Below are 288358 nucleotides of genomic sequence, written 5' to 3'. Positions count from 1 at the left end.
CTCAAAACTCTGGATTCTGATAGAGGGCCATGAGACTTAGACCTGAGTGCAACAATGGAGGCTCTAGACCCTTCCAGAGCTGAGATATAGAAAATTAAAATTTCGACCCGAAAAAAAAAACGACAGTGTTACCCCTTACGTTTTTTTTTTTTGGGCGAAAAATTAAGTATCCCCAATCTTCTCAAAACTCTGGATTCTGATAGAGGGCCATGAGACTTAGACCTGAGTGCAACAATGGAGGCTCTAAACCCTTCCAGAGCTGAGATATTGAAAATCAAAATTTCGACCCGTAAAAAAAACGACAGTGTTACCCCTTACGTTTTTTTTTTTTTGGGCGAAAAATTAAGTATCCCCAATCTTCTCAAAACTCTGGATTCTGATAGAAGGCCATGAGACATAGACCTGAGTGCAACAATGGAGGCTCTAGACCCTTCCAGTGCTGAGATATTGAAATTCAAAATTTCGACCAGAAAAAAAAACGACAGTGTTACCCCTTACGTTTTTTTTTTTGGGGTGAAAAATTAAGTGTCCTCAATCTTCCCAAAACTCTGGATTCTGATAGAGGGCCATGAGACATACACCTGAGTGCAACAATGGAGGCTCTAGACCCTTCCAGAGCTGAGATATCGAAAATCAAAATTTCGACCCGAAAAAAAAAACGACAGTGTTACCCCTTACGTTTTTTTTTTGGGCGAAAAATTAAGTATCCCCAATCTTCTCAAAACTCTGGATTCTGATAGAGGGCCATGAGACTTAGACCTGAGTGCAACAATGGAGGCTCTAGACCCTTCCAGAGCTGAGATATAGAAAATTAAAATTTCGACCCGAAAAAAAAGAGACAGTGTTACCCCTTACGTTTTTTTTTTTTGGGCGAAAAATTAAGTATCCCCAATCTTCTCAAAACTCTGGATTCTGATAGAGGGCCATGAGACTTAGACCTGAGTGCAACAATGGAGGCTCTAAACCCTTCCAGAGCTGAGATATTGAAAATCAAAATTTCGACCCGTAAAAAAAACGACAGTGTTACCCCTTACGTTTTTTTTTTTGGGCGAAAAATTAAGTATCCCCAATCTTCTCAAAACTCTGGATTCTGATAGAAGGCCATGAGACATAGACCTGAGTGCAACAATGGAGGCTCTAGACCCTTCCAGTGCTGAGATATTGAAATTCAAAATTTCGACCAGAAAAAAAAACGACAGTGTTACCCCTTACGTTTTTTTTTTTTGGGGTGAAAAATTAAGTGTCCTCAATCTTCCCAAAACTCTGGATTCTGATAGAGGGCCATGAGACATACACCTGAGTGCAACAATGGAGGCTCTAGACCCTTCCAGAGCTGAGATATCGAAAATCAAAATTTCGACCCGAAAAAAAAACGACAGTGTTACCCCTTACGTTTTTTTTTTTGGGCGAAAAATTAAGTATCCCCAATCTTCTCAAAACTCTGGATTCTGATAGAGGGACATGAGACATAGACCTGAGTGCAACAATGGAGGCTCTAGACCCTTCCAGAGCTGAGATATCGAAAATCTAAATTTCGACCCGTAAAAAAAACGACAGTGTTACCCCTTACGTTTTTTTTTTTTGGGCGAAAAATTAAGTATCCCCAATCTTCTCAAAACTCTGGATTCTGATAGAGGGCCATGAGACATAGACCTGAGTGCAACAATGGAGGCTCTAGACCCTTCCAGTGCTGAGATATCTAAACTCAAAATTTCGACCCGAAAAAAAAACGACAGTGTTACCCCTTACGGTTTTTTTTTTGGGGTGAAAAATTAAGTATCCCCAATCTTCTCAAAACTCTGGATTCTGATAGAGGGACATGAGACATAGACCTGAGTGCAACAATGGAGGCTCTAGACCCTTCCAGAGCTGAGATATCGAAAATCAAAATTTCGACCCGAAAAAAAAAACGACAGTGTTACCCCTTACGTTATTTTTTGGGCGAAAAATTTAGTATCCCCAATCTTCTCAAAACTCTGGATTCTGATAGAGGGCCATGAGACATAGACCTGAGTGCAACAATGGAGGCTCTAGACCCTTCCAGAGCTGAGATATCGAAAATCAAAATTTCGACCCGAAAAAAAAAACGACAGTGTTACCCCTTACGTTATTTTTTGGGCGAAAAATTTAGTATCCCCAATCTTCTCAAAACTCTGGATTCTGATAGAGGGCCATGAGACTTAGACCTGAGTGCAACAATGGAGGCTCTAGACCCTTCCAGAGCTGAGATATCGAAATTCAAAAATTCGACCAGAAAAACAAACGACAGTGTTACCCCTTACGGGTTTTTTTTTTGGGCGAAAAATTTAGTATCCCCAATCTTCTCAAAACTCTGGATTCTGATAGAGGGCCATGAGACTTAGACCTGAGTGCAACAATGGAGGCTCTAGACCCTTCCAGAGCTGAGATATCGAAAATCAAAAATTCGACCCGAAAAAAAAACGACAGTGTTACCCCTTACGTTTTTTTTTTTTTTTGGGCGAAAAATTAAGTATCCCCAATCTTCTCAAAACTCTGGATTCTGATAGAGGGCCATGAGACTTAGACCTGAGTGCAACAATGGAGGCTCTAGACCCTTCGAAAACTGAGATATCGAAAATCAAAATTTCGACCCGTAAAAAAAACGACAGTGTTACCCCTTACGTTTTTTTTTTTTTGGGCGAAAAATTAAGTATCCCCAATCTTCTCAAAACTCTGGATTCTGATAGAGGGCCATGAGACATAGACCTGAGTGCAACAATGGAGGCTCTAGACCCTTCCAGTGCTGAGATATCTAAACTCAAAATTTCGACCCGAAAAAAAAACGACAGTGTTACCCCTTACGTTTTTTTTTGGAGTGAAAAATTAAGTATCCCCAATCTTCTCAAAACTCTGGATTCTGATAGAGGGCCATGAGACATAGACCTGAGTGCAACAATGGAGGCTCTAGACCCTTCCAGAGCTGAGATATCGAAAATCAAAATTTTGACCTGAAAAAAAAAACGACAGTGTTACCCCTTACGTCTTTTTTTTTTTTGGGCGAAAAATTTAGTATCCCCAATCTTCTCAAAACTCTGGATTCTGATAGAGGGCAATGAGACTTAGACCTGAGTGCAACAATGGAGGCTCTAGACCCTTCCAGAGCTGAGATATCGAAATTCAAAATTTCGACCAGAAAAAAAACGACAGTGTTACCCCTTACGGGTTTTTTTTGGGGGGTGAAAAATTAAGTATCCCCAATCTTCTCAAAACTCTGGATTCTGATAGAGGGCCATGAGACATAGACCTGAGTGCAACAATGAAGGCTCTAGACCCTTCCAGAGCTGAGATATCGAAAATCAAAATTTCGACCCGAAAAAAAAACGACAGTGTTACCCCTTACGTTTTTTTGGGGGGGCGAAAAATTAAGTATCCCCAATCTTCTCAAAACTCTGGATTCTGATAGAGGGCCATGAGACTTAGACCTGAGTGCAACAATGGAGGCTCTAGACCCTTCCAGAGCTGAGATATAGAAAATCAAAATTTCGACCCGAAAAAAAAACGACAGTGTTACCCCTTACGTTTTTTTTTTTGGGCGAAAAATTAAGTATCCCCAATCTTCTCAAAACTCTGGATTCTGATAGAGGGCCATGAGACTTAGACCTGAGTGCAACAATGGAGGCTCTAAACCCTTCCAGAGCTGAGATATCGAAAATCAAAATTTCGACCCGTAAAAAAACGACAGTGTTACCCCTTACGTTTTTTTTTTGGGGCGAAAAATTAAGTATCCCCAATCTTCTCAAAACTCTGGATTCTGATAGAGGGCCATGAGACATAGACCTGAGTGCAACAATGGAGGCTCTAGACCCTTCCAGTGCTGAGATATTGAAATTCAAAATTTCGACCCGAAAAAAAAACGACAGTGTTACCCCTTACGTTTTTTTGGGGGGGCGAAAAATTAAGTATCCCCAATCTTCTCAAAACTCTGGATTCTGATAGAGGGCCATGAGACTTAGACCTGAGTGCAACAATGGAGGCTCTAGACCCTTCCAGAGCTGAGATATAGAAAATCAAAATTTCGACCCGAAAAAAAAACGACAGTGTTACCCCTTACGTTTTTTTTTTTGGGCGAAAAATTAAGTATCCCCAATCTTCTCAAAACTCTGGATTCTGATAGAGGGCCATGAGACTTAGACCTGAGTGCAACAATGGAGGCTCTAAACCCTTCCAGAGCTGAGATATCGAAAATCAAAATTTCGACCCGTAAAAAAACGACAGTGTTACCCCTTACGTTTTTTTTTTGGGGCGAAAAATTAAGTATCCCCAATCTTCTCAAAACTCTGGATTCTGATAGAGGGCCATGAGACATAGACCTGAGTGCAACAATGGAGGCTCTAGACCCTTCCAGTGCTGAGATATTGAAATTCAAAATTTCGACCAGAAAAAAAAACGACAGTGTTACCCCTTACGGTTTTTTTTTTGGGGTGAAAAATTAAGTATCCCCAATCTTCTCAAAACTCTGGATTCTGATAGAGTGCCATGAGACATACACCTGAGTGCAACAATGGAGGCTCTAGACCCTTCCAGAGCTGAGATATCGAAAATCAAAATTTCGACCAGAAAAAAAAACGACAGTGTTACCCCTTACGTTTTTTTTTTGGGCGAAAAATTTAGTATCCCCAATCTTCTCAAAACTCTGGATTCTGATAGAGGGCCATGAGACTTAGACCTGAGTGCAACAATGGAGGCTCTAGACCCTTCCAGAGCTGAGATATCGAAAATCAAAATTTCGACCCGAAAAAAAAAAAACGACAGTGTTACCCCTCACGTTTTTTTTTGGGGGCGAAAAATTAAGTATCCCCAATCTTCTCAAAACTCTGGATTCTGATAGAGGGCCACGAGACTTAGACCTGAGTGCAACAATGGAGGCTCTAGACCCTTCCAGAGCTGAGATATAGAAAATCAAAATTTCGACCCGAAAAAAAAACGACAGTGTTACCCCTTACGTTTTTTTTTTTTGGGCGAAAAATTAAGTATCCCCAATCTTCTCAAAACTCTGGATTCTGATAGAAGGCCATGCGACATAGACCTGAGTGCAACAATGGAGGCTCTAGACCCTTCCAGTGCTGAGATATTGAAATTCAAAATTTCGACCAGAAAAAAAAACGACAGTGTTACCCCTTACGTTTTTTTTTTTTGGGCGAAAAATTTAGTATCCCCAATCTTCTCAAAACTCTGGATTCTGATAGAGGGCCATGACACTTAGACCTGAGTGCAACAATGGAGGCTCTAGACCCTTCCAGAGCTGAGATATCGAAAATCAAAATTTCGACCCGAAAAAAAAAACGACAGTGTTACCCCTTACGTTTTTTTTTTTGGGCGAAAAATTAAGTATCCCCAATCTTCTCAAAACTCTGGATTCTGATAGAGGGCCATGAGACTTAGACCTGAGTGCAACAATGGAGGCTCTAGACCCTTCCAGAGCTGAGATATAGAAAATTAAAATTTCGACCCGAAAAAAAAACGACAGTGTTACCCCTTACGTTTTTTTTTTTTTTGGGCGAAAAATTAAGTATCCCCAATCTTCTCAAAACTCTGGATTCTGATAGAGGGCCATGAGACATAGACCTGAGTGCAACAATGGAGGCTCTAAACCCTTCCAGAGCTGAGATATTGAAAATCAAAATTTCGACCCGTAAAAAAAACGACAGTGTTACCCCTTACGTTTTTTTTTTTTTTGGGCGAAAAATTAAGTATCCCCAATCTTCTCAAAACTCTGGATTCTGATAGAAGGCCATGAGACATAGACCTGAGTGCAACAATGGAGGCTCTAGACCCTTCCAGTGCTGAGATATTGAAATTCAAAATTTCGACCAGAAAAAAAAACGACAGTGTTACCCCTTACGTTTTTTTTTTTTGGGGTGAAAAATTAAGTGTCCTCAATCTTCCCAAAACTCTGGATTCTGATAGAGGGCCATGAAACATACACCTGAGTGCAACAATGGAGGCTCTAGACCCTTCCAGAGCTGAGATATCGAAAATCAAAATTTCGACCCGAAAAAAAAACGACAGTGTTACCCCTTACGTTTTTTTTTTGGGCGAAAAATTAAGTATCCCCAATCTTCTCAAAACTCTGGATTCTGATAGAGGGCCATGAGACTTAGACCTGAGTGCAACAATGGAGGCTCTAGACCCTTCCAGAGCTGAGATATAGAAAATTAAAATTTCGACCCGAAAAAAAAACGACAGTGTTACCCCTTACGTTTTTTTTTTTTGGGCGAAAAATTAAGTATCCCCAATCTTCTCAAAACTCTGGATTCTGATAGAGGGCCATGAGACTTAGACCTGAGTGCAACAATGGAGGCTCTAAACCCTTCCAGAGCTGAGATATTGAAAATCAAAATTTCGACCCGTAAAAAAAACGACAGTGTTACCCCTTACGTTTTTTTTTTTGGGCGAAAAATTAAGTATCCCCAATCTTCTCAAAACTCTGGATTCTGATAGAAGGCCATGAGACATAGACCTGAGTGCAACAATGGAGGCTCTAGACCCTTCCAGAGCTGAGATATCGAAAATCAAAAGTTCGACCCGAAAAAAAAACGACAGTGTTACCCCTTACGTTTTTTTTTTTTGGGGCGAAAAATTAAGTATCCCCAATCTTCTCGAAACTCTGGATTCTGATAGAGGGCCATGAGACTTAGACCTGAGTGCAACAATGGAGGCTCTAGACCCTTCCAGAGCTGAGATATCGAAAATCAAAATTTCGACCCGTAAAAAAAAACGACAGTGTTACCCCTTATGTTTTTTTTTTTGGGGCGAAAAATTAAGCATCCCCAATCTTCTCAAAACTCTGGATTCTGGTAGAGGGCCATGAGACTTAGACCTGAGTGCAACAATGGAGGCTCTAGACCCTTCCAGAGCTGAGATATCGAAAATCTAAATTTCGACCCGTAAAAAAAACGACAGTGTTACCCCTTACGTTTTTTTTTTTTTGGGCGAAAAATTAAGTATCCCCAATCTTCTCAAAACTCTGGATTCTGATAGAGGGCCATGAGACATAGACCTGAGTGCAACAATGGAGGCTCTAGACCCTTCCAGTGCTGAGATATCTAAACTCAAAATTTCGACCCGAAAAAAAAACGACAGTGTTACCCCTTACGTTTTTTTTTTGGAGTGAAAAATTAAGTATCCCCAATCTTCTCAAAACTCTGGATTCTGATAGAGGGCCATGAGACTTAGACCTGAGTGCAACAATGGAGGCTCTAGACCCTTCCAGAGCTGAGATATCGAAAATCAAAATTTCGACCCGTAAAAAAAAACGACAGTGTTACCCCTTATGTTTTTTTTTTTGGGGCGAAAAATTAAGCATCCCCAATCTTCTCAAAACTCTGGATTCTGGTAGAGGGCCATGAGACTTAGACCTGAGTGCAACAATGGAGGCTCTAGACCCTTCCAGAGCTGAGATATCGAAAATCAAAATTTTGACCTGAAAAAAAAAACGACAGTGTTACCCCTTATGTTTTTTTTTTTGGGGCGAAAAATTAAGTATCCCCAATCTTCTCGAAACTCTGGATTCTGATAGAGGGCCATGAGACTTAGACCTGAGTGCAACAATGGAGGCTCTAGACCCTTCCAGAGCTGAGATATCGAAAATCAAAATTTCGACCCGTAAAAAAAAACGACAGTGTTACCCCTTATGTTTTTTTTTTTGGGGCGAAAAATTAAGCATCCCCAATCTTCTCAAAACTCTGGATTCTGGTAGAGGGCCATGAGACTTAGACCTGAGTGCAACAATGGAGGCTCTAGACCCTTCCAGAGCTGAGATATCGAAAATCTAAATTTCGACCCGTAAAAAAAACGACAGTGTTACCCCTTACGTTTTTTTTTTTTTTGGGCGAAAAATTAAGTATCCCCAATCTTCTCAAAACTCTGGATTCTGATAGAGGGCCATGAGACATAGACCTGAGTGCAACAATGGAGGCTCTAGACCCTTCCAGTGCTGAGATATCTAAACTCAAAATTTCGACCCGAAAAAAAAAACGACAGTGTTACCCCTTACGTTTTTTTTTTGGAGTGAAAAATTAAGTATCCCCAATCTTCTCAAAACTCTGGATTCTGATAGAGGGCCATGAGACTTAGACCTGAGTGCAACAATGGAGGCTCTAGACCCTTCCAGAGCTGAGATATCGAAAATCAAAATTTCGACCCGTAAAAAAAAACGACAGTGTTACCCCTTATGTTTTTTTTTTTGGGGCGAAAAATTAAGCATCCCCAATCTTCTCAAAACTCTGGATTCTGGTAGAGGGCCATGAGACTTAGACCTGAGTGCAACAATGGAGGCTCTAGACCCTTCCAGAGCTGAGATATCGAAAATCAAAATTTTGACCTGAAAAAAAAAACGACAGTGTTACCCCTTACGTCTTTTTTTTTTGGGCGAAAAATTAAGTATCCCCAATCTTCTCGAAACTCTGGATTCTGATAGAGGGCCATGAGACTTAGACCTGAGTGCAACAATGGAGGCTCTAGACCCTTCCAGAGCGGAGATATCGAAAATCAAAATTTCGACCCGAAAAAAAAAACGACAGTGTTACCCCTTACGTTTTTTTGGGGGGGCGAAAAATTAAGTATCCCCAATCTTCTCAAAACTCTGGATTCTGATAGAGGGCCATGAGACTTAGACCTGAGTGCAACAATGGAGGCTCTAGACCCTTCCAGAGCTGAGATATAGAAAATCAAAATTCCGACCCGAAAAAAAAACGACAGTGTTACCCCTTATGTTTTTTTTTTTGGGGCGAAAAATTAAGCATCCCCAATCTTCTCAAAACTCTGGATTCTGGTAGAGGGCCATGAGACTTAGACCTGAGTGCAACAATGGAGGCTCTAGACCCTTCCAGAGCTGAGATATCGAAAATCTAAATTTCGACCCGTAAAAAAAACGACAGTGTTACCCCTTACGTTTTTTTTTTTTTTGGGCGAAAAATTAAGTATCCCCAATCTTCTCAAAACTCTGGATTCTGATAGAGGGCCATGAGACATAGACCTGAGTGCAACAATGAAGGCTCTAGACCCTTCCAGAGCTGAGATATCGAAAATCAAAATTTCGACCCGAAAAAAAAACGACAGTGTTACCCCTTACGTGTTTTTTTTTTTGGGCGAAAAATTTAGTATCCCCAATCTTCTCAAAACTCTGGATTCTGATAGAGGGCCATGAGACTTAGACCTGAGTGCAACAATGGAGGCTCTAGACCCTTCCAGATCTGAGATATCGAAAATCAAAAGTTCGACCCGAAAAAAAAAACGACAGTGTTACCCCTTACGTTTTTTTGGGGGGGCGAAAAATTAAGTATCCCCAATCTTCTCAAAACTCTGGATTCTGATAGAGGGCCATGAGACTTAGACCTGAGTGCAACAATGGAGGCTCTAGACCCTTCCAGAGCTGAGATATAGAAAATCAAAATTTCGACCCGAAAAAAAAACGACAGTGTTACCCCTTACGTTTTTTTTTTTGGGCGAAAAATTAAGTATCCCCAATCTTCTCAAAACTCTGGATTCTGATAGAGGGCCATGAGACTTAGACCTGAGTGCAACAATGGAGGCTCTAAACCCTTCCAGAGCTGAGATATCGAAAATCAAAATTTCGACCCGTAAAAAAACGACAGTGTTACCCCTTACGTTTTTTTTTGGGGGCAAAAAATTAAGTATCCCCAATCTTCTCAAAACTCTGGATTCTGATAGAGGGCCATGAGACATAGACCTGAGTGCAACAATGGAGGCTCTAGACCCTTCCAGTGCTGAGATATTGAAATTCAAAATTTCGACCAGAAAAAAAAACGACAGTGTTACCCCTTACGGTTTTTTTTTTGGGGTGAAAAATTAAGTATCCCCAATCTTCTCAAAACTCTGGATTCTGATAGAGGGCCATGAGACATACACCTGAGTGCAACAATGGAGGCTCTAGACCCTTCCAGAGCTGAGATATCGAAAATCAAAATTTTGACCAGAAAAAAAAACGACAGTGTTACCCCTTACGTTTTTTTTTTGGGCGAAAAATTTAGTATCCCCAATCTTCTCAAAACTCTGGATTCTGATAGAGGGCCATGAGACTTAGACCTGAGTGCAACAATGGAGGCTCTAGACCCTTCCAGAGCTGAGATATCGAAAATCAAAATTTCGACCCGAAAAAAAAAAACGACAGTGTTACCCCTCACGTTTTTTTTTGGGGGCGAAAAATTAAGTATCCCCAATCTTCTCAAAACTCTGGATTCTGATAGAGGGCCACGAGACTTAGACCTGAGTGCAACAATGGAGGCTCTAGACCCTTCCAGAGCTGAGATATAGAAAATCAAAATTTCGACCCGAAAAAAAAACGACAGTGTTACCCCTTACGTTTTTTTTTTTGGGCGAAAAATTAAGTATCCCCAATCTTCTCAAAACTCTGGATTCTGATAGAAGGCCATGCGACATAGACCTGAGTGCAACAATGGAGGCTCTAGACCCTTCCAGTGCTGAGATATTGAAATTCAAAATTTCGACCAGAAAAAAAAACGACAGTGTTACCCCTTACGTTTTTTTTTTTTGGGCGAAAAATTTAGTATCCCCAATCTTCTCAAAACTCTGGATTCTGATAGAGGGCCATGACACTTAGACCTGAGTGCAACAATGGAGGCTCTAGACCCTTCCAGAGCTGAGATATCGAAAATCAAAATTTCGACCCGAAAAAAAAAACGACAGTGTTACCCCTTACGTTTTTTTTTTTGGGCGAAAAATTAAGTATCCCCAATCTTCTCAAAACTCTGGATTCTGATAGAGGGCCATGAGACTTAGACCTGAGTGCAACAATGGAGGCTCTAGACCCTTCCAGAGCTGAGATATAGAAAATTAAAATTTCGACCCGAAAAAAAAAACGACAGTGTTACCCCTTACGTTTTTTTTTTTTGGGCGAAAAATTAAGTATCCCCAATCTTCTCAAAACTCTGGATTCTGATAGAGGGCCATGAGACTTAGACCTGAGTGCAACAATGGAGGCTCTAAACCCTTCCAGAGCTGAGATATTGAAAATCAAAATTTCGACCCGTAAAAAAAACGACAGTGTTACCCCTTACGTTTTTTTTTTTTGGGCGAAAAATTAAGTATCCCCAATCTTCTCAAAACTCTGGATTCTGATAGAAGGCCATGAGACATAGACCTGAGTGCAACAATGGAGGCTCTAGACCCTTCCAGTGCTGAGATATTGAAATTCAAAATTTCGACCAGAAAAAAAAACGACAGTGTTACCCCTTACGTTTTTTTTTTTGGGGTGAAAAATTAAGTGTCCTCAATCTTCCCAAAACTCTGGATTCTGATAGAGGGCCATGAAACATACACCTGAGTGCAACAATGGAGGCTCTAGACCCTTCCAGAGCTGAGATATCGAAAATCAAAATTTCGACCCGAAAAAAAAACGACAGTGTTACCCCTTACGTTTTTTTTTTGGGCGAAAAATTAAGTATCCCCGATCTTCTCAAAACTCTGGATTCTGATAGAGGGCCATGAGACTTAGACCTGAGTGCAACAATGGAGGCTCTAAACCCTTCCAGAGCTGAGATATTGAAAATCAAAATTTCGACCCGTAAAAAAAACGACAGTGTTACCCCTTACGTTTTTTTTTTTTTGGGCGAAAAATTAAGTATCCCCAATCTTCTCAAAACTCTGGATTCTGATAGAAGGCCATGAGACATAGACCTGAGTGCAACAATGGAGGCTCTAGACCCTTCCAGAGCTGAGATATCGAAAATCAAAAGTTCGACCCGAAAAAAAAACGACAGTGTTACCCCTTACGTTTTTTTTTTTTGGGGCGAAAAATTAAGTATCCCCAATCTTCTCGAAACTCTGGATTCTGATAGAGGGCCATGAGACTTAGACCTGAGTGCAACAATGGAGGCTCTAGACCCTTCCAGAGCTGAGATATCGAAAATCAAAATTTCGACCCGTAAAAAAAAACGACAGTGTTACCCCTTATGTTTTTTTTTTGGGGCGAAAAATTAAGCATCCCCAATCTTCTCAAAACTCTGGATTCTGGTAGAGGGCCATGAGACTTAGACCTGAGTGCAACAATGGAGGCTCTAGACCCTTCCAGAGCTGAGATATCGAAAATCTAAATTTCGACCCGTAAAAAAAACGACAGTGTTACCCCTTACGTTTTTTTTTTTGGGCGAAAAATTAAGTATCCCCAATCTTCTCAAAACTCTGGATTCTGATAGAGGGCCATGAGACATAGACCTGAGTGCAACAATGGAGGCTCTAGACCCTTCCAGTGCTGAGATATCTAAACTCAAAATTTCGACCCGAAAAAAAAACGACAGTGTTACCCCTTACGGTTTTTTTTTTGGGGTGAAAAATTAAGTATCCCCAATCTTCTCAAAACTCTGGATTCTGATAGAGGGACATGAGACATAGACCTGAGTGCAACAATGGAGGCTCTAGACCCTTCCAGAGCTGAGATATCGAAAATCAAAATTTCGACCCGAAAAAAAAAAACGACAGTGTTACCCCTTACGTTTTTTTTGGGGCGAAAAATTTAGTATCCCCAATCTTCTCAAAACTCTGGATTCTGATAGAGGGCCATGAGACTTAGACCTGAGTGCAACAATGGAGGCTCTAGACCCTTCCAGAGCTGAGATATCGAAAATCAAAAATTCGACCCGAAAAAAAAACGACAGTGTTACCCCTTACGTTTTTTTTTTTTTTGGGCGAAAAATTAAGTATCCCCAATCTTCTCAAAACTCTGGATTCTGATAGAGGGCCATGAGACTTAGACCTGAGTGCAACAATGGAGGCTCTAGACCCTTCGAAAACTGAGATATCGAAAATCAAAATTTCGACCCGTAAAAAAAACGACAGTGTTACACCTTACGTTTTTTTTTTTTTTGGGCGAAAAATTAAGTATCCCCAATCTTCTCAAAACTCTGGATTCTGATAGAGGGCCATGAGACATAGACCTGAGTGCAACAATGGAGGCTCTAGACCCTTCCAGTGCTGAGATATCTAAACTCAAAATTTCGACCCGAAAAAAAAACGACAGTGTTACCCCTTACGTTTTTTTTTTGGGGTGAAAAATTAAGTATCCCCAATCTTCTCAAAACTCTGGATTCTGATAGAGGGCCATGAGACATAGACCTGAGTGCAACAATGGAGGCTCTAGACCCTTCCAGAGCTGAGATATCGAAAATCAAAATTTTGACCTGAAAAAAAAAACGACAGTGTTACCCCTTACGTCTTTTTTTTTTGGGCGAAAAATTTAGTATCCCCAATCTTCTCAAAACTCTGGATTCTGATAGAGGGCAATGAGACTTAGACCTGAGTGCAACAATGGAGGCTCTAGACCCTTCCAGAGCTGAGATATCGAAATTCAAAATTTCGACCAGAAAAAAACGACAGTGTTACCCCTTACGGGTTTTTTTTGGGGGGTGAAAAATTAAGTATCCCCAATCTTCTCAAAACTCTGGATTCTGATAGAGGGCCATGAGACATAGACCTGAGTGCAACAATGAAGGCTCTAGACCCTTCCAGAGCTGAGATATCGAAAATCAAAATTTCGACCCGAAAAAAAACGACAGTGTTACCCCTTACGTGTTTTTTTTTTGGGCGAAAAATTTAGTATCCCCAATCTTCTCAAAACTCTGGATTCTGATAGAGGGCCATGAGACTTAGACCTGAGTGCAACAATGGAGGCTCTAGACCCTTCCAGATCTGAGATATCGAAAATCAAAAGTTCGACCCGAAAAAAAAAACGACAGTGTTACCCCTTACGTTTTTTTGGGGGGGCGAAAAATTAAGTATCCCCAATCTTCTCAAAACTCTGGATTCTGATAGAGGGCCATGACACTTAGACCTGAGTGCAACAATGGAGGCTCTAGACCCTTCCAGAGCTGAGATATAGAAAATCAAAATTTCCACCCGAAAAAAAAACGACAGTGTTACCCCTTACGTTTTTTTTTTTGGGCGAAAAATTAAGTATCCCCAATCTTCTCAAAACTCTGGATTCTGATAGAGGGCCATGAGACTTAGACCTGAGTGCAACAATGGAGGCTCTAAACCCTTCCAGAGCTGAGATATCGAAAATCAAAATTTCGACCCGTAAAAAAACGACAGTGTTACCCCTTACGTTTTTTTTGGGGGGCGAAAAATTAAGTATCCCCAATCTTCTCAAAACTCTGGATTCTGATAGAGGGCCATGAGACATAGACCTGAGTGCAACAATGGAGGCTCTAGACCCTTCCAGTGCTGAGATATTGAAATTCAAAATTTCGACCAGAAAAAAAAACGACAGTGTTACCCCTTACGGTTTTTTTTTTGGGGTGAAAAATTAAGTATCCCCAATCTTCTCAAAACTCTGGATTCTGATAGAGGGCCATGAGACTTAGACCTGAGTGCAACAATGGAGGCTCTAGACCCTTCCAGAGCTGAGATATCGAAAATCAAAATTTCGACCCGAAAAAAAAAAAACGACAGTGTTACCCCTCACGTTTTTTTTTGGGGGCGAAAAATTAAGTATCCCCAATCTTCTCAAAACTCTGGATTCTGATAGAGGGCCACGAGACTTAGACCTGAGTGCAACAATGGAGACTCTAGACCCTTCCAGAGCTGAGATATAGAAAATCAAAATTTCGACCCGAAAAAAAAACGACAGTGTTACCCCTTACGTTTTTTTTTTTGGGGCGAAAAATTAAGTATCCCCAATCTTCTCAAAACTCTGGATTCTGATAGAGGGCCATGAGACATAGACCTGAGTGCAACAATGGAGGCTCTAGACCCTTCCAGTGCTGAGATATCTAAACTCAAAATTTCGACCCGAAAAAAAAACGACAGTGTTACCCCTTACGGTTTTTTTTTTTTGGGGTGAAAAATTAAGTATGCCCAATCTTCTCAAAACTCTGGATTCTGATAGAGGGACATGAGACATAGACCTGAGTGCAACAATGGAGGCTCTAGACCCTTCCAGAGCTGAGATGTCGAAAATCAAAATTTCGACCCGAAAAAAAAAACGACAGTGTTACCCCTTACGTTTTTTTTTTTGGGGCGAAAAATTAAGTATCCCCAATCTTCTCAAAACTCTGGATTCTGATAGAGGGCCATGAGACATACACCTGAGTGCAACAATGGAGGCTCTAGACCCTTCCAGAGCTGAGATATCGAAAATCAAAATTTCGACCCGAAAAAAAAACGACAGTGTTACCCCTTACGGTTTTTTTTTTGGGCGAAAAATTTAGTATCCCCAATCTTCTCAAAACTCTGGATTCTGATAGAGGGCCATGACACTTAGACCTGAGTGCAACAATGGAGGCTCTAGACCCTTCCAGAGCTGAGATATCGAAAATCAAAATTTCGACCCGAAAAAAAAAACGACAGTGTTACCCCTTACATTTTTTTTTTTGGGGCGAAAAATTAAGTATCCCCAATCTTCTCAAAACTCTGGATTCTGATAGAGGGCCATGAGACTTAGACCTGAGTGCAACAATGGAGGCTCTAGACCCTTCCAGAGCTGAGATATAGAAAATTAAAATTTCGACCCGTAAAAAAAACGACAGTGTTACCCCTTACGTTTTTTTTTTTGGGCGAAAAATTAAGTATCCCCAATCTTCTCAAAACTCTGGATTCTGATAGAAGGCCATGAGACATAGACCTGAGTGCAACAATGGAGGCTCTAGACCCTTCCAGTGCTGAGATATCGAAATTCAAAATTTCGACCAGAAAAAAAAACGACAGTGTTACCCCTTACGTTTTTTTTTTTGGGCGAAAAATTTAGTATCCCCAATCTTCTCAAAACTCTGGATTCTGATAGAGGGCCATGACACTTAGACCTGAGTGCAACAATGGAGGCTCTAGACCCTTCCAGAGCTGAGATATCGAAAATCAAAATTTCGACCCGAAAAAAAAAACGACAGTGTTACCCCTTACGTTTTTTTTTTGGGCGAAAAATTAAGTATCCCCAATCTTCTCAAAACTCTGGATTCTGATAGAGGGCCATGAGACTTAGACCTGAGTGCAACAATGGAGGCTCTAGACCCTTCCAGAGCTGAGATATAGAAAATTAAAATTTCGACCCGAAAAAAAAACGACAGTGTTACCCCTTACGTTTTTTTTTGGGGGCGAAAAATTAAGTATCCCCAATCTTCTCAAAATTCTGGATTCTGATAGAGGGCCATGAGACATAGACCTGAGTGCAACAATGGAGGCTCTAGACCCTTCCAGAGCTGAGATATCGAAAATCAAAATTTCGACCCGAAAAAAAAACGACAGTGTTACCCCTTACGTTTTTTTTTGGGCGAAAAATTTAGTATCCCCAATCTTCTCAAAACTCTGGATTCTGATATAGGGCCATGAGACTTAGACCTGAGTGCAACAATGGAGGCTCTAAACCCTTCCAGAGCTGAGATATCGAAAATCAAAATTTCGACCCGTAAAAAAAAACGACAGTGTTACCCCTTATGTTTTTTTTTTTGGGGCGAAAAATTAAGTATCCCCAATCTTCTCAAAACCCTGGATTCTGATAGAGGGCCATGAGACTTAGACCTGAGTGCAACAATGGAGGCTCTAGACCCTTCCAGAGCTGAGATATCGAAAATCTAAATTTCGACCCGTAAAAAAAACGACAGTGTTACCCCTTACGTTTTTTTTTTTTGGGCGAAAAATTAAGTATCCCCAATCTTCTCAAAACTCTGGATTCTGATAGAGGGCCATGAGACATAGACCTGAGTGCAACAATGGATGCTCTAGACCCTTCCAGAGCTGAGATATCGAAAATAAAAATTTCGACCCGAAAAAAAAAAACGACAGTGTTACCCCTTACGTTTTTTTTTTGGGTGAAAAATTTAGTATCCCCAATCTTCTCAAAACTCTGGATTCTTATAGAGGGCCATGAGACTTAGACCTGAGTGCAACAATGGAGGGTCTAGACCCTTCCAGAGCTGAGATATCGAAAATCAAAAGTTCGACACGAAAAATAAACGACAGTGTTACCCCTTACGTTTTTTTTTTTTTTTTTGGGGCGAAAAATTAAGTATCCCCAATCTTCTCGAAACTCTGGATTCTGATAGAGGGCCATGAGACTTAGACCTGAGTGCAACAATGGAGGCTCTAGACCCTTCCAGAGCTGAGATATCGAAAATCAAAATTTCGACCCGTAAAAAAAAACGACAGTGTTACCCCTTATGTTTTTTTTTTGGGGCGAAAAATTAAGTATCCCCAATCTTCTCAAAACTCTGGATTCTGGTAGAGGGCCATGAGACTTAGACCTGAGTGCAACAATGGAGGCTCTAGACCCTTCCAGAGCTGAGATATAGAAAATTAAAATTTCGACCCGAAAAAAAAACGACAGTGTTACCCCTTACGTTTTTTTTTGGGGCGAAAAATTAAGTATCCCCAATCTTCTCAAAATTCTGGATTCTGATAGAGGGCCATGAGACATAGACCTGAGTGCAACAATGGAGGCTCTAGACCCTTCCAGAGCTGAGATATCGAAAATCAAAATTTCGACCCGAAAAAAAAAACGACAGTGTTACCCCTTACGTTTTTTTTTGGGCGAAAAATTTAGTATCCCCAATCTTCTCAAAACTCTGGATTCTGATAGAGGGCCATGAGACTTAGACCTGAGTGCAACAATGGAGGCTCTAAACCCTTCCAGAGCTGAGATATCGAAAATCAAAATTTCGACCCGTAAAAAAAAACGACAGTGTTACCCCTTATGTTTTTTTTTTTGGGGGCGAAAAATTAAGTATCCCCAATCTTCTCAAAACTCTGGATTCTGATAGAGGGCCATGAGACTTAGACCTGAGTGCAACAATGGAGGCTCTAGACCCTTCCAGAGCTGAGATATCGAAAATCAAAATTTCGACCCGAAAAAAAAAAAACGACAGTGTTACCCCTTACGTTTTTTTTGGGGCGAAAAATTAAGTATCCCCAATCTTCTCAAAATTCTGGATTCTGATAGAGGGCCATGAGACATAGACCTGAGTGCAACAATGGAGGCTCTAGACCCTTCCAGAGCTGAGATATCGAAAATCAAAATTTCGACCCGAAAAAAAAAAACGACAGTGTTACCCCTTACGTTTTTTTTTTTGGGTGAAAAATTTAGTATCCCCAATCTTCTCAAAACTCTGGATTCTGATAGAGGGCCATGAGACTTAGACCTGAGTGCAACAATGGAGGGTCTAGACCCTTCCAGAGCTGAGATATCGAAAATCAAAAGTTCGACCCGAAAAAAAAACGACAGTGTTACCCCTTACGTTTTTTTTTTTTGGGGGCGAAAAATTAAGTATCCCCAATCTTCTCGAAACTCTGGATTCTGATAGAGGGCCATGAGACTTAGACCTGAGTGCAACAATGGAGGCTCTAGACCCTTCCAGAGCTGAGATATCGAAAATCAAAATTTCGACCCGTAAAAAAAAACGACAGTGTTACCCCTTATGTTTTTTTTTTGGGGCGAAAAATTAAGTATCCCCAATCTTCTCAAAACTCTGGATTCTGGTAGAGGGCCATGAGACTTAGACCTGAGTGCAACAATGGAGGCTCTAGACCCTTCCAGAGCTGAGATATCGAAAATCTAAATTTCGACCCGTAAAAAAAACGACAGTGTTACCCCTTACGTTTTTTTTTTTTGGGCGAAAAATTAAGTATCCCCAATCTTCTCAAAACTCTGGATTCTGATAGAGGGCCATGAGACATAGACCTGAGTGCAACAATGGAGGCTCTAGACCCTTCCAGTGCTGAGATATCTAAACTCAAAATTTCGACCCGAAAAAAAAACGACAGTGTTACCCCTTACGGTTTTTTTTTTGGGGTGAAAAATTAAGTATCCCCAATCTTCTCAAAACTCTGGATTCTGATAGAGGGCCATGAGACATACACCTGAGTGCAACAATGGAGGCTCTAGACCCTTCCAGAGCTGAGATATCGAAAATCAAAATTTCGACCAGAAAAAAAAACGACAGTGTTACCCCTTACGTTTTTTTTTTTGGGCGAAAAATTTAGTATCCCCAATCTTCTCAAAACTCTGGATTCTGATAGAGGGCCATGAGACTTAGACCTGAGTGCAACAATGGAGGCTCTAGACCCTTCCAGAGCTGAGATATAGAAAATCAAAATTTCGACCCGAAAAAAAAAAACGACAGTGTTACCCCTTACGTTTTTTTTTTGGGGCGAAAAATTAAGTATCCCCAATCTTCTCAAAACTCTGGATTCTGATAGAGGGCCATGAGACTTAGACCTGAGTGCAACAATGGAGGCTCTAGACCCTTCCAGAGCTGAGATATAGAAAATCAAAATTTCGACCCGAAAAAAAAACGACAGTGTTACCCCTTACGTTTTTTTTTTGGGGCGAAAAATTAAGTATCCCCAATCTTCTCAAAACTCTGGATTCTGATAGAGGGCCATGAGACATAGACCTGAGTGCAACAATGGAGGCTCTAGACCCTTCCAGTGCTGAGATATTGAAATTCAAAATTTCGACCAGAAAAAAAAACGACAGTGTTACCCCTTACGCTTTTTTTTTTTGGGGTGAAAAATTAAGTATCCCCAATCTTCTCAAAACTCTGGATTCTGATAGAGGGCCATGAGACATACACCTGAGTGCAACAATGGAGGCTCTAGACCCTTCCAGAGCTGAGATATCGAAAATCAAAAATTCGACCCGAAAAAAAAACGACAGTGTTACCCCTTACGTTTTTTTTTTTTTGGGCGAAAAATTAAGTATCCCCAATCTTCTCAAAACTCTGGATTCTGATAGAGGGCCATGAGACTTAGACCTGAGTGCAACAATGGAGGCTCTAGACCCTTCGAAAACTGAGATATCGACAATCAAAATTTCGACCCGTAAAAAAAACGACAGTGTTACCCCTTACGTTTTTTTTTTTTTGGGCGAAAAATTAAGTATCCCCAATCTTCTCAAAACTCTGGATTCTGATAGAGGGCCATGAGACATACACCTGAGTGCAACAATGGAGGCTCTAGACCCTTCCAGAGCTGAGATATCGAAAATCAAAATTTCGACCCGAAAAAAAAACGACAGTGTTACCCCTTACGGTTTTTTTTTTGGGCGAAAAATTTAGTATCCCCAATCTTCTCAAAACTCTGGATTCTGATAGAGGGCCATGACACTTAGACCTGAGTGCAACAATGGAGGCTCTAGACCCTTCCAGAGCTGAGATATCGAAAATCAAAATTTCGACCCGAAAAAAAAAACGACAGTGTTACCCCTTACGTTTTTTTTTTTGGGGCGAAAAATTAAGTATCCCCAATCTTCTCAAAACTCTGGATTCTGATAGAGGGCCATGAGACTTAGACCTGAGTGCAACAATGGAGGCTCTAGACCCTTCCAGAGCTGAGATATAGAAAATTAAAATTTCGACCCGTAAAAAAAACGACAGTGTTACCCCTTACGTTTTTTTTTTTGGGCGAAAAATTAAGTATCCCCAATCTTCTCAAAACTCTGGATTCTGATAGAAGGCCATGAGACATAGACCTGAGTGCAACAATGGAGGCTCTAGACCCTTCCAGTGCTGAGATATCGAAATTCAAAATTTCGACCAGAAAAAAAAACGACAGTGTTACCCCTTACGTTTTTTTTTTTTGGGCGAAAAATTTAGTATCCCCAATCTTCTCAAAACTCTGGATTCTGATAGAGGGCCATGACACTTAGACCTGAGTGCAACAATGGAGGCTCTAGACCCTTCCAGAGCTGAGATATCGAAAATCAAAATTTCGACCCGAAAAAAAAAACGACAGTGTTACCCCTTACGTTTTTTTTTTGGGCGAAAAATTAAGTATCCCCAATCTTCTCAAAACTCTGGATTCTGATAGAGGGCCATGAGACTTAGACCTGAGTGCAACAATGGAGGCTCTAGACCCTTCCAGAGCTGAGATATAGAAAATTAAAATTTCGACCCGAAAAAAAAAACGACAGTGTTACCCCTTACGTTTTTTTTTTTTTTGGGGGCGAAAAATTAAGTATCCCCAATCTTCTCAAAATTCTGGATTCTGATAGAGGGCCATGAGACATAGACCTGAGTGCAACAATGGAGGCTCTAGACCCTTCCAGAGCTGAGATATCGAAAATCAAAATTTCGACCCGAAAAAAAAACGACAGTGTTACCCCTTACGTTTTTTTTTGGGCGAAAAATTTAGTATCCCCAATCTTCTCAAAACTCTGGATTCTGATATAGGGCCATGAGACTTAGACCTGAGTGCAACAATGGAGGCTCTAAACCCTTCCAGAGCTGAGATATCGAAAATCAAAATTTCGACCCGTAAAAAAAAACGACAGTGTTACCCCTTATGTTTTTTTTTTTGGGGCGAAAAATTAAGTATCCCCAATCTTCTCAAAACCCTGGATTCTGATAGAGGGCCATGAGACTTAGACCTGAGTGCAACAATGGAGGCTCTAGACCCTTCCAGAGCTGAGATATCGAAAATCTAAATTTCGACCCGTAAAAAAAACGACAGTGTTACCCCTTACGTTTTTTTTTTTTGGGGCGAAAAATTAAGTATCCCCAATCTTCTCAAAACTCTGGATTCTGATAGAGGGCCATGAGACATAGACCTGAGTGCAACAATGGAGGCTCTAGACCCTTCCAGAGCTGAGATATCGAAAATCAAAATTTCGACCCGAAAAAAAAAACGACAGTGTTACCCCTTACGTTTTTTTTTTTGGGTGAAAAATTTAGTATCCCCAATCTTCTCAAAACTCTGGATTCTTATAGAGGGCCATGAGACTTAGACCTGAGTGCAACAATGGAGGGTCTAGACCCTTCCAGAGCTGAGATATCGAAAATCAAAAGTTCGACACGAAAAATAAACGACAGTGTTACCCCTTACGTTTTTTTTTTTTTTTTGGGGCGAAAAATTAAGTATCCCCAATCTTCTCGAAACTCTGGATTCTGATAGAGGGCCATGAGACTTAGACCTGAGTGCAACAATGGAGGCTCTAGACCCTTCCAGAGCTGAGATATCGAAAATCAAAATTTCGACCCGTAAAAAAAAACGACAGTGTTACCCCTTATGTTTTTTTTTTTGGGGCGAAAAATTAAGTATCCCCAATCTTCTCAAAACTCTGGATTCTGGTAGAGGGCCATGAGACTTAGACCTGAGTGCAACAATGGAGGCTCTAGACCCTTCCAGAGCTGAGATATAGAAAATTAAAATTTCGACCCGAAAAAAAAACGACAGTGTTACCCCTTACGTTTTTTTTTGGGGCGAAAAATTAAGTATCCCCAATCTTCTCAAAATTCTGGATTCTGATAGAGGGCCATGAGACATAGACCTGAGTGCAACAATGGAGGCTCTAGACCCTTCCAGAGCTGAGATATCGAAAATCAAAATTTCGACCCGAAAAAAAAAACGACAGTGTTACCCCTTACGTTTTTTTTTGGGCGAAAAATTTAGTATCCCCAATCTTCTCAAAACTCTGGATTCTGATAGAGGGCCATGAGACTTAGACCTGAGTGCAACAATGGAGGCTCTAAACCCTTCCAGAGCTGAGATATCGAAAATCAAAATTTCGACCCGTAAAAAAAAACGACAGTGTTACCCCTTATGTTTTTTTTTTTTGGGGGCGAAAAATTAAGTATCCCCAATCTTCTCAAAACTCTGGATTCTGATAGAGGGCCATGAGACTTAGACCTGAGTGCAACAATGGAGGCTCTAGACCCTTCCAGAGCTGAGATATCGAAAATCAAAATTTCGACCCGAAAAAAAAAAAACGACAGTGTTACCCCTTACGTTTTTTTTTGGGGCGAAAAATTAAGTATCCCCAATCTTCTCAAAATTCTGGATTCTGATAGAGGGCCATGAGACATAGACCTGAGTGCAACAATGGAGGCTCTAGACCCTTCCAGAGCTGAGATATCGAAAATCAAAATTTCGACCCGAAAAAAAAAAACGACAGTGTTACCCCTTACGTTTTTTTTTTTGGGTGAAAAATTTAGTATCCCCAATCTTCTCAAAACTCTGGATTCTGATAGAGGGCCATGAGACTTAGACCTGAGTGCAACAATGGAGGGTCTAGACCCTTCCAGAGCTGAGATATCGAAAATCAAAAGTTCGACCCGAAAAAAAAACGACAGTGTTACCCCTTACGTTTTTTTTTTTTTGGGGCGAAAAATTAAGTATCCCCAATCTTCTCGAAACTCTGGATTCTGATAGAGGGCCATGAGACTTAGACCTGAGTGCAACAATGGAGGCTCTAGACCCTTCCAGAGCTGAGATATCGAAAATCAAAATTTCGACCCGTAAAAAAAAACGACAGTGTTACCCCTTATGTTTTTTTTTGGGGCGAAAAATTAAGTATCCCCAATCTTCTCAAAACTCTGGATTCTGGTAGAGGGCCATGAGACTTAGACCTGAGTGCAACAATGGAGGCTCTAGACCCTTCCAGAGCTGAGATATCGAAAATCTAAATTTCGACCCGTAAAAAAAACGACAGTGTTACCCCTTACGTTTTTTTTTTTTGGGCGAAAAATTAAGTATCCCCAATCTTCTCAAAACTCTGGATTCTGATAGAGGGCCATGAGACATAGACCTGAGTGCAACAATGGAGGCTCTAGACCCTTCCAGTGCTGAGATATCTAAACTCAAAATTTCGACCCGAAAAAAAAACGACAGTGTTACCCCTTACGGTTTTTTTTTTGGGGTGAAAAATTAAGTATCCCCAATCTTCTCAAAACTCTGGATTCTGATAGAGGGCCATGAGACATACACCTGAGTGCAACAATGGAGGCTCTAGACCCTTCCAGAGCTGAGATATCGAAAATCAAAATTTCGACCAGAAAAAAAAACGACAGTGTTACCCCTTACGTTTTTTTTTTTGGGCGAAAAATTTAGTATCCCCAATCTTCTCAAAACTCTGGATTCTGATAGAGGGCCATGAGACTTAGACCTGAGTGCAACAATGGAGGCTCTAGACCCTTCCAGAGCTGAGATATAGAAAATCAAAATTTCGACCCGAAAAAAAAAAACGACAGTGTTACCCCTTACGTTTTTTTTTTGGGGCGAAAAATTAAGTATCCCCAATCTTCTCAAAACTCTGGATTCTGATAGAGGGCCATGAGACTTAGACCTGAGTGCAACAATGGAGGCTCTAGACCCTTCCAGAGCTGAGATATAGAAAATCAAAATTTCGACCCGAAAAAAAAACGACAGTGTTACCCCTTACGTTTTTTTTTTGGGGCGAAAAATTAAGTATCCCCAATCTTCTCAAAACTCTGGATTCTGATAGAGGGCCATGAGACATAGACCTGAGTGCAACAATGGAGGCTCTAGACCCTTCCAGTGCTGAGATATTGAAATTCAAAATTTCGACCAGAAAAAAAAACGACAGTGTTACCCCTTACGCTTTTTTTTTTTGGGGTGAAAAATTAAGTATCCCCAATCTTCTCAAAACTCTGGATTCTGATAGAGGGCCATGAGACATACACCTGAGTGCAACAATGGAGGCTCTAGACCCTTCCAGAGCTGAGATATCGAAAATCAAAAATTCGACCCGAAAAAAAAACGACAGTGTTACCCCTTACGTTTTTTTTTTTTTGGGCGAAAAATTAAGTATCCCCAATCTTCTCAAAACTCTGGATTCTGATAGAGGGCCATGAGACTTAGACCTGAGTGCAACAATGGAGGCTCTAGACCCTTCGAAAACTGAGATATCGACAATCAAAATTTCGACCCGTAAAAAAAACGACAGTGTTACCCCTTACGTTTTTTTTTTTTTGGGCGAAAAATTAAGTATCCCCAATCTTCTCAAAACTCTGGATTCTGATAGAGGGCCATGAGACATACACCTGAGTGCAACAATGGAGGCTCTAGACCCTTCCAGAGCTGAGATATCGAAAATCAAAATTTCGACCCGAAAAAAAAACGACAGTGTTACCCCTTACGGTTTTTTTTTGGGCGAAAAATTTAGTATCCCCAATCTTCTCAAAACTCTGGATTCTGATAGAGGGCCATGACACTTAGACCTGAGTGCAACAATGGAGGCTCTAGACCCTTCCAGAGCTGAGATATCGAAAATCAAAATTTCGACCCGAAAAAAAAAACGACAGTGTTACCCCTTACGTTTTTTTTTTTGGGGCGAAAAATTAAGTATCCCCAATCTTCTCAAAACTCTGGATTCTGATAGAGGGCCATGAGACTTAGACCTGAGTGCAACAATGGAGGCTCTAGACCCTTCCAGAGCTGAGATATAGAAAATTAAAATTTCGACCCGTAAAAAAAACGACAGTGTTACCCCTTACGTTTTTTTTTTTGGGCGAAAAATTAAGTATCCCCAATCTTCTCAAAACTCTGGATTCTGATAGAAGGCCATGAGACATAGACCTGAGTGCAACAATGGAGGCTCTAGACCCTTCCAGTGCTGAGATATCGAAATTCAAAATTTCGACCAGAAAAAAAAACGACAGTGTTACCCCTTACGTTTTTTTTTTTTGGGCGAAAAATTTAGTATCCCCAATCTTCTCAAAACTCTGGATTCTGATAGAGGGCCATGACACTTAGACCTGAGTGCAACAATGGAGGCTCTAGACCCTTCCAGAGCTGAGATATCGAAAATCAAAATTTCGACCCGAAAAAAAAAACGACAGTGTTACCCCTTACGTTTTTTTTTTGGGCGAAAAATTAAGTATCCCCAATCTTCTCAAAACTCTGGATTCTGATAGAGGGCCATGAGACTTAGACCTGAGTGCAACAATGGAGGCTCTAGACCCTTCCAGAGCTGAGATATAGAAAATTAAAATTTCGACCCGAAAAAAAAAACGACAGTGTTACCCCTTACGTTTTTTTTTTTTTTGGGGGCGAAAAATTAAGTATCCCCAATCTTCTCAAAATTCTGGATTCTGATAGAGGGCCATGAGACATAGACCTGAGTGCAACAATGGAGGCTCTAGACCCTTCCAGAGCTGAGATATCGAAAATCAAAATTTCGACCCGAAAAAAAAACGACAGTGTTACCCCTTACGTTTTTTTTTGGGCGAAAAATTTAGTATCCCCAATCTTCTCAAAACTCTGGATTCTGATAGAGGGCCATGAGACTTAGACCTGAGTGCAACAATGGAGGCTCTAAACCCTTCCAGAGCTGAGATATCGAAAATCAAAATTTCGACCCGTAAAAAAAAACGACAGTGTTACCCCTTATGTTTTTTTTTTTTGGGCGAAAAATTAAGTATCCCCAATCTTCTCAAAACCCTGGATTCTGATAGAGGGCCATGAGACTTAGACCTGAGTGCAACAATGGAGGCTCTAGACCCTTCCAGAGCTGAGATATCGAAAATCAAAATTTCGACCCGAAAAAAAAAAAAAACGACAGTGTTACCCCTTACGTTTTTTTTGGGGGCGAAAAATTAAGTATCCCCAATCTTCTCAAAATTCTGGATTCTGATAGAGGGCCATGAGACATAGACCTGAGTGCAACAATGGAGGCTCTAGACCCTTCCAGAGCTGAGATATCGAAAATCAAAATTTCGACCCGAAAAAAAAAAACGACAGTGTTACCCCTTACGTTTTTTTTTTGGGTGAAAAATTTAGTATCCCCAATCTTCTCAAAACTCTGGATTCTTATAGAGGGCCATGAGACTTAGACCTGAGTGCAACAATGGAGGGTCTAGACCCTTCCAGAGCTGAGATATCGAAAATCAAAAGTTCGACCCGAAAAAAAAAACGACAGTGTTACCCCTTACGTTTTTTGTTTTTTTTTGGGGCGAAAAATTAAGTATCCCCAATCTTCTCGAAACTCTGGATTCTGATAGAGGGCCATGAGACTTAGACCTGAGTGCAACAATGGAGGCTCTAGACCCTTCCAGAGCTGAGATATCGAAAATCAAAATTTCGACCTGTAAAAAAAAACGACAGTGTTACCCCTTATGTTTTTTTTTTTGGGGCGAAAAATTAAGTATCCCCAATCTTCTCAAAACTCTGGATTCTGGTAGAGGGCCATGAGACTTAGACCTGAGTGCAACAATGGAGGCTCTAGACCCTTCCAGAGCTGAGATATAGAAAATTAAAATTTCGACCCGAAAAAAAAACGACAGTGTTACCCCTTACGTTTTTTTTGGGGCGAAAAATTAAGTATCCCCAATCTTCTCAAAATTCTGGATTCTGATAGAGGGCCATGAGACATAGACCTGAGTGCAACAATGGAGGCTCTAGACCCTTCCAGAGCTGAGATATCGAAAATCAAAATTTTGACCTGAAAAAAAAAACGACAGTGTTACCCCTTACGTCTTTTTTTTTTGGGCGAAAAATTAAGTATCCCCAATCTTCTCGAAACTCTGGATTCTGATAGAGGGCCATGAGACTTAGACCTGAGTGCAACAATGGAGGCTCTAGACCCTTCCAGAGCGGAGATATCGAAAATCAAAATTTCGACCCGAAAAAAAAAACGACAGTGTTACCCCTTACGTTTTTTTGGGGGGGCGAAAAATTAAGTATCCCCAATCTTCTCAAAACTCTGGATTCTGATAGAGGGCCATGAGACTTAGACCTGAGTGCAACAATGGAGGCTCTAGACCCTTCCAGAGCTGAGATATAGAAAATCAAAATTCCGACCCGAAAAAAAAACGACAGTGTTACCCCTTATGTTTTTTTTTTTGGGGCGAAAAATTAAGCATCCCCAATCTTCTCAAAACTCTGGATTCTGGTAGAGGGCCATGAGACTTAGACCTGAGTGCAACAATGGAGGCTCTAGACCCTTCCAGAGCTGAGATATCGAAAATCTAAATTTCGACCCGTAAAAAAAACGACAGTGTTACCCCTTACGTTTTTTTTTTTTTTGGGCGAAAAATTAAGTATCCCCAATCTTCTCAAAACTCTGGATTCTGATAGAGGGCCATGAGACATAGACCTGAGTGCAACAATGAAGGCTCTAGACCCTTCCAGAGCTGAGATATCGAAAATCAAAATTTCGACCCGAAAAAAAAACGACAGTGTTACCCCTTACGTGTTTTTTTTTTTGGGCGAAAAATTTAGTATCCCCAATCTTCTCAAAACTCTGGATTCTGATAGAGGGCCATGAGACTTAGACCTGAGTGCAACAATGGAGGCTCTAGACCCTTCCAGATCTGAGATATCGAAAATCAAAAGTTCGACCCGAAAAAAAAAACGACAGTGTTACCCCTTACGTTTTTTTGGGGGGGCGAAAAATTAAGTATCCCCAATCTTCTCAAAACTCTGGATTCTGATAGAGGGCCATGAGACTTAGACCTGAGTGCAACAATGGAGGCTCTAGACCCTTCCAGAGCTGAGATATAGAAAATCAAAATTTCGACCCGAAAAAAAAACGACAGTGTTACCCCTTACGTTTTTTTTTTTGGGCGAAAAATTAAGTATCCCCAATCTTCTCAAAACTCTGGATTCTGATAGAGGGCCATGAGACTTAGACCTGAGTGCAACAATGGAGGCTCTAAACCCTTCCAGAGCTGAGATATCGAAAATCAAAATTTCGACCCGTAAAAAAACGACAGTGTTACCCCTTACGTTTTTTTTTGGGGGCAAAAAATTAAGTATCCCCAATCTTCTCAAAACTCTGGATTCTGATAGAGGGCCATGAGACATAGACCTGAGTGCAACAATGGAGGCTCTAGACCCTTCCAGTGCTGAGATATTGAAATTCAAAATTTCGACCAGAAAAAAAAACGACAGTGTTACCCCTTACGGTTTTTTTTTTGGGGTGAAAAATTAAGTATCCCCAATCTTCTCAAAACTCTGGATTCTGATAGAGGGCCATGAGACATACACCTGAGTGCAACAATGGAGGCTCTAGACCCTTCCAGAGCTGAGATATCGAAAATCAAAATTTTGACCAGAAAAAAAAACGACAGTGTTACCCCTTACGTTTTTTTTTTGGGCGAAAAATTTAGTATCCCCAATCTTCTCAAAACTCTGGATTCTGATAGAGGGCCATGAGACTTAGACCTGAGTGCAACAATGGAGGCTCTAGACCCTTCCAGAGCTGAGATATCGAAAATCAAAATTTCGACCCGAAAAAAAAAAACGACAGTGTTACCCCTCACGTTTTTTTTTGGGGGCGAAAAATTAAGTATCCCCAATCTTCTCAAAACTCTGGATTCTGATAGAGGGCCACGAGACTTAGACCTGAGTGCAACAATGGAGGCTCTAGACCCTTCCAGAGCTGAGATATAGAAAATCAAAATTTCGACCCGAAAAAAAAACGACAGTGTTACCCCTTACGTTTTTTTTTTTGGGCGAAAAATTAAGTATCCCCAATCTTCTCAAAACTCTGGATTCTGATAGAAGGCCATGCGACATAGACCTGAGTGCAACAATGGAGGCTCTAGACCCTTCCAGTGCTGAGATATTGAAATTCAAAATTTCGACCAGAAAAAAAAACGACAGTGTTACCCCTTACGTTTTTTTTTTTTGGGCGAAAAATTTAGTATCCCCAATCTTCTCAAAACTCTGGATTCTGATAGAGGGCCATGACACTTAGACCTGAGTGCAACAATGGAGGCTCTAGACCCTTCCAGAGCTGAGATATCGAAAATCAAAATTTCGACCCGAAAAAAAAAACGACAGTGTTACCCCTTACGTTTTTTTTTTTGGGCGAAAAATTAAGTATCCCCAATCTTCTCAAAACTCTGGATTCTGATAGAGGGCCATGAGACTTAGACCTGAGTGCAACAATGGAGGCTCTAGACCCTTCCAGAGCTGAGATATAGAAAATTAAAATTTCGACCCGAAAAAAAAAACGACAGTGTTACCCCTTACGTTTTTTTTTTTTGGGCGAAAAATTAAGTATCCCCAATCTTCTCAAAACTCTGGATTCTGATAGAGGGCCATGAGACTTAGACCTGAGTGCAACAATGGAGGCTCTAAACCCTTCCAGAGCTGAGATATTGAAAATCAAAATTTCGACCCGTAAAAAAAACGACAGTGTTACCCCTTACGTTTTTTTTTTTTGGGCGAAAAATTAAGTATCCCCAATCTTCTCAAAACTCTGGATTCTGATAGAAGGCCATGAGACATAGACCTGAGTGCAACAATGGAGGCTCTAGACCCTTCCAGTGCTGAGATATTGAAATTCAAAATTTCGACCAGAAAAAAAAACGACAGTGTTACCCCTTACGTTTTTTTTTTTGGGGTGAAAAATTAAGTGTCCTCAATCTTCCCAAAACTCTGGATTCTGATAGAGGGCCATGAAACATACACCTGAGTGCAACAATGGAGGCTCTAGACCCTTCCAGAGCTGAGATATCGAAAATCAAAATTTCGACCCGAAAAAAAAACGACAGTGTTACCCCTTACGTTTTTTTTTTGGGCGAAAAATTAAGTATCCCCGATCTTCTCAAAACTCTGGATTCTGATAGAGGGCCATGAGACTTAGACCTGAGTGCAACAATGGAGGCTCTAAACCCTTCCAGAGCTGAGATATTGAAAATCAAAATTTCGACCCGTAAAAAAAACGACAGTGTTACCCCTTACGTTTTTTTTTTTTTGGGCGAAAAATTAAGTATCCCCAATCTTCTCAAAACTCTGGATTCTGATAGAAGGCCATGAGACATAGACCTGAGTGCAACAATGGAGGCTCTAGACCCTTCCAGAGCTGAGATATCGAAAATCAAAAGTTCGACCCGAAAAAAAAACGACAGTGTTACCCCTTACGTTTTTTTTTTTTGGGGCGAAAAATTAAGTATCCCCAATCTTCTCGAAACTCTGGATTCTGATAGAGGGCCATGAGACTTAGACCTGAGTGCAACAATGGAGGCTCTAGACCCTTCCAGAGCTGAGATATCGAAAATCAAAATTTCGACCCGTAAAAAAAAACGACAGTGTTACCCCTTATGTTTTTTTTTTGGGGCGAAAAATTAAGCATCCCCAATCTTCTCAAAACTCTGGATTCTGGTAGAGGGCCATGAGACTTAGACCTGAGTGCAACAATGGAGGCTCTAGACCCTTCCAGAGCTGAGATATCGAAAATCTAAATTTCGACCCGTAAAAAAAACGACAGTGTTACCCCTTACGTTTTTTTTTTTGGGCGAAAAATTAAGTATCCCCAATCTTCTCAAAACTCTGGATTCTGATAGAGGGCCATGAGACATAGACCTGAGTGCAACAATGGAGGCTCTAGACCCTTCCAGTGCTGAGATATCTAAACTCAAAATTTCGACCCGAAAAAAAAACGACAGTGTTACCCCTTACGGTTTTTTTTTTGGGGTGAAAAATTAAGTATCCCCAATCTTCTCAAAACTCTGGATTCTGATAGAGGGACATGAGACATAGACCTGAGTGCAACAATGGAGGCTCTAGACCCTTCCAGAGCTGAGATATCGAAAATCAAAATTTCGACCCGAAAAAAAAAAACGACAGTGTTACCCCTTACGTTTTTTTTGGGGCGAAAAATTTAGTATCCCCAATCTTCTCAAAACTCTGGATTCTGATAGAGGGCCATGAGACTTAGACCTGAGTGCAACAATGGAGGCTCTAGACCCTTCCAGAGCTGAGATATCGAAAATCAAAAATTCGACCCGAAAAAAAAACGACAGTGTTACCCCTTACGTTTTTTTTTTTTTTGGGCGAAAAATTAAGTATCCCCAATCTTCTCAAAACTCTGGATTCTGATAGAGGGCCATGAGACTTAGACCTGAGTGCAACAATGGAGGCTCTAGACCCTTCGAAAACTGAGATATCGAAAATCAAAATTTCGACCCGTAAAAAAAACGACAGTGTTACACCTTACGTTTTTTTTTTTTTTGGGCGAAAAATTAAGTATCCCCAATCTTCTCAAAACTCTGGATTCTGATAGAGGGCCATGAGACATAGACCTGAGTGCAACAATGGAGGCTCTAGACCCTTCCAGTGCTGAGATATCTAAACTCAAAATTTCGACCCGAAAAAAAAACGACAGTGTTACCCCTTACGTTTTTTTTTTGGGGTGAAAAATTAAGTATCCCCAATCTTCTCAAAACTCTGGATTCTGATAGAGGGCCATGAGACATAGACCTGAGTGCAACAATGGAGGCTCTAGACCCTTCCAGAGCTGAGATATCGAAAATCAAAATTTTGACCTGAAAAAAAAAACGACAGTGTTACCCCTTACGTCTTTTTTTTTTGGGCGAAAAATTTAGTATCCCCAATCTTCTCAAAACTCTGGATTCTGATAGAGGGCAATGAGACTTAGACCTGAGTGCAACAATGGAGGCTCTAGACCCTTCCAGAGCTGAGATATCGAAATTCAAAATTTCGACCAGAAAAAAACGACAGTGTTACCCCTTACGGGTTTTTTTTGGGGGGTGAAAAATTAAGTATCCCCAATCTTCTCAAAACTCTGGATTCTGATAGAGGGCCATGAGACATAGACCTGAGTGCAACAATGAAGGCTCTAGACCCTTCCAGAGCTGAGATATCGAAAATCAAAATTTCGACCCGAAAAAAAACGACAGTGTTACCCCTTACGTGTTTTTTTTTTGGGCGAAAAATTTAGTATCCCCAATCTTCTCAAAACTCTGGATTCTGATAGAGGGCCATGAGACTTAGACCTGAGTGCAACAATGGAGGCTCTAGACCCTTCCAGATCTGAGATATCGAAAATCAAAAGTTCGACCCGAAAAAAAAAACGACAGTGTTACCCCTTACGTTTTTTTGGGGGGGCGAAAAATTAAGTATCCCCAATCTTCTCAAAACTCTGGATTCTGATAGAGGGCCATGACACTTAGACCTGAGTGCAACAATGGAGGCTCTAGACCCTTCCAGAGCTGAGATATAGAAAATCAAAATTTCCACCCGAAAAAAAAACGACAGTGTTACCCCTTACGTTTTTTTTTTTGGGCGAAAAATTAAGTATCCCCAATCTTCTCAAAACTCTGGATTCTGATAGAGGGCCATGAGACTTAGACCTGAGTGCAACAATGGAGGCTCTAAACCCTTCCAGAGCTGAGATATCGAAAATCAAAATTTCGACCCGTAAAAAAACGACAGTGTTACCCCTTACGTTTTTTTTGGGGGGCGAAAAATTAAGTATCCCCAATCTTCTCAAAACTCTGGATTCTGATAGAGGGCCATGAGACATAGACCTGAGTGCAACAATGGAGGCTCTAGACCCTTCCAGTGCTGAGATATTGAAATTCAAAATTTCGACCAGAAAAAAAAACGACAGTGTTACCCCTTACGGTTTTTTTTTTGGGGTGAAAAATTAAGTATCCCCAATCTTCTCAAAACTCTGGATTCTGATAGAGGGCCATGAGACTTAGACCTGAGTGCAACAATGGAGGCTCTAGACCCTTCCAGAGCTGAGATATCGAAAATCAAAATTTCGACCCGAAAAAAAAAAAACGACAGTGTTACCCCTCACGTTTTTTTTTGGGGGCGAAAAATTAAGTATCCCCAATCTTCTCAAAACTCTGGATTCTGATAGAGGGCCACGAGACTTAGACCTGAGTGCAACAATGGAGACTCTAGACCCTTCCAGAGCTGAGATATAGAAAATCAAAATTTCGACCCGAAAAAAAAACGACAGTGTTACCCCTTACGTTTTTTTTTTTGGGGCGAAAAATTAAGTATCCCCAATCTTCTCAAAACTCTGGATTCTGATAGAGGGCCATGAGACATAGACCTGAGTGCAACAATGGAGGCTCTAGACCCTTCCAGTGCTGAGATATCTAAACTCAAAATTTCGACCCGAAAAAAAAACGACAGTGTTACCCCTTACGGTTTTTTTTTTTTGGGGTGAAAAATTAAGTATGCCCAATCTTCTCAAAACTCTGGATTCTGATAGAGGGACATGAGACATAGACCTGAGTGCAACAATGGAGGCTCTAGACCCTTCCAGAGCTGAGATGTCGAAAATCAAAATTTCGACCCGAAAAAAAAAACGACAGTGTTACCCCTTACGTTTTTTTTTTTGGGGCGAAAAATTAAGTATCCCCAATCTTCTCAAAACTCTGGATTCTGATAGAGGGCCATGAGACATACACCTGAGTGCAACAATGGAGGCTCTAGACCCTTCCAGAGCTGAGATATCGAAAATCAAAATTTCGACCCGAAAAAAAAACGACAGTGTTACCCCTTACGGTTTTTTTTTTGGGCGAAAAATTTAGTATCCCCAATCTTCTCAAAACTCTGGATTCTGATAGAGGGCCATGACACTTAGACCTGAGTGCAACAATGGAGGCTCTAGACCCTTCCAGAGCTGAGATATCGAAAATCAAAATTTCGACCCGAAAAAAAAAACGACAGTGTTACCCCTTACATTTTTTTTTTTGGGGCGAAAAATTAAGTATCCCCAATCTTCTCAAAACTCTGGATTCTGATAGAGGGCCATGAGACTTAGACCTGAGTGCAACAATGGAGGCTCTAGACCCTTCCAGAGCTGAGATATAGAAAATTAAAATTTCGACCCGTAAAAAAAACGACAGTGTTACCCCTTACGTTTTTTTTTTTGGGCGAAAAATTAAGTATCCCCAATCTTCTCAAAACTCTGGATTCTGATAGAAGGCCATGAGACATAGACCTGAGTGCAACAATGGAGGCTCTAGACCCTTCCAGTGCTGAGATATCGAAATTCAAAATTTCGACCAGAAAAAAAAACGACAGTGTTACCCCTTACGTTTTTTTTTTTGGGCGAAAAATTTAGTATCCCCAATCTTCTCAAAACTCTGGATTCTGATAGAGGGCCATGACACTTAGACCTGAGTGCAACAATGGAGGCTCTAGACCCTTCCAGAGCTGAGATATCGAAAATCAAAATTTCGACCCGAAAAAAAAAACGACAGTGTTACCCCTTACGTTTTTTTTTTGGGCGAAAAATTAAGTATCCCCAATCTTCTCAAAACTCTGGATTCTGATAGAGGGCCATGAGACTTAGACCTGAGTGCAACAATGGAGGCTCTAGACCCTTCCAGAGCTGAGATATAGAAAATTAAAATTTCGACCCGAAAAAAAAACGACAGTGTTACCCCTTACGTTTTTTTTTGGGGGCGAAAAATTAAGTATCCCCAATCTTCTCAAAATTCTGGATTCTGATAGAGGGCCATGAGACATAGACCTGAGTGCAACAATGGAGGCTCTAGACCCTTCCAGAGCTGAGATATCGAAAATCAAAATTTCGACCCGAAAAAAAAACGACAGTGTTACCCCTTACGTTTTTTTTTGGGCGAAAAATTTAGTATCCCCAATCTTCTCAAAACTCTGGATTCTGATATAGGGCCATGAGACTTAGACCTGAGTGCAACAATGGAGGCTCTAAACCCTTCCAGAGCTGAGATATCGAAAATCAAAATTTCGACCCGTAAAAAAAAACGACAGTGTTACCCCTTATGTTTTTTTTTTTGGGGCGAAAAATTAAGTATCCCCAATCTTCTCAAAACCCTGGATTCTGATAGAGGGCCATGAGACTTAGACCTGAGTGCAACAATGGAGGCTCTAGACCCTTCCAGAGCTGAGATATCGAAAATCTAAATTTCGACCCGTAAAAAAAACGACAGTGTTACCCCTTACGTTTTTTTTTTTTGGGCGAAAAATTAAGTATCCCCAATCTTCTCAAAACTCTGGATTCTGATAGAGGGCCATGAGACATAGACCTGAGTGCAACAATGGATGCTCTAGACCCTTCCAGAGCTGAGATATCGAAAATAAAAATTTCGACCCGAAAAAAAAAAACGACAGTGTTACCCCTTACGTTTTTTTTTTGGGTGAAAAATTTAGTATCCCCAATCTTCTCAAAACTCTGGATTCTTATAGAGGGCCATGAGACTTAGACCTGAGTGCAACAATGGAGGGTCTAGACCCTTCCAGAGCTGAGATATCGAAAATCAAAAGTTCGACACGAAAAATAAACGACAGTGTTACCCCTTACGTTTTTTTTTTTTTTTTTGGGGCGAAAAATTAAGTATCCCCAATCTTCTCGAAACTCTGGATTCTGATAGAGGGCCATGAGACTTAGACCTGAGTGCAACAATGGAGGCTCTAGACCCTTCCAGAGCTGAGATATCGAAAATCAAAATTTCGACCCGTAAAAAAAAACGACAGTGTTACCCCTTATGTTTTTTTTTTGGGGCGAAAAATTAAGTATCCCCAATCTTCTCAAAACTCTGGATTCTGGTAGAGGGCCATGAGACTTAGACCTGAGTGCAACAATGGAGGCTCTAGACCCTTCCAGAGCTGAGATATAGAAAATTAAAATTTCGACCCGAAAAAAAAACGACAGTGTTACCCCTTACGTTTTTTTTTGGGGCGAAAAATTAAGTATCCCCAATCTTCTCAAAATTCTGGATTCTGATAGAGGGCCATGAGACATAGACCTGAGTGCAACAATGGAGGCTCTAGACCCTTCCAGAGCTGAGATATCGAAAATCAAAATTTCGACCCGAAAAAAAAAACGACAGTGTTACCCCTTACGTTTTTTTTTGGGCGAAAAATTTAGTATCCCCAATCTTCTCAAAACTCTGGATTCTGATAGAGGGCCATGAGACTTAGACCTGAGTGCAACAATGGAGGCTCTAAACCCTTCCAGAGCTGAGATATCGAAAATCAAAATTTCGACCCGTAAAAAAAAACGACAGTGTTACCCCTTATGTTTTTTTTTTTGGGGGCGAAAAATTAAGTATCCCCAATCTTCTCAAAACTCTGGATTCTGATAGAGGGCCATGAGACTTAGACCTGAGTGCAACAATGGAGGCTCTAGACCCTTCCAGAGCTGAGATATCGAAAATCAAAATTTCGACCCGAAAAAAAAAAAACGACAGTGTTACCCCTTACGTTTTTTTTGGGGCGAAAAATTAAGTATCCCCAATCTTCTCAAAATTCTGGATTCTGATAGAGGGCCATGAGACATAGACCTGAGTGCAACAATGGAGGCTCTAGACCCTTCCAGAGCTGAGATATCGAAAATCAAAATTTCGACCCGAAAAAAAAAAACGACAGTGTTACCCCTTACGTTTTTTTTTTTGGGTGAAAAATTTAGTATCCCCAATCTTCTCAAAACTCTGGATTCTGATAGAGGGCCATGAGACTTAGACCTGAGTGCAACAATGGAGGGTCTAGACCCTTCCAGAGCTGAGATATCGAAAATCAAAAGTTCGACCCGAAAAAAAAACGACAGTGTTACCCCTTACGTTTTTTTTTTTTGGGGGCGAAAAATTAAGTATCCCCAATCTTCTCGAAACTCTGGATTCTGATAGAGGGCCATGAGACTTAGACCTGAGTGCAACAATGGAGGCTCTAGACCCTTCCAGAGCTGAGATATCGAAAATCAAAATTTCGACCCGTAAAAAAAAACGACAGTGTTACCCCTTATGTTTTTTTTTTGGGGCGAAAAATTAAGTATCCCCAATCTTCTCAAAACTCTGGATTCTGGTAGAGGGCCATGAGACTTAGACCTGAGTGCAACAATGGAGGCTCTAGACCCTTCCAGAGCTGAGATATCGAAAATCTAAATTTCGACCCGTAAAAAAAACGACAGTGTTACCCCTTACGTTTTTTTTTTTTGGGCGAAAAATTAAGTATCCCCAATCTTCTCAAAACTCTGGATTCTGATAGAGGGCCATGAGACATAGACCTGAGTGCAACAATGGAGGCTCTAGACCCTTCCAGTGCTGAGATATCTAAACTCAAAATTTCGACCCGAAAAAAAAACGACAGTGTTACCCCTTACGGTTTTTTTTTTGGGGTGAAAAATTAAGTATCCCCAATCTTCTCAAAACTCTGGATTCTGATAGAGGGCCATGAGACATACACCTGAGTGCAACAATGGAGGCTCTAGACCCTTCCAGAGCTGAGATATCGAAAATCAAAATTTCGACCAGAAAAAAAAACGACAGTGTTACCCCTTACGTTTTTTTTTTTGGGCGAAAAATTTAGTATCCCCAATCTTCTCAAAACTCTGGATTCTGATAGAGGGCCATGAGACTTAGACCTGAGTGCAACAATGGAGGCTCTAGACCCTTCCAGAGCTGAGATATAGAAAATCAAAATTTCGACCCGAAAAAAAAAAACGACAGTGTTACCCCTTACGTTTTTTTTTTGGGGCGAAAAATTAAGTATCCCCAATCTTCTCAAAACTCTGGATTCTGATAGAGGGCCATGAGACTTAGACCTGAGTGCAACAATGGAGGCTCTAGACCCTTCCAGAGCTGAGATATAGAAAATCAAAATTTCGACCCGAAAAAAAAACGACAGTGTTACCCCTTACGTTTTTTTTTTGGGGCGAAAAATTAAGTATCCCCAATCTTCTCAAAACTCTGGATTCTGATAGAGGGCCATGAGACATAGACCTGAGTGCAACAATGGAGGCTCTAGACCCTTCCAGTGCTGAGATATTGAAATTCAAAATTTCGACCAGAAAAAAAAACGACAGTGTTACCCCTTACGCTTTTTTTTTTTGGGGTGAAAAATTAAGTATCCCCAATCTTCTCAAAACTCTGGATTCTGATAGAGGGCCATGAGACATACACCTGAGTGCAACAATGGAGGCTCTAGACCCTTCCAGAGCTGAGATATCGAAAATCAAAAATTCGACCCGAAAAAAAAACGACAGTGTTACCCCTTACGTTTTTTTTTTTTTGGGCGAAAAATTAAGTATCCCCAATCTTCTCAAAACTCTGGATTCTGATAGAGGGCCATGAGACTTAGACCTGAGTGCAACAATGGAGGCTCTAGACCCTTCGAAAACTGAGATATCGACAATCAAAATTTCGACCCGTAAAAAAAACGACAGTGTTACCCCTTACGTTTTTTTTTTTTTGGGCGAAAAATTAAGTATCCCCAATCTTCTCAAAACTCTGGATTCTGATAGAGGGCCATGAGACATACACCTGAGTGCAACAATGGAGGCTCTAGACCCTTCCAGAGCTGAGATATCGAAAATCAAAATTTCGACCCGAAAAAAAAACGACAGTGTTACCCCTTACGGTTTTTTTTTTGGGCGAAAAATTTAGTATCCCCAATCTTCTCAAAACTCTGGATTCTGATAGAGGGCCATGACACTTAGACCTGAGTGCAACAATGGAGGCTCTAGACCCTTCCAGAGCTGAGATATCGAAAATCAAAATTTCGACCCGAAAAAAAAAACGACAGTGTTACCCCTTACGTTTTTTTTTTTGGGGCGAAAAATTAAGTATCCCCAATCTTCTCAAAACTCTGGATTCTGATAGAGGGCCATGAGACTTAGACCTGAGTGCAACAATGGAGGCTCTAGACCCTTCCAGAGCTGAGATATAGAAAATTAAAATTTCGACCCGTAAAAAAAACGACAGTGTTACCCCTTACGTTTTTTTTTTTGGGCGAAAAATTAAGTATCCCCAATCTTCTCAAAACTCTGGATTCTGATAGAAGGCCATGAGACATAGACCTGAGTGCAACAATGGAGGCTCTAGACCCTTCCAGTGCTGAGATATCGAAATTCAAAATTTCGACCAGAAAAAAAAACGACAGTGTTACCCCTTACGTTTTTTTTTTTTGGGCGAAAAATTTAGTATCCCCGATCTTCTCAAAACTCTGGATTCTGATAGAGGGCCATGACACTTAGACCTGAGTGCAACAATGGAGGCTCTAGACCCTTCCAGAGCTGAGATATCGAAAATCAAAATTTCGACCCGAAAAAAAAAACGACAGTGTTACCCCTTACGTTTTTTTTTTGGGCGAAAAATTAAGTATCCCCAATCTTCTCAAAACTCTGGATTCTGATAGAGGGCCATGAGACTTAGACCTGAGTGCAACAATGGAGGCTCTAGACCCTTCCAGAGCTGAGATATAGAAAATTAAAATTTCGACCCGAAAAAAAAAACGACAGTGTTACCCCTTACGTTTTTTTTTTTTTTGGGGGCGAAAAATTAAGTATCCCCAATCTTCTCAAAATTCTGGATTCTGATAGAGGGCCATGAGACATAGACCTGAGTGCAACAATGGAGGCTCTAGACCCTTCCAGAGCTGAGATATCGAAAATCAAAATTTCGACCCGAAAAAAAAACGACAGTGTTACCCCTTACGTTTTTTTTTGGGCGAAAAATTTAGTATCCCCAATCTTCTCAAAACTCTGGATTCTGATATAGGGCCATGAGACTTAGACCTGAGTGCAACAATGGAGGCTCTAAACCCTTCCAGAGCTGAGATATCGAAAATCAAAATTTCGACCCGTAAAAAAAAACGACAGTGTTACCCCTTATGTTTTTTTTTTTGGGGCGAAAAATTAAGTATCCCCAATCTTCTCAAAACCCTGGATTCTGATAGAGGGCCATGAGACTTAGACCTGAGTGCAACAATGGAGGCTCTAGACCCTTCCAGAGCTGAGATATCGAAAATCTAAATTTCGACCCGTAAAAAAAACGACAGTGTTACCCCTTACGTTTTTTTTTTTTGGGGCGAAAAATTAAGTATCCCCAATCTTCTCAAAACTCTGGATTCTGATAGAGGGCCATGAGACATAGACCTGAGTGCAACAATGGAGGCTCTAGACCCTTCCAGAGCTGAGATATCGAAAATCAAAATTTCGACCCGAAAAAAAAAACGACAGTGTTACCCCTTACGTTTTTTTTTTTGGGTGAAAAATTTAGTATCCCCAATCTTCTCAAAACTCTGGATTCTTATAGAGGGCCATGAGACTTAGACCTGAGTGCAACAATGGAGGGTCTAGACCCTTCCAGAGCTGAGATATCGAAAATCAAAAGTTCGACACGAAAAATAAACGACAGTGTTACCCCTTACGTTTTTTTTTTTTTTTTTGGGGCGAAAAATTAAGTATCCCCAATCTTCTCGAAACTCTGGATTCTGATAGAGGGCCATGAGACTTAGACCTGAGTGCAACAATGGAGGCTCTAGACCCTTCCAGAGCTGAGATATCGAAAATCAAAATTTCGACCCGTAAAAAAAAACGACAGTGTTACCCCTTATGTTTTTTTTTTTGGGGCGAAAAATTAAGTATCCCCAATCTTCTCAAAACTCTGGATTCTGGTAGAGGGCCATGAGACTTAGACCTGAGTGCAACAATGGAGGCTCTAGACCCTTCCAGAGCTGAGATATAGAAAATTAAAATTTCGACCCGAAAAAAAAACGACAGTGTTACCCCTTACGTTTTTTTTTGGGGCGAAAAATTAAGTATCCCCAATCTTCTCAAAATTCTGGATTCTGATAGAGGGCCATGAGACATAGACCTGAGTGCAACAATGGAGGCTCTAGACCCTTCCAGAGCTGAGATATCGAAAATCAAAATTTCGACCCGAAAAAAAAAACGACAGTGTTACCCCTTACGTTTTTTTTTGGGCGAAAAATTTAGTATCCCCAATCTTCTCAAAACTCTGGATTCTGATAGAGGGCCATGAGACTTAGACCTGAGTGCAACAATGGAGGCTCTAAACCCTTCCAGAGCTGAGATATCGAAAATCAAAATTTCGACCCGTAAAAAAAAACGACAGTGTTACCCCTTATGTTTTTTTTTTTTGGGGGCGAAAAATTAAGTATCCCCAATCTTCTCAAAACTCTGGATTCTGATAGAGGGCCATGAGACTTAGACCTGAGTGCAACAATGGAGGCTCTAGACCCTTCCAGAGCTGAGATATCGAAAATCAAAATTTCGACCCGAAAAAAAAAAAACGACAGTGTTACCCCTTACGTTTTTTTTTGGGGCGAAAAATTAAGTATCCCCAATCTTCTCAAAATTCTGGATTCTGATAGAGGGCCATGAGACATAGACCTGAGTGCAACAATGGAGGCTCTAGACCCTTCCAGAGCTGAGATATCGAAAATCAAAATTTCGACCCGAAAAAAAAAAACGACAGTGTTACCCCTTACGTTTTTTTTTTTGGGTGAAAAATTTAGTATCCCCAATCTTCTCAAAACTCTGGATTCTGATAGAGGGCCATGAGACTTAGACCTGAGTGCAACAATGGAGGGTCTAGACCCTTCCAGAGCTGAGATATCGAAAATCAAAAGTTCGACCCGAAAAAAAAACGACAGTGTTACCCCTTACGTTTTTTTTTTTTTGGGGCGAAAAATTAAGTATCCCCAATCTTCTCGAAACTCTGGATTCTGATAGAGGGCCATGAGACTTAGACCTGAGTGCAACAATGGAGGCTCTAGACCCTTCCAGAGCTGAGATATCGAAAATCAAAATTTCGACCCGTAAAAAAAAACGACAGTGTTACCCCTTATGTTTTTTTTTGGGGCGAAAAATTAAGTATCCCCAATCTTCTCAAAACTCTGGATTCTGGTAGAGGGCCATGAGACTTAGACCTGAGTGCAACAATGGAGGCTCTAGACCCTTCCAGAGCTGAGATATCGAAAATCTAAATTTCGACCCGTAAAAAAAACGACAGTGTTACCCCTTACGTTTTTTTTTTTTGGGCGAAAAATTAAGTATCCCCAATCTTCTCAAAACTCTGGATTCTGATAGAGGGCCATGAGACATAGACCTGAGTGCAACAATGGAGGCTCTAGACCCTTCCAGTGCTGAGATATCTAAACTCAAAATTTCGACCCGAAAAAAAAACGACAGTGTTACCCCTTACGGTTTTTTTTTTGGGGTGAAAAATTAAGTATCCCCAATCTTCTCAAAACTCTGGATTCTGATAGAGGGCCATGAGACATACACCTGAGTGCAACAATGGAGGCTCTAGACCCTTCCAGAGCTGAGATATCGAAAATCAAAATTTCGACCAGAAAAAAAAACGACAGTGTTACCCCTTACGTTTTTTTTTTTGGGCGAAAAATTTAGTATCCCCAATCTTCTCAAAACTCTGGATTCTGATAGAGGGCCATGAGACTTAGACCTGAGTGCAACAATGGAGGCTCTAGACCCTTCCAGAGCTGAGATATAGAAAATCAAAATTTCGACCCGAAAAAAAAAAACGACAGTGTTACCCCTTACGTTTTTTTTTTGGGGCGAAAAATTAAGTATCCCCAATCTTCTCAAAACTCTGGATTCTGATAGAGGGCCATGAGACTTAGACCTGAGTGCAACAATGGAGGCTCTAGACCCTTCCAGAGCTGAGATATAGAAAATCAAAATTTCGACCCGAAAAAAAAACGACAGTGTTACCCCTTACGTTTTTTTTTTGGGGCGAAAAATTAAGTATCCCCAATCTTCTCAAAACTCTGGATTCTGATAGAGGGCCATGAGACATAGACCTGAGTGCAACAATGGAGGCTCTAGACCCTTCCAGTGCTGAGATATTGAAATTCAAAATTTCGACCAGAAAAAAAAACGACAGTGTTACCCCTTACGCTTTTTTTTTTTGGGGTGAAAAATTAAGTATCCCCAATCTTCTCAAAACTCTGGATTCTGATAGAGGGCCATGAGACATACACCTGAGTGCAACAATGGAGGCTCTAGACCCTTCCAGAGCTGAGATATCGAAAATCAAAAATTCGACCCGAAAAAAAAACGACAGTGTTACCCCTTACGTTTTTTTTTTTTTTGGGCGAAAAATTAAGTATCCCCAATCTTCTCAAAACTCTGGATTCTGATAGAGGGCCATGAGACTTAGACCTGAGTGCAACAATGGAGGCTCTAGACCCTTCGAAAACTGAGATATCGACAATCAAAATTTCGACCCGTAAAAAAAACGACAGTGTTACCCCTTACGTTTTTTTTTTTTTGGGCGAAAAATTAAGTATCCCCAATCTTCTCAAAACTCTGGATTCTGATAGAGGGCCATGAGACATACACCTGAGTGCAACAATGGAGGCTCTAGACCCTTCCAGAGCTGAGATATCGAAAATCAAAATTTCGACCCGAAAAAAAAACGACAGTGTTACCCCTTACGGTTTTTTTTTGGGCGAAAAATTTAGTATCCCCAATCTTCTCAAAACTCTGGATTCTGATAGAGGGCCATGACACTTAGACCTGAGTGCAACAATGGAGGCTCTAGACCCTTCCAGAGCTGAGATATCGAAAATCAAAATTTCGACCCGAAAAAAAAAACGACAGTGTTACCCCTTACGTTTTTTTTTTTGGGGCGAAAAATTAAGTATCCCCAATCTTCTCAAAACTCTGGATTCTGATAGAGGGCCATGAGACTTAGACCTGAGTGCAACAATGGAGGCTCTAGACCCTTCCAGAGCTGAGATATAGAAAATTAAAATTTCGACCCGTAAAAAAAACGACAGTGTTACCCCTTACGTTTTTTTTTTTGGGCGAAAAATTAAGTATCCCCAATCTTCTCAAAACTCTGGATTCTGATAGAAGGCCATGAGACATAGACCTGAGTGCAACAATGGAGGCTCTAGACCCTTCCAGTGCTGAGATATCGAAATTCAAAATTTCGACCAGAAAAAAAAACGACAGTGTTACCCCTTACGTTTTTTTTTTTTGGGCGAAAAATTTAGTATCCCCAATCTTCTCAAAACTCTGGATTCTGATAGAGGGCCATGACACTTAGACCTGAGTGCAACAATGGAGGCTCTAGACCCTTCCAGAGCTGAGATATCGAAAATCAAAATTTCGACCCGAAAAAAAAAACGACAGTGTTACCCCTTACGTTTTTTTTTTGGGCGAAAAATTAAGTATCCCCAATCTTCTCAAAACTCTGGATTCTGATAGAGGGCCATGAGACTTAGACCTGAGTGCAACAATGGAGGCTCTAGACCCTTCCAGAGCTGAGATATAGAAAATTAAAATTTCGACCCGAAAAAAAAAACGACAGTGTTACCCCTTACGTTTTTTTTTTTTTTGGGGGCGAAAAATTAAGTATCCCCAATCTTCTCAAAATTCTGGATTCTGATAGAGGGCCATGAGACATAGACCTGAGTGCAACAATGGAGGCTCTAGACCCTTCCAGAGCTGAGATATCGAAAATCAAAATTTCGACCCGAAAAAAAAACGACAGTGTTACCCCTTACGTTTTTTTTTGGGCGAAAAATTTAGTATCCCCAATCTTCTCAAAACTCTGGATTCTGATAGAGGGCCATGAGACTTAGACCTGAGTGCAACAATGGAGGCTCTAAACCCTTCCAGAGCTGAGATATCGAAAATCAAAATTTCGACCCGTAAAAAAAAACGACAGTGTTACCCCTTATGTTTTTTTTTTTTGGGCGAAAAATTAAGTATCCCCAATCTTCTCAAAACCCTGGATTCTGATAGAGGGCCATGAGACTTAGACCTGAGTGCAACAATGGAGGCTCTAGACCCTTCCAGAGCTGAGATATCGAAAATCAAAATTTCGACCCGAAAAAAAAAAAAACGACAGTGTTACCCCTTACGTTTTTTTTGGGGGCGAAAAATTAAGTATCCCCAATCTTCTCAAAATTCTGGATTCTGATAGAGGGCCATGAGACATAGACCTGAGTGCAACAATGGAGGCTCTAGACCCTTCCAGAGCTGAGATATCGAAAATCAAAATTTCGACCCGAAAAAAAAAAACGACAGTGTTACCCCTTACGTTTTTTTTTTGGGTGAAAAATTTAGTATCCCCAATCTTCTCAAAACTCTGGATTCTTATAGAGGGCCATGAGACTTAGACCTGAGTGCAACAATGGAGGGTCTAGACCCTTCCAGAGCTGAGATATCGAAAATCAAAAGTTCGACCCGAAAAAAAAAACGACAGTGTTACCCCTTACGTTTTTTGTTTTTTTTTGGGGCGAAAAATTAAGTATCCCCAATCTTCTCGAAACTCTGGATTCTGATAGAGGGCCATGAGACTTAGACCTGAGTGCAACAATGGAGGCTCTAGACCCTTCCAGAGCTGAGATATCGAAAATCAAAATTTCGACCTGTAAAAAAAAACGACAGTGTTACCCCTTATGTTTTTTTTTTTGGGGCGAAAAATTAAGTATCCCCAATCTTCTCAAAACTCTGGATTCTGGTAGAGGGCCATGAGACTTAGACCTGAGTGCAACAATGGAGGCTCTAGACCCTTCCAGAGCTGAGATATAGAAAATTAAAATTTCGACCCGAAAAAAAAACGACAGTGTTACCCCTTACGTTTTTTTTGGGGCGAAAAATTAAGTATCCCCAATCTTCTCAAAATTCTGGATTCTGATAGAGGGCCATGAGACATAGACCTGAGTGCAACAATGGAGGCTCTAGACCCTTCCAGAGCTGAGATATCGAAAATCAAAATTTCGACCCGAAAAAAAAAACGACAGTGTTACCCCTTACGTTTTTTTTTGGGCGAAAAATTTAGTATCCCCAATCTTCTCAAAACTCTGGATTCTGATAGAGGGCCATGAGACTTAGACCTGAGTGCAACAATGGAGGCTCTAAACCCTTCCAGAGCTGAGATATCGAAAATCAAAATTTCGACCCGTAAAAAAAAACGACAGTGTTACCCCTTATGTTTTTTTTTTGGGGGGCGAAAAATTAAGTATCCCCAATCTTCTCAAAACTCTGGATTCTGATAGAGGGCCATGAGACTTAGACCTGAGTGCAACAATGGAGGCTCTAGACCCTTCCAGAGCTGAGATATCGAAAATCAAAATTTCGACCCGAAAAAAAAAAACGACAGTGTTACCCCTTACGTTTTTTTTTGGGGCGAAAAATTAAGTATCCCCAATCTTCTCAAAATTCTGGATTCTGATAGAGGGCCATGAGACATAGACCTGAGTGCAACAATGGAGGCTCTAGACCCTTCCAGAGCTGAGATATCGAAAATCAAAATTTCGACCCGAAAAAAAAAAACGACAGTGTTACCCCTTACGTTTTTTTTTTGGGTGAAAAATTTAGTATCCCCAATCTTCTCAAAACTCTGGATTCTGATAGAGGGCCATGAGACTTAGACCTGAGTGCAACAATGGAGGGTCTAGACCCTTCCAGAGCTGAGATATCGAAAATCAAAAGTTCGACCCGAAAAAAAACGACAGTGTTACCCCTTACGTTTTTTTTTTTTGGGGCGAAAAATTAAGTATCCCCAATCTTCTCGGAACTCTGGATTCTGATAGAGGGCCATGAGACTTAGACCTGAGTGCAACAATGGAGGCTCTAGACCCTTCCAGAGCTGAGATATCGAAAATCAAAATTTCGACCCGTAAAAAAAAACGACAGTGTTACCCCTTATGTTTTTTTTTTGGGGCGAAAAATTAAGTATCCCCAATCTTCTCAAAACTCTGGATTCTGGTAGAGGGCCATGAGACTTAGACCTGAGTGCAACAATGGAGGCTCTAGACCCGTCCAGAGCTGAGATATCGAAAATCTAAATTTCGACCCGTAAAAAAAACGACAGTGTTACCCCTTACGTTTTTTTTTTTTGGGCGAAAAATTAAGTATCCCCAATCTTCTCAAAACTCTGGATTCTGATAGAGGGCCATGAGACATAGACCTGAGTGCAACAATGGAGGCTCTAGACCCTTCCAGTGCTGAGATATCTAAACTCAAAATTTCGACCCGAAAAAAAAACGACAGTGTTACCCCTTACGGTTTTTTTTTTGGGGTGAAAAATTAAGTATCCCCAATCTTCTCAAAACTCTGGATTCTGATAGAGGGCCATGAGACATACACCTGAGTGCAACAATGGAGGCTCTAGACCCTTCCAGAGCTGAGATATCGAAAATCAAAATTTCGACCAGAAAAAAAAACGACAGTGTTACCCCTTACGTTTTTTTTTTTGGGCGAAAAATTTAGTATCCCCAATCTTCTCAAAACTCTGGATTCTGATAGAGGGCCATGAGACTTAGACCTGAGTGCAACAATGGAGGCTCTAGACCCTTCCAGAGCTGAGATATAGAAAATCAAAATTTCGACCCGAAAAAAAAAAAACGACAGTGTTACCCCTTACGTTTTTTTTTTGGGGCGAAAAATTAAGTATCCCCAATCTTCTCAAAACTCTGGATTCTGATAGAGGGCCATGAGACTTAGACCTGAGTGCAACAATGGAGGCTCTAGACCCTTCCAGAGCTGAGATATAGAAAATCAAAATTTCGACCCGAAAAAAAAAACGACAGTGTTACCCCTTACGTTTTTTTTTTGGGGCGAAAAATTAAGTATCCCCAATCTTCTCAAAACTCTGGATTCTGATAGAGGGCCATGAGACATAGACCTGAGTGCAACAATGGAGGCTCTAGACCCTTCCAGTGCTGAGATATTGAAATTCAAAATTTCGACCAGAAAAAAAAACGACAGTGTTACCCCTTACGGTTTTTTTTTTGGGGTGAAAAATTAAGTATCCCCAATCTTCTCAAAACTCTGGATTCTGATAGAGGGCCATGAGACATACACCTGAGTGCAACAATGGAGGCTCTAGACCCTTCCAGAGCTGAGATATCGAAAATCAAAAATTCGACCCGAAAAAAAAACGACAGTGTTACCCCTTACGTTTTTTTTTTTTGGGCGAAAAATTAAGTATCCCCAATCTTCTCAAAACTCTGGATTCTGATAGAGGGCCATGAGACTTAGACCTGAGTGCAACAATGGAGGCTCTAGACCCTTCCAGTGCTGAGATATCTAAACTCAAAAATTCGACCCGAAAAAAAAACGACAGTGTTACCCCTTACGTTTTTTTTTTGGGGTGAAAAATTAAGTATCCCCAATCTTCTCAAAACTATGGATTCTGATAGAGGGCCATGAGACATAGACCTGAGTGCAACAATGGAGGCTCTAGACCCTTCCAGAGCTGAGATATCGAAAATCAAAATTTCGACCTGAAAAAAAAAAACGACAGTGTTGCCCCTTACGTCTTTTTTTTTGGGCGAAAAATTTAGTATCCCCAATCTTCTCAAAACTCTGGATTCTGATAGAGGCCAATGAGACTTAGACCTGAGTGCAACAATGGAGGCTCTAGACCCTTCCAGAGCTGAGATATCGAAATTCAAAATTTCGACCAGAAAAAAAACGACAGTGTTACCCCTTACGGGTTTTTTTGGGGGGTGAAAAATTAAGTATCCCCAATCTTCTCAAAACTCTGGATTCTGATAGAGGGCCATGAGACATAGACCTGAGTGCAACAATGAAGGCTCTAGACCCTTCCAGAGCTGAGATATCGAAAATCAAAATTTCGACCCGAAAAAAAACGACAGTGTTACCCCTTACGTGTTTTTTTTTTTTGGGCGAAAAATTTAGTACCCCCAATCTTCTCAAAACTCTGGATTCTGATAGAGGGCCATGAGACTTAGACCTGAGTGCAACAATGGAGGCTCTAGACCCTTCTAGAGCTGAGATATAGAAAATCAAAATTTCGACCCGAAAAAAAAACGACAGTGTTACCCCTAACGTTTTTTTTTTTTTGGGCGAAAAATTAAGTATCCCCAATCTTCTCAAAACTCTGGATTCTGATAGAGGGCCATGAGACTTAGACCTGAGTGCAACAATGGAGGCTCTAAACCCTTCCAGAGCTGAGATATCGAAAATCAAAATTTCGACCCGTAAAAAAACGACAGTGTTACCCCTTACGTTTTTTTTTTTGGGGCGAAAAATTAAGTATCCCCAATCTTCTCAAAACTCTGGATTCTGATAGAGGGCCATGAGACATAGACCTGAGTGCAACAATGGAGGCTCTAGACCCTTCCAGTGCTGAGATATTGAAATTCAAAATTTCGACCAGAAAAAAAAACGAGTGTTACCCCTTACGGTTTTTTTTTTTGGGGTGAAAAATTAAGTATCCCCAATCTTCTCAAAACTCTGGATTCTGATAGAGGGCCATGAGACATACACCTGAGTGCAACAATGGAGGCTCTAGACCCTTCCAGAGCTGAGATATCGAAAATCAAAATTTCGACCAGAAAAAAAAACGACAGTGTTACCCCTTACGTTTTTTTTTTGGGCGAAAAATTTAGTATCCCCAATCTTCTCAAAACTCTGGATTCTGATAGAGGGCCATGAGACTTAGACCTGAGTGCAACAATGGAGGCTCTAGACCCTTCCAGAGCTGAGATATCGAAAATCAAAATTTCGACCCGAAAAAAAAAAACGACAGTGTTACCCCTTACGTTTTTTTTTTGGGGCGAAAAATTAAGTATCCCCAATCTTCTCAAAACTCTGGATTCTGGTAGAGGGCCATGAGACTTAGACCTGAGTGCAACAATGGAGGCTCTAGACCCTTCCAGAGCTTTGATATAGAAAATCAAAATTTCGACCCGAAAAAAAAACGACAGTGTTACCCCTTACGTTTTTTTTTTTTGGGGCGAAAAATTAAGTATCCCCAATCTTCTCAAAACTCTGGATTCTGATAGAGGGCCATGAGACATACACCTGAGTGCAACAATGGAGGCTCTAGACCCTTCCAGAGCTGAGATATCGAAAATCAAAATTTCGACCCGAAAAAAAAACGACAGTGTTACCCCTTACGTTTTTTTTTTTGGGGCGAAAAATTTAGTATCCCCAATCTTCTCAAAACTCTGGATTCTGATAGAGGGCCATGACACTTAGACCTGAGTGCAACAATGGAGGCTCTAGACCCTTCCAGTGCTGAGATATTGAAATTCAAAATTTCGACCAGAAAAAAAAACGAGTGTTACCCCTTACGGTTTTTTTTTTGGGGTGAAAAATTAAGTATCCCCAATCTTCTCAAAACTCTGGATTCTGATAGAGGGCCATGAGACATACACCTGAGTGCAACAATGGAGGCTCTAGACCCTTCCAGAGCTGAGATATCGAAAATCAAAATTTCGACCAGAAAAAAAAACGACAGTGTTACCCCTTACGTTTTTTTTTTGGGCGAAAAATTTAGTATCCCCAATCTTCTCAAAACTCTGGATTCTGATAGAGGGCCATGAGACTTAGACCTGAGTGCAACAATGGAGGCTCTAGACCCTTCCAGAGCTGAGATATCGAAAATCAAAATTTCGACCCGAAAAAAAAAAACGACAGTGTTACCCCTTACGTTTTTTTTTTTGGGGCGAAAAATTAAGTATCCCCAATCTTCTCAAAACTCTGGATTCTGGTAGAGGGCCATGAGACTTAGACCTGAGTGCAACAATGGAGGCTCTAGACCCTTCCAGAGCTTTGATATAGAAAATCAAAATTTCGACCCGAAAAAAAAACGACAGTGTTACCCCTTACGGTTTTTTTTTTTTGGGGCGAAAAATTAAGTATCCCCAATCTTCTCAAAACTCTGGATTCTGATAGAGGGCCATGAGACATACACCTGAGTGCAACAATGGAGGCTCTAGACCCTTCCAGAGCTGAGATATCGAAAATCAAAATTTCGACCCGAAAAAAAAACGACAGTGTTACCCCTCACGTTTTTTTTTTTTGGGCGAAAAATTTAGTATCCCCAATCTTCTCAAAACTCTGGATTCTGATAGAGGGCCATGACACTTAGACCTGAGTGCAACAATGGAGGCTCTAGACCCTTCCAGAGCTGAGATATCGAAAATCAAAATTTCGACCCGAAAAAAAAAACGACAGTGTGACCCCTTACGTTTTTTTTTTTTTGGGGCGAAAAATTAAGTATCCCCAATCTTCTCAAAACTCTGGATTCTGATAGAGGGACATGAGACATAGACCTGAGTGCAACAATGGAGGCTCTAGACCCTTCCAGAGCTGAGATATCGAAATTCAAAATTTCGACCAGAAAAAAAAACGACAGTGTTACCCCTTACGTTTTTTTTTTTTTGGGGTGAAAAATTAAGTGTCCTCAATCTTCCCAAAACTCTGGATTCTGATAGAGGGCCATGAGACATACACCTGAGTGCAACAATGGAGACTCTAGACCCTTCCAGAGCTGAGATATCGAAAATCAAAATTTCGACCCGAAAAAAAAAACGACAGTGTTACCCCTTACGTTTTTTTTTTTGGGCGAAAAATTAAGTATCCCCAATCTTCTCAAAACTCTGGATTCTGATAGAGGGACATGAGACATAGACCTGAGTGCAACAATGGAGGCTCTAGACCCTTCCAGAGCTGAGATATCGAAAATCAAAATTTCGACCCGAAAAAAAAAACGACAGTGTTACCCCTTACGTTTTTTTTTTTTTTGGTCGAAAAATTAAGTATCCCCAATCTTCTCAAAACTCTGGATTCTGATAGAGGGCCATGAGACTTAGACCTGAGTGCAACAATGGAGGCTCTAAACCCTTCCAGAGCTGAGATATCGAAAATCAAAATTTCGACCCGTAAAAAAAACGACAGTGTTACCCCTTATGTTTTTTTTTGGGGGGGCGAAAAATTAAGTATCCCCAATCTTCTCAAAACTCTGGATTCTGATAGAGGGCAATGAGACTTAGACCTGAGTGCAACAATGGAGGCTCTAGACCCTTCCAGAGCTGAGATATCGAAAATCTAAATTTCGACCCGTAAAAAAAAACGACAGTGTTACCCCTTACGTTTTTTTTTTTGGGCGAAAAATTAAGTATCCCCAATCTTCTCAAAACTCTGGATTCTGATAGAGGGCCATGAGACATAGACCTGAGTGCAACAATGGAGGCTCTAGACCCTTCCAGTGCTGAGATATCTAAACTCAAAATTTCGACCCGAAAAAAAAAATGACAGTGTTACCCCTTACGGTTTTTTTTTTGAGGTGAAAAATTAAGTCTCCCCAATCTTCTCAAAACTCTGGATTCTGATAGAGGGACATGAGACATAGACCTGAGTGCAACAATGTAGGCTCTAGACCCTTCCAGAGCTGAGATATCGAAAATCAAAAGTTCGACCCGAAAAAAAAAACGACAGTGTTACCCCTTACGTTTTTTTTTGGGGGCGAAAAATTAAGTATCCCCAATCTTCTCAAAACTCTGGATTCTGATAGAGGGCCATGAGACTTAGACCTGAGTGCAACAATGGAGGCTCTAGACCCTTCCAGAGCTGAGATATCGAAAATCAAAAATTCGACCCGAAAAAAAAACGACAGTGTTACCCCTTACGTTTTTTTTTGGGGGGGGCGAAAAATTAAGTATCCCCAATCTTCTCAAAACTCTGGATTCTGATAGAGGGCCATGAGACTTAGACCTGAGTGCAACAATGGAGGCTCTAGACCCTTCGAGAACTGAGATATCGAAAATCAAAATTTCGACCCGTAAAAAAAACGACAGTGTTACCCCTTATGTTTTTTTTTTGGGCGAAAAATTAAGTATCCCCAATCTTCTCAAAACTCTGGATTCTGATAGAGGGCCATGAGACATAGACCTGAGTGCAACAATGGAGGCTCTAGACCCTTCCAGTGCTGAGATATCTAAACTCAAAATTTCGACCCGAAAAAAAAAACGACAGTGTTACCCCTTACGGTTTTTTTTTTGGGGTGAAAAATTAAGTATCCCCAATCTTCTCAAAACTCTGGATTCTGATAGAGGGCCATGAGACATAGACCTGAGTGCAACAATGGAGGCTCTAGACCCTTCCAGAGCTGAGATATCGAAACTCAAAATTTCGACCCGAAAAAAAATGACAGTGTTACCCCTTACGTTTTTTTTTTTGGGCGAAAAATTTAGTATCCCCAATCTTCTCAAAACTCTGGATTCTGATAGAGGGCAATGAGACTTAGACCTGAGTGCAACAATGGAGGCTCTAGACCCTTCCAGAGCTGAGATATCGAAACTCAAAATTTCGACCCGAAAAAAAATGACAGTGTTACCCCTTACGTTTTTTTTTTTGGGCGAAAAATTTAGTATCCCCAATCTTCTCAAAACTCTGGATTCTGATAGAGGGCCATGAGACTTAGACCTGAGTGCAACAATGGAGGCTCTAGACCCTTCCAGATCTGAGATATCGAAAATCAAAAGTTCGACCCGAAAAAAAAAACGACAGTGTTACCCCTTACGTTTTTTTGGGGGCGAAAAATTAAGTATCCCTAATCTTCTCAAAACTCTGGATTCTGATAGAGGGCCATGAGACTTAGACCTGAGTGCAACAATGGAGGCTCTAGACCCTTCCAGAGCTGAGATATAGAAAATCAAAATTTCGACCCGAAAAAAAAACGACAGTGTTACCCCTTACGTTTTTTTTTTTTTTGGGCGAAAAATTTAGTATCCCCAATCTTCTCAAAACTCTGGATTCTGATAGAGGGCCATGAGACTTAGACCTGAGTGCAACAATGGAGGCTCTAGACCCTTCCAGATCTGAGATATCGAAAATCAAAAGTTCGACCCGAAAAAAAAAACGACAGTGTTACCCCTTACGTTTTTTTGGGGGCGAAAAATTAAGTATCCCTAATCTTCTCAAAACTCTGGATTCTGATAGAGGGCCATGAGACTTAGACCTGAGTGCAACAATGGAGGCTCTAGACCCTTCCAGAGCTGAGATATCGAAAATCAAAATTTCGACCCGAAAAAAAACCGACAGTGTTACCCCTTATGTTTTTTTTTTTTGGGGCGAAAAATTAAGTATCCCCAATCTTCTCAAAACTCTGGATTCTGATAGAGGGCCATGACACTTAGACCTGAGTGCAACAATGGAGGCTCTAGACCCTTCCAGAGCTGAGATATCGAAAATCAAAATTTCGACCCGAAAAAAAAAAACGACAGAGTTACCCCTTACGTTTTTTTTTGGGGGCGAAAAATTAAGTATCCCCAATCTTCTCAAAACTCTGGATTCTGATAGAGGCCCATGAGACTTAGACCTGAGTGCAACAATGGAGGCTCTAGACCCTTCCAGTGCTGAGATATTGAAATTCAAAATTTCGACCCGAAAAAAAAACGACAGTGTTACCCCTTACGTTTTTTTTTTTTGGGGTGAAAAATTAAGTATCCCCAATCTTCTCAAAACTCTGGATTCTGATAGAGGGCCATGAGACATACACCTGAGTGCAACAATGGAGGCTCTAGACCCTTCCAGAGCTGAGATATCGAAAATCAAAATTTCGACCCGAAAAAAAAAAACGACAGTGTTACCCCTTACGTTTTTTTTTTGGGTGAAAAATTTAGTATCCCCAATCTTCTCAAAACTCTGGATTCTGATAGAGGGCCATGAGACTTAGACCTGAGTGCAACAATGGAGGCTCTAGACCCTTCCAGAGCTGAGATATCGAAAATCAAAAATTCGACCAGAAAAACAAACGACAGTGTTACCCCTTACGTTTTTTTTTGGGGTGAAAAATTAAGTATCCCCAATCTTCTCAAAACTCTGGATTCTGATAGAGGGCCATGAGACTTAGACCTGAGTGCAACAATGGAGGCTCTAGACCCTTCCAGAGCTGAGATATAGAAAATTAAAATTTCGACCCGAAAAAAAAAGCGACAGTGTTACCCCTTACGTTTTTTTTTTTGGGCGAAAAATTAAGTATCCCCAATCTTCTCAAAACTCTGGATTCTGATAGAGGGCCATGAGACTTAGACCTGAGTGCAACAATGGAGGCTCTAAACCCTTCCAGAGCTGAGATATCGAAAATCAAAATTTCGACCCGTAAAAAAAACGACAGTGTTACCCCTTACGTTTTTTTTTTTGGGGGGCGAAAAATTAAGTATCCCCAATCTTCTCAAAACTCTGGATTCTGATAGAGGGCCATGACACTTAGACCTGAGTGCAACAATGGAGGCTCTAGACCCTTCCAGAGCTGAGATATCGAAAATCAAAATTTCGACCCGAAAAAAAAAAAACGACAGTGTTACCCCTTACGTTTTTTTTGGGGCGAAAAATTAAGTATCCCCAATCTTCTCAAAACTCTGGATTCTGATAGAGGGCCATGAGACTTAGACCTGAGTGCAACAATGGAGGCTCTAGACCCTTCCAGAGCTGAGATATAGAAAATCAAAATTTCGACCCGAAAAAAAAAAACGACAGTGTTACCCCTTACGTTTTTTTTTTTTTGGGCGAAAAATTAAGTATCCCCAATCTTCTCAAAACTCTGGATTCTGATAGAGGATCATGAGACTTAGACCTGAGTGCAACAATGGAGGCTCTAGACCCTTCCAGTGCTGAGATATTGAAATTCAAAATTTCGACCCGAAAAAAAAACGACAGTGTTACCCCTTACGTTTTTTTTTTTTGGGGTGAAAAGTTAAGTATCCCCAATCTTCTCAAAACTCTGGATTCTGATAGAGGGCCATGAGACATACACCTGAGTGCAACAATGGAGGCTCTAGACCCTTCCAGAGCTGAGATATCGAAAATCAAAATTTCGACCCGAAAAAAAAAAAACGACAGTGTTACCCCTTACGTTTTTTTTTTGGGTGAAAAATTTAGTATCCCCAATCTTCTCAAAACTCTGGATTCTGATAGAGGGCCATGAGACTTAGACCTGAGTGCAACAATGGAGGCTCTAGACCCTTCCAGAGCTGAGATATCGAAAATCAAAAATTCGACCAGAAAAACAAACGACAGTGTTACCCCTTACGTTTTTTTTTGGGGTGAAAAATTAAGTATCCCCAATCTTCTCAAAACTCTGGATTCTGATAGAGGGCCATGAGACTTAGACCTGAGTGCAACAATGGAGGCTCTAGACCCTTCCAGAGCTGAGATATAGAAAATTAAAATTTCGACCCGAAAAAAAAAACGACAGTGTTACCCCTTACGTTTTTTTTTTTTGGGCGAAAAATTAAGTATCCCCAATCTTCTCAAAACTCTGGATTCTGATAGAGGGCCATGAGACTTAGACCTGAGTGCAACAATGGAGGCTCTAAACCCTTCCAGAGCTGAGATATCGAAAATCAAAATTTCGACCCGTAAAAAAAACGACAGTGTTACCCCTTACGTTTTTTTTTTTGGGGGGCGAAAAATTAAGTATCCCCAATCTTCTCAAAACTCTGGATTCTGATAGAGGGCCATGACACTTAGACCTGAGTGCAACAATGGAGGCTCTAGACCCTTCCAGAGCTGAGATATCGAAAATCAAAATTTCGACCCGAAAAAAAAAAACGACAGTGTTACCCCTTACGTTTTTTTTGGGGCGAAAAATTAAGTATCCCCAATCTTCTCAAAACTCTGGATTCTGATAGAGGGCCATGAGACTTAGACCTGAGTGCAACAATGGAGGCTCTAAACCCTTCCAGAGCTGAGATATTGAAAATCAAAATTTCGACCCGAAAAAAAAAAACGACAGTGTTACCCCTTACGTTTTTTTTTTTTGGGCGAAAAATTAAGTATCCCCAATCTTCTCAAAACTCTGGATTCTGATAGAGGGCCATGAGACTTAGACCTGAGTGCAACAATGGAGGCTCTAAACCCTTCCAGAGCTGAGATATCGAAAATCAAAATTTCGACCCGTAAAAAAAACGACAGTGTTACCCCTTACGTTTTTTTTGGGGGGCAAAAAATTAAGTATCCCCAATCTTCTCAAAACTCTGGATTCTGATAGAGGGCCATGAGACATAGACCTGAGTGCAACAATGGAGGCTCTAGACCCTTCCAGTGCTGAGATATTGAAATTCAAAATTTCGACCCGAAAAAAAAAACGACAGTGTTACCCCTTACGTTTTTTTTTTTTGGGGTGAAAAATTAAGTATCCCCAATCTTCTCAAAACTCTGGATTCTGATAGAGGGCCATGAGACATAGACCTGAGTGCAACAATGGAGGCTCTAGACCCTTCCAGTGCTGAGATATTGAAATTCAAAATTTCGACCCGAAAAAAAAAACGACAGTGTTACCCCTTACGTTTTTTTTTGGGGGGGTGAAAAATTAAGTATCCCCAATCTTCTCAAAACTCTGGATTCTGATAGAGGGCCATGAGACATACACCTGAGTGCAACAATGGAGGCTCTAGACCCTTCCAGAGCTGAGATATCGAAAATCAAAATTTCGACCCGAAAAAAAAAAAACGACAGTGTTACCCCTTACGTTTTTTTTTTTGGGTGAAAAATTTAGTATCCCCAATCTTCTCAAAACTCTGGATTCTGATAGAGGGCCATGAGACTTAGACCTGAGTGCAACAATGGAGGCTCTAGACCCTTCCAGAGCTGAGATATCGAAAATCAAAAATTCGACCAGAAAAACAAACGACAGTGTTACCCCTTACGGTTTTTTTTGGGGTGAAAAATTAAGTATCCCCAATCTTCTCAAAACTCTGGATTCTGATAGAGGGCCATGAGACTTAGACCTGAGTGCAACAATGGAGGCTCTAGACCCTTCCAGAGCTGAGATATAGAAAATTAAAATTTCGATCCGAAAAAAAAAACGACAGTGTTACCCCTTACGTTTTTTTTTTTGGGCGAAAAATTAAGTATCCCCAATCTTCTCAAAACTCTGGATTCTGATAGAGGGCCATGAGACTTAGACCTGAGTGCAACAATGGAGGCTCTAAACCCTTCCAGAGCTGAGATATCGAAAATCAAAATTTCGACCCGTAAAAAAAACGACAGTGTTACCCCTTACGTTTTTTTTTTTGGGGGTGAAAATTAAGTGTCCCCAATCTTCCCAAAACTCTGGATTCTGATAGAGGGCCATGAGACATACACCTGAGTGCAACAATGGAGGCTCTAGACCCTTCCAGAGCTGAGATATCGAAAATCAAAATTTCGACCCGAAAAAAAAAACGACAGTGTTACCCCTTACGTTTTTTTTTTTCAACAATGGAGGCTCTAGACCCTTCCAGAGCTGAGATATCGAGATATCGCAAAGGGACATTTAGCGAAAGCAAAACGTAATTATGTAAAAATAGCCTACATTTTAAATAGAATATAGCTTTAACTAGAATAGAAACTTTTAGGCTATAGGAGAACATTTTATTAATCAAAAGTTAAAATAGGCCTATCTCGCAGTCAGCGAAAATAAAGTACTGCTTTCAATGACGCTATTGAGGAATGCGAAGACTGAAGAGCGCGTCTCTCGCGTGCGCACACTGACTGCTGAACAAATGAACTTCTGGGCTTTTGCCAGTGAGAAAAGTCGTGGTCGAGTGGTAGAACATTGCGACAATTATTTTGATGACACTGTTTCGAATCCTGCATAAACATGTATTAAAATTACCTTGCATTTCTATTTTACATTAAGGAACAAATCTCTTCCAACAGATTGACTTAATTTACATCTTCAAAAGCAGTTATGATAAAAAAAATTCCTTGTAGATAAAAAAAAAAAAAAAACATAAGCAAGTTGCGATTTGCCGGTGGGGTATTTCCCCCTCCACAATAATCAATGCTATAATTCACCTAAATAGACAATATCAAATATGTGTATATATATTTTTAAATATGCAACACGCACGTTTAAACAACAAATAGCCTAATAAAATCTGAACCAGCTGCGCCTGTATTGACAGATAACATGCAGCGCGCGTTTTAGTTTCAGTGGCCTTAATAGCCTATTGTTCGACAAACGCGGCGGTGGTGACTTGAATTTATTTATTACTCATTAGACCGAACACATGGCTGAGTGGTAGAGCATAGGCCCACGGTTTTACCATTACAAAAACATGGGTTCGAAGCTTGCTCAAACATGGATTAATATAGTTATATTTTATATTTAGGCTATTAATGCAGAAAGATTTGTTCTAAAACTCTGTTACACCATTTAGTTTTTTTGCTTATATTTATAAAATAAAATGACCATGCATTTCTATTTTAAATTAAGGAACAAATCTCTTCCAACAGATTGACTGAATTTACATCTTCAAAAGCAGTTATGCAAAAAATATAGAAAATAAAACTTATTGGGGTTCCATGTAGAATTAAAAAAACACCCCCCCCCCTCCACAGTAATCAATGTTATAATTAGCCTAGACCATATCAAATATATTTATTTATTTATTTTTAAATATGCAACACGCATGTTTAAACAACAAATAATAAAATCTGAACCAGCGCTTCTGCTCCTGTATTTGAGAGATGTCAGTTTCAGTTTCAGTGGCCTTAATACATTGATTCACGGCTTTTTAAAATGTCTCGAATTGTTTTGAGGTGGTTTTGAACGAATTATTGAAATATTGAAGTTTATAATTGAGTATTTTTTTTGACACACCACGCCCAGTGTAGGCCTATTCTAAAATCAGGTTTTATTCTGGCATTAATTGTGTTCGACAAACGCGGCGGTGTTCACTTGAATTTATTTTTCTCATAACAGCTAAAATAAAATCATCTTTTAAACTGTAAAAGGTGTACGTTTTCGTGTAAAGTAGGCTTACACTAATAGGTTAACGACAAAACGTTGTCCTGCTCTTGAGCGAACACTCACTGGGGAAACATATGTTTGGGCATTTCCCCCTATGTCATTGTCAACACATAGCCGAGTGGTAGAACTTACGGTTAGAACATGATAATGACATGGGTTCGAAGCCCGATTCGTCGTGGATTATTGTAGTTATATTTTTTTTTTTATTTAGGTATTTATGCAGAAAGATTTGTCTAGCTCTAAAACTGTTACACCATTTAGTTGTGTTTTTTTTGCTTGTATTTATAAAAAAATATATATATATATTTCCATTTTACACTAAGGAAGGAACAAAATAGTATCCAACAGAATGACTTCTTTACATCTATAATAATACCAATCGTAATTTCAAAAGCAGTTCCGTAAAAACAAAAAAATGAGTTCTTTTCCAAAACGCTATAAATCCATTTCAATAGTTTTCAGGAAAACTAAATTTTTTACCTAGACCCACACATTTTGTGAATATTCAAATTAAATGTTTTATTGGTTCAGTCTGAACATGTTGAACAATGATTATTAAATCAAACAAAAATATTGTTAATGATAAATTAAAATGATAAATAAATGATAAATAAAATGTTTTTTTCCAAAACGCTATATAAATCCATCACTTTTTTTTGTAAAAATAAGGTTTGTCTTTAAAAGAAAAGAAGAAAAAAAAAACAAGAGAACATGCAACATAATCAGGGGCTCATGCTATAAATTAATATAAATTAAATTTAGTAAAACAACCTGAAAAAAGTAATGATATAATGTTATGTAAAGTTATTTAGTAATAGCCTATATTCAGAGTCATTTTTAGTAAAGTGTCAAACCTAAAAAAAAATAGTATAATTTCTGCATGAAAAAAACTAATTATTACAAATGATCAATAATGATAATGATATTCAAAAGTAGGGATGGGCCCCCCTCCAGCACATGCACATGCATGTATAGGCTATAGAATGTGAGCAAAGCGGAGCGGCGTGACGCTTAAATATAAGTAAAAAAAAAAAAAAAAAAAAAAACATAGGCTACGTATGTTTAATAATATTATGTTACTTATTTTTATTATTTCGTCTATGTTGAGGCTATATAAAAAGTGAACCGCATGAGATGAGTAAGATAGGATCAAAAGCTACCCAATATATCGGAAAATATTTGAGTGGGTCAGACATGATTTTGACCACCAATTAAGTTTTGTTTTGTAGAAAGCTTGTAAATTTCGTTTCGGATAAATTCTATCTTCATTGTAATAAATGTTTCATCAACAAATTGACTGGATTAACACATTAGAAGTAAATATCAGACAATATAATCAGGACACAAAGGCGCGATATGAACTAAAGCTTTAAATGTGTACTTTTAAACAAAACATTTAAAAACGAAAATAAATTGGCAACTCTCTGCGTAAGTAGGCTAATTCGAAGTAGCCTATGGGTTTAGGCCTATGCGCGTTCACTGCGAAGGCGAGTCAGCATCATCAACTTTATCTTTGCTGCTGACACAGACAGATAACAGTTTACTAGAGTTTAGAGCAGCATGTTTGCAACAATAACACAATCAAACAGAATGTAAGCCCTGTGTGTGTGCATGTGCAGTTGTGTGTGTGCGTCACGCGTTAAATGTTTTAGAATGTAACACAACATTCAAATGCAAATATGCGCCCTCCCCCACTTGAAAGCCCGTGTGTCCACCAAAGCGTTTTTCCACACGCCTGGCGTGTTTTCAATTGTTTTCAATGGGAGCGCCGCGTTTTTTTAAACGCCATGAGCGTAGCTCCTGAGATTAAGCTGGCGTTTTTAGTATGTCCTTTTTTTCTTCGAACAATTCAAGAACAATATAGGCTATAGGCTACAAATTGAACATGGCTTATTTTTTGTAAAACTTTAAAACTGGCCTTTACTTTTCTTGACGATTCCTTTTGTTTGAAGGCATTCAGTTGCTCCAAAAACACTAACGTTAGAAACATAACTGCACTTTATCACAACGGATTAATAAACCGTACCCACGAGTTCCTAATCCGTGCTCTTAGATTTGTAAACCGTGCCCACGCTTTCGCAATCACGGGTTTGTGGCTCGTCCCCCAGAGTGTGCCGCATGATTCAACTATAGGCCTCCTGTTTTGATGCGGGATGCATTGCATTGTTTTTAAAATCCTTTTTTAAAATTGATAATTTCTTGCATTTAAAAAAAATAAATACATTTAGGATACTTTTATCTTTAAAGTAATTTTTTAGAGGAAAAAGCTCAGTACTATAATAAGCGAAAAAAAAAAAATAATAATAATAATAATAATAACACAGTTCAAAAACTGTAAACGGTTTGGTTATAAGTTATAAATTATTTTATGTTAAATATATTACTGTCGTCGGTGAACTCATTCATATAGTAATGCAAATAAAAATGCATTTAGGCTACAGGCCTATTTAGAAGACGCTTTTATCCACAAAAAAAGAACAAAGCAAATCGTCAAATGCCAGTCTTAGACAATAATAATAGGCTACGATTCTAACAAACAAACACAGGTTTTTTCGTATATCCAACTGTTTGTGTGCATGTCACTGCCGCGGCCGCAAACACTTGCATGTTCCTATCAACAGTGGAACAATTTAAAACAATCTAGCATTTCTGGTCATACGGAAAAAAATAGCCTACATAATACATAATACATTATTTGCAATACTTTTATTTGTGTAAACTCACAATAACAAGAAAAGGTCGTTATTTTTCAGACACAAGCCTATAAATCACCTAAATCACATGCTCTTCTCATTTAGCACTGCGGGCAAAATATAGTTTTTAGAAAGCAAAAAGCAAAAAAAAAAAAAAAAATTCATATTAATTTGCGAATATTTTAAATGTTTAATAAAGGCAAAAAGTCAGCCTATGCGTCAAAATCTTGTGTTTAGGCCTATTTGTGATAATCTCAGCCCTGTTTTATTATTGTCTAACCAGTAGGCCTATTATGACTGACGTTTGACGAATTGCTTTGTTTCTTTTTTTTTATAACGTCTTATATCTAAATATGTAGCCTAAGTGTAATGATAATAGCATATTATTGTTAGGCCTATTATTTGCGTTTATAACTTTAAATGAGTTCACTTAAGACAGGAATATGTAAAACAATTTGTGAATGTTTAATTTTTATAGACCTATAACTTTGTGTTTGTCTTAGGCTATATTTTTTTATTTATTTTTTTGTAAGTGAAGTCCTTTTAAAAACAATGCATCCCGCATCTAAACAGGAGGCCTGGTTGAATCATGCGGCACATTCTCGGGGACGAGCCACAAATCCGCGAGTCCGGATTACACACCCGTGAGTAGCCTACGGATTGCGAAAGCGTGGGCACGGTTTATGAATTTGTGGGTACATATTTCAAAAACTGAGGGCACGGTTTACAAATCTGAGAGCAGGGATTAGGAACTCGTGGCTACGGTTTATTAATCCGTGGGCACGAATTGTTAAACCGAGGGAACAGTTTCAGAATCCGTGAGTAGCCTACAGTTTATAAATTGAGGGGACGGATTGCAAAAGCTATATTTAAGCTTCAAGAACGGTAGGATAAACATAAAAGCTGTCGGCCAAGAGCATGTAAGGAGGTTCGATCTTGCGTCGTTTGGAGATATATGAGGTTGAGTATGATGCGTTAACCACACAGCTTGCTGGACTTCTAATGCGCTGTCGTCTTATACGATTGTAAAGCCTCATTGATGTAGCCTAATATGTTTTGACTGCAATGTTTTAAGGTTTCATTATTTTTTCAATTTAATTTTAGTATTGTGATTAATTAATTAATTTAACTACGTTTCACTTGAATTAATCTGCTACCATCTTTCAATCGCTCTGAAAGAGCCGCGGCGCAGTTGAAGATTACACAAAAAACGGACACTTTTCAAAGTCTGTGATTGTTGCGTCTCTTAGCGGCCAAAGGCAGAAAAAATACACCTCAACTTTTACCACCGCAGTAAAAAAAAAAAAAAACATTCTGGTTGTCTACCTACTGTAAACTCAAAATTTCGACCCGAAAAAAAAAACGACAGTGTTACCCCTTACGGTTTTTTTTTTTTGGGGGGTGAAAAATTAAGTATCCCCAATCTTCTCAAAACTCTGGATTCTGATAGAGGGCCATGAGACATAGACCTGAGTGCAACAATGGAGGCTCTAGACCCTTCCAGAGCTGAGATATCGAAAATTAAAATTTCGACCCGAAAAAAAACCGACAGTGTTACCCCTTACGTTTTTTTTTTGGGGCGAAAAATTAAGTATCCCCAATCTTCTCAAAACTCTGGATTCTGATAGAGGGCCATGAGACATATACCTGAGTGCAACAATGGAGGCTCTAGACCCTTCCAGTGCTGAGATATCTAAAATAAAAATTTCGACCCGAAAAAAAAGACAGTGTTACCCCTTACGTGTTTTTTTTGGGCGAAAAATTAAGTATCCCCAATCTTCTCAAAACTCTGGATTCTGATAGAGGGCCATGAGACATAGACCTGAGTGCAACAATGGAGGCTCTAGACCCTTCCAGAGCTGAGATATCGAAATTCAAAATTTCGACCAGAAAAAAAAACGACAGTGTTACCCCTTACGTTTTTTTTTTTGGGCGAAAAATTTAGTATCCCCAATTTTCTCAAAACTCTGGATTCTGATAGAGGGCCATGAGACTTAGACCTGAGTGCAACAATGGAGGCTCTAGACCCTTCCAGAGCTGAGATATCGAAAATCGAAAGTTCCACCCGAAAAAAAAAACGACAGTGTTACCCCTTATGTTTTTTTTTTTGGGGGGGCGAAAAATTAAGTATCCCCAATCTTCTCAAAACTCTGGATTCTGATAGAGGGCCACGAGACTTAGACCTGAGTGCAACAATGGAGGCTCTAGACCTTTCCAGAGCTGAGATATCGAAAAATCAAAAATTTCGACCCGAAAAAAAAAAACGACAGTTTTACCCCTTACGTTTTTTTTTTGGGCGAAAAATTAAGTATCCCCAATCTTCTCAAAACTCTGGATTCTGATAGAGGGCCATGAGACTTAGACCTGAGTGCAACAATGGAGGCTCTAGACCCTTCCAGAGCTGAGATATCGAAAATCAAAATTTCGACCCGTAAAAAAAACGACAGTGTTACCCCTTACGTTTTTTTTTTGGGCGAAAAATTAAGTATCCTTAATTTTCTAAAAACTCTGGATTTTGATAGAGGGCCATGAGACTTAGACCTGAGTGCAACAATGGAGGCTCTAGACCCTTCCAGAGCTGAGATGTCGAAATTCAAAATTTCGATCAGAAAAAAAACGACAGTTTTACCCCTTACGTTTTTTTTTTTGAGCGAAAAATAAAGTATCCCCAATCTTCTCAAAACTCTGGATTCTGATAGAGGGCCATGAGACATAGACCTAAGTGCAACAATGGAGGCTCTAGACCCTTCCAGAGCTGAGATGTCGAAACTCAAAATTTCGACCCGAAAAAAAAAACGACAGTGTTACCCCTTACGTTTTTTTTTTTTTGGGCGAAAAATTAAGTATCCCCAATCTTCTCAAAACTCTGGATTCTGATAGAGGGCCATGAGACATAGACCTGAGTGCAACAATGGAGGCTCTAGACCCTTCCAGAGCTGAGATATCGAAATTCAAAATTTCGACCAGAAAAAAAAAACGACAGTGTTACCCCTTACGTTTTTTTTTTTTGGGGTGAAAAATTAAGTATCCCCAATCTTCTCAAAACTCTGGATTCTGATAGAGGGCCATGAGACATAGGCTGCGTCCGAAACCGCATACTTCCCTACTATATAGTATGGAAAAAGCAGTAGGCGAGCGAATAAGTATGTCCAAATCCTTAGTATCCATAAAAGAGTAGGCGAGAATTACCAGAGTGACGTACTAATTATCGCGAGATTCGGGCATACGTATACTTATAGTACGTCCGAATATTCCTACTTTCGTACTATATAGTAGGGGGAAACAGTATTTGAAAGGAGTAGTATGTCCGAAACCTCAGTACTCATAAAAGAGTAGGCGAGAAGTTCCCGGATGATCTCCTGCTTTCGCCCCGATTTTTGAGTGTTCATCCGATGGATACTCTTCTATCCCAGGAGGCCACGGGAGAGCATACGTCATTATCAACATCGGAGATCAGCAGGGGTTTTCAAATGTGAGTAAACACGGTTTCTTGTGTTTAAATCGTATGTGTTAAACTACTATAGAGTAAACGTTTTAACTGTTGAAGGTCTAAAGGACTTAGACAGTATAGTATAGTTGTGATTTTGCTGTAAACACATGTTTTATTAGTTAGTTAAACTGGGGAGCTCCAGTAAGTACGCTACACGTAAGTTTCTGAAATGGATTTACATAACCATATAACGTTACATCTTAAATACACTCATTTAAAATGTCTATTTACATCTGAAATGAAAATATTGTTTAAGTATTGCAGATGAGCACATCCCAACATGAAAAATACATCTGAGTGATGTAACGTTATGTGTGCTATTAATATGAAGGATAATTCACTGTTGTCAACACTACTTACATTAGACAAATGTACTGTAAATAAGGTAAATGAACAAATCTATAAAGTAACTAAATATGTTATATTTAATTTGTCCCTTATTAGTGTTGATACATTGAGGAACATTTAAGTTGGATTAAAAGTGAGTTAACACATCAACCTCAGCATGTAAATTCAGTGTTGAACTCGTAATGTGAATCTTGTCTGTATGTTACAGGGACAGAAGAACACGCGTGTGTTTATCTGCTGGAGAGAGGCTCATGATGCTGAATGCTGTCATGAAAGGCTCTGAGTGAGTATACTACAGAAATGGATAACAAAATCTATTCAATCTTAAATTGTAGTTTATTTGAATTATTGTACAAATTTCAAGTAGAGAAATTACAACACTTTTCTGATTCTTGATTTCGGTGCATTTGCTGCATAGCTTTTGTGGTGGAGCAAGACCTGCAAGGAAAGATGATGGCAGCATTTGTTTTAGGGATTTTACTCAAATATAAAGTAAGGTTATTTTTAATACATAAATCAAATGACATTGTGTTAAAATGACTGCTTTTGTATAATGTTTGTGCATTTTTGTAGGATCTGAAATGTCTGCAGACTGGTGTGAGCACTGAGGATGAGGAGCCTAGAGCTGCATCCTGGAAGTGGTGCCATGGATGAGTCCCTCCATCTCTCCACCTGCCCTTACAAGACCCTCTATCTCTCCACCTGCCCTTATTGCCTCAGATTGTGAAGCGCAGCGCAGCAACAAGCTCCGGGAAGAAGGCACAGTCCCCTCTGGTGAATTCATCAGAATAAAGCCGCAGAATGGGAACCGCTGTGTTGAGACGGCATTAGGATGTGGTGTTCAGCCCTGTAAATACATGTTTGTAGTTTGAATAAAGCTTTGTTTCATGTGTTGTTGACTTGTATAATGCATTTGTTTATTGTGATGGTTACTTTTATTTGTTCTTTTACTCATTTATTCATTTTTATTATTGTTGTCAGTATATAAAATTGAATTATTTAATTAATGTATCCATTAATTCATCGATTGACTGATAATTGAGATGTTTCACTGCATTTATGAATATAAATTTATTCATGCATAACTGTCATATGACAAAACAAATTACATTTTGCTTGTTATATTAAATTATATTTTTAGTATATAAAAAAGTTATATAATTAAGTATTGGTCAGCATTTAATATTATTATTTTGTTTAAGTTTTGGGGTGGGCTAACAATGCAATTCATTCTGAGGTAATATTAATTTTTAAGGAGTGATACTTACATTTTTCGAGTATAAAATCAACAGTTTTCTCCAAAAGAGATCTTCGAGCAGCTGCCCGTCTCCTTTGTGCAGACATTACAAACGCAGAGGAAAACTGTTCTAGGTTGTGCTGTCGAGTCACTGATGTTATGAAGTGTTAGTACACCTGTCACTCATAATTTAAACTTATAAACGTATTACATACAAGATCATGGAAAGATACCATAATAGTCATAATGACAAAACAGAAAACATAAAGATCATTGGTTTGTTTACATCATAATACAGGAAAAAGGAACAATAACAAGGCTAAATATCTTTAAATAGTTCTTCATAATACATGAAAAATGTTGTTGTTTTGTTGTTATAGGTCTGAGGGATGAAACGAGGTAAATTCATCAAGAAAAGGAGGAAAACTTAAAGGAGAAACGTTTTGGGTATAAAATAAAGAAATTAACAACATATATTCAAGAGGTGACGATTTGGGGGTTTCTTAATAAAAAAAATATCAGCTGTTTCTTCAACAATACCACAACAAAATGAGAAAGTTTCATCAATGTCAAGATATTTATAGATAGAAGAATTAAACGTGTCGCTGTTCATTTCTTTGCGCTTGTGATATGACGATAACACGTCGTAGTAGGTCACATGATAACGTCAACATGGCAGATGTCCGGTTCTCATTCATACTCAACGAGATTTGGCTATAAAGTACCTACTCTTTTAGCGCTCGTTGAGTAAGTACTTATTGAAATTAAGTACCTACTCATTGAGTATGCGGTTTTGGACGCAGCCATAGACCTGAGTGCAACAATGGAGGCTCTAGACCCTTCCAGAGCTGAGATATCGAAAATCAAAATTTCGACCCGAAAAAAAAAACGACAGTGTTACCCCTTACGTTTTTTTTTTTTGGGCGAAAAATTTAGTATCCCCAATCTTCTCAAAACTCTGGATTCTGATAGAGGGCCATGAGACTTAGACCTGAGTGCAACAATGGAGGCTCTAGACCCTTCCAGAGCTGAGATATCGAAAATCGAAAGTTCGACCCGAAAAAAAAAACGACAGTGTTACCCCTTATGTTTTTTTTTGGGGGGCGAAAAATTAAGTATCCCCAATCTTCTCAAAACTCTGGATTCTGATAGAGGGCCATGAGACTTAGACCTGAGTGCAACAATGGAGGCTCTAGACCCTTCCAGAGCTGAGATATCGAAAATCGAAAGTTCGACCCGAAAAAAAAAACGACAGTGTTACCCCTTATGTTTTTTTTGGGGGGGCGAAAAATTAAGTATCCCCAATCTTCTCAAAACTCTGGATTCTGATAGAGGGCCACGAGACTTAGACCTGAGTGCAACAATGGAGGCTCTAGACCTTTCCAGAGCTGAGATATCGAAAAATCAAAATTTCGACCCGAAAAAAAAAACGACAGTGTTACCCCTTACGTTTTTTTTTTGGGCGAAAAATTAAGTATCCCCAATCTTCTCAAAACTCTGGATTCTGATAGAGGGCCATGAGACTTAGACCTGAGTGCAACAATGGAGGCTCTAAACCCTTCCAGAGCTGAGATATCGAAAATCAAAATTTCGACCCGTAAAAAAAACGACAGTGTTACCCCTTACGTTTTTTTTTGGGCGAAAAATTAAGTATCCCCAATCTTCTCAAAACTCTGGATTCTGTTAGAGGGCCATGAGGACTTAGACCGGAGTGCAACAATGGAGGCACTAGACCCTTCCAGAGCTGAGATATCGAAAATCAAAAGTTCGACCGGAAAAAAAAAACGACAGTGTTACCCCTTACGTTTTTTTTTTTGGGGCGAAAAATTAAGTATCCCCAATCTTCTCAAAACTCTGGATTCTGATAGAGGGCTATGAGACTTAGACCTGAGTGCAACAATGGAGGCTCTAGACCCTTCCACAGCTGAGAAAACGAAAATCAAAATTTCGACCCGAAAAAAAACGACAGTGTTACCCCTTACGTTTTTTTTTTTGAGCGAAAAATTAAGTATCCCCAATCTTCTCAAAACTCTGGATTCTGATAGAGGGCCATGAGACTTAAACCTGAGTGCAAAAATGGAGGCTCTAGACCCTTCCAGAGCTGAGATATCGAAAATCAAAATTTCGACCCGTAAAAAAAACGACAGTGTTACCCCTTACGTTTTTTTTTTTTGGGGCGAAAAATTAAGTATCCCCAATCTTCTCAAAACTCTGGATTCTGATAGAGGGCCATGAGACATAGACCTGAGTGCAACAATGGAGGCTCTAGACCCTTCCAGAGCTGAGATATCGAAATTCAAAATTTCGACCAGAAAAAAAAAACGACAGTGTTACCCCTTACGTTTTTTTTTTTTGGGGTGAAAAATTAAGTATCCCCAATCTTCTCAAAACTCTGGATTCTGATAGAGGGCCATGAGACATAGACCTGAGTGCAACAATGGAGGCTCTAGACCCTTCCAGAGCTGAGATATCGAAAATCAAAATTTCGACCCGAAAAAAAAACAACAGTGTTACCCCTTACGTTTTTTTTTTTGGGCGAAAAATTTAGTATCCCCAATCTTCTCAAAACTCTGGATTCTGATAGAGGGCCATGAGACTTAGACCTGAGTGCAACAATGGAGGCTCTAGACCCTTCCAGAGCTGAGATATCGAAAATCGAAAGTTCGACCCGAAAAAAAAAACGACAGTGTTACCCCTAATGTTTTTTTTTGGGGGGCGAAAAATTAAGTATCCCCAATCTTCTCAAAACTCTGGATTCTGATAGAGGGCCACGAGACTTAGACCTGAGTGCAACAATGGAGGCTCTAGACCTTTCCAGAGCTGAGATATCGAAAAATCAAAAATTTCGACCCGAAAAAAAAAACGACAGTGTTACCCCTTACGTTTTTTTTTTGGGCGAAAAATTAAGTATCCCCAATCTTCTCAAAACTCTGGATTCTGATAGAGGGCCATGAGACTTAGACCTGAGTGCAACAATGGAGGCTCTAAACCCTTCCAGAGCTGAGATATCGAAAATCAAAATTTCGACCCGTAAAAAAAACGACAGTGTTACCCCTTACGGTTTTTTTTTTTGGGGGGGGGGGGTGAAAAATTAAGTATCCCCAATCTTCTCAAAACTCTGGATTCTGATAGAGGGCCATGAGACTTAGACCTGAGTGCAACAATGGAGGCTCTAGACCCTTCCAGAGCTGAGATATCGAAAATCAAAATTTCAACCCGTAAAAAAAACGACAGTGTTACCCCTTACGTTTTTTTTTTTGGGCGAAAAATTAGGTATCCTTAATCTTCTAAAAACTCTGGATTTTGATAGAGGGCCATGAGACTTAGACCTGAGTGCAACAATGGAGGCTCTAGACCCTTCCAGAGCTGAGATGTCGAAATTCAAAATTTCGATCAGAAAAAAAACGACAGTTTTACCCCTTACGTTTTTTTTTTTGAGCGAAAAATAAAGTATCCCCAATCTTCTCAAAACTCTGGATTCTGATAGAGGGCCATGAGACATAGACCTAAGTGCAACAATGGAGGCTCTAGACCCTTCCAGAGCTGAGATGTCGAAACTCAAAATTTCGACCCGTAAAAAAAAAACGACAGTGTTACCCCTTACGTTTTTTTTTTTGGGCGAAAAATTAAGTATCCCCAATCTTCTCAAAACTCTGGATTCTGATAGAGGGCCATGAGACTTAGACCTGAGTGCAACAATGGAGGCTCTAGACCCTTCCAGAGCTGAGATATCGAAAATCTAAATTTCGACCCGAAAAAAAAAAACGACAGTGTTACCCCTTACGGTTTTTTTTGGGCGAAAAATTAAGTATCCACAATCTTCTCAAAACTCTGGATTCTGTTAAAGGGCCATGAGACTTAGACCTGAGTGCAACAATGGAGGCTGTAGACCCTTCCAGAGCTGAGATATCGAAAATCAAAATTTTGACCCGAAAAAAAAACCGACAGTGTTACCCCTTACGTTTTTTTTTGGGCGAAAAATTAAGTATCCCCAATCTTCTCAAAACTCTGGATTCTGTTAGAGGGCCATGAGGACTTAGACCGGAGTGCAACAATGGAGGCTCTAGACCCTTCCAGAGCTGAGATATCGAAAATCAAAAGTTCGACCGGAAAAAAAACGACAGTGTTACCCCTTACGTTTTTTTTTTTGGGGCGAAAAATTAAGTATCCCCAATCTTCTCAAAACTCTGGATTCTGATAGAGGGCCATGAGACTTAGACCTGAGTGCAACAATGGAGGCTCTAAACCCTTCCAGAGCTGAGATATCGAAAATCAAAAGTTCGACCCGTAAAAAAAACGACAGTGTTACCCCTTACGTTTTTTTTGGGGGGGCGAAAAATTAAGTATCCCCAATCTTCTCAAAACTCTGGATTCTGATAGAGGGCCATGAGACTTAGACCTGAGTGCAACAATGGAGGCTCTAGACCCTTCTAGAGCTGAGATATCGAAAATCAAAATTTCGACCCGTAAAAAAACGACAGTGTTACCCCTTACGTTTTTTTTTTGGGCGAAAAATTAAGTATCCTTAATCTTCTCAAAACTCTGGATTCTGATAGAGGGCCACAAGACTTAGACCTGAGTGCAACAATGGAGGCTCTAGACCCTTCCAGAGCTGAGATATCGAAAATCAAAATTTCGACCTGAAGAAAAAAATGACAGTGTTACCCCTTACGTTTTTTTATTTTGGGCGACAAATTAAGTATCCCCAATCTTCTCAAAACTCTGGATTCTGATAGAGGGCCATGAGACTTAGACCTGAGTGCAACAATGGAGGCTCTAAACCCTTCCAGAGCTGAGATATCGAAAATCAAAATTTCGACCCATAAAAAAAACGACAGTGTTACCCCTTACGTTTTTTTTTTTGGGCGAAAAATTAAGTATCCTTAATCTTCTAAAAACTCTGGATTTTGATAGAGGGCCATGAGACTTAGACCTGAGTGCAACAATGGAGGCTCTAGACCCTTCCAGAGCTGAGATATCGAAAATCAAAATTTTGACCCGAAAAAAAAAACGACAGTGTTACCCCTTACGTTTTTTTTTGGGCGAAAAATTAAGTATCCCCAATCTTCTCAAAACTCTGGATTCTGTTAGAGGGCCATGAGACTTAGACCGGAGTGCAACAATGGAGGCTCTAGACCCTTCCAGAGCTGAGATATCGAAAATCAAAAGTTCGACCCGAAAAAAAAAACGACAGTGTTACCCCTTACGTTTTTTTTTGGGGGGCGAAAAATTAAGTATCCCCAATCTTCTGAAAACTCTGGATTCTGATAGAGGGCCATGAGACTTAGACCTGAGTGCAACAATGGAGGCTCTAGACCCTTCCAGAGCTGAGATATCGAAAATCAAAATTTCGACCCGTAAAAAAAACGACAGTGTTACCCCTTACGTTTTTTTTTTTTGGGCGAAAAATAAAGTATCCCCAATCTTCTCAAAACTCTGGATTCTGATAGAGGCACTGGTGATTCTAGGGGGTCAGGGCCACCCCTGAAAGCTCATTGGCCACCCCTGTGGCCACCCCAGATCTGATAGGTAGTCAACACAAGAAACAACAGAAATGCTGTCAATCAATGGTGACAGCTGATCAACCGATTTAGGTCCAGTTTTACCTTTTTTAATAACACAGTAATAGTCATACTGAGGCTCTGAGAGCTGATTTCTGCTCAGCAGACGTTTGGCCATGCAGGTCAGGTTACTAATGAGATGCGCGTGCTGGCTGCTGCTCCGTGAAACAGGTGGACAGTCTTGCAACAGCAACAAATACAACGATAAAAACGCGGGAATCTGTAGATTGAGAGGTATGGTAATTTAATGTTTAGTTATATTGTAGTTCCCTGTGAATGTGTAGGAAAATTGAAAAAGTCGAACTACACTGTACTAGCTAGATTAGCATCCTGAGAGAGTGCAGACGGTAAAGAGGACGCGTGCAGCTCTTAAAGGGGCCACACCTTATTTCCACTCATACATCGCCATGAAATATAAAACGCTATTTTCTGGAAGACAGATGGTGGTTTTTGCAGATGTGTGTGTTCAATTATAGCTAATGTTATATTTTTCGCCAACCAGTGTGTTAAATATAGTGTGACAGTAGATTTAAGTTAAAACACAAAAAAAACAAGCTGTGACTTATTTATTTGCTCTGTGGTTTAAGGGGAGTTTAAAAAGGACTTTTTGTTTGTGTCAATTAGCTCATCTTCACAGTCCACTTATATTTTTAGAAGTTTAAATAGGCAGAGTAAATTGCATTAAAATGGCACAAATGTCATAAGTTCAATTATGAAGAAGCATCTTAACTATTTATAATTTTGAGTCTTAACTTTTTGATTTTAAAAACGTATTAATGTATGCTGAATCAAAGCCAACGTTTCAATTTATACTTTCATCAAGGCCTTGGACATGAATACTGTCTGGGTTGAAAAACACTTTTTGCACATTTTCATACATCACAAGGCATCCTAATATAATTATTCAGTCATCAGGCCACTCTCTGTGTTACCTGTGTTTGCTTTACTTATTTAAGTCCCCTCTTGTGGTTAAATAAAAACACTCCTGGCAAAGAACAAACTAAGAAATTCAAATTCCAGTATCTCTAACAAATTATATCTAAGCTAAATAATAACATAAACTAAACATGTAAAGAACAACAAATATTTTGTTTTTTTCCTCACAAACTTAGTTTTTTCTTTTGCTTTTACAGATACACTTTTGAATAAGGTCCTATCTTTAAGCATGTTGGTGTGTCCTGTTGGATTTCTGTGTTTTCATGTAACCACAAGATGGTGCCTCAATTAGTAAAGCAAACTCAGGTAACAATACAGGTGACACAGATGATGAGCTGACGACTGATACATGTTATTGTATAGGATGAGTTAAGAGCAGTTTAATTTTGCTAATCTAATCTAACTTGTGAGGTGACAAGGACTTAAATCCACTACAAGAAAATAGCTCTTAGAAAATATTTACCCTATCCTGACCATAATTACTGATTAAAAATAGACATGTTAAAATAACCAGAGATACTTGAGGACTGTCTGTGATTGGTGGTTAGGACTGTTTTTAACAGGATAGACACTTTTATTTGACAGTTATGAGAAAGGAAATCATGGGAGAGAGAGAGGATGTGACATGCAGCAAAGGACCGGGATTTGATCCATGGTCGGCTGCGTATCGCATTTAACTTCGCTATACCATGGCCACCCCACTCTAGCTTTGTGTCCCATCTTGGCCACCCCCCAAAAAATGTCCTGGATACGCCACTGCTCTCCACTGGAGCGTGTTAACGCAAACGTGTAAGTTTCACGTTTGAGGGGGTTAAACCGTGACATCTACACATTTTCCAAAGTGGACTATTTAGGCTGCTTCATTAAAAATGTGACATTTAGACGTTTTTTTCGCCGTGGATCGAGGCAAATGAATCCTTTTCACCTTGAAAATAATAAATGTTTTTTGCATTTTAAATAATAGACCATTTCTCAGTGATCGTCAATAAAACAAAATTCCATTTTTCTCGGTTTAATGAAAACCAATAGGTCGTGATGGTAAGTTTCAGTTTAAGTGTAAGTTTCACGTTTGAGGGGGTTTAAACCGTGACATCTACACGTTTTCAAAAGTGGACCAACGTTCACGTCTTGTCGTGATACCGGAGGGGTATTCCAGAAAGCAGGTTATGAGTACAGTACTTAAGTACAATTTTGAAGGATCTGTACTTTACTCGAGTATCATTTTTGGGGAGTACTCATGACTTTACTCAAGTATATTTGAGAGTGAAATATTGTACTCTTTACTCCAATACATTTCTATCCATAACCATGAGTAAAAAGTAACTACTTCTAAAAAAAAAAAAAAAATGGAAATAAGAAAAATCTCGGAAACCCTCAAATTGTTGTTTCCCTCTCAAACGTGATTGGATTGTGCAGGATCCACTGATTGGGACAACCTATCAGCAATCACCTTCAGCTTACCGGCAAAGTCAACTCCATGGTCAGATTTGTATAAGAGACCAAACCATGGACGGACGAAACCAATGGATGAAGATGCAGCAGGTCCATCCCGGGAATGTGCCAGCCCGTGGCCCCACCTCGCCAGACTATTTAAATTTTCTGAAATTTTCTTAAATGTTAAATAAAGCAACATGGTAAAAAGATGAATACGACTTGATTTTACTTTCAATTCCTTTTACATTCTCCAAGGTATTGACTTTAACATTTTTCATAACTCCATGTAGGACGTTTCTGTCCATAAATGTAAGCACTGTGGCAGTTGTAATGCAATATTTAGAAAATGTACTTTTGTACTCTTGATACTCTAGTACTTTTAAAAACAAGTACTTCAGTACTTTTACTTAAGTAGACATCTGACTGTAGTACTTTTACTTGTACTTGAGTCAAATTTAGCAAGGGGTATACTCAAGTAATAAAGCTGTGTACTCTGTCCGCCTCTGCGGAAAAATAGACATTACTCATTAGGCTGCTTCATTAAAAACGTGACATTTAGACGTTTTCTTCGGCGCGGATCAAGGCAAATGAATCCTTTTCACCTTGAAAATAATAAATGTTTTTTGCATTTTAAATAATAGAACATTTCTCAGTGATCGTAGGCTACATAAAACAAAATTCCATTTTTCTCGGTTTAATGAAAACCAATAGGTCGTTATGGCAGAGGCGATTGCGTGTAGAATAGGTCAACACGGGTATCTCTCCACTGGAGCGTGTTAACGCAAACGTGTAAGTTTCACGTTTGAGGGGGTTAAACCGTGACATCTACACGTTTTCCAAAGTGGACCATTTAGGCTGCTTCATTAAAAACGTGACATTTAGACGTTTTGTTTCGGCGTGGATCGAGGCAAATAAATCCTTTTCACCTTGAAAATAATAAATGTTTTTTACATTTTTAACAATAGACCATTTTTCAGTGATCGTCAATAAAACAAAATCCCATTTTTCTCGGTTTGATGAAAACCAATATGGTATAAGTTTAAGTTTCAGTTTAAGTGCAAATTTCACGTTTGAGGGAGTGAAACCGTGACATCTACACATTTTCCAAAGTGAACCAAGTGATTATTTTACGTCTTGTCGGCTGGAGAAATGTTGTTTTGGCCACTTTGTTTGATAAAATCACAACAATTTAATGTAAGCAAGAATGGGATTTGAACTCAGGTTTTCTTGATTGAAGCCCAATGCTTTATCAACTGCACCAATGAGTCTGTTAAGTTCAAGGGTTTATTGGATGGGTTTTTATTATAGGTTTGGTTTTATTTGTTGGAAAAATAAATATAAAAATATAATTTGACACAAGAGGGCAGTATAGCCCTATTTATGGTTTTGTTAAACCGTGACATCTACACGTTTTCCAAAGTGGACCAACGTGATTATTTCATGTCGTGATACCGGGTGCGGCTGGCTTGACCGTGTATTTTCCACGTGCGGCCCACTTGACAGCAGTCTCAGAACAGCGCATCAGCAGTGAACGCAAACATGTTTAACCGGCAAGGCTTTAAGCACATGCAAATTAACTTTTGTGAACTCGCTGAACTGATGTAACGTTAGCCGTTCCTCTGCGTTAATATTGCGAGTATTTGTCGCGTTGTAAGTTACACTAATGGCAGTGCTGTTGAGACGGAGGTGTCAGAACAGCAACTGACAGAATGCACGATATTTCTACAAAAGCAGTCAGCAGCTTGATTGGAGCAAGAATCATAGCGCAAATTTGAACTATATCGATATATCGCCCAGCCCTGGTGACCTGTGATGTTCTTGTCAACTGACGACGATACTCAGCGCGAGAGCGACTGATACGAAATTGAGCAGGTGAACAAGCTGAACCAATTAGACATTCTCTCTATAGACATTTCACAAGACGTAAACAACACTGGTCCAGAAGCACTTCCTGTTTCAGTTTGTAACTGCTTTCTTTATTTCACATGTAAAGAAAACATCTTAAAAATGTTTGTTTAACTTTTTGATTCAGTTTTACATGTTCTGCTGGTTGTATTTTATCCCAGCTTTTATGTAGTGTTAAAAAACTGAAACAGGAGTGCTTCTGGACCAGTGTTGTTTACATCTTGTGAAATGGTCTATATATGTCCTTGTTGATACTTTGAAAGGAACTTTCTGTACGTCAGCCAGTTATGGGTTATGTGCTCTTATTCTCTCCTTTTCAGTCCGGCTACCGACACCAGTCCCCCTCTTCTTCTTTTTTTTTTTTTTTAACAGATCTGCATGATTCACGTAGGTCACATTTTCAGGTTGGAAAATCCGGAATTCCGGATTAATCCGGAAAAATCACATCCCTGATCAATAAAATAGTAAATTAAAATCCTCTGGGGGTGGATGGGACTAAACGTGATAAACCAATCAGCCAAGGTCCAATATTCAAGCAATGTCTGCCTGTGCGTTGACTGCCTCGGAGAATGGAAAATTAGAATAACTTGTGCAAAGTGTCCATAGCAAAGGATGGGGCTGGTGATTGATTTCTGGTAATTAAAGGGATAGTTTACTTTGAAATTAATTTTTGATATGTTTTAGCTTACCTCAAGGGCATCCAAGATGTAGGTGTCTTTGTTTCCACTGTATTTTCAATTTTGACATTTTGCCATCATCATTCTGCCAGTCATATAATGGAGGTCTATGGTCACCACCTCAAAGAGCATGCACAGAGAAGTCCAAATTAAACATGATTTAATGACTCGTAAATGTAAGTACACATTGATGGCCTAAGACACGAAATGAGCGGTTTGTGAGAGAAAACAAACAGTATTTATTTCGTTTTTACCTCGTGTAGCCACAGCCATGTCCAACTGAACCGAACTGAACCGTGTCCAACGTCCCGCCGGAAGTGATTGCTTTCGTTTGTACGTCACTCATTGTTTACACAGAGATTTCGGAAGTTTTACCTTTCACTGTGAAGATCTAAACATATTTAGATGTACAGAAAATCGCAATGGAAGACGATTTTGATATATCTAAATATGTTTAGTGAAAGGTAAAACTCCTGAAATCTCTGTGTAAACAATGAGTGACATACACACGCAAACGATCACTTCTGGCGGGACGTTGGACACGGTTCAGTTCAGTTCAGTTGGACATGGCTGTATTATATGACTAATAGACAACAACGGTTTGACCGAAAAATATTAAAATTTAAACTACTGTGGAAACAAAGACACCTACATCTCGGATGCCCTTGAGGTAAGCTAAAACATATCAAAAATTAATTTTAAAGTGAAATATCCCTTTAACAATTACAAAATAACAGGACAGAGATGGGAGTGAGGGAATGGTTAATTTATTTGTATGCACTGCAAGTTGTACTCACATCAGACATAAGCATCCAGAACCTTCCCCACTCCTGGTGTCTTCTGCTGTTTGAAGTACTATGATGTTCTGACTCCTGTTGTCTACGGCATCTGGCAGCTTCTCCTGGATAGGAATTCGGTCAGCTCACTGAAATGCGAGAACAGGCCCATGACGCGCTTTACGTCAATAACAGGACAAATACATACAAAGAGCCATAACTACTTGTATAGGTAGTTTATTTAAGTTCAAACCTATTTGACAAATAAGTAAATCAACAGACCACAGAGCAGACCTCGCTCGCTCGCTCGCACTCACTCTTTTTCTCTCGTGTTCACCCTCATCACTCTCTGCATAACGGTTTAAACAAACAACAACAATAAATAAATGTTGTGTGCTGATCAAGAGTTTTGTGCAAGCAATTTAAGGTCGCGACGCTTGTCCCATAACGTTAGCTGGCTTCATTCGGTGATTGAAATAAATATTATTAACATTAATTCAAGTTTTGCAGTATAGAGAAACGATATTGAACGCTCCGAGCGAGCTTGTAACTTTTTCTAGGCATGAAACAGTAAATAACCAAACCAGTGGAAGCCTGCAGTGCATGAAACTGTTGTAACTAACTTAATCAAACCTATCATGCAATAACTAGGTTATACCCAGTCTATGGTTATACCAGGCAACAGCGCGCCGCGCCCAGTCGGAAAGCAGACAGCCGCGCTACCGCGGGGGTGTTTTTCCACATTCGAATATTCATTTTCAGTTTTTAAAACTTTTTGAATATATATTCGAATTTAGAATATTCTTTGACAGCCCTAAATGAGATTCGAGCTAGCTAGCCAATCCATCCAAACAGTGAAAGAACCATATTGACGTTAACGTTACTTCAGGCATCAATTTGTGAAGAACAAGGTTGCAAATGTTAGCAATTACCAGTAACGTTACGTACCCGATTTCAATGGACTGATGGAAGAATAAATGTTATCTAATCAAAGCAGACGAAACCGTCACCATCCACTCAGATAACGAGAACTAATAACGTTTTATTTACGCTATAAAAATACATGTGTAACGGTAACAGTAAATTACATAACGTGAAGATAACTTACCTTCGTCCCAGAATTGCATCTTTTCCGTCTTTTTGAATGACGGCTTACTCCCAGAATGTACGTTTAGAACTAACCGCCTAAAAATTCAAAATTCAGACCGCGAAGATCCCATGATGCAACGCGGTGGCTGTAAAACCATTGTAAAACTCCGTGAATACAGTGAAATTACAATAATAATACAGGACTGTCCATTAATTTCCCATGGTGCATTGCCTTTTACAGGTAAAACGCAAATACAATACATTGTTGTAAAATTTCCTGTAAAAAATTGCATCAATTGCTAACAGTGTGCATTGTGTAGTATTTAGGAGGATCTGTTGACAGAAATGCAATATCATATACATAACTGTTTTTTTTCAGTGGTGTAGCCTATAAAGACCTTACTTACTGACCATTATGTTTTTATTACCTTAGAATGAGCCATTTCTATCTACAAACACCGCAAGTCCCCTTGAAATGCGCTGACATGTTTCTACAGTGGTCCAGTTGCAGTTGTTCTTCGTGCAAAAAAAGCAAGCGAAAGTCAGCGAATAAGACACTGACACAATGATGAACAAGTAACAATAGTATTCGCAATAACATCGTTTTACTAAATGAATAAACCTAATTTCTTAATTTATCTTTGTAAAGAAACCTCATTGCTCTGCTGTCTCAGACGACGACATCTTTTCCTATAGGCCACCGTAACTTCTGTTGGTTCCAATTTGCATGCTCACCTCTAGATGGCACTAAAAATTACTCAGTGCACCTTTAAATTTACATCTGCTCATGTTGCATCATACTTTGTAGGGCTGCAACTAACGATTATTTTGATAATCGATTAATCGGACGATTATTTTTTCGATTAATCGATTAATCGGATAAAAAAAATTATTTCATTTTTTTGTTTATTATAACTAAATAAAACCCTAAAACCCTAAAAACCACACTCTTTTGTGTGTTAAACAATCTTCTTAATACAGACAACTTCATTATATAGAAAAACAACAAATAAAAAATATATATATGACCATAACCTATGACAAAAATGCTATTGTAAACTAGATTAGTGGATAACTCAGAAAAACTTAGCCTAGAAAAATCGCACAATAATTTTATAAAATCTGAACATTTAGTGAAAAAAACATTCCTTAGTGGGGAAAAAATAAGAGACAATAAGTGTAGCACTAACTCTGGTAAAACGTTACACATTGCTCTTTGTATTGTTGTTATACATTCATGAAAAACATCGTAAAAATCAGATGCACAGCTGTCTAGTGAGAAAGCAATATTGACTGTGTATTATACAGTATCTTTGCAATAGTTTAAGCCTTTTCTTTTAGCAGTTTTAAATTTCAGTTAGGCTACTGTGCACGTGAAGAACAATTATAGTGCGCCGAGTCTGTGTTGTGATCTAACAGACACTCAGTAGAAAGTGATTAACTTACAGCAATAAAAGTCTAGCAAGATAGTCATTATATTACGAAACCATAGACCTTTATCTACGGCTCAATTATAATAATAACATTGAATCATCTTGGAAAGAGTTTCATCATGTTAACTGTTGTAACGCGACGCGCTGTTTGAACACCGAATAGAGAATGACTGACAGCCGCAGTGGAGGGAAAAGCTTACGTTAACTTGAATTTAATGACTTAAATATACATTTCTATCTCACATTATACTACAGTATGGCTTCATAAAGTATACACGATTAACGCAGGTCACCTATTTTGGTTTCAAAACGGCGAATTTGCCGAAAGGTGAATGATTTTCGTGCATGCTGCATATTGATAGCGGTTTCCTGATGCCCGCAAATTAGTTCAAACTCACGGAATCAAGAGTGCGCATGCGAGACAGAAGATAATGTGCTCCAAACCGTCCGTGTTGCGCACAGACCGGCGAGGGAGAGAGACTGCGTGTGTGCCTCATGAAGCGCACGTAAGAAGCGCATGTAGCATGTAAACAATCCCCGTGACGTAATCAGACCAACTAATCGATAATGACATTCGTTGACAACGATTTTCATAATCGATTATAATCGATTTTATCGATTAGTTGTTGCAGCCATTACGCATGATAAAGATGTTTTTCAATTTAACGTATTTTGCCACATTGAGCAATCACAAACATATCTGATGATTTCATGAATGCACTCGCCAATCAGACGTGTTAAAGTTGGAATCCCCTCACCACTCAAAACGCCAGAGTTTTTGTTCATTGCTGAGATCTGCAAAAACAAATCCACTCATTATAATTTAAGTCGTAACAAAAAAAGTGTAGTCATTATGTAGGCTAAATATAGTCAGTAAATAGTAAATATAGATATAGTCAGCTTAATCGATTAGCAAAACTTTGTGAAATCGCGATGAATTAAGATGAGTGACATGGTGATTATAGGCTAAAGGGAGCGTTATTATGCATATTGGTGATGATCCATTCAGAATTTGAAGAAAACATATTTATTGCTGCATTAGGTAATGCATTAGTCTATTTTCGAACTGGCTGCCATGCCAAACCACGCCAGATAGCACACGTACGCTATATCTGAACAATGTCAGATAAAGATCACTTGATCTTGAAAGTATATATCTGCTGTTTACAAACATCCCATAGACATATTTAACATGTCAGTTTTACTATAAATAATAAACATCTTTCCAAAAGTCTATTTGACATCTGACAAAGAACATCCTAGACGTATTGCAAACACTAAAAAAATATGTCTTCCAGATGTAAACAAGCACTTCAAATATAGACGTCTCTGTGATGTACGTGAGCTATCAGGTTTGCCTGTTCAAATTATAGTGGTTTGTGAACAACTTTAATAAGAAGATTGTTTATGCTGTGATGTAAAGGTTGTTGATAGACAGCATGTAACTATTTCATGAAATTATATTTCAATGTGTTCACATCTAGCCTTATCCAACAGCTGGTTCACCCTCTGCCTAAGAGGCTGCTGTATCTCATTAGGGTGGTATGTGGCTATATTATTAGCTTGTTCCTTTTGTTTTTACCCTTGCTCTGTCCTTTTCTGGTCCTGCATGTCTTTGAGTAGGCTATATGTAGTTCTGCTGATCCGAGTGTTGTAAAATCGTTTGGTCAGGAGATTGTGGGAGCTAACAGTGCATTCCTGTGAGATTTCAGATACTGGAGGATACGGTTTCACACTCGAGGGGGGAAGGGAGGGGAAGGGAAAGGGAGGCTCGTTCCATTAGCAGGACAATTGATAGGCCACACAGGCATTCAGCAGATCCCCCTCCCCCGGCTTTATGCTGTATGTCGGACAGATGTGCGGATGTGTGAAGGGTGCTGTCCTTCCTCTATAGGCCTACCTCCTTCCGCTCACTAGCACATTCCGGCTCTCGCGCCTGCCCCACTTCCTGCTCCCTTACCCCATGATCATAATCCAACATGGGGTATGATTTTGTTGGCTCAATAAATAAACACGACTCACATGCAGATCTATCTTTTACACCTATCTACACACATATTTAGCTTACCCAGAGAAGCCTATTTATGTCAGTGTTAACATGGCCACAAAATGAATCAGGTTTTGCAACATTTACAAGATTGTTGACTATGTTATAAACTACTATCTTATTATATTGTTTCAAATAAGTGTAGGCAACGTTCCAGTCGGCGAGTGCTAAAAATAGAAATCGTGTGTTGCAAAGACAGCAACGATGTCGCCCAAACGCGGTAGCAAAAATTGCCATAGCCTACTCAGATCAAAATAGCCTAATATGGAAATAATAGGCGATTTATGAGTTGGATAACTGTAACTAAAGGCACCAAAGATAAATTTGGGTGCGCGCAAAGACCTTCGACAGATTGCCGCCGAAAAGTATTCCTGAAAAGTCCCTTTGCAGTTTGGATGGTAGCTGTGATGAAATAAGGTGTGTGTGTGTGTGTGTGTGTGTGTGTGTGTGTGTGAATGCATGTCTAAAAAACTTGTATAGCTTTAACGTAGACTTTATATAGTATTCAGAATAAGGGCAACAACCGACTAATAAAAAGAAGTGTTAAGTTTGGGTTTAAAAGCACGTGCTAATGGGCCAGCCTAATTGTAAACGACTTTTACGTTTTACAGCTTCTCGTCTTTTATTCGCCATATGAGCCGGTTATGGGGGTTGGGAGTGTGAAAAGAGAAGACAGCAGCGATTATCCGGCCTGATGTGCTCACGCACGGCCTCACCGCTTCCTGCCTTCAGCGAACATAAAACAGCTCCCTGCCCGCGAGCCATCCGCACCTCCGGTCACGTGACCGCGGAGCGCATGCAACTACACAAGCCTAGCTGACTGAGTCCCTCAGCTCATTTCCTAGATTAACCGGTCTCAAGATAATGCGTCACAGTCAAACACAGAAATTATATACCAAAGAATAATTTATTGTACAAAACTGAGGTAGATATAACTTTACAATGCCTGTTTATCTTATGTCATGTTGACCTGCTGGAAAATCCTTGGCTACAATGTTTCAACTTGTTACAGCAAGAAACCAGCTACATTGTTCCAAAACACAGCTTATTTGTGTTTTCCAGCAAGGAGACCACAAAAATCCCAGTCAGTGTCAACTGGACAATCGTGACAGCAGCACCATACACAGTTAGGCTATAAACAAAACATGATATAGCCAGATGGCCAATAAATAAATAAATAGATAAAGTTCATGTGAATGTCCGTGGAAGTTCCCTCAGTAACACTTCTCGTTGAAGTCGAGACACCGCCGCGTCATATCCTGATCTCTGAATCAGAGAAACGAGACAGTTTAAACAAGACCTTTTCCCCCAAAACAACCCGCTCTCCGATGAGCTGTCACATTGTTAGACTGTGAATAATCACCCACTGACTTCTCCACGTCAAGTGCCCTCAATATCACAGCAGTTTTGCGCCTCATACGCTGCCCTCTGTAGTGGGCAAAGTTCACGTCACTGTCATTGTGTTGTACAGTACCATTGCTGTTTGTCTTTTCAAAATGTCACAATTGTTCTTGGCATAGGTACAATTGACAGTGAGTCTAGCGCTCTACCGCAGTTGGCGGAATTATTCTGAAGAATTCCTCTGGCCTCCACAAACTCCAGTTTGGCTTTTTTGCACGGAATGAAGTCAGGATCTGTGGCTGTTTTGCTTCGTCTCTTTCTGGAGTGACGGTCCGGTCTGGTTGGGTTGCAGTTTTCTTTGTCCACCGTGGGTCCTGCGGGGTTGTGTAGATGCACATGACCCTCGAGTCCGGACCTTTGCTCATCCTCGGTGGACTGTGTCGCTGTCGCGCGCAGAGGTGTTGTCGTGGAGCTCGTTGTGTCCATGGGCTCCTCTGTTTGCGATGTGTTCTCTGTGACACTGAGCGTGTCGGATTGCTCCATTTTCTCGTTTGTCAGTCGAGCAGAGTGGTATATGTCCCTTGCAGATTTCATGACGAGCGTCAGCAACAGGCTCCGGTGGAGTCGGAGTCCACCGCGCTGAGTGCGCGAGCTGTAGATTTTGCTTAACGCATGGACCATAATCTGCTTGGCCTCTGCTGTGACATCCATCGTGTTTAGTTATTTAAGTAACTTCTATCCTCTTTTCAAATATACAAACAATATGTAAGCAATTTCCCCTGAGCTCAGTTTACTTTTACTGTCGTTTCATTCACCGAAGTAAACCCCAGCGTTAAGACAGCGGGCTTTATATAGTTTTGGTGACGTGTTCGCTTGTGATTGACACTCGGGCTCCTCCCATGAATTGCTGCTTTGAGGAAATAAGTCAGAACGTGTATCATTCTGCTTCTGATGTAATCAGTCCTTCTTTTTTGTTGTTGTTGTCGACTAAGTACTAAATTAATCACCAATACATCTAGACTATCAATGACCTTTAAAAAATGTGTAAAAAAATCATCCTGACTGTTTTATTGTAGACTGCATTTTATCTGTTTTAAATAATTGCATTTTTTACTAAAATTATATATTACATTATATAATTACTCGACATTACAGCACAATGACAAACGCTTTATTAGTCTTTGCATGTTCCTAGCATGGGTTAATAGATAGACTACATTTATTATTCCCATGGATATTGTTAGCTTCCTCGTTATCTTATGCCCATAAAAGGAACATCCGCTTGTCGGTCCGCTCTATGGAAAACCCATGATGCGTGGGCATGTTCATGCTACTTCCTGTTGCCTTATTTGCTTCAAGAGGTTTCGTCATGGCCAATAACCCCACACAACACGAGCGCGTCAAGCTTCCTCTCTGCCCATTTACGGGTGGATCCAGCTGTTTTCGCGTAAAACGTATAAACACCACCATTTTATCGAACGTTAGATCCCCAGATGTTGTTTAACCAAATATACATTTTCTAAATTCAGTTCACATTCGATTTACTTTCAGGATGAAGCAACTGTAAAATTACAGAGGCTATGGTAAACCCTAACAAAATGTTTTGTTTGGCTATCAAAAAGGCAGTTGATCTATCGATGGGAAATAAGAACAATGAAATGTGAAATTGCATTCTCAAACTGGATTGCAGACATGATCAGGTTGTGTTAAGAAAGGTTGCACAACCCAAGTAATTCTCTGAGATCGGGTAAAGCTATACAGTTTATGGATTACCTCTCAATAACCTCCCAATGTCAAATCGTAGGCTACATTGAGTTATTTCAGAGTTCATTGAAATATATACATCGACTGAAGTATTCCACTAAATATAAGTGTGGTTGGCTAAAGTATATCTATAAAAGTTGTGTGCCTTAAAGACAGTCAAAAGTTTTTTTTTTTCCCCTCCCCAACAACTTAAATTATTAGCTTCAATTTTACATAACATTGACTGCTTTCAGTGAAGACCTCCATGTTTAGTCAAGGTGTATTCACTCCTAAAGGACTGCAATTAGATTGCATATTAAACATACTATGTGCATTTTCAACTCAGTGGTTTGAGTCACACACACTTCCACGGGGACTGCAAGATTACTTTTTGTAAATAATTAAAACACTTAAAAAACGATCAGTACATTTATCTTTTTTCCAATACAAATATCTATAATTTTTAAATCAAATTACATTTATTTATGAAGTAAATATATTCAGATAAGATATTATGTCTTATTTTCTTTAAAAAAAAAGAAAGGAAGTCTTGTTTAAACCTGGAAAAGAGATCTGCAAATGGGTAATACATATATATATATATATAGAAAGAAAGAATAGTAAATCAAATAAGGCACCAAAGAGACAAAAATCTTTGTTACAAACTTTTATTAAGATATTCAGCTGTATCCTTTGACTTTTCTCTTACTCATTTTTACAGTAGTTAATGTGCAATTACTTTTGATAATATTGGGTCACAGTTAGGGATTCACAAAGTTATTGGCACTTTGAACACAGACAGAATGGAGTGGATGAGCACTGGCGTTACAGGGTCAGTGCATGAGCACAGCTGGGTATGGGTTACAACTCATGCTGAGAGTGCACGACTAACAATCAAACTTCATTAGTGCTTCTATGTAATATACAGTATATAGATTTGTATAGGGATGTAGTCATAGAAAGTGAGACACTGCATCGTAAAAAAAGAAGTTCACAACCTGTTTGTTGTTTTGAGTGTTCAAGCGAGCTGATGTCATCACCCATCCTGTCTGTATTTCTCTGTAATTCGTGATACCATGTCCGGACATCAATTTGCCGAGCTGTCACACGTTACTTTACCAAAACATTTGCAAAGTTGGGTTATAATCCATCTCATTTCAGGGAAAAGACTGAAAGCAGAGTGTTGGGGTGTGCTGGAAGAGAACGCAACACGCAGAGAAAGAGGTGAGCATCTTTTTGTGGTATGTCTGTTATTTAGAGTGGAATATAGCAATGCTGCATTCTGGGTAAAGAGGCTTAGACTGACCAAAAAAAAAAAAAAAAAAAAAAAAAAACCCTGCAAGCTAAAGGAAAACCTGCAAAATGCAGCGAGTCCATTGCTTCAAAACAGACGGGTCCGGTTTCTGCCTTTGCAGAGAAGACAGTCACTATTTATAAAAGAGTTCAATTTTTAATACACCACTCCATACTCTCTCTTGCAAGCTGTCAGCGATCCACCAGGTTACAAATTCACAATGATCTACAATGTACAGTACTCCAACAAACTGTGTTACAAGGAAGAATGACAAGACTTATGGGCAGTTAAACTTTCACGCTCTTTCTCCACCTTCACAGGCGTCTGCCATCGAACTGCTCTGTGCTCCGTGACACAGTCAGACTGAATTGCAAGGTGCTGAGGAGCACGTCAATGAACGCGAACCCCAGAAAAAGGTGCTTTACTCGGGCACAGAGAGCAGACAGATAGGCAACGTGATATGGACATCCTGGCCTTTTTTTTGATTAACACTGGTCCCTTCATTCCCTCTATATACTTGCCTTAAGAAACCTTTCATACCAGGCGAGACGTACGATTTTCCTAAATAAAAATAAATCTTTAAAGGTGAAATGTGTAACTTGAAACTAATTCACAAAAACAATGATTTCAGCCTCTTCCGGGCTGGTTGTGATGCTCAAACAAACAGAGCAACTTTTTGATAGCGCCACAGTGTTACACCTTTCGCGAAAGATCAACCATCAAATGGCTTACTTTTAGCATTTTAACATTGAAAAAAATTACACACGTCACCTTCAACTTCCCAGAAGGAGAAAAGCCATCTTTCGTGGCCACTAAAAGTCATCTTTCTCAGTTATGACACCCCCTGGTGTTGACTAAGTAGTAAATTCAAGCCGCAGTAACAACACACAGACAGCAGGTGGCGCATGGACACAGCGGTTCCTCTCCAGCGACGCATGCAGCATATGTGATCTGTGCCATCAAAATGGAGGACGCATAAACACTGGCACAGTCATAGCCGGCGAGAGGAGAGAGAGGAGCGCCGCCACTCCATGCCCTACCCAGATACACACGCAGTCCGTCTCTCGCAGTCCTCCTGAAAAGGCACCAGTGACCCAGCAGGCCTTTAACATCTAAAGAATAGCACACATAGCACCAGTTCATCCCTCACCGTGCCCCCACCCACCCAGCACTTTAGTCGATAAAAAGAAAAAAAAAAATACTCAGTACTCTATCTTCAGTCAAACAACTCTATATTGTATCCTTAAAAAACTTGGCAAGTCAACTCTTCACCTTGAATTAGTAGTAGTTGAAAAGTAAATACAGTACACGTGGTCTGCTAAAAGAATGGAGAAATGAACACATGCACATTCCCAGGTGTTGATTTCGCAGGATGTTATACATTTCTACACTAGAGTCATTATTGTCTTCTGGTCCAAAAGAAAAAGAAAAAAATAGGTCACCGGTCAGACCAGAACCAGACTCCATTTAAGACATAAACTTACCAGGAGTTCACTTTATTTGCTATGACTCTAAAGCATGAAAACAAAACAAGAATTTCCAGATATACAAACAGCAGGTAAGCCAGACTTGGTTATGCAAATAAAAGAAAACATTTTTAGCTAAAACAAGAGGGGTGAAAGACCTAATGTAAGCCTTCCATTAAAACGACCTGTTAAAAACGCGGTCAAAATCTGTTCAACAGTCTCTTCGATATTTACATCAGTATTCAACATGGCCGGCCGCAGACACAGGGGTGCATCCTGTTATGGGCCAGATACCGACACATACACATCCATGAAGTTTAGTCCAAAAACCATCGATTACGCTCTACAAAAAAAGGTGCACAATCCACCACTCTCCTCTACAAAAAGGTGCAAAAGGCTCTAGTTCAGTCTACGAAAAGGTGCAAAGAGTTCCATTTCTTCAGAAAGGGGGCGGCTACTGTATGTGTCCCAGGAGATAAACACATCACTTATTACAAACACGCACGGCCTACCAATTCGGGCGTGAAAGATTAAAATCGCCTAAAGTATCGTATTTCTGTTTATGCGCGGCATGTGCATATAAAACCCATGCCTGAGTGCACATTAAGACATCACATGCAATCCCATTCAAATCCTGATGGAAATCTGGATTATGCAAAAGTTCATGGGTTACGGCTAGCCTTCAGACATCCGAAGAAGCCTCCGATGCATAAACGCGGAAACAAACACCCTAAATCCCAGAATCAACACATCACCCACATGCAAATACACAGTGCCAACTATGTGCAAGGAATGTATACAGATGGTGACTTGTGTGGACACACACATGCTTGCCTAAGCGAGCACACACACACACACACACACACACAGCTGCCCAAACAGGGACATGGGCAACATGGAGAGACTTAATCATTCTGCTCCTCCTCTCCTGGGACACAGGCAATGTAAACCCTCCTCCACTCCCAAACACACACAAAGTCAGGCCCAAACCTTAAGACAGTAAAGTGACTAACAATAAGACGCACAACCTCCTTCCCCCTGGGCTGTAAAAGCATGTTTGTGTGCGATAATGGGGGAAGAAAGCTAAAAGGTTTACACGCAGTTTTTATGTCCTACACAATTTTTCTCTTCTGTTCAGGGGATAGTTCATCCATTTCTGTCATCATTTACTCACCCTCATGTTGTTCTTAAGAAGATATTTTAAAGAATGCTTCAACTGTTGTTGTGCAAACGCAACGTCAGCGGGGTTGAAATTACCGTATTAATTGCGTCACTGTTCAAAACAGCCAAACGAATTCTGCTACAGAAACGATGGTAATCCAGATAAAAGCCAAGCACCATTCTTTAAAATGTAAGATAATCCTTATGCAAAAATATTCCTCATTATTCTCAATATTCCCATTTAAAGCCCAATAACAAGGTGTCTCTTGAGGGGGAAAAAATAAAAAATAAAGATTTTAAAACAATCCCTCTCTCTCAAGCTCAAATGGTGTGAGCAGATAAATATATTTTCATCCTTTACAGTCCTTAATCAACTCTGAATTCATATAAATCACACACAGTGGAACAAGTACAAGGGGAAAGGAGAAAATGGCGACATAAAAAAAAAACAAAGAACGTGGCAGACTAATATCCCACATATATTTTGGGAGGAATGGAAGGAGAGGAGGATATCAGATTCTTTCCATTTTAGACAGAGCGAGAGACAGAATATGCCACCTACTTCTCCTCTCCTCTCCTCCCTCACTACTTTCTCCATCTGCTGTTCCTTTAGATCTTATGACAAGCATTTTTCCTGTCTCTCTCCTGGGCCAAATACAATCGGCTAGTCCGACATAGCCAGGTAGCTACAAACTAATACATTCAAATTCAGTAGAGTGAGATCAGGGAACATCGGGCCTCCAGTCGCAATAACTTTTCCTGCTCCTAATTATGTATTCCTATAGCATCGGTGACTAGATTTACTTGCTGAGCATGGAGGCAAAGGGGATCTTCTGTGCAAAAGAGGGTTATTCAGCAAAAACAAAAATGATTGAAAAGAAAATAGCGCCCCTGGTAAAAACCCCACCGAGTTCCTCCCGACACTAGACCGTGCTATCTCCAATCTCCTACCCGACTCTCCCTTTCCCATCCCAGGCAAAAGCAGCAGAGCCCAGAGTCACGCAGCGGGGTGGGAGGCAGTAAGGAGGTGGGGCGGCAGAGGGGATGGGGCAGGGCTTTCCTCGCCAGGTCGCTCACTGAAACAAAGTGCCGTTGTCTCCGCCCACACCCTGCAGAGACTCGCCCGAGGATCCTCCGGTCTCCACCGAAGCGCCGCCCTCCAGGCTTGCGGTCTCAAAGGTAGGCTCGCCGCTGAGGCCGTCCGCTTCCATCTTGATGCTGTCGGGAAGGAAATTGGCATAGGCGTCGCCCTCCGCCATCAGTAGCTTCAGCTTGGGGATCCAGCTCTTCCTCACCACACGCCGAGCGTTAGTGCACATGTCCGCCGCAATGGCGTTCATCTCGCTCTCTTTAAAGCTGGTGGCGAAGTTCTGGCAGTAAACTGTTGACATACGGGAGGGAGTCAATTCTAAAAGGCACGCTCACACCAAAAATAACTAAAACGACAATTATATCAGCATCCACAACCATAGATGATAACGTTCTAGTGGCATCATGATTCGCTTCAATACACAAAACTGAGCTCACAATACTTTAAACAAAGCTTTTTTTGGTTTACTTCTAAGACACGATGAACAGTAAACAAAATGTACGGTGGCTGGTTACATTAACTGCTAAAACTAGTCTTACAACTTAGTCATCTAGTTTTTTTTCTTCAAGGTAGGTCAAAAAACGTCTAAGTTACATAAAAAGGTAGATTGGTCTAATTTGAATCCAAAAAGCAAGACTGATTAGCCCTAAGGATGAAGAGATGTTGGTAACACTTTACAATAAGGTTCATTAGTTTACATTAGTTAATGTATTTACTAACATGCACTAACCATGAGCAATGCATTTGTTACTGCATTTGTTCATCTTTGTTAATGTTAGTTCATGAAAATACAGCTGTTCATTGTTTGTTCATGTTAGTTCACGGTGCATTAACTAATGTTAACAAGATTTTAATCAAGTATTAGTAAATGTTGAAAATAACATTAACAAAGATTAACAAATGCTGTATATGTGCTATTCATTATTAGTTCATATTAACTAATGTATTTAACTAATGTTAACTAACGAACCTTATTGTAAAGTGTTACCGAAATGTTTATAACTGTATCCATCTTATTTTGATAGCATTTACTTTTATCATGAAAATGTTTCATGACACCTCTTAAGTCTAATTTCGCGAGAATCACCCAACTGCTGGTTGGTCAGACTAGTTCAGTGGGGTGTATAAAAACTTTATCTTTACAGTTATTGTACTTCGTGTAACAGGCCTTCATAGGTACGCAAATGAGTGCAAAAGATCAGGAACTCACACTTGACAGCGTGCAACACACGGCTGTCCAGCGGCTTACGGCTGGGGTCATTGGTGGAGGAACGGATGCCAGTTCCACAACTGTTGGCCAGAGTGCTCCTGTGGCAAAAAGAAACAGGAAAGTTAGAGGCCTTACACTTTCACTATTATGGAAGACATCTTTAACGTTTCTCAGACTTACCTATCGAAGAAAGCAGCCAGCAGCCTCCTCAGAAGGACTTTGTGCCTGGTCCCTGCACTGACGTGACAGTTCATCAGCTGAGCTCGTGAAATGTACACACTGGTGCCTGTGGACCAAATACATGACAAGTGACTACAGTGGCTCAATCTTAAGTTTATCAAGTGTCCAAAAAACTTTTTGTGCAAAAAAACAAAACAAAAAATAACTACTTCATTCAGGTTACACTACGTGAAGTCACTTGAGACCATAGAGAATAAAATGAATAGTTGAAGGTCGTTATTTTTGTTTTGTTTTTAACAAAAAGAACTAAATAATCGATCGGCTCCAAATAAAGAGCAAATTGGCAATATTAAACGTGCATGAAACAATTTCTCTCGTGTTATAATATACACATATGCTGCTGTTTTGGTGATTGTTGAAACAAAACGCTCACCAAAGCTGCATTAATTAATTCATTTTAAAATTAAATATACTTTTAAATGAGATGTATTATTTAATGTCTTTGTAATTCATTAGAAATGTCTTTCGTCACTTTTGATCAATTCAAAGTGTCCTTGCTGAAAATAAGAATTAATTTCTTACATAAGAAAAAAAAAAATCGATTTTACAGTGGGGTCTAAAGTTTCAAAAAAATACCATTCACATTTAAAACCTGGAAATAAGTTTATTAATGTAATTACATTTACATTATACTGGATCATGTTTCTAGACGTTACACTGTATATACACACACTTATAAGATTGCCAGATTGACTGGCTGTTTGTGTCTAGATCTTCAAGATTTCCAGGACTATAGATGAAAAGTCAACCGTCGTCAGTCATTATAATTCAAAATATTGGATTGGGGGGCTTTACTAAAACAACATTTGAAAATCATTCAAGCTTTTTTTTTTTTCCCCATCATGCTCTTAATTAAACATTTTTGTCTTATTTCCATTTTTCCTTTTCACTCTGCCAGAGCTTCATATTTGTTCATCATTTAATGACTTTCTGTCTGACGACATTTTTTTCCCAAAGACCTTTTTATCGTTTGTCTGCTCGTCTTGTTTCAATTCCTCATTTCATTTTCAACTTTATATATTGCTTCATGTCTGGTCTTGTTCGAACGATTTCGTATTTGTAAAGCACTTTGAGCAGCATGTTTATATATGTGACTGGTGTTTAAATAAAGTTTCAGTGATTACTGGAATTCCTCTGTTATGTGTACTGAACAGTTCCAGTCGGACAGCTCAGAGTCACTTAAGGCCACGCATTAAAGCTCATAAAAGCCTCCATTACCTTACAGTCCCTCAACAAAACCTGTTCTACACCACAATACCAAAACACGGCTTCTCCAAACATGGTTGACCTATCAATCACCTCGAGAGATCATTTGCTTTTCATGGGCATTGAACATGACTCAGTTGTATGATGCCAGTTTTACTCCCTATTTGTCTCTTCTATAGATGAATATTATTTTCTCGGCAGATGTTTTTCTTACAGTGCATACAGGGTGATATGACGACTGATTGAGCAACAAAAGAACGATTTATCCCACTATAATACACCTTTCCCTCAAGATGTTTTGGTTTATCGGTTGCGTTTTCTTAAGGACCAGGGTACAATGATCTGACTCAGACCTGAAACTAGCTCCAGTTTCTCTGCAGGGTCACCTTCCTCATAAAGTTTGGGATGACAGCGGTTGCCGATCTGAGCGATGAGCTCGGCAGGGAGAGAGGCGAGATCCTGTCGGCCGCGCATCCTCGGCCGCGTCTCTGAGTGGTCCGGGAGGGCCTCCACACGCTCCCCCGCTGAAGATGAGAGAAAAAAAAAAGAAGAGAAAGGAAGTTTATGGAGAGTAGAGAAAGTGTGAAGACAAAAACGTGATCTTGCCACGCGCTGTCTAGACAGTTGTGAAGATTAAACCAGCACTCAGGTCTTTTGACTCTTGAGAAACAGATAGATAATAAAGACCTCTTGGGACTGAGACTAATAAAAGACCTGTGAAATCCAAAGGCATCAGAACACATTCAGTTTTCATGCTGTCTGAGAGAAGATAAGACCTTCTGATCAAATATTCATGAGCTTCAAACAGTTGAAGCATTTTAACAAAAAGTGTGAATTTAACCATGATGATATTCCTACTTAAGAAACACAACAGAGAGTAGACAATAGTTAACTTGTTAAAATGGAAGCCAAAAAAAAAAAAAAAAGCAAGAGCCTGTATAGATTACAACACGTACAGGATCAAAGGAAGTGCTGGTGTGGGAAGTGCTATTTTAAAACTTAAATGAAAATTCTGTCATCATCAAACCTCCATGACTACTTTTTTTCTTCAGTGGAACATTTTCTTTCGAACCGGACTGGACTGGAACTGGCTTTTTGTGTCATTATTCAATGAAAAACATTGATGAGATGACTTGATGAGAGAATTTGTAAATTATTTTTGAGTCAATCTTTTCAAAGAATCGGTTGACACAGTTCACAAAACTGGTTTGAATTTAAGTGAACAAAAGTGAAAGCGAGGCCGGGTATGGTAACCCATTCTAGGATATATCTGTCCTCTGCATTTAACCCATCCAAGTTAGACTGACCCAATGAACTCAACTGTAAGCAGCTCACGAGAGGGAAAGTCTGAATAAATAAGAGTTGCGGAAAAAACAACAACTTTTAAACCTTATTGTGATGTACATCGGAGTGTAACAGATTAGTGAAAAAAAAAGACATGTATGGCAAGAATTTGGTCCTATCCATTGGTTGTTGATTGAACTGAACTCAGATGTGGGATTTGCAATCAACTACATAAGTCACCAAAGACAAGCCTGTCGTTTCACCGGAAGAATAGGTTGAAATTTTGATTACAAGGTAAATGAAATATGCATGGATAAATTGTAATAAATAATTGTATTTAACAAAGGATTTCTCGCACAAAGCTATTGTATGGCTTCAGAAGACTTGAAATACAGTGCAAGAGTCATAGTGACAACTTTTAAAGTGCATTTTTAAGTCTGAAAGCTCCATTTCAGATTCATTGTAATTGCATGGAAAAGACTACGAGTACATTATTAAAACTTCACCTGTTCTTTTCCATGGAAGAAAAAGTCATCATACAGGTTTGGAACAGCATGAGGTAGAGTAAATGATTATAAATAATGACTCAATTATATAAATAACTTTAAGTGTTTCCATTTCATGCAGAAGGGCTGTGGACTCACCTGTAGCTCCCACGTTTAACATGCTGTACATGGTGTACATGTTGCAGATCTGCCTGTACTGCTCTTCAGTGCCATCATCCACCACCTCTTCCTCTTCCTCGTCGTCATGGTAAGAGATGGGGGAATCGCTGGCATAGGCACTCAATGTACCGGGGCTGGTGCCTTCAGGAGTGGCACTGCTCGTGCCGTTGCCGTTGGTGCTGCCGCCGCTACTGTGACCCCCCTGACCCATTCCTAGACCCATACCAAGTCCCATGCTACTTTGCTGCTGGATGGCGCTTCCACGTGCCATCTCTTGGGAAAAGCGGGCGGCCTTCCTCATCCCTCCTCCTCCGGCTGTTCCCGAGCCTCCGCCACCTTCCCGATTGCTTCCTTCCCAGAGCCGCTTGGCCACCGGCGCGCACACCACAGAATAGGGCGAAGCCTCCGGTTGCTCCGTCTTCACCCGAGACACCAGGGGCAACGGGGTCAAGCAGGAAGTGGGCCGACTGGCTGAGCCGCCTCCGTTTGCCGAGGCCCCTGCTGCCGTCTGGGTGACGGGACTCTGAGGCTCCGATGGAGGAGTTTCTTCGGTGTGGAGGCCCTGCGAGTCGCAGCTGGGCGAGCTGACCTTCAAGAAGAACTCTGTGCCCTTCTCCATGATCTGCTGGATCTGGAGAAAGCCAGCCGTGTACATGAGCAGAAACTGGTCTCCGACGTTCATGCTGAGACGGCCGGTGTAGCAGAAAGCCAGGATCTGCTGAAAGCTCTGCGGCTGTACGGCCGGGGGCAACTCCACCACCGTAGGGGTTTTGCTGCCCGCGCTGCTGTTGAAAAGGTCACGGAAGTAGGAGCTGCTGGCTGCCAGCACGGCGCGGTGAGCTTTAAAGGTGTGTCCTTTCACCACCACGGACACGTCGCAGTACAGGCCCTGTAGCCGCTGCTCGTTCAAACACTCCAGGACATTGTTGCCGAAGTTTGGGATCGCCATCTGAAGGGTCTGAGCCATGGCGCTATGGCCAGCACCACCAGAGAAATCTGAGCGGCACCAGAGGAACAGAAGGAGGGAAAGACAGATGGAAGAGAAAGAAAGAGATCTTTGTCAGCAGCATTCTCTCAGCAGCACAGTAGTTCATCCCTCAAGACTCATTGCAACCGTCATACGCCTTTAAAGCAGCAAAATCCACTAAATCTAACATCATTTACTGCAGAGACACAAACGGTCATTGGCAACAGGCTGATGCATTAAAAGGTGGTGAAATGTATAATACCCCAGGGATGAGCTATAGGCACCTTCAGCAGACTGGCCTAAAACATGCGAACTAATAGGGTGGTTGGCGAGCCGCCTCTAAAATCCTGTGAGCAGGATGTGACTGCTAATCTGAATGAGATGGTGATTCAGCTGAGACAGAGATAAAATGGCACTCTTTACAGTACTACATCAGGGGAGGGAGAGAGGGGGAGAGTGCGAGAGAGATACTAAACCAGTGATTGAGGTCATAGTTGAGGAAGAGGGTGGAAAACAATGGGCTCTGACTAACACTGCAGTCAGTCTTATTACTGCTAAATGTGACTCTATGAGCAAAGCCATGATTACAGCTCACAGCCGTGCTGCTGGGGAAATTCATTATAACCTTAACTTTCTACTTTAAAATAGGCTGTTCAAACATTTTACAAGTATGAAGAGTTATAACTGTGGTCTGTTACATTTTAAGCAACAAATACACTTTGGGGCTTTGGGGGGTGTTTTTGCAAGTCAGCAGAACTTTCTGAGGGGGGACAGATTGACATTTTTCCATCAAAAGAAAAATGGTTGCTTATTGTTCAGCAATCGTTAGGTGAAGTAAAAACAGCCCTCAAATCATGACAGCTAAACCAACACGGCAGAAGAACACTGCGATGTGATATACTTCACACATTAAGATTAGACAGTGGTAGGCAACACATCTGGCCGGGCACATGTTTCCCACACAAGCCATCACATTAAAAATCACTGAATCTGATCTGATCACACAGAACTAACAGGACGTTCGTGGTAAAAGAAGTACCCTCTTTGTCTGACTTCAGGCTCACTCCCCCCTCCCTTGCATGCACACACACAAGCCATAGACATCAGACAAAACGGCTTGTTTACAGTTGGCCAGAGAGCTGTGGCACACATACACACTGAGAGGCCCAGGGTTTATTTAAGAAGCTTTCCCTTGGGGTGGGGGAGGAGAGGGACACCTTAGGTACAGTTATTATGGTGTGTGTGTGTGAGAGAGGGGGGCACAACATTTGAAAGACTGTCCTCACAACTCAAACTGTCTGTTTGAAACTTTCAACATGCAACCAATTGAGTATTGGAGTCTAAAAACACCTAGGCCTAAATAAAATAAAGTAATCTTAGAACTTCAATCTTAATTTATTTCATGCACTTTTTCTCAATGGCAAATACCTTAACTATTATGTACATTTAGGTAAACCGGGACCTTTTTAGGCAGTCAACATGAAAAAGTGATTTACTTATTTTCAAAAGTAATTTCAAACTAAATGTCAGTCAGTGGTTCTCAACCCTTCTAACTTCAAGATTAACAAATAAAAAAACTATTTTTGTAGATAATGTTATTGATAAAGTTATTCAAGGAAAAAAAAATTAATACAAAAAGCTGTTTCTTTGGTGCTGAAGAACATCTCTGTTCAACTAACCTAGAACTTTGTGAAATGTAAAATAACAGAAAAATATCACCAAAAATTGAGAGAAAAAAATGCCACTACAGATATTTTAAATACAATTGTTGACAAGAGACAAATGATAAAAGTACATTTTGTTCAACAAGGTTGTATGCTGCACACACACCAAACATGACTGAGTGACAGCTCAGCAAAATATCCCTGATTTTCCATTACAGTAATTTGAAGCATGTTACACTATTTATATTACATTTACATGTATATTACATGTTATTAGCAGATTTTGCTTTTTTATTGTTAAAATAACACTCAAATATAATGTGACTGGGGGCCCCCCTTAGCAAGTTTACTAAGTGCCCTTGTGGGACCCGGGATCCCAGTCGAGAACGAAAAAATACAGCACAGCTTTAGAATCTGTCTCATACTGTCATGTCAAGCCTGTGTGATGGAGTGCAGACGCAGCCACTGAATATACGACGGTGCATAAACTAACACTAATTCAACAATGCTGAACAGTTAAGTAGAATATAAGTAACTAATGAGCAAACCTTTGGCCGCCAGCCCTGCCAGTACAGCAGTGTTATGAGGCTGTGTCGGCGGCAGGCTTACCGTGTGTCACTCAATCTGCCCGTCCGTCCGGAGTTCTCCACTGGCACGGGCCGTGAAGGGGGGTGAAGAACGATGGCAAAAGCGCCCACTATGAGCCACTCTGTGAGAAATGCAGCACCTACATGCGAACGAGCGAGCGAGCAATAACGCAGTGGGGGGGAACGCCGCGACGCACTGAGGGCCGCGCGAAACGAGCAAGTTTGCCGCTCTTGTCCCGTCTTTGCCAATGCACCGAACCGAGAGCGAGCGTGCCTACATCCTCGGGCCTAGACGGGTCCGTCTCGTGCGCGGTACCGCTGAAATGAGGGTTCGCCCCGTTCTCCACCCCACTCAATTACAACGGCAACACTCAACAATCTCTAACGACTGAATGAGCAGGCGGTTGTTAGCATCCTTAAATACCCAAGTGCATACTTTTCAGTCAACGGAATTTCAAAGTTAATGTTCCATGGCGATTTGCGCGCTAGTTCGGATACCCCACCTTATCTTATTTCACAGACATCAACAGGTCATCCCGGGACAAATGCACGAACTGGGGGCGAGCCAGACTGAACCAGCGCTGACAGCAGGGGGGGTCAGCTAGACTCCGCCAATAAGAAAATGACTGAACTACTCGCCGTCGCCACAACAACATCAATCACGCTCAAAGTGGTCTCTTCAAACTACATGCACAAATATGAGCCTTTCGGTTAACAGATTAAAGCGATCCCGGAAATCAGGTTTTTAAATTAGCCAGATCTGACTCCGGAACATCTGCCAGCGCGAGCGTTCAGCCATGTCAGTGAGGTCGGTGAAGTGGTTAAACTTTTTGTTGGTACCATTAGTCTGTGCCCATCCCCCACCGCACACCTTCCCCAAAACAATGCCCCCCAAACACTTCAGCGCCATCGGATTTCAGCCAAAATGCCAGGACAGCCGCTCGCGCGCCGTCCTCGCGTGTCACGCAGCCTCACATGACCTGCTGCGGGGATTCGAAGGCAGGATACTCACCCCTAGCTGGAGGCCGTTTCAAAGTGTTTCAATGGAGTCCGCCGCGCTCGCTCTCCTTCACTCTCTCGCCTCGTCTGTCTCGCGCTGGAAACAGCCATTCATTGTGGGCATAGGCGCGAAGTCGATCGCAGAGCCATCGAGCGCGAACTCTTTTTCCAGCGGGATCCGGAGCGCAGAGCCACTGATCATGCATAGACTAGACATGACTCCCCATCGTCACTCAATCGCATGATCATCACAGGCGCAGCCTCAATGCCAGGAGACCTATCCAGCGTCGAGATGTATTTGCGCATAGGCTGGCACAGCAACAGCTAGAGCCACCGCCTCGTTTCCATACGTGCGCAAAAAGTAGGCCATGCCTCTACGTCTCGCCACACAGATCTCCAATGTAGAGCACGCAGAGAACGCCATGAACTCGGAACAGCACACCGCGAGGGAACGTTAACATCAAGTTTGCTTATTTGGAAACAACGTTTAGTGTTTGGGGGGGTTTACTGCGTCCTGAAATGCGTAGCATCTGGACATTTTCTTTTAATATTTATCGCATATTTAATTAGAGTAAGATCTAAAATTCCTGTATATTGCATTTTAACAGCCCCATATAAAATAATCTCTAAAAATATTCAAATGAGTCTTGTGGGCGATTCTTCATTGGAAATGCTCGTCAAGAAATTTTATGGGAACCATAAAATACTCACTGTTGGCTCGAATAGTCCATGTAAAATTGCCCGCATAGCCTATCTATGAGCGCGTGACGTCACATGCTGACCCTATAGATGTCCTTACATTACCCCGGTGAGCTACATTTCCAATTGCATTTTTGTGTCTGAAAACGTGCGCTCGGGCTTCCGTAGTCACGAATTATTGAAAGTGAAAACACTGGGTTGCCAGATTGGTGTATGTTTATTATAATTCCACTGCAAAATTTGTTTATACCCTTCTGTCCATCTCAACAGGAGCACTAAACCAGGCCAGTAGAACTAGAACTAATGTAATTTGACTCCTATGTCTTTATAGTAAGCCTACATTCATTTTTGTGTGTATAATTTATGATATTTACACATTATCCATAATGTCTAAATTTCACATTACTGGTAGCCTACATAAAAAATAAAATATAAAACATTACTGGCTGGCACATAAACGGAATAAACGTGTTGAATTAAGATTAAATTAATTTGTATGATAACAATTATAAAACTAATGAGGTGTTGAATGTATCAATAACTTAAACATTTGGTTGTAAACTAGTTTGCAAAACTACAATTTGCAAAAATGTAATTATAAATAGGCCTATACTGTTCTATTTAATCAAACTGGCCTGGCCTTTTTTGGACATATAGTCATGTCCAAAGTGTATCTGAAAATTTATAAATAAATAAGATTTTCATTTTCAGGCACCATGTTGTACCTTTTGTGGAAAGTCCCGGTGTGAAATGTATACATTGGAATTTTCAAACAAAAAGGAACACTGCCCTCTAGTGGCATTATTATAGTACCCCCGGCGGTTGCAGAACGTTTTATTTTTTCATTTGAGAAGCTCATCTACTTACCACTTTTATATTAGTCTCTGAATCCTCTGCATTTCAATATTTGACCATATAAGGGTCCAATTATTACTTTTCATTTACTAGATGTGCACGGCTTGTTGTTACAGAGATAGGCAGGTGTCTAACTCAAGTTGTTAGTTGTTATTTATTTCAGGCTGCAATGCTTCCTACTGCACATCAGAAGCATTTAGCCATAATCATGTACTATAATCATACTTGCTGAGCAACATGGACGTTTTTGTTGCCTACAATGTGTTAATGTAGACAGTAGGCCTTGATTTAGGCTACTCACTGCATTAGTTTTGTGCATTTATGTTACTATTAATATTTCACCTATTAATTAGGCTACTTTAGTAGTTTGGTCATATGTTATGCGTCTGCTACATTTGGATGTGAGAATCAACCTACTAACTACAAAATTTTGATGTGTTCAGCATCTGCATAAAAAAACACTTAGACCTAGGCTACAGTAAATTTGTCACCACTGACGGCAGCTGCCGTACGGCTGTGTTTGCCTGCTGAAAATGACATCCATAGTTTATTCACAGCTTGAGCACAGATTGTCTGGAGAAAAGAGTCGTCCACTGACAGATGGCAAGGGCAGAGATGGGAATCGCTTCAGTTTAGGGAAACCATATCATGTAAGACCGATTGATTGACTTCTGCTCACCACTTGATGGCAGCACGTGTCCATTGAAACTTGACGCTGAAGAAACATCCAGTGGAATGAGGAACAAATTAACCTTATGGGTCACACACGTAACGTAAGGACCCTGATAATCTCTAGAAATCTGCTAACTACAGATCTATTTGTAGAATGAAATGCTGTTTTGAAAATGGTTGCCAGCAATTAGACTGTGGTATAGGCTACAACATGTTCTCTAGAACAGGTTTCAGGTTTCAATCCATGAGATGCCATACCCCAAATATGATCACACTGATGCAAGAGCCATCCTCCTTAAATTTCAAAGGTTTTTTTTTCTTCTCTTTTCCACAGACTGTACACTCCCATGTGGGCATAAACAAACACATTCAGCTTCCGCTTACTTTTTATTATCCAAAACATCTGAAACAATTCTTCTGATTCTCCCGTTCTCAGATATTCATACATCAGACGCCTTAGCTTGTTCTCTTCTTTTTTGAGATGTCCTAGCTCGTCTTGTGTGTCTTTGGTCATTGCTAATTATGTCTTCCCATTCTGCTGACAACTAACAGCATTCATAAAGACCAAACTTAGCATAGCTATTAAATTTAATAATGAAACATTAGTGTGAATTTAAGATGGAATGTGCTACTGAGCATCCTACAATAAACAAGTAGACCTATAGCTAAATCATTTTCATCCCTTCCTAGGACTCTCGTGGATGAGTTTCTTGTCTACTTATGGAGTTGTCAGGTTTTCTATGTCCTATACCCGAACGGTCCTCTGTACTATGTTTCTTAAAGAGACAAACAAAAATTCGCAAGTGTGCTGAATCTGAGAAGGACATGCTTGTTGAATGGATGATAACAGAATGAACAAGTGATCGAGTGAGTTTTCCACCACAGCAGAAGTCTATCAACAGCCTTTGCTATCTCAGCATGGGTTCATTTATTCATGCCATCATTTATTCATCTTTTCTCCTCTACCCATGGTCTCTATTTTCAAAGTGAATTTCAAAGTTCCTCTGTGAGAGGCAGAAACATGATGTTCTTTCTCCAAGAGAGTCTCTTGTCACTTCTCGCTCAACACAAATATAACCTCCATACATAACGTCAGTATCAGGCGTTTTTTAAGTAGCTACTTTGTGGGCCCGTTTTACACATAGTCTGACTGTTATGAAAAAAAAAAAAAATGTGTCTGAGCCTCCGTTGCTCCGACAGATGGACGTGAGAGACTAGAGAGTGATAGGAGAGATGGAAGGGAGTGTGAGATAAGAAGAAAGATCTGCCTTTTTTAAGCAGTGTCACACACTGTATCTTTTTGATACCTTGGCTCATTGCTTCTCACTTCTGCGGCACGTTGCCATGGGAACACAGCTGCAGCACTTGAGTCGTGAGTTGGGGAGGCTGGGGGTTGCTATTTAGTAAACACGTTCACATTTCTTCATTTGATTTAGCAAGTTGGATGGGAAAAATGTGTCTTATACAGAACAGTCATAGCTCTGCCAACGGTGTGATCAGATGTGTTATTTTGTACTTAGAAGCTTGAAATGTTCTCATCTTGGATGGTTTTTACAAGTCAGCTCTCTCAAGGATCACTTTATAGTGCATCCAACTCTCTCTATATTTTTCTATTCATCCCATGATGTTGTACATTTGGGCACCAACATGCAAAGGCAGGGTGGGTGATTTGTTCCAGTATTTATTATTAGTTATGCTGGTTAAAAGCCTCTTCACATCCTGATAGCAATCACTAAGTTAAGTGGTCTAATGCATTTATATATATATATATATATATATATATATATATATATATATATATATATATATATAGTCAGTGGAAGGTGTAGGACCATAAAATATTTGTCTAATCATTGCATTCAGTAAATGTTTAGCATTTCAAAGGCAACACTGTCAACGCTGAAATGAATCTGCAGCAGGTACAGGTTAGTTCTCTTTAAGTCGTTTATGTTAATTATTATTGTAACATACTGTATGTGCTTTGAGACATGAGGTAGTTTAACGCCATTTCTCGTGGCACTTATGATTGCTCCCAGCTGCTTTGAAGACACTCTGAAGAGAGGGTTGGATGGATCTCATTCTTTCAAAGTTAGTTCGCTATTGCTAGCCACTCTGAAAATTGCTTATTTAGCATTTCTTACACTGACTCAAGGCACAAGTTTTAAAGGCATAGTTCACCCCAAAATAATTTCCTCACCCTCATGTCGGTCAAAACCTGTAAGATTTTTTTGTTTGTTTGTTTTGTTTGTTTGTCTATTTAATAATAATAACAACAATTCATTACATTTATGTAGCACTTTTCTTTGCACTCAAAGCGCTTTAGAAGCATAGAAGGGGGAATCTCCTCAACCACCACCAATGTGCAGCATCCACCTGGATGATGCAAATGGCAGCCATAGTGCACTAGGACGCCCTCCACACACCAGCTACCAGAGAGAGAATGATGAAGCCAATTGGCATATGGGCAAATTTGGCCAGGGTGCCGGGGTTACACCCCTACTATTTTTTTGTAACCACAGAGTTAGGACCTCAGTTTAACGTATCATTCGAAGGACAGTGCTCTTTTGACAGTATAGTGTCACGGTTACTTTACTCGGGCATTAGGACCCACACAGACAACAGGGTGAGCACCCCCTGCTGGCTTCACTAACACCTCTTCCAGCAGCAACCTGGTTTTCTCAGGAGGTCTCCTATCCAGGTACTAACTAGGCCCAGCCCTGCTTAGCTTCAGTGGGCAACCAGTCTTGGGCTACAGGGTGATATGGCAGCTGGTCATATCAGCCTGTACATTTTTTTTTTTTATTATTATTATTTATTTTATTGTTTGGACATAAGCATCTTATTCATTCTTTAGAGTTTGTGTTTCACAGAAGGACGTAACTCATACAAGTTGGGAATAAGAAGAGATCTTGTAAAATAAATAAATAAATAAATAAAGGTTGTTCATTTTTGGTTCACTGAAAAACATCTAACATCCATCCATGAAACCTTTTCATCCTGCATTGCACAAAAGGTTCTTTAAAGTAAAAAGAGGTCCTTGAGATTATTAAAATGTTTTCTCACTAAAGGCTGGAGGAATACACTAGACAATTTTTGAAATCTGAAAATATTTTAAAACACTATACACTTGCTGACTTTGTAAATAGTTACAGAGGAAAACCTGGGCAGGAGAGTCATGACAAATAAAACCAATATTTTTTTTTTTTAAATCGGCTCAAAATGTCAAACAGTTTGATATCCTCAGAATGGATGGAATCAAACTTTGAAGCTAAAAAAATGGGAGTCAGTGACCATTACACACTACACAATTTTCTGTATAATCTGTAAACTCAAAGCTGCAGACTGGCTCTGACTTTCAGCAACTGGTGTCAATTTGTCTAGTCTGTAAATTGGGGTAAACATCTGAGCAAAAGTCAGGTTGTCCAAATATCTCTTTTTTTGAGAGTGTGGGTGGGTGAACTATCATACAACTGCATTCTTCTCCATATCCTTCACGCTTTTATTAAGAGTCCAGCCCTCAGCAGACCTGTTACACATTGCTCATGGCATAATGCCAATATTTTCTACCAGAATATTTTGTCAACCATTTTTGAAGCTGTGATGGACATAGTAAAGAATGCTTGAAGGCTATGCTCAAAATAAGCATATTAGCATCTGGTATTAAGAGTGGTGTATTAGATTTTTCCCTACGTAATTACCTGCTTCTCCAATTGACACCCAAGTGCCAAGACACATAATAAATAAATGAATCTGGGGCGTCTACAATCAACACCCAAGCATCTACAGAATCGTAACTTAATAATCAAACTTAATAATATCTTTATACTTTAGCTCTGCGTCTAGTCGACAACTGGCTTCGAGTTCGCAATCCCTAACTTATTTCCCTAACTATAACTTGCTGTGCAGCAATAATAAACAGACCGATTTCAGCAAATACCTCACAGCCGGAGAATCTCAGACAAATTTCTGAGAGAATCCCACCAGAAAAAATGAATACAAAAACATGCTATATGTGCTATATGTGACGTTCATTCTCGTATGTTACGCGGCAAGTTTGAGCTTGCAAATACCAATAAGATTTGTTCTTATGCGTCAAGCACGTATGATTCAGCTGCTTATATTTAAATAAAAATATTTAAAAACTGTTCATCATCGTAGGAAGCTATCGAGTTTCTCCAGAAAATTCAGCTCGAGGATGTCTTTGTGAACTTCTTGAAGCGACAAAGTGGTTTACGGACTGTCAGTTGAGAGACAGAAATCTGTCAGATTCAAAACAATTTTTATTAAATGTTAAAATTTTAGTTAAACGGAAGACTTATGATTTGGATCAATGTGATGTTTTTTTTTTGTTTGTTTGTTTGTTTGTTTTTTTTGGATGAACTAACCCTTTAAGTAACTATTGAGTTCCTGTGAGAACCAACACAGTCTCATGAAGATGCGTATCTATACCACGAGTGTCATTTCTCGTGGCATTTATACGCCAAAAGTGTTTTTTTCGTTTATATGGTACGCATTAAAAAACCCTGGGTTAGGTTTAGGGGGGAGGGGGGTGGGGAGTTCGTGCGTATTATACGCAAAAAAGTGCGTATATGTACGCGAAAATCGCGTGCCAAATACACGCAAAAACTGTTTTTGGCGTATAAATGCCACGAGAAATGACATTCGTGCCATAGACACGACCTTTCATGAGGGATTCTTCAGAGGTTTCACCAGTCATGGAATTTGAGGAACCTCAAATGGCAGCCTACCTCAAGCAAAATTTATATATATATATATATAAGCACATCAACAGACAAGATTTTAACAGAAAACAATTTAGAGCAGCTCCTACAAGATGATATAGGCTATATTGTATAACACACAGGCTAGGTGAGAGGGTTGATGGTTGGGGGGTGGGGGCTTTAAATAAAAAGTGATGGCATCTTCGTCGGGACGTGGCTGCATATTGCGGTTGGGATCACGCAGGAGTGGCATCATCCCACTGTAGAGAGGTCTACCCCGATCTTCACTCTCTCACTCCCCCTCCCATCCTCATTCTGTATCTCTCCCTGATCCCACAGTGTAGTAAAGCGGATGGGCAGCTAAACAAACAGCGGAATCTTTTCAGAGAAGACACTGACAGAGGTAAGAAACTTTTCTCTATTTATATCACCCAAATTTGCAATAGTCGATGGCAGACATGCCTGGACAGAAAATTTGGACCACCTCTTCTCACCACTGAAGCATCGTAGTTGCCCAGACTGCGCATTGCTCTGAAGAGAAGCCACCTGCACGCGTCGAGACTCACGCTCTGATGAGATCTAGCCTAGAACCCGTCAACGCATTCATGCGTTTCTGGCAGAATGTATGTGCCTCAAAGCGTGTATTTCAGGGCAGTCGTTGAAGCGAAAATATGCAGGTTTGAGGAGATTTTTCTCGTGAGTGTTACTTGTGTGGTGCCATGTATGATCCTGCGTCTCCTCACATAGGATGTAGTTCACTGGAAGCTGGTCTTAATCTATAGCCATGTAAAAAAAACACGGAGAGCGACTGCAGGAGGTGCACTTAGATCGCCACTAACAGATGTGCGGAGAGGATTTGGTATTAATATAGGCTACCATGGCGGGGTTTTGTTGGCGAACTGCGTGACACGGTTTCGGTTCACAGCAGCATTAAGACGATGGAAGGGGCGTTCTCCTTTAGTATTTCATAACTTTGACATGATTTCTTTCATCTCATGTATTATTCATCAGTATGTATGAAAGAATGTCGGTTAGCATTGCGTCTCCATGAACTGTGTGCTGGAATTGCATTCACAGCAGATGATGTGCGTGTCTGTAGGGTGAGACCGAGACATAGCCTATATAAAAGAGGAGAAATATAGCTTGAACATTGAATAGCATGCGTCGACATCAAGTAATTAATGGTGTGACACTGCCTTTGATTTGTCTCTAAGTTTCAGTAGCCTATAAAGTCCAACGAAAAAACCTGTTGGACACGTGTTTTACCTTTATATTTTCTCTTTATATTGTTTCATTTTCTAAAAGTATTCTATTATAAATACAGGCTATATAACATTGAACATTTTTGCTCTTACATTTTATACAGTCGTTATAATGCGTGTGTCCTGGTAAAGAAACAAAGATGGCAATATCCGAAATCCTTGTCCTTTTGGGGATTTTTGTTTTGGTCACCATGAGGAAAACAGCTTATAAATCATAATTGAAATGCAAAAATGCAGAAGGTTTTCTGTGATTTGGTTTATAAGGAGACAGAATACAGTCTGTACAGTATAAAATCATTATGCTTATGGAAAGTCCCCATAAAACATGAAAATGTAATGTGTGTTTGTGCACGTGTGTGTGTGCATTAAATACTAACCATATTTATGCAATAAAGATATGGGTCACTAAGCAATGCTCAAATTGTAATCCGGTCTGGAGCAGCAGGTGTAATCATTTTTACAGTGTATCAGTCAATTCTTATCACAGTGTATTCCTTCTCAATATAGTGAAATAAGTTTTAAAATGGCTAATGAATGGCAATAAATGACTTGTGGAGGTGCTAGCAGAGTTTAGGAGGATTACTATCCCATTGGTTTGCACAGGTGGTTGCCACAGTTTTCGACTCTATCAGTCATTGATACTCAGAGTAATTAGCTCAGTTCCTCAGCCACAGGAGCGCTGTGTTTTCACAGACTGTCCAACAGCTGGACACAAAGGTCAAGCCACCAGCGTTGTGAAGTAGAGGACATTTTCACCATCACCCCGCAAGCTGCATGGTTTGAGGGTGCACAATCTGGTGTTTAAATGTTTAAATGTGGTTGATGCAGCTTGGTGTGTGGTGAAACCAGCGTAAGGAAGGGAATAGGCACTATAGATGATGTTGTTCTTATGCACTTAATGCATCTTTCTCCTCTCTGCATTGAGAGGCAGTAATTATGATGCCAAGCTCAACTGCCCCTTTGTTCCAAATACGTCCCTAAAGATCGAATCCCTGCAGGCTTTCAATGTGCCTTTTAATTAGAGCCTTATAATGATATAAGAGAGACGGAGACTGAGGGACAAAGTATGTGTGTTAAGGGGGAGGGGTGTCTTATATTCTGCTTCGCATTAATGAATAATCGCTTTGATTTAGTAATGAAGACTGTGGCTATTGGACCACAATAATGTTTTGTGTGAAGTGAGAAATGTTCCTGTTTTGTAGGGCAATAGATAATTTTAATCACGTCAATCACACATTTTTAATCATGCTGTTAGTGTGAAAAGAGAGAAGTGCTATTAAGTAACAACGCATTCTCACCCCAAGGCGTCACCTTTGACCATGCTTCAATATTTGACGTTTTAGGCGCCCTTTAGCGTCACTTGCATGACGCGATCCTACGGCGTCATCTAACTGACGCTAAAGGAAAGCGTCAGTAAGAGGACGCGGTTAGGTTTAGGCAATATTATGAAGCTGCAGACTCGGAGCCTGCATCTACAGTCCCCCAACGAGAGTCCCGCATTCTCAGACCCCTCGTTTTTCGAACACAGCGCCTCCTGCTGTTCAAAAGATCGAATAACACCCGCACACAGAGTACAGCGCATTATCCAAATGCAATTAAAAACAATAGGATGCAATATTACGGTCTTCAAATAAATTATCCAATATATATTTGTGTTCCCTGCTTAATGCATGTGTCAAAAAAACAATAACAACCTAATTGTTACTGATGGAAGGGATACAATTAGCAGATTGAACTATCTTCAGAAAAATAGTAGGCTATATTATATTGCTACAATGCTTTTTTTTCCTATATTTTTTTATTCAAATTCCAATTTTTCTTTCAGTTAAACCTATAATGGTCTAATTTAACATTACCATGCTAACATTAGGCTACAATATCTGTTTTTTGATATTTTGAATGCGAAGCAAAACAAATCAGAATAGACAAAACACCAATAATAAACAATCCTGTACTTTATTTAATGATCACCTAAACATCATCTTGCTGTAAAGAAAAAAGGAAGAAAAAACAGTGTTTTGACTTTACTTTTCGTCTTCAATTGCATTAAAAAAAACTCATTAATAAGTCCCTTTGCATAATCATAAAATGATATGTTGCTGGATTCGTCAGGGGCAACTCCATAGGACCGATAGCACATGTCTTATGATGTTTCAAAAAGAAAGAAAGAAAAAAAAGAAAAAATGTTTGCAAATGTTAGTTACTATGTTGCACTGCTCTGTTGAAGTGTCCCTTGAGATGTTTTTGAACTTTGGACAACTTTGTGGGTTTGAAATATATGGGGGCACAAAATGGGCAGTGAAAATAACTGCAGCATTTAAGACATTTCTACAAAAAGTCCAAGGTTAAAGGCTAACGTAAACATACATCTAAATATTTTCGGGGAGAAGAGGGCGAAAAAACATACATTAACGGCTCAAATCTTGTTTCAAACTATCTTTACAAATATTAAATGGACTATTCATATGTTGTATCGATGAGCTAAATTAGTTTTATTAACAAAAAAAATCAAACGAGTAGTCTACTACGAATCGCTAAATAAAATTGAAGATTTTATTTATCTACTACTCATGTTTTGGCTTAAGTTCTTCACATGTTTATCCGATACAATTTGATAGGAGGCGCTGTCTCAAAAAACGAGGGGTCTGAGAATGCGGGACTCTGGGTGCAGGGGGACTGTAAATGCAGGTCTCCGAGTCTGCAGCTTCATACTACTCGGTTTAGGTGTGGGGTGGGGGTAGGGTACACGCGATCCTAGGGCGTCATCTAACTGACGCTAAAGGGCGCCTAAAGCGTCAGATATTGAAGCATGTCCAAATGCTTCCCAAGGCGTCAGTTAGGTGACGCCTTGGGAGTGAGAATGGGCTGTAAGTAATCATATGTCATGCTGCCTAAGCAAGCCACATAATCAATAAAACATAAAAGTTGAGAAGTGATCACTTATTATTATGGTAACAGAATCGATGAAAGACAATATCAGTGCAACTGTGAGTTTAAACATTTGTTATACATATATACTGTATATATATATATATATATATATATATATATATATGAAGAGTTCAGATGCAAAAGCCTCATAAATGCCATTTGAAATTTTCTTTTTTAATGATGATTTTTATCAAACTTATATATTTAAGTTCAGTAATTTCACTTAAATAACAATTGCAATTTAAGTGAAATTACTGAACTTAAATATACAAGTTTGATAAAAATCATCATTAAAGAAGAAAATTTCAAATGGCATTTAGAGGCTTTTGCATCTGGACTCTTCATATATACAGTATATATATATATATATTGTAACTCCTTGAAAAGAATGAAGTGTGTTTGCCCTTTGGCAAATGAGGAACCTGTTTCATAGCAACGCATTCTCACCCCAAGGCGTCACCTTTGACCATGCTTCAATATTTGACGTTTTAGGCGCCCTTTAGCGTCACTTACATGACGCGATCCTACGGCGTCATCTAACTGACGCTAAAGGAAAGCGTCTGTTAGAGGACGCGGTTAGGTTTAGGTGTGGGGTGGGGTAGGGTACACGCGATCCTAGGGCGTCATCTTACTGACGCTAAAGGGCGCCTAAAGCGTCAGATATTAAAGCATGTCCAAATGCTTCCCAAGGCGTCAGTTAAGTGACGCCTTGGGGGTGAGAATGGGCTGTTCATAGTCAGTCTGTCTTGCATTTAAGCCAATGCTGTAGTAATGAGGCTTTGGATAATGAATAAGTAATTTGATTTATGTAACATATGTGTCTTTTTTAATAGATTGTATAGACTTTTAAAAAAAAATGGTAACACTTTACAATAAGGTTCTTTAATTAAACATTAGTTAATGTATTAACTAACATGAACTAACCATGAGCAATACATTTGTTACTGTTTTTGTTAAACTTTGTTAACATTAGTTAATAATACAAATCCAGCTGTTCATTGTTTGTTCATGTCAGTTCACAGTGCATTAACTAATGTTAACAAGATTTTAATAAAGTATTAGTAAATGTTGAAATTAACATTAACAAAGATTAACAAATGCTGAAGTAGTTTTGTAGTTAATGTTAACTGATGTAGTTAACTTGAACCTTATTGTAAAGGGTTACCGATTAAACTCAAAGCGTGACCAAGCTTATGTCTATAAACATTGTGTCAACATTTTAGCTCAGACAGTACTACACATATTCTTACATCTTTAAATATTTTAGACTCTTTAATTGTCTGCAACAAAGACATAGCCTATATTTATAGCAATTGTAAGTCTCTTTGGCGTCAGCTAAATGATTAATGTTAAATGTTATATTGTTTTGTAACAATGTAATTGTTTGTTTTTACTGTCACTTTTGATCAATTTAATGCATCTTTGCTGAATAAAATAATATATTAAAAGAAAACTTACTGACCAGATACAAATAATGATAGATAAATAAATAAATAAAAAAACCTTAAAACATAATGGACAACATCAGCGTGGTTGGGGCTTAATTTTGTCATGATGCTTCTGCTTTTAACATAAAATGCTTATGTGGATGTCATTTGTACTTTTACAATAAGAATGTTCATTTGAATGATACCAGTTTTGTCATTTAACATGATCCCAAATCAAAGTCCTTGATATATTAAATGCAATACAACTTCTACTTTCACCTCAGGAGGATGTGCCTCATGCATCACTTTATTCCTGTAGTTCATTTGTAATGGGCGTACCTGCTGTGTTACAACTCAAATCATGTGACAACTCTCCCCTAATGCAGTAAATGTAGTCAGATGTTAGGAGACACAGAAATGCATAAATGCTTTTTTGGCACACTACTCTGATACCCTGAAACACAGTCAGCTGTCTCACATGTATTGTATGTGTCAATCTAGATTGACCCACACAGATTCACTCATAGTATGCATTCATTTGTATGAATTTGCACTTGAGTGTGTGAAAGCAGATATTTTTTTTTTCTAGTGAATGTGTTGCCTGCCTAAACATCTTCACACGTTTGCCCAGCAAACAGCAAACTCGTCTCTCCAGATGATATACTACTTCATGCCAGTGTGTGTGTGATGATGTGCTGATTGTAATTGTGGTGTGTGTATCCTCATTACGAGTCTCATGATGATGGGTTAATGAGGCTTGCCTGTTTACCTACTGTCACTTCCTATTGGCTGGCTCAGGGGGCTAATTACACTCCCAGTAACATGGGAGGGGGGCCCTAAATTACCTTAAGCACTGCTATTACAACGTGGATCTGTTAGACATTGTATGCTGACAGTCTACATGTTTGTTCTGTCTGTGTAAGTTCATATATTCAAAATAATACATTAAACAGTATAGGCCTACTACATATGAAATGTTGCCTAAAGTTGTCATGTGGAAGTGATAGCATTCATTTTTTACATTTCCAAGAGTGGTACTAACCTGTGTAAGTGTGATGGGTGGCTGCCAGGTTTTTGCTATGCAATTGTTTGTTTGTTTGTTGCTATGTGGTTACTAGGGTGTTTTGCGAGTGGTTGTTAGATTGTTGTTTACAAGACCAGTTCAAAAAAGAGTCCACCCTCAAGCCTGTTCAAACCACAGTGAGAGTGTGGTGAAAAAATGATTAACATTCTCTCTGTATTTAAGTAAACTCATATCCTGAGACCAGGCCTCTCATCCTCTTTCTCTGTCTTATTCCTTCACTCGTACATTAGCACATCTGACATTTAAAAGAGTGATGTTTACAATGTCCATCTTTGTACTTTGGCATTTCTCTCAGAACGACACTTAAAAGTGGACAATTTAGCAAAGGTTTGACTTATTACACAGCGCTCTGGAATACTTGATTCAGATTGTTTAATTGTGATTGGTTGTCCATGGCATCCGAGGATTTTGATTGGCTGTCAAGAGTTTTATCATTTATCAGATGAAAATAAAAAAAAATAGTTCTGAAAGTGATTCCAATGATAGAATCAGGTGTGGTGGCAACTCTGCTATTCTTTTACAATTAGAACAATTTTTTATCTTTATCAAAATTGTTCTTGGAATAGCAGAGATTTAAAGCGGCAGACCAGCACTTTTTTAGAATAGAACAATATCGTCCGCTGTTGACGCAATTAGTAATCTTTATAGTGACCTTGTATCACCCAAAGGGGGTAATTTTGTGATAGTGACAGTTTGACTTGTACATTATCCCTTACGTAGAAGAACAGTACACATGTTTGTCTAAGATCATCATTTTATTTTACAGAGTATTGCATCTCAAGAAAGAAAAGAGAGAGAGAAAAGAAAAAAATTGGTCCATCACTCTCTCAGCCTCAAACTGACGATCAATGTGGAGATAATGTCCGAAGAACAGTTGTTCTACACAGGCAGCAACATTACCACACAGCCCTGATAAGAAAACCAGGGACAGAGAGGGAGAGAAAGAGATTATGGGAATTACCATAGATATTCCAATGTGTCAAATATGCTAATGTGCCAAATGCACATTCAATTTAAGGTCACTGTGCAGTTTGCCCCTATTCAAGCATTTGGTTAAAATATTTTGTGATGGAGCTTGGAACTTGCATTTTTTTGCTTTGTTTATTGTTTTTGAAGAGATATTAGTGATTTGACCTGAAACTAGCTGACTTGCTGATCATTTCTACTTGTATACTTCTGAAAGAGATAATTATTTACCTTTTTAGCTTTAGAGATGCAGTCCATTTGCAATAAAGGAGAGATTTCTGTGGAAACCAATATCCCAATTAATTGATCTGATCTTTAATCACAAGCATTTGATATTTGCATTGCATGTAGTTCATCATAAATGTTGTATTTCTGTATATCCTGCTCTGGTTTTGTAATATGATAGATCTGCATATCAGTGCCTGGATAGGTAGAGCTGTTCAGCTGATTGACTCAGTGTGTGTAGAGACCTTGATCACGTCCATATTTGTGAGACAGGCACACAGAAGGGGTTAGTGCACTGTTCACATATGTTCATATATGAGCAAGAGAGGGCATACGTGGTTAGAGACTCCTGTGTGTGTGTGTGTGTGTGTGTGTGTGTGTGTGTGTGTGTGTGTGTGTGTGGGTTACCATCTGCCATCTGCAGCACTCCAGATCCGTAACCCCCTATCACACTAGTGAGTGTGAAGCATACAAACCTGGGAGACAGAGAAAGAGATAGCTGAGAAATAGGAGGATTTGTAGCAATAAGTAACCAAGAATGTCTTAGCGATCCTTTCCCCCCCCTCTCTTTCCTGCTTTAGATAGAAGAACCACTGTTCAGAGAGGAGCTCTGTATCACAGATACTAGTGTTTTTTCTGCCTGTCCCAATTCAGTGTTTTGGCAATAACATTCTTCTGACTTTCTGCCCACATCTCAACTCCCACCTTCTCTCTCTCTCTCTTAGTGTTGTGAATGCCAAGATCTGTGTGTTTTGCTGGTTAATCTGATATTTTGTACTCTTATTTTCATTTGATGGTGTTCGAGGTTAGAGCAGGACTGATTCTGAACGAACAGGTTTCAGCAGAAAACTCCAGCGGCCGATTTCACCAGCTTTGCATAAGTTGTAACTTTGTCTGTTTGGAAATTAAATGAGCGCTAAGCTACAACTTGTGCAGTCATAAATATCTGAGCGTTGCACTATTAAACCCGATTAAATCGCAACACTACATATAATTTAAATACAGAATCCTACCAGGAGTGATGGCTGAAACAAAATAGCAAGGTGATTGGATTACATGAAAGAGATCATGTTTGACAGACTTAAATCCTTTAGACATGTACAACGACATTTACACTCGTTTACCTTTTGAAGGGATTACATTAAATTAATAAATTACTTCTAAGTGGCTACACTAAACTACACACTTTCCTACGTGTGTCACCTGATTGCAGGGTTTGATAAAATTGCAGTCAATTTGGTATTTTAGTATTTTTTATTGAGCTATCTATCTTTGTTAGTTTCTGAAAAATTAACATTGATAGTTTAATCACAAAAGTAAATTATTTATATGAATTATATAACTATGACAGATTTCATGATTATTTATGTATCATATTTTACTGGAAATTTAATGTATTAATGTTGACAGTTATGTGAGACAAAAGACAAACTAATGAGTACAGCTGGTATTGTCTGGGTGTGTGTTACTTCAAGACCCGTGTTTGGGGTTTCCCTGAGCCTTGCATTCTGATGGAGGCGAATATGTGCTGGCCATTCTGTTGTTGTTTGAGCATTTCTTTACATTCACAATATTTAGCTGACACTTTCATCCAAAGCAGCTTACAAATGAGAACAACTGTAGCAGTCAAACTAACAGTAGAACAACAATATTTAAGTGCTATGACCCCTCTCAGTTTATTCTAATGCAGTCCATGCAAATTATTTATTATATATTTTTTTAATAATATATATATAGAAGAGAAAGTGTTATTACTGGATCAAGTGCTGCCGAAAAAGATGCATCTTCAGCAGTTTCTTGAAAGTGGCTACTGACTCTGGTAGAGTTAGGTAGATCATTCCACCAGCAGGGAACTGTCATGGTAAAGGTCTGAGAAAGAGATTTTGTGCCTTTTTGAGATGGTACCACAAGACGACATTCACTCGCAGAGCGCAAGTTTCTGGATGGCACATAAGTCTGAAGGAATGAATGTAAAAGGGACCAGAGCCAGGGGCTGTTCTGTAGGCAAACGTCAGTGAAGCGGCAAATGGCAACCAGTGCTATTTTGCGAGGGGAGGAGTGACGTGTGCTCTCTTTGGCTCATTAAAGACCACTCTGGCTGCAGCATTCTGGATCAGTTGTAGAGGTTTGACAGAGCAAACTGGAAGACCAGCCAGGAGAGCATTACATAGTCCAAGTGCTTGGACAAGGAGATGTGTAGCATGCTCTGATAGGAAGGGTCTGATCTTCCTGATGTTGTGCAAGGCTAATCAGCAGGACCGGGCAGTTCTAGCAATGTGGTCTGTGAAGTTCAATTGATCATCAATTACAAACCCAAGATTCCTGGCTGACCTTGATGGAGTTATGGATGACGAGCCTAGCTGAATGGAGAAGTTGTGATGAAGTGTTGAGTTGGACAGGACCATAAGCAGCTCTGTCTTTGCAAGGTGTAGTTGGAGGTGGTGGTCCTTTATCCAGACAGAATTGTCAGTCAGGCAGGCTGAGATGCGAGCAGCTACCGTGGGATCATCAGGCTGGAATGAGAGGTAGAGTTGTGTGTCATCAGCGAAGCAGTGACATGAAAAACCATGTTTCTCAATCACAGATCCTAGTGATGTCATGTAGATGGAGAAGAGGAGAGGTCCAAGCACTGAGCCCTGAGGCACCCCAGTAGCTAGAAGTTAGGTCTTAGACACACCCTAAAGGACTTACCTGAGAGGTAAGACTTGAACCATTGGAGTGTGGTTCATCTTTAGGAGTGACAGAAGGATCTGGTGGTTAACTGTGTCAAAAGCAACCAACAGGATGAGTGCTGAGGATTTGGAAGCTGCTCTTGCCAGTCTCAGAGCGTCAATTGCAGGGAGCAGGGCAGTCTAGTGTCCGCTTTTGAAACCAGACTGGTTGTTGTCCAGGAGGTTGTTCTGTGTAAGAAAGGAAGAGATCTGGTTGAAAACAACTCATTCAAGTGTTTTCACGATGAATGGAAGAAGGGATACCGATCTGTAGAGTGGGTTTCTGAAGCAGTGGGGTTATCTGAGCCTGCTTAAAACTTCTTTAAACAAAATGCAAAATTTAACAATAACCTGAGTCTTGTGAATAATTTACAATTCAGTATAGAGTACAACATGTCATATTCTGCTACTATATATTACTTTATGGAGAGCTTATGACCTACTAGCTAAGTTCTGCCTTAAGGGATAGTTCCTCCAAAAATGAAAATTCTGATGTTAATCCTAACTTTTATGACTTTCTTTTGATTATCTCTATAAGAACAAATTAGTAAAAAAACCCTACTGAAAAAAAGCTATAGCAAAATGTATTTAAAATACATTTATTTTACTTAGAACTAAGCCATTAATATATTTATTGACATCGCTTGAGACTTTCTGATATAAATATTATAATTAAACTTTATTTGGAGCACTTCTTTATTGCACAATACAAATTTCTTTATAGGAAAATAATGTACTGTGTTTCCGCTTTATTCATGTACGATTTCAGGACATAGCGAGAACACAGTCAAATTTCACTGAATTATACTGTATGCATATATGTACTAATAATCAGTACTGTACTGTCGAACTTGAAATTTTGCCACTTGTTGAACCACTCAGTTCAGAAGGAAAGTTATGTTGTTTGCCTGCCATTGTTGCTCTGTCTGCACAGAGTACGTGAACGCGCACATAACGTATGATGTCTGCGTGAACAGTTGTATGAAAAAAACACACTGGGAGTGGGAACACATGCCGTTTCATTCAGACCGAAAGAAAATGTTATGGTGCTGTGCCTTCCACAGATTATATGTATTTATAAGAATACATTTAGACCGCTTAACCTAGTGATCAGGATATGAGAAGACTTTCAATCAGCAAAACAAAACAAACAAAAAAAATCTGTAGAGTACCACCCATTGCACCTTTAAGTGCAAAATTAGTTTTAATTTAGCAGACTTTAAAGGGATGGTTCACCCAAAAATGGAAATTCTGTCAGTATTTACTCACCCTCAAGTTGTGTTTATTTGTTCTGCTGGACACAAAGGAATTATTTGGAAGAATGTTTTAATCAAACAGATCTCAATCCCCATGTCACAGTCTGCGTCTGCACCATCCTGTCTGCGTCTCCTGCACTACACTTCCCATGATCCTCTCGTCTGCACACCTGAACTCACTCCCTCATCAGCCTCCCGTTCAGTGTCCTGTTTCATCTGTTTCACCTGTTTGCACCTCATTAGCCCTGATTCCTCTGTGTACTTAGTTCCCTCTGTTTCATTCTGTCTTTGTCGGCCAATGTTGAATGTTACCCGGTGTACCCCGTCTTCCTGCCTGTATTTCTGAATTAAATATATCTTCATTGTGACTCTGGAGTCCTCCAGTTCCTTCTGCCTGCGCTACACCCGTGACACCCCATTGACTACCATAGTATGTATTTTTTTTTATTTTTACTAAGGAAGTCAATTGGGATTGAGATCTGTTTGATTAAAACATTCTTCCAAATATCTTCCTTTGTGTTCAGCAGAACAAATAAACACATAGAGGTTTGGAACAACATGAGGGTGAGTAAATACTGACAGAATTTTCATTTTTGGGTGAACTAACCCTTTAAGTCAATTTAGTATACCAGGTTTTTTTTTATTAAGTACACAAATATGTAAATATATTTAGTATACTTTGCATTATATTAATGTATTTCAAATAGATTTTGGTGTATTTATTTTTCCCTAGCGACAGAATTCACACATTAGGGGGTTACAATCTAAAAAGTTGTCTGTCACTTACTCAATTAATATAATTATTTGTGACTAGAGTTAGTGACAGACAATTTTTTAAATTGTAGCCCCCTAGTGTGAATTCTGTTTCGCTAAGCCCTTACATACGGCTCATGCAGGTCATTTCTGTCTTTAAAATGTAGTAATGCTTTAATAAGGTATAAGCAAGAAACAGACAAAAAAAAAAAAAAATCAGAATATGCAGCTTCCTGCTCAGCACAGTATACTGTTTTAATTACCATAATGAATTTCCCAGCCCAGTGCTGGATTTGTGCATAGGATGTCTCTGAATTGGTATTAGACCCTTTAATAAACCGAGTATCGTGAAGTGAGAATTAATTCGCCACCCAATTCACTGCCTTTTTTTGGTTGGGGAATCGTTGAGCTTGTTTTGTGCTTTCTGGTTTGATGTGATTCCTCCCCATACATACTGTTTTTGCATGTAAATGCGTGCTGGAGTAACGTCTTTAGTGTGTTAAATGAGAATGCAAATGGTTTTAATGCTTGTTTTGATTGAATTTGATTGTAGTTGACGATGGTAATGAGATTCATATCCTTTATTTTTAATAGTGTGAACGATAAAAGAAGACACACCTAGGAAAGGTCTCATTTTTAGAATAGTCCTCCAGAGAGCAACTTCAAACTTGATAACCTTCTAAAGCACATAATCCGTGAAACTGTGAGGATTCCACAACTCCCACTGGAATTGTTGCTTCTTTTCAGTCTTTCGTCAGTGCAACAACTCTACATGAAGGGTTTTCGGCTTTGTGTGTACTTTTTCCGCAGAATTATTCTGTTAGGGTTTGAAAAGTTGAGACAAACAAGATCCAGACTCTCTTGTCCTGTTCAGAGCTGAAGCCAGGGAAAGACAATTGACACATGTGCTGCAAAAAAAGATCAGAATATGTGTTACAAGTCTGGCTTAGACTATCAAACTGACTTTTCATAATAATCTTTTCTAAATCAATACACTTCAGTGGTGACAGAGGAACATGGTGCAAGCAACGCCATGGCCAAGGGTTTGTTTCCTTGGAATGAATGAACTGAAAATGTTTATGTTTTGAATGCAATCCAAGTTGCTAAGGATAAAAGGGTGTGCTTTTATTTAAACACATAATTTCATGTACATGCAATCATGTTTCGGACATGTGACCACATGAAGGACAGCACACTTACAGGCACTCATTTATTTGCCTTCACTAAAGAGTGAATAAGTGTTAGATTTGTTATGCCTGCTGTTGCTCAGAAAATATAGTTTTTTTTAAATTAAGAAGTTGACTGTGTACAGTAATTTTAATAAACTGAATACAGTATTAGGTAAACTACCTAATGATCTATAAAAACCCCCTTCTTATGGATGTTAAATAGCGCCAATATTTTCCTGAACAATTACAGTAAGTAAATGTCCATTTACCCAATGTGATGCTTAATATATATATATATATATATATATATATATATATATACCCTTATAAAGTACCCTTATATATCTGTAAAAGTGTTCATTTTGAAGTGTTACTTGATGAGTGATGGTGTTTAGGGGGCAGACGCTGCAGCACACAACACTGAGTGTGTGAATGTGTGTATACAGAGGAGGTCACTTTACGGGTCTGTACTCAGGCCTTCATCAGACTGACATGTCCACTCAAGCACAACATGTTTGCAAGGTCAGCAGTCACCAATGGGACTTTCATTTCTAACTTTTCTCCCTGTGAACCCACAGTAGTATTATACAGCTACTGAGGCACATAAACAGAGACACAGCCGCTAGACCAGGGCTAAATGTGTCCGCTGAGACTTAAAAGGACTCTTCTGTTAACAAAATTACAAAAATTCTATACTTGTTTGTTTATTATAGCGTTCAAAAGTTTGGGGTCAGAACGATTCTAAAAACAACAACAACAACAAAAAAAAACCCCACTAAATTTTAATCAGAAAGGATGCATTAAATTTGTAAAAAGAGAAATGACAGTGAAGACGTTTTCAATGTTCACAGTTTCCACAAAAATTATTATTTTATTTTAAATTGTATTAATATTTCATCCTTTGTTGTTTTTAAATTGATGCAATCCACACACACATGGAGCTAGAACTTGTAAATGGCTGTAAATAGTTCAAATTGATGATACAAATCTACTTTTACATTGTGGGTGAGGGCACAATGAGGAAAACTGATCTCATCTATTAATTCCTATTAATTCTCTGTCACTATTTCTCTGTCTATGAGTCATGAGTCATGACTGACTTCTATTTTCAGAACCATGGACAGCTCAGTTGCTTCTGTGCCCAATCATGAAAACATCACATGCTGCAGACATTCTCCCATCACGCAGATATATGCTGCATTCCCATTCACAGGGTTCCTAGTGCAGCTTTCACTGCTCACAATAGGCAGGGCATATATGTAGATGTTCACTTTGCAGAATTCATTCACTTCACACCTGAATTGTGCAGATTAGGTGCTTTAAATATGTTGACATACTATATGTGTGAATAAATAGAATTTAAATTGCCATACTTAAATTGTATAGAGTTTATCATTAAATATCATTCAAGTATACATATACTGCCAGAATGGGGGGAGAGGGTTGTGTTAAATTACGGTTACATGGTTTACTGTTGTGGGATGGCACAGATTTCACTAACCATGGAATCTGGTTTCCACATCTTTGATATGATACATAATTCATATCAAAATTTATAACAGGACAGAGCTGATATGGTTGGATGAACATACTCTCTATTGCAATTCATATTGCTGAACAAATTGACTAAAATTCATTGATGCTTTGTGCCATGCAAATCTCGGTAACTAGAAAATCAAAGACATGCATTTTCAAATATAGAGGAAAGCCAGAAGCTTTCACTTTACTTACTATTTTACTGCAGAATGTAACATTTAGGCCTCCTATTGAGCCAAATGTCTTACAAGACATGGCCTATAATGAATTAAGACTTTTATTTCCTTCCGAACTCTAATGTTCCCTTTAAATTTTTATGAAATAATCTTGCTAATGGAAAGAGTCAGAGTTGTTAGAATCCTATTGAAGATTTTTTATTCACACAGTACGGCGTGAACAATGTGATTTGTTACGATTCACTTTCCATGTGGCTTTACTGTGCACTCCAACTGTTAACCAACAATTTTAGCACAAACTGATTAGCACAAACCATAAGTGTTTTACTGATTTTGCACAGTTTCTCTGTCAGTAGCCCGCCCCTCAATAAGCTGCTCTTTGTGCGATCTCTAAATCTGATCCATTTCATGATTCAGCATTAGTGGATTAGTAATGATGCATTGCCCAATGGGATTCCCTCTCGCATGTGATTGGGTCAGAGGATAAGGAATCAGGTCAACTCGTGTCGGTTTTCTTTACTTCAGCATTTCCCACAAATCTCAACAGCATTTGTATTTCAGGGTAAATGTTGATTTCCATTTGCCAAAGCAGGGGGGCTTTATTCCCCTTCTCTCACACACACACAAATTGTTTATCTCTGCCTGACAACCAAACATAATGCTTCATGCTACTTGTGCAACATGCATACCTAATGTGTTCTGAGTGAGTTATGTCACCCTGGCATGTCTGTTGACTTGAATTACTGCTTTTTGTGTGTGTTTCCATGCACACATGAGTGATGTTAAACCTTCTTCCTTTTGATATGCTCACGAATAAAACTCCAGTCCCACTGATTATCATAAAGCAGTATCAGTAGTTTTTTTTTTTCTTTTTTTTTTTCTGGTGAATACAGTGTTTTTCTATACTTATGTTTCTGAGCGAATTGCTTGTGTGATTCAATGACTCACACTTAAAGGGACGATAGTTAATTAATATTAAATAACTTTGCCCAAACTAAATTTGGCCAGTTTGTTTCTATATATTTTTTCACTACCAAAAACCTTCGCCAAAACACCAAACAATTGTGGGCTATCGCCAAGCTGTAAATTAAAATTTCAAGGGAAAGACTGATTTTAATAGCTATAGAGCCACACTCCTCACTCTCTTCTCACCCCGTTCACAGTCTGGTCATCCTTCCACATTCCCACATGACCTCCCTGCCCGCAGCCGTATTCGGGCTGGTAGAGGGAGATTGAGTGTTGAACGGTGTTTATAAGCGCATGCTGTCATGCTCTGCTGCTCACGGGGGTTAGAGTAGCAACAGTTGTGATGACTGTGCAAAATGAAATTATTGCAGTGTTGAGATTGTAACACACTGTGGTCCTAAACAATACAAATTCAGAAGGAGGGAGTAAGGGGAGGCAGTGCACGGATTGATATGCTCGGCGCTCCTGTTCAGTGTGATGCATTGATCTGGCTTACCTTTTTTGAGGTTTATGAAGGATGAGGAAATACAGCATTTGTTTTAGTAATGTTTCTAGATTGATAGTATTTTCTCAAAGGCTAGCATACAAAGCTGTTAAGTCAAGAAGCTTTCAATTGAAATGATGGTTTGTAAATGTTACAACTGGTGTACAGTAGTCTAATTAGCAAGACTATGGCCTGGTTATGTAAAGCTCATTAATTCCTAATGGATGGTTAGCGTGAGGCTTTAAAAACAGATGGCAGAAATGGACAAGAAAGGGAGAGAAAGAGATTAACTGAGATGGAGGGAGATGCGCACAGTTTCAGAGTTGAGTGAAATCATCAGGAAAGAGGGATGGAGGGCGGGAGAGAGAGAGGCAGCCTGTTCAAAGCAGTTCACGCCCTACTGACTCACTAACACCCCAGAGTGCCACATGACCACATGCATGGAGGCGTCAGAGCGCCTGGCGACAATGAAAGTGAGGGAAACACACAGAGTAGAGATAGGATAAGAAAACAATGAAGTCGAGTTTCCTTTGAATAATTAAAATTAACAAATCATTATGAAAACCAACAGGGAACCTAACCAGTCAGTCACTTAAAAAAAATAACTAAGGTATGTGTTTCTCTATTTTTCCACTAATGGAGAGAAATCTCCATTAGCATTACCATTCATTTCTAAAGCGACTGTCACCTTGACCCATTGATTTTAACCCACTAAAACTTGAACGGTCACTGTTGAACTTGAACGGTCACTTGACGTGAGTTTGAAAATCAATCTATCTATCTATCTATCTATCTATCTATCTATCTATCTATCTATCTATCTATCTATCTATCTATCTATCTATCTATCTATCTATCTATCTATCTGTCTATCTGTCTGTCTGTCTGTCTGTCTGTCTGTCTGTCTGTCTGTCTGTCTGTCTGTCTGTCTGTCTGTCTGTCTGTCTGTCTGTTGAAGTGAAGACTGTAATGAGGCTAAAAAATTAAGGTTCGACTTCACAGAATAATTTTTACACAATAATTACCTTTTCCCTGTATTTTTGATGAAAATCTTGTTCCAAAAACATCTTACTAACCCTAAACTTTATATCAGATATCGTCTAGGCTACTTTGCTGTTTAGGGTGTACATTTTATGTCTGTGATATAAAATATGTATGTAAATGGAACAATTTGTCATCAAGTTTTAAGACTTCTGAAAACTTTAAAATGTCCCTTGATGATAGAGTATTAAGTTTCATAGCCCCAAAGGCACTGAATTGCAGGAAAGACCCAAGCAATAAAACTTCAGGTGACTTTCCTCGTAAAACTTTGCATAATTGGTCTATGCAGTGACACTTTTTAGAGTTTAAATGATGAGAGTTTGGTAACACTTCATTTTGATGGGCTCTTAACTGAGCAAACATGACAACTAACTCTCATTAGAGTCATAGATTCTCTGCTTACTGTATATCTGCTAACACTTTATTGTGATGCTCCTCCAACAAACATTCTACTGACTATAAGTAACTTTGCAAGTACATGTCAACTTATTCTAACCCTACCAGTCTACTAATACTCTATTAAGACGCTATGTGACCATTAAAATAAAGTGAAACCAAGAGTTCTTGGTTGATTAAAACCACTGATACACAAGATCATTTAGTGTGAGATCCAGTGTGTTCAGCCATTTGATGCTCTGTCTGAACTTTGTATGACAATTACTTATAAACAGTTATGTACATTCGTATTATGGTCTGTCTTGAAGTGTTGAAGAGTCTTGACACATAGTGTCATGAGTCCAGAGTAAGAGTTGGGAATCTCAGCAGAGTTGGGAATCGAGGAATCCACTTTAAAAAAACAAGTTGGAATTGCTGCTACACATTTCTCCGGCCGATGGGGATGGTGGACCCATCTCCAAGCTTTATGTCCTGAGCCCCTCAATGCACAGGCCAAAGACATTGAAGAAAGCTAGAAATGTAGACTTTGAAACAAATACTGTAAAAAAAAATGCATTATAAATACTTTGCAGTCAGGGTGAAACTCACATGGTGGACTTTCAGCATATGGTGGATGATCGAACTAATCTGTTTCCTCGTGGTTTACATGATGGAGTGGCGGGGAGATGATTATTGTTCCCAAACGTCCTTGGCAGGGAATCCTGAAAGCTGCCTGTGCCCATAGAGTAATTTGAATAGGGTCAAACTGATGGATTCCTGGCCAATTTTTTAATGCAAAAGAAGATGTATGGGATCATGAGTCTCTGTCTAAGTATTGAGAATATCTGAGTGCCAATTTTCCTTGCTTCACTTGTGTGCCATGTGCTTCTATTTATTCACTGGCCAGGATGTTGAGTCATCTTCCCAGTGTAATCAGTGCAATGATTTGCACACACGCAGGATACTCGAATTCATACATGCCGTTGCACCATTTTCTGCATTTATTTGAATTTAGTGGCCTATGTTAATTCAAGGTAAATGTTAATGTGTCCTTCCAATATAGAGATGCTTATTACTTTTTAATAATAAATGTTTTCATTTATAATGATTCAACACTAATTCTGTAACGAGGTGTGGCTAAAGCAGAGATGAGGCAGGATCCAAATGCAGGCAGCACACGCTTTATTTAACAGACAACAAACTATACAAATTAGACTGGATACTAGGTACTCAGGGCCAGGATAGAAGAACTGGAACAACCAACATCAACGTTAACGTGCTACAGCAAACTGTAAGACATACAAGAACTCACCAAGACAAGACTGACAAGGTTGGGTCAGAACCCTCTTGGATTTCATCAAAAATATCGAAAATACCGAAAGTTACACTGTAAATCACTTTAATTGCACAGTATTTTCCTTACACTATTCCTTATAGTACATCCGTATGTTGTGGCCATGTAATGTAAATTCGTCATATGAGGGATTGAGATCTATTTCTCATGGCTAATTAAATGAGTGTTCACATACTATGCTGTTTTTAGATTAATCGATTGGTTTGAATACTATTTTGAGTACCAGTCAATGAAAATAAAAAATAAATAAACATTTGAAGCGGGGCAATTTTTAATAGACTTTACTCTCTTTTCCTCCACTTCTGCAGTTATTTTTCAATGTTTGCAACTACTGATTTCCCCAAAGTCATCTTAAATGTTAAATTGCCAATACAACTGAAAGATTTTAGAGAACATCACAATGAAAATAACAACTCGAAACAACTTGTTATTGAAAGCACAATGTGTTGACCATCAAGTCTTCATCAGGCACCCGGTTGAGCCTGGTGAACGAACGTTACCCATGCGTGTGGGATGTACACACCTTCTTTGTGGTTTAGATTGTCCAGTGTGATACACATCCTTGTGGTCAAAAAGGGAGTACATTCCTTTGGAGTCATGTTGTCTTTCACTTTTTCTCTCACTTACTCTGTTTTTCCATAGCCTACGTCTCCCCCTTGTAATGTGCATGTCAAATGCAGGGTTAATTCTGCAGGTAGTTAATGATGAGTCACCCTCAAAGCAGAAGGCTTGAGTCCGGGGTGCAAAACTGGATGAATAAACAATGACTAAAAACATTTGGCACATCGGCCTGTGTATTGGAACAGTTTCAAATGTGATAAGTGTAGTTTGTGAAGTCATGTGTGCCTAGCCTATGTGTGTGATTTTAAGACACCTGATGACTCGGGTGCTCCGTTGGGAAAATACTGCTTTTCTCTGCAGGCCTCAGTTTGACTGCTGCTAAAACCCACCCTGCTGCTTTCCCTAAGCATTTCAACACTTTCACTTTCTTTCTCTCTTTCTTTTAACTGCAGTCTGTCCTCACCTACTGCGAAACAGCCATACAAGCCCATAGCATAATGTCTATAATAATCAAACAGACATAAAAAGTGTTTTAGTTTCTAATTAAAATGTTGTTTTATTACAGTTGATTCACATTGGTCAGCACTGAGCAGTCAAATACAATGATACTAAACTAAATAACTGATGCACATTTATGTGCAAATTCCAAGTATCTTGTATCTGTCACAATCCTTGAGGTCGTTTTGGGGAGAATTGGGTTGTAGCAGATTGTCTAGGAGGTGATTGTAAATAGGTGTTGTTTTTACTAACTTTTAGCTCAAGAATATTGATCAGGTGTTCTGACGATTGATGCTACCCATCGAGATTTGCTACTTACTGGTTATGCGCATGTGCAGACTCACAGTTTTTTAAACAAAAGGTAAATTTTCATGTGTTGTAATGTAATTAACTAACTTAGTTTCTCTGGGAACTCAAAAGTTTTGTGAGGGAAAAAATGTTTCCACCACCACGTCCCTTTAGGGGCTCCATAGTTTTTGATGCTTGTTTTGGGCAAAATCAGGGATGGACTGGCCATCTGTGTTTATCTGGAGAATCACAGAACTTACTCCAGAACGGCTGGCGGGTCGAAAAAAATGGACACCCCCCTCCAACCTCTCTGGGAAACGTGTATCTGTGTTACAAATGTACGAGGCACAACGTTTAACCGTATTTTGGATAAAACTACGACGGTAATAGCCCGCCGAGACCAAAAATATGAGACGCCTGTGTTGAAAGTCAATGGAGCGATGTAAAAAAGTGTCTGAGTCTGTGTGGGAGCTCGTTCTTTGGCTGCGCTGTGATTGGTCAATCTACATTCTAGGGCGTGGCTTAGCCAAAGGTGAATTGTTCAAGTTTCTGCACGCCGATTGCTTTGGGCCGGGCCTAGTCAGGGCCGTTTTTTTAGTCCCAGTCCATTCATGGGCAAAAAAGAAGGACATTTGTCATTTATAGCTCATAGTATTTTACAATTGCTGCTTACTTCAATATTGTGTCTGGTTGCTGAATCGTTTGCCGCAGCCTGCTGGTTTTTGTGTTTGTGAGCAGGGTGAACAAGTTATAATAACAGCTGTGTTGTTACTCGTCTAAATATACAGAGGGCACATCAATCACTTTAACTGCAGCTGCGAGCGATGCTAACAGGAGGCAGTAGTCATTAGCTGAAGTATGAACATAGTGACTTATTGCAATTTCGTTTTGTTCTGCTGAGAATTAGGACAATAATAGCCAATTAACGTTGGGTCTTCTGAGTCAGAAACTCCGTTCCTCATTTTACCAAGAAAGAGAAATTGTCTGGAAACCACAGAGAAGCTATTCTGTGAGATCAACCACCATTAGGCTTGTTTCACCATACATAAGTGGTGAGTATTATATTTTTTGCACTAAAATTAAAAAGTATCGTAATTAATAAGTACCCTATTGGATATTGAAAGAGATAGTACATCCAAAAATGTTCCAAACCTGTATGACTCATTTTACACAAATACGATTCATTTTGTTTTTAATTTATTTAGTCAACATAGAATACAATGTAATATTGGTGTAGTTGGGCATAACATGACAATAATCATCAGCTCATGGGGGCATCCCTTGGTCTGTTCTGTGTAAATTAATTACTTTTGGGATGTAAGTGTGATCCTCCTCATTTAAAAAAAAATAATAATTTATTAATTAATAATCAATTTTGTAAAAATTAATGTAATCTCATTCGCCCACCCCCGGTCATCACTTTATAATTTAACCTAAAAAATAAAGGAAAGTTATCCCATTTATTACTGTAACATATAGGAACTAAATTTTTTACTAATTTTGGTTGAATAGCAGAAACATCAACAGGAGGTTAATTTAAAATTGAGTCGAAGTCACATGAGTAACATTAAGAACAGCTTAACAGTCTTGTTTGAGACAGCAGAAGGTGGTGTAATGATACTGATGCCTTGGGCAGACTGAGACCTTATCGATAGTCATTGATCTGCGATGAGGCTGATTAGATTAATGACATAATTAATATGAATAATGAGTTCCTTTCAAGGGAATTTGGACCATCTGAGTCTTTCAGCATGCAGGTCATGTTTCTTCTGAGACCCTGACAAAGGGTCCAAACACACTTAGGTCTATATATCTCTCATCTGGACCATGTGTAAAATCACAACTTCAGGCTCACAAAGAGCTCAATGTACATTCTCAACCTGACCATTTGTATAAAGAGCTCTTTGATCGGTTCATCGTCCAGGCCAACAGCAGTACCTAACACAGCACCGTCCGCATATAAACTCTGTGTGGTCATTTTAACACCAAGATCCTTTAAAGCACAGTGAGCTGTGGTTGAAATACGTATATGCCCTGTTGCTGTAAATTCAACACTTCGCTCTCAAAGAGGACAGAGAGAACAAAATAAAGAACGCAACAGAGACTGAAGGGGGCCGCAGGGTACCAGAGCCAAAACAAATTTCACAACGTTGAAAATAAACATACCTGTGCAGCGGTCCGAGATTTGATTTCTGGAAAGCACAGTGCGACTGAAGTTATTTTGCTTGTGGCTAGAGGGCCAAAATACAGATCAGGACTCAGACAAGAAGTCAAAATCCCTGTAATAACAGACACCTTTAGCACTGTGACGGATTCCTAGAGCTCTTGCCAGGCTGTTATTGTCAACATTTTGCCAAATATATTATGTTTCCCACTGAATCTACAGTGTCAGCGGCAGTATAGTGGGTGTGCAGGTCGAATATGCGTGTGTATGAGTGTGTGTGTGAGAGAGAGAGCATGGTATGGTGTGTCAGTACACATGTCTGCGCAGATAAATTCAGGGATTAGTGTGTTAGAGATGCACAGACTGACTGACAATCTCTCCTCCCTTCAGTACCAGTGTGAGACAACTGAGAACTCATTAACTCACTGCACTCTCGGACCGAGAGTGAGAGAGAGAATTGAGACAAAAAATTAACATGATGGCGTAGAAATAGAAAAGGCAAATATGGCGTATTAGCAGCAAGGCCGTGAGCGATGGAGGCAGAAAGTATGAGGGAGGTTGAGGCCAAAAACTGAAAAGGCAAACGGTGAACAGCAGAAGCTGGAGGAAGAGGAGGTGTGGAAGAGAAGGATGAAGAAAGGAGCGAAAGAGACAGAGAAAAAAGCTGTTGCCAGGGACAACAGCATAATAGAGAGCGATCCTCCTACACAACCTCTGCCTTATTTTACTCCTCCTCCACTGTGGATTGATTCTCTCTCCTTCCGTTTACCTGCCTCAAGTCATGTCTGCCGTGGACCTTGTCAGAGTCAACAATGCTTTATTGGCGTCATTGTTAAAGGGACAGCTCACCCAAAATATAACTCATCTTGTTGTAGACATGATGTTCTCTCTTTTGTTACCAACAGAACATGTTTGGCAGGATGAATGTGCTTCTCTATTTCCATTCAATTAAAAGTACTGGTGACTAGTGACAGTCAAGTTTTATAAAAAAAAATAAAAATAAAATAAAAGCACTGTAAAGTATTATAAAATAAGTTTATTCTTCGATTCTTGGCATTGTTGTGTATTTTAGAGCTGTTCAAACAAAACTAGGAGACCTTGTGAAAAAGATGTACACTTTAGCAAACTTTTGAGAATTTATTAAAGGAATGATATACTTGAAAAGAATATGTGAAGTGTGGACTGAATGTAATGACACTTAAATGCATGTTAATTGCAAATACATGAAAATACATTCATTTACACAAATATTAAAGGCAATTTGATGAATTTTAGCGTGTGTTTTGTATGTGATTTCATAATTGTTGTCTTTGAAATACATGTTTAAAGTGGTTACGGTTAAATTATTAATTTTATTTCTGACATGTATTTCATAATGTCGGGTAAAGGATTTTCCTCTTTGTTCTAGAACATTTGATGGTTTGCATTGATTATCTTTCAAATGACTACAAAAGTGTAATAATACATTTACTTGACATAATAAATTGTTATATTTTATTATTCTAACAGACTTTGATTTTATTTTCATTAGAATAATAAGGAATAGTCAAACATTCACGTAGACGTAATGATGCACAGATATCATTGAAAAACCTTTTCATTTATGGAGTCAGATGAAATAACGAGTTAATACAAGTTATAGTTAATAGTATTAATAGTTAATACATATTAATTTATTATTTTTAACAGAAATTTGTTAGTGATCAAACAATTGTTGGACCCCTGTTGAAGACCCTTAGTCTAGTTCAAAGTACAAAATAAAAGAGTGATAAAGTCTATGTTCAATTTCTCCATTTAACTTCATACTCCCCATACTCTTTCATTCTTATGGCTTTGGCTGTCAACAGCTCCTTAATGTCAAGTCTGTCACCTTATTTAGATTCAGGCTAATTAAGAAAACCAAGTGGGTTTTGCAGCACTGCAAACAACATTTTTCAGAAGTTGCGCAAGCTCTTTAACTGTCTCTCTTTCTCCCATCATCTTTTATAGCTCAGAGCTCATCGTTTCCCAGCCCCTGTTCCCCGAGACAAGTGGATTTCAACCAAGTTTTAAATACTGCAGCATCAGGACCGCTTATACTTGACGTCTGCAGCCAGACCTGGCAAGGTGATCACACCTGATCTGCTGCACAAGAGGAAGACACTGCCACAGTCTTGTTTAACAGAAGTAGCAGAGAAAGCAGGTGAGTGTTAACTGGCATAGTCACACTATAATGGTACTGTTTTAGGCTCTTTTTTGTGTATAGATTGTTTAACAGGCTCCAGATAACCTTGTGAAATGGTGCATATGAAAAACTATGTACAAATTATCTGCAAAAGTATTTGTTCCATCCTTTTGCCCTTGTTTCAACAAGCGTCAGACCTGCTCAGGCTGACTGGCACTGTGGTTTGTGTTTTTCTAAATAACGATGGACCTGTCATGTCATTCCCACTCTCTTACACACATACACTCCATACACACTCAGTATTTAGAGAGATATCTACTCTCTTCTGTTTTAAAATACAGGCACACAAGAAAGAAAAGTATTTTCATTTGACTTGGTCATCAGTATACAGTGGCTTTAAGAGTCCCACATTTGATTTCTGCTCTCTTTCAAGGGGTCATGAATTTTCAATATAATATTTTCATGAATTATTTGACATGTAAGAAGCTATATATAAATATTCTGTAAGTTTCAGAACTTAAAACTTCCTTGGTAGTCCAAAAACAGCTTTAATTGAAACCAAGCTCAGAAAACGACTCATTTTGAATTTTGTTGCATTATTACATCATTAGGGGTGTAACGATATTTGAACCGAACCGAAAAACCGCGATACAGAACACACGATTCAAATCGCGATACTCTCATTGCGTACCGAACATGCTCTACCCCGGCCCCTGCTACCCCAGCCCCGCCTAGCCCGGCTCAATGGACCTCATGTGACCTTATGACGAATTCAGTTTTGTAGCCTAAACATTATAGTGTGCTGAAAGATCACCTCTGCAGAAGAAGACGCCGACTTCTAATTCATTACCTCTTAAGCTCCCACCCACTGATTCATTCATGTCATCTAGTGGTAAATACGAGAGAGACGCAAACACAGGATTTCTCCAGCACCAAAGCGATAGAGATGCCTCTGAGGATTACAATACGTTTTGAAGTGCCAAGTTGAGTCTTTAAATTGCCATCCTAATGAACAGAAAAGCATGGATGAACTTTATTTTTAACGACGTTCCAGTCAGATTTGACGTCTTCGGTGGATTCTTTTTTAAACTAGTTTGACACTGTTCGACAGGCTTTTCAGAGAGACTTAATATAAAAGATAATGCATTGCAGACTATATTGGATCTGACGGTAATGTGGCAACACAAAACCACACAAAATTTGGTATGTATGGGGTTAATGCATTGGCTTATCGGAAGAAAGCATGTAGAGAACGCCACTTTTTTGTTGTTGTTTTAATCTAAGCCATTCACTCTAATCCTGAATAAAAGCTTCAGCGTCATCTTCTGTTTTGTCATCAGTAAGACAACATGTTTCATTTTATTTTAAAACACAGCACTCCAAATGACAATGTAGGCCTATGTTTTTCTTTATCGAAACTTTATCGAAAAGGATGATAAACCAAAACCAAGACTAATAAAGCATATGTAATACTCATACATGTTTTATATTGTTGGCAAATGATAGGACTGTAAATAGCCTATTGCAACTAAATTATGATATTTTGTTGATGTAAAAATCGTAACATTATAAGTGGACCTCAGAGAACATTGTAAAAGAAAAGAAAGATGAAGTTCATGACCCATTTAACGGTAAAATGAAATGAAATGACCTTGCTTGCTCCCTCGAATGGTCCTGCTCACTAATGCTTACGGCAGTCAGCTCAATAGCATTGTGAGGCCTTAATGAGTCTGGACCACTGGAGCTCACCTTTGACCCTCTTTACCCCCTCAGTCCTAATGAAGACCATCATGCTCAAGTCCCCAAATCACGCACTTTGCTTTCTCATGTCTTTCTTAACCAATACTTGTATAAATATAATGTATATCTTTAACTTTTTTCCTCATTTAGGTTTTATTTCATAATAAATTGATGAAAAGTTTTCCGAAAGCTATATATAGTGCACCAACATTTTGGCTATCGAAAACACCGAAATGGTTTTGGAGGGCCAAAATCAGTGACCGAAACACGTTTAATTAGCGCTTCATCGTCGATGGCATGTTTTGACTGTGTTCTGTGTCTATTTTGTGCACACAGTGTGGATAAGCTACAACATTTCAGCTGTGTGGACACTATCTCTGGATTGACAATATTAATATATCGATTTTACTAGGTAATGATAAGGTTTCTTAAATGTAACTTCTTTTATTCTGTGCTGTTTTCTGTTGATGTGCAACTAAATTTCACTAAACATTTGTTGTGCACCTGCCATCAAATAATCACAAAAAAGCTTTATTACTTTTAAAGTCCCCCTGTAGTCAATAATTGATTGTAACTCTACACCCTTGCTTCATTTAGTATACGCTTTTGCAAGTTAGTCCTCATACAGGGCCGTCCACAAGTTTATGCATTGACAGTTCAAGCGATCAAGCACATGTCAAACGATCTTCTCATCTCCTCTTTACTACAGACAAACATGGCTGAACACCAGAAGAAATGTTGCCTTATGTGCACTTTAAATGTTTGTTTAATTCAGTTTGAGTTATTTGAATGTTTACTATTAAATAAGTTTGGATAATTCATTGATTTACTTACTATTTAGTTTTGGTTTTCTGCCAAGTGCATCCTGAATTTGGGCCCAGCATTTTCATCTCAGTGCATCCCTACAGAGAGCACAAGGCGATCACTGAAAGAGAGACAGATAGAGAGTGAGGTTGTGTAGTTAGTGTGTAGATGGTGTGTGTTTAGAGAAACATGTGACCTTCCATGTTTTTTAAGGGGCTGTGAGGGCTCATCTGCTGATCTTCCCTCAGGCTGGATCACTGCAGGGGGAAAACTCATATTGCGTGAGGTGTCTCTCCTTGCATGGCACTTGAGAGGTGAATGTGTGTGTGTATGTATGTGTGAAATGGCTATTCTGTAATGACTGCTGTGGCACTCTGTTGACAGTAAAGGTCGGTCATGTAGAGCACATTAAGCCAGGACCTTTAGGGAAGGTATACAAACGCACAGTGAGTGAGAATGTGTGTGTGTGTGTGGTTCTGTGTGTTATGTGAGTAGCGACTATACTGTTCAGAAGAACATAATGGCTGCCTCTCCACCCACAGCAATTAACACAGGAACTATGTTATTACTGCCTGACAACAATGCTTAAGTGTGCCGTTTCCATCCCTGCCCTGCCCGACTCTTCTCACAAGGACAAGAGCTATCATTACATCCCTCTATCCATCCCTTCCTATTGGAACACAGCCGGAGACAGGTTCCCGTCAGGGGAAATTCAGACAGCAAGCTTTATTTTCATATACCATTTAAAGTCTCTTATGCTCAAAAATACCTCATTTGATCAAAAATACAGTTAAACAGTTGTGAAATAATATTGCAATTTAGAATAACTGTAGCAACACTGAAATTACAGCATCATTACTCCAGCCTTCAGTGTTAAATAATCACTCTAATATGCTGATTTTCTGCTCAAGAAGTGTTTATTATTATCTATATTGAAGAATTTTTTGTGAAAACTATAACACTTTTTTCAAGATTCTTTGGTGAATAGAAAGTTCAGAAGAACAGCATTTATTTGAAATGTGTGTGTATATATATATATATATATATATATGCGTTTTGGTTGTAAAAAGGGTCTAAAACATTTTAAGGTTGTCCACTTTCCACCACTTCCAGAGGTAGTCGAAAACTCATGTGATCGAATGCGTTTGAACAGACACAAAAGATCACCTACTCTCTGCTTACATTATAGGAAGCCAGACAGGATTTAAACTTTGTCGGCTGGAGACAACACAAGTTTGTCTGTTTTGCTCTGCCAAAGAAAATAAGCAGAAAGGAAGTTGTGTTTCATTCCTGCATGAATCAGTGTATTTGAATGATTTGTTTGAACAATGATTGACTAAATCACTTGATTTGTTTCTGAACGAATCAGTGTTTTTGAATGAATTTATTTAATGATTCACTGACTCAGTCATTAAGTGACAAGAGTCACTTGCATAATGATGTAACCTGCAGAAAAGTTCCCCTGTTGTTTGGATCAGAACTGACAGTTGTATAAAATTCATTATAATAATAACTTGTATAGAGATAAGGAGGCCTGTGGTGTTGAAAAGAATAATTATTTAATTTAATTACTCAGAGGGCAGCACTATTTCAGCACAAGCAACAACCTATTAAACTGGTTAATGGTTGGTAAGTGGGGAAAAAAACAGGTTATTTGCACTCAACTTAATCAATGAGGCAGAAGTTGAATGAAGTAAATCTGACCCTCTGTGTTTCTCTTCGATTTTGATGTTCGGACAGCATGACTTTTTATTTATTCAAGAGGCTATATGCATGCGTGTAGATGAGTCATTTAGATGTGGATATGAGCAACATCTAAGATATTGTCTCTCAGTGGGGATTAATGAGTGACACTGCGTATGGTGAAATGGTGTCTGCTAAATCATGTTATGTCTCTATCTGTGACCTGATCTGGTGTGCTCTATTATAGCAGAACAGAACATTATGGTGCACTTTGACCATCTCCAATATTTGTTTGATCCTTCTGCTCTACAGGATGTTCTCTGTAAAGTCTGATGTGTGTGTGTGTGTGTGTGTGTGTGTGTGTGTGTGTGTGTGTGTGTGTGTGTGTGTAAATCAGCCGCTGTAAAATGAGCTATACAGCACTAATGAAGAACGTTAGACTAGGGTTTAGTAAACTCATGTCTATTTTTAAAACGTGGGCTCTGGATCAGCAACTATGGCAGACAACTCCTCATAACGCTGCATAAAATACACATTGTTCATTATGTGCTCCATTACAAGAAATCGCAGTAGCTGTTTTAGGCTATTCTCATATAAAAGCACAATATGGTTGTCAATTTGAAATATAATCATACACAGTTGAGTGATGTAAAAATTGACAAACGCATTCTATAACAGAAGTCACTTACCTTGTGATCAATCAAAATTGCATTTTAAGAGTGAATTTAGTTAAATGTGTGCCGTATGAATATCTACAGGTTTTGTCTAACGAATATCTAACAATTTCCAAACATTCACACACTATCATTATATACCATTTACAACATGGCAGAAAAATTGGTGTTTTTTGACCACAAATTGTTCATGAGTGGGTCAAATGATAAAAAACCTTAGAAAAAAAAAAACTTAAAGATGCAATTCAGAGTCTTGATGTTTACTATTATTATCAGTGACTATAGTTACAACCATTACTGGAGGCTATTGAGAGATGAGGATTGACTTTGGTTACACATTATCACAGACTGCGTTCGATCTGCACCAGTCTGCTATTGTATATGTGCAGGGCAATTTCAGAGACACCTGTTAGTAAATACAACCGTCAATCTCAAACACTGACACATCCTTTCAAAACACTTCTCTCACAATCATTTACTCCAGAATCTTACACAGGCCTTCAGGTCCTTTCAACCTTCTCTTTTCCAGCAATCTGTCATTTCGATTCAATTACAAAACCCTCCCTCTTTGGCAGACTGTCACCTACCACAAGGAACAGCTGAGAGTGTGAACAGCTCAGTTTAGATGTGCCTCAAAAGATATGTGTGTGTTTGCACATTTTATTTGTCATACAGTCTCTAAGGACTTGTTGATTTGACAAAATAAGTGTCTATAAGGACATGTTCAGTGGCTTTTGGCCCTACAATCTACAACATGTGTACCAGTGTGTCTAACATCTTTCACAACAGCATCAATCACAGCGGAAACTGCTGTTTATCGTTTCTATCACACAGATTCGCGTATCTCGGGAGAGCTTTTACACTAGTATTTCCGTCACTGGGCCATGTGTATAAAAACGTCCTCCCCCCACCATCAAAATCTGTCTTAAATGCAAGGCCATCTGCTTGTGGATTCAATATGGAACAAGGGTACACATGTGAAGGATAAAGAATTAATGTTATTCTTCTGACAGTTCTTTGTAGCTCAAACCAAAGCCTCAGATTAATCTTATGAGGTTCGACACAGAGAGACGTCACATGCTGCAACACTTCACATCAGTAGATGGAGATGAACACACATCAAAGCAACACACACAGGCACCACATCAGAATTTAACAAAAGTACTTTTAATAAATACACACACTCTAATCAAAAGATAAAATACAATAAAAACAGTAATATTGTGAAATATTATATAAAGTAACTATTTTTTTTGATAAAGCTGAATTTCCAGCATCATTACTCCAGTCTGCAGTGTCACATGATCCTTCAGAAATCATTCTGATATGAAGATTTGATGCTCGAGAAACATTTATTGTTCAAATCAATGTTGAAAACAGCTGTGCTGCTTGATATTCTTGTTAAAACTGTGATACATTTCTTTGATACACAGATTTCAAAAGAGGGGCATTTATTTGAAATATAAATCTTTTGTAATGCTATAAATGTTATTTTTCATCAATTGAATATATCCTTGGTGAATAAAAGTATTAATTTCTTTCAAAACAAAGCTGACCCTGAACTGTAATGTATTAAAAAAAAAATAATGTATTTTTTTTTGCCAAATTATGAGATGATCTAAAAAAAGTATAACAATATATAACAGTAATATATATAATATAATATAACAGTATTGTTATAGGCAACAGAATACAATGAATAATTCTCTTAACTACAGCAAATAACACCACACAGACTCACGGTTCAACAACATGTACTTTAATGTCATCAGCCCAACAGCAACACCAGCTAAACCCACCCCTCACTCACTATTAAATATGAATGGCACACAGGCGCATATACATTTCTATACCAGTCAGACTAAACAGCTGCAAGAGGTTAAGCAAACCAAAAAATGTGATAAGATATTTTATTCATTAACATTTATAAAATACTATTGTCAAAATGTACAATGTGTAGTTTTAATTACACTAATGTCATATGAACAGCTAGTGAGTTGTACAACAACACTGATTGGCTTCATCATTCTCTCCTCTCCACCAGTAAGCTGGTGTGTGGAGGGCCCATACATGCAAAACGAAGCATTGAGAACTTTGTAAGAGTACAGACCGTTTAATAAAAAGACAGTGCACTTTGGACAGGAGCCATCTTAGAAAATAGTCTTGATAAGTCGATCCCAGAACGCCGTTCATACAGTTCAGAAGTTCGCTGAACTTCATACAGTTCAGATCACTCAGCACGACGTTCATGGTTCAACTTGTCGTGACTGTTTTCCAAGATGGCTCCTGCCTACACGAAGTGCACTGTCTTTATAAAGTATCTTCTTATTAAACGATCTGGACACTTACAAGGTTCTCAATGCTTCGTTTTGTATGTATGGAGCCTCATTATGTTACTGTGTTAGTGTGGGGCTATTTTGAGCCTTGTTAGTGGTATAAACTAGCGATTTCTTTTTACTTAGTAAATGCCCCCATTACTAGTGTTATACGCTAAACAGTTTTTAGAGATAAAACTCTTTACATTTAATCATCATGAAAACAAATCTCAGAGAACGGTCGACTAGGTACCGATGTTTTATTAGACCAAAGGTTAGTTTTGCGCCGGAGTTCTCCTTTAAATGCTTGAGTTTGATTGGTTGAAAAAAGTTATAAGAAGTGTAATTATTTTCAGGGAAACGCACGGCTAAAGTAGTACCAGGCAGGTCTTTACCGCATTTAAGTTCCTTATCACTTCACCAAATGATTTCAGTCATTTCAAAGTCTCCTCTGAGGAGACACTTAACAGAGCGATTCAAGTCTTGCTTTCAGTACTCACAGCTCATTTCTGTGTGACCGGTTGGCCATTATGCCACCAGGATAAGATTCTCTGGGTATGATCTAGCTCAGTCACACATGTCGAATAGCCACAGACGGCCACACATCAACAGTCTGACTGTGACTGATTCTGTGACAGTGTAAGAAAGCTATATTCTCACACATCCAACTGGCTCAAGCTAGATAGCAAACTGGTCTGTCTTCTTTATTACATAAAGACTGGTGACCCAAATTCATTTTTGTTTTATGCAACGTAAACCTAAATATATTTGAGCAGTATTAAAACAAAAATCCAATGTTTTCAAATCCAATTTCCTGTCCATTTTCACATATGGCCCTACAGCTAGATGTCTAACCCATGGTCGCGTGACTCGACTGTGAACCGCCAGACTGAAGCACAAAGTAGAAACTACTAGTTTAAAGAATACTTTAGTTTAGCGTCCAATTCTCACGATTAAAGTTGCTTGTTATTAGGATGCATATTACTAGGATATTGTCTGTTTATTAGTACTTATAAAGCACACATTAATGCCTTATTCTGCATGACCATTTGACATCCCTTAATCCTAGCCAATTCCTAAACTTAACAACTGCCTTATTAACTATTAATAAGCTGAACTTAGGCAAAGTTGATAGTTAGTTAATAGTGAGAATTGGACCTTAATCTAAAGTGTGTCCCAAAAATGTGAATCACTTTGGATCTACATTAAATACACAATTTTAAATTTCACAATTTCCAATTCTGTCCCAACTAACCCAACTGTCTGATTTTTTTTTTTATAAATATTTGCCTTGTTTTATTTCTCACCAATAATATTTGTACTTTTAATTAACTGGAGGGAAGGGAAATGAACAATAGATTGACAGAAAGATTGTAAATAGATGAACTAGCCTGAAATAAACTGACAGCAGACTTGAAAATTGCCAGATATAGAACGAGTACCGATATCAGCCGAGAACAATCATGGGTCAGTTTTCGACATGACTACAGAATGCAGCCATTAAGACAGTCTGAAATGAGAAACCAAGAGCTGGAACTATGTGCCAAACAAACTCCATATACCTCAATGGCGATGGCTTGAGATGGGCCTCTGATCAATACTTTCATTAGAACTCTCTATTTCTGTCTTTTGTCTTTGAAGAGAGAGAGCACAGAATGACTCAAACTGGTCCATCCTTCCTCTAGAAATCTTTAAATACATCTGGTAAAAACAGAAATGCAATTTGACCAAAAACTACTTGCAATTTTGTTTCATTTATTTTATTGTCAGGCATCTTTCAACCAAAGCAACTCACCAGAATGAGATTAAATGATGTTTCTAAAGCATTGTGTAATTAAAGAATTAACTGTCAATCATGAACAAGAAAGATTAATTGAAAATGTGTCTTTGAGAGTCATTCAACACAATACATCGTTCTGTTCTGTTAAACCAGAGCTGATTGACAATAGAATTTAAATACAATTTAAAGTAACCGTTTCCTATTTGAATATATTTAAAAATGTAATGTATACCTGTCATGTCAAAGCTGAATATACAACATCAGTATAGTCTTCAGTGTCACATGATCCTTCAGAAATCATTCAAATATGATGATTTGCTGCTCGAGACATTTCTGATTATTTTCTATGTTTGAACAGTTGTGCTGCTTAATATTTTTGTGGAAACCAAGTTCTTTTTTACATTACAAAAAAATATCTGTCACTTTAATTCAATTTAATATATCCTTACTGAATAAATAAATCCTTACATTCACGACATTTCGGTGCTCCTAATGGGACAAAATATCAACCTGATCTGTAAATAATATGGTGTCTATCACCATACATTACAATATAATCAACAGCATGTCCTACATGTCAAAAGAAACTACTTTAAAAGTGAAATTTGACAGACTCTGGTCTCTGGATGAGAATATAATCTCTCATCACGAAGCCAGAGTGAGTCAGGTGAGCTGAGATTGCAGTGAGCACTCTGAGTAGTGCTGTAGCTGCACACTGAGACTGATATTGAGGTGAGAGCACTTGTGAGATAGAGAAACACAGACTGTCTTCCCATAGCTGAGGTGGTAATTAATATCAGGGTCTGGGAAGTGTGTTCTGGTGTTTCATTAAGAGCTCCAAACTCTGTCATGATTTCTGTCTGCCCCCTCTGACTTAAGGTCCCTTCATGAAGCGAAGGAGCAGAGAGCTTTTCAGCTTATTAATGGAGAGGATCTGGGGCTTGAAGGAGGTTGGTGGCTGTGTTGAGCTGTTGTTTCCATGAGGACTGCTGCACTACACACGAGAGCATTTCTGTGCCTCCTGTAGCTCACAGTCATCGACAAATCACTGTGCTGACTGATGGCTTCAGTGAGAAAGATTTTAGGATATTAAAAATATTAATTGCCATTAATTCATGGATCATTCGATCACTAATTCATGAAATTTTTTAAAATTAAAATTTTGATTAAGTGTTTCTGTCGTTGATCATAATGTACACCAGTGACTATCACTTAAAAAGATTTGTGGCTAAGAGTCATAATTTGACCTCTGCCCTTTTCACACTCACTTTTACAATGATGTATGACATCAAACAGCATGAGTCATACAGTTCGAAACCCTGCCTGCTGTGACAACCTCACGCTGTGATTCAGAGAAAGTTACGTTACGGAGGTTTGTGGATGCTGTATGTGTACTATGTTATTATGTGAATAGTATTATCATTATGCCAGTCGTTTTTGTTAAATGCAAGGCAAGGGATGCATAGCTGAATCCTGTGAGATGGTCTATAACAAATAAGTAGATCAAGTCACTTAGCACCCATTGAACTCCAGAAATGTTGTGCCGTGACTACAACACTATAATAAATCAACGGCATGAATTTAAATGTACACTGACTTGCAGAGTGAAAACATAATTTGCCTTTTTCTATGCAAAAGTCTGTTAAAAATCATTTATAAGCATAGTTTTGAAAATCAAGGATGTGCTGCATTCAAAAATGAAAAAAAAAGCATCCTCTGATTCATACACAGACACACACACACACACACAAGCTTTTCAGGTCATGGTACACCTCCACATCCTCTGTCTTTCCTGCGTATCTGCAAATACTCTAAGCTGTCAGCTCATTTTCAGAGCTTTATGCAGCACAATTTAATACAGTCAACAAATGTCATTTGTTTGTCACAGAACCTCACAGTTTTGTAGTACTGCTTAAATATGTGTGGTTGGTATGTTTCTGTAAACTGCGATACAATGAAAGCTAAGATATTTATTTACATTTGTCCCTCATGCCCTCATTAAGGAAGAATAAGGCTGATTTCAGAATCGAGAGCGCAGAGAGAGAGAGAGATAAAGACAGAGATGGAAAGGAAAGTGAGCCACAAGCAGCCATAAACAGCTTGACAAAGCATGAAATATTCATCCCAGATGAACATAGACATCCTAAGGCATGAACTTTAGTACCCTCTCATCTTCAGCACATTTCCACGAGAGGGTTTGGTGATTTTTCTGCTTTGTTTTTGGCTGAGTGAATTCGGCATTGTTTTTCAGTTGTTTCTGGATTATTTTGTACGCGCTCTGATCTGATTATAGCAAAGATAGGTCAGCTTACATAATCGCACAGTTCACTACATAAAAACCTCTCCTCCGCGTATCACAAACACGACATACAGCTTACGCCATAAACATCCATAATAAAGACTGTTAGTATTTCCAGTCTTGTGTGACTGATAGCAAATATAGGATTTGATGTGAATAGTCCACTAATGTATGATATTCATAAATCTCCTTTGAAAACCAGACGCGTATGGTCACTCCAGATTCAGAACCACTTAATGCATTAGAAGTCGTAAAGCTGACAGTCTCTCTGAGATCTCTCACTCCCCCACTCTCTCAGATCTGTCTTTTCACTGGCATATCTGTGCCATGTCCTTGCAGTCAGATGCATGCGAGAGACCCCCTGCAGATCTCTCGCTCACACCAACCAGATCCTTCAATTCCTGTCATTCCACAACTATTCACTCGATCTGTCTTCGTAGCTAGAAGAGATAGCTCAGTTTCTCTATTCTGCAATGTCAATAATGGAAATAAGGCTGATATTGGCTCACTTTTTTTAGTCTTTCCGTCTTCATCTCTTTTACTTTTTCTTACGATGTTTTCCAAGCGTTTTTTCATCTAAAGCAGTATTTGCTCTCTTTTTTTTTTATTATGTACTCCTGTAAGCGCCATCCGTGAGGTCCATGCTTTAAACAAATAATATTCTAGATATCATTTTCTATTAATAATAATATAGCTTTGTCTCTGTTTAATGAGACACCAGATCTCATTTGTCTGAGCGTTCAAGTTTTGACATTTCTTGGGGGCAACCATGCAGAAAACATTTCTCTGAGAAAGACCTGAAGGCGAATTTATTTACACATCTAATCCAGATGAGACATTTAACAAAAGCCATTTGCAGTCTTTGTAAATACCATAGAAATATTAAATGTCACCCAATTACGCTGTCAATTGAACCACATTTTAACATAAACATGAAACTATATGCATGCAGCTTTTGGAAAATAAAAGCATCTACTAATATGCCCTTGTGGAAAAGAAGCCTGTCTGTTCTTGCATACTTCAAATTTTGAAAAACTGTCCTTCCAAATAATGTAACATTAATGAAATAAAAGGCCACTTACTTTAAGAGAGTCGTTTACTGTAAGTTCACATTTAAAAGGTCAAATTAAAAGTCTTACATTTAGTTTAAATTGAAATAATGTTTTAATAAACTTTTGTTGTGCTCTAAAGAAGACTTACACACGCTTACAAGTATATTTCAAAGCATGACATACAAGTTTTATTAGAAATTACATTAAAGTATATTTTAGTTTACCATAAATTCAGTACATTCAACAGTACAGTTTAAAGGCATACTTCACATTTTTTGGAAATAGGCTCAACTCCCCCAGAGTTAAACTGTTGAGTTTTACCATTTTCAAATCCATTCAGCCGATTTTCGGATATTTCGAAGAATATCAGTAAACAGACAGTTTCTGGTCTCATTGACTTCAATAGTATGAAAAAATATACTATGGAAGTCAATGAGACCAGAAACTGTCTGGTTACTGATATTCTTCAAAAATCGGCTGAATACGTTCGAAAACAGTAAAACCCAACTGTTTAACTCTGGGGGAGTGGTAAAATGAGCCTATTTTCCCCAAAAAAAGTGGAGTATCCCTTTTAACCATATTTCAAAGACAATGGCAATTTTGAAATGACATATCGTGAGCTTAGAATTATAGGGTTATATCAGTTTTTGACATAATCTGATCCATTAGGTGTTTATTAATGCCTGTGTGGTGTTATTTTTGTAAAAAAAAAAAAAAAAAAAAGATTAATAGATAAAGCTATAATAGAGGATTATACTACATAACAGTTTTGCCGGCTGGGATGTAAAAACTTTGATGCTCAACATCTCAGAACTACCCTAAACGGAGATAGAACCTTATAATTCTAAGCTCACGATATACGTATAGGATGTATTTAAGTCCTACTTAAGTGTTTCAAAAATCACTCTCAAGTAAGCTAATTGTATTGATACATTCAATGTAATTGCTGTTAAAATGCAATTAAATGTCTAAGCCATACAGTTTTCACTTAAGTGTGTGCTTTTAAACTACACTATTCCACAATAAGTTTTTAAAAGTATGCTAAAGTGTAAATCTTTTTCACAAAGAATGGTATAGGCTAAAATTTAGCTTGGTCCCCATGTTTTAGTAAAACAGGGAGCATCCTGGTCCTCCTCAGTCCAGCTTTTTACAGAGGTGGAGGCCAAATGCAGCCATAATTTGACAAACATGACCTTGTGACCGTCAGCTCAGTCATACAGTCAGATTAGCTTCTCTGGGAACAACTGCACAGCTGCAGGGAGCTCGTGCCGTCACTACAACAACAAGAGAGCTGTACCTTACGCAAGGGCTTGACACACAGAGACCTGAAAGCAGGAAATTCATGATGTCACTCTGACCCGTTTGAGCTCGCGCACACACTTATTCTCTCTCTCTCTCTTTCTCTCTCTCTCTCACACACACACAAACAACATGCAGCAGTCTGGGGACTTTGAGTTTGAGTTATACATACCTAATTAAAACAAGAGACAGCCAATTAGGCAGGAGACCTGGTGACATAATTAACATATCAAAGAGCAGAGGAATGAGGGAATGAGGAGAGGGAGAGAAAGAGAGATGCGGCAATTAAAAGGTCAAAAGAGGGAAGCAAAGAAATATTTTGTGAGAGGTATAGAGAAATGCATAAGGGTTTAGGCACCACAAATGTCGAATATGACTTCCTCTTTGCTCTGATCTTGTGTCTCATGCGGTGCCGAACCCAGCAGGGTCTCAGCACCATTATTTAAAGAAGAGTGCTCAACACACTCCACTTCTGAAGTGCGGAGGACGGCCGCATCTTCAGCCGCATACTAAAACATCAGTTCACAGAGACGCACTTGAGAGGCTGCGGCTGGGACTGTTTGAAATGTAGCGAGAGCTTCCAGAGATTTCTGAGGCAGAAAATGAATCAGATGGCATTCTTTTCTCAAGTCTTAAAGGTGCAATGTGTAAATATTTCAATGAGTATCTATTAACAGAAATCCAATAACTATGTTTTCAGTGGTGTATAAAGAACTGACTTAATAAACTGTAATGTTTTTATTACCTTAGAATGAGACATTAATATCTACATAATAATCGAAATAATCTTATCACTATTCCGCACACAGCAATTTTTAATAAACGAGCCCAATCGAGTAAAGAGTTCATGCGTCAAATCTTAAAGGTACAATATGTAGGGGTTTTGTAATAAAATATCCAAAAATCACTTGCACAGTGTGATATATTACCTGGAGTTGTGTGACGGCACCAATGTGTCCCTGAGCAAGACACTTGACCCCTAGTTGCTCCATTGATTGATCACAGTATCAAAATAAATGAACTACAAATGAATTAATGTGGTGTTATGAAATCTGCACCCCTTACAAATGGAGTGCACATAAAACGTATGCAGAAGAAAAAAATGGGGGAGGGGGAAGAAGATGAGAAGACAAGGGAATGGAGGAAGAAAGCTAGAAAGTGTCTCTTGTCCTGTGATCAGAGGCAGCTTGTCAAAGACTCCCTTGCCGACACTTTAATGATTCCTCACACGTCAGAAACAAACTCCGAAGATGATGATCATCTTTTCATCTGCTGTCTCTGGCCTCATTACTGCCACAGCGCTCTTGGTCATGAGTGGGGACCAGGAGTAAGAGAAAGAAAGAGACCGAGTCACAGAGAAGAGTAAAAAGCAAAACATTTTGATCTATAATTTATTTCCAATGCAATGCCTTTACTCAGCTTCTAAAACATCTTAGGAACATGATGACTGGTTTATGATCATTATTTCAGCAAGTCACAATCTTTCAGTCTCCTCCCTCTTGCTCTCATTCTCCTAACATGATATATTATGCGGACATTTACATTTTGCGGACTTTGTTCTGTGGAAATCTTATTAGTGATATTTGTTAAGGCAGCATTTCTCATTATTAGGGTTAGGGATTTGAATATTAGATATTGTATGTTGTTATGCCTGCTGGACTGTCAGACATTGAAGGAGGGACTTTATAATAGCCATCAATATATCAATAGTCAATAGCAATGTTTCCATCCATAGTTACCTAAAGGCACCGGGATGATGGAGCCAGGGTGTCGGCTTTCATCTCTGTATATATTGTTTATTTAAGGGACAAGACATAATATTTCTTGCCTGATCTGATTAGAACAATAATTTCTTTGTGTGTGTGTGTGTGAGGCATGATTGAACAATGGAGACATAAAAACAAACCCTGTCTTTCTCGTTGATGCCCGACAGATTTAACCATAGGATTTAGTAGCGATCCACCTTAGTTTCATCGTAAGAGCAGGCATGTCTATTCTGTAACTAGAATGTTACAATACAATATAGAGACCTTCGGTTGTGTGCATTTGCTTACTGATATTTTAACTGTACAAAAATAGCTTACTTGCACGTTGAAAATAGGATGGATATTGACAGGTGTTGTGTTGGTGAGCTGAGAGATACACAATATATCGTTATAAACAGTCCATAAGACACTAAGGGCCCTATTTTAACGATCTAAGTGCATGGTCTAAAGTGCACGGCGCCTGGCAAGTTTGAATCTTGCGTGTTGAACTTTTCCTAGTTTAATGATGCTAAAATTGGTCGGCGCGCCCAGCGCATGGTCTAAAGGGGTTGTCTCTATCCTGTGTAATGTGTAATGGGTGTGTTTTGGGGCATAACGTGCAATAAACCAATTAGAGTCTCATCTCCCATTCTATTTAAAAGCCAGTTACACTCGCGCCATGGCGGATTCACTATTTACATTGCGGAATGTGCAAGCAGAAAAACGGAACACTTCTCTAGCAAGGAAACGGATTTACCCTCTCTCACACAAGCAGAGCATCTACGGGACAAAGTGTATATGTGCGTTGTGGACCCGCCTATTGCACCATTGACTTTAGACAAGGTTTCAGTTGGTCAATGACGCAGTCTCAGTTGCCTCAAAATAGTAACGCACCAACAATGCGCCTGAACAAACCTTGTATTACCAATTAAAAGGTTCCAATCAGAGTTACAGCCACATAATGAACTTACAGTTACAGTTTACAGCCACAGAATGAACCACATGCAGTAAACCAATTGTTTTGCATTGCAAAACAGCTCGCAGTAGTGCTGTTTCATCATTCATTCCTGAATGAATCAGTGTTTTGATCGAATGGGTGAATAATTTATTGACTCGCTCAATGTGTTTAGTGCCTGAATGAATTAGCGTTGACATATAAATTCAATTGTCATCACCTCAATAGCTCAATATAGCATATAGCTCCCTTCCTACAATAAATTCAAATGTATGTTAGATTTGTGAAGGAGATGTGCTGCTCTAGTGGACATTAGCTCTTTTTTTCCTGTCACCTGAGGTGTTATGGAGGATGTACTTGGGACAATCAGTCCCAGGTGAGCCTGATGACCCTGTCCCCTGAGGCGCCCCACTCACCCATAATGGTTGCAGCTGGGTAGTAGACAGAGAATAATATCCATTTAAAGCACCCAGGTCACCACACCATCTGGCCCTTTTGGGGAAGCAGAGAAGCCACTGTCCCAGTGATATGAATAATTATTCTTTCTCAACTCTGCATTTATTCTCTGTTTGAGGTCTATTCTTTGGTCCCCAGTTTGTCATTCTATACTTAACCATACATGTATTGGAGATGAACAGGAATATTCTCTTATCTTTGTTAGCATTGTCAACCGCTTGTTCGGTGAAATTAGTTTAGTTCCCTTTCAAGGGAACTCGAGCTGCATTTGAGACGCGGTTGGAACGCTCTGCGTGATTACGTCGTGAAGCACATGTAAATTCAGTCCAATGGAAGGAAGCCCGAAACGTCAAGGCGGATGACGTCATAGACCAGGAAACTATAAAGCACCCCTGAAATTTGACCGCGCCAGCTTCTGCACCTTCAGCAAGCGCTTTCTGTGAAATCTGTCCTTATCTATCTGATTTATTCAAGTGTAGGACACATGAACATGAGCAAGAATGTTACACTACAAACAGAGCTCATGTCTTGCATCCGTCAGTACCTGCATGCAGAGCACATTGCTCCTTTAGTAGGAGTGAAGGCAGATGAAAATGGACAATACAAAATAGAAGCACCATCCTGATAATGCTGACATTGATTATACACTGAGTTGTTGTTGACAACATAATCACCTGCCCTGGGACTTGATGATATCCTGCATCTTATCACAGCTTAATCAGGTAATCATTCTCTGTATTCAATTTAAGAAATGTAACTGGTTTCCATTCAGTTTAACTGGTTTCCACTGAAACACAATAACAAAAAAAAACATCTTTTTTTTTTACATCAGGGTCTGAGCCGGTCGGCCATGATGGTAGGAGACGCTATCGGTTACCAGGGTTTTTATCGGTTTTTAACGCAACAGTTACTTCCAGGCATGGTAAAACAGTGCGGTATTGCGAGAAACTCCTCTACTACCGATCTAAAAATACACGTAATCAATACTGTTTTGTCGTGGGAATCCTACCAACATGGCGGAAAGGGGAGTTCTCAATAGCTTGGAGGTGTTTGTTCCTCTTCATGACGACTATAGCTCCAACACACCTGCCTGAATGTTTTCATTGATCCCAATAACCTTAATTATTAGACTCAGGTGTGTTTAATTAGGAGATAAAATCAGACACCCCTGCCAGTGCATTCATTTGATATTGAAGCATTAATAGATTTTAGAAAAATAAATTAAACAAACAGAATTTAACAATACTGTAATTGTAGTTAGAATATTGTGCTCAGCAACTTAAAAAAAGTTAATCGTATCGTGTTTAGTATAATAACATTCTTTAATTTGACTGTATGGATGACAACTGAATTGACTCGTTCTTGACATCATGCTCTCTTTTTCAGATTTCAGTGTAGTCTGATGCAAGACAGATTTTTAAAAACCTGAACTGGACCAAGGCTGAAGTGCTTTTGTCCTATTTCTAACTCTTTCTTTTTTAAAGAATAATCTTTTAATGTATAAGAGAGAGAGAGAGAGAGAAAGAGAGAAATTGGTGCTAAACCAAAAAAAGTGCAGTCAGAGTCAACAAGAGGGAATATGAGCTGACTGAAAGGGAGAGCTAGAATAAGAGAGAAAGAGCACTAGAGTGAGATATGGGGAATTATTCTCAGTGATAACTCAAATAGATGTTCTTGTGAATGTGACCAGAGGATTGAGTGCTCTTTAATATCCAACCCTGCTTATGGAAGCCCTCCAGATACGTGCTCTGTGCCCTCTCACACCGAGCAGTGCCTCATGAACACACATGTACACTCAGAGGTTGTGCACGCACAGCGCTTTTTGCCACCGTATGAGCAAGGGTATAGGTTTGTTTAACTTCAGTCAACCTGTGCAGATGCATAGGTACAAATCTTGCAATCTGTATTTATTAAAGGTTTTTCCTTGCCATTTGGTACATACTGTACAGTATGTGGTTTGTCACGGTCTCTTTCAACTAAATTTTTAATTTCTCAACAATCAGACACAATGTCATTCTAAATAAGAGGTATTGGCTACCCTCTTAATGTCATGAGGCTAATATATATATATATATATAATTTCATAAATCAATTTGATTAGATCAAATGAATTTCAATGTAAAAGTCATCCTTTTGAAGGTCTAAAATGTCATCTGTAAAAAGTAACTTAGAACCAGTCACATTAAATTGGGTCCATAATACTCGGAGAAAGCTATCCATTAACATTTCATCTTAATGGCAGTTACTCAGTTGGTACAAGACTTCCTGGGATATGCAATGTAAAATCTAGATGAGGTATAGGCTAACAATTGATGAGCCAATCACCTTTCACGTTTTAAATGGAGAGTTTTCTGACAAATACAAATTCTGTCATTTTCTTACTCTTCATTTCAAACCTATGAATTTTTTTTTCTGTGGAACATAAGACATTTTGAGAAATGTCTTTTTCTTTTTGTCTCTTTTTTTGCAACCAAATTTCTCCCTTTTTTCAATCAACCAACATTTGGCATTTTTAAAATTATCACTCATTCATAATTGAAAGGCAAACTTTTTTTAATGCTTTCAAAAGCATTCATATAAATTAAACAGTATGATATAGCATATATCAGTTTTCGGACCACCATGCTCTTAAGGATATTGGCGTTAGAAACTGAATTGTATATTGAATTCTGCAGCTAATAAATTACATTTAATTAAAACTGACATTGCTACTATTCCTTTACCATATTTACCAAATTATACATCAATGCATATAAGATTACATACAAGCACACACCTAGTTCACTTACACAAAATCATCTCTTAAGCTTGCAGCTTTATTTAACGCAGGCCTTTCTATTTGTGGGGGATGCAAATCGTGTCAGAAACTTTTCAGAAACTTGCATGCTCAAATCCACAGTGTGTTCTGCTGTTGGACTGTATCCAGTGGAAATAGCCAGATAGAATAAAACCACACACAGAGCTCTCTGCAGGACAATATGAATCTGGAATAAAATGTTTAATTCATGACCACAATAAACTCATATCCTTGTACAACAATTTGCTCCACAGGGGATCGCTAACAAACGATCCTCGGTAGGCCGTTCGTAATTGCATTCTGATTGTGTGTGTGTGTGTGTGTGTGTGTGTGTGTGTGTTTGTTTGCATTGCACCCGTACGCCTTACATCTGCGGGTCTCTCCACTTCTGTGGTTCTTAAACTTGCCAGCTAGTTTGGTGAGCCACTGTATTATTTGTTATTCCTGTCTTACTTCGCTCTTGCTGGCACATTCCCCAGTGTGGAGACACTAGACTCACGTTAACTCCAGGGTGAATTAAGCAACTATGTCTCTGTGCGGGACCAACAAATCTCTTTTCCTCACTCACTTGTCCACCAAGTCCCCCCTCTCCCCATGCTGGGGCCCTTAGTTTTTTTTTTCTTTAATATAAGAGCCCAGATATCCTAGTAATCCTCCCTTCTCCCCTCCCCAACCTCCCTGGCTGCAACCTCCTGTAATTGAAAAATGGCAGGCGAGGAGATTAAGCAAGGCTTATCCCTCTGAGGTGTGTGTTTTATCGCGCAGCAGCAAACAGAAATCTCTCCTCCACCCTTCTCCACAGGAAACTTTTGCCTTCCTTTCTGTTCTCCCGCTTTCCTGCCTCCTTGCTCTCTTTCGCACCATTTGGTTCTGTCATCATGCTATTTTCATAGTCAAGAGCCTCTGTTAGCACTGTTGCCTCTGAATTCAAATGCCCCATCAGTAAGGCTTAAGTTCCTGTTTGTGGACATCAAATCTGAAACGTGTTCTTTTAAAGTCGGCATGAAAGGGAAGTTGCAAGAGTCTTTTGTTCCCTATTGTGACATATACGAGTGAAACATGTAAATGTAGGGTGGACTTGATTTTGTCCATTGGTTTGGATCATTGGATGGTTGTGGTTTGCGATTGCTGTGAGGTCATGTGATTGACAGTATATCATTTAGCATTACATACCAGTCAGTTCTCATCCAATTTGATTGGCTGTGCGGTGTTCCTGGTAGACTATAAGTGTGTATTACTGGTAATAGACAAAATAGCAATATTGTGTCTAAAATTGTTGCTCATTATTAAAGAAACAATGGTATGAGGATGGCTAGTGTGCACATTTTAAAACAGCAGGAAATTCTCTAGGCTGTATATAAAAACTCTGCATGTGAAAAGATCAAATTCAATTTGAATCTTGAGAAATATATAAACACACACATCAACCTGATTATGTTTGGATACACCATTCAAAATGGTTTCATTCATATTGAAACAATACCTGTCTATGTAAGCTAAGGAGTAGGATGATTGGGTAGCCATGATGAATGGACAGAGGCCGATGGGCAAGATTGGCTTGGATGCCGGGGTTACACCCCTGCTCTTTTCGAAGGACATCCGAGGGACATCTCATCCAAAGGATAGTGCTTTTTTCTCCATCATTATACTGAGGCATTAGGACCCACAGAGACCACATTGTGAACCCCCCTGCAGGACTAACACCTCATCCAGCAGAAACCTTGTTTTCCCAGGGGTTTTCCCATCCAGGTTCTGACCAGGTCCAACCCTGTTTGGCTTCAGTGGTGATCACGTGAGAGAATTATTTCCTACGCAACAGTTTTTGGCTGACAGATAATAAAAATCCAGGAAAATAGACAGAGACCAGCTGGCAAACCAGCTAAACAAGCAAAATCGGGGTTGGCAGGGAGACCTGTGAAAACTAGAAAAGACCAGTTAACCACCTCAGGCTATTTTTTTTTCTCATGTTATTATTTAGAAGATTCTGACTGCCTCATATTGAGTGTATTTCTTGAAGTATTTGGATCATCAGTCAGCACTGGATGGGTTTGATGGGCAGTTGTGTAGGTGTTTGCAGGATGGATTTTCATTGTCTGGCATCGTGCTCAAGACTGTTTATTAAGCTGGTTGGTAAGAACATGCCGTTCTGGCTGTGGATTTCACATCACATTGACTGTGCTCATGGTACATTGGAAGCATTTTTATTGTTTGTTTGTTAATGTAGAGGAGAATATGGGGTTAAACTGCAGAAGTAGGAGGGGCTTTGTTAGTGAGCAATGTGTCTCTGCTGTTACTGGAGAGAGATTATCTAATGATTGAAGATGTAGCATGTGGGTGTTATATTCCCTTGCCACATATACATGCACACACATACACATTTGATATTCTTTTATATTAAGTGGATTTTGTCATGATATATGAATCTAGTAGTAGTGTCTCTTTCTGTTGTGTTTCTGTGTGGGTGTGTGTCTGTGTGGGTGTGGTTACCAATCCCGTTCTGATGATCTGCGCCAGCTGTAATCAATCGCTGGTTTTTATTTATGTGCACTAAATCCATTTCGTGTTGTCAGATCGTTGTGCCTTTCTCCGCTGTCGTGTCCTGTTTCTTGAGTTGGCCGTCTCTCGTTTTCCTTGTGTGGAGTTCTGTTCATTGTGGATCTTCTTTGTGGTTTGTCAACAGTCTGGATTGTTTATTGTTGTTTCCTGAGCACGCCGGTCACCACACTCTTCAACTGTTGCCTATCAAGGTCACTGTGTTACTTTCCATCTGAGTGTTTGTTCCCCAACCTGTGTATGTGTGTTTATCTGACGGCTAATAAACACTTGTTTTACTTGCAACTGTATCCGTTCCTGAAATCACCACAGATTTGGATTTTCATGGACTTTTCATCTGACCCACACATAGACAGTTTGAAAGGGAACTTGAACTGTGTTGAAATGCATTGGGGAACGCCTCAGGCGTGACAGGTGTCTGAAACTGCTATCGAATCACGGCAATCCTATTGACCTCATGATGTTATTATCGTGCGACCCAGAAGTATAAAAGGGGTGCTTACAAACACGACATTCGTCTTTTCATCTTCAGGGACTGTTGTGTTTTTAAATGCTTGTAAATGTGGTAAGAGAAATTTAAAAATGAAATGCACGGGGAAGGCTGATTGTTTTCATAAGTGTGCTGACCCGTGCCCAAGATATTTGACACCGGGTGACACATATGAACTGTGCGTCTTCTGGATGAAGAGGGAGCCGCCTGTGCAAACTGTGAGCGTTTTTCTTTGGGAACGCTCTGCTGTCATCATACCCTCTTCTCAAGTGAGGAGGGCTCAGCATCTGGACCTCGTGGTTCAGGTCCTGCTTGTGAAGGCAGTTGTTGGATTCAGGGAGGCAACAGCATGCTCAGCTGCTTTCAGAACTTATACCACTGAGATCCGGATCCACGCCCAGACAGGCGGGTGGGCCTGGCCCTTCATGGTCCGAGGATCTTAGATGGAGCCAGAGAGCCAGTGATACCTCTCGTGCGCCCCCTCCATGGAGGAGCAGGTAGCAGAAGAGGCGTGACTCCTGCAAGAAGAGGGATCTGAGGGAGGTGATCCAGCACAAATGTACACAGCGTTGGTGATGGATCGTCTCCCTGGAGGGTGTGTTACATCTAAACCCTCTCCTCTCTTCCCAACTCCCCAGGCGTTTCTTACATCAGGCTTGGAGCTGGGCCCATGATGAGAACGATTTTCTGATGGCCCGCCTCGGCTTGGTTAGAGTGTCTCAATGGTAGACCCCATGTTCATCGAGAACCGTCTGGTGAGTCTTCACTCTGTACGCCACAGGAGAGCTGAGTGGTCTTCTCTAAAAAAACATGTTTTGTGTGCAACTAACATTAAAAAGTATTTCTCTACAGACCTTTTGTTCCCTGTGTAGAGTTATGGGAAAATGTTATTGTACATTAAGATAAGGTAAACTTGGATATTAGGACCCTGAGGTTCCCTTGTTTGGTGGCTAGAACAATATAAAGAAGCACCAATTAAATGGGTGTCTTTTGTGCGAATGTGATTGCTTCTTTTTTGTATATTCACCTGGTACTTTTTGTGAATTCATGGAGTGTGCCACCGCTCATTCTAGGTGTAAGGAACTGTTAATAGCTTAGGGTTCCTCTCATGATGAGAGCTTTTTTTGAGGCTGTTAGTCTTTTCCCAAAACCAAAGTTTTTTGGTTTTGGAGTGTAGACTGACTGACGCTGGAGCTTCAGATAGATTTTATGTCCGCCTGACATTGTTTGGTCCTGAGTACATCGCTCCCTTGAGTTCTGTTTGGGATTTCATACAGGCTGAGTGTTTTTTTGCAGCCCTCATATGAGATCTCTAACTCCTTTTCCACCAAAAAAGAACTGGTTCGGAACTGGTTCAAAGTTGTGTTAAATTTGCGACCCTTCTCAGTACCTGTTTGTTTTCCCACTGATTAGAGATCCCAGCAAATGACGTTGTTGCATCACTGTGTAAATCGCCATATGTCTTAGCTTTCCCCGAAATGCTTGCGACAACTTTAAGCATAACAATTACAATAGCGGACTAAATCATCTTTCTGCAAATGTTTCTCCTGGCTTTGCGATCCTACATTGGCATCAGACTATCTTTCTACTACCACTGTGTTTTTAGCAATGGTGGTCACAACCTTTCCCATCGTGTTGTTGGTCAACCCACCCCCAGCCCCGATGTAAGAGTGACGGGGTAAAAGAGCGGTTCTCTGGTTCTAGTTGAGCAAAGAGTTGGTGCTGCTTTAGAAACAATTTTCCTGGCCGAGAGCCATTTTTTTGCCTGTCGAAACACAAAGAACTGGTTCGCGAGTAGGCACCAGCTCCGAACCGGCTCTCAAAATGCTTTGGTGAAAAAGGGGCATCTGTCTTTAGACTGTGGCTCATTCCAACCCTCAGGCAGATCTATGCTTACAGGCTGGCCCTCACCAGGTCTGCCGTAGTTGTTGGCCTAGGCTATACTAGGGATACTGGAGGCGTTCTGCTAAAGCATTTCTGCCTCTGGCCCTTCATTATGTGAATGTAGGCTTTTTAAGCATCCCGATATGACAGCCTCCTCTCATGGTGGAAGTCCTTCGGCCAAGGCCCGCCATTTGCCATTTGATGTTGGGCAATGTTGTGGTCATGCTGGCGTCTCATTATGAGTTATGAGTGCTCTTGCCACACGCGCCTACATTTGAAATAAGGAAATTTTGGTCGGCAGGAAAAATAGTCCAACAAACCATACGAATTCAATGCGAATATGTGTATCGTTACACCCGTGGTAGTAAGCCTAACAGGCCTCCTCGGAGATGATTCCCAACATTGTGTGACATACATTATAGCCGCGACCAGGTAGCTAGTTGTATTAGGCCTCCTGTGGGTGGGCCCAATAATTGTGATGGTGTAGTATGGTTCCCAACAGTGTCATTGTAGCAGAATAGACTGCTAGTAGGCCCAACCAGGCCTCTTTGATAGCCTGAATGGCTGACAGCACTGACTTGCTTCGGGCCTAGTAGGCCTCTTTAATCCTCTAAGTGAGTCTCGAGGGGTGTACAAACAGCAGTGTTGATGGTCAGGCTCTGACCTTTACAGGCCTTCCTGACCCTGAGCCCCATCATGTGGTGCTCGACTGTTATTTCACTGGCCAATCAGACAATTGGCCTCAGTGGGCCTCTCTGGATGCGAGCCCCGATTACGATCAGCCAAATAGGTCTGACCACTGTCAGGTGGTTGGCCTTATCAGGCCACCATGTAGTCCACAACTTTTTCTGGTTCGTGGCAGTTAGTTTCTTACATAAGACTCTCAGGAGGTCGGCTTTAACATGCCGCTCCGAGGCTCAGCCCCATGACTGGCCTTAGCAGGTGCCCCTGGGACTGACACTATTCAGGATTCATAGCAACCAGTTGTTTAGCTTGCTATCAGGTATTAGACCTCTTCAGGCCTCCTTGAAGGCGAGTTTCCACATAAGGTGATTATCAGGTAGTAGGCCTCACCAGGCCTCCCTGAAGGTGAGTTCTCTCATATGGTGGTTATAAGGTAATAGGCTTCAAGTCCCAAGGACAGGCAATTGGACAGCTAGCCTGACTAGCTATCAGGTAGTAGGCCTCACCAGGCCTCCTTGTACATGGTTTCATAGTGATGCTGGGTTTGGGCAGCTAGTGGTCGCTTCTGAAGGCCAGCTTGTGCCCTGGCTCGACTGAAGTATTTATTCTCTGCTACTGGTTCCCATCCGGAACCTCTTTTTATCCTGCCTACATCCTGGTTTGCCTACCAGGTGGACCATGTGTTTCCCTCACTGAGGGTCACTATGAGCATGCGGACTCCTTGGGTTTTCCTGTGAGTCTTATAGCTTGGGCTATGACCGTAGGGAATGCTGTCACTGACAGCCCAGTGTGACCTGAGGGTGAGTGATTCTAGCATTTCATTTGAATTGGTTGGTTTTGATAGAAGTCACTGCCACTTAGCATGCACTCCAGTTAGCATGGTGGCATTGGTATATCATTCACCAATGAGTTACGACACAGTTTCGAGTTCCCTTTGAAAGGGAACGTCTAGGTTACGATCTGTTACCTGAGAACAGGGAATGAGACACTGCGTCTCTTTGCCTTGCTTTGGGTCCTGCCTACCAAACAGTCTCTTCAGACGATAAGGTGAATGTCATGTTTGCAAAGCACCCCTTTTATACTTCCGGGTCGCACGATGATGTTATTATGGGTTGTCACAGGTTAATAGGATTGCCATGATTCGATAGCAGTTTCAGCCACCTGTCACGCCTGAGGCATTCCCCAATGCGTTTCGACGCAGTGTCTCGTTCCAAGTCATGATCTTCATTTAACTAAACCATCTAACTTTCACAGAAACATATTGACATTAGCATTCAGATTTGAAGCATTAGATTTATGAGTATTCCAAGTGGTATACATCAAATGTCTGTTTCACTCTATTTGTATGGATTTGCCTTCACAAGTATAACCAGAGAGGTCAGAAGTGATTAACTGTGCTATAGGTTTCAGTGCTTACTGTACATCAGATCAAAAACTCTGTGTTATTGGAAGAATAAGAGACTCTGTGTTACTAGTGGAATAAGATGTTTGTGACCGGGTGAGTGTCAGTATGACATGCATGTGCATGTCTGTTTGCTTAATTTGTTTGTTTATTAGTAACCGCATCCACAGTGTCAGACCCTGTGGCAAAGCAATCTCAGTACGATACATTACCTCTAAGGGTTTATATGTTTTGCGACCTGATCCAAGCACGCAGCCGTTCGCACTCTCTGAAAGGTCTCGCTTCATCCCTCACCTCAATCACGACAAACTCAATGCACATTACCAGCCACGGTCTTCTCACAAAGTCATTTAAACTCTCATGTTGGGCATTATACCGATTCCTGGGGACTGTAAACTTTAATGTCAGGGTGTGTGTAGCAGAAGCTCTACAGGTTTTATTGCAGATATGGTTGATTATGGGGGTGTGCAGCTCATGCGGCAGCTCACGATCAGGGCAGACAGAGCAGATGAGTGGGGTTTGGCTGTCTCGGGAAAGGTACATTCGCTAAGATGACCCCGATGTCTACCATGACCCTGTTATTGCAGCTGCCTGTCTCAGCAGATGACAAAGCAGCCTTGACCTTTTCACCCAACGTGTAAAATGGCCATGAATGACAAAAGTGAAAATCTCAACCAATGAACAGGAAGTTAAGTAGGGTAGTCGCTCACTCATGCAGTCTTATTTGGAGAAATATCATGGTTCTTATGTCATTTAGGAGGATTTCATCTCATTCTTCAGTCTTTGGATATTATGCATGTTGGATATTGTTATGCTTATATTTATATTATAAATATATTTGTAAACCTACTGTACATTGTTATGTACTATTGTATAGACATTTTAAGTAACTGATACTTGTCATAATAATGCTTCTTGACACAGGATGGGGATCTTTTTTCAACCCGATCTCATGAAATGTGTCTTTATAACACACATTGTGCAATTTTTACATGGAAATTCATTTTTTACGTGCATATGATACGCCATGTAAACCTCTCGGTTATAGGATTAGTGGTGTGGGTACATTAGAATTATATGTTTGGGTAGGATAAGTGGTGTGGGGTACGTGTGTATTACACGCCATAAAGTGTGTATCATATGCACATAACTGATTTTGTAGTATAAATTGCATGATAAATACAATGCGCGCTATAGAGATGCATTTCATGAGATCATGTTTTTTTCACAGAGAATTCTTAGACAAGACGTCTAAAAACGTATAACTTAATATAGAACAAAATAGAATAGATAATTTTTATAGTACTTTTATCTGCTGCAGCTTAAATATTAAGAAAATTTTTTATGGCCCACGGCAAACAAAAAAATTAAATGATTTATGATTAAATGATGACTGAAGATTCATTCATTTTAAAATTTTAAAGTTTAGCCTTGGGTGAAGTTATGGAATCCCTTGAAACAACTTGATTAAGGCACTTTGACCTAGAATGTGACGTCTAGAATTTGATACAAAAGTGACGAGATTATCGGTCTTATTCGGCTTAATGTACAGTGTTGCGGTTCTCAAAATTATTTTTCTCAATTTTTATTCTCATTCGGTGCTTGACAAGTGTTCATTCTGAACTTTGGTCTTGTTGGGATGAAAACTCACTTTTGATGTTTCCTACAGAGGGAACAAGAGATATATTGTAAGATGAGAATGATTCAGTATCTGCTGTTCTTTCACTCCAGATCTAAAGTGTATAGGCACGTTAACATGAAGCACATGTTGTCTGTCCAGAGGTGTGCATGTGTCCATGGCATGAAAATCTAATAATAGATCTCATCAGGACAATGGAAAAATTGCTGTTTGCTTTACAGTAGTTATCAGAGAAATTACCTCAGAGAATGATTTTTTTTCTAGGCCTGTCTAGGCATGATTTTCTGTAATTCTTCTCATGACTGTTTGCGCACAATGCCAACATCCTGATCAGAGCGGCCTGTCATTGCTTGTGCTAAATGGCATCACTTGTGTTGCTCATCTGCTCCCTTTTCTTCTTATAGCTCATACAGTCTCACTTCTTTTCCTTTTTATGTTCCCTTTTTACTCTGTCCTCCTTTCCTGTCCTCTTCCTGACACATTCTTCACTGGCCTACTTTGATGAGAGACCGAAATCCAAACTTTTTATGCACTGTACCTGACCTAGGGTCAGTTGAATAACCATAGTCATTTTGTTTAGACTCATGAGGTCATAAGATATACATCTTACCCCTTGTGAAATATTAAATGCACTTATTTAAACTAAAAATTATTTTTTGACCCATTTAAGTAGGACTTCATTGCATCTTTTTATGTTATTTCTAATTCTATTGTTTTTAAAATATGCAGAATGTACTGACTGTTTGCACAACATCCTGATCAGAGCGGCCTGTCATTGCTTTTGCTGAATGGCATCAGTCGTGTTGCTCATGTGAAAGCGGCGATGAAGAGAGGCAAGCAGAGCCTCACCACACACGGCTCTTACAAAACGTTTCTGAATGGTTATTTGCTATATATTTTTTAACATAATAGCTGACTGACTGACTGCTACATACACAAACAGCGTTGGCATATGATTTATGTTCTTGATCAAATCAAAAAATAACGTCACAAAGTAGGCTATATATACATGAAAAATACATTTACAACATTAGTACATATACAAATTCAGGTCCATAATGTTTGTACGGGTTTGTCGTAGACACAAAATAGCATAACGAGTAGCCTAGTGCCTAAAAAGTCAGCGCTGGCATTTGATCAAACTAAAATATTACGTCTGAAATTATACATGTAAATACATTTAAAATGATTTAGCCTACTTATAGGTTGTGGCCTCCTTTTAGGTTTTTAGGCAACAACTGCTGCCTCTGGTTTTAAAGTTGGAACTGCTTCATGTTTTAGTAACAGTTTCTTGTTGAATCCAGTGTTGAAATCGTGGAGATTCTGGAAGCTGTCTTTCATAAAATGCGCAGCACAGAGATCTAAATTATGATAGTCATTTTCAGGAACGTAATCAAAAATAAATTGTATCCATTGTTGACGAAGTACAGCGTCCGTGGGAAGCCCAAACACAGAAGACCTGACAGCTGGGTGAACATAACACTCGACGAGCCGTGGAAATATGGCCATGCCCTTTTTTACATATTCCGGCGGGAAGGGTTGATGTAAATATATGGGTTAATGACGTCTAAAACCCTGCTGTAGTCCCGTTCGAGTCGTTTTTGTGGGCATAAACTTCATGATTTTTAAAAGACAATATCTCTGCTTACATTGAACTTTCAGCGCTGCAACTTTGCAGATACTGTTCATGCACCAACAGCAACATTACACACTATTTAAAATGAAAAAAGTGAAATCGCAATCAACCCCCCCCCCCCCTTTAAATAATATTTCTAATAACACATTTGTTATGAAGTTGAAATTTAATAAATTAAAAAATATATTAACAAAATGTAACACACCACAATTAAAATTATAATCAATTTCTTTACATGTGCTTGAAGTGAAGTGAGTGTTTTGTAAAACATGCTGATTTGAAGTACACTACTTTTAGGATTTGAAGGACACTACAAGTGCACATTCAACACAATTAAGCACACTTTAACAAGGGACAGTCTGAAATCAAAGACAGTTGAATTGTCTTCCTTTTCTTTTATGCATATTGTACAATCTTATAAGCAACAAATAAAATGGATACACAGCTTTGTTTTCTGTCAAAGCAGTAAGAACAATGCATGATAGTTATTTAACCAAAGAAATGCAAGGAACTGTTTGTGTCCTTACGTTTGATGTCTCACTAAAGCCTCCCTTTAATAAAATGTACATTATATTCTCTTGTTTCAGTTTCGCTGTCTCCCTTTCTTTTTCCCCGCTCTGACTGTGCTCTATTTTCTTCGTTTTCTCCTCAATGCCTGAAGACAATCAGTGCCCTAGTTTATTAGCAGGTTTTCTGCCATCACCCCTAAATAAAACAGACAAAACAATTCAATGATATGAGAGTGCAAAGCAGAAACACACGGCAAGCTGTTTTCATGCACTCTGAATCAAGCTCAAGTTCAGTTCACTGGGCTTTCGGCTCAGATATGCTGCAGACGCATTTACACGAACAGTATTTCTGCGTGCTATGTTTAGAAGGCCTGTCCAATCAAACGTGAAGCTTTCTCCACTAAAAAGAAAAAAAGGTTATGCATAATAAACGCAGTTTACTCAAAGTCTTTAAAACAGTGGGTCCGCAACTCCCTATGGGTCCTTAGCTGTACTGCAGGGGGTCTGCCAACTGTGTTTGATATTTTTGTTCTGCTAAATATTTTTGTGGAAATCTTGATACATATTTAATATGATTATTTCATGAATAGAAATTTCAAAAGACAGCCTTTTTTAAATAGAAATGTTTTTTTATATGATATAGATAATAAAATATTATTATTTTTTTAACTGAATGCAGCCAAATTTTTAAACAGTAGTGTTAATGCAGGACTGGTTACAGGCCGTAGGCAAGATTTATGTTGGAGTATTATTGGTCAATATTATGTAAAGTGTCCTTGGGTTTTTGAAAGGCGCTATTTAAATAAAATGTATTATTATATGTATTTGAAATGATTATTATTACATAACAAAATGTCTTTCAAGGACAGTGAAGTAAAGCACAATTTATAATATATACAGACAGTGTGTTTTTTATTGACTTTGACAACAAACTTTTACTTAAGCATTTGCTTGTCAGCTCCTGACGCAATATCCTCCTTATACGTGCAAATTCAAAGTGTTGACTTGAGCTCGTGCTCTTTTAAACTCAAAATAATCTGGCAAATTCTTATCTATCCCAAAAAAATGCAGATCGATTTAACAACTTCCCAGTTCTTTTTTTTTTTAAATTAAATTCATTTTTTTCTTTTCTTTTTTTCTTTTAAGTACACATGCTTAAAATACATTCTCATCAGAGTGTCCCTGCTGTGGTCCATTGGGGTACCTGGCCTGACAAACTTAAGTCTGAGTCAGTCACAAACCCTATATATTTGTTGCTGTCTTCTGCTGAAGTTGTTCTCTTTCCTATAACAGTGTTTCCCACTGTGCTTTGATCCGATATAGCTGGCTATAACTAAGTTTGACCTCGGCTGTGTCACTCTGGTTGGTGAGTGTGGCCTCAGGGTAGTAAGGAGCATTTCCCTTTCTGTTATCTCCAGTCAGACAGAAAATACAGTTTACAGACTTCTCATCTCCCACCCACACACGTTCGCAAATCTCAACCTCTCTCTCTTTCAATCATTCTTTTCCTCATTCTCACTCACTCTGACTGTTTTAATCAACCTCCCTCATGCTCTCTCATCTCCAATCTGACCCAAAAAGATTTATTTCTTTTTAAACTCTTATTTTCGTTCTGTCTTTTACTTTAATCAATCACATCATTTTGTTGTCAGTTTTTGGGGCAGTCATGGCCAAATGGTTAGAGAGTCCGACTGGTATCTCGGAGGTTGTAGGTTTGATGCTCAATACCGACTGGAAATAAAACCTCAATCGCTCCCTGTGGGTGCCACAGAAAAAAATGTCTGCCCAGTATGTGATTGTGTCCTAATGTGTGGATGGGTTGCCATGTCACTTACACTTTTTCAAATACTGTTTTTTAAAGAGGTCTCTTATGCTGACCAAGGATGAAATTATTTGATCATAAATTCAATTCCTGAAAAAAAAAAATATATTCATGTGATCGATTTTTATTTTTACATATAAAATATAATTATATATATATATATATATATATTTTTTATTGCAAGTGTCAGTCATGTTTAATCTATTTAATGGGTCTTTATTGAATAAAAAAAAATAATAATACTGACCCCAAACATTTTAATGGTATGTAGAAAATGTAAAATGTACAGACACTGAAATAAACCAGTGTCTTAAGATTGATAAGCCTAATAAACAATTGCTCTAAATTGTTTTGTTTTATTTTATTTTCTGTACTCTTTGTAATACTTGATTCTCAATTGTGGCATTCAGATTTTTTCAAAAATGAGTTGCCGTTCATAGCAATGATATTCTGGCACTACATTCTTGTCTTTCCGCAGACCCCCTTGTTTCATAAAAATGCAGATGCCATCCTCTTTTGTCTCAGTTATTGGCTGTAGTAAAATTGACCTCAGAGGACTAATGCAGTGCTCTTCTTGTTGCTAAGCTGACTGTTTTGTATATATTGTGGTGTATTTTATAAACAAATAACAGTATAAAATAATATTATTTTAAAATATTATTTATAAAAATATATTTTTAGTAATAAAATATTTTGTGAGTACTCTACATCATAGTGACCAACTGACTGTCAATGTACATTATCTCTTGCACAATGACTATAGCTGACCGTCATCCCAAGTAATTGATTTCCTGTGTTTCTTGTCTCTTATCTCATCTTTTTCCTTGTCTATTTCTCTCTCTCTCTCTCTCTCTCTCTCTCTCTCTCTCTCTCTCTCTCTCTCTCTCTCTCTCTCTCTCTCTCTCTCTCTCTCTCTCTCTCTCTCTGTGCGCGCATGCGTGAGCGTCTGAGCTGAACGAGTGTGGAGTGCGAGAGTGCTGGCCTGCGGGCTGTGTGAGTTTTCTAACTTTTCTTCTTTCTTTGGCAAAGTTGTTGGTGTATTTGTGGAGGTTTTTTTGGAGTCAGGGAGAGTAGGTCGCTGTTGCTCAGCGTGTGCTGTCCGAGATGGCAGCAGCATCGGAGAGCATACAGTTTGACAAGCTAACGCGGAGGAATGGCATTAAAATCACGCCCGCGGAACGCTGTTCTATAGAAGACTGCAGCATAGCAGTTGCTCAAGTTGTGGGGTATAAGAGTATTTTGTCAGCATCTAGGATGAACAGTGCGTTTGTTTTTTTCCTAGATGACGTGAACAAAGTAAATGAAATAGTCGCGAGTGGAATTGTGTTGAATGAGTCGTACACACCAGTGATGCCTTTGATGCAACCGGCGAAAAAGATTTTGTTGTCGAATGTTCCACCTTTTATAAAGGACGAAGCGATTCAAAGGGAATTGGTCAGGCACGGAAAAATTGTTTCACAGTTTAAAAAAATCGCATTAAATTGCAAATCGGCACAGTTGAAGCATGTTGTTTCTTTCCGGCGGCAGGTGTACATGATTCTGAACAATGAGAGTGCGGAGCTGAATCTCGCGATGAAGTTTAGAATTGATGATTTTGACTATGTCATTTACGCTACATCAGAGACAATGAAATGTTTTAAATGTGGACAAGGAGGACATCTTGCGCGTTCGTGTCCTGAGAATGTGGAACATGATCCAGGACAGAATAACATTGAAAGTGAGGGACAGAAAGATAATGTGGAGGATGAAAATCAGGAAAAAGGTGGAGAAGTGCTAGAGAATGGTGAACAAACTAATCAAACAAAAATTGTAAGCAGGAGTAATGGGGAAACAGTAGGAGAAAGGGAGTTTGAAAGAGCAAATGATGCTGCTGGCCCTGTAGATGTCTCAAGAGATATTGATATGACGGAGGATGACAGTCTGTTTAAAACACCGACTTTAAAGAGAAAAACAAGTGGAAAAAGTAGAGGGAAAAAAGCTAAGAAGGAGCAGGTTCAGGAAGAACAGACAGAGGAAAAGATGGTTCAAGAAACAATGCCTAACACTGAATACAGTAATTCAGATGATTCAGTATCAGGAAGTGAGTGTGAATCTGTAAGTTCAGTTGACTCAGTGTCTCTGAGAAGATCTGGGAGGAGTGCTTACACCCTTGAAAAAATTAAAGCTTTTTTGCAGAGTACAAAAGGCATGAAGGGAGTTCAAGTACTAGAGTTTTTTCCAGATCGTGAGTTGTTTATAGAGTCTGCAAAGATGTCAATGAAAGAAATTGGGTTGGGGGGTCTCACAGAGCAAGAAGTATACAGGTTAAAGAAAATAGTTCATAAAGTGAGATCCAATATGGTAAATGATGAAAAGGAGGTGTTTTAATTTTTCCTTTTTCTTTGTTAAGTTCTTGTTTTTGTTTTGCTCAGTCTCTTTTTTTTCTCATTTATTTATGAGTAATTTAAGGATGGGCAGCCTGAATGTGAATGGTGCAAGGGATTTTAGGAAAAGAGCAATACTTTATGAATTGGTGAGACAGAAAAAAATTGATGTTATGTTTCTTCAAGAAGTACATAGTGATATAAAAAATGAAAGTGAATGGATGATGGAATGGGAAGGAAAGGTGATAATGAGCCATAAGACTACCACTAGTGGAGGTGTAGCAATCTTACTCAGAAAAAATATCAATCCAGTCTCGTGTGAAGTAGAGCATGTAGTCGGGGGACAGTGTTTGAAAGTACGGCTTGAGTTTGAAAAATTTTCTGTTGTATTTATAAATGTGTATGCACCAGTTTTGGGCCCTGAAAGAGTGTTGTTTTTAAACAAAGTTAGAGATACTGTAAGAAGTTGTAAACCTGAAGAGTTTTTATTTCTAGGGGGTGATTTTAATTGTACGGAAGATGATAAAATTGATAGAAATCACAAAGAACCACACATGCCTTCACAGTGTGTTTTAAAACAAATTCTGAAAGAATGTGAACTGTATGACATATGGAGGGTGTTGAATAAAACACAGAGACAGTACACATGGACACAAGTGAGGGAACGTTATGTGACAATGGCTAGACTAGACAGGTGGTATTGTTTTAAACATCATCTTAATATTATTAAACAATGTGCAATTTCTCCTGTAGGCTTTTCAGATCATGGTTTAGTCAGTTGTAATGTTTTTATCACTAATGTAAAGCCAAAAAGTGCTTATTGGCATTTTAATACGGTTCTTTTACAAGATAATTTTTTTCTTGAGGTGTTTGGTCATTTTTGGCAACAGTTTAGGAATAAGAGGTCATTATTTGATTCTTTGCAACAATGGTGGGATATTGCAAAAATAGAGATACAGCAACTGTGCCGTATGTATACTTTCAATGCTTCGAGAGACATTTCCCGATCTCTAAAGGATCTAGAGAAAGAGATAGTTGAAATGCAAAATTTAATTGAATCTGTTAGAGACAGAGAATGTGTCAAAGTTTTAAAAGATAAAAAGAAGATTTTAGATGATTTGTTGGGGGTTAAAGCACAGGGTGCTCTGGTACGCTCGCGTTTTCAGAGTGTAGTACAAATGGATGGCCCAACCAGTTTCTTTTTTGGACTTGAAAAGAAAAATGGCCAAAATAGAAGCATGCATTGCTTGTTATCTGAATCAGGCACAGAAATTATAGAGGCTAAGGAAATTAGAAAACGAGCGGTAGGTTTTTACTCAGAGTTATATAGCAGTGGTCACGTGGAGGAAAAGGATATAGCCAGTATGTTTTATGTGAGTCTGCCTAAAGTTTCGGATGAAGCAAACACTGAGCTGGAAAAACCTTTTACGAAAGGTGAGCTGTATAATGCCCTAAAGAGTATGGAGTGCGGGAAAGCTCCGGGGATCGACGGAATTCCTGTTGAGTTTTATAAGGCACTCTGGGCAGTTTTGGGTGATGATCTTCTGGAGGTCATTAATGACAGCGTGGCCAGAGGGTCACTGCCAACAAGCTGCCGGAGAGCAGTGATCACCCTGTTACCGAAAAAAGGAGACCTCACGAATATAAAAAACTGGCGACCAGTGTCACTCTTATGCTCTGATGTAAAAATCCTATCTAAAGCCTTAGCAATTAGGTTGAAGGAGGTGATTGGTGGGGTCATCCATATAGACCAGACATACTGTGTTCCTAATAGATCGATCTTTGACAACATTCATTTAATTAGAGATATTTTGGACGTCTCTAGATCATTGGGTTTAGATTTTGGCCTTATTTCCTTAGACCAGGAAAAGGCTTTTGACCGGGTTGAGCATAAGTACCTCTGGAGGACTCTGAGTGAGTTTGGTTTCAGTCAGGGTTTTATCAAAATGATCGGAGTGTTGTATGCAAACATTGAGAGTATACTCAAAATTAATGGAGGGTTGAGTGCTCCTTTTAAAATTACAAGAGGTATCAGACAAGGGTGTGCACTGTCTGGCATGTTATATGCTTTAGCCATTGAACCGTTGCTGGTAAGAATTAGGGCAAACATTGATGGGTGGAGTATACCGCAATCTGAATGTAAAATTAAGTTATCAGCTTATGCTGACGATATTGTGGTTATGATTAAAAATCAAGAAGAAGTAAACACTTTACAGGTAATTATAGAAGAGTTTGGTAAATTGTCTTCTGCTAAGGTAAACTGGTTTAAGAGTGAAGCCATAATTGGCGGAAAATGGGAAGGTAGAGGTTTTCCTAAACTACCTGGTGGACTTGAGTGGAAGAAAGGTGGTTTTAAATATTTGGGTGTTTATCTTGGAGACGACTCAATGATGCAAAAAAACTGGGAAGGGGTTTTGGAAAAAACAAAAGGACGTCTAGAAAAATGGAGATGGTTGTGGTCAAAAATGTCTTTTAGAGGACGAGTGACAATTATTAATAATCTGGTGGTTTCAATGTTCTGGCATCGGTTGGCATGTATTGAGCCGCCAAGTGGACTTCTTGCAAAACTGCAGGCTGTAATTGTGGACTTTTTCTGGACTAAGCTTCACTGGATTCCCCAGAGTGTACTCTATCTTCCTAGAGAAGAAGGGGGACAAGGACTGATACACTTGGTCAGCAGAGGAGCAACTTTTCGCTTACAGTTCATTCAAAGACTTTTAACAGGTCCAGAGGATCTAGTTTGGAGAAATGTTGCTGGATCTATATTAAAACAAGCTGGAGGTCTGGGATTGGACTTTACTTTGTTTTTATTGGATTCTAACAAGATTCAACTGAATGGACTGACACCTTTTTATAAGGGGGTTTTTAGAGTGTGGAGTTTTTTTAAAAAGAGAAGAGGAGTTTCTGAGACGTCTTTATTTTGGTTATTAGAAGAACCGACTGTGTTTGGAGCCAGGTTGGATGTATCTAATGAAATTGCATGTGGTTTTGAAAATGTATTGATTGTTTCAAAAAAGGTTAAATTGTGTGATCTGATTGCAGCTGGGGGTCCTGGTTTAAATAACTCACATGGGGTAGTAGCTGGTCTAAAATTAAAGTCAGAAAGATTGGCAAGTAAATTGCTGGAGGTTTTAAAACAGAGACTTACGATGGAAGAAAAGTTTCTACTTGCAAGTTACGGGGAAGGGAAGGTTTCTCCAAATAATAAAGATCCTTTTCCTGAAGTTTTCTTTTCTCCTGATCTTAAAGGAGCAAATGGGTTAATGTTAGAGGACTTGGAAGATGTAAGTATTCACAAGGCTGACCGTAAGAAACTGTATCAAAATTGTGTTAAAGTATTAAATAAGAAAGTTTTAAATGGAAGAGTAGACACTGTTTGGAGAGACAAGCTTTGCTTGGATCATAGTATAAAGCCTGTGTGGAGAGTGTTGTATAAACCTCCTTTGGAAAAAAGAGTTGGGGATCTTCAATGGAGGATTTTACACGGGGCAGTTGCTGTCAATGCTTTTATAAGTGTTATTAATCCTAATGTGTCAAATGGGTGTCCTTTTTGTAAAAAAAGGGAGACCATCTTTCATTGTTTCATGGAGTGTTCAAGGTTGGGTTATTTTTTTGATTTTCTTAAATTGTTGTTTAATAAGTTAAATGAGGTTTTTACTGTTCAGAGTTTTATTTTTGGTTTTCGGTATGTTGCAAAAAATAGAATAAAATGTCAACTTTTAAACTTCATCATAGGTGAAGCAAAAATGGCAATATACCTGAGTAGAAAGAATAAAATTGAAGGATCAGAAGGTTGTGAAGCTGTTTCTATTTTAAAAAACAGGATAAAATCAAGAGTATGGATTGATTTCAAATTTTATAAAATGATGAAGGACTTGACGTTTTTTTCAAATCAGTGGTGTTATAATGATGCAGTTTGTCTTGTTGTAGATGAATTTTTATTTTTTTCTTGTGTGTTACAATAAGTATTAATACATGTGATGTGTGTTGTGGTGACATTTATATTGGAATTGTTTTTTAATCTCTAAAGAATTGTAAAATAAACGTTTTGTTAAAATTCAAAATTCTCTCTCTCTCTCTCTCTCTCTCTCTCTCTCTCTCTCTCTCTCTCTCTTTCTCTCTCTCTCGCTGTGTTTCTTCTTAAGATCAAATGTAATGCTTCATAAAATAATAATTTCAACTCATGTCCTTTTGGAAGTTAATATACTTCACATCAGGGTCCATTTTATTATATTTGTTTTTTGCAGTATTGTTGTCTGTGTATAATCCCTTAAATTATTGAATTTGAAGGACCAAAATAACTAAATAAATCAGTCAAAACATCATTGCTCACTTGGCATAGCAAAGTGTTTTGTTCCAGTTATGGCATGCTCTTTCTCCATCAGTGAATGTCATCATACATGTTCAATAGGCCGTTAGTCACTGTGCTTTGCTATCCGTCTGTGCTCACCCTCAGTGTATATTCACTCAGTGCACACTCAGTTGGATAGGGATGTGTGGCAGACAGATTAGTGAGGTATTCCCCCACTGTGCTTGTGTGCTTTTGGCTTGGTCCTCCGTGGCAGGTAGCTGTGTGTGTGTGTGTGTGTGTGTGTGTGTTTGCGTGTCATGGAGGCGGATAGCATGCTGGGACCCACCCACTAATAGTCGACAATCTATCAAAGTCAGAGCACATCTCTCAGCTCTCCCTCTGGAACAGCGTCTTTCTGATGCACCACGGAACAGAGAATTAAGAAGGGGCATCGTTATAAGAGAATGCTGTGTGCCTTAAGGGGTAGAGAGGAGAGAAAGAATGGAAGAGGGGAAATGGATGAAGACATAGGAGGAATAGAAAGGGGGATCTTAGGATGCAGGCGCAGAGAGAAAGAAATGTAGGGAGTGTTAAAAAAAAGGATTTTACACGAAGACAAATCATTTGATTATGCTTCATTTCTATGGCAGAACAGCCATTAATGATAATCAAAAAATTCAAGTTCAAAATAACATTGTAAAATTCATACACTATGGTTGACCATATATAGCATTATTGCATAATTGTTTTGGGACACAAATACGAACAAGTGAGGTATTTTTTGGACTTGAGGTGTGTGCCTGAATACTTCTAAAATTAGGAAGTTTACATTGTTAAAAAATATTTATCAAATAAATGCAGTTTCTTTAAATTGTATATTCATCAAAGAATGCTGAGAAAAATATTAAACAGCACAATTGTTTTCAACCTTGATAATATTGAGCAGTGAATCATGATATTAGAATGATTTTTGAGGGATCATGTGACAGAAGACTGGAGTAATGATACTAAAAATTCAGCTTTGCCATTATTTATATATATATATATATATATATATATAAGTATTAACACTGAAAATAGTAATTGTGAATTATTATAACCCCATCCAAACTTGTGCATGGTCAAACATTACTGCAATCGCAACTCACATATACTGTATATTTGCGTTTGGCCGCACTGCAGTACAAGTGATCAACAGATTCGAATCATGACAAATGAATGTACTTCCTCATTGTTTTCCCAATGTTTCAGCAGTGTAGGGGAACCTGTCAGCAATGTCAGTGTGTGACTGTATTAGTGGGTGTGTGTGCTGTCTCGTATATTTGTGTGCTTCAGTAGACAAGTGCCGTGACTCACCACTTCATTCCTCATTAGCATTCTTGGTCAGTAATCACTTAGTGAAGCAAAGGGTGATGGGAGTGGATTCTATCTTCTTTCTTCTATCATTCAAAGTCTTCTCTCTCTCACACACACACACACACACAATTTGTATTTTGAAGCTGAAACAGATTAGCTGTAGACAATAGATTGAAGAACAGTAAATAATGAAAAAAGCCAGAATGAACCATAATAATCGTAAAGAATGATAATGGACTCTCTCTCTCCTCTCTCTCTCTTCTCTCTCTGTTGCAACTTCTCAGCTTCTTTCCATTAATTCTCTCAAACATTATGACTTTTAAAAGATATTGCTTTTTTAACCTGCTGTCTAAATGGCCCTTTCTGCAGGGCCTAAGTCCACTTTGAGCATGTGTAACAGTGCACCGAGAGAGAGAGAGCTGTTATTAAAATAATAGATTTTCACTGCACTTTTCTGTGAATTTAATCAGCTATGAGCCTTTGGGCTCTTTTAGGAATCAATATGACCCAAATGGATGAAGCCACAGAAATCCTTATCATCAGTGCCTTTTTAGTTCTTCTCAATCTGTAAACGTTCTCCTCTGCTCAAATAGTGTCATGAGCTCTGATGACACTTTTAAAATGATAATGCAGTGTTTTTATTAACTAAAACTATATTTAGAAATATAGAAATGTTGCCTTGGTAGCTAACTGAAGTAAGTTTGTTTCAATTTAAAAGAAACTGAAATAAAAAATAATTAAAACTAAATAGAACATTACAAAAATATAAATTACAACAAAATGACTAAAACCTACCCCAAAATGAAAACTTAAAATACAAAAATGAAAGCAAATTCAAAATATTAATATTAATAAATAGTACATAAATGATATTACAATAACACTAGGCAAATTAATTATGCACTGAGTTGCAATTAGGCTTTTGACATTGTTACAGTATTGAATTTGACTAATTGTAGTAATATACATTTAATAAGATGATGCTACATCTGGGACTTATGAGAAAATTATAAAAATAAGCCTTGGACAAAGAACAAGGCCTCAGTGTTTTGCTTTAAAATTCTTGGTTCTAATCTCAATGCAAGTCCTCATTTATGTGAAACATTTTACATAGGTTCTTATAATTACCGGTGTTATAAGGGTGGTTGAAATAAGGAGGAAGCAGAGTCCAAATGCGGCACACTCACTTTATTAATTAAACTGGAAACTAGGCAAAGACTCAAGCGCGCACACACAACAACTAACGTCAACGCTACAGCTTCGAAACCAACCATACAAGAACTCACAAAGACTGGACTGAAACACAGGGCTTAAATACAGGCACAAACGATCTAAACAGGATAACAAGGGGGCATGGTCACTGAGAAACACCTGCGAAGACTAATATACATAATAAGGAACTGCTAAACGAGAAAAGACTGACATCACAACAATAGGATATTCACTTATAAGACAAGCCTCCCTTTAAAGGTAATGTGATATTATCTGTGTAGAATCATGTATGTGGAACTATTTAAAAGCATGTTTGTGCCCTGGTGCTTTATGCTGCAAAATATTAACATGCATGCTGTGATTTTTTAGTCTGATAAAGAGCCTCTAACGTGAGGTTTGTAATGGTATCGATAGGTTGTTTGGCTGGCAGCACCGCACAAAAAAAAGCAACCAGGCTGTTCTGTTCTCTGACAGTGACATATAGTCTTCTTCCCTGTTGCAGAGCCTCAGACAGCCAGGCAGTTGTGTGTTCAAACCCTGTCATACCTCTCCATGGCTAACGAGACAAGCCAATACAACCACGCAGGTACACACAGTTATAGATATCAGTACACACACATAGAAAATCGTGATAGTAGGCACCCTCAGAAAAACACAAGCATATCTATGAGATATGAATGCCACGTACAATCTTGGGGAATGTATGTACATATGTGCACGGGCAACTGTTCTCAGCGGTTATGCCTTGTTCTTCTCACTGTGTCGACTTTACACATGGGTTTTCTGCCAACTACAGAAATTAGATAGTTCACCTAAATGCCATAATTTACTTGTTCCAAACCCATATGATTTAATTTCTTCTGTGGAAAGACTGGCCAAGCTGCTCTTGCCCATTAAATGAAAGTGAATTGAAACCACTCGTCCCTGATCTTTCTCCATTTTCATTGTATGGAAAAGAGCAGCTTGAACATTTTACTAATTTTTTTCTGTTGTGTTCCATGGGAGAAAGAACTTAATTTTTGGAACCACACAAAGGTAATTAAAAGAAAAGTAATTGTTTCCATGAACTATCCCTTTAACCGATTAAACAGCACTCTATAATACATCTAAACGTTTATAGTTGTAATAAAAGTCCATATTCTGTATGATTTTTTTTTTTGCTAACTATTTTCAGCCCATTCTCACCCCCAAGGCGTCACTTAACTGACGCCTTGGGAAGCATTTGGACATGCTTCAATATCTGACGCTTTAGGCGCCCTTTAGCGTCAGGAAAATGACGCCCTAGGATCGCGTGTACCCTACCCCCACCCCACACCTAAACCTAACCGCGTCCTCTAACAGACGCTTTCCTTTAGCGTCAGTTAGATGACGCCGTAGGATCGCGTCATGTAAGTGACGCTAAAGGGCGCCTAAAACGTCAAATATTGAAGCATGGTCAAAGGTGACGCCTTGGGGTGAGAATGCGTTGCTATTTTTCATTGCTGAAAGGTTTTACTATCCATTTCTCCTAATTATTTAAACAATTTATGAAGCAGAGGGTTGCTTATTAAGAATACCTTATCAACGTCACTGCCGAGGGAATAATCTCTGCCTTTCTCTCTTTCATTTGTTCAGCTTCTCATTTATGAACATTCAGTCAGAATTTTGAGATATCACTGCAGTGTTGCCATAACACTGACAAAAGCTGGAACATAAAATTAGAGAGAATGAGAGGATGAGTTTGCCAGCATGATCAGCCCCTCCATGTGCTTCTTGTTTTTTTATATACAGAAAAGACTATGTTATGCAGCCAAAATAATCTGTTATTTTTGTTATTACAAATAACAAAACACAGTTTGACGCAGTTTGACGCAGTAGAGCGATCAGTATCGACAATGAAAGCCTGAAGTAAGTTTACTGAAGACTGTGATTTCCATGCCAGACATCAGCAATAGTAGTGTTTATGAAGAGTAAATTAACTGTTGTGCAAAAATGAACTCATTCTTTATTCATGAACATAAGTCTCATTACTGACAACCAGTCACTGACAATGCCTTCCTTATTGTATACCCAATCATTACTTCAGTAAAAGCATAAAAATCCACTCAGAGGAAATAGCTAAAATATAAAAAACTCACTAGAATATTAAAGATGCATACTCGAGTAACAGTATTAAGTAACTGATATAATATTTTTTGTATGTCAGAGCCAATCTCAAGGATTGGTATCGGCGCCATTTTTTTTATGATCAGTATCGGCTATCCTATAAGCCCGATCCTTTATTTTACGTCAGCTAGCTTGCAGGTGTCATGTAGGAGGTGGTGGTCCCAAATGGACCCCTAAGCCCTCGCAATCCTCGAGTCCACACTTTCATGATGTAACGGCACTTTGACTGTCAGATAGGAGTCTGCTGCGGAGCTCGTGGGCTTGCAGGCTCTGCAAAAGTGTGCATCGTGGGCGCAAATCGGCTGCGAAGTGTGGGCTCATGAGCACCTTTCTCAAACCTAAAAAGACAAATGGGACACCCTACCGTCTTGTAGACTTAATGGACATGTGTACATTGCAGCCGTTGTAAATCCACTGGACCTAAAATGCACATGAAGTTGGGACAGGGCCAAACATATTCTAGCGCATAACACATACGTTTGAGCTTCATTTGATTTGCACTTTTGTAACAAATCACTCGAAAGTAATTTATTTACAGTTGCCAGAACCATGTCTTAAGCATATGGGGGATGTTTTTATTTTTTATTTTTTTTTTTTGTGGGTGGAGTAAAAAAAAGGACAGGTTGTAGTAAAATAAGTAGAATTTATTGTAATGCAAATACATTTTAACATTTTTGTCGTTAATTGGTTGTCAAAAATTATGTTTACCTTTTTACTTTGCGCTCTTTCACCATTTAAACTGAAACATTGCACTGGAATTCATCCACTGCTTCTTTGCCTTCTTTGATTTGATTGACCATCTCGCGATATGGTGAGGCAGACCACAGACCACAGACTCTAAACAACATGTTCTTTTTTAATGTTATTTTTGATCTTCTTCCACTTTTATGTATAGATACAACAGAGAAATGATGCGGTCATCTGTATCTGCAATGTGTGTTGAACCTACAGCACCCATATTAGCACCGATTTTTAGTGAAATCTCCATTAAATGTGTGCTGTTATTCAGTAGTAGCACACAGTGGAAAAGGGTTTGTGAATTTTGAAATGTGAAAAGAATTGCCGTTAGTCTCACCCTGTGGGATGAATTATGTAAGGCAAACTACTTCAGTATGAGTACAGTGTTTCTGGATTATATCAGTTCATGAAAAGAGTTAAATACTGCCCTGCAGACAAAGTTTAAGAGCTGACAGTCATAAGTTAGTGTGTGAAGTGCAGCTTGCTGTGTATTAGACAGAAGTGAATAAGAAGGCAGAAATGAACAGTATATGTGTCATCAAGTGTATGTGAAGGGCATGAATGTATGTTAAATACTCTGTGGTGTGGTTAAATGCGGATTTGGGACATTCCTCGTCTCTCTCTCTCTCTGTGGACACCTGAGACGCTGGGAACTGGGTCACACAGCTCCATCCTTTAGCGAGGCATGATGGGACATGTAGACCTAATTTCTTTCCCTTATCTGCTCAGTTCCTTCTCTCCCGTGGGGCAGTGAGTGATGGCCCGGTCTGATCCCTGGCGTCTGGATTGCCCCGCTAGGCCAAACCTGTCTACAGAAAGGGCCGTCTCAACAGAATGGGCGGCCATCCCATGAACACCCCCTCTACGCAGAAGATAGGCATAGTTTGTAGCTCAGCTGCGTCAGTGCTGCCTGTGCGCTAGCGTTTTTGTGTGTGTTTTAGGCATCAATCTGCTTGCTTAGCCATGGTTGTCGACTGCAGTCACGGATGATCAAATGCAGAATGTGTTACCTCATTTCAGCTGGGGATGTGTGTGTTTTTTTTTTTTTTTTGAAGCAGCAGCAGTGGCAGAGAGGCCTCACGTGGCGCCCTAGGCAAGATGAGACATGGCCAAAGAAATTGTGTTATTTATTGCTTGTTTATAGTACAGTTTTTGATTATTAGTCTTTTAAAGTTATATAGTATTTCTATACTAATATACTAGTATTTCAATACCTTGTTTACTTATTATAGAGTATAATTAATTGTAATTTTGAGTATTATATAGTTATTGTTTTAAAATGTATTTATATATTTTTTTTTAAATCCAGTTTACTGGCCAGTTTTAAAACTATCAGAAGTTTTATTTTGAAACATCATATTTTTATTTGATCATTTCATTCACAAACCTTCATGGGCTTGTTATTCGTTCACTCATAAAAGACATATTTTAGACGTGGCCCGAGGAAGACTAGTCGGGTTATTCCACACCGTAACCCTCAGACCACCCTGGCCAGACCAAAGTATCCCCTCTTAAAGGAAGAGGGTGCGGCAAAGGAGACTCTACCCCCACAAAAGTCATTGAGTGTTGATATTAACATCATGATGTCGATGTTCCCGCAATGAGAACATGACTCCTCCACGAGCGCTGTCTGAGCGTGATTAAAGCCCAAACACGCTAGACCACTCTCATGACCATCTCTTTTAGAAAAGAAAGCTTTCTTAGCAGTGATGAAGCGAAACCCCCATTTCATCAGTCACTGATGTAACTCATAGTGACTGACTGAAAGGGAATTCATGTTGTATTTAAAGTATGCATTTTATTAGTTAATACCTGGAAATCAAACCCATGGCCTCAATGTGCTTAACACCAGCAAAGTTCTAATTAAAGATTCAGACAGAGCACCCTCAACTTCAATGGTAAATGGTAAAACCTTTCACGGTGCTCAGAACACTTGCTAAGCACAGAAAACTACTGTGTGTGGGCCAGGATTTCAAAAAGAAACTAGTACTCATGCTTTCATAAACACACATGCATACGCACAAGCGCACCAAAACCTAGGGGCCAAACATTAAACATTGTGCAGTGGACCGAACAAAATCACAATGCATGGTGATCAATCTGCTCTAATTAGAGAAGGGAGAACAGACCTCCCTGCTGGGGAAAACGGCACTGCGCCTCACTTCTTACTGCAGGGTGGCCTTGTGTATACTGTGTGTGTGTGCGTGTGTGTGTGTGTGTGTTTGTAAGAGAGAGAGAGAGAGAGAGAGAGAGAGAGCATTTTCCAGTTGTAGATGTGCCATTGACAAAGCCGAAGAAAAGGGTTGTGTCTTGTTTACCAGAGTGTTGCCTGTTAGCACTTTGAGTCTTGAACGGAAAACACTCCCCATGGGAAGGATGAAGTTCATTCACACAGTCTGAACCACACTTACAGATCAGAGGCTGGCCAGCTTTTCTCACTCGGTCTCACTTTCTTCAGCTGTTTCTCAATCTGTCCTTCATTTTGTCTCTGGTGAAAGTATGAGCATTAATTGAAAGACTTGTAGTCACTGGGTGGCAGTCAGCCTCAGGGTCTTCTAATCTTGTATTTCTCAGATTAGGGGAGCGTGGGTCAACTTTTACTCAAGTTGTGCTCTAGGCAAGAAGAAATTAGATGTAAAACTAATAAACCTAATTATGTTTCAAGCGGTCTAACAAAAAGAGTCATAAGAAAATTTGTAAGTGGTCCAGTGACACAACTTGCCCGGCATCAAGCAATGACTACGTGAACCGTTTACACACACACACACACAAAAAAACAAAACACACATAATCCCATTACAGAGCTGCTTTTGGATTTGTTTTTAATTTTTTTATACTATTTGTAGTATTATTTTTATACTATTTGTAGTATTATTTTTTAAAAAGCTCGTTATTTACCATTATTTGAACCACTGGCACCGCCTTCCCCAATGCATCTATCACACCACTCCACAGCTAATATATTGGGGAGCTAATATATATATTATTTAATACTGCAGAGAGAGTCATTTAAAATCTTGTCATTCACAATGCCTCATGAATCATGGGCTTTGTAGTTCTTTCCCCTATTTTAAAATACTTTTTTTGAAAAATTATTTACATGTTTTTTTTTTGTTTGTTTTTTTATTGGGAGCTAATCACATTTATCTCATATTGTATATTTTTACATCTGGAAAATACATTTTAAAATGTATCCATTAGATTTTCCTCTCCACCGAAATTTTGTCCAGCTTCTGGAAAAATAAATATTACCTTCTCCAAAACATTAATGTTTTGGCCCGCAAAAGCCCGCAGGTAAAAGTGCATCGATTGTATTCAATATGTCCATTAAATTTCAATGAAATAGTTTCAAGTTAGGCTGCTTAGCCACAACCTAAACATTACAGCATGAACGCTCCCGATTAATTATTTGTTATTAAAGAATCTACATTCACAATCCCAATATGCTATTATTACGGACAAAACTGACCCTAGACCAGCAATTATGGGCAGCTTTTCCCTCTAAAAGCAAGCAGATGGCAGGCTTACACACGCTCAGCTTATGTTGCCCCTGTAAATATATATATTTTTTACTTTATTTTATTTGTTCTTGTCGCTTTTGCAAAAAGATGGATAACAATTTATTTGTTTTTAGATATTTTATTTTTTAGATATTTCTATTTTTAAGTGGGTCCTATGAATTATTTTATTCTTCTGCAACCTGCACTCATAATTAATCTTTTCTACACGTGCAAACACACATAGCTTTTTCATGAACTTAATCCTCATGACTAGTCCCTTTTTCAAACATATTTTTCCTCTCTCATACAGGTGCCAATAACATAATGACTTCTAATCATCTCCACATACTAAACAGTCTGTGCATGAGTATAGACACATCTCTAAAGACATCTCTAAAGTACAGTTATGTTGTTTGAGGCTGTGGTGGCAGGTGTGGGGTGCACAAACATATGATCCTGTGGGTTTATTAGAGGCTTGGCATTGCTCCTGCTGCAGATGTTAAGCCGCTGTATATTTGCTGAGCTCTGCCTCATCACAGGCAAGCAAACCTGATGAATCAAGCCACCTCACACAGTCTCAGATCACCTTACATGCTTCACATTGATTGATTCAGACTGTCTCACATCATGTTACTCTGCCTTAAACTGCTTCACATCACCTCACATTGCATCAAACAGGCTTGTATCAAGCCACACTGCTTCACATTGCTTCAAACATCCTTTTATTAGTTTACAACATATGTTTGTGTGCAAAAAATACATTCCTAATATAGATTTGTTTAGATTATATTTTTAAAAGTATATTTTCATGAACATACAATTCCGTTCAAATTGGTTACACTTTATTTTAAAGGTTTTTTTATTACACTGTAATTATACATTTAAGTACTTTGTAATACTAAATATAGCATAAGGGTTTGGTTTAGGGTTAGTTTCAGGTAATTATGAATAATTTATTGTTATTACTATAGTAACCTATAATGGAACAATAACACTGTGAAATAAATTGTCACCAAAAATGTAAATATTTTTGTAAAGACTCTTACACTCATCATGGCTGTTGATCAAAAATACAATGAAGACAGTACTAGGCTATTGCAATCTTAAAATGTAGTAATTTATTCAGCATCATTACTACATACATTACTCGTGAAATCAAGCTAATATGCTGATTTTCAGCTCAAGAAACATTTCCGATTATTGCTATTATGTTGAAAATAGTTGTGGTGCTTATAATTTTTAAAATATATACCGTGACACATTTTCAGGGTTCATTAATGAACCAAAAGACAAATGTATTTGAAATGTAAATCACTTTTCTTGCTGTATACAAGTATTAATTTCTTTCAAAAAAACTAACCTCAAAACTTTCAAAAAGTTTTAGTTATTTTGCCTTGTTTTTTTCCCCAAAAATATTTAAAAAGAAAATGTTATATAATATTTTATAATATGTTATGTAATATTTTATATGTATATAGATAAAGGTTTAAATAAAATGTATTTTTTTAATTTAAAAAAAAAAAGTTGTGCGATAAGTTGCAACATATTTAAAAATATAGTTTGGACATTTTTATTTATTTATTTATTTTTAGTGCATCACCTGTCTATAATAAGTGCGTGCACCACAACAAGGCCACATGTAGTTTAAATGATATATGTTTCTTGATGATTCTGAGCTACGAAGGTATTACCTAGATATGTTTGTCTGCAAAACTTAAACGTTTACATGACATTTTATTACAGGATAAATTATTGTTTTAGTCTGACCCAAAACTAAGTCTTGAAAGTGCATGTAAATATCCTTCACCTCACTACTACTGCTTCACCTCACATTGCTTAAAACCCGTATCACCTCACATTGCTTCAGACCGCCTCACACCATGCCACTCACGCTGCTCCAAATCGACTCATATCACTTCTCAAAACCTCACATTGCCTCAAACTGGCTCTCATCACCTCACGCTGCCTGACATTTCCTCCTAAATAGAGGGAAGGGAAAGCATTGCCAGCCTACTCCTTTGCATCAGTGTCAACACTGTCCCAGTTACCTGTCAATAGAGACAATGTGACCATGGTCATGTCCTGGTCCGTATAACAGCTGGTCTCAGTGCTGTTCTAGTCAGCAGCAATGAAATCATGGCTCAAGCAGAGTTACAGTTACAGAAGTCAAAGAAATATTCTCACACCACACAACACTATAAACCATTGCCAAATCTTTAAATATGCTCTTGTTTTCTTTACTTCTCTCCTCCTACTCATATTTCTTATCCTACATTTCTCATATACCAAAAAGAAGATATGTGCACCTGATCCTTGGGACAAATTAAACACAAATGAAACATATAATGTGACTGCCAGGTTGTCTCCATATACGTAAGTCTCTATTGTATGCTTGCTTTATGTATGCTCTGGGGATTTCAGATTTAGCCCTCACCACCACCACACAAAGCGAAACCATGGCAAAGTGTGTGTTGTTTTGCGCCTACACAGTAGATATATTATCAAAGGCTCTTGTGTGTTGTTAGTATATCTCTCAGTATCACATGAAAACACGGCACATACCACACACCAATCTGAAATGAGACTTTTTAACACTTCCATGTTGCAAACCTCCCACTCAATCCCTATTTGGATTTACTTTAAGAATAGGCTGGCAGATGGAAAGACTAAGAGGAAAAAATAAACTTAAACTCTGTCAATATAAAATTGACTTACCTGTGCTTAAATTTAGACCATCTCTGTCTGTGTACACAGATGTCATTTAGATATCATCATAACTAAGGTAATACGCTGATTTCATGCTGCCGCCATTTTGAAAACGTAAGCGAGGCTCCAGTGGGAAGTACCCCGGAGTTAAACATAGACAACAAAACCTTGGACTACCAACCTGAAGCTGCTGCTGCGATTTACACTACTTTATATTGATATCCAATATATAGTATATGTATATAGTTCGTTCCTACTTCTTTTTTATGTTCTGAATTTTATATATATATAAACAATTTTATTTCTAAATTAATTTCACTGTATTAAATGAATTTCACTCTATTATTGTTCTGTATTAAACACAACAATACGCCATCGTATTCGCGACTCTCCTGTGATTAGAGGCGACACTTCCGGTTTTATTCCCACCAGAGCCATTTCAAAATGGCAGCTGCGTGAAATCAGTGTATTGTTTTGGAGAGACATTCATCGGTAATTGGCACTTCTAACGAGAGCACTTTCCAACTTTAGATCAGATGCCAATCTGTATGTTGCACTGAAGACTGCACAAAATTAATTAAAGCAGGAGAGCAAACACTTTATGTGCAATCAATCAATATCTCATGGTGTAAAGGTATGAGTCGCAAAATAAATAAGCCATTTCTATCCAACTAACACATTGTGTTATTCATTTATTTTAGCCTCTCTTTCACACATGCAGACTGCGCTCTCATTGTGATGCACCTCTTTGCCTCAGCCCCAGCCCTAATTAAAGCTTCCTTTGGGCCTCACTATGTGGAGCACCAAACCAGATCACATCTCTGGTGGGCTGAGGAAGGAATAGAGGGTGAGAAAGAGAGGAACAAGTGAGAAAAGGTGGAGGGGCATCGAGATATAGAGGCATGATCAGACTGCAAATGCTGCCCTAGAGCCTTTGATATGGTTTTGACTGTTTTTTTGTTCATTGTTCTTGTTTCATAAATATTTTGCAGTGTGGGAAACGGTAGTGATCTAAAAATGGCAGATGATCTCTAATTACTCTCAGGACACGTTTCATTCTAGATTGGCTAATATTTTCATTCAAAATAAGCTTTTATATGATTAATTGAGAGACTGAAAAGAAATACAACAGAATGATGGGAAACAGTGGATGAAAAGACAAAGAGCAAATACAGAGAGAGCAAGAAGTCTGAGAAAAAAGAGGGAATTGTATCTGTGTCAAAGACTGGTTTAACAACCTTGGTTTTCATAGTGGTGAAAGCATGGTTACAGGACTTGCTGCAAACTTTTTTACAACCTATTTCACTGTAGATTGTTGTTTTGTTGTAATTCCCAGGATTAAATCACATGGACTATTCTTGTAACTGTCTCTTGAGTGTTTACTGATTGTGCTCAAGGCTAAAACATAAGAACAAATGCTAAGACTCATCTGGATTGAGCAGCAGATCTGAGTCTGTGCAGCTTTAAAATGTGTTCCATTTCCCTTTGGATTCAGAGGAGGATGGTGCCTGGCATAATGCAAAAGCCTTTTAATCCCCCATTTCTATAGAAATTTTACTCTCTGGCATACAGTGGCCCTGGAATGTTGTTCAGAAACCTTGTATGCTTTGTTGATTAATGATGTTTGTCATATAACAATCACCCCGGCCCTCGCTGACTATACGGAGGCCTGAAAGACAGGTGGCAGGGTGAGATAAATGATCCCTATTCTGGAAAGCCAGTATATGGCTCATTTGCTACCATTTTAATGATTAAGACACTGAAATCCAAGGGTAGAGCACTATTTGTTCTTACAGCTAATGAATGATTTGTTTGGAAATAGTCCAAATTGCAGTGAGTTTTCCTGGTTTAATTTAGTTGGGTTTACAGCAACCACTATACACTTACACACAAATCCATGCATTTATGCTCGTGTGCCCATCTCATCATTCGCAGCCATGAAAATATGGACCAATTAAATGTTTGATTTAAGGAATACATAGATTTGGCTTCCATTCTTATGCAGAATCCATTAGGGAATGTTATTGTGTCGTGTTTTATTACTCACATGTTTGTATGGTGTTTTATAGTGACAAATAACCAAATATGTTCTTTTAACATTTGAGTTATATTTTATAAATTCCTTGTAAAATTTGTTTTTTTTTAAATCTGTGTTTGTATAATCTGTGAAATTTAATATTTTCATAAATAAATAAAATATTTCTGCATATCTTTGTTTGTAACCAATTGTTTTTATTTTTACATTTTGAGAAACCTTGATATTTTCTTGTTAAATTAAGCTCATATGTATTGTCTTTGTTTCATTTGACAGATTCATCAGAGAAAACTCCAGCAGCTGTCCTTCAATTCAAGATCAGTTTTGAAAATGTATCAGGCACCGACTCAGCTATACCGGATATGAGCAAACATGGGGACTCTGTTAGACACCATGACAAGCCAACAGCTTTGACAGCCCAAAAGGAGATCCCTTATTCGCATATGTGAAAGATATTCTGTACTCTCAATAACAAACTTATAGAAGAATTCAACCTTGTTTACCTTTATTTCAAAACACCCCTTCCTCTCCACTCCAATCATGAAAAGTTTGTTGACAGCCCTCTCTCCTTCCTGTACCACTCTCCTCTTCCTTCCCCTTTTCCTTCTCTTATGCCCACCAGAATTGGTCAGAGGTGACTGCTGGCTGATCGAGGGGGATAAAGGTTATGTGTGGTTGGCCATCTGCAGCCAGAACCAGCCACCATACGAGACAATCCCACAGCACATCAACAATACAGTACATGACTTGCGGCTTAATGAGAACAAGATCAAAGCTATTTTTTTCACTTCCTTGAGTCGCTTTACCAACCTGACGGACCTCAACCTCACCAAGAATGAGATCTCGTACATCGAAGATGGTGCTTTTGCAAGCCAAGCAAATTTACAGGTCCTGCAACTTGGATATAACAAGTTAACCAACCTGACAGAAGGCATGTTGCGAGGTTTGGGACGTATGCAATGTCTTTTCTTGCAGCATAATCTCATAGAAGTCATTGCCACTAATGCATTCTGGGAGTGCCCCAGCCTCAGCAACCTGGATCTGTCATCGAACAAGCTTGCCCGGCTGGACCCATCCACTTTCACTGTGTTGGGCAGGCTCATGGGATGTGAGCTTGCAGGAAACCCTTTCCACTGCGGATGTGAGCTCTACAGTTTCCTCAGCTGGTTAGAAGCCTTCAACAATGTCACACACACCTATGATCGACTTCAGTGCGAGACACCACGGGAGTTGTTTGGCTACCCGTTGCTGAGTCCTGTTGCCGGGCATGGACGGAGTGCTCGCAACATCCTTTACTCTGTGTGCCGGGATGGGGTGCTGATTCCTGGGATGACATCTCTGCCACCTGATCCTGATTCTTCAGGCATGGGACCTGACATTTTTGAGCACATTGGACCATACCATCAGCCCACAACTTCCTCCTCATCTGACAATGCATTTAGTCCCAGCATCAAACTGCAACACGTGTCTCTTTCCTCTGCATCCCTTCTAATCCAGATTCCAAAGCCATACAGCAAAATGTACATCCTGGTGCAGTACAATCAGAGCTTTGTGTCAGATGTGATGAACTTGAAGAAAAAAAAGGAAATGATCACCCTTAACAAGCTCAAAGCAAACACCAACTATACCTTCTGTGTGGCATCTATACGCAACTCTCAGCGCTACAACCACACGTGTTTATACTTTTCTACCCGAGCACCAAATCCAGACGACTTGATGCCTCCACCCTCCACGACCACCCACTACATCATGACCATTGTTGGCTGTCTCTTTGGAATGCTCATTGTCCTTGGGTTTGTCTATTACTGCTTACGAAGACGTCGCAGAAATGAAGAGAAAGAAAAATCCATCTGTGTGAAGAAAACCATTCTGGAAATGCGATATGGCCCAGAGGTGGCAGCAGCAGTTGCAAACGACCCCACAGCTGTTCAGAAACTGCACGAGCAGAGCCACCATCAGCATCACCATGGCAAACTGCCCATGTCCTCCTCGTCCAGCTCTGCCATGCTTGGCCATGGGTCTGCCAACACTAGTTCCTCACGTCTTTCCTCCATCCCTCAAGTAGAGAAGATGGCAACTGCTTTCTCTGAGGCCATGGCCAGTAAGGGCAACTATATGGATATTAGGACCTCTGTTGGAGGAGATGAAAGGGGTAGAGATGGAGCTGTGATGCATGGTGTTCGGGAGGAAGACCTCAGGGGGGATGATGGAAGTGACTTGGGTGATGATTCAGATGATGATGGCCGGGGATCAGCGTCCGAGATTTCAACCATTGCGATGGAAGTTGACAAGGTCAACCAGATAATTAACAACTGTATTGATGCCCTCAAGCTGGACTCTATTGCAGCTTCTTCTGTTTCCAACACAACAAGTGGTCCCACCTCACCCCCACCTACCTCTACCTCCTCCCTGACCAGAGGACTGATTCCCATCTCTTCTAGTATCAGTGATGCATGCCACGTCCTGCCTTCCCCAAAAATCCCTCCCCCACCTCCTCTTCCTTTCTCTGCTCCTCTGTCTGAGAGGCCTGGGATCACAGGTGGTGGCTTTGTGTCCCCACCATATCGTCCACCACCCCCAGCTACTGCAGTGAGGCCTATTCAAAGACAAATGAGCGCAGATGCTGCAGTCATCGCCTCCTCTTCCAAGAGGCACTGCCGCCCTTCCAGTGGGAAAGGGGGTCGTGTTTACAGCCTAGATGTTCCGGAACCCCACAGCCCAGATCCCTGCCATTATTCAGACAAGGGCAGCCCGTTGGGGTGTGGTGAGCCCCTGGAGAGGCTCCCTTTAGTAGGTAGTGGAGGAGGAGGTGGCTGTAGCATTGACGGTGGTACTGTAGATGGGATGGGCCTTCAGCAACACCTGGAGGTGCACCCAGACTACCACTGCGCAGAGCATCGTCATTCAGTCCCTGCCTTATACTACGAGGGCTCTCATGACTCCCCGGCCCAAAGGGTCTCTTTTCTCAAGCCTCTGTCACGCACCAAGAGAGACGCTGCTTCCTACTCTCAGCTCTCTCCACGTCACCAAAATTACTCTGGCTACTCCTCTAGTCCAGAGTACTCCACCGAGAACACCTTGCGCATCTGGGAGCGCTTTCGTCCCCACAGAAAGGGTCCACGCGAGGAGTCATGTTACGTAACAGCTGGAAACGCCTTGCGCAAAAAGGTCCAGTTTGCCAAGGGGGAGGACTTGCATGACATCCTTGACTACTGGAAGGGTGTGTCAGCACAGCAAAAGCTGTAATCTATCAGACTGTGTGGATACACGGCACAGGTCTCTTTTACTGCCTGATAAACCAGAAGAGCAGCTCAGTGAGCAAGTTGGGTTATGGCTGAAGTTTGCAACACAGAGCCAAGTTTGTCAGGGTTTGAGGACAAGTTGTTTAATTGTTTTTGTACAGTGAGCCAGAAAGAGCCTGAGAATACACTACATACAGTACATAAGATAACATTCAGAGATATCATTTGGAGCATTGTTGTTCTCAGTGAAAAAGGTCCAGTGTGCTTATCATTTGTCAATAATTGAAATAATCTGTGTTTTCATTGTTCATATCAATAGTGCAACCTTAACTAGAGTCCTTATTAAACCTGAGAGAGAATCTCTGTCTGTACTCTCAACTCATCAAATCATTGGTCATCACATTAATTTGTTAGGTGGGAATGTGTGTTTTAGAAGGATAAAATGGATGTTCGGATTTTCTTCTAACCTGTCAAAAGCAGTTTCCCTCTTCCATTTAACAGAGACTGTGCACAGGGCAACCACATTTACATTTCAATAGCACTCCTCATGTGAAAAATAAAGGAATCGAGGAAAGAAAAAGATAAAAATGAAACAGAAGAATCTCCCGGGGGAACCTTGGGATAGTCAGCCGTGTTTGACAGCTGCTGAGCTGTACTGCTGTGCTGAGCAGGATGGCATAAATAGTGCAAGGGGTTCTAGAGAAAATAGATTTACCTGGGTTTGTGGGAAATGCATAGATCTATGTTAGAGATTAAAGAGACATAGTTCTGTATATCTCTCATCTCTGATGCATTATTAATAGCATTTTCTTATTGGAGGTTACCTTGTATCAAAGCAAGAGCGTAAAGTGTCTGTTGGCAGCAGAGTTTTATGTATTCTGTTCTTCTGGTCTTAGGTCAGTTTGTTTAGTCTATTAATTGGCTTTTGGAAGCCTATTGCTGACTCATTCAACAGGCAAAGTGACCTATACCCTGGTATGGCACTTTTAGACTGACACTTTATATGGCATGTTTCTCCAGGCTCTTTTTTTTTTTCTTTTTTCGTTTTATTCATTTATTTGAGGAAATTATTATCCATTATACTGACTTTGAAAGGTAGACAGACAAAAGGAGCAATATTTAATTAAATAAAAAAATAAATCTTTTAAATTGAAATGGATTTCAACGATGATAATAAAACTCCTCTCCCAAAAACACTTAATCTCAAATATAGATCTCATAAGATAATACATTATTAATGGTATTTTGAAAAAATGACAAATAATATTAGCTTCAACACCTCTGTCGTTGATTATTTTATTAATTCCCATTGGATTACACTAACTAATTAGCAATTAACCAAGGCTATATCCTTAAGTGTGCGAGGGTAAGCAGCCAAGACCTCAAATTTGATTAAAAGATCTTTCTCTCTCTCTCTCTCTGGCAAATGAGGGTGAGTGTTAGCATTAGCAAACGTCTTCATTCAACCCTCTTTATTCTGCATCAGGTGTTTTTGTGCCTTCAGTAAAAGGGTCCATTATTTGTTAGTATCACAAACGAGTAATTTTTGATGATTGGCTCATGTTCTTTACATCATATCATTTCCCATATTTAAATGGATTTCATTGTAAATACATGTTCATACCACTTTTCTTTCCATATCTCTTGATTAAGGTTTTTCATTGTATATATGTGATAGATACCTGCCAACATTGGACATACACTCAGGCACAATGTCTCTTTGGTTCTCTCTTTTCGAGGGCTTTAAAAAAAAAATCCCGTCCAAGGTATAGGCCTATGACAAAAGTTGTTTATAGGATGCTTTATGGTTTACAGAAAGAGGGACAGCAGCAGCTATAACATATGTGGATTATTAGGGCTCTGTGTGTACTTAAGGAAGACACTGCACTCAGCTCATTTAGAGAGAATGGACCCTAACTGGACAAATCATTTTTGGGCAACTGAAATGGACTCTCAAAGGACTGGTACCGGAGGCTTACTGTGACATTTTCTTTACTTTATGAACATGATTTTAAAACCTCTTGGACTGGTCTTAAGGAACTAACCATCAACACTCAATCAAAAATGACTGTTCATTTTTTTATAACAGTAAAATCTGATGCCCAGCTTAATGTTTTAGACATGTTTTTATTGTGCCTCCCCTCATTGACAAAGAAAAATAGAAAGAAAAAAAGACATTTTTGCTATGAATTCAAGGTTGAATAACAAAAGAGGGAGTAATAATACAATTGGCATGGCATCTGTAAGATTTGTTATTTATTAATTGTTTAACAAAATGTGTAAATACTGTTTTTCTCTCTTATTTTTTTTTGCTTGGGGAGTAAGACTGAGTCTTCATGCTGTTATCTTGCTCAAGGTCATTCTCCTTCAACTTTCCCTGTTGAAGAATTAATGTTCCACCCATTCATTCTGGATAAACAAGCAAATCGATTATTTCAAGTTACGGTATTTTTATATCAGACCTTAATTCGCACACTATGTTTATAATACATTCTTTCTTTGATTTACTTGGCCTTTAAAACTTTGCTTGACATATCACATATAAATTACCCAGTTCAGCCAAATTTGTGTTTGTTTACTATCCTTCTACAGAGCTAATAGGCTAAGCCACACCGCCACTTTCTTCATACACCGAATGAATCAGTGGATGGTTGGTGTCAGAGTTTCGTCTCTCAGGATACTGATGTTTTTTGAAGGATTGAATAATGCATGTATCTGTCTCTTCTTCTGGATCCTTTGCTAAAGTGTCATTATATTCCTGCTCTTTGCTAGTATTAATAGTGTTATCAATTCGTCATTCAGAAGTTTCTGAAGAACATGTGTCATGTTGTCTGCGGTAGGATACCAGCTCTTTTTGTTGTTGTCTTGAATGAAATGGTGATTTACAAGTGGGCTGTACGCAGTTGTTTTGTATTCCACTCACTGTAACCGTTCAGTAAGACTTAGGATATATGACGCTGTTGCATAATTTATGGTTGGTGTCATGGTATCATTCTTAAATGGCCTTTTTTACACTAATAGGCCCTTTCTGAAGGCCCTTTCACTATAGTTGTGTTAAGGAAGTTGATTGTGCTAAGGACAGAAAATACTTAAACATTAATCACTGTCAGCTTTCAGCAATATTACACAGAGTGCAAAGTGGATTACTCTTCCACAGCAGTTTTTACTTTTTCTAAGCTCTTTAGCCTCCTTTTAGCGTTAGACACTATGGAAGGAGATTGGCTTGAAGTGAGCAAAAAAAGATATGGATTAATGCTTTGAAACATGATTTTCATTCCAGCCTCCCTCCTTTTTTATGGCACTTGGAATGGCAAGAAAGTGACGAGCGAGAAACTTTTGTTGGCAATTAACTAGCTCTGTCATACCATAAATCCCCATTATTCTTTTTATCTCATTTGCTTATTTCTTCAAGAACAGAATCCATATTTAATTGACTTAATAGGACCAAATATTTTTCGACAAGCTAATTATTGCCCCTCATGCCACTGAATCCAGTCCAAACGACTAGGGTACATGCAGTAAATGTACCGTATTCTGTGTCTTTGAAGGTCTTTGTTCATGCTCAAAAGAAGCCCAGAGAAAATCACTCTGAGGTTCTATGGGGTCAGGATAATTGTACCTTTTTATGAAGTCGTTTTCTCCCTCTTTTTACGCAGAAGAGAGCCACACTGCCACGTTTTCACTCTGATATTTTCTGCTTGCTTGTCTTTCATATCTTCTCTGAATTCTGATGGTATGACCGCAAGGAGCAAAACATGGCAGGATTGTGAGAAACACGCTGCAGGATGGATACATTTGATTGTTTAGAACTAAAAGAGACACTAAATGGGCCAGTTGCTGTGCTTTTCCAAAATGCAACCCATGGGCTTTAATAACCCAATTAAAGACATGCAGTATTGTATATTAGACTGTGATGGAGAAACATAAGAATGCATTGATTTCTCCGAAACAAGAGCAGGATAGAGGGGTTAACTCTGAATCAGCTCATCAAAGTGAGTCGGAGAATGCCGTTATGATTATGGAAAACACATTTAACACTCAGGATCAGGAGGAGACAGTAAATCAGGGAAGGAGATGATGCAGAAAGTGTGTAGGAGTACTTTGAGAGGCGAGAGAGGAACAGAGAGTATACGCAAGCTGCATCAACCTGATAATGGCTGGAGCTTTGAATAAATAAAAGCCACACACAATCTGTAATGTTGTGAAAGAAGACAGGCTAATGCATGAGCAACGAAACAACCCTAGACGATTAGATATTCTGAATTGCTTATGAGATCATGACTGAATCGGATCCAAATGTTTGTGTTTGGTTCATTGGTTCAGTACAAAGGGGTAGTTCAATCCCAAAATGAAAATACTCACCATGGTTTTGTTTTGTTTGTTTGTTTCATTTCTTTATTATGGAAAAAAATGATTGAAGATTCTTTAAAAAAATCCCAAAATTATTTGTGCATTTAATATGTTTTGAACACATTCTTTTCAATTCTAGACAGAATTGTAAGTTTAGAAGTTTTTGAGTTTTAGATGATCCATTAGCAGCACTGTCGCTCAGAAATCGTGGGAAACATTTAATAGATAAGTGGGAATGTCAAAGGCACTGGGGGATCACCAGTTAATCCTGAGTTCCATCCCCCTCAATCATTCAATTCTCAATTAACTTCACTCCATCAGCCTAATGTCCGTGTAATCTTCTAGTCATTCCCTCTGTAGTCTCTGTTGAACCGTCTACAGGCCAACATATCAAGTTATCACTGGAGTATCACTCCCATATTCAGACAGCAGTTTAACATGCAACGGGGAGGAAAAGAGGAAGTTTAATGAAACCACATTTTTTCAAAGGAGTACTAAGACTTTGTTTGTTTGGCCAGTTGACACAACAGTAGTGTTGGGCTTTATATCATACTCGTGGGAGTTAATGTGTTATTATTCAAAAATTACACATATATTTTAAATACAGGGGTGAAGTCCAAAATGTTAACATAGAGGGGTGTGTGCACTAATGAACATAATTTCCTAATTTTGTGGAAACATATGCAGCGGGTTGAATTCACACCAAAGGAGTTTGTGGGGGTGGTGTTCGGGTCTACTGTCATTCATTTGATTATTTTTCAATTTAAACTCTCCAATAATGTGTTTTGCTGAATATGAGGGTAAAATGTACAAAAGGGTGACAAGGGCCTTTTGTGTTTCATTTTGTTTTGTTTTAATCCTCCAGTATAATAATCCTCTCAGATGATGTTGGCATGCGGTTGGCGGGTCTATCTGCTCTTGAGCGAAAGAGCATCTTTGAGCCTTCACCTGTCCCAAAATGCGGCTCAGGAACCTTTATGACAATTATTAGCTTGCATCTTTGTTTCTTCTAAATTGCTTTACTAGACCGTCTTTCACAAATATTGTTTCCTGTTCCAAAAAAGGAGGGTAAATAGAGCTATATTTGTGAATTTCAAACTTTGTAAAAATATCAAAGATGTTTTGGGGTTTTTTTTTTCACTGAATTTCTAGTTGTAATAGTTATAATTATGTTTAGTGATGAGAGGTTTGGACATGTTGTATAGCTTTGGACTGGGTTAATGCTTTGATCCCTGTTATCCAGATCTGATTCAATCTGAGACCATAGAAAGTGGCAGGAAAAGAAACAAAGTGTTATGTTTGCATGATTATCTGTATTTTTCAAAGAAATGAATTATATTGTTGTGTACATTGAGTGGATATATTTTGCAAACAAAGCAAAAATTAGACATTGAAATACTGTCAGAACTTTTTGAGGGATGATACTGAGGCTTATTAACACCTCAAGGATGCTGAACTTCTTTCATTGCTGTCACTGGAATTCTTATTACAGTTTTGAACCAAGAAAAAAACTGTCTGAAACAATGCCATGGGAAAGCTTTGTATTCTGCTTTACAAATTGCCAACAGCAACAAAAAAATGGCTATATTGGTCAGTTTTGTTTAGTGCCAAAATAAGACCTTTATATATCCCATATGGTTATTTCTCTGCAATGAAAAAGAAAAGTGAGATCCTAGCTGTGTCCGTTCATCCTCTGTAGAACTCAATGCTGCCCAGCAGACTCCAGATCAATAAATAAGAGAATATGGCACATCCACCACATTAACCTTGCAGGTGTCCCGTGGTAGCCCCTTGCCTCTGCTGGGGAAAAACATCCTCCCGTGCACGGCTGCTCTTTGAATCAATGATAAAGCAAACATCAGCGAATGCATGTTTAAATGTTTCTGAGAAGCCAGGGAAATAGTCTATGGGCAGTGAAACAGAGGTACTTAGAGAGATGGTCCGTTTGGGAGGCTGTTGTCTCTGGAGGCTGTGGAGGATGCCGTTCTCTATTTTAACCGACTGAATGAAGAGGCCTGCATTGATTATTTAAGGCTGAGAGGCCACAACGGCTGAACCACAATACCAAGCTCATCATGTCTGTAATCTTGCCAATAGCTCTTCTGGTCATTCTATAGACCATTTTGCAGGATGTAAACAACACTGGTCCAGAAACACTTCCTGTTTCAGTTTGTAACTGTTTTCTTTATTTCACATGTAAAGAAAACATCTTAAAGATGTTTTTTTAACTTTTTGATTCAGTTTTAAATGTTCTGTTGGTTGTATTTTATCCCAGCTTATATGCAGTGTTAAAAAACTGAAACAGGAAGTGCTTCTGGGCCAGTGTTGTTTACATCTTGCAAAAGTCACATAGCATTTTATTGAGTGTAAGAATCTGATCCAAACCAAAAGTTATTGTTATTTTTTTTTTTATTTTATTTTATTTTTTTGCAAGTGGTAACCGAAGCTTTTCCATGGTGACACACAAAAGAGCTCCAACTGTGAGCTTTATAATAGTTTGATTTTGGACGTCATAAGTAGCTTCGTTTTTCAGTCCAAGCTTTTGACAGAATTGTAAATGAATTTCAGCTATTTTAAAGAGCCTCATTAACAATGTTTCCTTCAGATCGGTTGTATATTTCTTTGCCTCTCTTTCTATCTACGGAATGGATCTCAAAAAGACCTTTCTTTGATGTGATGGAAAAAAAGGCCTCTGAAATGGTTTACTTACATTTATTTAGCTGGTAATTAAATCCTACATCTTCTCCACCACAAATTCTGTACAAAAGATCTATTTCTATATTTGCAATAAATTTGTAATAAAAAAAACCTGCATATGTGTCATTTTTTATTCATATGAAAGACTGTGGAAGCTTGCCAAACACTGAAATGCACTGGTAAGTCTTGTCTCTTGTCAGTTTTGTTTGGCCAGAATTATGAGTGTTGTCAAAGAAAGCTGCTAAGTGGCTATCTGGATCAGTTTCAAATCTGTACTTGATTTAAAGATATATATAAAAAAGCGAGAACTGCCTAATACAGACAATATTAAAGCAATATTGTGAACAAGAGAGACTATCTGACCAACATGTATACATTTCAATCAGTTTCTGTATGTGATGTTATAAGGACAGACAAATCCAAATTCAGTGAAACTGCAATAAAATTGGCAGCACTTTCAAATATTGGAGGACCAATCTGCATCATGCCGATGGCACTAAAGAAATGATTGGGAAACATGTGAACTTTGTGGTCACTGTTTGGATATATGCTAGGTTACAATGCTCTTCTCCATCATGTTATCATTATTTGATAATATATCCGATCAACATACAAACGCTTCACTCATGCTGTAGCTTGTTGCCTAGTAAACGGTGCTGTTTTCCAGAGGACTGTTGAAAACCTTTGCATCCTAAATTACACAAAATTAAGGAAAGCTTGTGCCATTTTCTGTCAGATGGTTTGTGAATTTGTGCGATCAAAATGTTATAAAATTCCCAAAACATAAACGATTCCTTTGAGACTCGTGCAAACTGCACATATACCTGTAAGTTAGTCCAGTATAAGTGCAATTTGCGATGTCTCTTTGTATACTTTCCTTCACCTCAAGAACTTCTCTTAATCCAAGGTAAGCACTCCTAACAGTCAATTTCACTCTCCTAATCTCCCATGTGGCCTGAAGAAGAAGCAGTAAGCGGGAGATCAAAACAAAAATAAACGACAACCCCATCGTGGCGTTACCTCTGAGTGGATGACTGATTTTCTGAGCTAATAGAATGAACATGAATCTTATTAAAGGATTTTCTTCTTTTTTTTATCAATATGTTTTTTTTTATTTACCCCTTTTCAGATTTCATCTTTTCATCAAAAGATTTCATCTTTTGTTTCCTTGCCGCATTGAGGTCTTTGATACACATAAGCTAGCACGAAAGACTCCATCCATTTTCCTATAGGTTATATAGAAGAAATTGCATATAGTTATTTATGTTCAAGTCAAAAATTGCACTTCATTCAACAACCAGAAAGAAGCAACCAGCAGAAAAGAGCTCCATCAATGCAGAGAGTCAATACATCTCTTTCTGTTCTCTATGCTGAGAAACTGCACTCTTTTCCCTCCAAATGTACATTAAGTCATCAACACACAAAGCCCACTAAATTAGGAAGCAATTAAAAATGTTGTGTGGGAGTGCATGATTGATGAGGGGGTGATACAGCAGGGTGGATATGAATGTCCTGACCAGGATAAATCATTCAGCCCTGTAGGCGAGACAGAGTTTCACTCATGCTGCTAATGAAGACATGAGATGTGAACAATCCCTCCTCAAAGCTGCTAGAAAAAAGACAAAGAAAGAGGAAAAGACAAAAAGAAGTGAATTTTGAAACTATGAAGGGTACAAAGGGCCAAAGGCCACTCTTGATTAAAAGGCCATTTTGAATTGAGGTCAGTCGATAATGATAAGGGTGGTGAGGGCGCAGTGGAGAAGACACATGCCTTTGGTGTGAGAGACCCAGGTTCGAATCTACTGTGAGAATCCAATGAGCAAGACACTTAATAGTTGCTCCAGAGGCGTGCGACCTCTGACATATATAGCAATTGTAAGTCGCTTTGGATAAAAGCGTCAGCTAAATAAATACATCTAAATGTAATGTAATGACATTGTAGACATACTGTATGTACCCAATCAGAATTTCACCACTACAACGCATTCTCACCCCCAATGCGTCACCTCACTGACGCCTTGGGAAGCATTTTGACCATGCTTCAATATGTGACGCGTTAGGCGCCCTTTAGCGTCAGTTAGATGACGCCGTAGGATCGCGTCATGAAACTGACGCTAAAAGGCCGCCTAAAGGCCAATTTATACTTCTGCGTCGAGGGTACGCCGTAGTGCACGGCGTTGGCTACGCACGTAGGCGACGCCGTTGTGAGCATTTATACTTCTGCGTTCAGGTCTTGGTTGCTCTGCAGTACTGCTCCGAAACGCTAGTTGGCGGCGGAGAGTTTTAATGTTCCACTGTGTTTAGATTCCTCACGGCTAGGTTACTACAAGCAATATCGACTGAAAGAGAGCTGATCATGTTGGAGTTGGAGCTTATTGAGGTGGAAAAACAGTTCACTTTAGTGAAATTACTAAAACTGAAAGGCAGAAATGACAGAAGACGTCGGAGGAGATGGTACGTGTGGAAATCATAGACAGTGGTGGAAATGGTACGTGCGGAAATGCGTAGGAGGAAATGCGATGCTACCAAGCCGACCAATCACCGATCTTGCGGTCCGCGTCATCGCGACGTGTAGTTACATTTTTGAGGAGGTGCGCGTCAGGTGACGGCGAAGGGTACGCGGCATGGGACGCGTCTGTGCGTATGCTACGCCGTACCTACTGCGCGCACCCTACGCAGAAGTATAAATTGGCCTTAAAGCGTCAAATATTGAAGCATGGTCGAAGGTGACACCTTGGGGTGATATATCTGAAAAGTATACATTTATATTTGACAACATAAAAAAAACTGAAAAGACCTACTGTAGTCAAAAAGCCGCTCACGGCACTGCTATGCTGTTGAACAACGAAAGATGATGCAGAATGCAGAATGCTTCAGTGCAATAAGCTGTTTTATGTGATTGGGCAGAAATGGATTATTTGTAATGGATGTGCAGAGTGGGTTCATATTAACTGCTACAATCACAGTGGAGATTCATTTGTGGAAAGTAGAAATAGATTATGAAATGCTACAAAATTGTAAAATAAACAGAAAATTGGTGAATCGTTTTGTGCACGAAAAGATCTTATTTCAGTATTTTCTTACAATGACATTTTTACCTCTGCAATCTACTGTTATTTGGCAAGGATGCATAAACTGATCAAAAGTGACAGTAAAGACTTTCACCGTGATACAAATTTATATTACCAATCAAGTTCTTTTTCATAAAACAATCCATGCCAAAATGTATCAAGGTTTCCAAAAGCAACTGTTTTAAACATTGATAGTAAATGTTTCTTGAGCACCAAATCAGCAAATAAGAATGATTGAAGATGAATGTCACTTTAGAATAATGACCTTAAAAAAAGAAAGAAAATGACCCGAAAACCGTTTTAAAATGGTAGTGTATATTTATTCATATAGCATATGAATTTAGCATATATTTATTCATATATTCACTCATGTCAAGGTCATGAGTTCAGTTCCCAAAGAATACACTGATCAAAATGCAGCGTACATTGCTTGGATAAAATAATCTGCCACGTGTGTAAGAGTAAAATCCATCAGTGTAAAGTTAGAAAGTCAGAGACTGAACAGTAATCAGACTTGCAAGATGCTTTGAATCACAGGTGTTGTACAGTGCCAGTACATGAACTTAATCAGAGCAGAGTTCATTCATGGTTGACTTGTTCAAGCATTAACTTTTGAAACAGATGGAGGAAATCGCTGGAGGACGGTGAGGTAAAGTGAGGTGGAGAATGTTTTCCTCAGCTGAGAATGACCCTGCAATACTTTATCAATATTTCATACAGCAAGTGAAAAAAAAAATATGGGATTTCGGGAAAGACATGTTCAGTATTCATGAACATTTATCATTGTTTTCCTCCATTTTTGTCGAATTTGTGTCTTTCTCTGAACCGTGATTCCATATTCAGCTAGTGTTATTTGTTATAAAAAATAAGTCATGAAAAAAAGTATTTAGATACACTTGCTATTGCATAACAAAATGTCAAACCCAGTGATGTTTATTTTAAGGAAATAAAGCATACTTTGTAAGCAAAACGCTTTAAGAGATTTGTTAGGTTTAAAAAACAATAAATGCAGAAAATGAAAACAGAATGTGATACTTTTTAGTTGTCAAATGTTAGTGAAGCACATTCATGTGATGAACCAGTGGTGATTTTCTTCTGACACCTGAGGATATCTGACTTTGTACATACACTAAAATCACACCAGCTTGCTAAAAGTCATATCAGAATAAAAAAAAGCACACTTCTATTTTGAAGTTTCCAAATATTATGGGGCAACTGTGCATCCAGCCTCAGAGAGCAGTCAGAGCGCTGGGTCTCATAGGCTAAGTGCTGTACTCAGCTCCACAATAACTGCTTGTGGACAGGATGAGGTCAACAGATTTGCCCATAGCAAAATACAGAGAACCGACTGAATGAATAATGCAACACACATCTTTAACCTTAATGTGACTACTGCCCAGAGAAATTTTTAGCAACAATTACATATTCAGCTTTTCAAATATTATTCATTAATTTATTTAAAGTTCCCTTATGATTAGTGTTTTTCACTAATAGTCCAGTGATACAGCAGCAGTGAGGAATGATCTGCATTTGTACAGCTTGCAGTGCAGCCGCTACCTCTTTTCATTCCTGACTGGAGGAAAACGCCTCTGTGACACCATGCAATTACTCTGAATATAGTGTGTCATTGTGCAAGAGGTTTAAGAGGCAAGTTCGGATTCAGGTTCATCAGGAAAAGATTGTCGCTCATTTAGGTTTGTCTTTGGTGTTGTTCTTTCGGTCCATCTCCCTTTTTCCCTCCTATGTATACACTGTTGCTGTTTTTTTTAATCCACTTTTACCGCATCTGACATTATTAGACATAAAATTGCTTTTATAATTTATTCACTTAAAAATAATAATAGATTTAGTACATGCTAAATGTATGATTAGCTATACTCCATATATATTACATATTATTTAATAAAATATGAAATGACATTTATATTCTTGTCAGTTTGGCTTATTTTTTAAAATACATTTTATTGCCTTTTCATATTTGGAAAATGTTGCAATCCAGATCCAAACTCACAGCATTATTAATGTACATGGACTAAACCACAAGGCCACATATCCACAGGGTTCCCTGTATTTGTTTGTTTGGCTAAATCTAACTGGGTTGTTTGAAAAAAAATATAAGTGAAATTACTGAGCTTAAATATACAAGCTTGATAAAAATGATCAGAAGAAAATTTCAAATGGCACTTACAGGCTTTTGCATCTGAACTCTTCATATATTCACATGGCCAATGAAATCAGCTGAATAAAGTGAAATCATATTAAAATATATATATATAGTTGCTTGGCCTGTTTCTTTCAGTCATATTGTGTTTTTTTGATTATTTGGTTCAGTGCACAGACACAAGCACACAAAGACAAATATGTAATTTACACAGCCTCCTGTAAAGGTTGTGTGCATAGATGTTTATATCATACGGATCTCATAAAGTGTAGTTTTCAGAAGTCTAAATTGCGCATAAAAAGTCTGGCAATGAGATGAGCAACTCGCGTCTAGAGCAAATACAGTGAGGAAAATAACTTTTAAATAGTTAAAAATTCATACATTGTGATTTCTTGATTTTTTTAGATTATGTGTCTCACAGTGGACATGCACCTACGATGACAATTGATTTCTCTCCATGATTTCTAAGTGGGAGAACTTGCAAAATAGCAGGGTGTTTAAATACCCATTTCCTCATAATAATAGACTTCACAACTGTTTTTATCTTGAATGGAGGGGCTTTTAACTCCGTTTAGAGACTTTCATGCAATATTCACGCTCATTGATGTCTAAGAAATGAAGTAAACCAATGAAAAAGTGAGAGAAAGTAAACTTCCCTTTGGCTCTAGATGTATTTTCATGCTTCACCAATCAATTGGGTTCACTGGGAGGCTGAGCGACTGGAAATTCAGGACATAAATTAGTGCGGTTGTATGAGTGTTATGAAGATCTGGGCAAACGGACCTCTCTCATGAGTGTCTTCACCTTTGTTCTCTCGGGATTGAGATGTTAGGGGAGAGTTAGATGACGCCGGATGAGAATGGGCTGTATAGACACAAGGGGGAGAGAGTGATAATGGACCAGCAAAGACCTTTGTTTCTGCATCTCAGTCATGTCTCTCTCTGTCTTAGACAAAGAGTTTCAATTCTTTTATGCTGACAAAAAAAACAAACAACATTACCAGAGAAACACACACACACACACACACACACACACACACATACTGTATATATGTATATATATATATATATATATATATATATATATATATATATATATATATATTCTATGCTCGGTGGAAAAACACTGCATACACATTCAACTCTACCAAAGTCTCCCACATATGTATTCAGAACAGTATGATTCATAGAACACAATGATTACAAATGTATATAAAATAAAACAGATACATAATACTACTGATTATGAATATTAATAAAAAACAACAATAATAATTCTAAAAACAATATTAAATGATGAGATTGTAAGTCTTCAGTGACTGGTTACTATAACTAGTTTAGTAACTGGAAGAAAGGTCACAAACAGCCAGCCAACTTTGCTTGTTATGTGGATGTATAAAATCTTGTGTATGTATTATCAGTCTGTATATCTCTTACTAATTTAGTCAGGCACACAAGTTCTTTTCCGTCACATAGTAGATTAATGCTGTTTGAGGTTAGGGAGACTTAAATAGTTTAAATATGACCCTATGCCCCTGTTTCCCCTCCATCTTTCTCTTTTCTATATTCTCCCGGGCTCCACGTTAAGGAGACATTAATGTTTCAGAGTTAACTAACCTGTTGGAATAGCAGTGTAAATATTTCATTTTTCCAATTCACTGCAGACTGTCGAGGAAGGAAGATAGAAAAGTGCACTCAGCTCTGACTGTAACATATGTAGAGATAATCCAACTCTCTCTCACATTCGAACACACATGCACTCACACACTGGTTGTAAAATTGTATGACTTCATACCCAACGCATTCTCACCCCAAGGCGTCACCTTTGACCATGCTTCAATATTTGACGTTTTAGGCGCCCTTTAGCGTCACTTACATGACGCGATCCTACGGCGTCATCTAACTGACGCTAAAGGAAAGCGTCTGTTAGAGGACGCGGTTAGGTTTAGGTGTGGGGTGGGGGTAGGGTACACGCGATCCTAGGGCGTCATCTAACTGACGCTAAAGGGCGCCTAAAGCGTCAGATATTGAAGCATGTCCAAATGCTTTCCAAGGCGTCAGTTAAGTGATGCCTTGGGGGTGAGCATGGGCTGTCATACCGTGACTGGACAAAGAGATGTCCTTGAACACTGTTACCTGTTTTATAGTATCCCCCAGTAAGACAACACTGGGGGATGTTAAAATCTATTAAACTAAAGCAATTCTAAATTGTAGTAATATTTCACAATTTTACTGCTTGTTTTGTTTTGATCAAACAAATGCAGCCTTGAGTTTAGCATAAGATACTATTTCAAAAGCATTTAAAAATCTTACCGACTCCAAACTTTTGAACGGTTTAATGTAAAAAGACTTGAAAATTCCAATAAAATTCCATTTTCATGGACAAATACATAAAATAAAAATAAAAAACAATGAATCACACTTTATATCAACAGCTCATCTATACAAATTCATCAAGTTCAGGTCAAAATGTACCTTGCCAACAGCATTGATGAAACTGTAGTAAACTGAATTTACTACAGCCATTTAATAACATCCTGAAATACAGCTGAAAAAGAGTTAAGAGTAATAAGGTAAAGGAATAGATAAGAACTTTGATGCCAGAAATACTGAGAAATAAAACAGTTTGCTATGTTGACTTAAGTAGGATTTGTATGTGTATGTGGCAATTCATGATGCCACATCCATGTCTTAACTTTACAGAAAGAAACAGTCTCAGTCAGGACACAGAATTCACAGATACTACTGTACCTCTTCAACTCTCTCCTAACCCAAGGGTCCTGCAGAACTAAAGTAACGGCATCTTTCTATCTCCCTGTCCTCATCAATTTTTATCTCAAAACGAATTCCAGTGGATGGCCGGTTTCTTACACACTCAGGCTCATGTCCATATCTCCAGGAGAAAACAGAGGATGTGGATAGTGAGTTAATAATAAAACAGTCATCTGTTTGATCTGTTTGATTTCAAATCATTCTAACAAAACTGTTTGATTAATTTGGGATCAATGTTCAGATGAAATCTCTGTGTTCTTTGCATTAATGATTGTGCTCTTGCTGGTGGTTTTGAATCTGTTTGAAGTGGAACATGCCTAATGAATCCTTGGCAGTTGAACGAGGTTAATCTAATAAACAATTAAACAAACTAGCTCTCAGTTGTTAAATGAAACATGAAAACAGAGCCACTGAAGTGTCTATGTCCATGCACCTCAAGATATAAACTCCCAAGTATTGGAGATCAGGATTTAGTCATTTAACAGAGAAAATATGTTTTTTCTCAAATGACTTCAAAAAGAAGCAGCATTGATAATTTTAATGGTTTACGTGTTGCCACGGTTCTACTCTCAGAATAACCCTAGTTTGCCATTTAAAGTAATTACATCCAACATAATTATAACTTATAATTATAACCAAAGGGTATCATTAATTTGATGACACATCATGCCATTTTGAGCCCAAACCAATTACAAACTGAGCTATGAATCATTTTGAAAATCATTCACTTTCACAATGAGGAGTTCAGAGGAAAGCTGAAAGATAATACAAACACTTCTTAATAATAGACCCAGAGCTGAGGTTTGTGTTCATCTCGTGCTGAAGTTCATGGGGTTAGTGGTGAGGAAGAAAGTTCTTTCCACCTCACCTGCTGAACACTGAAAGCAGTTAGTCAATCTTCCCTTTCGATAGGGAACGAGAAACTGATGCTTTGGGGGAACATTGATGCTTCCCCGATTGATGCTTTGGGGGAACGCCTCAGGCGTGAAAGGTGTCTGAAATTACAATCAAATCCCGGCAATCAGATGGAGCCTTCAGAAGGGGATAACCCACTCAGACGGTTCAGCGGTGCCAGCGAGTGCTATTCAGGATGAGCAAGAGATGTTGTTAAGATTGTTAAAAAATAAATAAAATAGGCATATTTGTGGAAAAAATATCTAAAATTTGAGCTTTTTATTTATTTTCTTTCTAATTGTCCTTGAAATAGTGGTCAAAATTTGATGTTGTCATTTGATTTGAAGTTTTCTCAAACCCGGTACTTGATGTGCGTGCATGCCTGAAGCGTGTGCAGTTGTGTCAATTTGATACCATGAATGGATACCATGGAGCCATATTCAGGAATTCACGGTACTTGAAAGAATACTAGTATAATATCTTGTCATGTGAGTACTTACTTTGGGGATGCATGGTGTCTTGACAACACTTATTAACACTTCAATATCGCAGACAGTCCCAAGAACCTCAGAAGTATAGGATGTAAAAAAAAAAATAAAAAATTATATAAAAGCCTAAATGTATACACTAACCCTCAGGAACAAGCACTTAAACAAACCAAATAACATTAGATTTAATAAAGAACCCTTCTGCCAAACAGCCATCTACCCAACCAGACTGTTGATGATGGAATACCATATCTACTGTAGTTTTTAAAATAAAGAGATAAAAGTTCCTTAGGACAGAGAGTGAAAAACAAAAACCATGGTCAAAAAAAAAAAAACTGATGAAAGATCTGAAAATGGATCATGACAGTAGAGACTCTGGAGGAGAAAGAGAGATGAAAGTATTTCAGCAATGAGCTCTCCTCACTGTGTCACCCTCTCTCAATTCATAATTACTCATAATTACATTTTCCAGAGAGACTTACAGTGTTACTTTACCATTCCCTCTGTTGCTTTGTGCACTTTATTTTTTTCCACCCACTACAAGGACAGGCAGAACCGATCTGACAGCATCAAGACCTCTTGGGTGCCACTGAAACCAGATGATGACATCTTTAATATAACTGGCTGAAAATCATATGCAAGTGGAACGGAAATGTAAATATTACTTTTTTGAAAGCGTTTTCAGTTAAGAGTCAACCTCTGGGTGCTCTTTATATGGTGGAAAAAATTACAGGGGAGCACATGGTCCGCCTGGTAAGCAAACCAGGCTGTAGGCAGGATTAAAAGAGGTTCCTAGGAGGTAACAATTTATACAGTACTTTAGTCGAGCCAGAGCGCAAGCTCGCCTTCAGAAGCTTCTAAGGAATGTGGCTAGGTTCCCTAGCCACATTCCTTAGAAGGGACCCCTTCTAATTGAAGCTGTGGTCCTTGGCCCTTGCAGCGCAGTCTCATCCCAAGACATCACGTATTGGGATGTCTTTTGACCATACGTCAAACGTCGCTTAGATGACGTTATTGGATCCTATCCCTACCCCAGACCTAAACCTAAACCTACCCCGTCACCTAACCGACATTAAAGGTAAAGCGTCAGTTGTATGACGGCCCGGGATCGTCATGTAACCGACGTTTAAGGGGGCCCTAAAAAGGCGGATATTGACGTATGGTCAAAAGACGTCAGTTATATGACTTCTTGGGATGAGACTGTGTTAGCCCTTGAGCAGGCCCCACATTGACGGGGTGGCCTGGGGTGGCCTCTGTGGCCACCCCAGATCTGATAGGTAGTTGGTCAAGTTCGTCAACACAAGAAACAAGAGAAATCCTGTCAATCAATGGTGACAGCTGATCAACCGATTTAGGTCCAGTTTTACATTTTTAAATAACACAGTAATAGTCGTACTGAGGCTGTGAGAGCTGATTTCTGCTCAGCGTACGTTTGGCCATGTAGGTCAGGTTACTAATGAGATGCGCGCGCTGGCTGCTGCTGCTTATGAAAAAAGGTGGATGGTCACAGTTACAACAGCAACAAATACAACGATAAAAACGCGGGAAGCTGTAGATTGAGAGGTATGGTAATTTAATGTTTAGTTATATCGTAGTTCCCTGTGAATGTGTAGGAAAACTGAAAAAGTCGAACTACACTGTACTAGCTAGATTAGCATCCTGAAAGAGTGCAGACGGTAAAGGACGCGCACAGCTCTTAATGGGGCCACACCTTATTTCCACTCATACACCGCCATGAAATATAAAACGCTATTTTCTGGAAGACTGGTTTTTGTGTGTTTTCAATATAGCTAATATTATATTTTTCGCCAACCAGTGTTTGAAATATAGTGTGACTTTACTTTTTACTTTTCTCACCGCCGAATGCCATTATTTTACCTGAAATATATTGATATGACATTTATTGGTTTGACTTGATTTGAAGAATGGCTCCCTGTGCAGTACTTGCAGTAATTTTAGGGTGAATGGATCTATTTTCAGTAAGTAAAGAAACTGAATACTACATTTTTAAGTAAATGGCTTACAACAATTATCACATTCAAAGCAATACATGAATAAGGGGACATCATAATGGAAACACACTATCTTATTCCACGTCTGACATTGAAAAGGAGTTTTTAATAAACACGTGGGTTCTAACATGACTCATTATCTTACTCTTTGTGCGGACAGACTTACTATTAGACTTGCAGTAGTACTATTTATTACTTTTCCCTTTTCATCCTTTTGTTAGATTTTATAAATTGATCTTTTTGTGTTGCCTTAGGGCCAACGAGATTGTGCTCCAACTGCTAAGTGTTCAGCTGTCAAACCTGACAGAGAAAGGATAGCGTGAATATTCCTGCCCCACATTATTGGAGTCGACAGGATGTGTTTGTGTGTGTAGCATACTTAAATCAAGCAACATGCTGCTCCCTGTAATGAGAATAGTAATACTGTCCCAACAGTAATCATAATATTGTTTTTTGAATTATTTAATGATCTAATTACAGTTTCCCTGGGACAACTGAATATGAATCTGGATTGTTGGTAAACAGAATTAGAATGAAATAGTAATATGATTTTCCATGTCACTATTTAATTTGCAGTGCATGGTGAGACACGCAGTTGCTCATAGAGTTTGTCCAAACCTCTAACCCCATACATTGATGGTAAAGTGAGTGACCATGACTTTTTGGACCGTTACTGTAATGAAACATAGTTGTCATAGTAATGCTCTGTTTTGTTGTCATGGAGATTAATTTAACGAGCACAGCTTTCTGCACTCAGTTCATTATCATCATGTATTTAAGTTCCTCAGTTTTTTTCACTCATTGTCCAGTGTTGTTGTGTAATTTGAGGAAGTGGTGCATGGGTGAAGAGACGTATGCCGTTAAGCAGTCGAATTTTGTAGTTCTTTTTGTGCTCCGGTTACTACCTGAAACCCTGAAAGTTACATAGTGCAAGCAAAAGAGATACAGACGACATCAGGCTATGGGAGAGGTGTCATTTAACCTATTGTACATCGATGTACCATCACAAGGGTTTTGGAAATATATTATGAAGGATGAAAAACTACATAGTGTAACTTTAAATGAAGAGAACAAATTCCGAGTATAGGTTACCACACTTAGCTTTCACGTCACAATATTTGAATTTGGTTGGGTCTATGTGCCCCAAAGGGTTACACTTGGTTTTGGGGGTGAGGACCAATGGTTATCTAAATCTTGAAGTGGCACCACCACAGTGTTGAACCTTTGCGTATGTTACGTCTGTGAAAATAAGACTATTTTAACAATCGTACTGAGATATTTAAAATGATACCAAACATAAAAGGGGAAAAAACAAGATTCACAAACAACGCATTCTCATCCCAAGGCGTCACCTTTGACCATGATTCAATATTTGACGCTTTAGCGTCAGTTATATGATGCGATCCTACGGCGTCATCTAACTGACGCTAAAGGAAAGCGTCAGTTAGATGACGCGGTTAGGTTTAGGTGTGGGGTGGGGGTAGGGTACACGCGATCCTAGGGCGTCATCTAACTGACGCTAAAGGGCGCCTAAAGCATCAGATATTGAAGCATGTCCAAATGCTTCCCAGTCAGTTAGATGACGCCTTGGGGGTGAGAATGGGCTGTCACAAAATACATTTTGGTGGTAAAGTAGGCCTATAGACATTCTTCCAGGGCGGAGGGGGAGGATTTTGGCAAATGGCTTTGTGTCCATGCTTCATAATCTCTTCTCGATATTTGCATGGTATCTGTTTTTGTGAAAGCTCTTGTGTAGAGTCTAATCAGGAATTTTGGTCTTACATTAGCAACACCCCAGCATTGTGGTCAGGTGGTGGGTTTTGTACACAGATATTCCTCAGAAATGTTACAAATCTACTTTGTTTTCCTATTTGACCTTGAATCGGTCCAGCTGACACTGCTTTTAATACTTGATATATCAATCTTTCAAACAGACAGGATACTTCCCTCCTTAGTCCTTTAAATATTTCTGAATTAAATAGAAGCCCTGGTCTAAAACTGAAGTGCTTACAGCATAACATTAACCGCATGCAGCTTAAATAAGGAGGTGCCCTCAGATGTCTGTTCTTTGTCTGCGTGTTGTTTTGTGCTCTCTCGGAGATAGAGAGACAGCAGGTGAGCGTGTTGCTCTAACAGACAGATTGAGATGAATATAGATCACTAGAAATGCATTTACAGTTTAACAGCCATTTTCAGACAAACATGAATTTATGAAGGACCTGATGCAGCACAGCCCATTCTCACTCCCAAGGCGTCACCTAACTGACGCCTCGGGAAGCATTTGGACATGCTTCAATATCTGACGCTTTAGGCGCCCTTTAGCGTCAGTTAGATGACGCCCTAGGATCGCGTGTACCCTACCCCCACCCCACACCTAAACCTAACCGCGTCCTCTAACTGACGCTTTCCTTTAGCGTCAGTTAGATGACGCCGTAGGATCGCGTCATGTAGGTGACGCTAAAGGGCGCCTAAAACGTCAAATATTGAAGCATGGTCAAAGGTGACGCCTTGGGGTGAGAATGCGTTGTCAAACGAGTCAGAGTCATTGTTGTCATTCATTAACACTTGCAGGCAGTAGATGTAGATTGACATGATACATAGAAGACATTAAAACAAGTGAAATATCATGCTACATCAGGTGTTTTTTTACATTTCTTATAGAATTGAGTATTTTGTAGCCCCTATACCAATTTGTTAAAAAAAATCTTAAAATAACCCAGCTGCTTCAAACAGCGAGTAAGCGATTTACGAGAAATGATGTTGTCCATTGGTAATTGATTGGATCATTGAATGGTTGCCCCGCCCTCACGCCACTGTGTCATTAGAGAAGAGATGTGGCTGCAAGAGAGAGGGGAAGTTATTTTGATGAAAGCTTATGCAGGGCACACGAATTACAAAACATGATGTGCACAGAAAAATCATTTATAATACATACTGCAATATACTATAAATAAATAAAAAGAATTGTCCATTTCTTGGTGACTTGACCATTTTAATGAAGTTATATAAAATATTCAATTATTTTGGTTAGTTCACCCAAAAAGTAACATTCTATCATCATTTACTCACCCTCAAGTTATCCCAAACCTGTATGAGTTTCTTTCTTCTGTTGAATACAAAGGAAGATTGGAAGAATATTGGTAGTCATTGACTTCCATATAGGAAAAAAATACCATGAAGGTCAATGGCTCGACTGCACTACTGGTAACATTAACTGGTAACATCAACGGCATTACTGGTAACATTCTTCAAAATATCATCTTTTGTATTCAATATACAATTGAGGGTGAGTAAATGATGTCAGAATTAAAATTTTTAGTAAACTATCCCTTTAAAGCCATTTTGATGAGTGATGATGATTGGGACGATTTCAACATGAACAACGAATATTCAGTTATACTATTCAGAAATGGCATTATGCTGCTGAAAAGGTAATGGAGTCGGTTTGCTTGATGTCTGTTCTTCCAAACATGATGTGTTTTATGGATATTTGTTTACAAATATGGAAATACTGGGTAGATGTAGACACTTTAATGTGTATATTCTTCAAAAAAATATGTTGCACATTACTAGAATGTATTAAAAATGCATGTGATGATGGTAAAAGCTTCATATGCTGCTCATAAAGTGTGAAGAACAAGCCATTCATCATAAACAGCCTCCTGAGTATATCTTATTGGTGTACATTTGGGTATACTTAAAAAAGGAAATGGCCAAATTCAAAAAAAAAAAAAAATGAGATTTCAAAAGTACTAAATGAAAAACGATATTTTGGAGAAACATGGTAAATGAGTAAACTACTCTTTTTAAGGACTGATTAAAAAAAACAGGGAGAAACTGGACAAAACATGTCTGAAGAGAACAGAGAAGAGAACAGTTGACAAGCCAAGCATTAAGCTTTTTCCCAAGCATTAAATGGATCATTTAAAATGTATATCTCTGCAAAATAGTGCATGGATCTAACAGGTTCAAGAAGCGAGTGAGGGCTTTAAGATTTGTTGAGAGATTTTTAGGGAAGCACTATGAACTATTGTGCACATCCCTTCCCGAAAGCAACCTGAATAGTTCTAACAATGCTTTGAATAAAGGTTTCTTTATGACCTTTTGGAGAATTATGATTATAAAATTGAATGCAGAGTCACATTTGAGAGTCATGGCCTGGATAAAATATTGCTCATGTATTTTGCAAAGGCTCTAGCCAGGCCATATAGAAGCAGAAAAAGAGTAAAAAAAAAATAAATATATAACATCTGCTATATAACATCCCACTCGGACCAGAAAGTGGTTAATCAAAACTCATATTTCATAAGGTTTAATACCAAAAGCTAAAGAGAATTATATGCATTGTATCTATTTGTGGTATATCTTTATTAATCTAATCATGTATCTAATACAATTGAATCTGACTTGATAAAAAATTGGTTTTACATAAAAATAGAGCTGCTGTTAAACCATACCTCCTGGGGACCCTGCTGAATTTTAATATTCCTACTCATGAATCCTAACCATCAACCACGTCAAACATCACACTACAGCAGACTGACGAAAATTCGCTTTCTTTCCGCTTCCTTTCATTTTTCTGATATTACATAATTGAAGGGCGTGAATAATTCATAATTCCCAGATTATCTTTTGAATGGTGTCGGTGTCTGGAAGACAGAGAGGAAACTTTAATGACATCCCAGGCTCAGCGAAGTTATCTTTCACAGTTTCACAAGCTGAAAACTCCCTGCAGAATATCACCCGCCAAGCCACTGGTCTTAAATAGACAATTCATCAAGATGCATGTGTCTGCAGGAGGTGATCAAATCTACAAGCAAAAAGAGTTGTAACCATGCGTATGAGTGTGTGTGTGTGCCCTACCTGTTTGTTTCAGTTTTGACAGCGGCATTTACATAAAAATGGAAGAAAATTTCAAGACAAGTCTGCTTAATTAATGCCCGCTTTTAGACAAGACAGAGACTGACAATGCAGCATATGGAGTCCTGTGGTCAATGAAAGATTTCTCAAAATGCAAAATACCTCCTTGAATGAATATCTCTTTGAATAAATGTATCTAGTTTTTCTTCTCGGTTGTCTGCACACTGAATGTTCAGATCCTCTCAGCTTCAGGTGAGGAGGGACAGAAAGAGCAAAAGGTTTTTTCTCTTTCCCTGCCTGGCCAATCAGTGTGCTCAGATGTGTCACTTCAAAAAGCTTCTATGACTTCATGTGACGTCTGGTCGGAGCAACTTCAGTCTGCTCCGACTGAAGCAGGGACAGGGGCAGGGACATGATCCTCTCGGAATGCATTTTCAATTTGCAAATTGAATTTTGCTATGGGACATTTAATTAAAATGTAATTGCAAGTCTCTTCACTGTGAGTGTAAATGCAATTAAGAAAAATAACATCTAAATGATAAAATATGTTAAAATTTGTATTCAATTTATTAAAACTAGTGTATGAAATGGCAAATGTAAATTATTTCATTGATTTTTCATTTTGCACCATTAACGTTCCACAAATGTAATGGAAAATTTTAATTTATAAATAAATACAGAAATGCATTGCCATTTTACATACTGCATTGTCATTTAACATATTGCTTGTTATTTATTTGTATATTTTGCATGGCATTTTCATTAAAAGCTCTTATCAGTGACATTCACTGAACTGTTTCATCATGTTACTTGTAGTGCCATTGCATTAAAGCATGTTTCTTTTCTACCCTGTTTCTCTGTGTGCTGGTATAGGTGAAGCATTGTGCATTTAAACCCTCATTGGATGTGACACAGTCTTACTGGACTGTGCTGGAACTATGTCACATGTTCAACACTGAAAAACACAGTCTCTTACAAGCGCTTACTGGCAGATTGTTCACTTTCCTTTTCATTGTATTAGACTACTACTGTACAGTGAGTGGATTTATCTGTTCACTCAAGATCTGTCTTTTTCCAGATAACTATCTACCCAGCGATCCATTCATTCAATTACTTTATATCCGTATCAGTCAATCACTCTTGGCATGAGGCCAACATTACCTTGCAGCAGAGTAGAAAATGTCCATCTCCTCCCTTATTATAAAGCTATTTACAACTTAATGTTTCAATATCTTTCATTCACAGAAAATACATTCATCATCTCTAACTGGAGATGTTCAATGTCAAATCCTTCATCATCATACTTCATTTGTCACTAGCTATTGATTTGCTGCTCTGACCCTTTCTGCTCACTTGTCATGCACTAACTTGGGAGTGAGAATGGGCTGTATTATAATATTGTTTGGCGCTGTGTACATGTGATTCACACAACCCGGGTTTAATCCAATTCTGAAGGTCCTTGCATGTTAGTTTGACATAATTGCAATAACTGATTAAGGCTTTTGCATACATGAGCTATAGTGAAATGATTTGCTTTGAGAGTGAATGTTACTTTAGAAAACTTGATTAAAAAACTGGAATTGTTTGGATTACTTCTATACCTGTATGACCTTTTTGGATTTTGAAACTATAATGACTTTCATTTTATGGACAAAAACAGATGAAAGATTCTTCAAATATCTTCTTCTTTTCTGCACAGAAAAAAAGTAAGTCATACAGATTTAAGGGTGAGTAAATGATAAAAACATTTCTCTCCCTCTCTCTCTTTTTTTTTTTTTTTTTTTTTTGGTGAAACATTTCTTCAACGAAATGATGACTTTGAAATCACCGTCTTTTCCTTCCATGCAGAAACAAGGCATCAGTTGACATTAGTCATGCTTACCTGCTGGAATAAAAAAAAAAAAAAAAACTGAAGGGTAGGCGTGCTTCTTTCTCATTGTCAGATCTCTGCTGTCATATTTGACCCAGCGAAGAATAACCAGTATTGTCATTCCCAGGCAGCTTCATAGAGTATGAAATGACATCAGCCTCTGTGTTATTTGGATAGTACAAAGGCGGCACAGACGCTGAACTCTTGCCCTGCTCCTTAAGGACTAGAAATCCAGCTTTGCTGCAGAACCCCAAGCGAATAAATGTTATTTGAATTCTTTGCATGTCGCAATCGAACAGATGGAGTTGGGACGAGCGTAATCTGTTGAAGGATGGCGGATTAAGGCTTGTAAAAGCCTGTCATATTTCTTCATGTGATGGTCAAGTACAAAGGATACCCACAGCCTCTGGGATTTATTATATTCTAATGTAATCACATACACTGTATACCTAGAGAGTATGACCAGCGACCTAAAGTTCTCATATCCTTAAACACACAAATAAACATGCACACAAAGACAACAGGGGGATTGTTGAATTTGTAATGTAATGCAATCAGCACGTTTCAACGCAAGTATTAAATGCTCACTAAAGCTCATACACGTTAAGACACAATATGGCTGTTTTCACGTACAACATAATAAAGGAGTTCACAGCATGTTGTTGCTGTAAATTCTATGACATTTTTTCTATTAAGCCTTTTAAATGCCTCAGCCTGACTGTCAGAGTGAATAGTGATGATTAGCATATGTGAAGAGACAAACACGGATCACTGAGCACATCGGCGTAGCTCTTTTACAGCATCATGATCTGACCTGTGCAAGAAACAGAGACAGGCCATGTTCAAAAAATATATATAATATTAATAATATTTATGTTTTTTTAATGATTACATTTATATTCAGCATATTAGAATTATTTTCATGAGTATCTTTTCAATGAGTATTAGGAAAATTCATTTTTTTTCATCACATGAATAATGATTTCCATTAAAGTTCGATGTTTAAAACTTAAGACTAAGACTTAGCTTTACAGTAATGCTTCCCCATCCATTTATGCTTCTTTCCATATGGTGATGTGAATCTCCTTCTGCCCGGCGTTAACGGCTGCAGTGTACGCCATACACTGTAAAAAAAAAAAAATATTGTTGGTTTAACTTAAAAAAGTAAGTAACCTGGTTGCCTTAAAATTTTAAGTTCATTGAACTGGAAAAAGTGAGTTAATACAATGAAGGAGATGAATTTAACCATCAGAAACTCAAAATAATAAGTTATCTCAACTAAATAAATTATTATAAAGTTGATTTGACAAAAGAAAATATGTTGTGATAACAAACCTTGAAAATATTTTTTACAGTTCTAAAAATACATTTTAAAAAAGGAAGCTGATATTTTGAATTATATATGTCACGCAGCATTCCTGTTTTACCATATTTTTTAACAGATATACAGCCTACAGAATACAGCCTTGGTGATGACCATATGGAGTCCAGAGCCCTGGTGCAGGTTGTTGCTGTGGGCCCTTCACATTCCGCATTTCATATTTCTTTTAATTAATAATTAAAAAAAAATTTTGTCATTATTATTATCCATCTCACAATCCTTGTAACATTGCTTGCTTTGCTTTGTGAGGTACAATATTCCATGCAGTAGGCTCAGACATTTAGGTCATCCGCAGAGCTGATTTAAGGGGACCAGGTCCTCCAAAGCCTCAGGGCTCCTTGGCGCATAAACCATGAGGTGATCGCTATAGGGCCACCAGACTCTTCAGATCATGCAGAATGAGCTGTCCACAAGTGTCTCTCGGGCTGTTGGCACATATAGTTCAAGCTGGCCACTAAGGCCAGCCCGCCAGCACACACACCACGAAATAAAAACACGAGGGCCTTGAGGCCCATCCGCACACAGCGCAAGCTTAACACCAGGGTCACTGGCCCCGTCAGCATGTACAGCTGAGCCCCTATAGTTGGCAAGTTATGAGGAGGTTACACGTCCCTTCATCTCAGCCTCTGGAGTAATCCAATCGTTCTTATACAATGTTTCTGAAACAATGGATTTTCAATTATTGTCATGCAAAATGATCGGTACAAATTAGCTAGAGGTGCAAGCCATCTAAAGTCTACTTTTGCAGATTCTGGCACTGTTTACATTCACTTGTGCACATTGTGTAACTGTTTGGCTAATTATTTTATCAAGATCAAAATCGTTTTTCTTCAGAAAATGTGCATTAAAGAATAGTTCACAGTATTAACATAGGGTCGATATTGATTTTGTTCACTTTAATATACACCCGACCTGAGCAAAATAAAATAATATAATAATTAAAAATGATTAAATAATATACTAATAATAAATCAGATCAATGTACATTTTAGTAATTTGATATAAGAGTCAAATGGCAAAAATGTAAACTACCATTCAAAAGATTTTATTAATGAAGTCTCATGCTCACCAAGGCTGCATTTATTTGATCAAAATAGAGTAAAAACAGTAATGCTGTGAAAGATTACAATTTAAAAGTTAGAGAACAATTGAAAAAACATAAACTTTAACTAAAAATAAATTTAATCTATTTTAAAATGCATCCCTGTGATGCCAAAGCTGAATTTTCAGCATCATTACTACAGTCTTCAGTGTCACATGATCGTTTAGAAATCAAGCTAATAGGATGATTTGATGTTTAAGAAACATTTGTTTTAATTATCAATTATCAGCTAAAAAAACGTATATCTGGATTATTCGATGAATAGCAAGTTAAAAGGAACAGTATATATTTAAAATGGAAATATTATGCAACATGATAAATGTCTTTACTGTCACTTTTGATTAAAAAATGGAATAATAGCTCATTAATTTTGAACATATTTAAATATTAGAATTAGTTAATGGTTTTGCATGAAGGAAATCAACAAACAAACAAAAAACTAGGGCAGATATGCTTTCAATACTGCCTGAGGTGTGTGTCCAGTGACCTCAGAGGACCATCAACTTTGCCCTGGTACTCAAGGTAGGCCTACTTACTGCAAACTACAGACATCATATGAGTAGTATGATATGACACTGAAAATAACCATAGACAAGAGAGAATCACACATGTGAGCCAACCAACCTGACAAAAACCCATGTGAGAGCCTAAGCTGTGAATCCTGCTGAAAGACTTGCATTCAGCCCAAGAGACTCACTGCAAACTCACAAGCCAGATGATACAATATAGTAGCAGTCACATATCACGCTCACAGGTGATAACTTAGCTCCTGACAGAGTTTATGATGTTTAAGAGCCCCAAGAGCATACATCTTCAGCAAAAAAAGAGAAGCTATTTGACAACACTTTGTCTGGGATGAACATTTTCTCACATCAGTGAAACTTCCACACATAAGTGATTATCCTCAAAACATAGCCTGCCTTTTAATGATTTAGAGGTCTTACAATGTAACACGTAATCCAAATTAGCATGTGTAATTGCCAGGCATATACAACTGCATGAATAATGAAACTTGGCGAGTTGGTGAGTACACACATATAGATTAAATTTGCATATTGTCAAGAATGTAGACGTGCATGTCAGATGCAGACTCAGTGTGGAATGCAAGAGCCCCATCTGTCGAGCTGCATGAAGAGTTACAGTAGGCTACTGCAGTGCACTAAGTGTGCAAATGAGGACCAGGATTTATTGAGGATCAAAAAACCCTCTTTTACCCACCAGCCATTTCTTCCTCTCCCCCTCTTTCTGTAGGAGACCTTCTGAATCACATTCCATAAATATTAACACTGCCGGCTGGGGCAGTATCGCATACTGATCCTGTAGCCATCTCACGTCCATGGTCTGATATCATCGATTCAACAGTCACGCGAAAGAAAGACAAATGTATGGAGTCTCTCTTTAAAACACCTGCCTCTCTCTCTCTCTCTCTCTCTCTCTCTCTCTCTCTCTCTCTCTCTCTCTCTCTCTCTCTCTCTCTCTCGCGCTCTCTCTCTCTCTCTCTCTCTCTCTCTCTCTCTCTCTCTCTCTCTCTCTCTCTCTCACTGACGTCACAAGGACTGCAGCTGTCTCAGTCACTAGTGTAGCATATATCCAACACACTGGAGCAGTTATCAGGCGGAGAAAAGACTAATAGGATTTAAGACTGATGGAGAGAATGAAAAGGGAAGAACAGAAAGATCATAAAACACAGCAAGGCAAAAAAAAAAAAAAAAAAATCCAAATACAGAATTAAACGCATGACTAAATAATCAGTTAATAGTCTATAAGCCTATAAAACAAGTTCTACCAGAAAGACTCAGGAGGCAAAATACCGAAACAAGCCTATATATTTATTAACAGCCCAGCAACCAAATATTATGATATAAAGTTCTTTGGTGTATAGGCTCCGTCCATAGCTCGTTAGCTACGATAAAGATTTCATTTCCAGCTTTCACTTTCACTGTTTTAGTTTTTCTTCTGCAGGTTATGCTACATTGGCTGCATACAAAATCACATAAGCCTACTTCCCTACTAAAACAGAGTGTGAAAAGAGTAGGCCTATGTCTGAATTCACAGTCTTCATAAAACTGTGTGTGAAAAGTACTTGGGCCTGCCAAGACTAGTCTTGTAAGTTAGTCATCCAATTTTTTTCCCCCCCGAACTAACTTCTAGTTGGTCAAGTCAAGTCACCTTTATTTATATAGCACTTTTTACAATTCAGATTGTATCAAAGCAGCTTCACAGTGATAACATGAAATACACCACAGATCAATCATATTGTTGAATATCAAATGTCCCCAACTAAGCAAGCCAAAAGTCGAAGTAATAACGCTGGTGCCGATATCAGTGCGAACAATGAGTTGGGATTGTTCCAGGCGCAGGTCCACCATAGAGGATCCTTCGGGATAAACAGAGAGACTAATATCAGCGTAGACGCCATCCTTCTTATGATGTACCAAGTACATCAGGATTTACGGGACGTGTTCCCGGTTCCGGTTGATCTAAACTATGCAGCCTAATTTTGAATTAAGGAAGTCTATTGTGTGTTATGTGCCAAAGAGATGTGTTTTTAGTGTAGATGTAGATTTGAATTGACAGAGTGTGTCTGCTTCCCGGACAATATAGGAAGATTGTTCCAGAGTTTTGGTGCTAAATAGGAAAAGGATCTACCGCCTGCAGTCGATTTCGATGCTCTGGTATTTTCAACTGTGCTGAACAATGCTCATGCCGTGTCATTTAAACGATGCCCAATTGGCACTAAGGGGCCTAAAGTGTGCCAAGAAAACATCCCGCACTCCATGACACCACCACCACCAGATTGCACAGTGGTAACAAGGCATGATGGATCATGTTCTCAGTCTATTTACACCAAATTCTGCCAAATCCTGTTTACGCCAAATTCGTATTCATCGTCCGGTATTGTTTAAAGCCCTTTGAAGCTGCACTGAAAATCTCATTTAGACCTTGAACCGTTTGGTTCCCATTGAAGTCCATTATATGGAGAAAATCCTGGAATGTTTTCATCAAAAACCTTAATTTCTTTTCGACTGAATAAAGAAACATGGATATCTCATGGGGGTAAGTAAATTATCAGCAAAAGCTTTTTTTAAAGTGAACTACTCCTTGCATTAATGTTAACTTTCAACGCATTCTCACCCCAAGGCGTCACCTTTGACCATGCTTCAATATTTGACGTTTTAGGCGCCCTTTAGCGTCACTTACATGACGCGATCCTACGGCATCATCTAACTGACGCTAAAGGAAAGCGTCAGTTAGAGGACGCGGTTAGGTTTAGGTGTGGGGTGGGGGTAGGGTACACGCGATCTAACTGACGCTAAAGGGCGCCTAAAGCGTCAGATATTGAAGCATGTCCAAATGCTTCCCAAGGCGTCAGTTAGGTGACGCCTTGGGAGTGAGAATGGGCTGCAACTTTGGGATCTTATTTAAAGTGTTAATAATAAAAATTGTAGGCTACTGGTATATGACAGAGTTTCAAGAAGAAGAAAAAAAGCTCAAGTTTCACCCTCTCGGTCTGCAATTTTACTCTTTTTGTTTCAGGTCATCACATGGCTTCTAACTCCAGGCATGACTTATGTTGGCTCATAAAGTTGTTTCCTTCAAGCCATTTACCCAAAGAGGCTGAATAAGTGCTGAAGAGATTGGTTATAACAGTTTCTCATTTTTCAGTCAATGTGCTCTGCTACAAAACATTGTATCTTTCTCTTGGTTCCTTCTCTGCTCATACAGTTTGGTTGGTCTGTTCCAAGTTCCAGGGATTGCCAAATGTGTATGTATTAACATAGCCTACCTACAATGTCTGTTATATATTTATCGAAACTTAACAAGATCTTGAATATATACTTCGTATGATAAATGTTTCAGAAGCAGTCCAATCATTGGCATTGTGTCACTTCTGTCACTGTTAATCTTCACACCTTGAGAGAGTCAGTTAAGCAACTTCATGTGCCCAAAATCTGTAGGCTACATATTGTCTTACATGAACAATTTCTCAGCATATAAACTTAACTTTCTTCTTCTGCTGTTACTGTATGTGTCAACTAAGTATGCCATCGATAAAATCATCTTCCAGTAATATCTTGTGGGCTACTTCACTGCTCTAATTAAAATTGGTTGCAATATCCTGACACCTTGTGGTGAAGATTGGCATTTGCACTTTTCACCTTAAATTCATGTTTTTTGTTGTTTTTAAAGTTCATGTTATTCAGTGAAATTGAGTTCGTGTGTGTTTATATATACATATAATAAATTCACATAAATCAACATAGTATAAAGTATAAATTTGTCAGATATGTGTATATTTAATGTAGTCTATGTTTAACTTACTGTCATTGACGACTGCATTAAGACTCTTTCTTTTTGTATCCCATTAGTTAAAATGTGTTTTAATCCAACATTCCTCTATGTCGTTTTTTTTTAAAGAAATAAATATAGCCTACTGCGAAAATAACGCCAAGAAACAATAACCAAACCAGTAGGCTACCAATCCATCCGATAGATCCGATCCGATAGAAATGCTATACATGGACAGCAAATAAAACGCTTTAAAGTTTAAACCCTTTAAACATAGGTCGTAGAGACCGTGCGAATGAATAAACTGCTTAATCAACGTTGTAAGTAAACGTCATGACGTTTAATCAAGACGGCGGATGGAGATGATGTTGTGTTGGCAGTTTGCGTTCCTGCTCTCTGCTCTCTGCTACATGGCTTCTGAGCTGCAGTAGGGGTTCAATCTTCAACTGGCTGGCGGCAGGAGCCGCCACTGGCAGGTCACGTGACCTGCCAGTGGCTGGCTGGCATGTTACGTGACCTGTCAGTGGCTGCTATAGTTGTCTGTCAGTCTGTCTTTGGCAAGTTTCAGAAACCATTGATTTTTGACAGTTTTTTGTGTTTTGTGTTAGATAATTTCACATAAAATATATATTTATATTCTAATAATAGACCTACAAATACACTATTTCTATGTGTATTAGAATATAAATATAGTTTGTTTAAAATTATCTTAAAACTTGTAAAATCTGTGAGCTAATTAAATTGATGCACTTTGCATAAAAACATTCTAACACAACCCCTGTAAACATGTATCTGATGCAGATGTAGGCTACAGTTAGGACAGGTATCGCATGAAACCCCTGTAAACACACACACAGGTATCTGATGCAGATGTACAGTTAGGACAGGTATCGCATGAAACCCCTGTAAACACACACACAGGTATCTGATGTACATGTACAGTTAGGACAGGTATCGCATGAAACCCCTGTAAACACACACACAGGTATCTGATGCACATGTACAGTTAGGACAGGTATCGCATGAAACCCCTGTAAACACACACAGGTATCTGATGCACATGTACAGTTAGGACAGGTATCTCATGAAACCCCTGTAAACACACACACAGGTATCTGATGCACATGTACAGTTAGGACAGGTATCGCATGAAACCCCTGTAAACACACACACAGGTATCTGATGCAGATGTACAGTTAGGACAGGTATCGCATGAAACCCCTGTAAACACACACACAGGTATCTGATGTACATGTACAGTTAGGACAGGTATCGCATGAAACCCCTGTAAACACACACACAGGTATCTGATGTACATGTACAGTTAGGACAGGTATCTCATGAAACCCCTGTAAACACACACACAGGTATCTGATGCACATGTACAGTTAGGACAGGTATCGCATGAAACCCCTGTAAACACACACACAGGTATCTGATGCACATGTACAGTTAGGACAGGTATCGCATGAAACCCCTGTAAACACACACAGGTATCTGATGCACATGTACAGTTAGGACAGGTATCTCATGAAACCCCTGTAAACACACACACAGGTATCTGATGCACATACAGTTAGGACAGGTATCGCATGAAACCCCTGTAAACACACACACAGGTATCTGATGCACATGTACAGTTAGGACAGGTATCGCATGAAACCCCTGTAAACACACACACAGGTATCTGATGCAGATGTACAGTTAGGACAGGTATCTCATGAAACCCCTGTAAACACACACACAGGTTGAAGATTGAACCCCCACTCCTGAGCTGAGACAACGCGGCTAACGTGAGCAGTATGTTGCCAAACGACTCTTATTCAACTCTCTATGTTGACTAGTTTCGCTTGAAAGCTCGAATGAAGCGCAAAGTGAAGTTTTCAGATATGATGTACAGTAAATGTTAAAAAGACTGGTATTTCTCTTTAATTATAAAGAGAAAAAAAATATGGTTTACTTTCCTCAATTTAAAATCACAGTTACCGTTTCTGCCATTGAAAGTAGTTTTTTTTTGTTGCTTTCAAGCAGACACAATCTTAAAAGGATGGGAACTATTTTTTTAGGAAATCTCTTTTAGCGGAAGGATACAATACTTCAGTGCGAGACACGAACAGGTATATGACGCAAAACAGTGAACACACAGTCGGTCTGTCCACCACCATCACAAAACCCGAGTTACAAGTTCACATCCCATACTTGCTCCTCTATCCGCAAAATATATGCTTAATTGTACAACGAAGTACATCTCCTCAGAAAGAAGATTCAGCATGACGTAAGGTAAGAAGATAGATAACATTTGTTGTTTTGCTAGCTCGGTGGCTAATCGTAGCGGCAAGTGCATTGATTAACGTTACTGATGCTTGGATGGCTTCTGCCAGCCAGCGACCAGTTAGTATCTCAGAGCTAAAGGTGACTATCATAGATTTTTAGTGTACAGTTTACGTGTCATTTAACGTTAAATGTATTTTCTCAGTAACGGTAAAGCGGCACACAGATTTGAATGTCCTCTCAGGAGTACTTTGCACGTATTGAGAGCAGTATGTTCATATTTGGAGGGCTTGGTTGCTATAATTTGCCCTTTATATGTAATAATACTGAATAGAAAATGATATTATATTATGGAACGAACATTATTGTTCTAGGGAGTTCAACTCATGAAGTTTGATTGTCTAAAAGCAGCAGTGTTTTAACAGTGCGCAACTTAGTTGAAACGCACTACGATTACAGATGATTGTACTCTAATGTCCCTGCCTGAAGGGATGTATTTCCTGTATTTTATTAGGTTCGGTTTCCCCAAACCTTTATTAGTACAGCAGGTCCGTTATTCTGAATGATTCATTGTGAACTGCACCGACCCGTGCAATAGTTCGCGAGCTCGTTTCAGGTGCCATATGGTAAAATGACTCGTCCTGTCATTGATTACTCCTTTTGTAAAGGTCTCCATATAATGCAAATGAAAAATACGGTCATGCTGGTCACATCATTTCTTCTCTGGGACACAAAATATGAACCTAGACATTCAGAATATTTTGTACTGACAGCTTTAGTCACCATTCACTTCATTGCACATTTTTCCATAAAGTGAAAGGTGATGGAGACTCTTATTCTGCCTTGCATCTCTTTTTGTGTTGTGTTCCACAAAAGAAACTCATGGGTGAGGACTCTTTTACTTTTCATAAACTATCCCTACATTAAATTATTTATAAAATATAGTTTTCTTTCTTTCATTGTATTAGAATAATAATTACATACATACATATATATATATATATATATATATATATATAATGATTTTTACATAAACAATTGTCACAATTTAGAAATAAATGACTATTACCCTGATTTTAGCCCTATGATTTGAACGCTCTGTTTGAAGGGGTGTGTCTGCTGTGAGACTACAGTGTGAACGACCACTACTGTGATTGGCTAACATTCATAATGAATCTCATCATTCCAATGCGATTTCTGCACTCTCACAACATGCTTTCATGCAAACACGATGTAAATACGCTAAGAGCTTCATTGTGCAGTGTAAACAGTGTAATAACAGGAAGTTTTGGCAAGTGTCCAGATAAACTGTGTGATTGACATTTTTGGTGACCGTAAAGGAAGCATTCGTTGATACCATCCTGCATGTAATTTAATCACAATTTAAATAACAGTTTATATTCATGGTGATCATTTAGTCTCTGGTTTGATTTACTGATGCAACAGTATTGAGGGATTTTGAGACAAAGAAAATCTGTCGGAACTTCAATATTCGCACATCAGAAATCACTGATCACAGATCAGGCATTTGGAATAAACATGATTACTTGCATGTTTGTGGCGTTGCTGACGGATCCAAATCGTAATGTGTTTGAAGAACCTGGGCAAAATTGCGACTGAATTTCCAAATAATTCAATGTGAAATGTATTGAATACAAATGAATAATGCACTGCTGAGACTTGCACAGTTGGAAAAAAAAAACACTTTCCTTGTATAAGTTCCTTTGGGGGATAATGTTATCAACCCTTTGTCGTCACTATTCACTAACGTGACAGTGGGCGACGCAACGCCAAAGACTCAGTGACTTAGATGTAGGCTAGGTGTTGATCATCTTCTGCAAATGTGGTATTTCACTACACTATCATAATTCCACACTTTTCAGAGCCTGTTGTTTTTTGGCCTTGATCTCAATAAAAGTTTTTGGATAGTTTTGGGTTTTAAAAAAAACGTACAGGATATTTTATAGTATTACGATGACCCCGTAACTGTCAAAAGATCAAGCAAAATTAGAATTCTCATTTCATGATCCCTTTAGCTCTACTCCTTCTATCCCAAAAAACAAACAAACACGGTTTTCATGAACATCCCCTTACATAACACGATACTCTAATAACTAATGAATCACAATTGTGACAAAATTAAGGGGCTATAGCAATCACTAAAAGGGCAACTAAAAGAAAAAAACATATATTAGGAGTATGTTATCTACACAGTCTTGTAACTTTGTCTTTTTGTCTGATTTTTCAAATACTTTTTTGCTTCAAATCCAAAAATCGTAATCGAAAACTGAATGAAAAACTTCCGGAACCAAGGCCGCTGAAACAGTGGGCGGGCACGCTTGCAATTCGCAAGGTTTGAAAGATTGAGATTTAATGTGCTTGTATTGTAGTCATGGGTCTCATTCACTAATAATTGTGCACTCTTTTTATATATATGCACATTTTTTTGAACTTCTCACAAAACCTTTCCGCCTAATTCACAATCCGCGCATATGCAGATGAATTTGTTCTTAAACTCGTAAATGTTGATGAAATCAGATTATTCTGAATGAGCAAGTAATACGCTTTCACGTACAAATTTGTGTGCATGCATGCTTATTGAATGAGACCCATTGATTTGTTAGTGCTAACACGATCATTTTTTCAGCTTGAAGTTGTAGAATCTTCTTTAAAACTGACACTCCCTTGACATACGTATAGTGTGGCTGTAAGGTTTGTCTCTGTTTGTCTACTGTGGTTCACGCCCTCCTTAAGCACAGGGTAGGTTATGACATCCTGCCAGAGATCACCAGCTTGTGACACCCAGGAGCTGAGATGTCTGATGGCCTCTGAGTGCATTGTGTCCAGCTGTGTTGGAAAAAAAGTACCCCAATATGAGCCTCAATGAGAAAGATCCCATCCCTCAGCAGCCCCACCTCCATCTTTCCTTCCTCCAGCTTCTTCTAGTCACAACACGCTGTGAGTCATGTAACACGCTGACTGCCCCCGTCCCTCCCTCTGTTCTCCCCTTCTTGCTGTCGTCAGAGAGCTGCCACGTGCCTCATGGCATGAATGGCCTTCGGTTGGCAGGCGTCTCTCACAATCACGGTCTCGCACACACCAGTGTTATTTTTGTTATTTTCTACTCCCATAGTTTTTATTATTATTATGTTTTAGTAAATTTGCTGTTTTTATATTAAATTGTATTTATGTGAGTACATCAAATTACCTTTATTGCAAAAATGTTGCTTCAACTAGCTAAAATAAGTTTAAGTTTTTGTTTTATACATTTTGTTTTATTTCCGTTAATGGTGATTTTATGTCAAGTAGGGGTGTCACAATTTTCCAAATCCTCGATTCGATTACATTTTCGATTCTAAGGTCACAGTTCGATTCGATTCTTGATTTTTTTTTTAATCTTTTTTATCAATCGGCCAATCAGGATGCACATGAGGCACACACGCTGTCACACACGCCTCTCTGCCGTACGCGCAATACGGTTTGGAGCACAGTTTTTTCTGTCTCGGCTTGCACGCTCACTCTAGATTCCGGGAGATTTTAACTAATTTGCGTGGATCAGGGAGCCACTATCAATATGCGAGAGACTCCCGGAACTTCCGCGAGACTTGGGATGTCTGCAAACTGTGGCTTTATTGAAGCGCGAACATAACTCACTGGAAATCAAAAAAACTTCCACACCTGCGACTTCAATGAAACTGTGAAGACTGTGTACTTATATTTTCGAGTGAAGGAACAACTCGTCCCATAAACCACCACGCCTCACTGAAGTCGACTGAAGCCACAACCGCGAAAGAGCCTTTTGTGCGACTTCCAAATTCTGAATATCATGAAAAAAAAAATCAAATGATCAAAGTCTTCTTCACTGTGATTGGTTTGTAATTATCTAAGCTAAATAAATGACTCTTAGTTCTACTGTGTTAAGCACTTTTTGGGTAAAGTCTACATGGTCTTTGACCTGAGCATCCTTAGTCTACACTTTCTGCACATTCCATGTTGAAATCCACTTCTGACGCCATTATTAGGTTGTACACCCGGGTGAGAAGTCATGTAAGGTATTGTGTTGTCTATGGGCTTCTCACTGGCATGCTGTGCTGCTGAAGATTTAGCTCAATATCCCGTCTGTCTGCGTTGACTTAGAGAAGTGAGGCATAAAGGAGGACACTGTATACCTGCAGCTCAAGTTAAGCATTAAAAAAAGCTTTCAGATACTTCACTTCCTCATAGCATACTTCTTTTTTTCCTTATTGAATTACACTAAAGTGATGTTATATGATATTCTGCTTTGTTGGCTCTTTCAAGCACATATTTTGAGGTGATTATTTCCACAGGCTGTCTATTGCATTGATCACTTGAGGAATGACAGTCTCTATCTTTATGTGTTAATGGCGTTTTTTCTCTAAATGTGTTAATGGAAGGTTTTTTCACATTTGATGTTTGTTGGTCTTCCTTGTCCAGGGCCTGTGAACTTCAACCTGACCTGCTATCATCGGACACGGAATCATTCTCTTTAGACGCTAAAAAAAAACACCATGTCAAGTAAGCTACTGTATGAATACACAACAATTAAATTGTGAGCATGGTTGTATTGTGTATTGTCAAACACAGTAAATCTCCTCATAAAATTCTCTGTTTAGCTGGTAGCTACACTCCAGCCCCAGGGGGGCCTTTTGCGGCCCTCACACCCAGCATGTGGCCCCAGGATATCCTGGCAAAGTACTATCAGGTAGTTTACTTGCATTTCTTTCTTTTTATTCTTAAAGGGCATGTTTTATAATATTGCATTGGTACTTAAGTGACCGATAAATGGTGTTTTGTTATTGTAACTTCTTCATTGTCATGGGAGATGGTTAATTTCTCACAGACATTATTCTGATTATTGCAGAAAGACCCCAGTATGGAAGCAGAACTGCATTATGATGAATTTGGGTTCCGGATTGATAGTGAAGGTTGGTGACAGTTGGAGGTCTAGGACAACAACAGAAAAACATCTAAATCTTTGTTTGTTCACTAAGTTTGAATAATCCATTATTCTGCACCGCCTCAGAGGTTTTTAATACTACTGTATATACTGTATATCACCTATCAAAAGTTTGGGGTCAGTAAGTGTTTTTTATTTTTTTTTAAAGAAATTATTACTTATACTCTACAATGATGCAGTCATTTATAATGTTACAAAATATTTATATTTCAAATAAACACTATTCTTTTGAAAATTCTTTTCATCAAAGATTCATATAAAATATTCGTCATAATCTTCTCAAATATTAAGCAGCACAACTGTTTTCAACTCTGATCATAATAAGAAATGTTTCTTGAGCATCAAATCACCATATTAGAATGATTACCGAAGGATCATTTGAGACTGAAGACTGTAGTAATGATGCTGAAATTCAACTTACAATCACAGGAATAAATTACATTTTGAAATATTCAAATAGAAAACAGTTCTTTCAAATTGTTATAATATTTCACAATATTAGTTTTTTTTTTTTACTGTATTATTATCTCATAAATGCTTTGAGCATAAGAGACTTCTTTCAAAAACATTGTCTTACCAGCCCCAAACTTGTGAATGGTCAAGTATATAATATGTATTAAATAACACTATAATTATTGCCAATAATTTAATATGTTAAAGCTTTGTTGTAGAAGTGTTTTAGGGATGGGTGACTTGGAAAAGTAAGTTTTCAGGTTGAGTAAAAAGGAAAAGCTTATTGTCAAGCCCTCTTAAAGATCATGTCTCATCTGGTACTGTCTTTTCTTTGACAAGTTTTTAAGTGTTTTTCCTCTCTTTTTTTGCGCATTTCAGACGGTGCTGAGCCACGAAAATGGCTGCGTGGTGAGGGTGCTCCTCAGAGAGAAGACCCTCAGCAAAGACTTCGCTGGCAAGCCCATCTGGAGTTCACCCACAATAACACCGTAGGAGACCTGACATGGGACAAGATCTCCCCCACACTGGCCCGCTCAGACCGCCTTCGATCCCTCGTGCTGGGGGGCATACCGCACAGCATGAGACCACAGGTCAGCACTGAGAGCCTTTGTTCATCGACCTCTGAATGTGCTTCTATGTGTGTTTGAACCTCACAACACATTTAAAGCTGTCTTTGTATTGTTACACAACATCAGGCGGCTAATCTGCTGATGTAATGTTCCCATGGCAACCGTGTTCATGCTTGAGGAATTCTCTCTGAATCTCATGTAATCTCACTGAAATAGGACATGATGTCTTGGTAATATCTTGTTTATGCTGTACTGCTATTTTTAGAGATCCCCGTCTCGAATCTGTGATCTTGTAGACGCATCTCTGCTGGATCTTTGTGTGTTTATTGGTCTCGTACTCCATTGTCTCCTTTTGTGCATTTCTTTAGTTGTGGATGCGTTTATCAGGGGCTCTGCAGAAAAAGCGAACTTCAGAAATTTCCTACAGGGAAATCGTCAAAAACAGCTCTAATGATGACACTACAGCAGCCAAGCAGGTACTTGTCATCTCTGCCATAGATCTGAGATTTATTTGAAGTGGAGATGTCTGTTTCAAATGTTGATCTTTTGAACTTTCTGTTTATCAAAGAATCCCCCCCAAAAATGTATCAAAATTTCAACAAAAATATTAAGTGGCACAGCTGTTTTCTGAGTTAATCATTATAAAAAACATGTTTCTTAAACACCAAATCAGCATATTAGAATTATTTCTGAAGGATCACGTGACACCGAAGACTGGAATAAAGATGCTGAAATTTCAGCTTTGTCATCACAGGAATAAAGTAAAAAAGTATATTGAAATAGAAATTTTTTATTTTAAATTTTAATAAAAGTTTTTACTGACTTTTGATCAAATAAATGCAGCATTGATGAGCATGAAAGACTTCAGAAACAAAATATCATACACACCCCAAACTTTTGAATGGTAGTGCATGTCATTTACATTTCACCTTTATTTTTTATAGCACTTTATACAATACAGATAGTTTCAAAGCAGCTTTACAGTGATAACAGGAAAATGATTCAATGATGCAAACAGTTCATTTCGTCTTAATAGCAGCTCTAAAAGAAAACAGTGTAAACATTTATTTATTTATCTGATGCAATCAAGAGCCTGTAATAGTAGCACTTAGAAGTTATGTAAAAATCTTATTGGAAAAGCATGTTCTATGTTTGCTTAAAAAAAATTTACTTTGACCTGTCAGTCACAAGTGGTTTGTGGTTTGTTTCAGCGAACATATGCATTTTATTCATGATTAGTTTGAGTATTTCCTGTATTGAGGTTCTCTCTCTGTCTCTGCTGCAGATTGAAAAGGATCTTTTGCGGACCATGCCCACTAATGCGTGCTTCAACACTTTGACGAGTGTGGGGGTGCCCAAGCTCAGGCGGGTCCTGAAAGGGCTTGCGTGGCTGTATCCCGACATCGGCTACTGTCAGGGCACAGGCATGGTGAGGAGCAACCTTAACACAGACTCTTTGTCTCTCTGCGTTCTAACGTTTGGATCATCGGGTGTCAGACTTTGTTTGTCTTTGATGCAGGTGGTGTCCTGCCTTCTGTTGTTTCTGGAGGAGGAAGATGCTCTGTGGATGATGTGTGCTCTGATAGAGGACATTCTGCCTCCCTCATACTTCTCTTCCACTCTGTTGGGTGTTCAAACTGACCAGCGTGTGCTCAGACAGCTCATAGTGCAGTATCTTCCTCGCCTGGATCGGCTGCTACAGGAGCATGACATTGGTGAGACACACACAGCCTCACATTTACAGGGTCCTTTAAACATCTTTAATTCAGTTTGATCAAATTTAAGGTTATTACCCCCTGGTTTCACAGACAAGGCTTAAGCCTAGTCCCAGACTAAAATGAGCTGTTTTAACTGAAAGCATCATTGCCAAGGTTTGTCTCAAGATGCGCACCTAGGTTTGTTTATAAAAAAACTATTTAGATGTCCTAATTGAACTAAGTCCTGGCTTAATCTAAGCCCTGTCTGTGAAACAAGGCCAACAAGTATTATATATCTTAATTGGTATAACAAAAGTGTTAATTCTGAGAAATACAGTTGATATTTGATATCGACACCCAAACAAACACACCCTTCCCTTCACACAATGCAACACAGGCAACCACAAACAGCAGCTGCATTAGACAGCTGTGATTCAACAACAGCAGCATATCTTGGTTTTGTGAAACATTAGAAAACAAAGCAATCTCTGCATCTGTTTTCAGGCCTTCCCGCTCCTTAACGTCTCTCTAGTGCAAGAAAGCTTTTCTTATATTAATGTGGGAACTAGTTCTTGCCTGATTGTAACCATTCGTTCCTGTAATATTACTCTGACCATTATCTGTTTGGCAATATCTCAGCCATCTTTCTTTCTACAAATCTCCCTTCTCTCTCCTCCCCTATCATGAGTGTTGCTGCTGGTGTTCATTTAGTCATTTGTTCAGTGGATTGGTCCGATCCACTTTGTTTTTTAACTATTTCCAAAGCCTGGACTTTGTACAAACACATTTTTTTCAGCACATACCCAGAGCAGACATCTAGCGATTATACATTGTGTTGATTTCATTTTTCAACAGTGTTTCTCAGAAGTCATTTACTGTACATTTAAGAGATCTTAAATTTGAGGACAGAAAAAGCAAGAATTGCGATTCAGCCATTGATTATTAAACTTCAAAAGGCAATTGTTTAAATGTAATTAATGTGAGAGCTACACGTCCAATATCAAAACGCTGCACACTCTACAGGCTCTCAATTTCTGTTGATGAATTATGGCAATGTTTACTTTATTGTTTTTATCTTGTAGATGTTTGTAGAAGTGTAGAAGATCCATGAAATAACTGGCTTTTAAAAATAAAAATCTGCCTGACTCTATGGGAATTTAACATACGGGTGTCCTGACTTATGCACCCTGTATTTTAAGGAAAAACATTTATTTATTTATGATACATTATTCATTCACAAAGAAAATTTGTGTCCTTAAAGGTTGGAGTTTTCCTCATTTTTCTAATTAAGGCATTAAGATCAATATCCAAAAGATGATTTTTTTTTTATTCCTCTTTTTAGGCAACTTTAGCATGGGTGTCCAAACTTATTCACACCACTGTATATTAGTACATAAACCATTTTTAATACTCATGTGTATATTAAATAAATACAACTAGTTTTAAGTATTTTATACTTGTTTGCCCTGTTTTGCAATTGAATGTAACATTTTATGGATTTGTTCTGTAGGGACATATGGTGGTGTTAATTGTATTTGTCTGAAAAAGCCTATTTCATAAATGGTGCTGTTTTTTTTAATAAATTTTGTAGTTACAAAGATGTATTCCTCCTAAACATATGCCGAATAAAAAAAAATAAACACTTGTATTGTTTGTTTTCCCTCTCAGAACTGTCTTTAATCACTCTACACTGGTTCCTCACTGCATTTGCCAGTGTGGTGGACATACGCATCCTGCTGCGAATTTGGGACCTGCTCTTCTACGAGAGCTCAGTGGTGCTCTTCCAGGTTACACTGGGCATGCTGAAGATCAAGGTAGCACATGTTTTTTTTGGGGGGGAGTGTTTTGCTTTAATGTATGAAAGAAGGTTACAGGGCAATTATGAGTGTTTGATTTGACACAGTCAATAATAAAAGTTTCTTCCTGTGTTTTAAAGGAGGAAGAGCTGGTATCGTCTGAGAACTCGGCATCCATCTTCAACACGCTGTCAGATCTGCCCAGTCAACTAGAGGACGGGGCCACAGTGCTGGGAGAGGCTGTGCGTCTGGCAGGATCTCTGTCTCAGGATAACCTTGATGTACACAGACACAAGCATTTGGCCTACATCCTGGCAGAGCAGGCCCAGCTCAACTCCAACAACTCCCATTCTCTCCACAACAACCTCAACAAGGTGAGAGCATGAAAAGCATCTGTTACCATCATCTGTGATGCACACATTTTAACACACCCCAATAACAGTATACAAAATGTGATCAAAGGCTTGCTCATAATTGTCATCATTGTGCAGGTGGTCCGTAGACAAAGCCTGCACAGGAAATCCACCTTGAGCTCGCTGCTCTGGGGCGAGGACGAGGTGGAGGCGCTAAAGGCCAAAAACATTAAACAGACAGAGCTGGTGGCAGCGCTGAGAGAAGCCATCAGTCGCACAGCAGAACACTTTCACTGCCTGGACCCCCACAACTGCAGCACTGTAAGTGCCACTCAATCAAATGAATCCCATTTATAAATCTGCCAGGAAGAAATCAATTACAAATAGAACATTTGCACTGAAACAGACACACTGTGTGACTCATTGCACTGAGCCAACCGGATGACTCACTGAGTTGTTTTGTTGCATTTCATAAATTAGGCCTATGCAACAAGAAATTAGCAGCACACTTGCATTCCCTGTAAACAGACCACTGTGAGTCATGGAGAGTCTCGAGTAGGGGTGTGTCGGTTATTATATAAACGTGAGACCGACGGTTATAGTTGAACACCGTCATCAGAACTCTATACCCGCCAAAACCGTGATATTAAAGGGATAGTTCACTTTGAAATTATTTTTTGATATGTTTTACTCAAGGGCATCCAAGATGTTGGTGTCTTTGTTTCCACAGTATTTTCAATTTTGACATTTTTCGGTCAAACCGTTGTTGTCTGTCAGTCATATAATGGAGGTTTATGGGGATTTGCTAAAAGAGCATGCACAGAGAAGTCAAAATTAAACATGATTTAATGACTCATAAATGTAAGTACACATTGATGGACTAAGACACGAAACGAGCGGTTTGTGTGAGAAAACAAACAGTATTTATATCGTTTTTACCTTGTGTAACCACAGCCATGTCCAACTGATCTGAATCACTTGTCCAATGTCCAAACTGAATCATGTCCAACGTTCCGCCAGAAGTGATCGCTTGCGTTTGTACGTCACTCATTTTTTTACCTTTTACCTTTCATTAATCATATTTATATATTGATATATCGAAATCGTCTTCCATTGCGATTTCCTGTATATCTAAATATGTTTAGATCTTCACAGTGAAAGGTAAAACTTATGAAATCTCGGTGTAAACAATGAGTGACGTACACACGCAAGCGATCACTTCCGGCTGTTAATGTTATGTTTTTGTTAACGTTTTGCACATTCCTTGTGTGTGTCTCTATCGCTCTAGGATTTGACTCCAGACTATTCTATGGAGAGTCATCAAAGGGATCACGAGAACTTCCTGGTCGTGTCTCGGAATCGTCGAAGAAGAGCCAAAGCCTTACTGGATTTTGAAAGGCACGACGATGATGAACTGGGTTTTCGGAAGAATGACATCATCACAGTAAGAAACTGCTGTTTCTGTCATCTGTCAACATTTTAACTGATGCTTTACCTTTCATCCTTAACTGTGTATTTCGGTGTTTATTCTTAGATCATCTCACAGAAAGACGAGCACTGCTGGGTGGGAGAGCTGAACGGCCTGAGAGGTGAGCTGAGATGGCCTTACAATAAGCTTATGCCCCTTTTTACCAACTTTTTTTCTGCTGAATTATCCACTAATCTAGTTTATAATAGCATTTTTGTCAGATTATGATAATTTTTTGTTTGTTTGTTTGTTTTTCTTTATAATGAAGTTGTCTGTATTTAGTAGATTGTTTAACACACAAAATAGTGATTATCGGTTCAACACACAAGAGAAATTCTACTTGATTTAAAAAAAAAAAAAACTGTGCTGGTATCGGATCGGTCGATACTCAGAATTTTTGGTATCGGTTCTGAAAAACTACACCTAAAAGTCAATTAGTATTTCCACCAACCATTTTTTCTTTTTAGGTTGGTTTCCTGCCAAATTTGTGGAAGTCTTGGATGAACGAAGTAAAGAGGTGATTATTAATAAAGAATGTCTTTGCTTCAGATAATGGGTTAAGAGGTTTATTTTCTCAAGCACAACTGTGTTTTTGTTAAGTACTCTCTGGCTGGAGATGACACCGTTACCGAGGCAGTCAATGACTTGGTCAGAGGCTCGTTGTGTCCTGCTCTCAAGGCCATCTTTCAGCACGGCCTGAAGAAGACCTCCATACTCGGGGGACCCTGTCACCCATGGCTCTTCATTGAGGAGGTACATGAAATGTTGTCTTAAGCCGTGGTCACACTAGTCTTTGAGCATGCAAAATTTCCTTGGACACTGGAATGGTCTTGATATGACGTCACGCTCTGCAGTCTTTTTTTTGAAACATGAATTCAACATTAACAAATTGTAATATAATCAAGATGTAAAAAATATACAATCTCATTGACTCACGCCGTGACATTTCTATCTTCTACTAGTCACATGTCTTCTTCATGTGATGAATTCGCAGGTCAGAGTTCACCAAACACCAAATGTTGGTGAAAGGCATTCACCAACATGAGCTTGTGATTGTGGTCAATGCATGAATGGAAGTCAATGCAACAAAAAGTGTAGTGTGACCGCCCTGTTACTCTCCTTTTTTATAGTGCTTTAGTAACAGGTTGTGTTCCCTATATAAATATACAGTATAGATACATATATGCCAGTAGTGAGTGAAAGAGTTGTGGTTGTGTGTTGATCACAGGCAGCCAGCAGAGAAGTGGAGAGGGATTTCAACTCTGTCTACTCCAGACTGGTGCTGTGCAAGACCTACAGGTGAGACATGTAATAACATAAGACCTAACCTTCTTTAAATTCTCATAAAAGTACTTTGTTGATGTGATAGCCGGTCGGATCCTTGTCTTTTTAGGTTGGATGAAGATGGGAAGGTGCTCACACCTGAAGAGCTACTGTACAGGGTGAGTTTTACAATAGAAATCTTGTCAGTGATCAGCAGTTGGGTACTGTTTATTTGCTTGTGCATTGAGCGCTCTCTGCCTGTCATCTTAGGCAGTGCAGTCTGTGAACATGAGCCATGACACTGCACATGTTCAGATGGACGTCAAGTTCCGCTCACTGATCTGTGTGGGCTTAAAGTAAGTCCCCCTGCTGTTTTAGTATCTCATTACGTTTCATTTCTTTTCCCATAATGCAAGTGTGCAGCATATACTCTCTTCATCTGTGTGTGTGTGTGTGTGTGTCAGTGAGCAGGTGCTGCACCTGTGGCTGGAGGTGTTGTGTTCCAGTATGAGTGCTGTGGAGAAATGGTACCATCCCTGGTCTTTCCTACGCAGTCCTGGCTGGGTTCAGATAAAGTGTGAACTCAGGTAAGACTGAGCCTCTGTTGATGGGCTGAAATTGAGGTTATAAACCATTCAAACAAAGAGGAAACTGAAACAAAATTTAAATTAGAAATTTTAAAATGTGGTTAATGTAGTTTTTATTTAATTCTTAAGACTAGTTTAGAAATAATGTAGAAATAGAAATTAATTAATTTGTTACTCTACATTTTTTATTTTAGCTCTAAATTATTATTATTTTAATTAAACTTTACATTTTCTCAAAAGCGATCTGCGAATTTTATAAGTGAATTTTCTCATAATGATCTGTAATCATAACTGGAAGGGTCATTAAAATGAATTTGTCAAGAAGTGGTTAAGTGGTATGAGAAATGACTTGAGTATATTACTGACATGAGTTTGTATGTGCTGCTTTCAGAGTTCTCTCAAAGTTTGCCTTCAGTCTCTCCCAAGACTGTGAGCTGCCTACCAAAAAAGAGGTGCGAGATCAACACTTTCTTCACTCACATTCCCTCAATGTCTCACATGTCCTCCCACACACACAAAGACACTATGGGTACTATGAAACGTCACTGTTCAATTTGATTCGATATCATGATGCAATATATTACTGCACATAGCTACATTTTCATCAATGAATACAAGCAGTAAGATATATGAACTCCCTTTTAAAAAGTACTTCCTGTAGTCAAACAAAACCTATGGGTCATCCCTATGGGACAATAAAGACTATCTTTCAACTCTAAATATTAAAAGCACATGAAACTGGCAAGTAGTGTACTCAAGTTAACACACACTCACACATAGGCTACTTGCACACATACACGCGCTCACACACTACATGTTAAAATGGGTGAATTTATTATTACTCGCTTTTGTGTTTCACCTCCCTCCCGCCATCGTACTGTAGCAAGTGCATATGCGACGAATGATGTCAGTAGGCTATAACGGTTATAAATGATTAGGGTCTATTACTGCATCGATGCAGAATCGTCCACATTGCGATGCATCTTAGTAGCAATTAATTTCAACACCCCTAAAAGACACCCAGTGTAACGTGTTTGTCTGCCATTCCAGAAGACTCCAGTTCTCAAATCAGAAGTGGTGGATGTCTTGGTCCAACATCACCTCTTTAGTTGGGACCTCTAGGTAATGCTGGCAACTAGTTAGTTACTAGCCTGTTGCTTGATAACTAGCTGCCAGAGCAAGAAGTGGTAGTGGTAGTAGCTTAGTAGCTGTAGCGCTTGGTGTGTCCTGCTCTCCTGTTCACTGTTGTTTTCATAGTGTCTCCAGATAATGTGAACTAAACCTCTAAAAACCAGTTTAGCCGCTTTTGTGTTGAATGCTAATTAAACTCTAAAGCAAATATTACTCTGCACTACATTTCTTTTCAGACAGACCCCTGTATCCCAGTGTGCTGGTTAAGATAAAGCCTGCTCACACCAGGTCATTTGCATCTGGCATTAGAGCTATTCACAATGAATCTAATGCTAGTTTATTCAATCGTTTCATCGGTTTTTGCCAGTGCTTCATCTAAATGAAAGGGAAATTAAAGAATTTTTCTTTATTCTCTCACCAAGGATGCATTTATTTGATCAAAAATAGTAAAGTTATGAAATTATTACAATTCAAATAACTGTTTTAGTCTATTTTAAAATGCAATTTATGATGTCAAAGCATCATTACTCCAGTCTTCAGTGTCACATGATCCTTCAGAAATCATTCTGATATGATGATTTGATGCTTGAGAAACATTTCTGATTATAATCAGTTGAAAATGTGTGACGGTGATGCATTTTTTTTCATGGTCCTTTCAAAAAGACTTAATTTATTCGAAATATAAATCGTTTCTTACATTACACATGTCTTTACTGTCACGTTTGATCAATTTAATGTCCTTTAAAAAAAATTATTTTAATCGTACTGATCCCAAAAATTTGTATAATATATCTAACATATTATAACATGATAAATGCAAACTCATTGGGTCAATATATTTATTTATTTTTGCATTTGAACAATTGAAAAATCCATTTGAAATATGAATGTATGCATGTATTTAAAACTTCATGCAGACATTCAACTTTGTGTGAACAGGCTTTAAAGGTGGATTGTCTGGGTGTTCTGACGTAATTCAATGTTGGAATTGACAGGTATTGCACAGGATGATATTGTGAATAAGTATACATGCTTGTGAAACTCCTCTCTTCAGTCTAGAAGTAGGCTTGATGGGAATGGTTGTCTGTAAGTATCAGTGAGAGGCATTACCTGGAGTTCAGAGTTCACTTAAAAGCTTATTAGCTCGTAGAGGAATTGTTCAACCTTTAGCGGAGCTGTTGTTAGTGCACCGTGATTCTCATGTCACCAGTGACCTTCTTGATTCAAGCACTGTTAAGAGTGCCATGTTTAATTACAGCAAGCTAGTCTTGAAAATCAGTGGGAATGCTGAGCGCAGCCATTTGTTTTGAATTAATTCAGCCATTTAAGACTACAGAGAGCTGTTTAATCAGTGCAATGCAATTGCGAAGGCACATTACCAAACGGCTCACTTTACCCCACTCTTTTTCCAGGAGAAGGAGCAGAGGCCTTTGAAGGAGGGAGTTCAGGACATGTTGGTGAAACATCACCTCTTCAGCTGGGACATCGATGGCTAAAACATCACACACATCCCATGAGCTGCAAACATAGGACAAATAACTCTCCATCTGCAGAAAACGGGGGTTACATGAGAAATTCATGTTCATTTCTTGTACAGCTTTATGTCACATGGCTGAAATGGTGAGTGTTTGTGTGTCTTGGCACAATAGTTTCACTTTGTGTCTCTTTTTTTAAGAGTTTGTCTGTTCAAAGGAGGAGTCCTTTGCTAAGAGTGCACACAGAATCAAACTACAGAAAGGGCCACTGTGGTCTGCCTGCAAGCACTTCCTATCCTCCGAAGCAAAATAAATATTGCACCATCTGGGGCACAATTATGGTGGTTATGACTCGTAAATTAATTTTGGCTCCTGAAGGATTGTTTTGAAGAGCTAAATCAGTGTCTGAATGATCATGTTTCACATTTGTGTATATTGGGAATGCACAATCAGAAATTAAGCCACATTTAGCCAAACATTTTCATAGTTACGCTTCACAATGTCAAACGATCTTCAGGGGATTGTCAAGTCAAGAAAATAGCATTGGTTACCCCACCCCACATCTGTAAAATCAAATTACATCTACAGAAAACTATTGAATCAACCTGGTTACATATCTTGGCATTTCTTATAAACCATGTAAAGTATGAAGAAGAGAAAGTTGTATTTAGATTTTTTGAGATGTAGAATTGCTGCTTTAGTCTAGATCCAGTCAAACTGGACCACTCTGATCCTGCCAGAATGACAGAAGAGCCTTCAGCAGTACAATTACATGATAAACTAAATTAAAGCAAGAGGGTCCATTTTGTAGTTCTTGTAATTGGTTTTAAAAAAAAAGTTTGTTTTGAAACAAACACTAGTCTGTATTGGTTTAGCATGACCACTCCGCAGGGCTGTAGATCATATCCACGATAGCTGATAATGTGTACGTAAATAAAAATCTATATCTGTAAGAATTCTTGTCTTTTATTTGTGCAGCATCTACTTGCTTTTCAATCATTTACTTTGTCTTGAAAAGAAAAGATGCAGGGCAGGATTTAATCCATTGAATGTTTGATTGGATGATGGCAGATCTGAACATGAACTTGCAGGAGATTGTAAAAAGGGACGAGGTTTAAACAGATTAAATGATTGGAGAAATTCACCAGTCATTTCACCACAAGATTGAGTTATGATTATTTGTTAATTTACTATATTAAGCTTTTAGAAATAAAAGTAATGCATTTAGAAAATGAATGCTGACTTCAAAAAGTCATTTAAAGTTCAGCCAAATGTTTCATTGTTTTCGAACCACGAACGACGTGCTGAGTGATCTGAACTGTATGAAGTTCAGCAAACTTCTGAACTGTATGAACAGCGTTCAGGGATCGACTTGTCGAGACTGTTTTCCAAAGATGGCTCCTGCCTGTATACACGAAGTGCACTGTCTTTATAAAATATCTTCTAATTAAATGATCTGTACACTTACAAAGTTCTCAATGATTCGTTTTGCATGTAGGGACCCTCATTATGTTACTGTGTTAGTGTGGGGCTATTCTGAGCCTTGTTAGTGGTATTAACTAGCGATTTCTCTTTACTTATGTGCCCCCATATACTAGCGTGTACACTAAACAATTTTTAGAGATAAAACTCTTTACATTCCATTATCATGAAAACAAATCTCAGAGAACGGTTGACTAGGTACCAATGTGTAATTAGACCAAAGGTTCATTTTGCACTGGAGTTCACCTTTAAAGGGTTAGTTCACCCAAAAATGAAAATTAAGTCATTAATTACTCACCCCCATGCTGTTCCAACCCCGTAAGACCTTCGTTCATCTTCGGAACACAAATAAAGATATTTTTGATTTAATCTGAGAGCTGTATCACTCTTCCATTGGCTTCCTAAGGGACTGGCTCTTGACGGTCCATAAAGTCATTAAAGAAAATGTTTAAATGTCCCATGTGCCTACAGCGGCTCAATTATAAGTTTATCAAGCGACGAGACTACTTTTTGTGCGAAAAAAACATAAATAACGGCTTTATTCGACTATTCCATTACTTCCTTATTGGCGCATGCGCGAGAACTGAGACGAGGACGTTCTCATTCGACCACTTCTTGTTACCGGCTGCTCACCGCTTACTAGGAGTTTTACCGCCCCCTACCGTATAAGATGATAATAAGGCACACTGTCGTTTTTTGAGAAGATTAAAGGCTTTTAAGTGCACCTTGTAGTGCGGAAAATACGCTAATTGAAAAGCGTATGTACAGCGCGCATCTTCCTCTGCTTGTAAACAGAAAGTTTTGCACTTCCAGCTATATCAGCACATCATCTTATACGGTAGGGGGCGGTAAAACTCCTAAGCGGTGAGCAGCCGGTAACAAGTCGAAGGAGATCGTCCTCGTCTCAGTTCTCGCTCATGCGCCAACAAGGAAGTAATGGAATAGTCAAATAAAGCCGTTATTTATGTTTTTTTTTCGCACAAAAAGTAGTCTCGTCGCTTGATAAACTTATAATTGAGCCGCTGTAGGCACATGGAACATTTAAACATTTTCTTTAATGACTTTATGGGCCGTCAAGAGCCAGTCCCTTAGGAAGCCAATGGAAGAGTGACACAGCTCTCAGATTAAATCAAAAATATCTTTATTTGTGTTCCGAAGATGAACGAAGGTCTTACGGGGTTGGAACAGCATGGGGGTGAGTAATTAATGACTTAATTTTCATTTTTGGGTGAACTAAAGGCCATTGCACACTGAGTACGAAATATTCGTATACTCATTTTCGTGTTCGTCAGCCTAAAAATTCGTCACGCATAGAAACCTTGCACACCGAGTCCGTTGCGTATTTCTTAAATCTTTGCGGGAAAAAACGCAAAAATACCAAATGGATTCGTCAAGCAGTGACGATGATTTTTGCCCTCTCTCATATTGAAAAGAGAAGAAAGAGAAAATATTACGTCCATCCAATCCTGAAATTGCGCCGAGAGGAAGGAGAGTTCCTTATCAAGGAGTTGCGAATTAATCCTGAGCGATTCAACATTTACCTCAGAATGTCAGTGGGACAGTTTGATGCTTTGCTAGCGATTCTGGAGCCACATATTAAAAACAAGACCACCAATTTCCGTGAACCAATCGATTCTGAACGGAGACTGGCAGTGTGTCTGGTATGGACCAGGTATGGACACACACACGGACAAACACACACCCGCGCGCGGCCCGTTGGAAGCGCTGGGCAGACAGAACAGCTAGGCTGTTATTGTGTATATTGTGCCCAAATAATACATTAGTTATCGAATAGGCTGCTCGATCACACCTTATTCGATCCTAAATTTCAATCTGATTGAAAGGGGAGGTTTATTAATTTCATAATCCAATATAGAGAAGAGAACATTAACTCTTGATCGAATTGAAAACCGAAACTGAAAGCACGGCGCATATGTGCAATGATTTGAGGACGAGCTCCCCCCGGCCCTGAATTGTCAAAAGACCTCTCAAAATGCTGGCTCTGGATGCGAAAAACGCAGAAAATCGAACCCGATCCGATTAATTTTATGACGGACGAAAGTTTCGGAGGCGGTGTGCAAGCGTGACTGACATAACGTGAGGTCGAATTTTTTTTTAACGTGCGAAAATTCCGCATGCGAATTTCGGACTCGGTGTGCAATGGCCTTAACCCTTTAAGTTGAAATTCAACACATCAGTAACGATAAATACAATTAAAATGTTTAAGTTAAAATGCTACACATCAATATGTTTTTATTTTTACAAAAACCATCTATAATAATAATACATAAGAGGTCCCTGGACTATATAGATAAACTGAGAGTAGCAAAGAATCACACCATGCTTAAATTGTCAACATGAGTTTATTTGTATTGGTTGTGGAAAGTTTCATAACATGTAAACGCAGAGAATGGTCCAGGTGTCATATTGCCTCAAGGGTGTGAATATTAAAGCCCAGCAAACAGTATAGCAATCTGAAAGAATTTACAGCAAGTGTTCAGGAGGCTTGTCAATCACAACTGGGGAAAAAAACAGGTTAATCCATAAAACGTTTTTCTTATACAAGAACAACTGCGGCTGTTTTGTAGTTTCCCCAGGAGGAACTATCACACAAATCTTTTACACTTAAGATCTACATTGTGTTCCTCATCTCTTACTCTGAATATATATTTCACTGTGTAACCTAAAAAATATCTTATTTGACAATTTTTTGGATTTGGATTTGGGAAACTGAAATATGAGGTAATAATTAGTCATGACTGTTATTAGATTTTGAAGTATGTTTAAATGCCAATTTACATTTCACACACAACTAGCTGCCAAAAAACTTTGCAGTCACAGTGTCTTAAAGCTGCCAGTGAATTCAGCTCAAAACACTTTCAAAAGCATCTCTTATTGTTATGGTCCACAATAATGCTAATTCAAATTAAATGTGGTTTTGTGACTAGGCTTGTAAATGGTCCCATTAAAACGGTTTGCTACATAATGAAGAGTTCATTTCTAATGGGATTATCGTAAAAATGGGATAGACATGATGTCATGTTCAGCAAGAAGAAACAGACTAAAAGTTTATCCTTCTTTAGTTGACATTTATAGCCAAAACAGAACCACCATGCAGTATGCCTGTCCTATAGGCTCAATATCTACGGTATATACAGTCTACGAACACACGCACGTCTTATAATAAGTTAAAATTCACAAAACAAGGTGCATGTTGGTTCTGTGAACTCCTTAAGCTTTGTATTGAAGTATTGTGGTCCATGTGGGCAGCTAAAAGGCATGAGTAAAACATGAAGGGTGTACTGGACTCTTGAAAAGGGGCGAGTTTAACAGCCCCCGACTGCACCAGCAAGGGTCACTGTGGAGTTGTTTTGAGGTTTGCCTTTATGCCGCTGACCTCCTCGTCTTCTGCCTCCAGACTTTGGCTTCAAGAAGAAAAAAAGAGGAAGGAGGTTTTAAGATGATTGTTGACTTCTAAACTTTACACCTGAGCCTGATATGGTAACAAACATTTTTGGTAACACTTTATACCACTTGTTTTATACATACTTGGAGCCATATTTATACTATATCTTAACGTATAAAACATATAGTAGTAATAATACACAACTCCTGAAATGATTCCACAATAAGTATGTGGTTCTTTAGTATTAATCAGTATTTGATTTGCAAACGCAACTGAAAACGTTTCTATTTTTTTTAAAAAATGACAAACATTTGAATTTTGTCACTCTGAATTGTAGACATGTCATTTAAAGACAGAATTTAGAAATGCATTAAAAATCACTCAGATTAAAAAAAAATGTATCTGTAATTTTATGATCGGAGCATTTAACGTATTAAACGTAAAACAAAAAACATGTTGAATGAATTTGAATTCAAAATTATAAAATTTGCCACCAATAAAAATAATAAGAATAATAATTGGTAAATGTCTATTCAAATTTCAACAAAATTCCAAATATTTGTCCATCTGTCATTGTCAGCCAAACAGATCATTCAATCACCCCCAAAATATTATAACCATCACCCAAAATACTAGCAAATAGGCCTATGTCACACTTCCTGCTTCCGGAACGCGAAGTAGGGATACAGAACTTCCGGTCAACAGTATTTCTCGATAAGGATTTAGATTATCAGCCCTAATGTCTAAACCATCTGAGGTAGACTGACCATGAGCTATGATATGAGGTTGTGAAACAAAGGTTTTTGCTCCTGTTGAAGCTATACGTTTGTATGAAATCAACCTTGTTTAAAAAAAAATGTTTCATCCACGATCTTATGAAAGAAAACTACACTACCCACAATCCTAAGCATAACAGCAACGTCTGGTGATTGGTCTAACTCGCTGTTACCATAGAAACATTTACCTTACTGGCGAAAGGCTAGAGCTACTCGCAGCTGTTGTAGTGTATCGGGTTGCTCTGCATCAGGACGCAGACAGCCATACCTCAGCTTTCACGCTTTCCTACTTGAGAGTTTTCATTTACCAATCGAACCACATCGTCATATGTGACTTCAGGCAGGTTGTGGAGAGATTTGGTCCAGCGTATCTACCATTGTAAAAGGCTAACTGGAAGAGCCATATCCCTACTAAACAACATAATTCCGGTCTTCAATTTTTTCGTGACATAGGCCTTTTGCTCCTAAATAAACAGTACCAGGAAGGAACATTATGGGCTCATAAACCAGCAAGTAATAAACAACACCTTCTCAAAATGAAATCAGGTGATCACAAGCCTCGCTCATTTCCATGCCACAGTATAATTTGGGTAAAGCCGGGCTCAGACTACAGGAGTTTTTAAAATCATAACCGATTGTGAAATCTGGTTGCATTACATCACACAAATACTTCACAGATTTTCTACTGTCAAATCTCAAACCTTCACACACTACAAGATTTAAAAAATTTTGGTACATCACATACTATAAGTGCCAGTCACGTAGGGCTGGGAGATATGGCCAAAAAATCATATCTCGATATTTTTTGGTCAAATGGCGATATACGATATATATCTCGGTACTTTCTACGTTTTCTATTTAGATAAAGAAAATCTTTATATTTAATATATATATATATATATATATATATATATATATATATATATATTCACATTCGGCCCAATGATATCCTACAAACAATGTTGATATTGAAGGATATGGAAACAAATATAATATAGGCTATGCAATATATTATGTGCAAAAAGCTTTTGTTTTTATATTGACTAAAAGCTAAACTAAAAATGAAAATAAAAACAAAAACAAAAACAAACGCACAAACTAATTATATTAGCCTGCATTTGATTACCCCATTATAATCACTTTCACTTTCATTAAAAATATATACTTGTAGGTTTAAAATTCCACATATGGCACATTTATTTTCTCCAACAACAAATATTTTAGCAATATGTTTATTTTAGTCAGAATTATTGCGTACTACGTAGTACTATTCACGCGCATGCGCGCGCCGGCGCTCGTTCAAGGAAGCATGAATTTTAGCGGAGATTCACTTGCAGAAGCTCGTCCTCTTCTGACATGGACATATTTGTTGTGAAATGGACATATTTGCTTTACTTTCTAACATTTACAGTTGGAGAATATACCTGTGAAATGTAAGTTGAGCACTGAGGAAAGCACCACATCTCAAACGCATTAAACAGCGCAAGTATATCTGTCAGTCAGCAACAGTGTCTGTCAGAGCATTTGACAGGGCGGCAAGCTGCCTTAAACTTGTTAACTATATCAAAGTGATTTTGACGCAATTAATATAAGCTTGTGTCATGTTTAGGACAAATTGTACTACGTAGCCTAGCTACTTTCACTGCAGCAGCTCACACTGCAACCTCCGCTATTTTTCAGATGTGCTCATATCAAACTACTGTATCGATATAAACGGTATTGCCTCATTCCATATCGTTTCAAAAAATATAACGATACATCGTACATACTCGATATATCGCCCAGCCCTACAGTCACGCACTACATATCATGAAGCAGATGTACAATAAATGGATACTGTGTCACAACAACTTGCTGTAGATATTATATAAGGCGAGACATTATAAAAGGCAGTCGTGTTGTTGCCACATTTTGACCAGCAGTTCCTCCATCTCCGTGTTCACCTGACTCGTTTTACCATTTATAGTGGAAGTACCGATGTAATCACCCCGATTTAAAATACTAAACATCAAGCATCAGGCGCTGATGTGTCTGTGAGCAGAGGTTTAAGATTTGATCTGTAAACACCTCACAATACTAGAAAATCTGGGCCGAACATCGGAACTGTCCAATGCCCAACTCCCATTTTTCCTCAATTATCAGGAGGGATAAATCGGAAATAAATCGGCATGAAACTCCAATAGTCCAATCCCAGCTTAAAAGATGCATCATGCAATGCCCTTTCAGTACATTGAGAACCTATAAACAGCACAGTTCCTGGGAGGGGATAATTAGCAGTCTTGGGAATGAGTGAGTCACTTGGTTCACTTGTTTTACCTTGTTCTCTTTGTTTTGAGGGTCTTCCTCCATTTCTGTCTGAAGCAGTAATAAGTGTGAAACAGTAAGGTAAAGGAAACAGCGGTTTATGGGAAATAAGGGGGGATGAAATGGAAGAACGTGATGATGTATGTAAAGAAAGATAAATAATTCATATGAGTATCAAAAGGGAAATGAAAAAAGGGGAAAAGTGATAGAAAGCTATTAGAAAGCTGGACAGATCAGGCAAACTAGAGCAGGAAGATAAACTGACAATACTTATAAATCTGAGCACCCACAGCATTTCTGTCATTACCTGTTGTGGTATGTTTTGTTGAGCGGCTGGCGATCCTGTGCAAGCAGTCTCCTCACAGGGTGGAGCCGTTCCATCCTCTCTTCTAGCCGGGGCTTTCTTTGTTGACTGCATCTTGATTTGCGGAGGTTTGGAGTTTGACGGCTGATTATTTGTTGACAGGAGTAACTACAAGTTAAGAGAACAAAAGTGAAAATTAACACTCATAAAGTTTATAATATAATTCTGAACGATAATAATGGCAACTTCCAATTTATCCTCATCTACTAGCTGTATCTTTAAAAATACAAAAAAAAAAAAAAAAAAACTTGCATGTATTCGGTTCTGACCTACACACTCAATCTTTTGCCCCATGAATCTGACCTTGGTGATGGTGCCCACAGCTTTGGTTCTTCCCTCTCTGAAGACAAGCCTCTGGTCTATGTGCAGATATTCTGGGGTTTTAATGAAGCGGAAGTGGACGGTAGCTTTGTCTCCAGTGCGCAAGCAGTCACTAGTCATAGACAGGATAGTAGCTGTCTGCCTGATGCTACCACAGTGCACTGTGGGAAGGGAAGTACAGGAAAAATGGTTAGAGGAAAATCTCACATACTCGCATTCAAGAGCGAAAAAGTGCATGCATCTGATCTAACCCATGGCTTGATATCTAGGTGAGATGGTCGTCGGGTGATGTAAAACTAGTATTTCAGCCTCAAACTCCCAGTATGCCTGTGGGTTTAATCTTGGTGACACCATGACCATCCCCTTCCTTATTGAGGAGCGCTTGATCTGAAGGAGAGAGAAATGACAATAAGGAGGGGATAGTTACAAGTGGTAACATTCTAATCTGAAAAATTAAGCCTACCCGGAAGTGCGAAAAACTGCAATGCATCTGAAATCCGGTGGTCCCAAAAGGGAGCAAATGTCCATAGACCCCATGTTAAAATGTCCGTTTTCATAGCATAAATTTGATGGTGGAATTTGACGTCTCGGCCATGATCTGACACAACATTTGTATTTTGTATTTCCCAAGATTTTCCAAGATGGCACCACCCATACCCCCATAAAAAGCCTCAAAACTGTTCTTCAGAAAGTCTGTGGGTGATGTCACAGATGCTTTGTCCATATTTTTTATAGTTTATGGATAGTTATGACATGAGATTCATGAACAAATTACTCTTAATACATAAATCAAAAAGATTCATAGAACGGTCTCAAACTCACTTGTGAATTAGCGATTTGAAGGATTGTGAGCGAGTCTGGTTCAGAGTAAAACATTTGCAACCGATTCTCTTAATGAACTGATTCGTGTCCAATTCAAAATGAACCAAGAATCTTTATTAATAATACATATTCTCAACATAATTTTTGTGTAATGAATAGCGTACTAAAACCTATTCAGAAATGATTGGTCAACTTTTAGCAGTGTGGTCCAATTGTAATGCTAATTCTAAAACTGTAAGGTGGGTAACATGATGGAACCAAAAATCACAACAGTATACCCTCACAAAACTGACATGTCACAAAAACAATGAACCCTTTTCACATTTATGGGGTTCTCAGAAAAAAAAGTTGACATAGTTGGGTAAACTTCTATAACAGCGAATGGGAGATGTCAGCAAATATAATTTTTGTATTCCTATTTGCTACAACAGCAAAAGAAAAAAAAAAAAAAAAAACAGCATTTCCACAACTTTCCAAAAGGAGAAAATATTGAGAGATTGATTACAGCAGTCATAAGAGAGAATAATGTGAAATTTGCCATCATTCCCTCAGCTGTTGTATCAGAAACACCCTCACAGCAGCATTAATTTGTGGTTTGTTATTACTACTGAGGTAATAAACACAGTCTAGCATTACATTTTGTATATAATATTATGTTTTATATAAGTTTGAAAAAAAAAAAAAAAAAAACTTTACTAGAATGTGATAACTGTGGAAACACTTCATTGCAGTCTGTGATCAGGGTCACTAGAGAGACAGCATCAATTAGAAACTAAATTGCTTCTGACTAGGGGTGTAACGGTACACAAAAATCACGGTTCGGTACGTACCTCGGTTTTAAAGTCACGGTTCGGTACGTTTTCGATACAGCAAAAAGAAAGAAATGCCAGAGAAATTTCCTATTCGTTTAAAGAAAAAATATTTTAAATAAGTGTGAGTTTTCCTAGATCTTGAAACTTTCAGGTTTATAAATAGGGGTCATCTTTGAAGGATGAACAAATAATGTTTTGGTCATCACATTAAAAATAACATTTAAATATATATTTATTTATATAATATTTGAATTTTGAAGTGCTGGAAAAAGATGTGTAAAGTACTTGAAAGCATTTCACTATTCCAGCCAAACCAGTTCCAGTTAGTGTTACTATATTAAATCCATGGTGAATGTTGCTGGTCTGTGGACGTAAAGTACTAGTTCATTCACGGCACAATATTTCTCCTGGTTTCCATGACAGCGCTGTTTGATCTAATAGAGATCTACGGTTAATAACGGAGAAATGTGAATGCATCTCACTAGATCTCGCAGCGATGTTATTACCTCAGTGGAGAATTCAAATGTTTTCTTTACCGGATCTCTTAGCGCTGTGTGGTAACAGTGTTGCTTGATCGAGATCGGCTCGCGCTGCACAGATGTTGCTGGTCCGAACTGATAAACGATCCGTGAAGCACATAACAAGGAGCGCAGTTTCGTTCTGCTTTCATTACCCTTGCCATTTGGATGTTGCGCAACGTTGTGTTGGCCGCGTCAGTACGAATTTTGCCGGCAAGAAAAATGGTCCAAGCAATCGTTCGGTTTGTATGCGTACCGAACCGGAAGCCTCGAACCGAAACGGTTCAATACGAATACATGTACCGTTACACCCCTACTTCTGACCAACCATCTTTGAGTGAGTCTGTAATTTGCCCATTTTAATTTAGTCTGGAACCCACGCCACATACCTTTTTCAGAGCAAAAGAGGCCGTCTGTCCACCACGGACCTCTTTCACAGGCATCCTCTTGCGGTGAATGGATTTGACGGTGATGGAGAGGAAGGCGCCCAAAGGGTCTGGCCCAAGAAGCAAAGTGTCATTGAGTCGAATCAGCCCTCGTAACGTGGTCCCAGACACTACCGTTCCTACACCCTTCCCCCCAAAATAAATCAGACCTTTGAGAGAGGGGAAACATAAATATATAAAAAGAGACAGAAAGCATGCTTACTGGTACTGAATAGGTGTCATCTATCTGGAACTCGGCAGGCTCGTGGTCTTTGAACGAGCTTCTGGATGAGAGCAGGTTTAGGAACATCTTCAGTAGGTCCATGTTCTCTCCGGTGACATTAGAGATCTGGAAGATGGGACATATTCTACAAAACACAAATATAGATAAGTCTGCGGAATAACGGAGTTAAAAGTTGGCAGGTAAGCAATGCGTGTATTGTGGGGCACTACCTCTCAGAACTAAAGTTGGATGCTGTGACGATGACATCATCTTTGTTCTGGACTAGGACAGGGATCTTTCTGCAGCCTGGAGACTTTAATATCTTCTGCAGGAGCTTTAAGGTCTCTGAAAAGGCAGACAGTGTTAAATTCACTAGTATGGCAATACCTACAGCTTTCCATAATTTACAGTCAATTAAACAATGGCATTATTTGAGGACTCATGGTTCACCTTGAAGAATATTAGCTGGACACATGTCAATCTTAGTAACCACCACAAAAACGGGAACATTGAGAGCTAAAGCTAAACCCAGGTGCTCTTTGGTCATGCCAACAATTCCTGCATTACTTCCAATCTGTAAAAAGAGAGTGAAAAGGAGTAAATTTAGGTGTCAACAACAATTATCTGTTCACTTTGTTCCAAACAATATGAGCTGTCCACTTTGGCAGCACTTTAGGCCTAGCAGCAAGTGTACTCCCAACATGAAGTTTGATCCAAATAGTTCCTTACTAAATCATGTTGCTTTAAGGTGCAATCACATTTACCACAGCTAATTTTAGAGGTCGAAATCCAGTCAATGTGATAGGAATCACACGACTAGGAGTCCAAAAGATTTCCATACACATTTTTTGCAATAGGTTTAAATTGGTCACACAATTTGGCCCATTGACCAATAAACAGCTGCTCGGTTTGAGAATGACTTCTGTGTGATCTGTTACATTTGCTACACTATTGAAAATAAACAATGGACCTTTTTGCCTGCAAATTTTGCTCACATTTTGTTAATGTGACCACACCTTTATATTCCATTTTAGCCAAAATTCAAGATGCCCTACACAGTTAAGAGAATTGTCTTATACAAGTATATTTCAATCGGAACTAAAATGTTTTATTATATAAAATACATAATGGAAAAAAAAAATAAACTATGCGCTACCAATATTTGTTTCCACCATGTATTATCATTCCTTAACTAAGAAACGTACTAATATCAGATTACAAAATCAATTGTGAGTAACAGTGAGTTGAGGCAGTTCTTGTGTGGCTCACTCATATCATTTATGTTAATGCATGCGAGTGACTGTTGACAGTGTTGCTGCCCATGAAGAACATTTCAAATAGGATGCTGCCATTGGAGAAACTGTAGCTGCCAATCAAAACATCAAGGCTCAATAGGTTTTGAAACAGAGCTTTGTCTTCCCTCCTTACCATAAGCATGCAGAAATCAGGCAGATGGCCTGTCATTCCAAACACAGTCGTCTTCAGGTACTTCTCATGGCCAGCAAGGTCAATAAAGGTAATAACTTTAGAAGACTTCTCACAGATCTTGGTCCAATCCAGGCTACCTCCGTGACTGTCGGGTTTGTTGACTACCTGGCCCTCTTGATCAAATCCCAGGATGTCGTTGCCCACGCTGCTGGTGCGCCCACTCTCCATTTCGTGCTTGTGCCTGAAGAGCTTCTGTCGCGCAAAGCCACGACCATTATCCAACTCTCCATGAGTCAGCACCCCCAGCAGAGTGCTTTTACCGGCATCCACATTCCCCACTACAGCCACCCTGAGGTAAACACCATCATGACTTTGAATTAGTAATCCGAAATGGCTACACTCAAAGTAAAGGTGTCTTATAGATCTTGGAAGACACATTAAAGATGCCCTTTAAACAGAGCACAAGTCATATGGGTCATTGATATGGAACAATACCATTAAAAAGTTTGGGGTCACTACGATTTTTTCATGTTTTTTTAAAAGAAGTCTCTTATGGTCAACAGGAATGCATTTATTTGATAAAAGTACACTACAAATAGTAATATTGTGAAATATTACAATTCAAAGTTACTTTTCCATTTTAAAATGTAATGCATTCCTCTGGTGGCCAAGCTGAATTTTCAGCATCATTTGTTCGCGGTCAACGTTTGTTGTATGGAAAATAGCAGCCTCTACATTCTAATAAACATCTCATTTTGTGTTCCAAAAAAAAAAAAAAGATTCATTGAACAACAATGAATAGATGAGTCCACATATTTATTTTTGGTTGAGGTGAACTGTCCCTTAAATTGCAAGAAAAGGTCACTTTCTCCATTGACATCACTCACCTAACCTCCAAAAAGTCGGCTTCTCCCACCTGGCGGCGAATAAGGTAATCTCCGACCTGGCCACCAGCCTCGGTACGCTCCCTCAACAGGATGAGGTCTGCCTCGATCTGCTCACACATTGACCTTACTGTGGCCACAGACGCCTGCATATCACTTTCATTCAAACCATAGTCTCCACCATCTTAAAGAGAGAGACACAAGCATGCGAGTATTAAAAAAAAAAAACGATAAAAGATCAAAATTGTAAATTGAGTCTCGTTGGGTTCATTTCAGTGTCTTACCTGAACCCACGCCCAAGACATAGATGGTCTCCCCGCAGCCCTCATCCATCCTCTCACGCAGTTGCCGTAGTAACAAGTCATACTGTTCTCCATTGGGACTGACCAGGGCTAGCTATGATGCATAAAGGAAAAGAGTCATATAAAACACAGATTGGTTGTAGAAAAGAAATTTCTCCTGTTTGTTTTGTTACCACCATCTGACTCAACGTCAGTGTAAAAAAGAAACAAAGTCATCACTGGACTTTGAGAACAGTTGTCTGACTTTACAGCTTGTTACATCAGATGTCATGTGGAGTAGCCTAATGTTGCAGAATGTGGAGTGACGAAGCTCCATGCAAAACACTCTTTAGCAGAAACAGAGCTCAGCTCCAGCCATATTCATATGATTCAACAGATCCTCCCTCAGACTGAAACGGTCTGATGAATGATAAGGAGGCCGCTATCTCAGCAGAAAACACAAACTCTCATCTGCCTTGGTTCCCACATCCATCAAGGTTAGGCACTGGTGGGTGGCTATGTAGACTTAAATTAGAAACTGACGTGTTGAGCTGTGCCATGTTGTGACGTGCTTTTCATCTTCTAAAACTATCTTAGACAACATTTTTCTAATTCGTGTGTAATTATAATGCATGTCATTTTAATATATCACAGCATTTGAGAGAGTGCATGAAATATTTGTACTTCTCATTAGGAACTAATTCTTATTTCATGGTGTGTGTGCGTTTCTACTTACTCATTTATGAGTAGTGATCGACCGATATATCGGCCGGCCGATATATCGGGCCGATATTTGATACACCGCTGCGCGTTCGCCGATAGTTTTTTTTTTTTTTTTCCGGCGTTATTTATAGACAGGCGGCCACGGGCAGCTCCGTGCTGCTGGAGATGCTGCAGTTCACGTGCCTCGCCCTCCCCAACTAGCAGAGTGCAACCTGCTCTTCACGAGAATGGTAACTTAAACTTTCAAAGGATCTTTTATGTTTGACTGCTGAAATATTGTCAAACACTTTGAAAATGGAAACCCGTCGCCCTATAAATGTTATGTGCTTGCAACTAAGCAAGTTTGTGGGTCCAAATGGAAAACGCGAATGCCTCGTCTATAAAACTTAATTGCTTGCCATTGTATTAGGGAGCTGCAAATAGCTAAGGTGTAGGCTATCCGTTCAGTATGCATTAGGACTGTCTATGAATATTCTACATTCGAATATTTATTCATTTTGAAGGTGAAAATTAATATTTGAATGTGGAAAAACACGCCGCCGGTTGCAGACTAATAACGTTACTACAGCTGCACAGGTCGCTCGGAGCGCTCACTGTCGGTTATATACTGTGAAACTTCAATCACTGAATGAAGCCTGCAATATTTGGGACAAGAGTCGCGACTCGCAACCTTAAATTGCTTGCACAAAACTCTTAATCAGCACTCAAGTTCAACATTTGTTTGTTGATCATTTAACCGACGCGCAGAGAGCGTGAGGGCGAGAGAGAGAGAGAGAGTGCCTGTGCGAGACAGAGTGAGCTCTGCGGTCTTGGCCATTAGTTGATTTACTTGCTTTTTAATACGTTGTCAAATATGTTTAAACTCAAATAAACGATCTAATACTAGTAGTTATGTCTCTTTGTATTATTGTGTCCTGTTATTGACGTAATGCGCGTCAATAACAAAACGCGCAAAGGGATGTTCGAATATGTTTTTTAGAGGGAATATGCAAACGCCATTTGAGCAATTTTGACAGCCCTAGTATGCATACGGTAGCTGTTATGAACACTGGTCATAGGATTAAGTAATGCCAACGTTGTTCTGTGCTTTTTGTGGATATTTATTCAGCGCCCACCTGGTTGAGGTTTGGACGCGTGTGGTGTGTCCCTCGCCATCGCAGTGATATTACAGACTAGACATGCTCATTTTATTTTATGTAGAAAAACATGAAACCATGGCAGTACATAGTTCGTTTCTTTTAAAATGAAGTACAGTGTGCACTGTGCACTTTATTATGCTGGTTGCTACTGTGTGCAATAGTGTAATTATTTAATTTATGCTTAAATATTCATTTTCAGCACTGAACTTTTTTTGTTCTACTTTATGTTTTAATATTTGTTCAATTGTTTATCTACTTGTTCTTGTTCTACCTCATATTTTTTTACTATTTGTTAAATATTAATTTTTGAAGTTAGTTAAATGTTACTTTTATTAAATTGAGACCTGTAACATTTCTTAACGTCATGTCATTTTTATGATGTAAATTGAGGGAGCAAAATGTATCGGCTCAAGAAAATCGGCAGCCCGTATCGGTCATCGGCTAAGGCTGATGGGAAAAAAATCGGTATCGGTATCGGCACTAAAAAATCCATATCGGTCGATCCCTATTTATGAGACATTAACATATCTATTCCAATTCATACTAGTACCATTTCTCATCTCACTAGTCATTTGCCATGTGACATCATTAGTCAGAATAGGTACATAATAGTTCAATTAAGAAAATACTGCTAAGAAGATTAAAATTGTTACTAGTATCAAATGGAATGCACACTAGAGTCTAAAACAAGGGAAACCGTAATATGTATATATTTCAATTGAACTATTTTAATAGTTGAGTAACCACGAAACTATTGAATTGTTACTAGTAAAACTAGAATGAGGTTAAAAACAATTAAATCGGTGATAGGTTCTGTGCTTAAGACATAGAACGTAATGGCAAAATTTATTTATTACCTGTAACAAAATAATAACTATTTGGTTCGAATGAACAAATGATGGCTAGTCACTGTTGAATTACTTACTAACCGGAAATATTACAGTAGGCATTGGCTGGTTATTATTACTTACAGAATGTTCATATTCAAGAAGTTAGTTATTAAATTAAGGGGGTTTTATGTTTATATGTATAATTGTAGTTCATGTAGTATTTTGTTATTTGTCTTACTCTTAGGTTAATTTCAATGTAGCAATATCGTTTTCATCAATTTTATTAGAGTTTTCTTTTTAGACATTTTAGTACATCAAGTGAAAAAAACAAGTGAAAATGAGAAATTATACCTTGGGAACTATCTGAAATTAAATGAGATTAAGTTGTATTTTTAATGGTATAAGTTGACTACAATAACCCTGATCGTGGCTCTGTTTCTACAATAGTGTTAAAACTTTAGGACCATAAATAAAAGTTATCAATTGGTGTAAAATGCACTTCCTCATGCTTTGATCTGTTTATCTCCTAAGTGACTCCCTCCTGCTAAAGGGAAAACCCTCTGTGTTGCGTTGATATTTCATCAGGTTTTGTTGTCATCTCTTCCCTCACAGATGTCTTTCATTCATTGGGTTTAATACAGATTTACAGCCCATAATCAGATAGTTTTACAGCAAACCCCCCACAAAAATGGATACATCAGAAGGCTATATTCGAATACTGAACTACGATGGGTGCATATGATACAGACAAGAGATGTTTTAAAAAAACATCGTTGAACATAACAGGTTAGCTTACAGTTACAAGCACCGTCAGCTGATAAAACCGTGAAAATACCACAAAAGTGATGCAAATCAAAGCGCATAATTAAAAGTCACTTAAAAATTCTAACATGTAATCATGTTATTAATATGTTTTTTGTAAACACACTAATTCATTCCGACTAAGCTACCTCTGTTTGAGGCCTACCTTGCTAGAGAAGTCTATGCCGAGATCCACGGGCTCGCCGTTGAACATCTCGTCGTCCTCGAAGCACTCTGCCCCGTCGTCATCATCGCCACATCCCCGGCCAGGAGCAAACATGCTAGCGGGGACTACCGACTCGGACAACCCTATGGCCCCGGGATTAAAAACCAGATCCGTTGTTGTTAATGATGCCATTTCTCTGGCAGCAGTTTTTAAAAGTTAGCTAAAAATCTTTAAAACGATACGGCTTTTGGGGAAACAGTTGTAAGCTGATGCAGCACAAACACATTCAGCCTGTAACGACGCTCAACCCTACTCTTTGCCACTAGGCTAAAACCCGCTGCGTCGTCGAGATAAACACCGCTTACATATTACTGGCGGTATCACAATAACATGCTAAACTGATAATAGAGCACACTCAGATCTTACACTTCGGTCACTGAGCACGTTAAAAGTGTTATTTTAAAATGTTAAGAAAATTAGTCATGTGTGTTTTTCTTATCCTCATGATTTATTCAACAGAGTTTAGGCCAATCGTTTTCGTTAGAACCCAAATCACGTGTGTTATTATCCAATGAAAATTCGTGGGCGGTGCATATCTTTACTAATACGCTGAAATTGTTTTGCAAATGATGCAACGTTTAGTTATAAAGTCGCAAGGTTTGTTTCGGTACAAGCTTAGGTTGACAGAAAAAAAAAAAAAAAAAAACAATCAAAAAGAAGAGACTAATCGAACCAGTCTAAATTGTAGCGATTTTAATCGGTTACAGTGTAAACACAGGGATTTCCAAACTTTTTTGTCAGCCAAAACCTTTTTACCTAAAGAATTTTACTTGAAGTCACGTTAGCCAACACCATGAGATTTTAATGTTAACATTTCAATAATTTAATAACACATTCACACGTTCACGCTTCTTTAGTATCCATTAATGGTCACATGTCATGGTAAACAAATAAAATTGTACCACTTTATTTTACAGTGTCACTGTTAGACCTGTTAGTATAACTATCAATTATGTATAATGCAACTAACCTTAAACCAAACCTAATCCTAACCCTATAAGTACATAGTTAATGGATATTATGAAGTACTTAAATGTAGGCTATAATTACACTGTAATAGGATACCTTAAAATAAAATGTAACCAAACTAATATTTAATATTTTTTAGTGTTTTATTTTCAATAGTTTTATTTTAATATATTATTCATTTATTTTTCTTGTACCTTTTTATAATTCAATTAATTTTTAGCTTTTCATCAACTCCCAAACTTCCCTGCAGACGATGCAAGTAGTCCAGTTTGAACCTGAAAAAAAGAACTGTCAGTGTCTTTAATAGGTATCCAGCTCTCAATATCAACCAGAAGCTACAGACACTGGAAAAAGAAAAAGGAAAAAAAAAAAAAACAGCACCTGGAACAATGGACAGAACAATATGTCTGACACAGATAGTAAAAAGTGCTCCATAAGCATATTGTTAGACTGCGGCCTGTCCTGAGAGCCCTGTCCTGAACTTATTTAGCTTTTCCTGGTTAAGTTAAGTGTAAAAGGAGATGTTTTAGCACATGTGAAATGTGTGAGATGTTCTGAAAATTACTGTGATCGACCTAGAAAGAAATGTTTGTTAGATAGTTCCTAACTTGACAAAAATGTAAACTATTTATTTTAATATAAGAAGTCCACAGACAAGCATCAATGCAGTTTCAGGTAGAGATCACTAAATTTTGTCTGTTAAGTCTGAGACAGTTTGTTTATTTGACACAATATGCATGCCACTGCTGTTTGAAATTGACCAGCAGATGGCAGAAAAAGTAAAAGTAGTCTAATCGGGCAGATAATGAATTCAATCTAGATTGGTAGAGAGACTGCTCATTGCAGAGCCATGGAAGTGTGAAGCCCTGTTGAAAAAGGCTCCCCAACCTGTATTATTTATAAAAGAGACACTAATGCAACTGTTGTGCCGAATTTAGACCCTCTGACAAATTATTACCCGAATTATTAAATTTGGCACAATAGGACCCAATAGGGCTTTCCATAGACGGGCTTTGTTTTTGTTCAGTTATTGATTGCCTCTCTTACGAGTTGTATTTCAAGTCTTCTAGTAGCTGTACCAAGAAGAATCTAAATCATTCCCTTTTGAATCTTGCAGAGCCGGAGATCCTGAGTATTAGCTGTCCATGAGCTAGCAGCATGAGCAACTCTACCCTATTTTTTACAAAAACTGCATCTACAGGGCCATAATGCAAGATACATTGTCGGGTTTCTTAGAAATAAACAATGCACAAATGGAGTCTTTAAACCTCTTAGATGTAAAGTTATTCGCTGTCAAAATGATTAATGGGAGTCAATGGAATGCTAACAGCGGTTGAAGACCAAGGGGGTAATCGACCGGAAGTTGAAGCCATCATCTTGTAACAGAACTTCACTTGAGTTAGCATTTCCATTGACTCCCATTCATTTTGGCGTCACTTTGACAGCGAATAACTTTACACCTGAGGCGTTTGAAGACTCCATTTGTACATTATTTATTTCTAAAGAAACACGACAATGTATAAAAGCCTCCATTACCTTGTAGCTTATGTTATGGCCCAATAGAAGCCGTTTTTTGTAAAAGTAGGCTAACGATTGCATCATAACCACGCGACTCTCTGTCGCACGGTAGAGAGATTACCGTATAGACAGGAGGAGAAGCCCGCGGGCAATCGGGGAAACGTGGAGGTAAAATGAGTAAATGACAAAATAATTCATCAGCAAAAGTTGAACTATAGCAAAAGTTTCTCCTGCTCCTAACTCATGGACGGCTCCAACACACACTCTCCGCCTCTGCAAGTTTCATAAGGGAATGATTTAGATTTCTCATGCCACAGCCATAAGAAAACAGACGGGTTGCTCACGTCACATCTACGTCGTCAAGCTCTGTTTGAGTCAATGGAAGTCCTAAAAAATCGTTAAAAATGGGCTTCACTTGTCTCAATTCACCTTTGGCTAAGCCACGCCCTGTAGATTGACCAATCACAGCGCAGCCAAGAACGAGCTCCCACAGAGGTCGGACACTTTTTCACAGCGCTCCATTGACTTTCAACACAGGCGTCTCATATTTTTGGTCTCGGCAGGCTATTACCGTCGTAGTTTTATCTAAAATATGGTTAAACGTTGTGCTTTGGGCATTTGTAACACAGATGCGCGTTTCCCAGAGAGGTTGGAGGGGGGTGTCCATTTTTTCCCTTCCCAAAACCGAAGTAAAAACCTGACAAGTGTCGTCTTTGGAAACTGTGTGGACGTCCTCAGTCAGCTAAACCCCTCAAAGATCAACAAGCACATCTTTTTTTACTTCTAACCTTACTGTGAGTGTGAAGTTATACTAGTTAGACCGTTTTATAATGTTTTAGGTTATGATTTCGGTTCTCATACCGGTTGTTGATACGCTAGCACACGCTGATAATAAATACAACGCTATACAGTACTCGTGTAGTCCGTTTGCTTTGTAATAACGATTATAGAAGTGAATAGAGACCTACCCAGCTTTGCATGAACAGTGTTGCCCCCTGATATTGTTAGTCCCAGCCTCCGTCTCGATTAGTAGGAAATGCGGTGGTTCATTTTTTGCCTGTGACCGGTAACGTTATGCTTTTGCCTCTATTTTGGATGCCTTGTTGTTTCTTGCGTTTCACCTGTATGTCTTGTATATAGCCTTCGAACGCATATCAGCCCCTTTTGCCTACTTCTATCAGACACTTTATTTGCTGCTTTATAAAAGTTTGATAACATTTCAGCAGGAAGAGCTGTAACAACATAAGCCATGCAGAGCGCAGATGAAGTTTGACGGATGTAGCAACAGTAACTAAGGGGGGCGGGGCTTAGCCAAATGTGAATTGAGTAACAATGAGATGGCTCTGTCCACTTCTTGTCTATGGTGAAGACTTGTTAGCCAATGGTGGCCCCCGGGAGATGGTCCTCACTACAGAACATGAAATCCACCATACATATCACGCCCCCTGATCCATAACCCCACCCCTAATCCTACTCATCTCCACCCCTTGATCCCTAACCCTACCCCTAATCCTACCCATCTCCATCCCTTAGATCTAGATCCAGTCTGCTCCCTGGATCTCATGTACTGATGTGCTAATGAGGTGCTACCCAGGGAGACCTCACTTTCCAGCTGTTGGATTACCCCCTTGCATAAAATGATGTCATTTTAGCCTGCAGTGAGTGAGCACCACTTGGATTGGATCGATAACCACCATTGGTGTGAAGCTCTTCACTTGAGATATTTGTATCCAGTATTCCATCCAACCATCAGTTCAATATTATTTCAGGGAAGGTCTTAAAATTATTCAAAAAGATTAAATGATTCAAAAATTATAACTCAGTCATGCTATTATTATTTTAAAAAGTAAATGTAACGTAAAAGTTTTTACGTTTTTTTTTTTTTTTTTTTTTAATAGGCATCGAACATAAAAAATACAGTTGCCTGCAGCTACAGTAGCAATAGTGGCATTTAGAGGTGGGTCATTTCTCTTGTGTATGTCATTGGGCAAATGGTTATGCACTGACCCAAGCACATGAAGACAAACCAGTCCACAACTTACTGCCAGTAACGATGCGATCTCTCGTCCTGTGCTTCTCGTTTGCACTCCAGTGCTTCGTTCTCCAAAGCGCATCAGAGTACTCTTCCAAATCCGAGCTGGAATACGAATTCGGTGACTATCGTGGCAAGTTCTGTATCAACGATCAAGGTTTTGTGTATGGCATCGGGGAGGTTTATTATCCGAGCTCCACAGCGTGCCCCTGCACCTGCACAGAGGATGGACCCGTGTGTGTCAGACCCAAGTGCCCGCGTATACACCCGCGATGCACGCGCATCAAATACAAGTCGTGCTGTCCCGTGTGTGAAGCTGTCAGTAAAATTTGTGTGTATGGAGGCAAAACTTACAGAATGCTGGAGGAATTTAGGGTGAGTCAGCGTATAAGTTCTTAGGCTGGAAAATGCATTCACAAATGCATCACATTGATTTAACCGGAAACTATAATAATGACATGTCATTACAATAAATTACCTTTTTTTTCTTTACTGATGTTTATCACAGCAATGTAAAAAATATAAAATAGCGTAATAACGACCTTTATCATCTTTCCCCGTCCCCATCAACCCTACATACTTTTCAGTATAGGCAATGTGCAAGCCTATTTTCAAGTTGGGACATAGGCTAATATTAATTGCATGATAATTGTATAATATCTGCGTTTTGTTTGACTCTAGTCAATGATCCTTTATTTTTTTGTGTGGGATAAAGAAAACTGGGTAAATTGATTAAATGGTATTAGTCTGTTTCTCTTGTAATGGCTTATTTACTTTTTTAATTACTCATAATTTGATTATATTTACATTAATGCATTTGGCATTTGTTCCTGTGCAAAATAGTTGTCACCCTGTGAGCGTTGCCGGTGTGAAGTCAACAGAGAGGTTTACTGCACCATATCCGGCTGTCCTGCCTTACATTGTGTCAATCCTGTATACGAACCCAACCATTGCTGTCCTGTGTGCAAAAGCGGTGAGAGTCCTTACACATGCAACAATACACGTGCATCCAATAATGTTTTTACAAACTCCCTCACATCACATGCATCAATAGTGTTTTGAGAGGCATGTAGGTTGTGTTGTGCAAAACAAGGATCATTGAGGAAGTTTCATTGGTGATGTTGAGCCCACACCTCTTTTTTCGATTGATTTATTACGTGATGTCATGGAAAAAGAATGATGCAATGGAATTGTTCGATAGATTGCTTACTACCAACATGCCTTCTATAAATAGGAACCAGTTCACTGCATGCTGGGATGGCACAGGCACTATGGGGCATTAGGCCATCCCTGACAACAGAAGGCAAGAGGTGGACAGATTGTGTGTGTTATGTTTATGTAGAAATGGGTATGTGATGTGTATCAATTTTAAAACGTATAATAGACATTGTGCATAAACGTAATGCATTTGTGATAATTTCTACCTGGTAATTTCTGTTTGAGCGCAATAGTGGGATAGTTCACCCAATAATGAAAATAATGAAAAGTTATCATTTACTCACCATCATGTCGTTCCAAACCGGCATGACTTTCTTTCTTCTGTGGAACATAAAAACATCAATCTTGACAAAAAAAAAATAAAGAAAAAAATCTGTTCACGCCACAAAAGTCACCAAGTTTCGTACCATTCCAATGAAGTTACAACTTTTACAATTTCAAAACATAAAAATGTTCAATCAAAAGTGGTTAAATGGACAGAAACAGGTGAGGTCATGCAGGTGAGGTTTGGAACGACATGAGTAGCCTAAATGTTGACAGAATTTTCATTTTTAGGTGAGCTTTAATTCCCCAGAAAATACTGAGCTTTGTGTTCCTGTCTCCTCCTCAAAGGGCCAAACTGCTTTGCTGGAAATCGGGTGATCTCAGCTGGAGAGCGTGTGGAGATTGATGAGCAGACGGTGTGTTTCTGCACATACCAGGATGGGACGTGGCAGGCGCACCCTCATGCTACCTGTGAGGAGCGCCAGCGAGACAATGAAGCCACTGACTCCGACAAAACATCCAAACAGATGGAGGAGCAGGAGAAGGAGAAAGAGAGAGTGTTCTCACCCAGGCTGGATGCCATCCCATGAAGGGAAGAGTGCCTGGCACCAGCTCTCCTGACAGGCAGGAGGTGATGCAGAGCACAAGCAGTGTGATTGTGAACACAACCTGTGCTGGGATAACTGCCAATGCTGACCTCTTTAGCCAACCTCACCACCCCGCCCACCCTGACCCAGATCCGAAACCCTCTAAGGGTTTGGGTTCCCACACAAATATTTTAGGCAGTTTTCTACTTTGATGATAATAAGAAATGTTTTATGAGCACGAAATCAAGATTGAAGAGCCGTGATTTCACTGTCAGGCCAAAGCGGCCGCGTGTGTGTATATTATTGTATATCATATTAAGATGCAGTTATACAGCACATTTAAATATGGAGCACTGTATTTATTTATATATATATATATATATATATATATATATATATATATATATATATATATCCCATTTTTCCATCTCATTCTTTTAGCATGTTGTTGAATTTTAAATGTTTTATTCTATGGCCAATATGATGCATTTAATTAATAATTTCAATGTTTATTCAGATTTAAATAATAATAATAATAATAGTGTATTAGATTAACCAGTCAAATTTTGTTCTCCATAAAGATGATAAATGTATTTGTTTAGATGGGAAGTGGAGCATGCAATGTGAAACACCCAATTTCAAAGGGCTGGTCAAATGGAAATATATTTTATGTATTAAAATACCTAAGGTTTGAGTATTTAATCCTTGTTTGAACATCTCATTGCCTTGATTCAATGTGTTTCTTGCCATTTCTTTGCAATTATTTGGGAAATTAACTAGCAATATCTGAGTGAAATGTGTTATTTTAAAAAGTTTGTAAAAGTAATTATTTCACCCACTATACAGTGAGGCCCAAAAGTTAGCCTATTTCACTTCATTATTTTCTCATTTTAAATTATTTACGCGCGTATGTGTGTGTGTGTGTGTGTGTGTGTGTGTGTGTGTGTGTGTGTTTATTCACATAGGCCTATTATATTATATTATGCATATAGACCATTTCACAAGATGTAAACAACACTGGTCCAGAAACACTTCCTGTTTCAGTTTGTAACTGTTTTCTTTATTTCACATGTAAAGAAAACATCTTAAAGATGTTTGTTTAAATTCTTGATTCAGTTTTAAATGTTCTGTTGGTTGTATTTTATCCCAGCTTTTATGTAGGCCTAGTGTTAAAAAACTGAAACAGGAAGTGCTTCTGGACCAGTGTTGTTTACATCTTGTGAAATGGTCTATAACAATATGAGTAAAACGTTTAATTGAAAAACTAACGTGGATTTCAGAATGTGTTGGTATCCTGATGTGAGCCGCACTGAAGTTTCATGGTCAATGTGTCTTACACGTCACTTTATATTTTCACGCTAACGACAATTTATTTGATCAATTTGTATCTCATATAATTCGAGTTACTGAAATGCATTATAGTGCGATATACAGTAGCAGACATACGCCACGCTAGGTGGCGATGCACAGAGAATGACGATGAAGTTGCGCCGGATGCTGTGAGATCTGTGATGCGCGCACGAATATATCCCAGCATTCCTTTCTCTCTCTTCCTCTTTCCCTTTCGGCGACAATGTCTAAGAGAGGTAAGAAACTCACATGGAAATCTAAAATCATCTTTGAAATGAGGTACGCTAAAGCTCCCTAACTCAATACATGGGTTTAACTGGCCATATATGAATTATTTTTTCGATATATTGATGTGAATGCTCAATTATATTAGTTGATAAAAGTAGTATGTACCTTTTCCGCTAGCTGTCGGAGCCATGTTTGCTAAGTACTAAGACCGAAGCTCGTGGAGCCAGTAGTGGTGATTAAACGCTTCTTACGCAAACTTTGTTGTGCGAAAGCAAGTTCTGGAACATTGTTCTATGATAACTACTATGAAAAATTTACATTGACCGTAAAAGCGCTGGAGGTGCGAGACTTTAAACATGCAGCGAAGCGGGTAGACATTCTGTATGGTGGCGAGTTGAGTCGCACGCTAGCGTGTTTGAGAAATGCCCATTTTGGAGATTTAACGCTATCGGGCAGGACAACCGAATTGTTAATTTGCTTGTTTCTGAAATATTGGCTTCGTAAGTGTATCTGAATGAAATCTGACTGGTATCAGGCAGCAAACATCAGTTCAGTGCTGTAAACTTACTGCAGTGTCGGTAGCATCTTGACATTTTGCAGACTTAAACAGTTTTTCCTTTAAACAAACGTCTTTAATTTTTTCACGCGTTCTTAACCTGACTTAATTTCTTTTGTCGAAAACACTGGATTTTAGGTGGAATGAACATCGTGTCACCATTTTCATTAGCTTTTTTTATGCACCTAAAGAGAATGGTGACTGAAGCCTTTATCACTTCAAAAAAAAATTGCACCATGGGCCGGTTGCATAAACTGCTTTGACTAGTCTTAAAGGTTAGTCAACATTTATTTTTTTAAGCCTGTCCATAACCTTTTTAATTTAATTACATAAATCGTAGACAAAAAATTAGACTTGATTGCCCCATGATTAATGCTAGCTGGTCATACTAATACTTAAGATACCATCTTAACGTAATGGCTATGTTTGTGCAACTGGCCCCAGATCTTTCCTTCCATTTTAATTAGGACAGAATAGTTTTAATGTAAATGACTAAATGTTCTTGGCCAAAAAAAAAAAGTTTTGTATGTTAACGGCTGTCAGCATAATTTTAAGTCACTAGTTTTCTTGTGACTGCAAAGTCAGCCACTTAAAAATAAATGAAATGTCATAATGGATTGCTAAATGGAAAGAAATGTGATGGTGTATTTTGGTTGTTAAAAAAATAATGTTTTTTGTCTCTTCAGGACGTGGTGGGTCATCGGGAGCCAAGTTCCGTATCTCACTGGGTCTCCCGGTGGGAGCGGTCATCAACTGCGCTGACAACACAGGTATGAGATCTTCCAGCATTGGGCGTATGTGTTTGTCCTTCTTAAAGCACTTGCTTTGACCGATCAGTGGCTGGGTGAGTTGTCGTAGAAGGAAATATTAAATCCCATTGCTTTTGGGTGAGATGGCAGTCGCCATGTGCTGTTAAATCTCAATCCGTGATGGAACAAATGTTTGTGGTTTGTCGCAGGCCATTTCTTGGCTGAGGGTTAGCAGACTTGTGTCTTTTAAACTAACTTGCAGTATGAAAATAGAACTCCACTATAGGCAATTAAGTTGATTTTTATGCAGTTTTTTTTTTTAACGCCACTCACCTGTGGATTTTCTCTTGTTTAGGTGCCAAGAACCTGTACATCATATCCGTCAAAGGCATCAAGGGTCGTCTGAACAGGCTCCCAGCTGCTGGTGTGGGAGACATGGTTATGGCCACAGTGAAGAAAGGCAAGCCAGAGCTCAGGAAAAAGGGTGAGTTTTCAGTGCCTGTTGCAACTGCAGTCTGCTGGCTTTGGCTTAGAGAAGCATATATGCTTATACAAATGTCCCTTTTTAACCTAGTGCATCCTGCGGTGGTGATACGACAGCGGAAGTCGTATCGGCGAAAAGATGGCGTGTTTCTATACTTTGAAGACAATGCAGGGGTCATAGTGAATAACAAAGGAGAAATGAAAGGTAAGTGATGAATTTCAGATCTTTTCATTATCCTTCTTAAAGCACTTGCTTTGTCGGATCAGTGGCTGGGTGAGTCGTCGTTGAAGGAAATAGTAAATCCCATTGCTAATGGGTGAGATGGCAGTCGCCATGTGCTGTTAAATCTCAATCCGTGATGGAACATTTCACTTCTCTTCTTAATGCATGTCATTTTAAGTTTTCGAATTCTGGATTTGGTGCCGGTGCAGTGCTATAATAGTTTCTTTCTTTTTTAGGCTCCGCTATCACAGGACCCGTAGCCAAGGAATGTGCAGACCTGTGGCCCAGAATTGCTTCCAATGCTGGTAGCATTGCCTGAGCTCAAATGTGGCTTGTTGTTTTCAATAAATACTCAAAGTTTACACATGTGTCGCTCAGTTGATTTCAAGAAGTTGCCTTGAGACTATACAATTAAAACTGAAATGTTTTGATTAAAGTTGATGTTTTATAAGCCTTTTAATGCAAAATGTAAGGTCATACAGACTTGTTTGGCATATTAAGGGGTTGACTTCACAACATGTGGTAAATGCAGTTGCATGGGAAATATTGAATCTTGAGGATTGACATCCAAGTACATTAATAGCTTGTTTCACAGACAAGTCTTAAATCCAGTCCTAAGCTAAAATGCATGTTTTCATGTCTGTGATACCTGGCTTAAAGCTAGATTTCTAAGTAAAGTATTAACCTTAATGTTTTTAATAGATAATTAGCAGATACAAGTTAATGGTCAATTTAGTTTCTATATACAGTATCTCACAAAAGTGACAGTATGTCTTCTCAAGGGACAATACTGTAGCATTGAAACTGAGATATATTTAAGTAGTCAATGTGCTGCTTGTGTAGCAGTATATATTTAATGGCATCTCAAAATAACTCAGCATACAGCCATTATTGTCAAAGTAGCTGGCAACAAAATGAGTTCACCAAGTTATAATGGCTGTATGTGTCAAACAAAGTTTAGTTTCAACCCTGCTTCAATACGTGCGCGCGCACACACACTTGCAGTTTTCAAATAAGCCTGAAGGACTTGATTAGCTGATCAGGTATGTTTAATTAGGGTTTAAGCTAAACTCTGCGGGGTTGTGGCCCTCCAGGAACTGAGTTTGATACCCCTCCATTTAATCATACAAAGCCACATGTCCTATCCATTATGCTTTGGTCTGCTTAACATGACCATACAAATTTGTCTATCTTATATTAGATCAGTTAAAATTTGTGTTTCGAGTACAATTCTCTCGTACTGACCACTGGATGTTCAACATGGCACCTCAATGACTCGTTTGAGCATTAGAATGATTCTGAGATTGTTTTCTCAACAGACTCGCTGGTTGAAAAAAAATAAGAATACATTTCTTACAAACGTCAGAATTTGTTTTTGTTTTTTTAACAGACTGATGGAATATAGCGTATACGAATAATCCTCAAAGTAGCTGTTAAGTTGTGAATTATATATTATATGTTGTAGTAATTTTGTCAATCTAGGCAATTTGTTTTCAATAAAACTCGCTAATCCGAGATTAAACCTTTCTGCCAGTTCCGAAGTTCGCCAGGCGACTTCAGTTCAGTGTGCGTTGCGTGGTTGTCATGGACCCGTTTGTTGTGGAGGCGTGAGATAGCAAGTTAGCTGCAACGTTACTCATTTTCGGCTAAACGAAGTTTCTGGATTTCTGACTTTAGAGGTAAATAACACCATCAGTTCCCTCTAAAAGTAAATTGAGTGAGTTCTTACCGACATATTTTTCGGTAAGCAGTAAGAGCAGGTATGGAGAAATCTGATGTGATAAATTTCAGCTCTCTTGAAAAAGAGCTACAAACGGCGCTGGAAGCGGACAGGAAATATCAGAGGGAAAATGATGCCAAATTTCGTGCTTTGAACCAAAATGTCGCCAGCTATGAAGAATTCAGGTGCGTTGCTGACTGTGTAATTCAAATTCACGATTACTAATTCTTACACTTTCATTATCTTTACCGGGTAGCTACTGACTGTCTCTCTTCTAACTGTTTTTATATTTTAATTTGGAAGATTTTATGCTTTGATTTCAGGGACATAGTACTCGCATCTCACTTAAAGCCTCTTGATAGAAAAGACATCTCTGGTGCACCCCGAAAACAGCCGTGGAATCCAATTGCTTTTGGGTCAAAGCATGAAAGTGCTTCAACTGAAGAGGTCCAGGTGAGCCTTTGATCTAGAATGTTCTCTTGCATATGAATAAATTGATCATCTAGATGCTAGATCTCACCAAAAATCATCCCTCTTACTGACTATGACTAACTTTATTCTGTCTTTAGCCGCAGTTATCTGAGATACAGCCAAGAAATGCTTCAGAATTTGTCCGTGGCTGGCGCAAGTTTGCAGGGAGCTCATTTGAAAAGTATAGTCTGCTTGTGAGTCTGGGAGGCAAGACTCTGCAGGAAATCTTCAGCACCGAGGTTGGCTTTGGTCTTCTAGGCGAGTTCTTTCTGATTCTGTCACAGTGTCTTAAGTCAGGAGATGAGGAAAAAGTGATTGGAGTGCTGGACGGCCTTTCCAGAACTGGTCGTTTTGGTCTGAACCAGACTCTTCTTAGTAAGGCAGAACAAAAAGCCTGTGAGGAGCTTTTCCACAAGCTACAAATTGCAGGAGGAGAATATCATACTTCTAAAGATTCTTCTGACACTTCAATGGTTTGTGAGGCCAGTCTGACACATGTGGAGGACGATGAGACTGACATTACAATAAAACTTAAAGGATTAATGGGGAAATATGGTATCCAAAATTAGTTTATATTGAAAACTCCATTGTTGTTGGTTTTTGTTTATTGGTACTTTATACCAACGGAAATATGTTAAAAGAAGTGTTGGCCATTTGTTTTTGGGCCATCTGCCCATTATTACTTTCAGCCTATGAGGCTCCTGAGGATAAGAAAGACATTTTTGCCAGCAGGGCCTGTCCTGCATTTCTTGTCTTTGACACTGCGGCTTTCATAGCCCATATGACCATTGAACTTGCTTGTCACTGCAAACCAGAGGAGACTCATTCAGTGGTATGGTACTATCAAAAACAAATAGGCTCCATGAACACTAAGGTCCTCACAGACTTTGAAGGCACTATGGTGGTGGAATCATCCAAAGTTGGGAGAGGGTCAGATCTGCACAGTCGCTTTTCCATCCGTCTGTTTAGCCTTCTGATCTTCAGGGTCCAGAGAGCTGACTCAGGGCACTATATCTGTGGCACGGCCTCTGGTGAATTCTTCTACGGCTACGATGTTGATGTCCAGGAGGTCCATCAAGTTTTATTTCCCTTGAATGTCAAAGAGAGAACTCAAGTACAAGAAGCAAAGCCCGTCAGGATGAAAACGGAAATGTTTCAAGTGTTCACCAGCTACTCGTCATGGTCTAAATGTGACCGCTGTGACATCCCGGGGGAGCAGACGCGTGTGGGATTTTGTTATGTCAAAAGCATTTACCTCCATGTACGTTATCAGCATGAATCGGACGGAGCGGCTTCCTGTGGTTCCTCAGCCGTTCCCAAACAGTTTGGACTTTCAGGCAGTAGCTACGGAGCCAAGCTTGAGGTGAGGAACTGTCACACCATCTGCCCTCCGAAACCTACAACATCTCCAGAGAGACGAGCTCTGCTGAAGTTCCTCCAGGATGATGGTCAAGCTTCTCCAGGTGTCACCATCCACTACCACAACCACCCCACAGGCTCTGATCTGGTCTTAACCTGTCCTGGCGCCAAACCTCAGTACGCTGTGGCCTGGGATAAAGGCTCAGCACCTCTTTACCGCTCTCAGTATATGGAGGGTTTGAATAAGACTTCTCGCATCTTCATTGACACGGGTCACCACCTACACTTCAGGCCTTTGCGGCTGAAAGATAAAGGCCTTTATTTCTGCTGGCTACAAGGAGAGCTGGCTGCAGAGATCAGACTGGGGGTGTATCTCCGTTTGGGGCGTTTGCGTCAAATCTCTGACCCGGAGTCTGTCTATGCACTACAACTCATACTTGCATGCTACACTGGCATCACAGCTATGTTTCTCTTCACTATCTTAGTCAGATTTATTTGGCAGATAAGCAAGGAAGACACATTGGCAGATATTAACAGAACTTGAATTTGTATGAACTCGAACATGTATGTTTACTGTGAAGTACAATGTGAAATTGAATAAATATTCTGCTTAATGATTTTTCTGAATATGTTCTTTTTTATAATTATTCCAATTAAACGTTTTTTTTATTTTTTTTATTTTCTGGTTTAAATAAACCGTTGGGCTATGATGACCAAATTTGTCCAAACTGATTTAGGTTTTTATGACTCTTAAGCCTTGACTGTGAAACGGGTTTAGATTTTCAATGCTGTCTATTCTTCTAGTTCACTTTTATAGAAACATGGTAACAATCGATATAATCGCTAGAGGGCGCGTTTTTACCATGAAAGTAGCAGTAATGAAACTTCAGTAAGTGTAACTTACTGTTGTATGCTGGTATGTTTATTGAACTAGTCACTTTAGCTGCTAAATTATTGCTTGCAGCTTAAATGTATAAATGGGGTTTAAATATAAAATGGCATTCAAACCTCCTCGTTTCCACATGCTTGCACACCCCATGAGCAGATATGTGCTTGCAGCATCAAAGGAGAACTTCTGATGACAGAGGAAGGCAGTGGCGGATGGGGTCTGACTGACAGATATCAGTAGGCTGCTGTCGCACGGAGGTTTCCGGAGTTGTTCTTCAACGGTCTATCATTCCACCGCGCAATGAAGGATCAAAACTACGGCGAAGAAGTTGCGAAAATACTTGAGGATGCCCCCTCTGCCCGCAAAGCACTTTTAGACAACTACAACAATTTACACGAAGTAGCGAAGTATTGTGAGAGCAACTACCTGCAGGTAAGATGCTGACACGCGATTCAATTTGAGACTGTTAAAAATGACGAGACGTGTCATTTACAAAACAACTATTTAACTTACTTTAATGAATGGAATTGAAGATTTTAATGTCATACATACGTGACATTATAAGTGTAAGGGACATAATGCTCTGGTTTTCCATTGTTTTTCTGTTGCAGCGTCTCGCGCATGACAATGTGTTCTTAAAACGTGGCGCTGAAGTAAATAGAAATTCAACTTTAAAAACGTGTCGTAAACGTGTAATTTTTATTTTTATTTTTTACAATTCCTCTGCATGATCAAATTGTATGGTATTTTATTTTTCCTGAGGAGTGTTTGGAGTCCCTCAGCTACTGACTTTAATCCCACTTTGTACAACTGTAACAGTTTGAAGCTGACTGTGGAACTTTTACTTTTACATTATAGCCTACTAATTATTTGAAAGGTTGCTCAATATAAATGTGCATGTTCTTGTAATTCAGCAGGAAGGAAGACATACAAGTTAGAAGATGAAGCAATCTGTCTTCTTCCTTACAGTAGAGACCAAATCTGATTCCCCACAACAACATAATCAGCTGTCAGCGGTCTCAGAGACGGAAATTTCTTAAAATAATAATGTCTTAAAATTAAGCCTTAAAGTATAAATAATATAATTAGCACAATATAAAAACAATAGAAGTCAATGAAAAGAAGAACAGGCAATTAAAGTAGCTAACTGAATTTTGCTACAAACGCACTTGTCTTGTATACAAAACGTTTGTTCCGTTTTTTTTTTTTTTTGCGACAGGATGTAAAATGAGATCATGATATTGCATGCATGACAGCTAGTTAAAGTACATTAAGACAAAGTAAAGTGAACCTGTTTATAGCATGACGTGTCTGTTTAACGCATGTTTCTACCTCTGCAGTCTGGAAATGACACCAGCAAAGCTCTGGAGGAAACCAAGGCCTTCACTACTCAGTCTTTGGCGAGTGTGGCTTATCAGATCAGCTCTCTGGCCACCAATGTGCTCAAGCTTCTGGATGCACAGACCCTGCAGCTCCGCAACATAGAGTCATCCGTCAACCAGATCGGACAGGTATCGGCCCCTTCCTCTCTTTCTTTAATGGAGACTGGAATATAGCTTCAGTAACTATGAAGTTCAGTTGAATAAAAATTGACATACTTCAGAACATGTTTGTTATTTTGATCACATGATCATCACGAGACAGTCATTATAATCAGTGTAAAGAAGTTAAGAAATTTGTCGGTTCCACAATGTCGATTTTCATTTCCTAAAAAATGGAAGTTGCGCATGTGCTGGTTCCTTACTTCCCTTAGTAATTATATATATGGGTACAAGGTTTGGTCTCTAAACTATGATAACTTTACCTACTCGGCAGCTCAATTTCATCAGTTCAATACAAGTTTTGCAAAACATCAATTCTGATACATATTTGTTTCCCAATATTTCTCTAAACATCAATATGTCAAAGCAATTACCTCTGTACACCAACTCATATATCACCACAAAATGTTTATCACATCCACAGAATTCTTATTGTCATACATCATAGAAATAATTAAAAATTAAATAAATGTTTTTGTTTGTTCCTGGAAAACCCCTATATGTTATAGACATAGTTATGATAATGTTTATGGGTCATGTATATAGAAAATTATTATGTTTTATTAACTATATATTTACAGCATTTATATTCATTTCTTTACATTTACATGACTTATATTCAGTTTGAAATTGCTATTTTTCATCATGTTTTCTCACATCTCAATTTAAATTCAGTAAAAGAATTGAATTCAAAAAGCACTCTCACTCTCACTTTTGTCAAATACGATCGGCAATTAGCTTACAGTTTGGGTTGGCGGTGTGGTTCAGTTCTGGTCGAGACTCCCTGTGGACTCCTAGCATGGATAAGAGCAGGGAGAGCAGAAATAACTGCCCTTAGGGTAAACAGAATAAAACCAACATGATTACAAGATTACAACATAATTTCGAGAATTTATTCTGATTCGAGGGGAATCAGAATGCCATACTGACTGACGAGAGGAGGTACTGGGGATGGAGGAGGCTAATTCGCTCCAGAGAAAGCTGCTGATAATACTGAACGAGCTTATATATTGTATGTATACAGTGATAGGCAGTGTATTCCTATAGGTAGACGTGGATCAGCTGATGTGAGCTTGGCTAATGTGTCCTGACAGAACTGATTCTATTGTTTTGTCATACATTTGAACTAAACATGAATCTGTGAAAGGTTTCAAAAAAGGTTTCTCTGTTATTATTGCTTGGCAAAAATGGTAATAACATGCTTGATTGCAAAACCGCTCTTGGTCTCATGGTGAAGGAGGACTGTTTTCCTACTGTAAAGTGGCGAGGGCTGTTGTAGAACAGTCCCAAAGCTCAGTGTAGGTAGTCACTGTTTGGGGCCCCCTGTCACCCGGGTGATAATACTCCATGCCACCAGGGCCCCCCTTGCCCCTCGATTCCCTTGGCTCCTCTCACTGTGGCATTCCAGTGCGCTCCGTGCCCAGCCTGCCTAACCAGGTCACCTGAGGCAGGGCTGAGAGGGGGTGAGCCAGATCCCAGACATGGAATGAAAGGGCCTCTGTTCTCTCGCTCAGAAGCAAAGTTTGAACGCTGATTGATGTTCTCTATTGTCTGCCCTGTGCCCAAGTAGAGCTGTAACAAGCAGGCCTGGAGTAATACTGATGCTTCTTACCCTATCTGAGGGCCCACAGAGGACAGCCAGATTGGTGTATTTCAGGAAGAATCTAATGTCTTAGCGAGGCTTCCAGTTCCTCCTACATCACAGACTAAACCTTTACTGAGGGGTTTGAGTGGGTTGGAACAGCCTAAACAGCAATAAGATGTAGGCTGTGGTGGATGTAAATGCCATTAGGCCGTGTGTCCACCAGAGCGTTTTTAGCCAGCTGAAAACGCCAGACGCTCTGCTGAAGACGGGCGCTTGAGACCGTTGAGACGTTTCGTTGCTATGATACAGAATATCCGCAGCACAGTTTACTTGTAACTGATTTCGCAGGTAATTTGTTTCATACTAAAAAATTATTTTTCATCCATCCATGTTGTTCGGTTAGCTCTGCTGGTTGATGTCGTTGACAAATGTTGTGACAATTGGTCGGTGTGGTATTAGCCCCGCCCCTCCTCCACTGTGATTTGACTGTTTTCCTAAGATGGCTCCTGCCTGTAAATGCGAAGTGGACTGTCTTTATAAAGTATCTTCTTATTAAACTGTCTGTACACTTAAGTTCTTAATGCTTCGGTTTGCATGTAGGGACCCTCATTTTGCTACTGTGTTTGTGTGCGGGGCTATTTTGAGCCTTCTTAATGGTATTAACTAGCAATTTATTTTTTATAAGCTAATCTGTGGTTAGAGCTAAAATTGGGTACACTCCATTTTCATGAAAACACATCCCAGAGAACGATCGACTTGGTATGTGTTACTAACCCCTATAGGTTTATTTCGCGCCGGAATTGTTCTTAAATAGCTAATTGCTTTGTGATGTGCACTAATACATGATTAATAAAATAAGTGACGAAAATTGGTTACACTTTATTTTAAGGTGTCATTGTTTTAGTGTAATTACATATTTAAGTACTGAGTAATATTATTTAACAACATGCTTACCAAAGGGTTAGGATAGGATTAGGGTTTGTATAGTACTGGTTTTACTATAGTAACTACATGTAACATATGTAAAAAGGACACTGCAAAATAAAGTGTTATCAAAATATTAAATTTAATATTAGTTAATAAATTAATAAAAAATAAATGGGTTAGACAGTGTTTTATAAATGTTTTCCATGTTTAATATTAACCATTAAGTGCAACCGCAACAAATCTGACTGCAGAATGCAGCGATAACCAATCAGAATCAAGATTTCAAGGGTGTGGTTTAATGAGTGATATCGTAGCATGTCGATTGTGAAGATTTCTACATTTTAATACCAAAACATTGTCTTAGAGGAGAATTTCAGGTGTCACTTTTCTCTGCTTGTACTCAGACAGTGGACATGCACAGGGAGAAGGTGGCCCGCAGAGAGATTGGTGCTTTCACAGTTGCCAAGAGGGTTTCACGCAGTCACAAGATTATCCCCCCTGCAAAAAATAAAGAAGCCAAGCTCAAGTACTCCCGCACACCCATCTCTTTCTCCAGCCTGGACTCTGTTGGCCATGGCGTGAAGGTGAGCACACACAATCTCATGAAGTGGGTACAGACAGTGTGTTACAGTAAGTTAATTATCAAGACAACCAACCAGAATCTGCCTTAGTGCTTAAATATTCATTTGCCTTGAATAGTTTCAGTGTTTGGGGGGAAATAATTGTGTAATGTTGAAGGACATAATATTAAGTGGAACGAAAATGTTGCGTGCTGTGCAAATAACAATGTTAACCCAGGGTGTAATATTGTACAGTGTGGAACACTTGTCAATTCAGTATTATTTTCTGATCTATGGTATAAAATATAAATAGTGTGATACATATAACAACATAAGCCAGGATTACATTTACCAAGTGTTACAATGATTAATGGTGTCAAGAATCTTTAATATATAACATTTAGCTGTTTCAGCATGTAATTTCTCATTTCAGTTCAAAATCAAAATCAAAATGGTAAAAAAATTGAGTATCTCTTCGTGTCACACACTTGGCCACATCCTGTTATAAAACAGTTAGTCTGACAAATTAACGGTGCACACAAACTCAGAGCAAAGGCACATTCAGACTCTCTTTTCCTACCTCCTTTACACTCTTTCCCTCGAACACAAACACACATTTGGCTTCCAGCCACTAAGCAGCGTGGGAAAAGCAGCTACAGTCTTTAATTGGTGCTACTCATGCTAAGCTAGCTCATTGATACCCTGCTAGGTCTGTATAGCATTTAGCAGACTTTCACAGGAATGCATTTGTCACAGAAGACTGGTGACGTACATACAGAAAGTCTATCACGTTAGCACACACACACCAAGTCTTACACTGGTCATATACTCATAAGCACAAACACATATTTTTATACTTGCAGAAGGTAATTTTTCATTTCATTTGAGATGTTATTGTTTTAATCATACATTTATTATTAGCACTAAACTTGGGATCAGTATGCTGTTGTTGTTGTTGTTGTTGTTTTCGGTGAGTGTGCAATAAATTATGTAGTATCATGGTTTCCTCAAAAATAAGCAGCACAACTGTTAATAAGCATATTATTATGATATCTGAAGAATTATGTGACACTGAAGAGTGAAGACTGGAGTAATAATAGAAATCACAGGAATAAAATATGTTTAAAATATAATGTGGGAGGAGGGGGGGCTGGGTTATACTGGGGGTTTTAGCTAATAAATTAAGCCTTGAAAAAAAAATTGGACAGTAGTATAAATAAATATAATTATATTTATGTACCTCATAATTCACCTGTAAAGCTGACGTGAGTTCTACGTGCTACTAGCTTCATCGAAAAGAATGACAGAAATATGAAATGTTTTCAAACTGGTTTCCCTAAAGTCCCCTATTGGGATATTAAGGGAACCAGATAGATAATGTTAATAGAAAAAGAGTCAGGGTGGACAGGTAGATTGTTTTTGTTTTGATATTGTAATGAAGTTCAATCTACAAACTGCTGATCATCAGCTTTATTGTTTTCAGGATTCTGGCCAACCCCAGTTAAAAACAGCTACCATGACACGGAGCGGCAGCACACTGAGGTACATCTGTTTGACATGTTAGGGCCTGTTCCTTTGATTTTAGTATTATTTAAATACCATTATAGAATTTATCTATTTTGAATTTGCTTTTATTGTAATATTTTCAGTTTTCATTTGAATTTTAGTTAAAGTGTGTAATGTGGATTATTTTTTTGTAATTTTTAGGATTTCAAAAATATATGAATTTCTACTTAGATTTAATATATTTTTATTTCAGTTTTAGTAATTTTAGTACTTCAGCTTATTTTAAATCAGTTAGTTGCCAGGTAAAACATTTCTCATTTTCATTTTAAGTTTTTCATCCAAGATTTGTATTTTATTTAAGCTTTATTTCAATTAGAGCTGCAGTCTGTAGCCTTTTTGGGTTAAAAATTATCCCAAATAATTTTTTCAGCAGTGTTCAGAACTTTAATTCGCTGACAGCCTCACACTCTCCTCAAACATTGTGTTCATCCACACTGTGCCGTGTCGAGGGTGTTGAAGTACAACTCACGTAAAGTTGATAATTCCGCGAATGATGCAATTGCAGATTTCGAACAGAGATGGCGACAAAGAGGAAAAACTGCAAACTACAGCTTTAATGAAAACAATTCTTAATAACAAGAATTACAGCATGTGCTTTAAGGGATTCTGTGACCATTAGAAAATGTCAGGCTATTTTTTTCGCATCTTGTGCCATGAGTGCTGTGATGCTGTTTAATTTTAAAAACATTTATCCAGGAATTTGCATTCTGTTATGCAGTATCTACCAGTTTTTTGATCACCAGTATGCATCCTGTGTGAGAATGCCATTTACATTTATTCATTCTCTGCTTGATCTCCTGACATGCCCACATGACCTCAGCCACCCTAATACAAACTATCATGCTAGTCATCACATCTCCTTTTATTCTGGTTTAGATTCTCCACGAAAATGTCTCTGTTGTTCATAAAAAATTAAATTCTGATGAAATCATATAAACTCTTACGAACCCCTCATTCTCAGGCCTCTGTTCCTCTTCTTTCTCAGTTAGAGGGCCTTTCTCCAGGAAGTGATTTTAGTTTTGTTCTACCCACTTCCCCTCTTTGCACTGCCTGAAAGCAACAAGGCTTGCATTGTGGTAGCATTAGTTTCTCAGCACGAGCACATGAGACATGCACGTGTCCTTTTAGTGGCTTTCTGAATAAAATACAGAAGTACATGTTTAAGATGAACTATTTGACAGCTCAGTATGTGTTTCTGTGTGTGTTTGTTCATCAAGTCGAGGCAGCCGTCCCCCAGAGCCAGTCCAGTGTCCTGTGGCTCCCACTCTGTCTCATGGAGCGTCCGTCACCTCACTTAATGACAAGTCTATTGCGTAAGAGTGTTTTATCATTCCTGGTTATAATCCGAACGTCACATCTGTATCAGTTTTCACAACAGAAATTCTCTCCCGCCACCGCAGGTCGAGCTTTGGTAAAGCCGTGCCGCCCCCTGTAGTGCCCAGCTGGCCCACCAGCCCTGATAGTGACATCATCAGCATGCTGCTGGATGAAGGACCACCCCCACCGATGGAGGCAGAGGGTGAAAAGGAACACGGGCAGACGACTGATCAATCTCCACCTCCACCTCCACCTCCTCCCCTCGACTTTACCGACATCCCCCCACCTCCACCCATGCCTGCTTCAGTCAATACATCTGATCCCAGCAGCCTGATAACCACCCCACCACCTCCTCCACCAGCTCCGCCTCTTGAAACAGGTTAGTTTGTGCTGATTGACAGATCGATCAACGTCGCAGGACATTCAGAGTTTTCAGGAGATGCCATATGCCATCTAGATGTGACATGATAAAGCAAGGAGCAATACATTTGTTGTCCTAACCAGCCGCTCCACACACAACACCAGTCAAAAGTTTCAGGTCAGTAGGATCTTTTTTGTTAACAATAAGGTTCCATTTGTTAACGGTACTAGTAAACTACATTAGTTAAAATGTACTATCAATCTAAAATTCATCTAAAGCGTTTATTAATATTGGGTAATGTTAATTTCAACATATACTGATACATTATTAAAATCAAAAGTTGTATCTGTTAATATTGTTTAAAAGACATGAGTTAACATGAACTAACAACGAACGTTGTTTTATACTGTAATAAGTCGCTCACCAAGGCTCCATTTATTTGAACAAAATTCATAATAAACAGTAATAATATTGTGAAATATATATTATTACAATTTCAAATAACTGTTTTCTATTTGAATATATGTAATTTATTCCTGTGATGCGAAGTTGAATTTTCAGCATCATTACTCCACTCTTCAGTGTCACATGATCCTTCAGAAATCATTCTATCATCATGATTTGATGCTCAAGATACGTTTATTATTCAAAACAATGCTGAAAACAGTTGTGCTGCTTGATATTTTTGTGGAAACAAATGGATTTTTAATTTTTCAGGATACTTTGATGAATAGAAAGTTCAAAAGAACAGCATTTATTTGAAATGTAATTATTTTGTAACATTAATAACTCAATTTAATGTGTCCTTGCTGAAAAGAATTATTAGTTTCTTTCAAAAAAATCGTACTGACCCCAAACTTAAGAAGGGTATGTAACTGTGTAATTAAACACTAAATAATTATGATCTGATGTTTGTGTCACGTTCCTCAGCTGTTTCACATTCAGTATAGACAGACTGGTTAGGACTTGAGCTGCGAGTGGAAGAACTTACACTTAAAAAGTTGTGATTTACTAGACTAACCTACATATTATTAAAGGGTAACTAAACCCCTGGTCAGAGCCTGACTCCACCCACTGGCAATATTTGAAAAATGCTGAAAAAGTGGGCAGACCCCAGCGGAGATAGAGGGGACGAAATAGATGCTAAAACACTCTATCCTGATCGTTTTCAATACTCGCAATTCCAACTCCTGTCCGAAACAAGCTGGTTTTTATACTGCCGCTCGTACCAAGAGCGTGGTGAGCTGAAACCTACGTACGTCACGAAGTGCACAAACTCGACACTTTATACACAAATGTCAAAAAAGTTACTCGAATCAATGACTGGTATTAATAAAGATCCATTCTCACAGATCATTAACTAAAAAAAAGTTGGTTTAGTGTTTAGTTACTCTTTAAATAACACATCTAAAAACAATAAAAAATAAAAATGATACATTATACACACAAAAATAAATAAAAAGAAAGTATCTTCTATAAGTATGCATGTGTGTAGTAAAAATACACTCCGGTCAGTAATCATATATGGATGCTGCTGCAGTGGAGCCAGAGGAAAATAATCCAATGGCAAAAGTTTCAAAATTAGAAAGTTCTTTAGCATAATAGAATTGAATAAAGAAATGTTTTGTCTAGTGGCCGAGGAGAATGGATTTCCTCTACCAGAAGCTCCCAGTGACATGCCTCCTCCACCAGCCCCTGATGGCCTTGATCTTCCAACCCCACTGCCTCTGCCTGATGATCAGAACTTTGAAGGTACAAAAATGTCCAAATCAAAGCATATGTTTGTTCAAACGTGGTATTTTGTTGTGTATGCTTCAAAATGCTTTGAATGATTACTTGTTTGCTTTCTGTTACAGCCAGCCTTTGCTCTTAATCTTGGTGTTGCTGTTATTTTTTTCTGTGAGCTTTTATACTCGATGCTCTTATTTTCACACTTGTCTCTCTCTTCTCACTCAGCTCCGCATTCTCGCCGGTCACGAGTGCGACGCCATCCTCCTAGCTCTCGCTCTCTCTCTCTGAGGGTCCGCATGGGCCCTAGCGCTCGCTCGCTGTACACACGCTCGCTTTTTCTGCCCTCTGCTCAATCACGTAAGGCCCCGCTCATTCTTAAGACTCGAGTCATTACAGTTCATTGCTAGTTCCTGCTTTTGATGGCAAAACTCTTGATACGACTTAACAAAAACATTCGACATTTCAAAGAATCTTTTAGTTAAAATCGAATCACTCTTATTATCTGGCCCTTGAAAACATCTCTAATCTGTTCATATTAGTTAAATATTTCATCACACTTCTCTTTATGAACACCTGTCAGTCATGATACCCCCACCCCCTCCATACCCGCCTCCTCTGGCTCCGCCTGCTTCATTCAGCCCATTGTGCAGGATCCCTGCTCGCCTAGAGCACCTGGGTAAGTGTTGCGCATTGCTGTCTGATGCTCTTCTCTTCCTTAATATTTGCCACTTCCCTCATTCTGCTCTTCAGCGAGCCAAGCCAGCATATAATGTGGCCTCGTATCACGCCATTCTGGCATGCAACAGGATCTACACTCGATCTATATCCTCAACGAAGTTAGATCTCTCTTTTGAAAACCCAATGAGTCTGGTGATTTTAAAGGGATAGTTCAGCCAAAAAAATGATCATTCTGTCATCATTTACTCACTATGTTAGCTCCAAAAATGACAAAAAGCATGACAGAAGTAATGCAATTTATGCACTATAGTGTTGTTTAAATAAAATATAAATATTACATGAAAAACCTAAAGTACTAAACACACTGAAACTGAAATAAAAAATTCAGATATAAACACTAAAACTTAAATGACAAAATCATAAAGGTTAAATGTGAAAATAAAAGTTGATTCAAAGTATTAGTAATAATGAATAACCATTAATAACACTGGTGCACTATATTCCAAGTTATCTGAAGCCATATGATGGATTTTTGTTTTTATCTTTGGGTTTTTTTCTAACTATTCCTTTATATGTGAAGTGTGTAATTTGTACTGTAAACAAATGGAATTGCAAACATTGTTCTTTGCAAACACATGGACCCGCAGGGATAATGCATTTCTATTATGATTGATTGCCTGTGAAAAAAAAAAATTGTTTGCATAATTTTGTCTAATGTGGCCTGTAGCGCAGAACTCACTCACTATATGTGTTTTCTATATGTGTTAACATTGTGTGTCGATGCACATTCAGACCTTGAGATTCCAGCGCCGCCCCCATCACCACCAGTAGATGGTTTTGACAACTACGAGGATATGCCCCCTTTACCACCTCCTATTGATTACGACATGTCTGCACCAGCCGACTATTTGGAGAAAGGTAAGCTTAACGTTGACTAATTTTAGTCAAATAATTTTTTTTTAGAGAGCTAAAGAATTTGCATTGTTAATCAGTATCATAATAGCAAGACTTTGGTATTTCATAATTATGTGACATTTTGTGACATTCATGATATATTGACATTTTAGGTTTCTGAGATAATTCTGTACTGACCAGTGGTGGACAGTAACTTAATAATATTTTTTTCAAAAATCTGTGCTTATCTGAGTATTTATTTTAAAGCCCCCCTGTGGTGAAAATCCAGTATTTTATGTTGTTTGTATGTCTGTGTGGTGTTTTTAATATGCTTATACATGTATATAACATTAATTCATTAATCAGTACTTTGTACAATCATTTTACTGGAGTATTATATTTATTACTTTTACTCAAGCACCTGATTTGAGTATTTTGTCCACCACTGGTCATGATATCTACAGGGACTGATTTTTGTAACTCTTGTAACTCTTTTTCTTACCAAGTGGTGGCACTATATAGCTACAACACAGGCAACACAGGTGACCTGTTCTTTCAGGAGGGGGACATCATCTACCTCACCAGCAGAAGCGAGGATGGCTGGTGTGAGGGAGTTCTGAATGGAGTAAAGGGTTATTTTCCTGGCAACTATGTAGAGTCCACCGCTTAACTGGCCGTAAGAATCCAGAATGTCAGTGAAACAATTAGTTGACAGCATACAAGATGTATTTGCATTTTATCAAGTTGAGAACTTGATTGAGAGCTGTTGAAATGCTTTTATGCTATGTTCAAGTTTTAGAAAATCCCAACTAACATGCAGACTGATGTTTCCAACCGGAGAGGAGTTTGTGGACATGCAAAGCCTCTCCTATTTTAAAGTGTACTTTGGTCTTACATAATGATGATGATAATGATAATTGATTTCTCAGGACTTTAAGTTATAATCTAAAAGTGCAACATTTTAAGAAACGTTTTTTTTGTACACTGGTTCACAAAGAAGTAGATGGTGGGTGGTTATTTGTTAATTCTGTGAACATATTTGTTTAAATTGAGTTGAGTAAATAATGAAATAATATATTTGTGTAATATAATTTAGTTTTGTAATTGTAAACCTGTATTGCTCATGAGATGTTCATTCAGTAACAATTTCATGATGCCAAGTTAGCATTTACAGTCCATAGAATCAATAAAAGGTTAATATTAATGCCTGGGAGTCCTGGGACTAAAGTTTAATTTCTTTTATGTAAATTATAACTATCCACTCCTTAGACAAATATATTTTGCAATGTTTATTCATGATTATCTGGCTCATAAGTACCAGTAGCCTTTTTTTATTATTATTATTCTCTTTTAGACTGTTTCACAATGTTTATTTCATGTTAATGAAAGATATTAAACTGTCCAAAGTTTTACCTAAATGTGTTTCTCTTTATTTCCACATAAAAGTAGAAACTCTTGGGATTTGGAGGCATTAGACAGCAAATAATGTTTTGGATGCTGGTCCTCACCAAGCATCTTTACTGTATTAAATAGGATGACTGCCTTGTTCAATCTTTGCCAGAAAGTACATGCTGCTTCACCAGCACCAAAACAACACAAACCACTGATCATTAACTTACATGCGTAACTGAAAAAAAAAAGTTATGTGGAGTTGTCAAGTTCACATGACTTACTTTTTTCAATTATGCATAGTTTTTTTTACTTAATAATTTCAAGGCAATGGTTTTCCTCACGTTTAGTCAACTGATCAATTTTTACAGTGCACATTCATGTTGATCTAAGCTTTCCTTTTCAACAGGGAGAGACAATGACTGTTCTTTACTCATAAATTGAGTTAAAAAGTGAAAAGTATCTTCTAATAAACAAAAACAAATAATGAAGAGCACTTGCTCTGTGGTGATTGAAATGAATAAAGTGCTGCAAAGAAAATGTCCATCTACAGGAAACAGTCACCATAAAGGTGTTGAAACTTCACTATCAGCGCTATAAACCCTCCCTCAGATAAGAATCAGTCTCAAATCAGAGCAGTGCACACAGTCTGTTTTTTTTCGTAATCACCTGCGTTCTTTGAGGTAAGACTTTTGTTTTTCAGTCAGGCGTTTAAAAGTTGATTTAAGAAGTAAATTCACTTACTACATAAATAAAGTGTGTATCGAATATCAAAGACATGTGACAGGCTTGTATAAATATATTGATCTGTATCCTAATGTTGAGGGCAAGTTTTCAACAGTTCAAAACTTTTTTTATATTGTCAAGAGTTTCTTTATATTTTGAGATTCTCTGATGGAAATGGAAATGACAGGTGTTGTCCTAAGCACTGCCGTGACAGTCAGTGAAAAAGGAGAAATCAACATGCTTAAAAAGTGTCAGTAGAAGGGTTTCTTGATGGGTGTTGAAGGGGTGCGCAGCACAAAAAAGCAGGACCCTCATGAGTTGCTATAGGCCTAGTTCACTAAATGTAAAGGGGTCTGGGACCAATTTTGTTTTATCTCCCTTGGGACCAATGAGTTGGCCATTCCATAGATAAATGACTTTGATGGCCATGGCTTACAGCAAATGGCAAATTATGAATGGAAATTGACAATATGTTGTGTTTACTTCAGAAGATGTATCTGACCTCAACACGGTTGATTTATTTTAATTTGAACTGTGGATTATCTTTTGCATCTGTCTTCAATACTGAACTGACATTTCCAGTTATCAAGAGATCTTGCATCTTGACCCATTTAGTTACAAAAGTTTATTATGGTGGTTAAAGTCGGTTAAATATTCACACACTCATTTTGTGGAATTCCAGAAAACCACCAAAGAAAGAAAAAGAAAAAAGTTATTTCTAAGATCAATTAATCAGATTAATGGTGCTAAATGGTTTTATTTTGCTTGTTGGCATTTTGAAAGATGAATTTAAAATTGTCCAATAAAAAAAGCCTCTTAAATGTTGGATGAAAGAATGAATATTAAGCTCTTGCTTCTTTTTCATACCTGTCCAGTCTGCTATAGGACAATGCCTGAGTTACAACAGTTAACGAAAACCCCACAGTGAATCAATACCCCATGTCAACGCATTCTCACCCCAAGAGTCACCTTTGACCATGCTTCAATATTTGACGTTTTAGGCGCCCTTTAGCGTCACTTACATGACGCGATCCTACGGCGTCATCTAACTGACGCTAAAGGAAAGCGTCTGTTAGAGGACGCGGTTAGGTTTAGGTGTGTGGTGGGGGTAGGGTACACGCGATCCTAGGGCGTCATCTTACTGACGCTAAAGGGCGCCTAAAGCGTCAGATATTGAAGCATGTCAAAATGCTTCCCAAGGCGTCAGTTAAGTGACGCCTTGGGGGTGAGAATGGGCTGGTATATGACCTATATTGTTGATCACAGACTATATAAAGCTGTCATCACCAAATGTCATTTATTTCCTTACAGGGTTGCTTCTGAATTGGCCATTTCTTCATTGCCATGGATATGAGTGATTCGTTTATATTATTAAAGTATGTATACCTTCTCTCAATCCTCTCCAAACATTGCAGAGTCTCCATGTGTCTGTTTGTGTGTATCTTCCCAGCAAACACAGAATGTTCCCCAAACGTTCCCGAATGGTCCCATCAGATTATTTTTTTTGGGAACTAAACAAGAACGTTATAGGAACGTTCCATGTAGGTTATTTTTAGGTTCCATTTTTATAATGTAAGGAGAATGTTCCAGGAACGTTCCCTTAACCTTACGTTCTTCTGACTTCAATCTTTTTGGAAATTCATGAAAACACATTACCAGATTTGTTAAGCAATATCATTTGGAGAATGTAAAACTATAACGACATTTCTTATGTAGGCTACCTGATATGGAAAATGACTATGGTTTGCTTCCTCATACAGGTGTTGTGCTGAATTATTACCCCCCTCATTGAAGTCAGTAGGCTACCTGATGGCCTAATCCCAACCCTGCCCCTAATCCTACCCCCTCCCCCACAACTAATCCTAAACCTACCAATGCTAGGGGGGTAATAATTTTGCACAATCACACCAGAAATGTGAAAATCGAAGAAAGTCCATTCAGTTACGTTCTATTATGTTCTTTATCATCACAAATGACATCAGCAAACATACTCACCCTCATTCATGCTGTCGTTGTTGTTTCAGGATCTTCGCGCCAATCTTAACCTTTACATTTTTGACAATTTGCTGTACTGGCTTGTGTAAACTCTTCCAGCGGGCCCGTAAGGAGCGCGTGGAGCGCCTGCAGGGTCAGGCTCGAGCCGTGGATCTTCCGTCTGTGTACGTCATTCCGATCTCTATGTCTGAAGACGAGCTGCACAGGCCGCCGCGCTACAGCACCGTGCAGTTCTACGAGTACGAGCCCCCTCCGGCTTATCACGAGGTAACCGTGGAGATATTGTCGGATATCTACGTCACCGTGATTGAATGAATCTTGTCCTGAAATGTTTTTAAAGATAACGAGGATTCAACATTTATTTTGCAGTTATGTCTGAAGCCTGAAGCCTCCCCTCTGGAATCCCCTCCTGCATATTCAGAATCTGTCTCAAACTCACCCTCCCAGTCATGAATAATGACCTCACCACACACAGTAGCCTATCTCAAGCACTTGGACAAAAAAGTGTGATTGCCCTGACTTTTTTCAATGATTACTACTCATGCTACCTATGCAAAGTGAGGAGAAAAATGTCACAGATGTGATTTGAACATGTTTTATAGGGTCATCATGAACCCTCACACAATTAGTAGCGTAAGGAACTTGTTTAAAAGTTAAAGGGTTAGTTCACCCAAAAATGAAAATTAAGTCATTAATTACTCACCCCCATGCTGTTCCAACCCAGTAAGACCTTCGTTCATCTTCGGAACACAAATAAAGATATTTTTGATTTAATCTGAGAGCTGTATCACTCTTCCATTGGCTTCCTAAGGGACTGGCTCTTGACGGCCCATAAAGTCATTAAAGAAAATGTTTAAATGTTCCATGTGCCTACAGCGGCTCAATTATAAGTTTATCAAGCGACGAGACTACTTTTTGTGCGAAAAAAACGTAAATAACGACTTTATTCGACTATTCCATTACTTCCTTATTGGCGCATGCGCGAGAACTGAGACGAGGACGTTCTCATTCGACCACTTCTTGTTACCGGCTGCTCACCGCTTAGGAGTTTTACCGCCACCTACCGTATAAGATGATAATAAGGCACACTGTCGTTTTTTGAGAAGATTAAAGGCTTTTAAGTGCACCTTGTAGTGCGGAAAATACGCTAATTGAAAAGCGTATGTACAGCGCGCATCTTCCTCTGCTTGTAAACAGAAAGTTTTGCACTTCCAGCTATATCAGCACATCATCTTATACGGTAGGGGGCGGTAAAACTCCTAAGCGGTGAGCAGCCGGTGACAAGTAGAAGGAGATCGTCCTCGTCTCAGTTCTCGCTCATGCGCCAATAAGGAAGTAATGGAATAGTGGAATAAAGCCGTTATTTATGTTTTTTTTCGCACAAAAAGTAGTCTCGTCGCTTGATAAACTTATAATTGAGCCGCTGTAGGCACATGGAACATTTAAACATTTTCTTTAATGACTTTATGGGCCGTCAAGAGCCAGTCCCTTAGGAAGCCAATGGAAGAGTGATACAGCTCTCAGATTAAATCAAAAATATCTTTATTTGTGTTCCGAAGATGAACGAAGGTCTTACGGGGTTGAAACAGCATGGGGGTGAGTAATTAATGACTTAATTTTCATTTTTGGGTGAACTAACCCTTTAAAAAAAATAAATGTATATAGGTTTTTAGTTAATATTTATAAATTTTGCACATGCTAGCTAAACATTTTTTGTTGACTTAGTGAAATAAAATCTGTAAATTTATAATAAATGTTGTAAATGGTTGACTTGATCAGTCAAAACTGTATAGCTAATGTAAAATAAAAATAAGATGTTGTAATAACCAGTTTCTCTCTTTGTCCATTTATTGATATGCCATTGTGATACTGATCTATTTCCTCATGCGACCTTCTTGGCTCATGAGCCTCTCCCAGTTTATTTAGGCCAGAGGCAGGGGAAAGCACTCACCAATTCATCTAACCTGCATGTCTTTGGCATGTGCGGGGAAAACCAGAGGAAATCCACGCTAACACGGGAAGAACATGTAAACACTCTCGAACCGGGGACCTTCTTGAGCTTAAACACTGAGCTGCAAACTCATGATGATAATCAAACTGTATCATTTTAAAAGATTTCAGTTTGATTTTATAGGCCTATTTAAATTCAAGAGGCTCAAGAGGACTGTCAAAACATACTTTTTTGTCATCACTTCTCGTGTCATGTAATCTATGTAATTTAATGATTGTCACAATGTTATAAAAGAAGTGTCTGGGTTGTAAATTGATTGGAT

General features: G+C 39.0%; 11 protein-coding genes and 1 long non-coding RNA gene across 25 annotated transcripts; 9 read left to right on the top strand and 3 right to left on the bottom strand.

Moving 5' to 3' along the window:
• The first annotated feature begins 65527 nt into the window (after positions 1 to 65527).
• LOC148982020 (uncharacterized) lies at positions 65528 to 67184 on the top strand. Its single transcript, XR_016155127.1, has 4 exons — positions 65528 to 65924; positions 66499 to 66573; positions 66709 to 66782; positions 66864 to 67184. It is a non-coding gene; the product is annotated as an uncharacterized LOC148982020 (long non-coding RNA).
• A 17089-nt stretch (positions 67185 to 84273) lies between these two features.
• On the bottom strand, positions 84274 to 85562 carry ier2a (immediate early response 2a). The gene has a single exon (XM_039687780.2). It carries the CDS (start codon positions 85435 to 85437, stop codon positions 84877 to 84879), a length of 561 nt encoding a protein of 186 aa, XP_039543714.2. The 5' UTR covers positions 85438 to 85562; the 3' UTR covers positions 84274 to 84876.
• A 1559-nt stretch (positions 85563 to 87121) lies between these two features.
• On the bottom strand, positions 87122 to 101150 carry nacc1a (nucleus accumbens associated 1, BEN and BTB (POZ) domain containing a). Of its 5 annotated transcripts, none has more exons than XM_039686261.2 (6): positions 101014 to 101150; positions 96065 to 97081; positions 94490 to 94660; positions 92871 to 92976; positions 92691 to 92788; positions 87122 to 91771 (listed from the first exon to the last, which is right to left on the bottom strand). In XM_039686261.2, the coding sequence occupies exons 2-6, from the start codon at positions 97050 to 97052 to the stop codon at positions 91464 to 91466; spliced, it is 1671 nt and encodes a 556-aa protein (XP_039542195.1). In that variant the 5' UTR covers positions 97053 to 97081; positions 101014 to 101150; the 3' UTR covers positions 87122 to 91463. The 5 variants fall into 5 exon arrangements, with proteins under 5 accessions (XP_039542195.1, XP_039542193.1, XP_039542196.1 ...); XM_039686259.2 differs by lacking the exon at positions 101014 to 101150 and adding an exon at positions 100316 to 100530; XM_039686262.2 differs by lacking the exon at positions 101014 to 101150 and adding an exon at positions 99807 to 100015.
• Positions 100973 to 190737, top strand: elfn2b (extracellular leucine rich repeat and fibronectin type III domain containing 2b). Of its 4 annotated transcripts, XM_039687013.2 has the most exons (4): positions 100973 to 101110; positions 107589 to 107652; positions 132466 to 132658; positions 185481 to 190737. In XM_039687013.2, the coding sequence occupies exon 4, from the start codon at positions 185745 to 185747 to the stop codon at positions 188448 to 188450; it is 2706 nt and encodes a 901-aa protein (XP_039542947.2). In that variant the 5' UTR covers positions 100973 to 101110; positions 107589 to 107652; positions 132466 to 132658; positions 185481 to 185744; the 3' UTR covers positions 188451 to 190737. The 4 variants fall into 4 exon arrangements, with proteins under 4 accessions (XP_039542947.2, XP_088984719.1, XP_039542950.2 ...); XM_089128593.1 differs by lacking the exon at positions 107589 to 107652 and having other exon boundaries at positions 100980 to 101110; XM_039687016.2 differs by lacking the exons at positions 100973 to 101110; positions 107589 to 107652; positions 132466 to 132658 and adding an exon at positions 155908 to 156037.
• A 31781-nt stretch (positions 190738 to 222518) lies between these two features.
• On the top strand, positions 222519 to 238778 carry sgsm3 (small G protein signaling modulator 3). Of its 2 annotated transcripts, XM_039687117.2 has the most exons (22): positions 222519 to 222673; positions 227120 to 227200; positions 227299 to 227387; positions 227547 to 227610; positions 228474 to 228685; positions 229033 to 229140; positions 229950 to 230093; positions 230184 to 230379; positions 232030 to 232175; positions 232298 to 232531; positions 232649 to 232831; positions 233799 to 233954; positions 234045 to 234099; positions 234446 to 234495; positions 234579 to 234731; positions 235207 to 235277; positions 235372 to 235420; positions 235512 to 235597; positions 235706 to 235828; positions 236220 to 236280; positions 236879 to 236950; positions 238372 to 238509. In XM_039687117.2, the coding sequence occupies exons 2-21, from the start codon at positions 227194 to 227196 to the stop codon at positions 236948 to 236950; spliced, it is 2259 nt and encodes a 752-aa protein (XP_039543051.1). In that variant the 5' UTR covers positions 222519 to 222673; positions 227120 to 227193; the 3' UTR covers positions 238372 to 238509. The 2 variants fall into 2 exon arrangements, with proteins under 2 accessions (XP_039543051.1, XP_039543049.1); XM_039687115.2 differs by lacking the exon at positions 236879 to 236950 and having other exon boundaries at positions 238372 to 238778.
• Positions 238779 to 242260: 3482 nt separating this feature from the next.
• gtpbp1 (GTP binding protein 1) lies at positions 242261 to 256660 on the bottom strand. Of its 2 annotated transcripts, XM_039687098.2 has the most exons (13): positions 256140 to 256660; positions 252484 to 252595; positions 252203 to 252383; positions 251316 to 251664; positions 250338 to 250461; positions 250118 to 250232; positions 249888 to 250032; positions 249629 to 249811; positions 247339 to 247474; positions 247070 to 247248; positions 246710 to 246874; positions 246415 to 246453; positions 242261 to 243341 (listed from the first exon to the last, which is right to left on the bottom strand). In XM_039687098.2, the coding sequence occupies exons 1-13, from the start codon at positions 256329 to 256331 to the stop codon at positions 243243 to 243245; spliced, it is 2019 nt and encodes a 672-aa protein (XP_039543032.2). In that variant the 5' UTR covers positions 256332 to 256660; the 3' UTR covers positions 242261 to 243242. The 2 variants fall into 2 exon arrangements, with proteins under 2 accessions (XP_039543032.2, XP_039543034.2); XM_039687100.2 differs by lacking the exon at positions 246415 to 246453.
• Positions 256661 to 260655: 3995 nt separating this feature from the next.
• Positions 260656 to 263170, top strand: LOC120489885 (brorin). The gene is made up of 3 exons (XM_039687107.2): positions 260656 to 261093; positions 261562 to 261691; positions 262549 to 263170. Exons 1-3 carry the CDS (start codon positions 260740 to 260742, stop codon positions 262788 to 262790), a joined length of 726 nt encoding a protein of 241 aa, XP_039543041.1. The 5' UTR covers positions 260656 to 260739; the 3' UTR covers positions 262791 to 263170.
• A 1060-nt stretch (positions 263171 to 264230) lies between these two features.
• On the top strand, positions 264231 to 266738 carry rpl23 (ribosomal protein L23). The gene is made up of 5 exons (XM_039687109.2): positions 264231 to 264373; positions 265608 to 265691; positions 266026 to 266154; positions 266245 to 266358; positions 266613 to 266738. The coding sequence occupies exons 1-5, from the start codon at positions 264361 to 264363 to the stop codon at positions 266693 to 266695; spliced, it is 423 nt and encodes a 140-aa protein (XP_039543043.1). The 5' UTR covers positions 264231 to 264360; the 3' UTR covers positions 266696 to 266738.
• A 1026-nt stretch (positions 266739 to 267764) lies between these two features.
• dnaaf19 (dynein axonemal assembly factor 19) lies at positions 267765 to 269136 on the top strand. 2 transcript variants are annotated; one of them, XM_039687106.2, is made up of 4 exons: positions 267765 to 268055; positions 268128 to 268281; positions 268420 to 268549; positions 268666 to 269136. In XM_039687106.2, the coding sequence occupies exons 2-4, from the start codon at positions 268139 to 268141 to the stop codon at positions 269134 to 269136; spliced, it is 744 nt and encodes a 247-aa protein (XP_039543040.2). In that variant the 5' UTR covers positions 267765 to 268055; positions 268128 to 268138. The 2 variants fall into 2 exon arrangements, with proteins under 2 accessions (XP_039543040.2, XP_039543039.2); XM_039687105.2 differs by having other exon boundaries at positions 267766 to 268281.
• Positions 269137 to 269198: 62 nt separating this feature from the next.
• On the top strand, positions 269199 to 270551 carry fam187a (family with sequence similarity 187 member A). The gene has a single exon (XM_089128591.1). The coding sequence runs from the start codon at positions 269199 to 269201 to the stop codon at positions 270468 to 270470; it is 1272 nt and encodes a 423-aa protein (XP_088984717.1). The 3' UTR covers positions 270471 to 270551.
• Positions 270552 to 270856: 305 nt separating this feature from the next.
• Positions 270857 to 283387, top strand: abi3a (ABI family, member 3a). 3 transcript variants are annotated; one of them, XM_039687101.2, is made up of 11 exons: positions 270857 to 271247; positions 272156 to 272326; positions 275273 to 275452; positions 276912 to 276970; positions 278212 to 278307; positions 278395 to 278690; positions 280305 to 280424; positions 280629 to 280760; positions 280984 to 281079; positions 281874 to 281999; positions 282482 to 283387. In XM_039687101.2, the coding sequence occupies exons 1-11, from the start codon at positions 271116 to 271118 to the stop codon at positions 282643 to 282645; spliced, it is 1572 nt and encodes a 523-aa protein (XP_039543035.2). In that variant the 5' UTR covers positions 270857 to 271115; the 3' UTR covers positions 282646 to 283387. The 3 variants fall into 3 exon arrangements, with proteins under 3 accessions (XP_039543035.2, XP_039543036.2, XP_088984716.1); XM_089128590.1 differs by lacking the exons at positions 270857 to 271247; positions 272156 to 272326 and adding an exon at positions 274438 to 274700; XM_039687102.2 differs by lacking the exons at positions 280629 to 280760; positions 280984 to 281079 and having other exon boundaries at positions 270867 to 271247.
• A 115-nt stretch (positions 283388 to 283502) lies between these two features.
• Positions 283503 to 286743, top strand: LOC120489888 (uncharacterized). Of its 2 annotated transcripts, XM_039687110.2 has the most exons (4): positions 283503 to 284047; positions 285402 to 285466; positions 286115 to 286352; positions 286455 to 286743. In XM_039687110.2, the coding sequence occupies exons 2-4, from the start codon at positions 285435 to 285437 to the stop codon at positions 286536 to 286538; spliced, it is 354 nt and encodes a 117-aa protein (XP_039543044.1). In that variant the 5' UTR covers positions 283503 to 284047; positions 285402 to 285434; the 3' UTR covers positions 286539 to 286743. The 2 variants fall into 2 exon arrangements, with proteins under 2 accessions (XP_039543044.1, XP_039543045.1); XM_039687111.2 differs by lacking the exon at positions 283503 to 284047 and having other exon boundaries at positions 285279 to 285466.
• The last annotated feature ends 1615 nt before the right edge of the window (positions 286744 to 288358 follow it).

The sequence above is a fragment of the Pimephales promelas genome, chromosome 3 (assembly GCF_988280905.1).
Source record: "Pimephales promelas chromosome 3, fPimPro1.hap1.1, whole genome shotgun sequence".
Classification (NCBI taxonomy): domain Eukaryota; kingdom Metazoa; phylum Chordata; class Actinopteri; order Cypriniformes; family Leuciscidae; genus Pimephales; species Pimephales promelas.
Note: the sequence above shows the minus strand (reverse complement) of the source record. Positions and strands in the feature narration are given on the sequence as shown.

Coding starts and splice junctions, on each gene's coding strand:
- ier2a (XM_039687780.2), bottom strand. CDS start 85,437: ATGGATGTCACAGCAGAGGCCAAGCAGATTATGGTCCATGCGTTAAGC.
- nacc1a (XM_039686261.2), bottom strand. CDS start 97,052: ATGGCTCAGACCCTTCAGATGGCGATCCCAAACTTCGGCAACAATGTC. Junction 94,661..96,064: donor GTTAAACGTGGGAGCTACAG/GTGAGTCCACAG, acceptor TCTCATCTTCAG/CGGGGGAGCGTGTGGAGGCC. Junction 91,772..92,690: donor TGTGTTGCACGCTGTCAAGT/GTGAGTTCCTGA, acceptor GTATGTCAACAG/TTTACTGCCAGAACTTCGCC.
- elfn2b (XM_039687013.2), top strand. CDS start 185,745: ATGAAAAGTTTGTTGACAGCCCTCTCTCCTTCCTGTACCACTCTCCTC.
- sgsm3 (XM_039687115.2), top strand. Junction 233,955..234,044: donor GGAAGAATGACATCATCACA/GTAAGAAACTGC, acceptor GTTTATTCTTAG/ATCATCTCACAGAAAGACGA. Junction 234,100..234,445: donor AGAGCTGAACGGCCTGAGAG/GTGAGCTGAGAT, acceptor TTTTCTTTTTAG/GTTGGTTTCCTGCCAAATTT.
- gtpbp1 (XM_039687098.2), bottom strand. CDS start 256,331: ATGGCATCATTAACAACAACGGATCTGGTTTTTAATCCCGGGGCCATA. Junction 250,462..251,315: donor CTGATTTCTGCATGCTTATG/GTAAGGAGGGAA, acceptor CTCTTTTTACAG/ATTGGAAGTAATGCAGGAAT. Junction 247,249..247,338: donor ACCTAGATATCAAGCCATGG/GTTAGATCAGAT, acceptor CCCTTCCCACAG/TGCACTGTGGTAGCATCAGG.
- LOC120489885 (XM_039687107.2), top strand. CDS start 260,740: ATGCGATCTCTCGTCCTGTGCTTCTCGTTTGCACTCCAGTGCTTCGTT. Junction 261,094..261,561: donor GAATGCTGGAGGAATTTAGG/GTGAGTCAGCGT, acceptor TGTGCAAAATAG/TTGTCACCCTGTGAGCGTTG. Junction 261,692..262,548: donor CTGTCCTGTGTGCAAAAGCG/GTGAGAGTCCTT, acceptor TCCTCCTCAAAG/GGCCAAACTGCTTTGCTGGA.
- rpl23 (XM_039687109.2), top strand. Junction 265,692..266,025: donor CAACTGCGCTGACAACACAG/GTATGAGATCTT, acceptor TCTCTTGTTTAG/GTGCCAAGAACCTGTACATC. Junction 266,359..266,612: donor TAACAAAGGAGAAATGAAAG/GTAAGTGATGAA, acceptor TTTCTTTTTTAG/GCTCCGCTATCACAGGACCC.
- dnaaf19 (XM_039687106.2), top strand. CDS start 268,139: ATGGAGAAATCTGATGTGATAAATTTCAGCTCTCTTGAAAAAGAGCTA. Junction 268,282..268,419: donor GCCAGCTATGAAGAATTCAG/GTGCGTTGCTGA, acceptor CTTTGATTTCAG/GGACATAGTACTCGCATCTC. Junction 268,550..268,665: donor CTTCAACTGAAGAGGTCCAG/GTGAGCCTTTGA, acceptor TTCTGTCTTTAG/CCGCAGTTATCTGAGATACA.
- fam187a (XM_089128591.1), top strand. CDS start 269,199: ATGTTAAAAGAAGTGTTGGCCATTTGTTTTTGGGCCATCTGCCCATTA.
- abi3a (XM_039687101.2), top strand. CDS start 271,116: ATGAAGGATCAAAACTACGGCGAAGAAGTTGCGAAAATACTTGAGGAT. Junction 278,308..278,394: donor CTTAATGACAAGTCTATTGC/GTAAGAGTGTTT, acceptor CCGCCACCGCAG/GTCGAGCTTTGGTAAAGCCG. Junction 282,000..282,481: donor AGCCGACTATTTGGAGAAAG/GTAAGCTTAACG, acceptor TTTCTTACCAAG/TGGTGGCACTATATAGCTAC.
- LOC120489888 (XM_039687110.2), top strand. CDS start 285,435: ATGGATATGAGTGATTCGTTTATATTATTAAA. Junction 285,467..286,114: donor GATTCGTTTATATTATTAAA/GTATGTATACCT, acceptor TTGTTGTTTCAG/GATCTTCGCGCCAATCTTAA. Junction 286,353..286,454: donor CCCCTCCGGCTTATCACGAG/GTAACCGTGGAG, acceptor TTTATTTTGCAG/TTATGTCTGAAGCCTGAAGC.